At 44.0% G+C, this 256,668-nt stretch overlaps 3 protein-coding genes across 3 annotated transcripts; 1 reads left to right on the top strand and 2 right to left on the bottom strand.

Annotated features, from left to right (window-relative positions):
- Positions 1 to 16,470: 16,470 nt before the first annotated feature.
- On the bottom strand, positions 16,471 to 20,034 carry RPL37A (ribosomal protein L37a). Its single transcript, XM_003254056.4, has 4 exons — positions 19,959 to 20,034; positions 19,434 to 19,562; positions 18,801 to 18,883; positions 16,471 to 17,492 (listed from the first exon to the last, which is right to left on the bottom strand). The coding sequence occupies exons 1-4, from the start codon at positions 19,959 to 19,961 to the stop codon at positions 17,429 to 17,431; spliced, it is 279 nt and encodes a 92-aa protein (XP_003254104.1). The 5' UTR covers positions 19,962 to 20,034; the 3' UTR covers positions 16,471 to 17,428.
- A 15,675-nt stretch (positions 20,035 to 35,709) lies between these two features.
- SMARCAL1 (SWI/SNF related, matrix associated, actin dependent regulator of chromatin, subfamily a like 1) lies at positions 35,710 to 106,325 on the bottom strand. Its single transcript, XM_003254055.1, has 18 exons — positions 106,091 to 106,325; positions 104,856 to 104,892; positions 103,290 to 104,158; positions 102,486 to 102,536; positions 98,294 to 98,527; positions 95,130 to 95,180; positions 90,031 to 90,217; positions 85,944 to 86,094; positions 83,348 to 83,506; positions 80,003 to 80,068; positions 71,332 to 71,472; positions 67,336 to 67,554; positions 54,063 to 54,133; positions 50,687 to 50,789; positions 43,287 to 43,469; positions 41,542 to 41,642; positions 40,459 to 40,555; positions 35,710 to 36,025 (listed from the first exon to the last, which is right to left on the bottom strand). The coding sequence occupies exons 3-18, from the start codon at positions 104,098 to 104,100 to the stop codon at positions 35,786 to 35,788; spliced, it is 2,865 nt and encodes a 954-aa protein (XP_003254103.1). The 5' UTR covers positions 104,101 to 104,158; positions 104,856 to 104,892; positions 106,091 to 106,325; the 3' UTR covers positions 35,710 to 35,785.
- Positions 106,326 to 147,060: 40,735 nt separating this feature from the next.
- Positions 147,061 to 256,304, top strand: MARCHF4 (membrane associated ring-CH-type finger 4). The gene is made up of 4 exons (XM_003254053.4): positions 147,061 to 149,793; positions 230,436 to 230,591; positions 236,304 to 236,496; positions 254,508 to 256,304. Exons 1-4 carry the CDS (start codon positions 149,275 to 149,277, stop codon positions 254,873 to 254,875), a joined length of 1,236 nt encoding a protein of 411 aa, XP_003254101.1. The 5' UTR covers positions 147,061 to 149,274; the 3' UTR covers positions 254,876 to 256,304.
- The last annotated feature ends 364 nt before the right edge of the window (positions 256,305 to 256,668 follow it).

Here is a 256,668-nt window from a genome sequence, read left to right as displayed (position 1 = left end):
CACCTGTCCTCTGAGGTTTAAGCTAGTAAATGGCAGAGCTGAAGTTGGATAATGTAACTTCTAGGTCCAAAGCTCATCCTTTTCCCACATTATTATCCCTCTCTGAAGTGTATAATCTAGACATGACATTTAACTTATCTAAGCTTCTTTTCCTCATCTGTAAAACAGGGGAAACAATCATATTAATCCATGAGTTTGAGGAAAACTCAAACTAGACATGACATATAACTTATCTAAGCTTCTTTTCCTCATCTGTAAAATGGGGGAAACAATCATATTAATCCATGAGTTTGAGGAAAACAGAAGGGGAGACAGTGCAGGGGGAGACACACTTGCCAACAGAAACAGTACAATAAATACTAGCTACAGTATTCAGGCATGGTTTGTTCAAGTAACTCAAAGAAGTTCAGTACTGCTGGTGCTTAGAGCGGAAACAGGACGTGACAACAGATGCAGCTGGCAAGGCAAGCAGGGGTCAAGTCATTAAGAGCTTTGTAAAATATGGTCCCGCAGTTACCCAGGGCAGAGCTGTCATGAGGATTAAATGAGTTTATATAGTTCAGGTCCTTCGAATGCAGCCTGGCTCACAGCAAGGTGCATGTGTTAGGTATTCCTGATAAAACTCTCCCAGTGCTAATCATGACTTACAGACCAAAGAAGAGAAGCATATAAGCAGAACAGCCTTGAGTTGAAAGAATAGTTATTTTGGGGAGGGGTGTGCAAAAGACTTTCAGAAGAACATCAGGAAAGAGAAGAGCCACATCACCCCTATAATATTGGTCTTCAACCTTAAGAAATTACATCATTTCATGTGTGAAGGTGTGAAGGTGAGGCATGCACCTTAGAGTGCCCACTTGACAGAAAGGAATGCCTCTCCTCGTGTCTCCCCTCCAAGTTATGCTTCCACTGAGCATCCCATTGGCTCTGCCCTGTGGCAGTGCCGTCAGGGTGTCTCCCTCCATCAGTGTAACCTTTTGACCCACTTGCCAGGGTCTGGGCTCTCACTTAGCTTCCCTCATCAGTTCATGTCTTCATTGGTCTACTCAACTACAAAGTCCAGTGTTTATGATGGTGTATTTAATACTGTCCTCCTATACCAGTTTTCCTTTGTAAAGGAAAAAAATTCTTGAAGATCCCGAAAATGAGGCCAGAGACCTAAACACTGTAATTTGAGAAACACCTGATAAAGTCTTAGTCAATGAAATATACTTTAATGATACATTATCACTGAAGTTTTGCTTTTATGTCTGGTAATTTTTAATATAATCAACAAAATAAAACACTAAATTCAACTTTTCTAATGAGCAGATCATAGAAAATATACCTAAGTTCATCTTCATTATGTATTTGTGGGTGGTTTGTCCCAGAAGACCTATACTTATTAACTCCTTTTGGTCCTTTTTTAAAAGCTTGGTCGTATTATGTTAATTTAAAAAGAACTTGGTATTTACTAAACCATAATTTTACACAGGCTCATATCCATTTTATATATGCCCTCAAGATGGATCTTCCAAACCTTACATTTAATTCTTGTCAGGCTATTTTCCTTCCTCTGGCTATGTTCTATCACCCCCTAGTGTTATATATGATGCTTACAGCCAATACATGTTGACAAATTTCTCTGCTTTGTTGAAGGAATGAATATCCGCAGATAAGTACTTTCTTGGTTTACAGGTTAGGCTCCCCAAAAATGTATGAAAATGAAGTAAGTTCCAAGGCTAAAGTGCACTACGTAAATCTTCAAAAACTAGAGGACCTATTGACTATACTGTGACACCTAGGTTAGTACGCAAAACAGTGAATATGGTGATATACATGCAACAGTAACTATTGTATTTCCCTCTTGACATTGTTATGAATAGCCAGGCATGGTGGCTCATGCCTGTAATCCCAGCACTTTGGAAGGCTGAGGCAGGAGGATTGCTTAAGCTCAGGAGTTTGAGACCAGCTTGGGAAATATAGTGAGACTTCGTCTCTACTAAAAATAAAAAAATTAGCCAGGCATGGTGGTGCATGCCTGTAGTCCCAGTTACTCAGAAAGCCAAGGCAGGAGGATCACTTGAGACCAGGAGTTTGAGGCTGCAGTAAGCCGTGATCGTGACACTGCACTCCAGCCTAGGCAACAGAGCAAAACCCTGTCTCAAAAACAAAAGAGACATTTTTAGGAATACATCAATGTTTAATGCCAATTCAGGAAACAAAATGGAACAGGCAGGCTTCAGGAACAGAAAACAAATCACAAAGGTGTTGGTTCTTGTACAGTGTGAAAAGTCAATTTTTTTAAAAAAAGATTAGCATTGGACAGGCGTGGTGGCTCATGCCTGTAATACCAGCACTTTGGGAGGCCGAGGTAGATGGATCACTTGAGGTCAGGAGTTCAAGACCAGCCTGACCAACATGATGAAACCTCATCTCTACTAAAAAAAAAAAAAAAAAAAATTAGCTGGGTATGGTGGTGCATGCCTGTAATATCCTGTAATTGAGAGGTTGAGACAGGAGAATCACTTGAACCCGGGAGGCAAAGATTATAGCGAGCCGAGATCACGCCATTGCACTCCAGTCTGGGCAACAGAGCAAGACTCCATCTCAAAAAAAAATAAAAAGATGGTTAGCATCTATTACTGCTACCTCTTGAGTACTGAAACATTTCTTAACATTTTAAGTTTTGCTTGATAGAGATTTCTATTATTTAGAAATTAACAAATTCACGTTTTCCAGCTTATGATGATTCCAACTTGCTGGGTCATCTTGTTCATTGCCATTGCTTTTTTTTTTTTTTCCAGATAGGATCTGGCTCTGTTTCCCAGGCTGGAGTGCAGTGGTGTGATCTCGGCTCAGCTCACTCCAACCTTTGTCTCACGGGCTCAAGCCATCCTCCCACCTCAGCCTCCCAAGTAGCTGGGACCACAGGCGCATGCCAGCACACCTAGTTCATTTTTCTATTTTTTGTACAGACAGGGTTTCGCCATGTTGCCAAGCTCAAGCAATCTGCCCACCTCCGCCTCTCAAAGTGCTGGGATTACAGGTGTGAGCTACCATAGCCGGCTCCTTGATTTTCTCTAGTCAGTGTTTCTCTAAGTTCTTCAATTAATTGTTCAATTTGCACCTCAAGAGTATTTTCAGAGCCATTGCCACCTACTTATCTAGTGTTTCATATCTTTACCGATGCCCCGGAATTGCTGAAAAATCATGCACACGTTTTCCATGTTTAACAATATGTATGTCCTTCTTTGTCTATAGCAATGCTTTTTTGCCTTTAAGTCCACATTGTCAGATATTAACACAGCTTTCATTTCATGGATCATTATTTCTTAAATGCCTGTTATATCTTTTTCCACCCTTTTACTTTCACTCTTTTGGTATCTTCGTAACTTTGGTGAGTCTGTTTCCTTATATTTTATTTTTATATCTGATTCCTTGTGCTTTAGGTTTTTCTTTAATGCTTATACTTTGGGTATGTAATCCAATTTGACTGTATCTTTTAATTGACACACTTAGTCTATTTGTATGCAAAGTTATTACTGGCACATTTATATATATAATATGTATATATGTGTGTATATATACATGTGTACACAGGTATATGTTATATACAATATGTAATATTGTAATACATATGTAATATGTACTATATTATATAATTACAAATGTATAAATGTATTTAGATATAAATATATATAAATGTGCCAATAATATATATATGTGTGTGTGGGTATATATACATGTGTGCACAGGTATGTTTAAATCCACCTTACTAGGTACTACTTGTCTTACAAATTCTTTTTCTCTCTCCTCTGTTTTTCAATTCTATTTCCATTGTATTGTTAGTTATATATTACTCTCTATTCTTTTCATGATTATCAGAGATTGCAACATATACTAACTTGGTAGTTTGACGTCTTCCAGAACAATGCAAGAACCTTCTAATATTTTAACACCATTTACCCTTTCCCAATTTATATGCTGCTGTAATACATTTTCGTATCACTCCCCAAAGTTGTTGCTGCTACTATTCATGTGGTCTAAATTCGCTTGTATTTACTGACAGTTCCCATTTGTTGACTGCCACTCCTTCCTTCAAGTCTCATCCATGGATTATTTGCCTTCTGTATGATGTGTGGGTGTGCTAGTGATCAATTCTGTCAGTATTTTATTGGTGGTGGTGGCAGAGGAAACTGTCTTTGTTTCACCTTCATATTCTGATGATATAATTGCTGAGTACAGAACTTGAAGCACTTTCAAAGTATAACTCTATTGTCTTCTGACTCTATGGTTGTTAAGAAGTTAACTGTTAGTGTTACACCTTTTTTGTTACTAGCTGCTTTTATTATGCTCTTTTTGTCTTTGGTATTCAGTAATACTATGACATTCTTAGGTGTAACTTTTAAATTTTTATTTTGTGTAAGTTTACAGGGATACTTTAATCTGTGGCTTGGTATCTTTCACTGGTTTTGGGGGAAAAAAAGCCATTATCATCTCTCCTTTCTCTGTGGGACTCCAATTATATACTGTAACTGAGGCCAGGCATGGTGGCTCACACCTGTAATCCCAGCACTTTGGGAGGCTGAGGAGGATCGCTTTAGGCCAGGAATTTGAAACCAGCCTGGGCAATATAGCAAGAAACCAGCCCAGGCAACATGGCAAGATCCAATCTCTACTACTACTAATAATAATAACAATAAGCTGGGCGTAACACACACCTGTTGGCGTAGCTACTCGGGGGGCTGAGGCCAGAAGACCACTTGAGCCCAGGAGTCCCAGGCTGCAGTGAGCTATGATTGTGTCACTGCACTCTTGCCTGGGCAACAGGAGACTGTCTCTAAAAGGAAAAGAACTCTTAACTAGCTCCTATGTCTTGTACACGTATTTGTTCCTTTTTTGGTGCTTCTTTCTGGATATTTTCTTTTGACAGGGCAAGGTATCTGAAGCACAGAGCTGAAATTGGATGGTAAAGGTGATATGAGTATCTGGAGAGACCACCTTTTCCGCCTGCTGGTTCAGCAGTAGAATGAGCTCAAAGTGATAAGAGAACTGACTCAAGATTTCAATTTAAATGGAACCAAGGTTGAATTCCCTGAGAGAAACATTACTTCCTTAGGAACCAGGACCTCCAAAGTCACCAAACTCAAAAGCAGGTCAAAAGCAAGGGAAATAAAAATGCTTTCAGTGGGTTAACTGGCAGAATTTTCAATGTAGTAAGTTCCACCTCCATCACTTGATTTCTTGACCTATCCATTCTGGCTATGGAAGAGATAGCACTATATACTGATAGATTTAAGGTATAAACTACATCTTGTAGGACAGTACCTTAACCTCTCTATGGTATGGGATATCACACTGATGGATAAGGCATTCTGCAAGCCCATGAATGGTAATACTGGCAGATATATTGTAGGCAAGAAAGACAACTCCATACCCATAATACATGTCTATCCCTGGGATGACAAACTGCTGCCCTTTGCACAGTGGGAGACATTTAATATACACTTATGGAATAGTGTCACATTAGCTGCTCAGCATAGGCCTCTTTTGTTGCAGTTCTATTCACATATCTATGCTTGAAACATCCTCGTGTTCAACCTTGAAGAAGTATCCAGCCTTCCATTCTTGTTCCTCCCAAATCTCTGGCCAGCTGGTACGAACCCATTAGCCATTTCAAGGTGATGTGAGTATCTGGAGACACCACCCTTTTCTGCCTGCTCATCAATCAATATAAGTCTCTACTTCAGACCATCTCTTCTTGCATGCAAAGGAGATACTATCTTAAGTTCTGCCCACTGGGAGGACTTCCCTTTACCACTGTCCTCCCTCTACCTCTGTCCGCTTGCAGCTGATGCCAGTACAGGATGTAGTTCTATCCATGACGCACTTTTCCCTTTTCCATTAGCTGACATAACAAACTCCCCAAGAAGACAACTGATTACAGGAGAAACAGTGAGGCGGTAAGAGAATACACCTAAATATATTCCATGGGAATCTAAGAGTCCATCGGAATCTAAGCTTCACGCTTAAACAGCATACTTGTATTTTCTGGATATTCTCTGGTCCAATTTTGTATAAACCATTTCCATTTTGGAATGGAATGCTGTTGCACACATCTAATTTTATAATTTTATATATCAGATAACATCAACTTTATAATAAACAGATTCAGTTGCAAAGAAACGTGATGTTCCATGCTCAGGTATTAGTAGCAAACCAGACCTAATTTTTAAATAGATAACAGATGTCAGCGGAAGAGGTCATTAATTTCAAATCCCTAGTGCACTACGATTTTTCTTTTGCGGCATCATAGGACATCTCTGTCTGCCACTAACACCTCGAATCTACTTAGATTTGCTAGGTCATACAGACCAAGTGCCAGAACAACTTGGGACTACAACTTGGATCTGCTGCCAAGTCTGTTCTTTCTCCAGGCTCTACTGAAAATTCTGACAGACTCCACTCAAGTCTTACAGGTTACTCAGTAAATGGGACAGAGAAGCACACTCAATGTGACTTATTTTGCAACCATCCCCCTCAATCCAAAGGGACTCAATAAAGATTACGCCTCTTGGTTGGGAGTAGTCTGAAGTGCAGCAACTTGTCTACCACTTTAGGTAGGAAATCCCCAAGATAACCTAAACACCATATTCATATCATACTGGGTATATCATTCTCAACACTTCCTGATCTCCTTAGGTCCACTAGTTATGTCATCAGTATAATGGATCAGTATCTTCCCTAAGACACCAAAATGATCAAGATCTTTCTGGATTATATTATAATAGTATATGAGGCCGGGCACAGTGGCTCATGCCTGTAATCCCAGCACTTTGGGAGGCTAAGGCAGGCAGATCACCTGAGGTCAGGAGTTTGAGACCAGCCTGGTCCACATGGTGAAACTCTGTCTCTACTAAAAATACAAAAAAATTAGTCGGGCATGGTGGTGCATGCCTGTAATCCTAGCTACTCATGAAGCCGAGGCAAGAGAATTGCTTGAACCCAGGAGGCAGAGGTTGCAGAGCCGAGATCGCACCTTTGCACTCCAGCCTGGGCAACAGAGTGAAACTCTGTCTCAAAAACACAAAAAGGAATTAATACTGGGAATTTAAAAAAAACATTTGTTGGCCGGGCGCGGTGGCTCACGCTTGTAATCCCGGCATTTTGGGAGACCGAGGCGGGCGGATCACGAGGTCTGGAGATCGAGACCACGGTGAAACCCTGTCTCTACTAAAAATACAAAAAAAATTAGCTGGGCGTGGTGGCGGGCGCCTGTAGTCCCAGCTACTCAGGAGGCTGAGGCAGGAGAATGGCGTGAACCCGGGAGACGGAGCTTGCAGTGAGCCGAGATCGCGCCACTGCACTCCAGCCTGAGTGACAGAGCCAGACTCCGTCTCAAAAAAAAAAAAAAAAAAAAAAACACATTTGTTTACCAATTCATTTAAAAATAACAACACCATTACATGTTAACATCAGTAACATATATGAGTTGTATATGAGTATATGAGTTGATAGACCTGAAGTAAAACAGTGAAAGTATACTGCTGTCCCTGCAAGTGAAGATAAACTAGTTTTGACTACTTTGCAGATAGGGATGAAAGGAAAAAATACATTTGTTAGGTTAATAGCAGCAGTATGTCATGGCCAGGAGATATGTTGATTTCCTCCAATATAGATTTATACCCAGAATCATAGCTGAGGTTAGTTACGATCATAAGATCATTATTCATGAAAATTTCAGATGTTTGGATAAGCCCTTTATATGTGATTCACCCAAGGATTCCTTTTGTTTTACTGTGTGTAGGAGAGGCAACCCTAGAGGTTTGCACTTGATTTTCCAACCCTAATAGACCTCCCTCCATGGGCCATGGGTCAAATAAAGGAGTTTCACCATTCTGGAAATAGGGTAAAAAACAAAGGATGGAGCCACCATTCCACATTACCCACTGTGAGATATTCAATCCAAGACATCATCTACCATCTGACCTCCAAAAGCTCCTACTCTGACCACAGTGAGTGGTCTCAGGTTCTCATAGGGAAGAGTTGGGGGGACTTTGCCCTCCAACTTGTATACCTGTGGCTCTGTTGTAGTGTTCTTCCATGAGTTGAGGGACAAAATCCAAGGGGCATTACCTTATAATTAGATGGTTTATAAAAGAGTAAGCAGTATAAATACAACCTAAATGGTAATTCAAGCTTGATGTGAAGAACATTTGCCCTCCTAAAATTATGGATAATCTCTAATTTCCTATTAGAGATTTACCTCTCCTCTGTCATCTGTAGTCTTGGTGGGACTGCCAACTAAGGTGCCAAGGGACAGAAGTATGGCCCCCAACTAGGCCACTGGACTCTTCTGTTCAGGTTTTTGACTCTTGAATAGTGTCAAGACATAAAATAGACCAGAAGCTCAGCTCCCTACTGGGGATTCTTCTTTCACTCCTCCCTTTGATATCTGTGAGAACGTCCTATTTTCTTCCCCTTATAAACCTGATCCTTTAGGTTTTTTTCAATTCTGTGAAGCACTCTATTACCCTCCAATAAATACTTTTTCTGCTTTAGTTACCTGCAGTCAGTCTTTATTGCATGCAACCAAACACTCTGGCTGGGACAGGAATTAGGGCAGTGTCGTGATCCTGGCAGCAGGAGTCATGCATTTTTCCCAAAGCTTAATGCTCTGCCTTAGTTTAACTCAGCTGCTGTGTCATTTGATCCAAATTCTCTAAAGATAATTGATTGGTTCCATTTACTCTATCAGTTGTCCATCCCGGGTCCAATCAACTAAGCATATTGAGAGTGTTCAGTTATGAGAAACAGAGTACCAAAGGCTGTAGATGACAGTAGTTATTTTTATTTTTTTTAAGACAGAGTCTCACTCCGTCGCCCAGGCTGCAGTGCAGTGAAGCGATCTCAGCTCACTGAAACCTCCACCTCCTGAGTTCAAGTGATTCTCCTGCCTCAGCCTCCTGAGTAGCTGGGATTACAGGCGCGTGCCACCATGCCTGGGTAACTATTGTATTTTTTTAGTAGAGACAGAATTTCACCATGTTGCTCAGGCTGGTCACAAACTCCTGATCTCACATGACCCGCCTGCCTCGGCCTCTCAAAGTGCTGGAATTACAGGCATGAGCCACCACACCCGGCTTATTGTATTTTTTTTTTTAGTGGAGACAGGGTTTCACCATGTTGGTCAGGCTGGTCACAAACTCCTGACCTCAGGTGATCTACCCGCCTGGGCCTCCCAAAGTGCTGGGATTACAGGTGTGAGCCACTGCGCCCAGACGTGATTATGATGGAATCTCTAATGCATTCTACATGCCCCTCTTTCCTTATATGCAATTCCAAAGATGCCCCCAAGTATCATATGTGGAACCAAAAAAGCATTCATCCCTTCACTAATCAACCCAAATTCCCAATTGGCTACCATACCAAGATGCGATACCTTTGTAAGCTGCTTCTCAGAGACTGGTAATGACAATCCTCACAATTCTGCAAAATATGGAGAGCTGATTGGCCCAAGGATAGGCAAAACTTTGTGTATCAAAAGGAGGAGGTAATCTGATCATCAGAAAATTATCAAGACTAGCTAACAGAAATAGGAAGTATGATGTTACTAAACACTTACCAGGTAATAGGCAAAAGGAAGAGAGACAGTTTACATTCTTGTGACCATAAAATTGAAATGAGCCAAGACAAAAGTTGGAATATGACACAGATGGCTCAACACACCCCTTTCAGTAGTACCAGCAATTGTGCTTCCTCTGAATGCCTAAGACATTATAATAAAAGTTTTACAAATACTTAAAAATAAGTAGGCTGGGGGCAGTGGCTCATGCCTGTAATCTCAGCACTTTAGGAGGCCAAGGTAGGCATATCACTTGAGCCCAGGAGTTCAAGACCAGCCTGGGCAACCTGGCAAAACCCCATCTCTATAAAAAATACAAAAAAATTAGCCGGGCACGGTGGCACCTGCCTATAGTCTCAGTTACTCAGGAGGCTGAGGTGGGAGGATCACTTGAGCCTAGAAGGCAGAGGTTGCTGTGAGCCCAGATCATGCCGCTGCACTCCAACCTGGGTGAGACCCCATCTAAATTAATCACCAAAAAAGTAAATTGTAATAGGATATGGGGACCACAAAATGGTCAGACCTTTTCAGGACATTTAAAATCTCCTTTCTAGTACTGTCATTTATTAAATCGTAAAATAACAGAGGACCCATTTTATCCCAGACCCTATTATGGGGAGTAGATTGCAAAAATGGCCATAATTCTGTATCCACACCCTCTGTAATTTGTAGCTTGTTTCATCAAGAAATAGAGTGTATCTTCGTACTCCTTAAATCTGGATTCGCCTTGAGACTGACTTCTTTGTACTATAATGCAGAACAGGTAATGATGTGTGAGCTTCAATTACCCTGCCACTGCCCTGTGAGCCAACCCAGGCTAGCTGCTGAATGACAGACACATGACTCAGTCACACTTACTGCTCCAAATGCCAGCCAACTATCAGCCAAATACATGAGTGAGGCCATGCTAGACCAATCAGTCCCCCACTGACCTAACAGCTGACCACAGATGCAAGAGCAAGCCAAGCCCAGAATGACCCAGATTATCAGAATGACTTTTAAGTAATATTAATGCTTATTGTTTTCAGTTCTTGAGTTCTGAGGTGGTTTGGATTTAGCAGTAGCTAATACAAGACGACATAAAGAAGTAAACCTAGTCCCTACCCACAAGGACTGCACAATGACAACCTACTGAAATTGAGAATCTTCAACAGATCAACCTCTGATCTTAATAGAATGCAGAGCCCTAACAGATGGTAGGCTTGACATTTTTCACGTCTCTCTGGTGCCATCCTCCTCTCTTATCTTGATCTCTGCTCCAGGAGGCTGACCTCTATGTACTATGTGAATGGGTTCTTTTGCCTACTGGTTGGGCTTGGTCACTGGAGAACAGTAGCAGATAAGGAGAATGAGGCTGGGATATTCATCCCCTTGGGTCACTCTCTGCATGGCCATATTTCATTGGTTGAATCACTCTAAGGTCACCCTTTCCACAGGGCTTTCCTTAATTTCCAGTAACTACTCACTCTCCTCCCTTTCAGGCCACTCTACTATCTCCTATTTTTCCAACATCCTGCACACACTTTTGTAAATGTCTTTATAAAAACCTTGTATTTTTGTAATTTGAATGTGTCATCTGTTCCCTGCTAGGACACTGACTGACATATTACCCAACCAGGGAAATAGCTGGGGAGTCTGGGAGGAGTTCAGGTATGCCAAAAATAATACCATAAAGGACCTTTAGTTGTTGATACGGTTTGGATCTGTGTCCCCACTCAAATCTGATGTTCAATTGAAATCTCCAATGTTGGAGGTTGGGCCTGGTGGGACGTAAATGGATCATGGGGACAGTTTCTCATGGTTTAGCACCACCCCACTAGTGCTGTTCTTGTGGGAGTTCTCACAAGATCTGGTTTAGTGTGTAGTACCTCCTCCTACCCACTCCCCCACCCCTACTCTTCCTCCTGCTCTAGGCTCCAGCCATGTGGATTACTGCTCTGGCTTTGCCTACCACGGTAAAAGCTCCCTGAGGCCTCCCCAGCCATGCCTGCTGTGTAGTCCGTGGAACTGTAAGCCAATTAAATCTCTTTATAAATTATCCAGTCTCAGGTATTTCTTTATAGCAATTCAAGGATGGACCAATATGGTTGTGTATAAAAGTATTGGCTGGGTGTGGTGGCTCATGCCAGTAATCTCAACACCCTGCGAGGCCACTCACTTTAAGTCAGGAGTTCGAAACCAGCCTGGCCAAGATGGTGAAACCCTGTCTCCATACAAAACTTAGCTGGGCATGGTGCCACATGCTTGTAATCCCAGCTACTCAGGAGGCTGAGGAGGATCACTTGAACCCAGGAGGCAGAGGTTATAACAAGCTGAGATCACACCACTGCATTCCAGCCTGGGCAAGAGCAAGACTCCACCTCAAGAAAAAAAAGTGTTACCCTTTTGCTTGCATGCCCCAAACTCCAGCTTACTCTGGTCTAGTGGGTGTAGATAATAAATCATGTAGCTGTAGATCCATGTGGTTGGTCTCCTACTTTTTTCACTGATTATTGCCTGGAAGGAACCATGAGGCACAGAGGTAGAAACTCGCTCTTCTAATGCTCCTGTAAATGGGCCTAAGATGGAAGTGATGCTGGCATCTTGCTGCTTACAGCATTCTCCCAGTCACTGCAGGTCCCAACCTTCTATGTCTGGAAAGACTGGGTGCAGCCAACTCAATGGGAAAGCAGAACAGAGAAGCTACAGGAACCACCTCTCAGCCACTAGGAATTAAACCTGTCCTCAGTTCTTGTGGTTTCCCTTTTTTCAGAATGGCTTTTTCCATCTCCAGTCAATGCCCTCTAAGCAAATGACACCATCCTTTCCCCATAGTGCTTGGAAAAATCCTTTTATGGTTCCTGTACAAATGCAGCCAACACATCTCATTTTCTCTACAGCCTGAAGTAAGTCAGAGACTAAGTAATCAAAAATTACACTAAAATACTTAAGTGAAGCCCCTGAGAAAATAGGGTATTATTTGATCCTTAGCACAAATGTGCTAGAATTTAACCCATGACAAACAGGCCCATACAACAACTTCCCATAGACAATATAAACCGCAAAGGCAGATCCGATGGAAAAAGAGGAAAATAAGCCTTCCTCTTACAAGGAATATCCTAAGATTCCGAAGAGATTTGAACCTCAAAAGTGTTTCATATTCTGGGCACGGTGGCTCATGCCAGTAATCTGAGTACTATGGGAGGCTGTGGCAGGTGGATTGCTTGAGCTCAGGAGTCCTGAGACCAGCATGGGTAACATGATGAAATCCTGTCTCTGAAAAATACAAAAGGTAGCCAGGCGAGGTGGTGCACACTTGTAGTCCCAGCTACTGGGGAGGATGAGGTGCGAGGACGGCTTGAGCCTGGGAGGCAGAGGTTGCAGTGAGCTCAGACCACACCACTGCACTCTAGCCTGGGTGACAGAGCCAGACCCTAACTCAAAAAATAAAAATAAAAAATAAAACAAATCTGGTGTGTATGCACATACACACACACAAAATGACTTCAAAGTATTTTCAAAGATCTTATTGAAGCTCCTTGGGCCAAAAACAGAGTCTTCCTTGGCCTGAACCCTGTCTCTCCCTTTCCCTGACATCGTAACTCATGCTTTTGCCATAGGCAGTTTCCCTTCTGATTCCTTCTCCTTTGGCCTGATAGCACCCTCTAACACCCACCCACCACCCCATCTTTGAAAAACAGCATTATGTCCAAAGTGTTACTCGTCTTTCCAAGATCTACAGTTCCTGAACATGTGAGTGTTCTAGATCCAAATTTAACTAATTTGTTCTGTTTGAGAGGAAAACTATTATATCCATCTTATAGATGAAAAGATTACGCGGCACGGTGGCTCATGCCTGTAATCCCAGCACTTTGGGAGGCCGAAGCAGGTGGATCACCTAAGGCCAGGACTTCAAGACCAGACTGGCCAACATGGTGAAACCCCGTCTCTACTAAAAATTAGCCGGGCGTGGTGGCATACGCCTGTAATCCCAGCTACTCGGGAGGCTGAGGAAGGAGAATCGCTTGAACTCAGGAGGCAGAGGTTGCAGTGAGCCAAGATCATGGCACTGCACTCCAGCCTGGCGACAGAGCAAGACTGTCTCGGAAAAAAAAAGAAGATTGAATTTTGGGAAGAGGATTAAGTAATTCCTCCAAGGTCACACAGCTAGTATAGCAGAACAACCAAATTAACGCCTGCTTGACTCTAGAATCCACATTTTTTTTTTTTGGTTGAGACGGAGTCTCGCTCTGTCGCCCAGGCTGGAGTGCAGTCTCGGCTCACGCAATTCTCCTGCCTCAGCCTCCACATTCTTAACCATTATGCTGGAGACAGTTCTTGTCCTTTCCAACTGTTTACGTTCCCGAATAAATTTCAGAAATATTTTGCACAGCTCTGGGGTTAAAAAGAAAAATTAGCGTTCTGATTGGAATTGGCATGTATATATACATAATTACTTCAGGAGGAAATAACACTTTCACCATAGTTTTCTAACTCAGAGTTTATAATTAAGCTTAATTAAGCATACTGTTTCCCCCCTGCTATAGTGGGACTTGAGGATGGTGATTATGTCCTGTCCATACTGCAGGGAGTGGTCAACAAAGGCTGGTTTAATGAACAGTCTCTACCCTCAACTAAGCCCCTGCTTCATTAAGTGAACCCATAAAAATACCTGTGGGTCTTTGTGTCAACCATACCACCCACTCTCCCGACACTACTCTGCTCTCAAGGGCCCTGACATACAGGGTTGATTGTGGCATGACATTAACTTGACCCTCAACTTATGTTGATGTACCCCAAAGCATATAAACAATGTTTCCATTCCCTGCTGATGAATTCTGAAGTGCTGAAGTGCTATCAACAAAATGGCTTTTAGTTTCCCAGAGGAAGACGGCCAACAGTAAAAACGTTGTACAGATTGCTCGGTTCTAGTTGCTTACATTCCCAAGTTAATGTATTATTTCCAATCTTAATTAAACAGATCCTCCCCAAACCCCTTCAGTCCCAGTTCTCCACACCTCACCTGTTGCTGACAAAACAAAGCTCAAGCTTCCCCATGTCTCAACTTCTTACCCAAAAGAAAACTTGGAATTAGACGTACTTCTGTATTGGCTAATCTGTACATTTATCACAGGCACCCGCATAGTTAGGATACAACGAAATGGCCTGGTGAAAAACACAAGCCTAACTTACTTTTTATATCACAAAACAATGTTCAATTAGATGACTTAGAGTCAAAGGCTCAGAAAACCACTGTGAAAACAAGCCAGGGGATGAAGTTGCTTAAATAACAAAATGAAGGTGGGCATCTTTAGGATGGTAAAAGGCAGGTAAGGAATACTGAGCCCATAAAATAGAAGGCAGACTAGTACAGCAGGAAATCAGTTAGGAGCCAGAAACCTAATTTTCAGCCCTACCTACATCACCTGCCTTCCTATCATCTTGGGAAAATCACTATTTATTTAGGTATAAAAATATTTATCTCAACACTTTCACTGGTCTGTAAGCTGTCCCCCGCCCTTTCCTCTGTAACTGTCATAAAAAAGCAATACATGGCTGGGTGAGGTGGCTTACAGAATCCCAGCACTCTGGGAGGCCAAGGCTGACGTTATCAGTTGAGCCTGGGAGTTTGAGACCAGCCTGGTCAACATAGCGAAAGCCCATCTCTACTAAAAATACAAAAACTAGCCGGGCTTCGTGGCATAAGCCCGTAATCCCAGCTACTTCGGAGGCTGAGGCACAAGAACTGCTTGAACCTGGGAGGTGGAGGCTGCAGTGAGCTGAGATTATGCCACTGCACTTCAGCCTGGGTGACAGACACTGTCTCAGAAAACAAACAAAAAGTAGTACTTCACTGATTACAAAAATTGAAGTCCTCCATGCCTAATCATGTAACATAGCTTTCTAAGACTCCAAATTAGTAATCCAAACACCCAACATATACTCCATTCTACTACCACGAATTATACAGGAAACTGAAGCAGAGAGGTTAAGTCACTTAACCCAAGTCACCCAACTACCTAGGCAGTTTGGCTAAGTTGGTGTTCTTAACCACAGCATTAGATCATCTAATGCTCATTCAATTCCCTATGCTTACATGAAATCCTGGTCACTCACCTGGAGATCCTATGGAGAGTTCTCCAGGAGATTCACCTGGAGAGCTGTGTCATTCCTGTGAAGCCTGAAAATCCTGACTTGTCACTCCTGGTCCTACCCCTACTGACCCACAGTACTTGCTTCACATTACAAAATCAGTAGGAGTACCATTTTGTGACACAAATGAGATCCACAGATGACCAGTTACTCCTATGGATCTAGCAAACGCTTGACCCAGTGAAGTATTCTCCTGGGGTAGCAATGTTTCTGCCAGAGGCAATGCAGGAGGTACAGGTGAAGGGAGACATCCGTACAAAGGCCAGTAATGGGCAAAAAAACAAGTTACAGAAGATAGGGGTCAGACCAAGTGAAATAAAGGTTTTCACTCTGTCCTAAAGATGAAGTAAATCCACATTCTTATCCAATTAAATTTGCATCCTTAAAGGATTACTGACTCTGGAATAGATAAAAGACATACCAATTAGGAGGACTGAGAAGTCCACACCACAGATGGTTGAGGAGTTAGACTAAATTGGCAGTGAATTAAGTGCATAAAAGTGTCAAAGGCAGGCCTAAAATAACTCGAATTCTCCAAGGCAATTCATTTTTTTGTTACTACAACCATCTGTCAATCTGAAATCAATCCTACGAATCCTTACGTGCAAACTAAAAACTGGAGAATCGCAGACGTTTGCAGCATTTAATGTGAAATTATTTTCATACTGTTTCCTGAAAGATGCTGATACAGTGTAGGTCAAATTAAACATCATGGAAGAGGCAGTATATGCATATCCTTTAGTATATCTTTTATCTTCAGAAACTTTTTTTTTGGAGACAGAGTGTTGTCCCGGCTAAATAAAGTGCAGTGGCACGATACTGGCTAACTGCAACCTCTGCCTCCTAGGTTCAAGTGATTCTTGTGCCTGAGCCTCCCAAGTAGCTGGGATTACAGGCATGTGCCACCATACCAAGCTATCTTTTGTATTTTTCATCAAGACGGGTTTTTGCTATGTTGGCCACACTGGTCTAAATCTCCTAGCCTCAAGTAATCCACCTGCCTCAGCCACCCAAAGTGCTGGGATTTCAGGCGTGAGTCACCGCACCCAGCCTAGACACGTTATAAAAGTATTAAATGTAAGGCTGGGCATGGTGGCTCACGCCTGTAATCCCAGCACTCTGCGAGGCCAAGGCAGGTGGATCACTTGAGGCCAGTTCAAGAACGGCCTGGCCAATGTGGTGAAAACCCCATCTCTACTCAAAATACAAAAATTAGCCAGGCATGGTGATGCGTGCCTGTAATCCCAGCTACTCAGGAGGCTGAGGCAGGAGAATCGCTTGAACCTAAGCGGTGGAGGTTGCAGTGGGCCAAGATCGCTATACTGCACTCCAGCCTGGGTAACAAACACTCCGCCTCAAAAACAAACAAAAAAAGTTAACTGTAATTTAAAAACTAAAGTTTACAGTTGGCTCCAATGCATCTCAAAGTCAAACTGGCAGGAGCAGACTTATAAAAAGCTAATATACATATCTAACTTGGAAGACTTATATTCTTATGCTGCATTTTACCATCTGACTACTAAAAAAGACACTGATTACAATAATCCATCTTGGCATGCTTTTCCAATACAACAGTATTTACACAATGCAAACATCAGAATGTCTAATAAAGTTAACAAGCCAAGGCAATTTTGTTACATAAATTAACCCATTTATTATAGGCCAGTGATGTCTCAAAGAGTAGAGGAGCGTCTACTGGTCTTTCAACTCCTTCAGTCTTCTGATGGCGGACTTTACCGTGACAGCGGAAGTGGTACTGGAAAGAAAGATTCAGTTTCCAACATAATTAAGCATGTTAACACAGAAAATGGCAAATAAGTAAATCTGCCTCGTTTTTGTGTTAAAGTCTCTTCCCAAATTTTCCTAGAAAGAATTATACTGAGATAGACTGCTCTACCAATATCTTGGTGCAGTCAATCCAAAGATCTAACCAACATTAGATTACTCCTCAGAAATTAGTGGCTTCTAAACTACATGACGGCATCCTTTAAGAGCCATGCCTTCAGGATCTTGCAGAATTAGACATACAATCTTATGCATCTGATTTCTCAACCAGAGTTTTGTTTTTTTTTTTTAAGTAACTCAGTTGTGGACAAGCAAGCTTTAACTCCCCCTACCCCATCCCATGAAAAAGAAATGGTCTAAGAGGCTGACCTGAACTTATTAAAAGGGAAATGGACAGATTACAAGAAATGAATAAATTACAAGACGGTACAGTGAGAACAATTAAGGAAATAGAGCGGACACTAAAGTGCCTTTGGGAAAGACAGCTATTGAAATGACTACAAAAGTTTTACCACAAAATTCAGGAACTATACCTGAAAATCACCATCCTATGTGGTGAGTATATAAATGCTAATTCACTTTCCTATCAGAACCAAGAAAGCACTCTAGTTCTCATTTTCCATTCTGCTCTAATAAAAACCCCCACAAGGAATATATATATATTTCAATATTTTCCACTGCTTCCGTTTAAGTTTAAATTGACTGAAACTTTAAAATCCAATTCTTTAATTACACTAGCCATATATGTGCTTAGTGTATTGGACAACACAGCTCTAGACACTAGTTTGTAGTATAGTGTTTGTAGTATCACCCTGTCAGGTGATACTGAGTTGCAGATTCACAAACCTGCAGCAGTCTAATACTGTTCTGAAAGACGACACTGTGGTGGTCCTGATGGCCTCAAGTTTCCAAATACAGTTTTGAACTAACTGACCCCTTCACCTATTTTTATCAAAACTTGCAGTGCAAATCAACGTTCAGTAGATTCAGCCCCACTAATGGACCTGCACAGTATCATGACAATATTCACAACGATGTGCCCAGTGACTATCAAATTCTAAAGTAGTCTGTGAATTAGATTTCCGACTTCTATTTTGGTAGTTTTGTGTTTACTCTTTCAATAACTGAAAATAAACCACCACGGAAGAATCCTGAAAATACAAAGGCATCCTCATTCTCTCAGTCCTAAGAAAGTGTTAAAACTAGCCCATCCGGCAACAACGTGGAATTTGGGCCTATGTGGTCCACACACTTCCAAATACAACAAGGAAAGACTCACTTGTACGTCCAGGCACCGCCAGCCACTGTCTTCATGCAGGAACCACAGTGCCAGATCCCCACAGCTCGTCTCTTCATTTTGGTCTATAAAAGAGAATCAATTTTCACTATGAGCCAATTAAGTATTTTCTCTTACAAGCATCCAGAAGTCTAAATTTGGATTCACCTTATTGTCAGGGATGTGAAAGCCTCCCTTTCTCCCTCAAAAACAAAACAAGGATTGCTGTAATGCAGTATTTTGGACACAAACGTTCAAACCTTTACCAAACAAAAATCCCTCGCAGAACAAGTAGAATGGTATTAGATGTACAGACATCTTGGGAGTTGGTACAGAAACATCAGTAGACAAAACTGATGGAATCATTTCCCACAAAGCAGGTTTGGCTTAGGCTGGGGGCGCTCTGTCAAATGATTATTTTACCCATTAACTTTTAAGTGGTTTTCTTTATATGAGAAACGTTTCACAAAATCTAAAGTTACCATCAACACTTTTATCTTAAAACTCATAATCAACGGTATGAGTAATTCTAACTGCTCACCAGCACACGGCTTATAAAATACCTTGAAGTCAGGCCTCACTTGGGTAAGAAACCTGCCCTCCCTCTCCCCTCACCAGAGACTTTGCCTTACTTACTTTGCCACAGAAAGAGCAAGTGTACTTGGCGTGCTGGCTGATTTCAATTTTCTTCACCATTTTCCGGAGGGAGGCCCCATAGCGGGTCCCGTATTTACCGACGATCCCGACTTTCTTGGTACGTTTGGCCTGTTTAGAGTGAAGGGAGAAACCAGCGATAGTTAGACCTGGAACCCAGGCAGGCCCCGGAGCCTCCACACCCCGTTCCTCCACCTCAATGACGTGTGACCGACATGTGAATTACATGTGACCTAGTTTTCCCTAAATTCAACCCAACAAAACCAGTGCCCAGAGCTGGCCGCGCGCTCCGAAGGCCCGGCGTTAACCTGGCCGGAGCGCGCCAGGCCCAGCCAAGGCGCCCCCGCCCCTCCGCCTTGGGCAGCTTCCGACAATGGTGTCTCCTGCGAAGGCATGGAGACAGGAGAGAACACGGGGCAGGGCAGGTGAGGAGACGGGTGCGGGAGAAGAAAACAAGGACAGATGCAGGTAGATAGAGATCTAGGCCGCACAGAGACCCACACTCACCATGCCGCCGCGACCTAGGTCCGAGCCCAGAGAGGAAGAGAAGCGGTGCGCAGGCGCGGTATTAGGCGGACGAACGGAAGTGGCTGGTAGAGGCCTAGCTAGGAACTGAGCTCTATGGTTTGGGTGTTTTCCGGCGGCCTCCTGAGAAATGTTTGCGATTGTAAGGCGTCTCTCTCACCCAGGTTTACCCACATTCGCAAACTATGGCGACAAACAATCATAGCAGAAGCATGTCCAGATTATTTCACATATATCACAAAATCCTGCAAAGGTACGGGTTCCTCCATTCGATGCACAGCACTTGGCTTGGAGAAGTGCATAAATCTTACATTTGTGGGGCCGGGCGCGGTGGCTCACGCTTGTGATTCTAACACTTTGGGAGGCGGGGCGGGTCAGGAGTTCGAGACCAGCCTGGACAGCAGGGTGAAACCCCGTCGCTATTCCAGATCTCATTTATTTCCCCTCTGCATTATGCTCTCTAAAAGTGGCTGACTGTGCAAGATGCTAGCGACAGTGGTGACTAAAATCCAAGGTTCCACTCCCAGAACAAGTTGCAGGCCAGCTGCAAATGATCATATAGCCACATTAAGAAGTTAGACAGTTTCAAACTGATCAGAGCTCTGAAGGAAAGGACGATGGTTCTGCCCGCGACTAATTCGGAAGAGCCTGGTGTTTCCTGAGGAAAGTCTGAGATTGGAAGGCTGGGGAAAAATTAACAGTCATCTTGGAGTTTTATGTTCCAGCTGCTCCATCTCAGTGCAGATGGCCTGCCTTCCACTTCATTTCAGAACCCACTCCTATGGCCCCACACTAGGCTGTTAGACAGCTTCCTGGTCCAGGCCTGAACCCTTAAACTCCAACATCTTACCCTTTACCCACCATCAATTCTCTGTCCCTCCAGGTCTCTCAAAGGGGTCAGCAGGGAAGAATTGGATTTCTGGTTGAGGCCCGGGGTGGGGAGGGTGTGTTCTGGGACTATACACATGATCTTCTTTCTTCATGTAGAACACACACACTAGGAAGTTTGGCTGCCTTTTTTCAGGGGATGGCTAATCCAGAGGATAAGAAGCTCAGAAAACTACTGGAATAAGAGTGTAAGAGAGAATCCATGATTTGAGGGCCAAGAAAGACCATGAGAGCTGAAAGGCATTGTGTGGTCCTGATTCCAATGAGAACTCCGGTAACAAGTAGCTTCCATTCCCAAAGCTTAATATTAACTGTCTCAAATAATTTTTCACCTGTTCACTTTTCCTCACAATTATGTTAAAGTCAACTTGCATACCTGGGCTGAGATGGGAAGATCACTTGAGCCTGGGAGGTTGAGGCTGCAGTAAGCTGTCATCACGCCACTGTAGTCCAGCCTGGACAACAGAGTGAGACCCTGTCTCAAAAAATATATATGAATCAAATCAAATCAAAGCAACTTGCAAACAGCTATGCACTTCGTATGGTTACAATTGTTGGAAGGTAACACATGGTAGGCACTGAGTATTTTATATGGATGCTCTCATTTAATTTTCCATTATCCTTTATGATAGGAATGATTATTATCTTCATTACTAAGAAAAAGAGAGGAAGTCTCATATAATGATTAGGAAATTAGAGGCTCTGGATTCAGTCTGGGTTCAAAACAGAGCTCTGCTATTTACCAGCTGTGGGACCTCTGACAAGTTATTATATACTTTTCTTTCTTTCTTTTTCTTTTTCTTTTTTTTTTTTTTTTTTTGAGACAGAGTCTGTCTTGCAAAAGATTCTTTGAGGCCAGGAGTTCTAGGCAGCCTGGAAAATATAGCGAGACCCCATTTCCACAAAAAAATAATAATAGGCCAGGTATGGTGACACACATCTGTGGTTCTACCTGCTCAAAAGGCTGAAACGTGAGGATTGCTTGAGCCCAGGAGTTCAGAGGTTACAGTGAGCTATGATCACACCATTTCACTCCAACCTGGACAACAGAGTGAGATCCTTTCTCAAAACAAAAAAAAAAAAGAAAGAAAAAAGAAACTCAATCTCAGGGAAGTTAAGAATCTTGCTCAATGTCACACAGCAATTAGAACTCAAATCTGGTCTGTCTGACCCCAAAGTTAGTTCTCCTAATTGCTAGCTTGTACTACTCCAAATCATAATATTTAGTGCACTGAAAAAGCACATTAGAAAACATACTTGAATTAAAGTCAGGTCCCTGGCACTCAGTCTGGGCCAGGCTCTGTAACTACCTTGTGGTTTGACTTTAGGTAAGCCACAGTCCCCACATGGAGAACCACCTCCCTACCTCCCAGCAGCCATCATCTTTATTTACAAGGAGCTAGACCAGGTGGTTTTCAAGGTCCTGTCCAGTTCTTCCCTCCTATGATTCCAGGAAGAGCTTCCAGACTTTGAGTGCCATTGGGGCAGTGACCGACCATGTGCTTTATTCATCACATCTTGCACATTTTTGTGGAAAAAAGGTAGTTGTCTCTTTATCCTCCCCAATCTGTTATTCCAGCTCTGCCTGTGTAAATTCAAGGAGGAGAAAAAGCAAAAAGTAGTGGATAGTGGGAATAGTTAAATTGATTTTTGCATACATTTTTGCATTTTCTAATTATCTTTTATAATGAGCATGTGCTTCTTTTATAATCTAAAAAAACTACCATTAAAAAAAAAACCCAAACATCTCCAGTAATGACGAGTATACCTACCGCCCCAGATCTCAGGGTTTGTTTTTATTTGTTTTGTTTTGTTTTGAGACAGGGTCTTGCTCTGTCCCCCAGGCTGGTGTGCAGTGGTGTGATCACAGCTCACTATAGCCTTGACCTCCCCAGGCTCAAGCAGTCCTTTCACCTCAGTCTCCTGAGTAGTGCCCAAATAATTTTTTTATTTTTGTAGAGACGGTCTCGCCATGTTGCCCAGGCTGGTCTGGAACTCCTGGGTTCAAGCAGTCCTCCAGCCTCAGTCTTCCAGAGTGCTGGAATTACAGGCATGAGCCACCATGTCCGGACCCCAGATCTTGGTTTATAATATCATTCTTTAATGAAAGGAACCAGGGCCCCTTAGAGAAGTGATTCATTCTAGGACTGCAGCAGGAAATATACAAGGCGAGCCTGCAGTATCTTGTAGTGCCAGAAAGTAAGGAAATGTTCAGAAAACCCTACACTGATGGGGATATGTCAGAGAGACACAGGAGTCAACTGAAAGAACTCCGAATGGCCAAAGCTAGAAAATTTTGAGCAATAAATAAAGTAGTATTGATTTATAATCCAAGTGTAAAATAAATATCCATGGGTCCATGTGGATATAAATAAATGATAGACTAAATAAATGAAAGACAAGAGGCAACTCTCTTTTGCAGAAGAATTTCTTTTTTTTTGAGACCGAGTCTTGCTCTGTCACCCAGGCTGGAGTGCAGTGGTATGATCTTGGCTCACTGCAACCTCTGCCTCCTGGGTTCAAGCAATTCTCCTGCCTCAGCCTCCTGAGCAGCTGGGACTGCAGGCATGCAGTACCACACCCAGCTAATTTTTGTATTTTTAGTAGAGATGGGGCTTCACCATATTGGCCAGGCTGGTCTCGAACTCCTGACCTCGTGATCCACCTGCCTCGACCTCCCAAAGTGCTGGGATTACAGGTGTGAGCCACTGCACCCGGCCAAGAAGAATTTCAAGTAATTTATGTGGATATTCTGCCCTCAAGGAGGGTGAGCATAACTCCCCACTCCCCAAGTGTGGGCTGCACAGAATGACTTCCTTCCAAAGAGCACAGTATAGAAAGGGGAAGAAAGAGTAACTTTATAGCCAACACGACCTCAGCCAAGGTGATGAAGGTCAACATCAACAGTGATAATCTTGTTAGTATGTCCCCTTGATGTGGAATGAAAATGGCACTTTGCCTTTGTGATCTTTCTCCCCAAACCCATAACCTCAATCTAATCATGAGAACAATAGACAAATTCCAAAAGAGGGACATCCTTCAATATACCTGACCAGGGCTCCTTAAAACTGTCAAACCAGGAAAGGCTGAGAAACTGTCACAGCCAAGAGGAGCGTAAGGTGACATGATGACTAAATGTAACATGATATCTTAGAACAAAAAAAAAGACAATATGTTAAAAACTAGGAAGATCCGAATAAACTATAGACTTTAGGTCTTAATAATGTATTAATCTTGCTTTATGAATTGTAACCAATTTACCATACTAATGTTAAGATGTTGCCGGGCGCAGTGGGTCACGCCTGTAATCCCAGCACTTTGAGAAGCTGAGGCGGGCAGATCACGAGGTCAGGAGATTGAGACCATCCTGGCTAACACAGTGAAACCCCATCTCTACTAAAAATACAAAAAATTAGCCAGGCGTGGTGGCACATGCCTATAATCCCAGCTACTCGGGAGGCTGAGGCAGGAGAATCGCTTGAACCTGGGAGGTGGAGGTGGAGTGAGTTGAGATCGTGCCACTGCACTCCAGCCTGGGTGACAGAGCAAGACTTCATCTCAAAAAAAAAAAAAAAATGTTAACAATAGAGAAAATTGGGTAAGGGTATACAAAAACTACTGTCTCCTCAATTTTTTTATATAACTATAAAACTGTTCTACAAAATAAAGTCTATTTTAAAACAACCACCACCACCACCCAAGGAGGTCACCACAAGTCAATTCCGTGAGGACAGCGCTTGTGTTGTTCACCTCTGCATCCCAGGACCTATACAAGAGCCTGACGTGTCAGCGGTAATATCTGTTGAATGGGGGATTGTTACCTTGCCTGGTATAATGGTGATGGGTATACGAAGCATTTTATATGTTTGGGTTTCTCTGCTTTATAAAGTCAGTCCAGTTACGTCAGAACTGAAAAAGGCTTTAGAGATAATGTAGCCCAAACCGGAAACTGAGGCCCAGGGAGGTCAAGTGATTTGCCCAAGGTCACATAGCCATTAAGTGACACCTAGACGTGTTCTCTCCACTGTATCACATGATTCAAGTCTCTAAGTCTATTTCCGCAGCTGCAAAATGAGTATACTGTACAATAAAGGGTCTCAGGAGGATAAAATAACTTCCGTGAAGTGTCTAGTAGACATTTGAAAATAGTGGCCAGAGTGTTTGTTGAGATGCTGCTGCTGCTGCTGCTGCTGCTACCTGATTTCAACATCTCTTTCTGCCTTTTCAGTCCTCTCTCCTCTTCTGCCATACTCAAGGAACTACAGGAGATCTGCCTTCTTCTTTCCCTTAAAAATATGCCCATCTCTTTTCTCCTTACTTTCTTTAGCTTGGACACAATGAAACCACTACAGTCATGGTAACTGATGCCGCTTGAGGCCCACAAAGGGAGTGAGATGTGCCCAAGATGTTTCTCTTCCACCACAGGCCTCATGCACCCTCTGCCTCCATAGGTTAGGGTGGAAGATGGCAAGGGGCCAAGGGAACAAGTCCCTCTTCCTTCAGAAGGGAAATGCACTGCATTTCAGGGATGTTGTCTGTAAAAGCTCTCCACCCAAACAATGCCTGCCTCCAGAAAACTATAAATTAAAACAAAAACATATCCATATTGGTACAAACAAAGGAGACTAGTGGAAGGAGTCTTAAACAAATGCTCACCATGGCCCTCCCTTTTCAGACTGTGCCTCTTGGCCATGTAGGGTGGTGCTCAATTGACCTGGAGAGTGGGTGAGTCAGCTTCATGCTGGGGCAGTCCAGGCAGAGCTGAGGTGAGCCATCCTGGGCTGGCACTAGAGCCTAATTCAGATTATCATTCAGCAAATGTGCTGCCTCCCCCACACCCTCCGCTGCAGAGCCTCCTATGTCTCTGGCCTTCAGGGGGTCTGAGAGAGAGAGCAAGAGAAGAGGGAATGCATGAGGAGGAATGCAATAAGCGGCTGAAAATGAGACACTCCATAATAGGAGGAAATTGTTCATGTTCAGAGCAATTTTGTCAAAACTGAACAATTCTCTTTAAATAGCAAGCTTGAGGATGTACAAATAGCACTCATGAAATCAGCTCTGAGTGACTTCAGAGAATCGGCCCTCTCCTAAAGTCTCAATTTGTCTTTTCTGTGGGCTCATAAATTTCCATCCCTATTAGAGGACCATCCGGTGTGGAGAATGTTAACTGTAATGTGTCCCCATAAAAGACTCAGTAAAAATCACTGCTGACTCACCTCTGCTCTTAAGGAGCCCTCAACATTCACTCTTTGCCTTTAGAAAAATAAATAAGTTAAAAGTCACCTCCAGAGAAGAGTTCTTGTAGCTGTTAACCAGTTCTCTTGGGGCATATGGAACATTTTATTCTTGAAAGAAATCTGAGGTGCAAGCATCATTCCAAATTCATCTTGTGCTGGAGACAGAAAGGGTTTATTGGGGCGTTGTTCCTTCACCTCGTGCCTCAAGAGAGCCTGCTCTCCACAAAGCCCCTGGGGCCACAGACAAGAGTGGAGCCCACACAGCATTGTTGAGAGTCCCTTGAGCTCAGAGCTACAGGCAAGAGCTGACCCAGCAGGAGAGGTGAGGCCCTCCAAGGCAGTCCTGGATGCCCCGAAAGAATAAGAGTGTGGGAAATTGACTCAGGCAACCCTTCTTTCCTTTCCTCCTTCTCCCCTCAAATTCCGTTTAAACTCGTTCTAGTTATTAATGGACCCGTCACAGAGCATTTACACAGGAAGTGCACACATAAAGACTGGAGTAGCTACTTGGCAACTCTTAAGTGGGATAAGGTATGTTAAAAGAAAAACTTTCAACAAATTAAATTTAACAGAGTTTAATTAAGCAAAGAATGATTTGTGAATTGGACAGCCCCCACAACCAGAAGAGGTTCAGAGCAGCTCCAGGGTTGCCACATGGTTGGTTCACATTTATGGACAGAACAAAGAAAGTAACATACAGAAAAGGGAAGTGAGGACAGAACGAGCTGGATTGGTTGCACATTTGCCTTCTTTGAACACAGTGTGAACGATTGGCCACCTGTGATTGGCTGAAATGTGGCTGCAGTAATTGCCTGAGACTTGGCTACTTGTTACAAGACTGGGTCCCAGTCTGTTTACCAATCCAGTTAGGTTACAGTTCACTCTGCACGGAGAAACCTTTAGGCCGACTTTAAAATATGTAAGGAGGCAACATTGGGTTAAACTTAATTTAACAAGTAGCAGGAGGCGAAGGTTGCAATGAGCTGAGATCGCACCATTGCACTTAAGCCTGGGTGACAGAGAGAGACTCTGTCTCAATAAATAAATAATAATTTAACGGGTAGATCAATGTGAAACAATGGCCAAATACATCATGTGAAGTGAGTCATTTTCAGTATGAAGAATTTGATACAATTTTCGTAAAAACAGCTTCTATGTGTATTTTACGTATATTTGTATGCATAGAGAATAAATTACAAATGGCTTCATCTCAAATTATTTAGTTATTACTTCTAGGAGGTAGGGCTGAGGGAGGGAGGGAGGAGAATGCAGGACTCTTATTTTTGAGCTTATACTTTTCTAGATGAATTTTTTTTTTTTTTGACAGAGTCTGTCTCTGTTGCCCAGGTTGGAGTACAGTGTCACGATCTCAGCTCACTGCAACCTCTGCCTCCCAGGTTCAAGTGATTCTCCTGCCTCAGCCTCCGGAGTAGCTGGGATTACAGGCGCCCGCCACCATGCCCAGCTAATTTTTTTGCATTTTTGGTAGAGATGGGTTTTCACCATGTTGGCCAGGCTGGTCTCAAACTCCTGACCTCAGGTCGTCCGCTGCCTTGGCCTCCCAAGGTGCTGGGATTACAGGCATGAGCCACTGCACCCAGCCTTAGATGTATTTTTACATCAAGTTCATAATATTGGAAAGAAGGCACTGCAGAGCAGTAGGTGGAAGGACCGCCTTTTCCGTAAGTGGTGCGGAGCTAACTGCATATTCATATGGAAAAAATTAACCTTGGCCTTACCTCGCCCCATATACAAAAATAAACTGCAGGTGGATTGTAGATCTAAACATTAAAGGCAAAACACAAAAGCTTCTGCAACATACTATTTTTTCTTTCTTTTTTTTTTTTTTTTTGAGACAGAGTCTTGCTCTGTCGCCCAGGCAGTCTCGTCCTGTCGCCCAGGCTGGAGTGCAGTGGCACGATCTCCACTCACTGCAACCTCTGCCTCCTGGGTTCAAGTGATTCTTCTGCCTCAGCCTCCCAAGTAGCTGGGACTATAGGCGTGCACCACCACACCCAGCTAATTTTTATATATATATATATATTTTTTTTAGTAGAGATGGGGTTTCACCATGTTGGTCAGGCTGGTCTCGAACTCCCGACCTCAGGTGATCCACTTACCTCGGCCTCCCAAAGTGCTGGGATTACAGGCGTGAGCCACCACACCTGGCCTCACAACATACTATTTTCATAACCTTGGGGTCCCGGTTACATGGATGTTTATTTTAAAATATTTTGTTAAACTGTAAAGTGTTTTATGAACTTTTATGTATATTGTATTTTGCCCCCAAAAAGAGGAGTTAAAAAAGAGAAAAAGAGCCTCAAAATCTGTTGAATAGGGGGTGAGAGAGAAATGTGTGCAGAGGATCTTGCAAAATCAAATAACTGTTGATTGTCATAATGCCCAAAAGACTGTGACTCACAGGCTTCTTAATGCTTTCTGCTATGGTCAGGAATTCATTTCCTTCGCTGAGACCTCACAGGAAAACACAAAACCAAAACAAAACACAGGTAGAAGAGACTTCTCCGCTTAACCCTCTTTAAACTTCCAAGCCACTTTTTATGTTGGTAATTCTGAACTTGGTGAGAAGTGGGAGGATGGAGTAAATATATGGTTGGACTTCATTCTCTCCCCTTTGCAAAAAAAGAGGATAGAACTTCAAAAAGCACTGAGGTTCTAACAGACGAGAATGAACAGACAAGGCAACACCTCAGAGCCAGTGGTGTGGGGATGACACCTCCTGCTCAATTTCTCAGCTCTCCCACTGATCTAGAAAAAGGCTCCTCTGAAGCCAAGAAGGAAAAAGACATGATTAATTCAAGCACAAGCGGATCAAGACTAAAAGGATCCTTTGCTGCCTCTTAGAGGCTTCCTTGATGCCAGCCCTAGAGGCAGAAATCAACCAGGATCACTCAGGAAAGAAAATACCACTTAGTGACCCTGGTGAGGGAAGGCAGAGACCAGCTCCATGGGCCAGAGGGGACTTCTAGTAAAATTCTGTAAGGGTACAATTGATGGCAGGGACAGGAGTGGGAGGAGATGGACCTAGATTTTCTTCATTTCAGTTGACGCTTCCAGAAAACACAGTTCTGGGGGTCTGGACTGTGCTGTGAAATGAAGGAGGAAAAGGAGTTAGTGTGGAAATATTAATACCACTTTAAACCCAGTGGTATTCACTCTCTATATAAATAAGTCCAAGTGTCTTTTGCTGAATTATACAGAACTGGTTAGGTGACTCTTAACAAATTTCAGAGTACATATGGGATGGTCTAAATTAAAATAGATAGGCTACATGGTATAAATAAAATTTGCTTTGGAGGACCTCAGGGACATCTCAAAGAGAGAGTTCGTTTTTCTCCAGAACAGCTAAAACTGAGGTTCAACTAGAGGCCTCAGATGGAGGCCGTATTTACTAAGACTACAGATGAATAATGGTTTTAAATATGAGCACCAGGCATGGTGTGGTGGCTCACGCCTGTAATTCCAGCACTTTGGGAGGCCGAGGTGGGTGGATCACCTAGGGTTAGGACTTCAAAACCACCCTGGCCAACATGGTGAAACCCCATCTCTACCAAAAATACAAAAACTAGCCAGACGTGGTGGCAGGTGCCTGTAATCCCAGCTACTTGGGAGGCTGAGGCAGGAGAATTCCTTGAACCCAGGGGGTGGAGGTTGCACTGAGCCGAGATTGCCCCACTGCACTCCAGCCTGGGTGACAGAGTGAGATTCTGCCTCAAACAAATAAATAAATAAGAGCACCAAATTGCAAGGAACAAGAGCAAGGCCTCCCGTTGGCAGCCACTAACCTGACTTCTTGCAGTATCATGAGGGCCACTCTGTGCTGCAGGTCCTGGGGTGAATACAACAGGAATTTAGTAATTTAATGATGATCAGTGATTCTCCATAGCAACACTGGGTATAAATGTCTCTAAAATCACCTGTACATTCACTTTTATTTTCAAAGCATAACCACTGTATTACACCCCATATACCCATCATATCCTAACCACCTTCCTAGAGGAGAAACTGTTAATGGAAATAGAGAATGAGATCCTAAGAGATTCAAGTCCATAGAGCCCACAGAAAAGCTGCACCAAAACTCTAGTGGGGGCTGAGTGAATAGCAGACAGGTGGAAGCATCTTGGGAGATGTCCACAGGGCCCCGGGTGAGGGCTCGTTCATGTTTCTCAAGCCGTGTGATTCAGATACACAGAGCAGAGGCTTTGGATGGGCACTGGGGCAGGTGAGGAAGAAATATTCCTTCCTGAAGTTCTCTCAAGATCTGCCTGTGATCCAAAATCCTTTCTGCTTCCTGGACCTTGACTCATTCCAAAGATTTTTCCCTAACGAAGTGACTGTGTTGTTTCGATGGACAAGACCCCTAAGACTGCAAAAATCCATGCAAACAACATGTGGGCAAAACTTATGTACAATTTTAGCATTTCTTTTCATACAGGGTCTGTCCCTATTGGACCACCTCCCATCACGCCACACAGGACGTGAATGACTATGTGCTTCTCCATACCTGCATTGATCTCTGGGTCCATTGCCAATTATAAACCTCCAAGGGCAATAGCCATGAGGTGATGTACAGTCATGCATCACTTAATAACCAGGATACATTCTGAGAAATTCGTCGTTAGGCAATTTTGTCATTGCACGAACCTCACAGAGTGTACTTACACTAACCTAGATAGTAGCATCCAGTAAACACCTGGGCTATATGGTCTGGCCTATTGCTGCAAACCTGTATAGCATGTTACTGTACTGAATATGTAGGCACTTGTAACACAATGGTAAGTGTTTCTGTATCTAAACGTATCTAAACATAGGAGAGGTAATGCATTGTGCTACAGCATTACAATGGCTATGACAGACACTAGGCAATAGGAATTTTCCAGCTCCATTATAATCTTAAGGGACCACCATGGTACATGCAGTCCATTGTTGACCAAAAGTTGTTATGTGGTGAATGACTATAATTGGCTTTTCAGAGCAACCACTCACAAGGGGGGTGTAGTATAGCTTACTAGACAAAACTGCAGCCACTGCTCTGTGTTTTGCTCTTAGAAAACTGAGTGCCTGATTTGGACAAAATCATAATAAAACCTAGAGCCAACATTTGTCCTCTGGAAGCTTCTGACAAGACACAAGTCACTGTTATAATAGTCAAATGTCAAAGTGGTATATCTAACAAAATTAAAACAGCTAGGAGTGAGAAGATTTAAGAAAATTCAGGTGGCCCAAAGGAAAGCCAAGACAAGACATTCTCTCCCGGCCTTTGGGCCTGGATTTTCATTTCAGCAGGTAATGAGGAGACCAAAGGCCTAGTTATTTATGGAGATCTAGGGCCACAGCAGAGCTTCTCATGGCAGGATAAGCCAGTAGAAAGCAGACTCAATGGCTAACCCCACAGTCCTCCTCAGCAAGCTGGGAGAAGCAACTGATGCCACTTAGATGCTTAGACTGGGCCTTCTGGAAGAGATCTGGCCCAAGGAGCAGCTGGCAGCTTGACACAGTGACCAGTTGGAAGCACAGCAGCCGCATGCCATGAAACAAGATGATCATCTTCACTCATTTCCTGAGGCCAGAGCCTTCCTTACGCAGGACATGGATACCCCAGTCCCAGCTGTGCTGAACTGTCAGGAAGCCTCCCCTGACCCCACCCTGAACAACAGTGAGGGGGGTTAGGTGGCCTCAAAAGATCTACTCTGTCAACTGGAGCTGTTGAGAAACTCAGGAAAGGGAACTAAAAAGGATAAGAAAGTGGTGCATTCCAGTGTCTTCCTGTTCTCTGTTGCAGAGAGCCAGCTGGTGGACTGCAGAGACAGACTTCCAGCCAGGGCCAAGCCCTTCAGGAAGGGAGCCATGTACCAAACTCAGCTAACAGACCACCAGGGCACCACTGGGCCTCCTGCTGGGGAACAACACACCTATGGGTGGGCTCTGGGGGTGGGGTGGCCTGGTTGCAGGTTCTGCTCTGCCACTTCTTAGCTGGACTTGAGCAATTTGTAACATTTCTTGGCTCAGTTTCTCCACCTGCACAATCAAAATATCACTACCTTCCTCCAAGATTGCATTAAGTATGACAATTTATGTAAAGCACTTAGTCCAGTGCCTGGCACCTAGTAAGTACTGAATAGTGAAAACAATTTAAGTCTAACAAATCCACACACCATGACGTCAGACAAATTAGGCATCTTTCATTGCTGCTGTGAAAATTGCGCTAACTCTAAACTCTAACGTACATCTGGCTCACTGTCTTTCTGTAAGACCAGTTAGAGCAGCAGCTCCTTCCTTGGTAAAATATTTTAAAAACTCCCATTCCTGGCTGGGCACAGGGACTCATGCCTGTAATCCTAGTAGTTTGGGAGGCTGAGGCGGGCGAATCACTTGCGGTCAGGAGTTCGAGACTAGCCTGGCCAACATGGTGAAACCTCATCTCTACTAAAAATACAAAATTAGCCGAGCGTGGTGGCAGGCACCTGTAATCCCAGCTACTCGGGAGGCTGAGGCAGAAGAATTGCCTGGAGGCGGAGGATGCAGTGAGCCGAGATCGTGCCACTGCACTCCAGCCTGTGTAACAGAGTGAGACTCTGTCTCAAAAAGCAAACAAACGAAAAACCCCCAAAACTCCCATTTCTGGGCACCCATTCTGGTTTTCTTCATTTACTTCCCTGCTCAGTTGTCATCTCTTATGTTGCAGTTTGTGGGGGTCAGTCAGAACTGCTTTTCTTCAGAAGCCACTCTTACCCACTCAGTGACCTCATTCAGCCCATGCTAGGGCAGAATCCACAGCTCTTTCTCTGACCTTTCCACAGTGTGAAGACACACATCCAACTGCCTGCAGAACATCTCCACTTGGATCTTGCTAGATTGTGTGGGTTTTCCAGAAACAGACACCAAGACAGAGTTTGGGGCACAAGATAATCTATTAGGGATTAACACCTGTGAAAGGAAGGGGATGGAGGCCGGTTTGGCAGGGGGAAGAGGTGAACTGTGATATAGGCCTGCGGGAACCTTAGACAATCCAGCAGGGAGCAGCGGGGAGGGAGCAGGGAGCTCTGTGAATACTGCCTAGGACATAGTCCCTGGGCTATATGGTCTAGCTTATTGCTCCTAGGCTACAAACCTGTATAGCATGTCACTGTACTGAATATGCAGGCACTTGTAACACAATGTGAAGTATTTCATCAGAGCTGCCCCGCATCAGGCCAAAGTGGCCCAGCCTTTGTGCCCTGCCTTGCTCAGTCATGGATGCAAGCTGCCAAGAAGGGTGTGACCACAGACAAAGTGGCTTTCTGCAGACCAGTTGTGGCCAGGTAGAAGCCATCTACCAACTTCACTCCCCGCAGCTGAGCAAGTCCCTCCTTGAAGGGGATCTGGGTGGGGTGTCTCCAAGTTTGCTAGATTATCTCCCAGCCATTTCAAACTCAACAAGTCCGTAACCAAACCCTTGATTTTACCCGGCTCCCCAACTTCCCCTTCCCACTCTTTCTTCTTTTACCACTTTGCTCAGGCCAAAACCAAAGTCCCAGCCTGTCTTCCACAAATGCCCATTGGTCAATGTATCTACACATATCCTTCCATCGCTCCCTTCAGAATACGTCCAGAACCCAACCACTTCTCATCTCCTCCATGGTTCGACCCATACTCAGCCACACCCCAGCACCAACCCCACGGATAGTCGCAGTAGCTCCATAGCTTCCTACCTAAGCGTTCCCTCTGCCCACTTGCTCTATTTTCTGTACATGCATTGGCATGAAATATTTTTTATTTTATTTTATTGAATAGAGACAGGGTGTTGCTATGTTGGGCCTGATAATATTTTTAAAAAATAAAAAAGGGCCAGGTGCAGTGGCTCACACCTGTAGTCCCAGCACTTTGGGAGGCCAAGGCGGTAGGATCACTTGAAGCCAGGAATTTGAGACCAGTCTGGGCAACATGAGATGCTGTGTCTCTATTTAAAAGATACATACATTATTTTATAAGTTTAAAAATATTTTTATTTATATACAATCAGATTGCCTCAGATGTCTGCTCAAAGCCATTTGGTGGCTTCCATTCATACTCAGAATTAAACCCAGATTCCTTACTGTGGCCTATGAGCCCTGCATCATTCTGTCCCTCTCAACATTATCAACTATTGCTCTTCCCCACGACATCCTACTCCCTCATCACTCTCTAAACCAGAGCTGCCCAACACAGGAGCCACCAGTCTCATATGGCTACTGAGCACGTGAAACCTGTGGCTCGCCCAAATTGAGATGCTGCCTGTATCAAATACATTGTTTCAGACAGAGTTGAGAAAAGAGAATGTAAAATTTCTTTTTTGTTTTTTTGACAGTCTCACTCTGTTGCCCAGGCTGGACTGCAGTGGCACGATCTTGGCTCACTGCAACCTCTGCCTCCTAGGTTCAAGTGATTCTCATGCCTCAGCCTCCTGAGTAACTGGGATTACAGGCATGTGCCACCACACCTGGCTAATTTTTGTATTTTTAGTAGAAATGGGGTTTCTCCATGTTGGTCAGGCTGGTCTCGAACTCCTCACCTCAAGTGATCCGCTCACCTTGGCCTCCCAAAGTGCTGGGATTACAGGCATGAGCCACTGCACCCAGCCCAAGAATGTAAAATTTCCATTGATAATTTTTAAATATTGTTTGTAAATTGAAATAATATATTTAATATATTGGGTTAAATACATTATTAATCTTTTTTTTTATGAGACGGAGTTTTGCTCTTGGCTGGAGTGCAATGGCACAATCTCGGCTCACCGCAACCTCCACCTCCTGGGTTCAAGTGATTCTGCTGCCTCAGCCTCCCGAGTAGCTGGGATTACAGGCATGCGCCACCATACCAGACTAATTTTGTAATTTTAGTAGAAACGGGGTTTTTCCATGTTGGTCAGGCTGGTCCTGAACTCCTGACCTCGGGTGATCCTCCCACCTCAGCCTCCCTATATTATTAATCTTAAGTCTAAATGTTCTATTAGAAAAGTTACAATCACATATGCAGCTTGCATTACATTGCTAATGGACCACGCTGCTCTAAACCAGGGGTTGGCAAACTATGGGCAGTGGACAACTTCCAGCCCACTGTCTGTTTCTGTATGGCTGGTAAACAAGGAATGGTTTTCACATTTTTAAATGGCAGAAAAAAAATAATTTGTGATACATGAACATTAATAAAATTCAAATTTCAGTGTCCATGAAGAGTTTTATTGGAAAAGACAACCTACAACCATTGCCTCTCCCACTGCGTAAGTTCCGCAAAGGCTCATGCTTTGTCTTTTGTTGGATGAATGACTACCAGCACTTAGGACAGTGCCTGCACAAATTAGGTGCCTTATAAATATTTGTTGAGTCACTAAATTTTAAAATTCTAGATTATGGGGACTGTGTAGGAAGGACCTCATTATTTAGAGAACATGAATTACCCACTACTATGACTCGCTGTGTCCATCCCTAAGCCAGAAGAGCGGAGGTTAAGACCCCAAGCAAGCCCACACATAATGACACAGGAATGGAAAGCTGATGCTCGGCCTGGTCTCCTGCTGAGCCTGGACACAGGCATAGGCACTGCTGCAATGGCAAGAGAAGCGCAAAATGTTTTAAAACAAAATACATTATTTTATTTTAATTCCATGATTTTAAAATGCTTTTTATTTTTTTCTTTTTGTCCCTTTTACAGGGGAGAGGTAAAACTGTCCCAGTTATCAAAAAATTCAAATCTCCTTTTCTTCTGGGGACTGGCTGTCAATGAGCTTTCATCCAGGGTGTCTCCCATGTTCTGGGAACTACTTCCAGATGTTCCTGAAGCACTTCCTGGGTCAAAGGACTCTGCTGCTTCCAGGAGCTCCATATCACTTCCTTCTTTCTCAAAGGACTTCTGGAATAGGTCATAGATCTTCTGCTGCTTTGGGTCCTTCATCAGAGAAAGAAAACAAAAGATAAAAGGAAGAACCCAGGCTCCAACACTGATTCTCCTCCACTAGGGCTGATGGGAGAATATAAAGATGAGAGACCACACATTTCATGGTGTCAGGGAGCTACATGATGGCAAGTGCGCATCATCTCAGCAAACCATCACTAAAGCAGCCTCATTGTTTTAGTGTCTGCCATCTTACCCTCTCTGCGCTCATAGGGTTAGGAAAAAGAAATGGTTGTGAGTGCAACAAAGAAGCTGCTCTCACGCTATAATTTACGTTGGAAATGTTTTCTCCCTTTGAACTTTCCAAATCATTATTTCAATACTGAAATAGCACCCAAGATCTCACTTCCTCCAAAGCCTTTCTCTACTAAGGGTCAGTTAAGGTGTAATTCAACTTCTAAATCTCTATTTTTAAATTTATTTTTATTTTTATAATTTTTTAAGAGATGGGATCTCACTAAATGTTGCCCAAGCTGGTCTCGAACTCCTGAGCTCAAACGATCTGCCCATGTCGCCTACCCAAAATGTTGGGATTACAGGTGTGAGCCACCATGTGCCCAGCCCCCGAGACTTCCAAATCTCTGTGTTCAGCCATGGCTTATACCTAATTTTCAAAGTGGTTGAAAAAACATACACACATTTAACATATTCATAAGTAGATATGTGTACCTATTCTGATTACCTTAAATTACAAACAATCAAAATACCTACCAACTGCATCTATACATTGCTGACAATGGTGTAGTGTTAAAACCATGCCCAGTGGATACAACCACAACACAGGATCACTATCACCCCTCTGCCGATTTTTCCTACATCTAAATTTCCAACCTTGACCATTTTTCAATCCAGAGGTATATTTCCCATATCTCCATTGACATCCCACAGTTTCATAAAACTAAACTGGTTTAAAATCAAATGATCTTTTGGCTGGGCACAGTGGCTCTCACCTGTAATCCCAGCACTTTAGGAGGCCAAGGCGGATGGATCGCCTGAGGTCAGGAGTTCGAGACCAGCCCGGCCAATGTGGTGAAACCCCATCTCTACTAAAAATACAAAAAATTAGCCAGATATGGTGGTGCGTGCCTGTAGTCCCAGCTACTTGGGAGGCTGAGGCACAAGAATCGCTTGAACCCGCGAGGCAGAGGTTGCAGTGAGCCATGATCACGCCACTGCACTCCAGCCTGGGTGAGTGAGACTCTGTCTCAAAAAATAAATAAATAAATAAATAAAAATAAGGCTGCTGCGAGGGCTCACGCCTGTAATCCCAGCACTTCGGGAGGCCGAGGCGGGGGGATCATCTAAGCTCAGGAATTAGAGGCCAGCCTGGGCAACATGGCAAAACCCCATCTCTATCAAAAATACAGAAAATTGGCCAGGTGTTGGCAGCGTGCACCTGTAGTTCCAGCTACTCGGGAGGCTGAGATGGGGGGATCACTTGAGCCTGGGAGGCGGAGGTTGCAGTGAGCCAGGATAGTGCCACTGTACTCCAGCCTGGGTGACAGAGTGAGACTCTGTCTCTAAATAAATAAATATAAAAAATCAAATGGTCTCTCATCTCACTCCTATACTCTCAAAGCAGCTTCTCTTCCCATAAGTCTATTTTTTATAGTCTACCTGCATTCTCGTAGTCTCCCAGGTGGAAATCATCCAGGCAAACAGAGTCCTCAGCTCATGCAAGTTTGTTCCCCCATCAGTTCCCTCCTCTCTCCTTCAGGCACCATCTTTACTTCGGCCACATCACTTAGTACTGCATGGATTTGCAACAGCTCAGCTGCGCTTCCTGCCTCAGGCTTCTTCCCATTTCACACAGCCTACGGATATTTGCCAGCTGATTTTTACCCCAGGCTCTCCTTTAAAGATTTTTTTGTCATGTCTTTGGGCTCCGCTGTCCTTACCTCATCAAGTCTAAAGTTGCTCCCCTGGCTTTTCAGGCCTTTATAGAATTAGGTCTCAACCTACCTGGCCACTGTTCCTCACTATTCCTTAACCAAATCCCTCCACATTGGTGAAGTAGAGTTCCTTGAAAATTGACCATGACGGCCTGTCATGTAAGAACTCCAGATTATTCAATTAACCTGCACCCAAAATCTCCTAGCCTTTCAGGATCCCAGCCTTGCAGAGAGGGAAATGATATGAAAGATCATCAAGGCTGACCCCCAAATAACCCACATGTCCTCCTCCAGGATGCCCTCATCAGCCTCTTTCTGAATGACTGCAATGTCAAGGAAACGCCACCCTGCAAGGCAGCCTATTCCAAGTAGAAAAAGCTGCTAATGTGCATTTGATTATGATGATGGCAACACTGTATGCTAACTTGGGGCATGCATAATTAATTGGAAGCGAGTTCCAAGATCAGATTAATATTTCATTTCCCTTCTCAGAAGGAAGGCTATCTCAGTGAGATATAACCTCTTCTGCTTTTGTCTCCTATATTGGAAGCAACATTTTCTTTTTCTAGTAGTTGATAAAATTTTCAGCCCCATCTTAATTAAAAAATAAATTGATATAGTTATTAATCAAAATAAATATTGGTAAAACTCATTTATATTACCTTGTACTTATATTTTAGGTAGAAATTCTTAACTAATTTAGAATAAGAGAAAGGCAAGGAGGAATAAATGAGTTCAAGTGAGAATCCTTTAAAAATAGGCTTTCTTTTTTTTCTTTTTTGAGACAAGGTCTAGCTCTGTTGCCTAGGCTGAAATGCAGTGGTGTGATCTTGGCTCATTGCAACCTCTGCCTCCCAGGTTCAGGGAATCCTCCTGCCTCAGTCTCCTGAGTAGCTGGGAATATAGGCATGTGCCATCATGCCTGGCTAATTTTTGTATTTTTTGTAGAGATGGGGGTTTCACCATGTTGCCCAGGCTGGTCTCAAACTCCTGGGCTCAAGCCATCTGCCCGCCTCAGCCTGGGATTAGAGGCTTGAGCCACTATACCTGCTCAGACTCTTTCTTTTCAAAAGGCTTATAATAACCTAGGCTCTGTTACCATTTACCATTCAGATGAACTGGAGAGTTCTTTAAAAAGCTTAAAATTAAGGTTGTTTTAAAATTGGCTTATTAACTATATATGTCTGAAAGAATAATTTGCAGCCTGCATTTAAAAATATGATCTGAGTCTTATTTATCCCAATATTTAGCAAATAAATTCTTGCAAAGAAAGAATTTATTTGCTAAATAAATGTAAGTGAATGAGCAGATCCACAGAGTCTTAAGTCTTGGTGTCAGTGATAAGATTTAACTCAACTTCGTATTTATTTAAACTTTTTTATTTCTTTCTCTTTTATTTTTGAGGCAGGCTCTTGCTCTGTTGCCCAGTGTAGAGTACAGTGACCATCATGGCTAACTACAGCCTTGACCTCCTAGGCTCAAGCGATCCTCACCTTTTCCTCCCGAGTAGCTGGGACTACAGGTGTGCACCACCACGCTTGGCCTAACTCAATTTCTGATGGTGATTTCACAGGAAGGAGGAGGTGCTTCACTTTCCTGATAAGCTACCCTAAGGCCCCTTTCTGCATGAGGCTCAGACCTGGTTCAAACTCTCCTGGCAGAAACAATTCAACCATGAGCTGTGCTCGAGGAGGGCATACTCCTAGTTTTCACCTTCTGGCCAACAATCCAAGCTGGGGAAGGAAAACAAGCTTTTGGAAGGCTCTGGGTCTCTTGCTCCCTCCATTGTGTTTCACTGAAATGGGGGAGGAAGAGTCTGTGGCAGCCACTGGGCTGGAGCACTGAGGCCAGGCAGGCATGATGGGCCCAGGGCTGTCCTGTCCAGAGGCAACAGCCTTCCCCCTCAGCACCTTTGACAAGGCCTGCCTGGTCATGGAGGGATGCCTCTTATACTCCTTTACAACAAGGGGCTGAGCTCAAAGGAGGAATGCTGGGCCAAGTCAGGAAGCCTTCTTCCTTGGGCTGGCTTCACATGCCCTGTGACTTTGTGCAAACCTACTACACTGCCATGTCTCAGTTTACCCCTCTATCAAGTGGGGAGACACTGAGAATAAATAAAATGACAGAAGGGAAAATATATTCTATGAAGCCAGTACCCTATTTTAAACATTCCCCATTCTGTGCTGGGGACGCATTCCTGTGGCAGCCCTCTGTGTAGTGTTGCTGTGTACTTTTTGAAACAATTCAACATTTGCCATGGGGAGTTTTGTCAGTTTCTAATGGCCTGCTGGAAGAGGCAGCATTCAGAGCCTGTGCGGGAATGTCAGCAGCTGTAGGAGCTAATGCCATCACTTCCCCATAAAGCGATGCATGCATGGTTCAACTGAGAATGACTGCAGGCCATTGTTTTCAGCTCTGGGGCTGGGGGAGGTCCCTAGGAGTGATTCACATCCTCCCACTCAGGACCCAAAGACTTGGCAGACAGCTTAATGCCTCCCTCTGCTCCAGGGGTGAAGAGCCATGTGCTGGCATTACCTTGTAGAGGTAATCAGTGGATTCTGTCATTTCTGAAAAATTGGTCTCAGAAAGCCCGGCTTCCGCCAGAACTTTAATCTTCTCTTGAATCAGGGGCCTGTTGGGGAGAAATGAGCTGCAGTGAATACAGCCTGCACAGAACCACCAGACTAATGAAAATGAGGCCACCCTCCTTGTTCTTATGGGACAACGGCTTGTTTACGGTTTCACATCTTTGCATCTCTGCAAACACCCATCTTGAAAAATTTGCCCCCTCTCATTTGTAAAAACTCCAATTTAAGGCTAAGAATATCATCAGGTTCAATATTCTTTCTAATGGAAGATGTGTAGGAAATAAATGCTGCCTCATTACAACACAATTTTGAATCTGGTGGTGTTATAAGCTGCCCAATTAACAAATCCACTAAACAGAGGGAAGTAGGAGTGACCCACATACATTGCAAAGGGAAGACTCCTTAGTCATAAGGCTGGAAACAGAGACAAGCAGTGGAAGCAAATGAGATAATCGAGAAATTTAATATCAGGAAGGGGGAGATAAGGGGAAGAAGCTTTTTGAGATTTTTCACTTAGGTAACAGACAGAAAACCCCAGGTTGAAAATCTTACTCCAGCTCTGCTAACGAAGTACACTACATGGTCCAGGGTAAGCCACTTTCTCCCTGTGGTCCAGCAGCAGCAATGTAAGATGTGCCCACCAGATAAATGCACATCATAAAAGGTAAAAGACTGTCACCCTGTCCTAACAAATGCCTTCACAGCTGGGAACAGGGTGTTTTACAAACTAAATTCCATCTACATTTTGTCATAATCGGCACCTCTCCCTGCCTCAGACCAGCAGCAAAAGGAGCCACAACCCCTTATTGCTATAAGATTCTGCATGCACCCTGCAAGCCACCAGTGAACGCTAGTGAGGGAGGCCAAATATGGTCATGATGAAAGCAGGAGGGCATTACTAGTCAACTTTCTATAGATCCTTAAAGACCTTACTTAGCAAAAGCAGAAGCACTTTGGGAGCAAAGTAAACATATCATCAGTTTCCACCCTTGCTCGACTGCAACTGCCAGGCCACCCAGCCAAGCCATACCAAAGGTAGTCATCAGCTGTGCCCTTTGCCACGAGGTAGTGAATGCCCACGGAGCTGGTCTGTCCAATGCGGTGCACGCGGTCCTCAGCCTGGATCAGCACCTGTGTGTCCAGGAATCGAGACAGGCAGGTAAAGGCCTGAAGCAGTTCCATCCACCATAGCAGGTAGCCTCTCCACCCCATTTCCAGCCCCACCACAACCCTCCCTCCTCAAAGCACTTCACTGTCTCAGACCTAGAAATAACCTGCACTTCACCAACTCAGACCTACAAATGACCTGCCACTTTAACAAAAGAGAGAACCCAAAACAGCCCTGGTTGGGGAATTGGAATCTGAAGCAGAAGATCTGCAGGTGGCTGTTCAGTGCTGGGCACTGAGCTAGGTGCTGTGAATGAAGAGGCACAGGCTCTGCCATCAGGCTGCATGGGGAGGGGCTGGTGATGGAGGCCTGCATGCTTCCATTTCTTCTCTGTGTGAAATAAAAAGTTATCTTCTAAATAAATAAAAACATCACACACAAGGGAGAGGCTATCCATGATTTGGGCGTAGGGTGGTGGTTTAATATAGTGGTAAGCCTTATAATAAATACTTAAGAGCTGGGCGTGGTGGCTCACGCCTGTAATCCCAGCACTTTGGGAGGCCAAGGCAGGCAGATTGCTTTAGCCCAGGAGTTCCAGAACAGATTGAGCAACATAGTGAAACCCCATCTCTACAAAAAATACAAGAATTAGTCAGGCATGGAGGTGTGGTCCCCTGCTACTCAGGAGGCTGAGGTGGGAGGATCACCTGAGCTGGGGAAATCGAGGCTGCAGTGAGCCAGTAAGTCCCTGCAGTCCAGCCCGGGTGACAGAGCAAGACCCTGTCTCAAAAAAGGAAAAGAAAACACCACCTAACATCATGAGCATTATTTCTTGTATAAAATGGCTTCACCCTTAAGGTCTACCCATTATTAATGTACTCCCCCATGCGTAGCCAACAAAAGCCACAATATTATTAAATATTATATAAATATTACAGGGGATATAACTTTTCTGGAGATTACCAGAAAAATTTAAAAGTTCAAACAAATGTCTTATCTCTGCCCTCAGTTGGTCAGGTGAGGCCAATGGTGGTGTCCAGGAAACCCTCACTGCTGTCACTCTGCGTGAGGTCCATTGTTAAAGCAGCTCACATGATGGCTACTAAAGGGGGCACAGGCTGGAACATGAGGCCTGGGCTGCAACCTGGTGCCACCACGTGCCCTTCTTCAGTTATGGCAGTGCAGTCCTGCCTCACCCCTTGAGCTCTCGGTGCCCTAACTTCCTCCTATGAGACATGAAGTCAAGATTCCTTCTAGCCCTGGAAGACTTCAACCTTCCCGTTGATAAAATGGAGTCGATAATCCTACAGGTTGCTGTGAACATCTAGAAACCAGCCAATCGCCTGGCGCAGTGGCTCACGCCTGTAATCCCAGCTACTTGGGAGGCTGAGGCAGGGGAATCACTTGAACCCAGGAGGCGGAGGTTGCAGTGAGCTGAGATCACGCCACTGCACTCCAGCCTGGGTGATAAGAGACTCTGTCTCAAAAAAAGAGAAAAAGAAACTAGCCAATCAACACAGAAGTGCTTAAAGGAAGTGAAAACTGACTTGTGAGAAGTATAATGAATGGATAAAAAGGAAACCACACTTTCCGCGACCGACACTCGCTGCTTCCTGCCCACAGCCATGAGCATGCCTGGGGGTATCCAAGTCTTCTGCGTCTCTTACCCCTGGGTTCCAAAACAGCTCAGCGAACACCACCAGGTCAGCCGAGGAGAAGGTGAGGCCCATATTGGCAGCGGTGATGGACAGCACGGCCACGGCATGCCTCTCCGACAGTTGGAACTGCTGGCACAGGTCCTCCCGCTCAGCTGATGAGGTGGAGCCATCGATGCGGATGTGCTGCACGTGCTGCAGGAACAAGGGGCAGAAGCAAGGTGGGCAACAGCCCCGGGGGCTTCTGAGCAAACCACACCCAGCCATAGCTCAAGCACGGAAGCAGGTTCCAGCTCAGCAGAGGCCCCTGCCTTCAGGGCTTTTCTTTTCAAATTGAAATTGGTATTGAGATGATTGCTTATACTCAGGTGCCATTGTAAGAAATAATACAGAGATCCCTCTTAGGCCTTTGCCCAGTTTCCTGCAATGGTAACATTCTATAAGAACTATAGTATAATACCGCAGCCAGGATGCTGACTTCTATACAATCCACTAATCTTCAGATTTCTTGTTTTACTTGTATGTGTGTGTTCTACACAATTTTATCACCTGTGTAGGTTTTCATATATTCACCTCCAATGTCAAGATACTCAACAATTCCAACATTGCAAGGATCCTTTTACCTCCCTCCTCTTTCCACGGTCCTTAGCTCCTGATAGCCACCAATCTGACCTGCATTTCTAAAAAAATTTTTTTTCTTTTTCTTTTTTAAGATGAAGTTTTACTCTTGTCACTCAGGCTGGAGTGCAGTAGCGTGATCTTGGCTCACGGCAACCTCCGCCCCCCGGGGTTCAAGTGATTCTCCTGCCTCAGCCTCCCAACTAGGTGGGATTACAGGCGCGCACCACCACATCTGGCTAATTTTTGTATTTTTAGTAGAGGCGGGGTTCCACTGTGTTGGCCAGCCTGGTCTCAAACTCCTGATTTCAGGTGATCCACCTGCCTCAGCCTCCCAAAGTGCTGGGATTACAGGCATGAGCCACTGCACCTGGCCAATTTTTTTTTTTTTTTTCAAGAATGCACTATAGGCCAGGCACAGTGGCTCACACCTGTAATCCCAGCACTCTGGGAGGCCAAGGCAGGTGGATCACCTGAGGTCAGGAGTTTGAGAACAGCCTGGCCAACATGGTGGAACCCCACCTCTGCTAAAAATACAAAAACTAGCCAGATGTGGTGGTGTGCGCCTGTAATCCCGGCTACTCGGGAGGCCGAGGCAGGAGAATCACTTGAACCCGGGAGGCAGAGGTTGCAGTGAGCCAAGATGGCACCACTGCACTCCTGCCTGGGTGACAGTGACAGAGCGAGACTCTGTCTCAAAAAAAAAAAAAAAGAATGCTATACAAATGTTATACAAATTGCACAGCATATAACCTTTTGGAATGGGCCTTTGCATTCAGCATTCTCTGGAGATTCATCCAAGTTGTTACCTGTATCAATAATTTTCTCCTTTTTATTGTTGAGAAATAGCCCACGGTATGGATATACCATAGTTTCACCATCCATCTGTTGAAGCACATCTGAGTTGATTCCAATTTGGGGCTACTACAAATAAAGCTGCTATGAACATTTGTGTACAAGTTTTTCTGTTAACCTAAGTTTTCATTTCCCAAAGAAAAATGCTCGAAAGTCAATTGTTGTGTTGTATGGTAACTGCATGTTTACTTTAGCTATTTTCTTTTAGATGGCATTTATTTATTCTTGCTAGTGATAAACATGATAAGGAAAATAAAAACATTTAGTAATCTAACCAATCTACTTTCTCCTGTCTCTTTTTTTGATGTGTATGGTATATATATCTTTTAAATAAAAAGTTTTATATCCTGTTTTCCCCCAATAAAACGTATTGTAAGTAAAACTGTATTATTAAGTGTTCTAAAATATAATTTTTAATGGCCCTTTGTCATTAGGCAGCAACAGCATAATTTAACCATTCTATTTCTGCAGATTTAGGGGTCTCAAATTTTTCCTAAAAGGATATGTTGGTAAATGTCCATCAACAAGTGAACAGATGACGTACAATGGGATGTTATTCAGCACTAAAAGGGAGTGAACATCTGCAGGTCTAGATAACCAAAAAAGAAAAAAAAAAAGGAAAACCAAGGAGTGAACACTAAAAAGGAGACACACAACAACACAGATAAATCTCAAAAAAAAAAAAAAAAGTACATCCTGAATGTCCTTTTCTCCACATTTATATTCCATTATATTCCATATTTATATAAAATTCTGAAAAACTGCAAACTAATCCTCAGTGACAGACAGTAGACCAGAGGTTGCTTGAGGATGGGAGGGTGAGGGAAGGGGCAGGAGGGAGTGATTACAAAGGGACACGAGAAAACTCTGGGGGCGGGGGCAGCGGGTGGCAGATATGTTTCCTATCTTGATTCTTATAAAATTGTACACATTATGTGCAGTTTACTGCATGTCAATTATACCTCAATAATGCTATTAAAATGGAAAGTTTTTAAGAGGATGCCAATTTTTGGTGATTTTCTTAGATTGGACTACAAACCAAAGTACGATAGCAAAAAGAAAAAACTTAATTTAAGGCTCCTGATATTATTGCCAAATTGCTTTCCAATAACTAATGTATTAGCATGTCCATCTTGGTACACTTTCAGCAACAGTGAGCACCACACATTTTTAAACCTCTACTGACTTGATGGGGTAAAAAAAAAAAAAATCTTTATTTTTCACTAACTTGATTACTAGTGAAATTGGGTGTTTTCGTATCTTTTAATTGGCTATTGGTGTCATTTCTTTGATGAACTATCTATTTATACAGGTTGCCCATTTTTTTTTTTTCCTACTGGGAGTTAGGAAATACCTTTACATGTAAAAACCATTATTTGTATGTCACAGAGGTGGCTAATAGTTTCCCTAGCTTATTTCCTTCTATTAATTTTCTGTTGTTTTCTAAATGCTCCTTTATTTTTAAAAACATAATTTTTCTTATTATAAAAATAATACACACTCATTGCAAAAATACAGAAAAACTAAAAAGATAATGACTACTTAGAGATAATCATCATTAATGTACTGGTATATATTAATCAGGCTTTTTTCTATGGATGACTATTTTGTTTATTTTATTTATCTTATTTTTGAGACAGAGTCTTGTCTTGCACCCAGGCTGGAGTACAGTGGCAGGATCTCGGCTCACTGCAGCCGCTGCCTCCCAGGTTCAAGCAATTCTCGTGTCTCAGCCTCCCGACTAGCTGGGATTACAAGCAAGCATCACTATGCCCAGCTAATTTTTGTATTTTTAGTAGAGATGGGGTTCTGCCATGTTGTCCAGGCTGGTCTAGAATTCCTAACTTCAGGTGATCTGCCCGCCTCAGTCTCCCAAAGTGCTGGGATTACAGGCGTGAGCCACTGCGCCCGGACAACATGACAATTTTTAAAAATTATTATACATACAACAGCTTTTTGTCCATAGTATGGACATCTTCTGATAGCAATATATACTAACCAGATACCAAGACCTTCAATTTTGGAGTTTCTTCAGGTTCTTATAGGGTTCAATGATCTCCAAAGTTAGGAACCACTGATCAACATTATATTTTATGGCTGAATGGACTATAATTTATTTAATAGTATATCTGTTGATAAAAACTTAGATTTTTAATTATTGAATATTATAAACAGCATGCCTAATATTCTCATTTATAAATCTGACTAGTCTGATGATTTCCTTAGGATAAATTCCTAGAAGTGAAATTTGAAAAACTGAGTGCACGCCTTAAGTTACTGTCAAACTGCCCTCCAAAAATGTAACAAATGTACAAGAGAATCATAACCACTGTGGGCCGGGCATGGTGGCTCACGCCTGTAATCTTAGCACTTTGGGAGGCCGAGATGGGTGGATCACCAGAGGCCAAGAGTTTGAGACCAGCCTGGCCAACACAGTGAAACCTTGTCTCTACTAAAAATACAAAGATTAGCTGGACATGGTAGCAGGCACCTGTAGTCCCAGCTACTCGGGAGGCTGAGGCAGGAGAATTGCTTGAAGCCAGCAGGCAAAGGTTGCAGTCAGCTGAGATTGCACCATTGCACTCCAGCCTGAGTGACAGAGCAAAAACTCTACCTCAAAAAAAAAAAAAAAAAAAAAATTAATCACTGTGTATATGTCACAGAAAAAATCCATGTGTTTAGGTAATTCAAATCAATTTTTCCTTTGTAATTTCTTTGTTTTTATGCTTAGAAAGTCATTCTCCACCCAGTGATCAGCTATTGTTCATTGGTATTTTCTTCTAATACTTTATGGTTTCAAGGATCTTTGATTCACCTGGAATTTAATACAGCAAACAGTGAGGTAAGGTTTCATCTACCCTCCCCACCCCCCAATTATTTAGGCAATTATCCAAACTTTGTTGAAGAAATTGAAAATGGATTTGTGACAATTCCTTGATCATGTATTTGCTTTCCATTTATGGTAAAGGGTTACCTATTTTATTCCACCATCTGGCCATCTCTCTGGGGCCAGCATGGCTGAATTTTAGTTATTGGTGTTTTATAACAGATTTTAATATTTAATATCTGAAGGGACAAGTCTTCCAACATTGCTCTTCTTTTTCATAGTTGTTTAGATATCGCTGCTTTTTTTTTTTTTTTTTTTTTGAGATGTTCTTGGGAGTAACAGTATAAAGTTCCCTTTAAAAAATCCAACTGGAGGCTGGGTGCAGTGGCTAATGCCTGTAATCCCAGCACTTTGGTAGGCTGAGGCAAAAGAATTGCTTGAGCCCAGTTCTAGACAAGCCTGGGCAACATGGCAAGACCCTGTCTCTACAGAAAAATTAAAAAATTTGCAAGGTGTGGTGGTACATTCCTGAGGTCCCAGCTACTGGGAAGGCTCAGGCAGGAGGATCACTTGAGCCTAGGAGGTTGAGGCGTCAGTGAGCAGTGTTCGTGCCACTGAACTCCAGTGTGGGAGATAGAGTGAGACTCTGCCTCAAAAAAAAAAAAGATCTAGTTGGAGTTTTTATTAGAATTCAATTAAACCAGCTGGGCCTGGTGGCTCACACCTGTAATCCCAGCATTTTGAAAGGCTGAAGCGGGTGGGTCACTTGAGGCCAGGAATTCGAGACTAACCTGGCCAACATTGTGAAACCCCATCTCTACTAAAAAAATGCAAAAAAATTAGCTGGGCATGGTGGTGCACACCAGTAATCCCAGCTATTCGGGAGGCTGAGGCATGAGAATCTCTTGAACCCAGGAGGCGGAGGCTGTAGTGAGCTAAGATGAAGCCACTGCACTCCAGCCTGGGCAATGGAGTGAGACCCCCTCCCCAACAAAATAAATTTAAAAGATAAAAAGATAACCGATAAAACATTAATATCCAGAATTTATAAAGAATTTTCCTAAATCAATAAGAAAGAAACAATCCAACAGAAAAACAGGCAAAGGATACAAACAGAATATTCACAGGAGACAGCTAAAATGGCCATAAATAAATAAATAAATAAAATGATACACATTTTACTGGTAGTCAGGGAAATGCAAATTAGAGCAAGAATGAGATGATATTTCATTTCTCTGGATTGGTAGAATTAAAAAGTCAGATAATACCAGTGTTAATGGGCACACAGAACAGCAGGAACCCTTATATGTTGTTAGTGAGATTATAAATGTGAATGACCACCTTGGAGAGCAATTTGACACCACTTAGTGTGAAGATGAGCCTATTTAATAACCATGCAACAGCATGCCTGAATATGCTTCCCCTACACAAAGCACATACACAAGGCATGAAGAAATGCATAGATACAAACATACACCTACTATAATATTCACACGATAGCAACCATCAGCAGGAGAATGGATAAACTGCAGTACAGCTATCCAATGAGACACAATTCCACAGTTAACAGTGAATGAACTACACGTGTAATGCAGTATAAAGAAATCTCCATTGGGAGGCTGAGGCGGGTGGATCACGAGGTCAGGAGATCGAGACCATCCTGGCTAATACATGGTGAAACCCTGTCTCTACTAAAAATACAAAAAAATTAGCTGGGCATGGTGGCAGGCGCCTGTAGTCCCAGCTTCTCTGGAGGCTGAGACAGGAGAATCACTTGAACCCGGGAGGTGGAGCTTGCAGTGAGCCAAGATCACACCACTGCACTCGAGCCTGGGCGACAGAGCGAGACTGTCTCAAAAAAAGAAAAAGGAAATCTCTAAAACAATGCTGAGAAAAAAGTAAGTTGCAAGATAATTACACCGTGCTGTCATTTATTTTAAATTTTTAAAAATATGCAAAAAGGAGACGATAAATTGCTTAGGGATACATACTCCTAGAATATAGTATGACAACATGGAGGGCAAGGATACCCATTGCCTTCATAATAGTGATGTTATTGCTGGAGAGATGGAAGGGGAATAGAGTTAGAATACTGAAGGGACCTAAGTATTTTATTATTAAAAAAATAAACCTTCAGGCCAGGTGTGGTGGCTCATGCCTATAATCCAAGCACTTTGGGAGGCCGAGGTAGGTGGATCACTTGAGGCCAGGAGTTCAAGACCAGCCTGGGCAACACGGTGAAACCCTGTCTCTACTAAAAATACAAAAATTAGCCAGGCGAGGTGGTGTGGTCCCAGCTACTTGGGAGGCTGAGGCACTTGAACCTGAGAAGGGGAGGCTACAGTGAGCTGAGATCCTGCCACTGCACTCCAGTGTGGGCAACACAGCAAGACTCTGCCCCAAAATAAAAAAACTAAAAAAACCTTGAAATAAATACAGTGGAACTTTTCATTCATTAAATCTGGGTGGGAGATACATGGGTGTTTGCTGTATATTTCTCTGTACTCTTAGTGTACATTCAAATATTATATAAACGATGACGGAAGACAAAGAGCAATTTACAGCCTTAAATTTAACCAAAAATGAAAAGGGGATGAAATGTGTTCAGTTTTCATAAACATCCTTGGAAATCCTTCTAGATCCCTTTCGTTCAATTTCAGGAGAGCCATAAAACTCTCTACTAACGTCTGCACACTGCCATGTGCAATTAATAAAAGTGCTTTGACAGTGCTAAGGACGAATGAAAGGAAGGAAAAAAGGAAAACATTCACATAAATACTTGTCTCCATACAAAAGGACAATTTTGCTATCTCCTCTCTTGCCAACTTTGTAATTATTTATGCAGAATAATGGAACAGCCCCTGGGAGAAGTTCCTAAAGCAATACTCCTGGGATATCTATTTGGAGCATGGAGGAAGTTAAAATGACATGGCTGGGGGAACATTTTGACCCCACTGTGGTTCTATAAGCAAGAAGAACTCTTCTTCAGAAAGTCTTCAGCAATGCTTCCAGAAGCTATTGGTCTCACTTTGCTTGGCTCTGACCTAAGCCTGCTCAGAACAACTTTGTACATGGCAAAAGTAGCCCATGGCGAATTTCAAAGGGAGCTCACCTTTCTCTCAAGCTCTTGTGTAATTGCGTCCAGGACCACCTTATGGTGTGCAAACACTAGAAACTTCTCTCTTCCACTTTCCAGTAGGTCCAAGATATATTCACTGCATTTGACAATGACAACAAAACAGATTAAACATATACTCCTTATGTTTTATGTGTCTCTGGTATGTTACTGAAACATTCTTATTATCTGGGATCATAGAAGATGATCAACAGTTTTCACTTTACCTCCGACTGTCATTATAATGTGTTTTAAATACAAATTAGTGTCCTCTGTAGATCTCAAAACACTTAGGGAGGGGACTAAGGAATTAATGACAGTACACAAATTTCTAGAAGCTAAATATTGAGACATACATAATACTAAAGAGACATTCCAGGAAGGATCTCCAGCTCCTCCCACTTTAGACCTCAAATGACAGGGCCAGTAGTTAAGTCAGTTAATTCTCTTCCAAGGCAGAGGACTATGGAGAGAAGGTTCTCATTTGTTTGGCTTCCCTTTAATTTACATCTCTCTTCCATCCACTGTGTTTTTTCTTAGCTTCCCACCCTTTTTTTTTTTTTTTTGAGACTGAGTTTCACTCTGTTGCCCAGGCTGGAGTGCAGTGCTGAAATCTCGGCTCACTGCAACCTCCACCTCCTGGGTTCAAGCAATTCTCTTGCCTCAGCCTCCTGAGTAGCTGGGATTACAGGTGTGTACCACCACGCCCAGCTGATTTTTGTATTTTTAGTAGAGATGGGGTTTCACCATGTTGGCCAGGCTGGTCTCAAACTCCTGATCTCAAGTGATTTGCCCACCTCGGCCTCCCAAAGTGCTGAGATTACAGGCATGAGCCACCATACCTGGCAAGCTTCCCAACTCTTATCTTTCGCTTGGCCTTAAGGTGGCTACCCTCAGGGAGCAATGGGGTGGGAAGTCATCAGGTTAACAGACCCTGGCTAGGTCCCCCTCTCCCCTGGTAGCTCCCTGAAGAGGGAGCACAATCCCAAAGAAGAGGTAAGCCCAGTACAGGCAAGTGAGCTCCTTCGCTGAGGCCATCGCCAGTCATGGGTGTGTCTGGACAGGGAACAGACTCTGCCTTCCTTAAAGAAGGATATGTCTCAGGTGGGGGAAAGGTATGGGGACTGCCCTGTAAACATCCAAGAGTCATTTCAAACAACAGTATGACTGACCAGGGCACCAGATTTGAGTTCAATTTGTGAATTGTTGATACTAATAGAATTCACTTTAATTATTTTGAGAGACATAAAATTTGCCATGATATAAGCAAAAAAGTTTACGGCTACGGCATCAAAAAGTCACAAGGCCACAAAATCCACTTGGTGAGCTCATAAAAACCACAGGCCCTAATTTTCCTAATGCCTCTTTCCCCTCTATATCTCATAAACAGCTTTGTTGTTCTATAACCTTCTACAAGTTCCTAGGCTGGAAATATCTGCCTAGCACAATAACCTTGGCTTTTATATTAAAAGATGCCCATTAAAATGAAAAAACAAACAACAGCAAAAAAAGAAAAGAAAAATAACTAGCTGAGGAAATTGGGGTTTTGAAGACGTACAATCTAATTTCCACTTACTAACTGTGTGACTCTGAGGTCCAGAGAGTCATAGATTTACTCAGTGTTTGCATTTTTAAAAATGGAGCCAGTGTGACTTACATGATCTCACAAAGATGCTGTAAATGTGAAATGAGTTCACAGGTGTAAAAAATGTTTGGAAACTACAAAGCACTACACAATTTATTGTATAACAGAATTTTGAGAAAGTATGTATAAGGTATGACCAAAGTTTATTTATGAAGTGGTAGAAAGACTTAAAATTTCTAAGGGAAATGGGTGGCTCTGGGCTCAGCATCTGAAGAGAGGCACCTAGTGGACTCTGAATTTTGCAGGTCCTGAGCTGGCTGAGGGAGCAAGGGAGAAATGCACATCCTTGCCATCTGTTATTCCACAGCACATGAGAAATGGGTCAGCAGGGGCAACTCTGATGTGTTTCTGGGAGAAAAGTTTCCAGGCCATAAAAACCACATCTGGAGTTCATTAGCTCTGTAACAGGGTCATAAATGAAAAGGGCAGTGCCCAGGAAGTGAAGGGGAGAGGCCAGCCCTGGGCAGTCTTTCCAGGGGGCATTGCAGATCGAGTGGTGTGGGGAACTGTCTTGCCACAGCGGAGGGGGTGGAGACGTAGGTGGGCCAAGTACGAGGATGGGGCAGATATGTTTCTTTATTTATCCCCAGATCTCAGTCCCCACAGCCAGTCTGGCACCACTCAGCCCTACGGAATCCATTCTCATTGTAATTTCATCAGTTGGACCATTATCCTGCCAGAGCATCACATGAATGTTAAACAAAAAAAAAATCAGGCAAACTGCACGTCATTAGAATTGCCAGGTTTCTACCCAGTGATATTTAAATAGGAGTGGGTTTTTCTCTAAGAAAGGCATACAATTGAGATTTTGCCATGAATAATTCTAAGAACAGAAATTATTACTTTAGCTTTAGTTTACAAGGTGGAAATAGAACTAGGCGTGACAATGCCCATATGCCCATATCTTTTGAACAAACCTTGACATTTGTCTTTTTATTTAGGTAAGTAATGGATGACAATTCCTGACCTTGGGGAAGACCCAAGTATCCCCATAAGGCAGCTTTTCCTTCTAATTTTTTTTCCCTAAAGGCAAATGATCACAATTCTCCTAGAAAAACTCTCCCTTTTAGTGTTGGGGACAACCCCACCCTCCTTTTAAGGAGCAGCAGCTCTAGCCTACTTGGCTCAAGACAGGATCTCTTAGAGAACCAGGTACATCCTAGTAGTCGCTCCAGTTACCGGTCAACTTATGCCTTGTGTGTAATTAAGGGCAGGGTGCCCTAAACTTTTACTTTTTTCATTTTTCCCTTGAGACAGGGTTTTAGTCTCTTGCTTAGGCTGGAGTGCAGTGGCACCATCTTAGCTCATTGCAGCCTCGGCCGTCCTCCCTCCCAAGCAATCCTCCCTCCTCAGCCTCCTGGGTAGTTGGGACCACAGGTGCATGCCACCATGCCCAGCTAATTCTGTTCATTTTTTGTAGAAATGGGGTCTCACTATGTTGTCCAGGCTGGTCTCAAACTCCTGGACTCAAGCAATCCTCCCACCTTGGCCTCCCAAAGTGCTGGGATTACAGGCGTGAGCCTGGCCCCTAAACTTTATTTTCAAGGCAGCTATAATTCTACTCTCTAATCATCTGTTTTATTTCTTCCTTCCTCAACAAAAGGCACATTTAATAATCTCTGGTCATTTCTTAGAAGCAGTAAAATCATTCAGGCAGAATAAAGTAATAAGTTTTTTTTTTTTTTTTAAGATGAGAGAGAGAGAGGTCGACACTTCATGACCACTTACATGACAGATGGGATTTTAGCTTCAGCTGTTCTGTTGAAGAAGAGAATGAGGGCGTCTTTCTGCTGCTGTTTCTGTTGAAAGATAAGTTAAGAATGTTAAGTGCCCCAGTCTGAGAACTCTGGGATGAGTGGATCTAATTATTGCTCCCATGCACTTTACAAATCTCAACCACCCATCACCAGAGTCAGGAGACCCTGGTGCTGACAATGATTCCCCTTTCACTTTGGCCAAGTCAGAAGAACTGCCTGGGTCGGGTTTTGTCCTCAGAGACGGCATTAGAGCTACTCTGCCATTGTCCAAGAACTGTTGCAAGAATCCAAGAGGCAAGGAATACAAAAGCTCCTTGGAAAAGCATTTCGGGTAGGGCTTCACCATATACACCAAACCCATGTGACCCACTGAAATGTGGCCTTGGCTAAGCATTTAAGTGACATGCTTGTCACTAAGCATGTAAGTGACAACTTACATGTGACATTTCCCCAACTTGCTTTTTGCTTCCCTCTTTTCTTCTGCCAAGCTGTGACTATACCTGACTTACGGAGCTTACCTCTGTCCAAGATTTACTGAATCAATTCCAATGGACCCTGACTAGTCTATTTTACTATCATTTTATTTTATCTTATTTTTTATTTTTTTGAGACAAAGTCTCCCTCTGTCTCGCCCAGGCTGGAGCACAGTGGCTTGATCTCAGCTCACTGCAGCCTCTGCCTCCCAGGTTCAAGCGATTTTCCCGTCTCAGCCTCCGAGTAGCTGGGACTACAGGTGTGTGCCACCACGCCCAGCTAATTTTAGTAGAGACAGGTATTTTTAGTAGAGACAGGGTTTCGCCATGTTGGCCAGGCTGGTCTCGAACTTCTGACCTCCGGTGTTCCACCCACCTCGGCCTCCCAAAGTGCTGGGATTACAGGTGTGAGTCACCGTGCCTGGCCCATTTTAGTATCATTTTAAAACCATTATTCAGGTGTTCTTGGTCTACCTCCCACATAAGGTAATTAACTTCCCAAAAGAAGAAACGGTGTTTTCTTTATGGTTTACATTTAAGTGACTCCTAATAAAGAATGCTAACACAGGAGATGCTCAAATTGTTTCATAATAATGTGAGATAACATTTACTATCGCTCTGGCCTCCCAGAGATCATATTCTTACCATCATTGGTAAGAGTGTCCCCCCAAAATTCATAATCTGAAACTTAATTTCCAGTGCAGTGGTGGTGGGAAGTGGGGCATCTGGGAGGTGCTTAGGTCCTAAGGACAGAGAGCCTGTTTTTTCCTTCCGCCCTCTTTGAAACAGAAACTGGGCCCTCACTAGACACTGAATCTGCTGGCCACTTGATCTTGAACTTCCCAGCCCCTAAAACTGTGAGCAATACATTTCTGTTTATAGATGACTCAGTCTAAAGTATTTTGTTACAGCACAAATGGACCAAGACAGGTGGCCATCTCCTTTCACCAGCAAGCATAGTTTTACAGGTGCACCCCCCTTCTTGTGCCTGGCCTCTGTAAGATCTGTGACTGACAGGACAGCTTCCCCAGGGAACAAAGACGTGATTCAACAGCAATAACATCTATAGCCTTGAACTTGTCATTCTTGAGATCTTGATAACTCAGGAAAACAACCACAGCCAGACTGTACCTAAAACTAATAACCATGGATGGAGGAAAAAGCTGTCTGGTTAAAACAGCTTCTTGGCTTTGGGGTTATTTTTATTGTTTTTGAGACAGGGTCATGCTCTGTCACCCAGGCTGGACTCGACCATGGTTCACTGCAGCCTCAGCCTCTTGGGCTCAAGTGATCCTCCCACCTCAGCCTCCCAAGTAACTGGGACTAAAGGTATGCACCACCACACCAGCTTTTTTTTAAAAATTTTTTTGTAGAGACAGGATCTCACTATGTTGTCCAGGTCGGTCTCAAACTCTTAGGCTCAAGTAATCCTCTCCCATCTCGGCCTCCTACAGTGCTGGGATTACAGGCATGAGCCACTGCATCTGGCCAGCTTCTTAGCTTTGAATGGTGTCTTTCCTCCAGGACTTTATGGGAAAAAGGAAGATGCTGAGGAACCACAGGAAGCTGTGGGGTCACTGATTAGACTGTAAATCCCTTTCATATCCTACATGTGTCTTGGCAGTGGCAGCCACCTACCCTCCTATTTTGTATCAGGCTCTGGAAACATACACTTTTCACCTGTGGCTAGTGAGCTCAGACTTCATGAAATCCATTCATGGACCTCTAACGGTCCCCAGGAGCAGGCTAGGCCCTCCAACCCAATGCAGTTTCTAGTAGCCAAAGGGGCAGGGCAGGCGTACATATGATGACCTCACTCGCAGCATGTGTGCCTCCATCAGACTGCACCCCAGTTGGCCCCCGTCTACAGTTTTACTCCTGTGTCCTTCAGAGACAGCCTACCCCTCCCACCTACACTCACTCATGCCACACTCCCTACTAAGAAAGAAAGAGGGCAAAACAAACAGATGGAAAACTGCTGAGAAGCACTTTCAGGAATCTTACCCTAACATTTAGCACCTAGAGTTGATGAGAGTGTGAAGAAACAAACACTTTTATTATACATGACTGGTGGCATGGTACACTGGGCTAGCCATTTTGGTGATGATGCAGCAAAATGTACAAACCCCCTTTAAAACATGCCAAAACCCTATCATCCAGCAACTTACTCCTTAAAACTGATTCTCATTATAAAATCGCATGTGCACAAATTTCAATGTAAGCTACTTTTTCAGTACAGTATTACTCAGAATAGTGAGCAACTGAAAATAACTTAAAGGCCCAACAAAAAAGATTAGCAAAATTATAGCCATGTGAGAAAACACTATGCAGTCTTTAAATATTATGTATTTTTTTTTTTTTTTCGAGACAAGGTCTCTCTCCATCAGACTGAAATGCAGTGGCACAATCACAGCTCACCTCCGCCCCAAACTCCCAGGCTCAGGTGATCCTCCCACCTCAGCCTCCTACCCAAGTAGCTGGGACTACAGGTACACACTACATAGCCCAGCTAATTTTTTTGTATTTTTTTGTAGAGACAGGGTTTTGCCATGTTGTCCAGGCTGGTATCAATCTCCTGGGCTCAAGTGATCCTCCTGCCTTGGCCTCCCAAAATGTTGGGATTACAGGAGTGAGCCAGCGCACCTGGCTAAACATTATGTTTTAAGATAATATTATGTTTTAAGATAAGATAACATGGAAAAGTCTTCATAAGACAGTAACCTGTTTTCCTTCCCACTTGATGTATATGATCCCAGTTCTGCTTTTAAAATATACGTATTGCTTATTGCATATATAAATATAACATTTTATATATATTTATATGCAGATATATAAAAATATATCTTAAAGCAACATATACACACATAATTATAGAAAAATACTCATATATGCCAAAATTAAGGTTGTATAAAAGATGATTTTTAAATATATATATATTTTTTTATTACACTTTAAGTTCTAGGGTACATGTGCACAACCTGCAGGTTACATATGTATATATGTGCCATGTTGGTGTGCTGCACCCATTAACTCGTCAGTTACATTAGGTATATCTCCTAATGCTATCCCTCCCCGCTCCCCCAATCCCACAACAGGCCCCGGTGTGTTCCCCTTCCTGTGTCCAAGTGTTCTCATTGTTCAGTTCCCACCTATGACTGAGAACATGTGGTGTTTGATTTTTTGTCCTTGTGACAGTTTGCTGAGAATGAAGGTTTCCAGCTTCATCCATGTCCCTACAAAGGACATGAACTCATCATTTTTTATGGCTGCATAGTATTCCATGGTGTATATGTGCCACATTTTCTTAATCCAGTCTATCATTGTTGGACATTTGGGTTGGTTCCAAGTCTTTGCTATTGTGAATAGTGCCGCAATAAACATACGTGTGCATGTGTCTTTATAGCAGCGTGATTTATAATCCTTTGGGTATATACCCAGTAATGGGATGGCTAGGTCAAATGGTATTTCTAGTTCTAGATCCCTGAGGAATCGCCACACTGTCTTCCACAATGGTTGAACTAGTTTACAGTCCCATCAACAGTGTAAAAGTGTTCCTATTTCTCCATATCCTCTCCAGCACCTGTTGTTTCCTGACTTTTTAATGACCGCCATTCTAACTGGTGTGAGATGGTATCTCATTGTGGTTTTGATTTGCATTTCTCTGATGGCCAGTGATGATGAGCATTTTTTCATGTGTCTGTTGGCTGCATAAATGTCTTCTTTTGAGAAGTGCCTGTTCACATCCTTCGCCCACTTGTCGATGGGGTCGTTTGTTTTTTTCTTGTAAATTTGTTTGAGTTCTTTGTAGATTCTGGATATTAGCCCTTTGTCAGATGAGGAGATTGCAAAAATTGTCTCCCATTCTGTAGGTTGCCTGTTCACTCTGACGGTAGTTTCTTTTTCTGTGCAGAGGCTCTTTAGTTTAATTAAATCCCATTTGTCAATTTTGGCTTTTGTTGCCATTGCTTTTGGTGTTTTAGACGTGAAGTCCTTGCCCATGCCTATGTCCTGAATGGTATTGCCTAGGTTTTCTTCTAGAGTTTTTATGGTTTTAGGTCTAACATTTAAGTCTTTAATCCATCTTGAATTAATTTTTGTATAAGGTATAAGGAAGGGATCCAGTTTCAGCTTTCTACATATGGCTAGCCAGTTTTCCCAGCACCGTTTGTTAAATAGGGAATCCTTTCCCTATTTCTTGTTTTTGTCAGGTTTGTCAAAGACCAGATAGTTGTGGATGTGTGGTATTGTTTCTGAGGGCTCTGTTCTGTTCCATTGGTCTATATCTCTGTTTTGGTACCAGTACCATGCTGTTTTGGTTATAGTATATACCTATAAGGTTGTAGCCTTATAGTATAGTTTGAAGTCAGGTAGTGTGATGCCTTCAGCTTTGTTCTTTTGGCTTAGGATTGACTTGGCAATGTGGGCTCTTTTTTGGTTCCATATGAACCTTAAAGTAATTTTTTCCAATTCTGTGAAGAAAGTCATTGGTAGCTTGATAGGGATGGCTTTGAATCTATAAATTACCTTGAGCAGTATGGCCATTTTCAAGATATTGATTCTTCCTATTCAGGAGCATGGAATGTTCTTCCATTTGTTTGTATCCTCTTTTATTTCGTTGAGCCAGTGGTTTGTAGTTCTCCTTGAAGAGGACCTTCACATCCCTTGTAAGTTGGATTCCTAGTTATTTTATTCTCTTTGAAGCAATTGTGAATGGGAGTTCACTGATGATTTGGCTCTCTGTCTGTCTGTTGTTGGTGTATAAGAATGCTTGCGATTTTTGCACATTGATTTTGTATCCTGAGACTTTGCTGAAGTTGCTTATCAGCTTAAGGAGATTTTGGGCTGAGACAGTGGGGTTTTCTAGATATACAATCATGTCATCTGAAAACAGGGACAATTTGACTTCCTCTTTTCCTAACTGAATACCCTTTATTTCTTTCTCCTGCCTGACTGCCCTGGCCAGAACTTCCAACACTATGTTGAATAGGAGTGGTGAGAGAGGGCATCCCTGTCTTGTGCCAGTTTTCAAAGGGAATGCTTCTAGTTTTTGCCCATTCAGTATGATATTGGCTGTGGGTTTGTCATAAATAGCGCTTATTATTTTGAGATACGTCCTATTAATACCTAATTTATTGAGAGTTTTTAGCATGAAGGGCTGTTAAATTTTGTCAAAGGCCTTTTCTGCATCTATTGAGATAATCATGTGGTTTTTGTCTTTGATTCTGTTTATATGCTGGATTACGTTTACTGATTTGCGTATGTTGAACCAGCCTTGCATCCCAGGGATGAAGCCCACTTGATCATGGTATATAAGCTTTTTGATGTGCTGCTGGATTTGGTTTGCCAGTATTTTCTTGAGGATTTTTGCATCGAAGTTCATCAGGGATATTGGTCTAAAATTCTCTTTTTTTGTTGTGTCTCTGCCAGGCTTTGGTATCAGGATGATGCTGGCCTCATAAAATGAGTTAGGGAGGATTCCCTCTTTTTCTATTGATTGGAATAGTTTCAGAAGGAATGGTACCAGCTCCTCCTCGTACCTCTGGTAGAATTCGGCTGTGAATCCGTCTGGTCCTGGACTTTTTTTGGTTGGTAAGCTATTAATTCTTGCCTCAATTTCAGAGCCTATTATTGGTCTATTCAGAGATTCAACTTCTTCCTGGTTTAGTCTTTGGAGGGTGTATGTGTCGAGCAATTTATCCCTTTCTTCTAGGTTTTCTGGTTTATTTGCATAGAGGTGTTTATAATATTCTCTGATGATAGTTTGTATTTCTGTGGGATTGGTGGTGATACCCCTTTATCATTTTTTATTGGGTCTATTTGATTCTTCTCTCTTTTCTTCTTTATTAGTCTTGCTAGTGGTCTATCAATTTTGTTGATCTTTTCAAAAAACCAGCTCCTGGATTCATTGATTTTTTGAAGGGTTTTTTGTGTCTCTATCTCCTTCAGTTCTTCTCTGATCTTAGTTATTTCTTGCCTTCTGCTAGCTTTTGAATGTGTTTGCTCTTGCTTCTCTAGTTATTTTAATTATGATGTTAAGGTATCAATTTTAGATCTTTCCCGCTTTCTCTTGTGGGCATTTAGTGCTAAAAATTTCCCTCTACACACTGCTTTAAATGTGTCCCAGAGATTCTGGTATGTTGTGTCTTTGTTCTCCTTGGTTTCAAAGAACATCTTTATTTTTGCCTTCATTTCATTATGTACCCAGTAGTCATTTAGGAGCAGGTTGTTCAGTTTCCATGTAGTTGAGCGGTTTTGAGTGAGTTTCTCAATCCTGAGCTCTAGTTTGATTGCACTGTGGTCTGAGGGATAGTTTGTTATAATTTCTGTTCTTTTACATTTGCTGAAGCGTGCTTTACTTCCAATTATGTGGTCAATTTTGGAATAAGTGTGGTGTGGTGCCGAGAAGACTGTGTATTCTGTTGATTTGGGGTGAAGAGTTCTGTAAATGTCTATTAGGTCTGCTTGGTGCAGAGCTGAGTTCAATTCCTGGATATCCTTGTTAACTTTCTGTCTCATTGATCTGTCTAATGTTGACAGTGGGGTGTTAAAGTCTCTCATTATTATTGTATGGGAGTCTAAGTCTCTTTGTAGGTCTCTAAGGACTTGCTTTATGAATCTGGGTGCTCCTGTATTGGGTGCATATATATTTAGGATAGTTAGCTCTTCTTGTTGAGTTGGTCCCTTTACCATTATGTAATGGCCTTCTTTGTCTCTTTTGATCTTTGTTGGTTTAAAGTCTGTTTTATCAGAGACTAGGATTGCAACTCCTGCCTTTTTTTGTTTTCCATTTGCTTGGTAGATCTTTCTCCATCCCTTTATTTTGAGCCTATGTGTGTCCCTGCACATGAGATGGGTTTCCTGAATACAGCACACTGATAGGTCTTGACTCTCTATCCAATTTGCCAGTCTGTGTCTTTTAATTGGAGCATTTGGCCCATTTACATTTAAGGTTAATATTGTTATGTGTGAATTTGATCCTGTCATTATGATGTTAGCTGGTTATCTTGCTCGTTAGGTGATGCAGTTTCTTCCTAGCCTCGATGGTCTTTACAATTTGGCATGTTTTTGCAGTGGCTGGAACTGGTTGTTCCTTTCTATGTTTAGTGCTTCCTTCAGGAGCTCTTGTAGGGCAGGCCTGGTGGTGACGAAATCTCTCAGGATTTGCTTGTCTGTAAAGTAGCTTATTTCTCCTTCACTTCTGAAGCTTAGTTTGGCTGGATATGAAATTCTGGGTTGAAAATTCTTTTCTTTAAGAATGTTGAATATTGGCCCCCACTCTCTTCTGGCTTGCAGAATTTCTGCCAAGAGATCTGCTGTTAGTCTGATGGGCTTCCGTTTGTGGGTAACTCGACCTTTCTCTCTGGCTGCCCTTAACATTTTTCCTTCATTTCAACTTTGGTGAATCTGAAAATTATGTGTCTTGGAGTTGCTCTTCTCGAGAAGTATCTTTGTGGCGTTCTCTGTATTTCCTGAATTTGAATGTTGGCCTGCCTTGCTCGGTTGGGGAAGTTCTCCTGGATAATATCCTGCAGAGTGTTTTCCAACCTGGTTCCATTCTTCCCGTCACTTTCAGGTACACCAATCAGACATAGGTTTGGTCTTTTCACATAATCCCATATTTCTTGGAGGCTTTGTTTGTTTCTTTTTTCTCTAAACTTCTCTTCTCACTTCATTTCATTCATTTGATCTTCAATCACTAATACCCTTTCTTCCAGTTGATCGAATTGGCTACTGAAGCTTGTGCATTTGTCACGTAGTTCTTGTGCTTTGGTTTTCAGCTCCATCAGGTCCTTTAAGGACTTCTCTGCATTGGTTATTCTAGTTAGCCATTTGTCTAATCTTTTTTCAAGGTTTTTAACTTACTTGCAATGGGTTCGAACTTCCTCCTTTAGCTCGGAGAAGTTTGATCGTCTGAAGCCTTCTTCTCTCAACTCATCAAAGTCATTCTCCTTCCAGCTTTGTTCCATTGCTGGTGAGGAGCTGCATTCCTTTGGAGGAGGAGAGGTGCTCTGATTTTTAGAATTTTCAGTTTTTCTGCTCTGCTTTTCCCCCCATCTTTGTGATTTTATCTACCTTTGGTCTTTGATGATGGCGGACATACAGATGGGGTTTTGGTGTGGATGTCCTTTCTGTTTGTTAGTTTTCCTTCTAACAGTCAGGACCCTCAGCTGCAGGTCTGTTGGATTTTGCTGGAGGACCACTCCAGACCCTGTTTGCCCGGGTATCAGCAGCAGAGGCTGCAGAACAGCGAATATTGCTGAACAGCGAATATTGCTGAACAGCAAATGTTGCTGCCTGATGGTTCCTCTGGAAGTTTTGTTTCAGAGGGGTACCCAGCCATGTGAGGTGTCAGTCTGCCCCTACTCGGGGGTGCCTCCCAGTTAGGCAACTCAGGGGTCAGGGACCCACTTGAGGAGGCAGTCTGTCTGTTCTCAGATCTCAAACTCCGTGCTGGGAGAACCACTACTCTCTTCAAAGCTGTCAGACAGGGACATTTCAGTCTGCAGAGGTTTCTGCTGCCTTTTGTTTGGCTATGCCCTGCCCCCAGAGGTGGAGTCTACAGATGCAGGCAGGCCTCCTTGAGCTGTAGTGGGCTCCACCCAGTTCGAGCTTCCTGGCCACTTTGTTTATCTACTCAAGCCTCAGCAATGGCAGGCGCCCCTCCCTCAGCCTCGCTGCTGCCTTGCAGTTTGATCTCAGACTGCTGCACTAGTAATGAGCAAGGCTCCGTGGGCGTGGGACCCTCCGAGCCAGCCAGGTGCGGGATATAATCTCCTGGTGTGCCGTTTGCTAAGACCGTTGGAAAAGCACAGTATTAGGGTGGGAGTGACCCTATTTTCCAGGTGCCATCTGTCACAGCTTTGCTTGGCTAGGAAAGGGAATTCCCTGACCCCTTGCACTTCCCCGGTGAGGCGATGCCTCGCCCTGCTTCGGCTCACGCTCGGTGCGCTGCACCCACTGTCCTGCACCCACTGTCTGACAAGCCCCAGTGAGATGAACCCGGTACCTCAGTTGGAAATGCAGAAATCACCTGTCTTCTGCGTCGCTCATGCTGGGAGCTGTAGAGTGGAGCTGTTCCTATTTGGCCATCTTGGAACTGCCCCAAGATGATTCTTTTTTATAGTATAGTAATAAAAATAACAACTAACTCTCATATACCACTTATTACAGGCCAAGCAGTAGTCTAAGAACTAAATATGCATTAACTCACTGAATAATCAGCATTGCTATGAGGGAGGCACTATTATCACCACTGCACAGATTAGGAAACTGAGCCAAAAAAAAGTCAAGTGAGTATACTTGTCACACTGCTACTAAACGGTAGAACCAGAATTTGTAGCACTTAAAAGTGCAGGCTCTGAGGCTCAAATATCTGGGCTGATGGTGAGAATTTAATGACCCAATACACGTAAAGCACCATGCCCAGCACAGAGCAAGTATTCAATAAATGTTACTGATTGTAAGTATTTTTATTTTTCAGATTTTATACAATAGATATCTATTGTATTAATACTTTTAATGTGGGAGAAATCAATAGTTTTAGCTTTAAAAAAAACTCCCCCAAACTGTGCAGACATAATACTCTATTAATGATCTTACTTCTTTTGCCAGCTACTGGCCAGGAAATTTTAAATAACCTGCATTCTTTGTTCCTGACTAGACCTTAATTAAATTAGATCCAATGGAGTTTTTAAATTTTTCTACATTGGAAATTTGAGTGGATTGTCAAATGGCAAGGGTGAACTGATATTGTTACCAGGAAATCTGTATGGACTTGTTCCATTTCTCTGTTACTGGTCTTGAGGATGAAAAAATGGCTTTAGACAAAAGATGATTACAGTCAGCTTTCCTTTGCCTGTGAAGCGATATCCATTATTTCAGCTGAAAAAATGAGAGAAGTCTTTCATTATACATTATATTCTATAAATTGGCTCCTTCACCTCAGCTCCTGTGATATAAAGCTTTTTAAGAAATGTATTCTTCCAGATGGAAAGGTGTGAAGGAACAAAGAAAGAATCAATTCTTGACAGGCAGGTCAGCAGTGCTTGGCTGCAGTCACCATGATTTGCAAAATTGCAAGGAAACTTGGGACTAAAAAGTAACTTAAAAAACTGGTGGCAATGGAGAGAGGGGACTTTCTATAGATCCACAGGGCCTCCTTATTCGACTAAAACCATAAAAAAACCTAAGTCCCCATTTTAACCCTTCCAACTCAGGATTTCATTGCTGGCGAGGGTTTGGAAGACATGCCTATGGTCATCTAGTCCAGCCTCCAGCTGATGCTGACTCCCATCCTGAATTAAGTTAGAGCAATGCTCCTGATCAGATCCATGATTTAGAAATGCACTAAATCAATGGCTTTAGAAATCCAAAGGTTCTGATGGCCCAAAGCACAAACACACAAATCTGTTTTCTACTTGGATTTTCCATTATAAAAATTGATTTATATTAAGACACAAAAAGTCATCAAGTTCTTAAGGAATTATTATCTGAAAGAATTTAGTGTCTCGCTTCAGCCATCACACTGAAGGTAATCTGTACCAACTCAATTTCTATCTTTCAGGGATAAACGTTTAATTTTCCTAAGACTCCAAGGAAGCAGACAGCAACTCTCAAGTGCTGGACTGAGAAGAGCTCCGGGCTCTTTCTCAGCTGGATTCTTAAAGAATGACACTGCAATTTAGGCTCCATTTTCATCATCTGCAAAATGGAGTTAAGACTGTGGTGTTTACAAAGCAAGGAGGATAATCACCCAATAGGCAGGATTCTGGGCAACTGGCACTATCCTTATGTACTTTTCCACAACCAAAAGGGAGCTGTGGCTCCATTTCTAAGCAAGAAAATATAAAAATATCCCCCAAAATACTGGATTTGTACAGCTACCTAAAGTTATAAAACACCCAACATTCCTAAGTTCCATGGTACCTCCTAGTTAATTTCATAGCATCACCAACAAGCTCAGAAATCAAACTCTCAGGTGGCATCTGAAATCATCTTTGAAAAGAGCCACTTCCTTTACTTGAAGAACTATACAAGTTGGCAGAAGTTTACAAAATGCTTTCAGATCTTGTTGCACTAAGTACAAAATTTCTACTGCTTTTCTTTTTTTCTTTTTGGCCATACTACACAATTCACAGTTGTGTTTCAACAAGTTAATGTGCTTTTCCTGCTTAATTCAAATGCCCACTAATTGCTTTTTCAGGTGTCTACCTTGGCTGTTCTGAAACTGGTTCAGGAGGTGAACCAGGTATTGGTGAGGGTGTTCTCTGGGGAATCTCATGAAACACTAACAGACTTACTTCCATCTCACACACACAAGGAACAACTTTGCTGGCAAAAAAACATAACATTTTATAAATATTCAGATCTTTGCATCTAAAAATATTGCATGTCTGAATTTTTCCATTAATATTATATTTGCTATACCAGTTCACTGGTTTTCTTGTCTGGTAGAGTTCACCAGTAGACAAAAGTCATTAAGAAAAAGTTATAAGAAAAAACTTCAAATTGAGAAAAAATATTCTACTCATTGCATTTTTATCTCTAAAAATAAACAAAAGACCACCAAGATTGATTTTAGTGACAAAGCTTCCTGGTTTTACTCATGGTTCCACTGAAATATAATCTGAGAACACTGGTCTATATGTCTACATCAATGTTGTTTAACTTTGAAAACTCCACAATAAAGAGATGATGCCTGCTCACTTACTCCAGACCATCCAGATTATTATATGTAGTACAGCATAAATTCAATACAGCTTGACAATTTGCCAGTGCATCCTCTATCCTGCCATTTCTTAAAAGTTATCAATAAATCTTGCTCATCACATGGTAAAATAACATGAAAAACATGCATTCTGTCTCTTGTCATTCTTATTTATTTTGTAACCTCCCAGAAGGCTGAGATCTATATCTAAATATCTTTATACAGGGTAATATTAAGCCCAGATAATGCTTCATGATGTTGAAAAATATCAATGACTGTTATTTTCTTGGTAATGGGAATTACAAGATTTTATCTAAGAGGACAGAAACAGAGCTGGCATAGATTATAGCACTTAGCACAGTATGACACTAAAGACAGAAATAAAATAAAAGTGTTTGAAAAGATAAAACTATCATAGTGAAGAGTCCTAAAATAGGGGCAAGAGGCTTGGTTCTAGCCTCAGCTCTGCGGTGGAGCAGCTGAGAGACCCTGGGCAAACTGCAATCTCTATGAGCCTCAGTTTCCCTCTCTGTAAAAGGGGGATGCCAACTTCCTGCCAACCATAAATGCCTGTAATAGGGATTTAAAAGGTTAGGAGGGTTTGAAAAACTTTATTTTGTTATATGAATGTCGACTTGTTATTTTGACTAACACAAATGACACAGTATAGTTAAAGGATTAACATATGTATCAAACATGTTAGGACTAATTTTCTAACAACTGTTACTAGAATGATGCATTCTCAAAATATAGTAGACATAATTTCCACATTCTTTGAGGGATTCGGAATATTGATCACCACTCTGCTGTTGCCTGTGCTTATCTTTATGGCCATCCATCAACAGCGATCTATGCAAGTATAAAACCACAAATTAATAAGAGATTTTTCAAAACCGACTAGGTAGACTGAGGAATGAAATGGACTTGCTCTTCTTGCCTAGGGAAGAGGGAAAAGGTTACAGAAAGGAAAGCTGAAAGAACGCAAGGTCATTTTCAAGGGCCTCTCATGGAAAGGAACACCTAGACACGTCTGCTTCCAAATCTGTCTCCAGCCCTGGACTCACAGTTTTGTCCTTGGTGGTCATTTCCTTGGCTGCAGCATCCAGGGCAGCTCTGGTCCTGGCATTGATCCGTCCTGGGGCAATCACCACTATCTTGCGCTGCTTGGCAGGCAGCTGGGAAAGGACGTCGGACTTGAGGCGCCGCAGCATGACCGCTTCCTCCAGCAGGAGCTTCAGCTCTCCCAGGTTGGAGGAACCTGAGTAGTCCCACCCCCAAGGCATCTGCAGAGAACAAGACAGCAACAGCCCCATGAGGCTCCTTTCAGGCCCAGTCCAACAGGGACGTGGGATCCTGGGAGGTCCCTCTTCTCACAACCACCCCTGGCTTAGCTCAGAGAACTTCTAGTGACTTACAGGGACAAATAAACCCCCAATAAAACAAATGAGAAATGGAAAGGAAAAGAGAGAAAAAAGTCAGGAATGAGATGAACAAAAAACACTTATCATGGCATTCTACAGTTTGGCAGTGAGCTTTCTTTTCCAGCAGCAAATGCCAGAAGTCAAGCAATTGGGTGTCCATTTTATTAAAAAACAAACAAAAAACTTGGCTTGTCAGACTATTCCTGTACACTAAATACTAAATCTTCCCTATGGCTTATCCTACAGAGTCCATTGCACAATGTAATAAAATAATGTCAGTAACATCTTTATTTGATGAGACTTACAGGGATTTTAAAAACTGTTGTTCCTCAGTATGGATTACACCAGCACAAACAAGTACAATATAATAAAAGTAACTGCAGTGTTGTTGCGGATGGCAGCTGGGGTTGGCAGGAGGAGCCCACCACATAGGCTTCTGGCAGTCTGGCTAAGTGCCTAGGCAGTCCTTCATAAACATGGCTCCCTCGCTGAGTAGCTCACGGGAGGCAGTGAGCTCAAATGTTCATTCCCCATCACACAGCTAGAGAAGCCATTACCGGCCAGGCACAGTGGCTCATGCCTGTAATCCCAGCACTTTGGGACGCGGAGGCAGGAGGATCACTTGAGGTCAGGAGTTAGAGACCAGCCTGGCCAACATGGAAAAACCCTATCTCTACTAAACATACAAAAATTAACCAGCATGGTAGCGTGCACCTGTAATCCCAGCTACTAGGGAGGCTAAGGCAGGAGAATTGCTTGAAGCCGGGAGGCAGAGGTTGCAATGAGCCGAGATAGTGTCACTGCATTCCAACCTGGGCAACAGAGCAAGACTCTGTCTCAAAAAAAAAAAAAAAAAAGAAGCCGTTACCATTAAAAACCCTATCCCTCACCAACAATCTTACTGGAAATGGAACTGATTTCTACAGTCTAGTAGAAAATCAGGGAGCCAGTGTGCCTGCTACTTTGTATTTTAAGGAGCTCATCTCTCCTCCTGGCTGATGAGCTAGCTACCTGAGGGTAGGGGCTAGGTTTTTCCATTATGGAGGGCTAGAGAGCCTAGCATAATAGTGGAGACAGAATAGGTGTCTCATAAACCTTTGCTAAATTGAGAGAAGGAAGAGATGGTCAAAGGTGGAGGAATAAAATGTTGTAAAGCTGTTTCTTCTTTTTAAAAAATACTCTGAAATCAACTGGAAGTTCTCAGCAAATGCCTTCAGATAGTTAGTGGTTTGCAAATGAGCTCAGCATGAGGTTCTCTTTTCAGTGGTTTCTTAATGCATGAGGCTGGCAAAAAATATATGAACATATCTGATTTTTTTTCCCCGTATATTTCTTACTTTGTGCATTTGATATTCAGTTGTGTTTGTAATCACAGAAAAATAAAAGCATATATTTTCAAAAAAAGAAAAAAGAAAAAAAAAGGCAGCCCTGGCTTATGGATTGTATTAAATAAAAACCATGCTGAGAACAAGTGGGTATCATAATTAATTTGGATATTGCTATGGCTTAAATGTGTCCCCCAAATTTCACATGTTAGAAAAGTAATCCCCAAATTCATATGTTGATTGAAGGTGGGGCCTTTGGGAGGTAGATAAGGTCATCACGGTGGGTCCCCCATGTTGGGACTGGTAGCTTTATAAGAAAAGGACCAGAGACCTGAGCTGACACATATGGTCTTGCTCTCTTCTCCATATGATGCCTTCTGCCATATTATGAAGCAGCAAGCAGGCCCTCACTAGATGCCAGTGCCATGCTCTTGAACTTCCCAGTCTCCAGAACCATGAGCTAAATAAACCTCTATTCTTTGTAAGTTACTTAGTCTGTGGTATTTAGTTACAGCAACAGAAAACAGATTAAGACAGATAGCATGCTCCTAGGTTCTAATATTGTTAGCTCTTAACCTTGTAGGTTAAAACTTAGTAATACCAAGTAAAGTAATTTGTTACTTTTTTTTTTTTTTTTTTTGAGACAGAGTCTTAGTCTGTCGCCCAGGCTGGAGTGCAGTGGCATGATCTTGGCTCACTACAACATCTGCCTCCTGGGTTGAAGCGATTCTCGTGCCTCAGCCTGCAGAGTAGCAGGGACTACAGGTGTGTACCGCTGCATGCAGTGAAAATTTTAAACTTGACTTTGGGATAGTCACAATCCAACAACCTTTAATTGAAAAATTACCACATATCACCGGCACTGAGTTAGGTGGAAAGAAGGATGTGAAGATGAGGAAGGCATTCTTTGTTGTATTGGGGAGGTGTATCAAGAAGGCAGGAAAAGGAGAATTCAAAGATAATGCCTTAGTTTCTGGCAGGAGAAACTACTGAGATGCTGGCCTGAGATGGGGAACATAGGAAGGGACAGTTTGGGGAGGAAAGGCAATGAATTTTATCTTCAGCCCCTTTCATCACTAGCTGAACATTATTATGCCATGGGCCCATATAGTCAAGAAAGAGAAGATCCTTTTTAGAAAGTGGACTATTTGCAAATAGGACAGAAATCCAAATCATACATGAAGGGTTTTGAGGGACCATGAAAACTATATAGCATCAATCTAATCTGGATTGATCTACAGGGAAAATGAACTAAATATATGATTAAAGAAGTGTACAGCTTTTAAATACATTTAATAATTGGGAAATTTCCTGCCTCAATAACCAGCTAAAAATGGTTTGCAATTAACTATGCTAAGCACTACAATTTACAGTGTAAGTACTTTGTTTGAATGTAAGTGGATATTTTTAAAGTACTTGAAAACTTTTTTTTCTTCTTTTAAAAATTTAAAAAATAAGACAGACACTCTCATTTATATCATGTACTTGCACAGCAAGGCTTTTCCCTGATAGATGGCTTGTACCCTCATAGATGGCTTGTAGGATAAGTTGCAGCTATTTCTCCAAAGTGTCAGTACATTTGTGACTTGATCACAAAACAAGAATCCCTAAGGTCTGAATTAATGTGGTTTTAAAAACAAGGGTTCCATGGCAATGCATTGGTGTTTACAGGGCTTCCCTGCCATTTTGGGAGAGCATTTCTGGAGTGCTGACTGTAGGTCCTGAGGTGCCTGTGCCATTGGCACTGCACTCACAGAGCCCACCCAAGGCAGTTTGGGATCAGGCTCCCCAATCTACCTTTATCTTTTTTTTTTTCTTTTTTTTGCACTGGGAGGAATTTCCCACCTTTACTTCATATTCCTCCCATATCAGGAGGAAGCCCTTACCCCCTCACCTACTTCTTCCCTCTGCCTGGGGCCTCAGCCTCACTCCTAGCTCACCTCAGTGCCAGCATCTTCTCTAGGGCCAGCACTTGACATGGACTTTCATTTTATAGCTCCAGCACTGTGCCTCATGCAGAGCTGTGACTCTGGGCAAGGGGGCAGCCGGCTCTCAGAGCTCCACACACCTATACATCAGCCACTGGTCCCTTTACTGGAAAACGGTGACTTGGGATAACCATAACCATTAAAACTAGATTTAGAATGTCCCCTGAGGACATTCTAAAGCCATAGTAAGAAACAGAAAGACTAACATCCATTCCCCTGGCCAGTGCTCTTCTGATCATATCATGGCCAGAGAGAAGGAAGAGAAAGATAAGTGTCAAAATCAGGGTGAGAAATGGGTGGGCTGGGAGGGAAGAGATAATACATACCCGCTTGGCATCACAGTAGCGAAGTCCAAAGGCATGAAACTGGGGGAAGAAAGTTGGCTTGACTGCGATGATCTGCGTGTAGAGCTCTGCGGGCCGGGACATGGCTGGTGTGCCCGACAACAGGATCACCCTCTTGGCAACCTAAAAGACAAACAGCCAAAGGTGCTCTGAACACAGGGAGGAGCACACAGGAAATGTTCAAAATGCCCCAGTGAGGGAGGAGCTGGATGCCCCCCAGAAAAAAAGACCGCGCGCGTGTTGCGAGAACCTAATGGCATTGCCAATGCAAGCAGTTAGACGGCATCTCCTTTTCTTTAAATCCTCCCTGCCTGCCCTCTGCTGAGCTCTATCCTAGTACTTAACATATTACATTGAATTATAACTTTTCTGTCTCCCTTGTTAGACTGCAAGCCTCTTGAGATCAAGGACTGGGCTGTATTCACCTTTATTTTCTGTAGCATATGCCTGACACCAAGTAACCAATAAATGTTCACCGTATGCTGCAAAAAAATTCACAAGGAAGCTAACCAGTACCCTGCAGAACACAGAGTAAACTCAAAGAATCCAGCATTGGACAGGAAGTGGGAGAAGACAGTGGCAGGTCTGAACTTCCTCCAGAGTGGATCTGTGACATGCAAGTTGGACGCAGATAATGGCAATTACAATCAGCCTTCTCCCGTTCCCAAGAGGAAGTGTCAGGGGTTGCCAATGTATACGTCTCCATGTGACTTTCTTTAAAGGAAAATAAGGCCTTTACTAACTCAGCTTCACAATGCTTCAAGCCTACAGATCCTGACTCAGGCTCATTTTGCAGTTATTAACAATAAGAACCTTAAAAGGTGATACCTGGTTCCATTTTCCCTAAACTCAGCCCAGATATGCAGCAGCCTGCTTAGTATGGGCAAGATGGGAAAAAATAGATGGTCAACAGCAATGACAGATTCCAAGTTCCTCACTACCCAGACGCCAACCTGACCCATGGGGATCAGACCCAAAGATCCCATCTCCTATTATTAAGATGGGAAAGAGGGTGAGAAAAAAACAAAGGAGACGCTTCCTACTGTATTAGAACACAGAATCACTACAAATTACTGGAGGTAAAATTCACTTCAGCTCTGGGAACGGACCCTACCATGGAGCTCAGTTGTCTAGAAACAGCTTGTTAACCACTGTAACCTTGAGTTAATGACAGTAATACAAGGCAATTGCATGTAATAAATCACCTAGGAGAATAAATTAGGTTTACAGATGGATACACTGCCTCATAAAAATAAATAAAGGTGCAATAGTGAAAAGAAAAATCATTCTTTATAAATATACAATATATACAATTATCAAAACTCATTTGTGCCCTCACAACAATCGCCAATATCTAATTCCATTATGACGGGAGAGCTATGAATGTCTCCAGCTATAATTTCCACAGTTCAATTACCTAGGCCTTCTAATTTCCTGCACAGTTTAATGCAGACTCATTAAAATAACAATGAGCTGACGTTGGTAGCATCTCTTGCCTTGGCTTTAAGATCATTTCAATGAAAAAGGAAAAATGAAAAGTTTTATCAAAAAGAGAAAATCTCCCCATCACCCCAAACCTATTTTTCATGTCGCTGTGCTGGCCTGGGGATGGAGCCAGCGCAAAAACAGTTCATGAATCAGATGATGGAAATTAACTCCAGGGTCTTCTGTCAGATATTTATAGGATGTAGTTAGTATTGAATCGCTTCTCCCATACACTCCCCAGACTAGAGAGTGATGGGAGCGTTGCAAATGGGTGTTTGTGGGCATCAAAAAGGCAGAGGCAGCATTACAAAAAAAGAAAAAGACCAGCTTTGAAAAGAAACCAGAATGGCATCTCGTCTGTAATGGGGTGATTTGGCTTGCTCCCGGCTCAGCATTAACATGTGTGTATGTCATCACTATCACCCATAAGGGCTTTTAACACATGCCGAGCTGCAAAGGTGTCATATGTCACCCTCCACTTCTGAAAACTTCCAAATCTAGGAAAACATAAATCTACAAAACTACATAAATCAACACTAAATTGAGTTTACAGTGAACTCCCCCACCTAAGGGAGAAAAGCAACACCCAAGAAATCGACAATAGAACAATGTAAAAAAATACTTTCTGTGTGGTGTTAGAAAGATAACATGATTCACATGTGCAGACACTGTTGGGATCAGATGACCCTTAAAGACAGGCTTAGTTTCTTCGTGGGTTGGGGGTGGGAAAGCCCTGCAGAATAGGTTGAGTTTGTGTATATATAATTTGCCACAGAGAATTCAATGTAGTAATTGAAAGTGGATAACCTATACATAGTTTTAAAATTAAGAGTTGGCCAGGTGTGATGGCTCATGCCTGTAATCTCAGCACTTTGGAAGGCTGAGGCAGGCGGATCATCTGAGGTCAGGAGTTCGAGACCAGCCTGGCCAACATGGTGAAACCCTGCCTCTACTAAAAATACAAAATTAGCCGGGTGCAGTGCTGCACACCTGTAATCCCACTACTCAGGAGGCTGAGGCAGAAGAATCACTTGAACAGGGGAGGCAGAGGTTGCAGTGAGCTGAGATCATGCCATTGCACTCCAGCCTGGGTGACAAGAGTGAAACTCTGTCTCAAAAAAATAAAATTAAATAAAAAATAAAATTAAGAGCCAAGAGAATGTTCTACTGTAGAAAAAAGAGCTGAAGTCTTAAGTTTATGTAAGAAGCAGTCCAGAAATTCTTCATCACTTTCTGTTATCTCTTTTTTTTTTCCAAATGAGCCAGTAACTTGCTTTACTGAATTATTCTGATGGGCTGTAATATATTTTGCCAAAACCCCAGACTAGGAAAAAAATCATGCTCTCCAAACCTCAGTCCAGTCTTATACCCAGAATTATTCCTAATGGTACTCTAAATAAATTTACACAATACCATATATTCAATTTAGAAATAAGACATGAAGAAGGCAGGTAACATCAAAGAGAAGGTCAAGTCCACACTGCTGGAAAGTCTCCATACTCAGTAACCCTGATGTGGCAGGGACATTGAAGCTGTGTTTTAATTAGTTCAGAGGTCATGATACAATCTTCAAAAATAAGGATAGTGGCAAGCATAGCTTGAGGACAAGTGACCAAAAGAACACAGATCAAGAATAAATGTGGGATCACAGTCACTATACCAGGAGCTACAAAAGAGACACCTGTAGTTAAATCGAAAGCCTAAGAGCAAAAAGAAAAGCTCAACATTCAGAAGAAAGCCAGTGCTTGGAGTCGGGGAGGGAGACCGCGGGTGTATTCTTTACTCTGCTCCTGAGTGGTGCCCCCCAAAACAAACCAGGCCAAACCAAGAAAACAGCATAATTATGGCCACTGCTGACCAGAGGCTGCCCTAAGTATTGGCAGAAGGCCACCTACCACCCAGTGATACTTTATATATGGCCTTTGAATCTCTGGTTAGGTCAGCTTATTTCACATAAATGGTTCCCCCTAGGTTCTAGCCTATGTTCCAAAAAAGACAAAGTTCCAGTCACAAATCTGAATAGTACTAATCTTAACTAAACTGATTTGCTATAATAACCATAATGCCTTCAGGCTAAGTGAGTATTGCTGCTGTAACATAAATGAAATTATCATGCCACATACAAGGCAGTTCTTGGGTAAGAACAAACAGAATGAAGACAGTGAGTGCATGTATATTGGTCCAAAAATACCAACATATTATAATGAGAATACATCGAATGATATAATTATAGCTGATTAAAGTTATGCCATTCCAAGCTTTTTTTTTTTTTTTTGAGACAGAGTGTCACTCTGTCACCTAGGGTGGAGTGCAGTGACATGATCTCGGTTCACTGCAACCTCCACCTCCCAGGTTCGAGTGACCCTCCTGCCTCAGTCTCCCATATAGCTGGGATTATAGGCACACACCACCATTCCCAGTTAATTTTGTAGAGATGGGTTTCACCACGTTGGCCAGGCTGGTCTTGAACTCTTGACCTCAAGTGATCTTCCCACCTCAGATTCCCAAAGTGGTAGGATTACAGACATGAGCCACTGTGCCCGGCCTAAGGTAGATTTTTTTACTCTGGAAAAGACAGTCTATTTTACCATAGGCTTCAAACTCTAATAATTTCCTTTTTAAGTCTGATTATGTAATGAAAGTGAGGAAATAAATGAGAATGGCTGGACCCCAGGGGACTTCTATAGCCTCATCACACTAGGGGAGAAAACAGAATCTGCCAGTTGACACTGCTCTCCCCTCTGTCCTGATAGGCAAAAAGCTATCTCAGACACAGAGGGATTGCATTTTCTACTCCCCACTTCTCTATTGTATGAAAAAATGGTTATTGCAGTGTTGCATGTAATAGCTGCAATTTGGTTATAAATCTATCAAAACAGAACAGATAATACATATTATGATAAATTTGTCCAATAGAATGCTATTTGCAAGAATGCGGTAAAAGTCATTTGGAACAATATGGAATGATTTTCAAGACACATTATTAAGGGGATAAAGGCAAGTGTAAAATAATGGTTGTAAAACACTCTAAGGAGGCGGAAAGGAAACACACACATTCGTACTTCCATAGGCACAGGCTATTTTATGGAAGTAAACCTGAAAACTGGTAACTATAGCTGCCTTTAGGGAAACAGACTGGGGACTAGGGATCCAGAGGGGTTGAAAGACTTATTTTTCACTGTCCATCCTTTTGTATCGTTTGAATTTTTTTTCTTTGGAGACAGACTCTAGCTTTGTTGCTCAGGCTGGAGTGCAGTGGTGTGATCTCGGCTCAGGGCAACCTCCGCCTCCCAGGTTCAAGTGATTCTCCCGCCTCAGCCTGCCGAGTAGCTGGGATTACAGGCATGTGCCACCACGCCCGGCTAATGTTTGTATTTTTAGTAGAGATGGGGTTTCGCCATTTTGGCCAGGCTGGTCTCAAACTCCTGACCTCAGGTGATCCTCCTGCTTCAGGCCTCCCAAAGTATTAGGATTATGGGCATGAGCCACTGCACCCAACACCATTTGAATTTATCATCTATTTAAACTACTTTAATAACAAAGGAAAACGAAAAAAACCTTATACATTTTAGCTACTATCTCATCCAGCCAATCAACAGAGATATAAAAAGTACTCTCTACTTACAGAAAAAGAGAAACAGCTGCTCCTTAGGAAAGACTGGTAGGATTCTGGGGGCCTTTCCCTTTTAAAAATTTTAATTTTGTTATTACACTAGTTTAACAATAAAAGCCAGTGTTGACAAAAGACAACTAAACTAAACCAAAATGCCCCCCACACCTACCTCACTGTTCAAAAGTGAGGTAGGCGCCTGCCGGTAATCCTGAGGGCAGAGTCATGTGGGAAAAAAAAAGCCTCTGATTGAAGACTGAATGGGAGTGAAGATTGTTATGCCTGGCCAGACTGGACTTCAGAGGCCTCCCCCAAAAAGGTCAAATGAAAACTGGCCTGGCAATTCTGATTGTAGGCATTTGTCCTAATAGGATAAATATGCAAGTACCTACAGATGATGTTCACTTGCAGAATTATTTATAATAGCAAAAATGGAAAACAACAACATGTCTGATACTGAGGATTAAATTATGGGATGTGTCTCTACTATGTAAATGTTCCATAGTTATTGAAAAATGATGATCTTGCTCAATAATTGACATGATGGAAAAATAAGCTGTTAACAGTGGCTTTTTCTGTTGGAGGGATTAACAGTAATTTTAACTTTGTTCTTTTTAGCTTCTATCTTGTCTACTTTCATGTATTTATATATAAAAATAGATTTACCTCATTTAGGATTAGTAGCCCCAGCAAATAGTGCTGTGGGAGAAGAAAAATGTTTCATTTCCCAGGGGACAGTGACACTAGTTTCTTACAATCTAACACATCTTCTCTCTGCTGACTGCTATTGCCATTTACAAAAGCCACATTTTTCTGGACACGATCTGGCCCTGCTATCCAACGAACTGTATGATTTAATCTAAATACCTCATTATGCCTATTTGCTGAAAATATGCTTGTAATATTATCAGAATATAGTTCTAAGAGATGTTCACATTAGAGGAACAATCAAGTGGTATTAAATTAGGTCCTTATATGGCTTTTCAAAGACATACTTTACTTTTCCCCAACTATCTTATTATTCCAAAAACATTTAGATTCATTTCCTTATTTAGATTGGTGGTTCTCCATGGGGTTGGGGAAGGGCAAGGTGGGTAAAGAGTGATTTGTCCTCCCTCAGAGGACATTTGGTAGCATCTGGAGATAATTTTGGTTGTCATGACTGGGGAGGAACTGCTGGCATCTAGTGGGTAGAGGCCACGGATGCTGCTAAACATCCTAAAATGCACACGACAGCCCCCCAACAACAGAGTCATCCAGCCCAAAATGTCAACAGTACCAAGGTTGAGAGACTCCAATCTAGACGAAAATACAATAGACAGAGGTGAAAGGTTCGGTTAACAGAATAGCATGGAATGCTCCATCCCACTCCTTCACCCCAATCCTGCCACAGTCCAGCATTATATGAAGTCAACGTTGCAGAAGAGCGTGGCCTCAAGACACCTTCATAAACACAGGCCATGTTCATGAGGCTTATTTTAAAATATTAATTCATCCAAGTTCTACAGCAAATGCAGAGTAGTACATATTAGTTAGCAGTTTAAAGATTTCTTTTAAACATGTCACTTTGAAACACACTCAAGATATTATAGAGGTATATGCTGCTTCCAAAGGTCTGGCTGAGAAGCACACATTTCAGAAACCACTATCTGGTTCAGCTTGCCCAGCCAGGCAATGACTACATTAACAAGTGGTTGCTAGAAGCTTTCACATTATATCTTTAATGATAGAATCTATCTAGTGTGCAATTTCTTTCGTCTAAACAATCAGGAGTAAAGATTTAATTTAGTTATGGCTGAAATACTGAAACCATAATACCAAACCCTATTGTTTTCCTATGGAAAGCATATTAAAGCCTCCCAAAAGAAGGGTTACCAACCTAGGAAAAACATTTTATTTAAATGTGTCCATCAATGGCTATCGACATATAAATATTTATAGGTAATACTGGCAGAGAATAAAGCTTTTTTTTTTTTTTCTCTTTTTGAGATAGAGTCTTGCTCTGTCATCCAGGCTGGAGTGCAGTGGCGCAATCTCGGCTCACTGCAACCTCCGCCTCCCAGGTTCAAGCGATTCTCCTGCCTCAGCTTCCTGAGTAGCTGGGATTACAGGTGTGCACCACTATGCCTGGCTCATTTTTGTATTTTTAGTACAGACGGGATTTCGTCATGTTGCTCAGACTGGTCTCAAGTGACCCACATGCCTCAGCCTCCCAAAGCGCTGGGATTACAGGCGTGAGCCACCACCCCAGCAAAACCAAGCTTTTGCAGTAAAAGACTTTCATTCTTAGGTTTGGCACATGACATGACTCTGCCTTGGAAAATGTATCATATTCCATTATTCCTAAACACATGAAAACTTGAAATGAGTGGACACTTACGTGTGTTTTGTGAGGAACTGGTAAGATTAATGTTCAAATGCTAAGCTTCATTAACATTTAGCATATTTGTTTTCCCTAGTTTAGGTAAAAGTTAAAGCTTCTTTTAATCAATAAAAGCCATAGTTTTAAAATGCTAGTACAACACAAAGGTTGCTTTGAGCACAAGAAAAACACACACTTTGGTTTGCTCAGTCTACACAAACCAAAGTGGATACCTCCAAAGTTATCTGTGAGAAATTTCTAACTTGTTACGAGAGAAAAGGCTACTTTTCTAATTGTACTTCTCCTTCCCTCTTCCAATAATAGGAACAAAATCATCCCCCCACCCCCAAAATGGAAGGAAATTTAGAGGCCTACCCTCAGTTGGGATGGGGGACTAAGAAACCAAACACAGACAGAAGAGAGAGACAGATGAAACACAGAGCCTATATTGCACATCAGAACACGCTTAGATAAAGACTAGAATCTGCATCACATACCCACGCCTGCCTGCTGTGAAGCCAGAACTCACACCCACCAAGGCACTCAGAGATGAGTTGAGGCCACCACAGGGAGGAATGGGGATGGCTGCCCCTTCTGTCAACCAAAGAGGCTCAGGGTAGCCACAGAAAACAGTATCAGCTTTTAAAGCCCATCTTGGCTTTGCCAGTGTATCTCGCTGACCCCACCAGCCCTTGCTCAGTTCTGTTTGTATTAGGTTGATGCAAAAGTAATTGCATTTTTTTGCCATTACTTTCATTAATACAACTCATCTTCCCTGATTTCCAGCATCTAGACAGCTTTGCCACTACAAGTGACTTAGAAGACAGGCAGTTTTTTCTAAGCTAATGAGTAGACAAGCTGCTAGCAGCTCTCCCTTGTCTAAGTAGGAAGCCAGAGGAGGATTCTGGAGTCCAATGCCCACCCAGCCTCAATAGTCTTGACCTTGGAGAGACAAAGGCAGCACTACTGACTACTAGTACTGACTACTAGTTCCTTAGCAGGATGTTAGGAAGAAAGATGAAATTGGTACCACAGCCCTAAGGAGAGAGAGAGACACCCTAAGTCAATGTCAAGTCATGACCATGGCCCGCAGGTCTGTACTTGCAACCCCTGCTGGACTAGGGACCACATGCAAGCCTGAGCAAAATATTATGGGATGCCAATGCTCAGTGGGCTCGGTTCTCAGAAGTACTCACCTTTAGAACTGGCATAGCTGCTCGACAGCGGGCAGTCCTACTGTTTTTGAGGAAGTGAGATTCATCCTGAAAAGAAGTAGCCACATAAGTGAACAAGGTTCAATCTTGAGTGGACAGAAATATGGGCCACTTTAGGCTGGACCCTGGCATGGCAAGCGCAAGGTGGATGCTCCCTTAGCACTTTCTCATTCAAGGAGATGGCTCAGTGGGCCTAGGACAGGACCCAGGGTTCTGGTGGCAGCTGCTCTACTGCATTCTGAGCAAGTTGCTTCATCTCTCCGGGGACAATTTTCCATCTATAAAGTGGGATTCATGAATCCCTGCTCCACCCACCTCAGAGGCTGCTCAAAGAAACCACTAGAAGGTGGTTTGCTGCTTTTTAAGAGGCACCTCGCACTTGTGGAGCACTAGACCAAGTGCCCCATAGTGGGCCCTGCACTGGTGCAAAGCTCTGGGGTGTCCGGCCCCTGCCCTCAGGGGCTCAGGGTGCAGGAAGGATGCCAGACACAGTGACAACCGATCAGGCTATATTATCAGTACTGTCACTGAGGCAAGTGTAAACAAAGTGCTGGAGAAACTGAGAAACGGAAAGAAGATGATATGATTCCTATTCTCAAGGAACTGCTATGTTTAGAACATGAAGTCTGATTAACCACTCTGTATCTGTGCATAAGCAAATATATATATATATATATAGTTTTTCTTTATTCTTTTTTCTTTTCGTTGCATAAGCAAATATAGAGTTGATCATATTTTCTAAAGCCAAATGAGTAACTAATACATAAGTACTTGAGTGGAAATTTTCTAGTTTGGAACAGAGTCAAATTCCTTGCTGTGTGACTCTGAGCAACTACCTCTCCGTAATGCCAGTTTTGCTGTTTGTAAAATGGGTATCATAGTTCCTTATGTATTAGGTTGCTGTGAGTCTTAAATGAGCTAACACATTGTGAAGTCCTTAGCACAGCCCTGTCACTCAGTAAGCACTCAATGGTATCAGCCTTCCTATAACTGGGATACCAGTGAGATCCCAACACTGTCCTTAAAGATGATCTATAATACTATGCAGCCATAAAAAAGGATGAGTTCATGTCCTTTGTAGGGACATGGATGAAACTGGAAAACATCATTCTCAGTAAACTATTGCAAGGACAAAAAACCAAACACCGCATGTTCTCACTCATAGGTGGGAATTGAACAATGAGAACTCATGGACACAGGAAGGGGAACATCACACTCTGGGGACTGTTGTGGGGTTGGGGGAGGGGGGAGGGACAGCATTAGGAGATATACCTAATGCTAAATGACGAGTTAATGAGTGCAGGAAATCAACATGGCACATGGATACATATGTAACAAACCTGCACATTGTGCACATGTACCCTAAAACCTAAAGTATAAAAAAAAAAAAACACTAAAAAAAGAAAAAAAAAAAAGAAATCCCCTATTCCATTTCAGCTATCACGAGCAAAAAGGGCCACAAAGCACAACAGAGGGGAGTGTGAAATAACCCTCAAAATGTCAAGACGGTATCTTGTCCAGAAAGCTGGAGTGTTATAGTCATATGCCTTTCTGATGATGAGACCTCATTACAGTCAAGAAAAAGGTATTTATGGAGAAAAAACACAGAAAGTACAGAGGATATGGAAGAGAATGGGCCCTTTCAACCAATGGGTAAAAATGTGCCAATACTGGAACAAATCTCAAAGAATGGCTTGAAACTGAAGCCTCTTCTGAAAAGTGTGACACTTCAGAGCCATCACTCTATTCTTTCCTACAACATTTCTCTGAAAGCTCTTACTTAACTGAAGAACAAACCAACAATGGTGGTAAGTGGCTTGCCAAAAATCATACGGCAGGTTAAGTGATGGGCCAGAAAGAGAAGAACATGAATTCTGAAGGCAGACGCAACCCAGCTTTAATCAATAACCTCTAACTTGCTAGCTTCGTGCCTATGGGCAAATTTATGTACCCACTCTCACTGCCAGTTTCATCAGCTGTGAAATGGATAATTCACAAGGATAAAAGATAAAGCCTGCTCAGGGGCCACTGGGAAAATAGATGATTATATGTCAGTACCTAACACAAGGCAACACTCAAGAATTGAAAGCATTATTCTTCCCACACACTCTAGAGCCATCCCCATCATCCTGGGAAACTTCTTGTAATGTTTTCATTTCACATGTATGCTGACATCTTTTCAAAGCCACACTTGAATTTGTGCCGAACCAGAAATTACTCCCCCAAAGACTCATTACCTCTATCACTTTGCAAAACTATCAACACTCAAGTTTGCTTATGCTAAGAACACAGTGTGGCTCTCATGTCCAAAACAGAATAATAGATCCCCTGAGGTCAGTAACGGTATCTTCTCCTTCCTTTCTCTAAGCTCCCACAATATTTGTGTGAGTTATGTAAATATACTCAGTACTGACAGAGATGGCTGGGTACCAAGTCTGTCTAGACTTTCCTTAGGAAGTATGTGAGGAGTTAAAAGTAGGAAAGCCTGCAACTGAAAGATATGTTGTCAAATCTGGAAGCAGGTCAGTCAGACCTTCTTTAAAAAACAATTAGAGGCTGGGCAAGGTGGCTTACACCTGTAAATCCCAGCACTTTGGGAGGCCAAGGTGGGTGGATCACCTGAGGTCAGGAGTTCGAGACTAGCTTGGCCAACATAGTGAAACCCCATCTCTACTAAAAATACAAAACTTAGCTGGGCGTGGTGGCAAGTGCCTGTAATCCTAGCTACTTGGGGAGCTGAGGCAGGAGAATTGCTTGAACCCGAGAGGCAGAGGTTGCAGTGAGCCGAGATCACGCCACTGCACTCCAGCCTGGGTGACAAGAGTGAAACTCCGTCTCAAAAAAAACAACACAAAAAAACCTCCAAAATACAATTAGAGTAAAAAGTGCTTTTGTGGGGTGGGGGTGTATCTTCACATTGGCTGGAAGAAAACTCAATTGTTTGAGTAAGATGGCACCAGATGTAGGCACACCCCCTTACCGTCCAGGCTGTAGTCCCCAGAGCCCCAGGTGGCCTGTGATCCACATGATGGCCTCCATCCATGACTCACGCTGGGAAAGAAGATGAGCTAGAAATCCCCAGCAAAGACTAATTAAATCACAATTTCAAAAAAAGCTCCCTAGGAGATTCTAGTACGTAGCCAGAGTTGAGAATGGCTATTTGAGGGGAATGAATTTCCAGTTCCCCACAAAATAAAGACAGTGATTTCTATTCTTCTAGAAACTAAACGCGGCTCAAGAAGATTATAGACATGAAAGTTCTCAGAGCTTTTACAAAGAAAGTTTCCAGAGAGATAAAGTACTTAAAGACTTTGCCAAGTTTCTTACAATGATGACAACTTTAAAAGGGGTTTTTAGCTGTTTTTCCAACTTGCTAAGAAGGTCAAAGCTGACAATGTTGATCAGGCCAGCTGTCAGGCGGTCCTTCCCAGTCACCACGACGTTGATGCAATCTGGGCTCAGAGATGGCAGCCACCGAAGGAAGGCCTGTGGACAACAGGAGGGAACAAAGCTACAATGACCAACCAGCACAGCGGCTGTTGGTTGTGACAGCAGCAGGCTCATGCCCATGAACAGCCATCACCTCTACCTTCCTCTCACTCTTCTGCACCCCTTCACTTGCCACTGACAGGACACTCCCCCCCTTTTTTTTAATAGTTGGGGGAGCCGGGTGCGGTCGCTTACACCTGTAATCCCAGCACTTTGGAAGGCCGAGGAGGGCGGATCACCTGAGATCGGGAGTTTGAGACCAGCCTGACCAACATGGAGAAATCCCATCTCTACTAAAAATACAAAATTAGCTGGGCATGGTGGTGCATGCCTGTAATCCCAGCTACTCGGGAGGCTGACACAGAAGAATCGCTTGAACCCAGGAAGTGGAGGTTGTGGTGAGACGAGATCGCGCCATTGCACTCCAGCCTGGGCAACAGGAGAGAAAACTTGGGTCTCAAAAAAAAAAAAAAAAAGAGTTGTATTGGTCACACTTTGTTGCCCAGGCTGGAGTACAGTGGCACCATCATAGCTTACTGCAGCCTCAAACTCCTAGGCTCAAGTGATCCTCCCGTCTCAGTCTCCCAAGTTGCTGGGACTACAGGCGCGTACCACCATACTCTACTAATTTCTTTTTTTTTTTTTAAAGAGATGGGTCTCAGTATGTTGCTTAGACTGGTCTTGAACTACTGGCCTCAAGTGATCCTCCTGCCACAGCTTCCCAAGTTGCTGAGACTACAGGCATGAACCACCATGTCTGGCTATCTCCCTGCCTTTGTCAACAGTCACTTCATAGTGTCTGGGTTTCATCTCTGTGATCTCTAACTAGATGGTAAGTTTCTGCAGGGAAAGAATGTGACTCTTCTTAAGAGGAATTTTATAAAGGACTTAGCAGAGCCTGGTACACTGAAGGCAAATCATAAACGTTTATTGATGATTATAAGACTATGTCAATATTTCTACAAATCCACCTTCTCTCTCTGGCAATCTGAGCATCTCTAGCCAAACTCACCCAGGCATCTGGGTGCTCACTTGCCTCATCTGGGGTGACACTGTTCGATACAGGGAGGGCTGGCCTTTTCTCTAACCTCAGGCTGGTCACCATCTGGCTGACTCTTCCTAGAATTTCTGAGGGTACTGTGGGAACCTAACACACACAAAATATGTACTGAAGATTACTTTCTACAAGCAATGGCAGAATTCACAAGACTTGGGAGGCCAAGGCAGAAGGATCACTTGACCTCAGGAGTTCAAGACCAGCCTGGGCAACATAATGAGACACTGTCTCATCAAAAAATAAAATTAAAAATTAAAATTAAAGAAAAGAACTCAGACCACCGGGACAGAAAAAAAACGAGATGCACATTTTTTAGTTTTTTTTTTTTTTTTTGCCATCTCTTTGGTCGCAACAGCACGCCTGGGCCTTGGGCTGACTGGCAGCAGGAGGAGCTGCCTCCTCTGCACGAGTGGCTCGTGGAGGCCTCAGGAAGAAGCCCCAGGCTGACGTCAGTCGCATAAAGCTAGAAAAAGCTGTGGACGATGGACTAGGTCTTCCTTCTTCACTGAGTTTGTTCACGGGCTTTTTATTCATTTCACAAAACCACTCTGATTCCTGGATTTACAGTAGAAAAAGCTCAAGGGTGGGTGATACAGTTTTCTTGTGAGGCTCTGCATCCATAAAGCTACCTGGCAGACAGTGAACATCCCATTTACTCCCCCCTCTACAGAGTGCAAAATCCCTGAGTCGGGAAGTCAGGAGATGCCACATCAAGATCTGCCAGGGCTCCTCATTAACGGGAAGCATGGAGCTTAACCTCTGAGATTCCATTTTCTCATCTATAAATGGGGTTACTGTCTATTGTACCCACTGCATAGGACTGTCATGGGATTGAGGAAAATATAGGAGGTAAAAATATTTTAAAAATTAAGTGTGGGCCAGGCACAGTGGCTCCTGTAATCCCAGCACTTTGGGAGGCCAAGACAGGTGGATCACTTGAACCCAGGAGTTTGGGACCATCCTGGGCAACATGGCAAAACCTCATCTTTACAAAAAGTACAAAAACTAGCCAGTCTCATAATCCAGTTTCAAAATGAATAAAAATTTTAAAAAACAATAAAAAAGCAGAATAAAAAAAATTAAGTGTGGTACAGATGAAAAGTATTATTAGCAGGGCACAGAGGTCCCAGAAGTGCCTGCTGACAGATGAACACAAGTCTCTAAGCCAGTTTCTCCTTGGCTTTCTTCCCTCAAGATGTAACCTGATTCTAATCCAGAAAACCCCCAGCCTGCCCTCAGGTGGCATCTCATCTCTCTTCCTGCCTTTGCCTTTACTTAAGACGATACTTAAAGATCCCTAGGCCCTGTCTGCAAACCATTATTTTATGACTCTAAGAAAACCTTCTCTGTGAAAACTGCAATTTGAAGAGCATTAACCTGCTCCCAGGTGAAGCGCACAGAGGATGGCACCACCACCAGGAGTGGCCACTCCTTCCGGTAAAAGGCTGCGATGCAGATGGCTTGGATGGTCTTCCCCAGGCCCATGTCGTCAGCGAGCAGCAGGCGGCCTCCTTTGGCTATGGCAAAACTGAAGGCAGACAAGGTGAGGATGGCATGTTTCCCGGGGCATGAGTTCATGTGCCCTCATGTCCGGTGGGTCAGCACTGCTGGGTGAAAGCCACTGCACTGGCCAGCCCGGGCCCAGCCCACCACCAGACTTGCTCCCCAGAAGGAAAGGAGCATGGGCCAAATAGGGAGCAGAATAAAAAAGAGAGAGAGAGAGAAAGCCCAAAAAGGAAAAATGTGGAATGTGGTCAAAAGGTAGGAAGAAGATCTGGAAGATGATTAGGTCGTGGAGGCCAAAGAAGGAAGTTTCCAGTGAGAAGAGTCGCCTCGGTCCACTGTAGGCAGGGCCCAGGGGACGTACATGGAGGAGGGTGGTGGGAGTCCAGGACTAGCATTGAGGAGGGCATGCTTACTCACTCCAGAGTCTGCCTTGAAAGGAAGGAAAGGGTTGGGCGCGGTGGCTCATGCCCGTAATCCCAGCACTTTGAGAGGCTGAGGGGTGCGGATCACCTGAGGTCAGGAGTTTGACACCAGCCTAACCAACATGGTGATACTCCATCTCTATAGGCACATGCCTGTAGTCCCAGCTACTCGGGAGGCTGAGGCAGGAGAATCGCTTGAACCTGGGAGGCAGAGGTTGCAGTGAGCTGAGATCACACCATTGTACTCCAGCCTGGGCAAAAAAAGCAAAACTCCATCTCAAAAAAAAAAAAAAAAAAAAAAAAAGGAAAGAAAGAAGAGCTGGTGGGGTGAAAAGAAGGCTTTCTGAAGATCAGAGAGGACTCAGTATGCATAAAGGCAGAGAAAGGGGCTGGCAAAGACAGAAGATGCTGCTAACGAGGAGAGAGGCGGAGAAAAGGATGCGAGGAAGGGTGCTTGTCCAACAGGGAGCACCAACCTCAGCATTGAGGTTTTCACTATGGCAGCCTCCAGGACCCTAAAGCCCTTAAGTGCAGCATCCCTTGCTAATAGTTCATGAATAAAGGTGTATTCCACTATTTTGGAGCCAGATTGGCTGGGGTTGGAGTCCCAATTCCATCACTCAGCAGCTGTACACCTTCATGCACATGATTTAACCTCCCTATGCCTCAGCCCCCTCAGCAGTAAGAAGGGAGTAATAACAGTACCTATCTCATGGAGCTGTGGGAGGGTTAATAAAGCTAATACTGAAAACAGTGGTTGGCAACATCATAAGCGCTAAGGAAGTGCTTCTATCATAACTACTATTCCACAAAAAGAAAAAGAATCAAAACACAAACAGTAAAAATGACTTGTTCGTGTCGCATGATGAAACAGTGAAAAGCTAAAAGGATCCCAAGTGCCAGATGTCTGGTCCTCTGTGCCAAATACTAGTCTTCTTTCATCTAATCTCTGAAAAATAGATCATTTGCTCAGAATCCTGATAATAAGCTGCTGGGATAGTTCTTTCTCTTTCCTTCTCACACAGTGAAAACAGAGAATGTCACCTCTTCTAATCAGCAATTAGCAGGGCTGACAAGAAGTCTAGGCTGCACTTGCCCTTTCTGAATTGCCTGGAAACACCGTTTCCAAAGATGGAAAACTGGGCAGCAAATCCCCAGGCAGCCCGAGGCCAGTAGAGTGTGGGGACAACAGGCATCATGGCATGGCACCCTTCTGTTCTCCCTGCAGCCTGGGCGGGGCCCTGCCTGGGAGAGGGGGCAGCCCTTCCCAAAGCCCAGATTTGGCGGCCTCACCCTCCACTGGGGAGGAACGGAGCCGAGCAGTGGGCTGCCTCACCTCTCCAGAACAGGCGCAGCCTCCTCCCTGTACACCCACCTCTATGAAATCTTCTGGACCATTTCTGGGATCAACCCACAACACAGACAGATGGGGGGAGGGCAGGTGTGAAAAGATGTATTTTTTACCTCACTTTCTGATTTACAAAATTGGTGGCCAGCGAGGACAGGCAGTACCTAAGCAACGGAATCCATGGAGAGCCCCACGCCCTTTGAGCATCTTTTGTTTCAGCCTCCTCAGCTTTACCATCTATAATTTCCAGAAGTTTGGTATATCCACATCCTTAGAGCAGAATGGACCCCCTGAATTTCACATTCTCTCCTTTTTCCCCTGCCTAGAGGGAGCCCAACTAAGGAACAAAGTGGCCAAAAAATGACAACAAAGACAGAAAAAGCCTGGATAACAGAGGAACAATAACATAATTAAATGTCATCCTCCACAGGGTAGTTGAATATAATAGAAAAAAATGCCATACTCAGAAATTAATCAATCAGAAAACACAGACTTAAGCCCCAACTCCACTTTTGGCAGCTGAATAACTTTAGGCAACTGACTGTCTTTCTAAGCCTCAATTCATTCACCTGCTGAAGAGAGTGACTTGGATATTAGAAGATGCTGATATTTCTAAGAGATTCTGCTTTATAAATTAAAGGGTGTGTTCAATTGTAGTTCTTGCATTAAAGAAAACAAAACAAAACATGGAATTGACAGCCCTCCTCCCCCAATGCCAAACCCCCACCTCTTCAGGGTATGAAAGTTAAAATCTGAGTTTATTTAGAAAATTCTGAAGAAAGATTACAAGTACTTCAGAGCCACAGAGAGAGAAACAGATCTGCCCTGGGGTGCCTCACACACAGAGCCTCTCTCAGGGGTAATGGGGTAACTGGTAAGACCAGCACCCACCACGTGGACCCAAGGATGGCTAACAGTGCCACGAAGAACTGGATGCTGAAGGCAGGGGCTGCCCAGGGGGTGGGGCTGGGCAACCTCTACTGCAGCTTTAATAAAGAGGCCCAGAGAAAGAAAGATGAAAGGAAAAAACCACCCTGAGCCTGGTTAAAACAAGGCCCAAAGGACATCTCACCAGCTGGAGAATTGGAATGGCAATGCCAGAGGAAGTTTTGCAGAGTGTGCTATTTAAGAGGGATAGAAGGAAATGAAGAAAAGAATTAGGGGGAAGGGCTGGGGCCAGGTAATGTAATAAAGTGCATTGTGCCCAAACGGCACACTGAGACCCAAATCCTGCCAAAGACAGTAGCCAAGCTTTCACCAAAATACCACAATCAGGCTTCAAGCAGGCAGGCTGTTGTGGTTTGTCAGTGCCATTGTTAATTTAGGTTCCTTCCCTTGCACAGGGCTCTATGTCCAACTACACTGTCTAATAACAGCTTCTTATTTCTAGACAGACTATCAAGACTTCCTCTTTCTTCTCCTTGAACTCCCATATTTTTAAGCGAAGACTAGTTCAAATCTGGCATTTTGCTTCTCCCAAGAAACTCAGGAAAAAAAGGAAAGATCAGGATGTAGGTTTATCTTTTTTCTTCCTCTAATAAGAGCACCTTGACTTTCTTTTGGAGAACTGCCACCTCCCACTTTCAATCCAAGTAATTTAGGTGGGCAGGCCTTACCCTCTGGTTCTAGGGACAGGCCTATCACCAAGTCTAATCACCAAGACCTCAAGCCTCCAAGGCCACAACGACTGGCTCCAACATTGGTACCAGACTTCAGCTATTGCAGTGTTAGCCCCATTAGAAAAAAGGTGCTTCTGTGTGTTGCTAGGCTGAGAATGCAAGTTGGAAGCTCCTGGCTGCCCGAGCTGCCACACTTGAGTAACACCTGCTTGGGAACAGAGCAAACAAACAGAAAGCAGATCTGAGAGAGGAGAGCAGCCTGATGAGATCTTTAGAGATGATGGATTTTCTCTTACAGGCACTGAGAAATCTCTTTCCTTAAGCTAGTTTGAATTGGGTTTCTGCATAGCTGCAATTCAGAGTCCTGATTAACCCATGGAATTTGAAATCAATGGTTACAATAAAGCTTTGGTAACAGCACACCTGGCTGTTTAATGCCTAGACTCCTCTAAATTTTCATCTATCCGTGGAAAATAAAAGTTCATAAAACAGGAAGCATCTGAATGCGGTCTGTGGTGAGTAATGAAATTTGAGCAAGAGAGGAAGAGAGAGGAAGATCAAGAACCTACTTGACTCCAGCTCTCTGAAAGGGCATGAGATTAGATACGAGCTTGGGGTCCACTTCAGAAAGGTCTGCCTCTGGGACATCTGGCGTGAGACTGAGAGATGTCTTCTTGAGCTGAGAAGCAAACGCCAGGGTGAGGGTCGTGGGCAGAGGGTCCAGCTGAACTTGTGGGAGGCAGCGCGCCTTTGCAACTGAAAAGAAGAACAGAAGCATATGAGCTGGAGTGTTCATGCCCAAAAGATTTAGAGAAAGAGGAGCTTTGGGATATATATATTTCCTTCCAATGATGCTGGTCCTAGGTCCCTATATAATGGGTGGAGAAATCTCTTCTAGTCAGGACCATTAACCCAAATGGGAAAAATAATTTACTTGGGATCTACATGAAAATGAAAGCAAATGAATTGCACTGACCTTGCTTTTTGAAAGAATGTAGTCTCACCTGATTTTAAACTTCAAAAAAGAGGGAAAAAAAAGCCTTTATTCAATAGAGAAACAGAAAAAGAATAAACCAGAGAGATAAATAAAACACATAATTCTTGGGAGAAGAAGGCTGAATTACAAATTAATAATGCAGAGAAAAAATGACAGACCAAGAGACCCTTGGCAGTGGAACTACCGTTAAATCACTAACCACAGCCTGCTGTCCTGAGGGCTGTCACTTTCAGGATGTTCTTCCCTTTTATCATTTTCCTTTGAAAAATCTAATTAGAAGAGTAGCCATTATTTACAGATCGTCAATTGCTCTTTATCCTTTACCTTTTCAAGGGCACTCTGGGAGTCAGAGTAACCCACCAAGAAGCTAATTGTCCTCCGGTATCCAGTAAAGGAAACTACAAAGAGAAACTGGGTATTATTTTACTTCTATCCAATATTATTTGAAATAGTAAGGCTGGTTCTCTATTTCATACAGTCATGTGTGATCATACGTTTTCTCAATACCCTCACAAGTGATTCCAAAAGTCTTTTGCCACAACCATCAATTGGTTACCACCGTAAATACTGATGTGAACGTGCAGGGCTGAGCCATCTACTGCTACCTCCAATTGCTTTGTATTTTCAATATATTTAAGTCCATTTCTCTCTTCCACTAAATATAAGTATCAGTTATTTCTGGAAACAGTTTCCACAAAAATAATCACCATGAGAGGAAATTAGGTAAGGTTGATGGCTTTAATACAAAACAGACTGTCCATATTGATGCAGAAATACATTTTATACCTCCAAATTAAATATGAGCATGTTGATTTCTGCACACTTCAGGAGGCTGAGCACTCCTTGTACTTTCAGAAACCATTTTCATTTTAATTCTAGTGATCCTCAGAACTCAAATACCTGATGAAAGCTAAGAAAGGGCTGACGAACTGGCTGGTAGAAAATGCAGGGCTTTGTAAGCATTATGTTCCTTCGGCCATTTAAGAGGAATAAAACCAACATCTACCCTGTCTCCTACCAACTACTGTCTCCCAAATCCTATGCTGCTAGTTCAGACATCTCAGTGTTCCTGAGAAAGCAACCATTCCTTGACAACGACTGTCTCTACTGTCCTTTCCCTGGTACTAGGAGATGACAGACGTGCTGTCTGGCTTCATGAGTCATCTGGAAGTCATTTCTGTAAAATAGCTCTTTGCCAGAATGCTACTAGCCACATAGCAGAGATGCTAATGTTTTCAAATAGCAGCTGACAAGACAAGATTGTTGAGAACCCTTCTGGACTGACAGCAAGGGGAAAACAAAAGGCCTATGCCAGTTTCACTGGGGGCAAAAGGCCTGAGTCACTTAGAATAGAGGAGGAAAGCTTAGATTCTCCTTACTAGAGAAAATAACTCCCACTGCTTCACCAATGAACACTCACATACTCAGGTCTTATTGTCATTTCTTCGTTAGTTTCCTATGCACATGTTCACTAGCTCAGGGTCAACGATCTAATTTCACTCGTGAGGAAGGACAGCATGGGGTGAGGAAGGAGGTGGGCATTCCCTAGGTTCACAGTACTGGCGGAGAAATAGGAACTAAAGTGGAACTGGGCTCTATTCTCACCGCTTTTCCCTCCCCAGCTTCTTAGTATAGCTGGCTTCTAAATTTTATAATGGGTCACGTTACAAAGGCAGATGGCAATTTTAGTCTTATTTCTGTCACTGACCTTACTGTAACCCTGCAACGCTCCCAGTAAGGAAAGCCACTGTTTCCTTTCTCTGGGCCCAACCTTTTCTCAGTCTATGAAATAGGAAGATCAGTCTTATCTTCCGTGAGACACTGTCATGATGAGATAGCAGGTAAAAATTCTAAATCTAGAATCTTCACTCAGGATCCATGGAATCATCTTTATCAAGTGCAAAATCTTATTTGTGACCATTATGTGCATTTTTTTCTGGGTGGAGAATCCATTCTTTTCATCAGATATTTCAAGGAGTCTGTTGTCTGCAAAAGATCAGGAACCACTCTACAATGCTATCTGAGTCACAAGTCATGGTTTTTCAACACTACATTTATCTATTAATGCTGTAAGTGTCCTGCTTTTTGTTGTTCCATAAAAGTCAAAGACTTTATAGCTAACATATGTGTGTTTCCAGGTTGAAAGACAAAGGCAAGAAGGAAATAACTCACTTCTATTTTTCTTCAAAAATTCAGCTTTTGTGGCTGGGCACGGTGGCTCACACCTGTAATCCCAGCACTTTGGGAGGCCAAGGTGGGAAGATCACTTGAGGCCAGGAGTTCGAGACCAGCCTGGCTGACATGACGAAACCCCATCTCTACTAAAAATACAAAAATTAGCCAGGCGTGGGGGATGTGCACCTATAATTCCAGCTGATAATAGCAGGAGGCAGACAACTTCCTAGGCAGACAGGTGTGGGTCTGCAGTGAAACCCAACCTTCAAGCCAAAGACAGACTGAAACCTGAAAACCAGGCTGTCAGTTCCAGGTGGAGTCCACAACCCAGAATAAGAACTTCCTCAATGCCTTTTAGCCAATTGAATGGTGCTTTTTCCAGGCCTGCCCATGGTCCAATCAGCACACACCCCCCCATTCTGAGCCCATAAAAACCCTGGACTTGGCCACACGTTGGGACTACCCACTTTGGGTCCCCTCTCCACTAAGAGCTGTTCGTTGCTCAATAAAACCCTTCTCTGTCTTGCTTACTCTCCAGTTGTTCATGTAACCTCATTCTTCTTGGACGCAGGACAAGAATCTGGGACCCGCTGAATGGCAGGTGAGAAAACGGCTATATCACATTCCTGGTCTGCTTGCCAAGCTGCAGGCAGTGACATGCTCCTGTTTGTCGAACCACAGGAGTGAAGAGTGGCAACCTTTCTGGAGCCCAGACCTTGGGACTCCCTGAGCCAGAGCTGTGACATGCTGTAACACCCCCTTGGGGCTCCATGGTTGCTGGTGTCTTCAAGTTTTCGGGTACCAGCACATTCCCATCATCCAGATGCTGGTGCCCAAGGCAGAAGCTGCTTGTGGTATGCCTAGTCCAGCTGCAGCCTCACACGGAGCTAGTGCCTGTGCCACAGTCTGGAGCTGCCCGCTCCGCTGCAGCAGCTGGTGCACCTGGCTGTGTGCTGTGGCCAGACCCTACACTCACTCGCTCACACACCCTCCACTGCTCCATGCCTAGCTCGCCCATGGTGGGTGTGGAATCTGGACTGGTAGTGTGAGCCGAGCGCAGTCTGCCAGGTCGAGTGGGCAGAGCAAGCCCAGTGGCAAGCCCAGCTGGTAAAGTGGCACCAAAAGGATTCTGTGTAACAGCTACTTGGGAGGCTGAGGCACGATAATCGCTTGAACCTGGGAGGCAGAGGTTGCTGTGAACTGAGATCGTGCCACTGCACTCCAGCCTGGGTGATATTGAGACCCTGTCTCAAAAAGAAAAAAAAATTCAGCTTTTGCCAAATAATTCCCTCTAAATCACAAGTTCCGAATAGTAGCAGCCAGAGTCTCAAGATCAACGTGAGCCATCCTTTCTGCTTCAGCCAGCATTTATTAAGTTATCATCTCATATTCAAACCTAATCGTGTAGTTCACAGCAAGTTTTGCTTAAGGAACCAAAGGCTCTTCCTTTATATTTAATTCCTATGTCAGGAGAGCAGATAGAGATTAAAGACCACCCCTTTTTTTACTAAAGGGACAATGGGACCCAGAATATTTAATTATTTACTCAATGTCACACAGTAAATCACATAAGAAGGAGACAAAAGGAAGGAACCCAGTTTTTCCCTCACATTGAAGCCCTAGCCTGCCAGGCAAGATGACCAATGACTCAGAGCTCCCAGGGTTGGCTCATGTCTGTCCTGGCCTGATTGGTACCCACAAATGACTCCTTCCTTGGTTTGGGAGGCCCAACAGGCCATCAGGATTAGGAGTAAAGCAGAGGAACATAAGCCATGCTAGCTGCAAACCCAATGCAGAATTGTTACAGCCAGATAGATAAGGGACTGGTATTCTGGTACAGTCTGAGATATCACCATATTTCCTTTTTCCAGGCATATTAGAATTTATTGCCCCATCTAAGCAAAACACAGAGAAGAAAAATGATAAACCCAAACTGGCTTCTTCTTCTTGCACTTATGCTGTCTGTACACATATCCCTTTCCCTTGGTCAGTCTGTAAAGTGCTTATTAAAATGCCTAAGTCCCTGGCCTTGATGTCTGCCTCAAACAGAACTCTATGATGAAGTCCATTCCCAGTGAGACTCTCCTACCTTTCTTGATCATCCCATCCAGTTCTAGAAGTACACTGAGAGCCTATTCTTAGAAGTAATCTATGGTCACGTCCACCTAAGCTAAGCAATCCTAGCTCACTTCTGATTCCTAAAGTCTATGTACCCATGCTTCTAGCACTTCTATGACAGCAGGAAGGTTTCACAGGCCTGGGAAATTTTACTATTGCTGCCTCACCCTTATGGCAGAAGAGGCCTGGCATTTGTCTGGGCTGTCATAAAGCCAGTGGATGTGGACAAGGCTGCATCCTCACCTTTGCTCACCCTGTACTCAAGCATCCCACCATAGCAAAGGGAGGAGAAGATTCTTCGAAAATACATCAAATTCAAGGTGAATTATTAAAGCTTAACAATAGCATGATATACAACAAGTAAGGAAGGCTTCTTACTTAGTTTACTGTGCTCTTCCAAGAGAAAGCTCCACTTCCTGGTCTTGACATCTGCAATGACAAGAAATAAATAAGCAAATAGGACACCCTGCCCTCCTGGTACATGATCACACTTACTCATTTATTCCTTGGCTTCATAAACTTCCATTAAGCTTAGACAATGTGGCAGCTGGTCCTGTACCTAGCATTGCAGATACAGAAATTAGGAGAGTACTTTCCCTGGAGGTTTCCCCAGTATACTGGGAGGAAAAAGAGGCAGAGATGCTGACAACACTGGGTTGTAAGGGTTGTGATAAAAGGTGCCACAGGATACATGGCGGGGGAGGGTCTAGCAGGTCAGAAATGCCCTGAGTGACAGGGGTGGTAACTGGAGCTCACACCTAAGCAGCATTCATGTTCAGCCCGGCACTGTGCCAACACTCAGTGGCACCCTCTCATCTGCCCCTCCCAAGTCTGTAAGGTGGGCTGTTGTTAACTCCATTTTACACATGGGAAACAAGTTGCATGTAGTCAGTGGTCAAAATGCCAAAGTTTCAATTTCGGCTCTGCCTCTTGCTAGCTATGTCACCTTGGGCAAGTCACTGTAACACCTCTCCCTCAGTTTCCACATCTGAAAAATAAAGATACTACAGCTCCTACCTCAGGGGTTACTGTGAGGATTACGTGAAGTTTAAAGTAAAATGCTTATAAAAGTATGACTGGAAAGCAATGAGCACCTCAAAAAGCCAGTTATTATGAATTATTGTTAGTGTGATTATTATATCATCTGCTAATCAGCATAGTGTAGTATAAATTACACACAATATCAACTAAGAAAGGTGAGCATCTTTCTACCCAATGGTGGCTCATTCTTTAAATAGAGGAATTTCTCTACTAATCTGTCTTTTGAAAAATCAAGAAAGCTTGGTCTCAGTAAATGCTATCTGGGCAGCAAAAGTTCATTCTTCACTGTATAGTTCCTTCAAAAGCAAGGTGGTCAGAAAAAGGCATCATGGACACAGAGTCAGTTTCAGCAAAAAGCGAGGTCGTCCAGGTACAACCTGATGGAAGGAACAAAGCAGACAGACTAATCTTAAATGCAGAACTAGAAGAGGAAGGCCCTTCCTGACAACTTGATTCTCACAGTGGCACAGCAGCAAACAGGAAAAGCTGTGAACAACAGCTAAGGCAAAGGAACCAATCACGGTTTTTGGACCAGTATCAATGTGAGCAGGATCAGTATCAATACCTTCATGGTACCCACTCCCAGAATGCAGACCATGTCAGAAGTGTGATCTCATAGGCCGGTGATAGACACATATCACTGTATTTGCCTTTTTTATTTTTGAGATTGTCACCCAGGCTGGAGTACAGTGGTGCGATCTAGGCTCACTGCAACCTCTGCATCCTGGGCTCAAGCGATTCTCCTGCCTCAGCCTCCTGAGTAGTTGGGATTATAGGCTGGCACCACCACACCTGGATAGTTTTTGTATTTTTAGTAGACAGGGTTTCACCATGTTGGCCAGGTTGGTCTCGAACTCCTGTGACCTCAGGTGATCCACCCACCTCGGCCTCCCAAACTGCTGGGATTACACGCCACCACACCCGGCCTGTATTTGCCTTTTAAGGGCCACCCCAAGCTGAAGCCGAACATCCGAGGGGGCAGGAAAGGCAAAGGATCTAGACTGTCGTGGAGCAGCTCATCTTACGACCTGCCTGGGCCTCGCACAACTCCCGTACCCTGCTCACCAGCCTGTCCTCATCAGTCCAAACTCCATCCATCTAAGGATGATGACATAGCAACCAGCATCAGCCTCCTCCGGAACCCAAACCCTGATGAAAGCTCTTGTTGAGCAAGCAATTCTAGAGGCTTCTTCCAGAATGATGCTTGAATGTGAGGTCTCAAAGGCATGAGGTTTTAAGTATTTGAGTTCTACTTGATTAAGAACAAGATTAAACCAATTCAAGAATGGGGAAACACTAATCCATAAAAACTACATAGTTTTTAAAAAACAATGTGGCCCAAGCTAAGAATGACACCCACGAGTCCAGAATCTATAGCTGCTTCTCCTCTATTCTGATGGGGGAGCTTTTGCAGAACCTCACAAAAAAATAAAGCAAAACGGCCAGGCGTGGTGGCTCATGCCTGTAATTAATCCCAGCACTTTGGGAGGCCAAGGTGGGCGAAGAAGTTTGAGACCAGCCTGGCCAACATGATGAAACCCTACCTCTACTAAAAATACAAAAATTAGCCCAGTGTGGTGGCAGGTGCCCGTAGTCCCTGCTACTCAGGAGGCTGAGGCAGGAAAGTCGCGTGAACCCAGGAGGCAGAGGTTGCGATGAGCCAAGATTGCACCACTGCACTCCAGCCTGGGCAACAGAGTGAAACTCCATCTCAAAAATAAATAGAATAAAATAAAATACAGCAAAACTATTCTGCTGTGGCCAGTAGATGTCAAGACTGGCTTATAATTAGGGTCATCTGAAGATTAAAAAAAACAAAACAAACAAAAAACACCCCAACAATGTCCAAGCCCCACCTCCGACAAAAAAAACATCTCTGGGTAAGAATCAGGCATCGGTGCTTTTGAAGTGGCCCCGTGATGCTGATGGGCAGGCCGACAGCAGAACTACCAGCATTTTCAAACTGTGGCACCATCACCAGCAGCAGCACCAGCACAGGGAACGTGTGAGAAACGCAAATTTTTGGCTCCACGCTCAAGTTCTAGAATCAGAAACTCCAATAGTGGGGCCCAGCTAGCTGCGTTTTAACAACCCCTGCAGGCGGTTCCCTGCATGCTCAAGTTTGAAAACCACTAAGTTTGCATATGGAAAAGCATTTATTTTTATGGCAACCACCTGTTTTTCTGCTCGGCAAAGGCCAAAATAAAAACAGATGGGTTTTAAATGGCTGAAGCAGGAATTTACCTGCTTCTACCAAGAAGATATTGACCAGAGGGAAATTACGAGGTCTTCCCTTTGGGAGGCCTTATGACAAAACAGCCGTCACTGTATGTTTACTATCTGGAATAATTAACATGTCATCTTTCTATAGGAAGAGGAGCAGAACAGGAAGTCTTTCCCAAGAAAGTAATTTTTGAATATTCAAGGTAGAGAAAAATACCCTATGCTGAGATCACAGACCACTACACATTCTGGGAATCAGACAAAGACCAATTACTTGCCATATCTTCTGGAATCCATCTGTTTAAAAAGCACAATCAGGTCCTGTGAATAACTGATGTCTGCCTCGAAGTAGGCCCTGGAGATGAGCATGCATCGCCCTTTGACAAACGAAAGGGATGGAGCTAATGGAAGTCCGGCCTGTCCCTCACTGCTGGTGGAGGGTGACTCGCTGCCACCATAGGCCCATTCCAGAGGCTGCAGGTTGACCGTTGGGAGGCTCTGGGCTGCTTTCACTGCCAAAGAAGAAAAATCGAACTGAAGTGATAAAGCAGAGGACTATGATGTGGCTTTGAAATACAGGCAAGGCAAGAGGGAGAAAGTGGGGAAGGGACATGGTCAAGAGGCAAGAAAAGGCACTGTTAGATTAGGAAGGCTTGAAAGTGTTTTTTAGTTGGGGCTTTGGGAATTTCAATATTTGTTGAATGTAACTTTCCAGGTCCTTAAGTTTCTCTTTTTTTTTTTTTTTTTTTTTTTGAGACAGGGTCTTGCTCTGTCACCCAGGCTGGAGTGCAGTGCTGTGATCATGGCTCACTGCAGCCTCAACCTCCCTGGCTCAAGCCATCCTCCACCTCAGACTCCCCAGTAGCTGGGACTACAGGCGTGCACCACCACATGCGGTTAGTTTTCGTATTTTTTGTAGAGACAGGGTTCGCTATGTTGCCCAGGCTGGTATCAAATCCTTAAGCTCAAGCCATCTACCCACCTTAGCCTCCCGAAGTGCTGGTATTACAGGCGTGAGGCACCATACCTGGCCTCCCTACATTTTTCACATCAAAACATTTAAAATTCAGAAATTAACAAGGGGAAGAGGAAGCTCGCCAGGATGAATAAACTTATTAGATAATTTCTGGCATGGTGTTGGAGAAGCCACTGAAGTCAGCACACCACAAATCACCCAGTTAAGCCCATTCCTAGGTTGCTACTCTGTCTACTGCTCAGAGAACAAAGGAGTGAGGACCAGGATCACCAGGTCACAAACACACAGTTCTGAACACTATTTTATCTACTACAGATGCATTTTATAATGAACAAATTCAACTATGTAACACTAAGCTGTCAATAGACACACACTGGAGTGAAAGGCAAAAACCCTGAGTAAAGAAATATAAAAGAGCTCATGCTTTAAAAAAGTACTAAGACCATAAAAGAAGAGGATAGAGATGTAGCCAATTCAAAACGGGAGGAAAAAAACTAAGAAACATTTGAAGAAATGTTAACCTTCACAAAAAATCAGAAAAATAAGAGACTTTTTTACTTCTCGAATTTGCAGGATGAGAAACAATCAGACATCCATATTGCTGGTTGGGAATAAAACCTTCTGGAAAACAATTTGGCAATTATAGCAAGAGCTCTAAGAATAATGATTCAACTTCTGGAAATCTATCCCAACTACTGATTGAAAATGCAGACAAAAACTTACATACAAAGGTGTTCCTCTACAGCTTTAAAACTGGAAGAACTGGCAGCAAATTAAAATCAAGCAGGAAAAAATAAACAACAACAATTTAAGCAATGTATGACACATTCATAAGACAGAATGTTATACAGCTATCAAAATTTATTTCGTACTAAAAATTCTGGAAAAGACAAAAGTAGTTCAACAACATGAAACCATTTCTTGAAGGTCAAAATGGCCCATTATGATAATGGACACATTTTCATCACTTAGAATTAACTGTTAACATTCAGTAAAATAAATATGCTTTATGCTGGACCATTAAATTAAAAGGGCAGAATAAAAATTATATGCATATGTAAAACTTTATATTTTAATGCATAGAAAAAAGGCTGCAGGGAATGAAACCAAAATGTTAATAATGGTTAGTTGAGTGGGGAGATTACGGGGGATAGTTTTTCTTCTTCACATGTCAAAATATGTTCTACAGTGAGTATGTGGTAGGGTTAATGAAGCCAAATCCAGAGATATACCTAAAGCAAAATGACAGAAAGACTGACACAGAGACAATTTTATACGGTTATACCGATAAAAAGCCAATCCTGACACACAATCATGAACCTATCTGAAACTTAGAAACACAAGGAGAAATTCACAAATCCATAATTATGGCAAGGAATTTCAAGGTTTATCTCAGCAGGCAAAAGGTCAAGTGTGTAACACATTGGTAAAGATGCAGAGGAGCCAAACAATCAGAAAAATTCATCTAAAAGCTATATGGAGAATTTTTTTTCTCTTTTGTGAGCTTCATTGAGAAGTATATATGGAGAATTTTGTACCCAATAAACATGGTTGTCAAAACATGTGGAGCATTACATAAAGCAATGATAGTCGGGCACAGTGGCTCACACCTATAATCCCAGCACTTTTAGAGGCTGACGCAGGTAGATCACCTGAGGTCAGGGGTTCAAGACCAGCCTGGCCAACATGGAGGAAGCCCCATCTCTACTAAAAATACAAAAATTAGCTGGGCGTTGTGGTACACACCTGAAATCCCAGCTACTCAGGAGGCTGAGGCAGGAGAATCACTTGAACCTGGAAGGCAGAGGTTGCAGGGAGCCAAGATCACGCCACTGCACTCCAGCCAGGGCGACAGAGTGAAACTCTGTCTCAAAAAAAAAGTAACGATATCACACAAAAAACCTAAATGAATCTGCAAAAGCAGGAGTCATCTAAGTCACCATGCACCGTGGTCAGAACAAGAGTAAAAAGACAAAACAAACAACCGCAACAGGGGAAACCACTGGTTTAAAATCACCAGCAATGAGAATACCGGGTGTCAAAATCTGCAATCTTTATCCAGAGCCTTGGGTCTCCCTGTTCCAACAGCAAACAAATCGATTAAAAAATGAGCCCTCGCTAGATGGACCTAGCAGCAGCAGTGTTATGGGTTGAATTGTGTCCCTCCAAAATTCATGTTAAACACACAGCACAGGACCTCAGAATGTGATTGTATATGGAGATACGGCCTTTAAAGAGGTTAGCTGTTCAAAACAATGAGTTCACCAAGGTGGGCGATAATCCAATGACTGGTCGTCTTCTAAGAAAAGGGAGAGACCCTAGGGATTTGCACACACAAAGGAAAATCCACACAAGGACACAGAGAGAAGGCAGCCACCTGCAAAGCATGGAGAGAGGCCTCTGAAGAAACCAACCCTACCAATCTCAGGCTTCCAGCCTCCAGGACCGTGAAAAAATAAATTTCTATTGTTTAAGCCACCCAGTCAGTGGTACTTTGTCACGGCAGCCCTCGCAAACTAACACACTAGCAGCTACCAAAGAAAGATATCGCCTAATGTACACATTTCAAGAATTGGAGGCCAAGGAGAAAACCAGGAAATTCTACAGGGAGCTGTCCCATCACCGGCCCAAACCACCCTTCCCAGAAACTGTACTGGTGCCTCCAGATAATCCTATCTCATACCCCAAATCTGCAAAGTGACCACCTTTTCCCTTCTTAAGCTGGGGGAGGAAGAGAGGGTGTAGAAACGGCAGCTGGGGGAAAAGAGTAAAATAAATGGAAGATGAAAACACACGGAGCTGACGCTTTGACACAGGTGTGCAAGCTTCATGTACCAGGATCAAGTGACAAAAACTTTAGTGTATGACAGTTTTCTCAGAAGACAGAGGGACGTAACCAGGTGCTGACTATGACCAGACACTGCATTAGCTGGAACTTGCTTGGCCAATGCCCCCTCCTTGCATTTTTGAGTAGTTAGCTGCACAGAGAGTACTCTGAGGATCTGTGCTGTTTGCTGAACTGTTACCTTCCTGGGAGCAGGGGCTGGCAGGCTGCCTGAGCTGCCTGTCACTGCTGGGGCCAGCGTAGTCTGGTGGGAACATGTAGTCTGAAGTCATACTGTCAGGGTTTGAATCCCAGTTGTACAACTTATTGGCTATGTGACCCTGTGTTACTGACTCATCCTCCCTGGACCTCAGTTTCCCCATCTGTAAAATAGTCATTATAAGGAATAAAATTTAGCCTAAGGGGCTTAGAATAGCCTAATGCATAGCGAGCATCATTTAGTGCTAGCTTTTGTTAATATTACCAACGGCCTTCACCCACAGAGCTGCCTCATTAGGCTAGACAGAGTGGGAAGGAGTGTGGGGGGGTGCCCTGAAAGCTTTCACCACCTGTAAAGCCATGCACACCATAAGCTAGACTACATGTGATACTCTAAAGATTTTCAGCACCAGTGTCGCCCTCCATGAGAGACAACCATGTGTCTACTTACTCAGGGCACTATAGTCATTCATGCTGAAGTTCCAAGTCTTGGTGCCAGGATCTGAAACAAAACAGAGGGCTGATGACTGTTGACAATTTGTACTTAGGCACTCAACACAAGCTTGTCTTCTAAATGAATGAATGAAGGATGCCAAGTTCAAAACAGCTGACCAGCAAGCCCCCACTGATCTATAAAAACCTCTGTAGAGGACAAATAGTAAATATAGACAATTCTTTTATTCCATGTAGTGGAATCCAACTCAGGCCCTGGGAAGTTATGAACTTCACCTAAGAGGACTGAGGGCAGAGTTAGGACTAGAATCCAAGTTCTCCAGGTCGTAGTGTGGTCAGGCAAAGCAGTATGAGGAGTAATGGCTCTGGGCTGTAATTGAGCTAGTCACATCCTGACGCTGCCTTTCCAGACCAATGAAACTGGGCCTGTCACTTAATCTTGCTGAGCCAGTTCCATCGCCTCAAAAACTAAAATAACATCTACTTATTTCAAAAAAAACTGCTGTTCAGCTTAAGTGCTACAATGCATATAAAGCACCTGGCAGAGGAAGCGTCTTCTCAATAACATTCAACCGTTCTCCAGATGGCCATGTGACAACCATGAAGTTTGGCAGCTGTTTGAGGGAATGACTATTATGAAGGGAAACACAAGCTAAAATTGAAAAATTGTTAACAACTGGATGGACAGAATGTGCCAATGCACTCTCTTAATATTTATGAGAAACTGTTAGATTAAAAGAGACTCCAAAAATAAGCAAAAAAAAAACAAAAAAAAAAAACAGCTGAAGAACAAAGACATTACCATAACTCTTGCTGGGCAGGCTCTTAAACACTGCAATGAGTTGCGCATTGTACCCGATCAACACCTGGAAACGATCGCCGTTCCTTATGCACTTTCCCTTCTGAGAGTTCACTCCTTTTTGGACTGAGGACCCTGACTTCTGTTGGAGTCTTCCTTCTGTCCTGGGCATTACATTCTCTGAGCTAGAATGGACATAAGAAATGTTCTGCCCCGAGGTGGAGGCTTTTGCTGTCTTGGCCTCTAATTTAGCATCCCTGCGAGGCTGTCCAGAGGAATGAGTTGGTGTCTCTTGGGAACTCTTTGCTTTGGCCAGAGGCTCATGACTTGGGTTAGCAAAGGGTGTGAACCTGATCTCAGGTGAAGCCTGAGCATGACCTTGACCTAACTCATAACTCAAGAGCTGTTGTTTAGGGACCTCTGGAGGACTCTGTGCCAAGGGAGGAGAGATTCCAGTGACAGCCATTTGACTATGTGGACTGTGGCCTGGGCAGGCTGTGGGCATTTCTTCTGGCTTTTTCCATATTCCCTTGGCCTGAAAACTGTGGGAATCATGAGGTCTTTGGTCAGCATTAGATGAGCTACTGAGATTCTGTTGCTTGAAAATGACACCATGGCTCACTGGCTTACAAGACTCCCTTGGGAAATTTTGGGATGGGCCTTGCTTGGACTGGAATGGGTTGCCAGCAATGGAGGTGCCCGAGCTAGTCCTCTGACGCTGTTCTGCCAATAACTTCTCAGCTCTGCGGGCCAGAGCCTTTTGTCGATTCTCTTCAATCTTTTTCCTCTGCTCCTCTGTAAGAGGCAAGGACATTTTCACAGAGAAATGCTTATGCAGGAATGTCAACCTTTAACTGGAAAGTTGGCAAAAGCTGTGGAAGAAAGTAAGAAGAATGAAATGAACATTACATGTATTAATTGCCATGCTCCAACCATGATTTTCACAAGCTTTTGTCCCAGAAAATGCATAATCAGCACAACTGAAGGATATATTAAAGTTTCTTTTATAATTGCACACACACTGAAATAGTAGGTAGCAAATGCTGAAATAAAGATCCTGATCAAAAAGCAAAAGCAGGCCAGGTGTGGTGGCTCATGCCTGTAATCCCAGCACTTTGGGAAGCTTGAGGCAGGCAGATCACTTGAGGTCAGGAGTTTGAGACCAGCCTGGCCAATATGGTGAAACCTCATCTCTACTAAAAATACAAAATTAGCCAGGCGTGGTGGTGCACACCTGTAATTCCAGCTACTTGGGAGGCTGAGGCAGAAGAATTGCTTGAACCTGGGAAGCAGAGGTTGCAGTAAGCTAAGATCGTGCCACTGCACTCCAGCCTGGGCGACAAGAGCAAAACTCTCAAAGGAAAAAATAAAAAGCAAAAAGCAAATCCAAAGCTAAAAAGGCATTTCAGAGGCAATATTTCTCTCCTTCCCATGGCCCAGCCAAGGTGAGTTATCAGAACCTAAGAAAGTTAGGCAGTGCAACGTGAATCCATCAGATAATGAGAAAGGTGACATTTTTAACCAGAAAGCATAATAGATTAGACTGAAATAGACCAACCAACCACATACCATGGCGTGACACTTGCTAAAATAGTCTCTTTCCAACCTAGAAGAAGGAAAAAAGCATTAGCCTCCCATAGACTGCACACTAAATTCTCCCCTCACATTCACCCCTTTTTATCATTCCTGGCAAATCAGTCTGCCTGTGGCTCAATGCAAGCCAGAGCAGCTGGCCTTAGTACCTGACTTCCAAAACACAACACAAGGAGCAACTGACTGACTCTCCTGGGAAAATAAGGGGCAGAAAAAAAAAAAATTATGTGTTCAGTGTGCAAATTAAGATGCTACATAAGGATGTAAACAAAAAAAGAATAAAATTACTCTGTAATCTTACCAGCCATCAATAACCACAGTTCAAATTAATAATTTAGAGTATATAGTTTGGATTTTTTTCATCCATAACCAAATGGCACATATTTAGGAGACATAAGAATTTATTATAAAGTAGGATAATTGTAAACATTCCATATTGCACCCTGATTATTTTTTTCCATGAATTTACCCGGAACATTTATTTTCCTATGAGCTGAGACATTTTTACAATATTTTAGAAGCAGAGGGCAGGACACCAATTTGTCTGGCTTGGTTCAGACTAAATAGCCTGCATCTAATGTAATACTGTGTAACGGTTAGAATGATGATGTAGGGGTACTCCAATAGCATTGCTTAGGCCTCTGGGCAGCTATAGGGTTCAAAGGTTTCCTTCCCTACTGGGGCTCCCTTTGGCCAGAACCCAACCCCTCTCTCCCCTCCCCCACCACGAAGTATCTATCCCCAGAGAACTTCCACCTTCTCCAACCATTAGCAGTTAGGAAGGGGTGAAGAGGTTAGGGAAAGGTTTTGGAGGTGCACAGCAGAAGCCCTCAGTCTCTCTGGGTAACACACTCCTGCTTAAGTTTCCAACCAGGGATCTCCTGCACCTCCAAACTCCCCAGATCCCAGGCCTGGTAAGCTGTCTCCACTAACCACGGAGACTCGGCCATAAGACCCACAGATCAGCCCCAAACCATAAATCCATTCCGCCACGTGGACGCCCCTCTTCCTCTCTAGGCAGGGACCTCTGCCACCCCCCGGCATTTCGGGGCGCGCCTCACCCGGCCTCAGGGTAAGCGGGCGCCACGCCCCACTCCCACCCCTACGGTCTCCACTTGGATTCACCCTTCCCATTGGCCCACTTCCTCCTCCAGGCTGGCATTGGTCTCGTCCGCCTCCACCGCCTTCCTGCCAGTCTACCACTTTCTCACCGAGGGAGGCCTGGAACGCGAGCCGCATTCGACCCCTGCCCTGACCCCAGGCGCGACTCCAGAGCCTCCCGAGCGGGGCCGGTCTTCCGAGGGGACGGTTAGGCCATGGGTATTCAGGCGCTGCGAGTTCGCCCGCCTTATTGTAGCGGCCAGGCCCGAAGGGCTCGGCCACCGCTGAACTACATTTCCCAGCAGGCAACGCGGCCGCAGTTTCGCTTCCAAAAGTAGGAATGATGAGACGAGAACGCGAGCGGGGCTGCAGGTTCTTCCGGGATTTGTAGTTCGGGCCGGCAGCCTGGCAAGGAACGGGAGCTGCAACGTCATGGGCGGGGCGAAAGTGGTGCACCTTGGAAGTTGTAGTTCTCCAGAGGTTTAGCCAAACGCTAGGTCCTGAAAGCCTGGGACATTGAGGTTTCCAAACCCGGAGTCTCCTGTCTCCAGAGGGCATCCCAGACAGCCATACTAACTTGGCAGCTCTTAATAAAAAGTATCTCCCCGGGGCATCCATTCCTGGTATTGCTATACTTGCAATTTAAGCCCCACCCGCTGCGCCCGGCTGCCATCATCGTCATCATTGTAGTCATCAGTCATTGTGTTTAGGATAAATATGAGTTACCTCATTTAACCGCACTACAACCTATGGAACACATTCTTGTCCCCATTTACAGAGGGGGAAACTGAGACAGCTATTTGATAATATTTCTCAAGGCTTTATTAAGCTAGCTTGTGATTCTGATTCCATAGCCCCTCCTCTTGAGAGAAGATTAGTCATGAGACTTTTAAGAGTCGCCTTACCCCATCCTGAGCACCAACATCCTGAGCCATCCTGAGCACCATCGGTGATAAATATAATATTTATGTATCAGTGTGCATATGAATGTTGCTATTGTTCTATTTTCAAACACGGCTCATTTAAAAACAAACAAGTCTACTAAAGGATTTGGAAAAATGGACCAGACATGCTAAGAAAAAGGAAGCACAGCAATGTGTGTAGTTTGATTTTTTTTTTTAATCCTTACCTGTACATGTATGTAAACTCATAAAGGTCTGGGAAGGAAACTTGAAAAGTCACCAAACTGTTCAGGAGCAGAGTGGCATGGAATACAATTTTCAGCTTTTTAATCTCTATTTTTCAGAATGATTTGAATTTTCTAAAATAATAATGTAGAATTTGTGTGACTTTTGAAGCAATAAATAATCTCCCTTCCTCCTTCCTTCCTTGCTTTTTTTTGAGACAGAGTCTCACTCTGTTGCCTAGACTGAGTGTAGTGGTGTGATCTTGGCTCACTTCAGCCTCCGACTCCTGGGTTCAAATGATTCTCCTGCCTCAGCCTCCCAAATAGCTGGGATTACGGGTGCATGCGGCCATGCTTGGCTAACTTTTGTATTTTTAGTAGAGACAGAGTTTCACCATGTTGGCCAGGCTGGTCTCGAACTCCTGACCTCAAGTGATCCACCTGCCTCAGCCTCCCAAAGTGCTGGGATTACAGGTGTCAGCCACTGTGCCCGGCCCATTTTTCTTAAATGACAAAGACATTGCCTGTCTTAGGGGATCTGTGAGGTTTAGTAGTAGAAGGTATTCAAATCTCAGCTCTACACCTCTTATTGACCTGACATACCCAGTGACTGTGCCTCCATTTTCTACATCTGTAAAGTAAATGTAGAAAACAATACCACCTTGGTAAATCTCCTTGTTATTAGAATCAAAGCAAGGTATTATGAGGGGAAGTGCTTAGTGAACTGTGAAATCCCAGAACAGGTAAGAGAGGGATGTTGTTATTATTTGAGGTAAATCTCCTATATCGTCCATTTCTCTATACCTAGTGCTCATTTCCTACTATATAGTGTGAACAGAAACTAGTTAATGAACACCTGTCCCTGCCTTTCCTGTCTCCCAACAGAGTCAGTTAATTTGCTAAGAAAGCTGGGTGCTGTGCACTTGACTCATGTCTGTCACCGATTCATATGACCATCACTTCACTTTCCTGGGCTTCAGTCATCTCACCTGTAAAATGATATCCTGCTTTGACATATGCTAAGAGGGCCTGTGGACCAGTGGATCCTAATGTTAGATCCTAGAATTCTTATAGAATTTTTCTTTCAAAACTTAATCCAATAATGTTTAGTCAGTGAAATCCAAAAAGCTGGCAGACACCACCATAAGGGAATCCAAAGATGAGTAAGGTCCAGTTTTTCTCCCTCCAAAAGGTTACAGTATTTGGAGAACAGAAGACAAATAACTAGAACAGCCAGATTTAACAAATGTCTCAAATATTTGTCCCAAATATTGTGTGGGACATACTTACACTAAAAATGGATTTAAACATATCTGAAATTCAAATGTAACTGGGCATACTGTATTTTACTCGACAGCCTCCTATTATTAGTAGCTCAGGACTTAGTTGAGCAACAAGCAAATATCCATTGATAGATGATTCATGGATATATTGACACATTGCGTTTTAAAGCTAGAAGGACCTTTAGAGACCATCTGGTTTCATAGGTGAGGGAATAGAGGCCAGATTGGCTGCCAGTCCATATGGCACCTGTGTTAGTCTGCTCAGGCTACAAAAAAAAAAAAAAAAAAAAAAAAAAAAAAAAAAAAAACCCACCACCATAGACCGGGTGGTTTAAACAACAGAAATGTATCTTCTCACAATTCTGGAGGCTGCAAAGTCCAAGATCGAGGTGCCAGCCGTTGATTTCTGGTGAGGAGTCTCTTCCTCTCTATGTCCTCACACGGTGGAGAGGGAGAGAGCACAGCCCCCTCTCTTGTCCCTTCTTAGGACGCTGATCCTGTCATATCAGAGCTTCGCCCTTAGGACCTCACTGAACCTTCATTCCCTCCTTGCAGGTCTTGTCTCCAAATATGGTCACAGTAGGGGTTAGGGCTTCAACATATGAATCTCGGGGGGACACAGTTCAGTCCATAGCAGCACCTTTGTGTGTTGTAAAAACACACCCCTTTCTCCCAGGAAAGCAGCCTGGCTCCAAGACCCACTGCAAGCAGAGCATTGCCAGCCCCCAGTGGGGTGCCCCGGCCAAGTGGCAGTCTTGCTGCCTCCCCAGAAGAATGCCTCGGTTTTGCCAAAGCTACTTCCTTAGGTGGAAGAACATTGATTTCCCATCTCTCTTTGGAGTAACCATCCCTCCCCAACTTCATGCAGACTTGGGAGAGTGTTAATCAGGGGGCCTCACCCTCGGGGAAGGCAGTGGATGCAAGATACGAGGGAAAACACCAGACCCCCTCCTTCTGGGAACTTAATCTATAAGGATATGATACAATGATAAAAAGACAACTGAACTGATATAGCCCAGCAGTGGCTTTGAATGGAGCCTGTTCCTTAGTTCCTGACACCCAGCTTTGAGAGTCACCCTGACCCTGTTATTCCTGAGCCTTGATTTTGATTTTGCTATTCTGTGAACTGCCCTTAGCCTTCCAACGAATTCTTTATTTTTATTAATTAGCCAAAGTCAGTCTCTGTTGCTTGCATCCAAAGAACCTTGACTTCTTTTTTTTTTTTGAGATGGAGTCTCGCTCTGTCACCCAGGCTGGAGTGCAGTGGCACGATCTTGGTTCACTGCAACCTCCGCCTCCTGGATTCAAGCAATTCTCCTGCCTCAGCCTCCTGAGTAGCTGGGATTACAGATGCAAACCACCATGCCCAGCTGAATTTTGTATTTTTAGTAGAGATGGGGTGTCACCATGTTGGACAGGCTGGTCTTGAACTCCTGGGCTCCAGTGATCCACCTGCCTCAGCCTCTCAAACTGCCAGGATTACAGGCGTGAGCCACTGTGCCTGGCTAAGAACCCTGACTCCTAACTGTCAAGTCAAAGGAGTTTTATCCTCCTTCCCTCCATTTTCCTTCCTTCTTTTCATCCTCCTCTGAAATATGCTGAACTCTCAATAAGCTGAAAGTTTAGTGTAAAATACCGGTGCAAAAAGGCAACATTTACAAAAGGATCCAAATAATGTGAATTTGTCATTCTCAGGTTCAACAAGTCCCTTAGGATTCCACAACATCATCTCTAGGTTATCTTGGATTCTTGATCCCTTGAGGACAAGAGTTGCATCTAATACATATTCTTCCTAGTCTATAACTCTTAATTATCCACCTTGTATACTCTGGGGTACTCAAAGTGTAATAGCAGCACTACAAATACATTTCCAGAGAATCTATCTCATTTTCTTTTCTTAACCCATAAAATGAGATTTAGAAAGGACCTTAGAGAGCATTAATCTCTCTTTAGAGCTAAAGAAATGGAAGCCCAGAGAAGTTAGCTATGCCTGATGTCATAGATCAGGCACAGGCCAGGCTGGAATGAGGCACCTCAGTCCCCCAGTAGGGCTCTTTCTAGATACTAATTAAATGTACAGATAGTGATTGCATGCTTGCCCTTGCCTGACAGTCTATGTCTGGGCACCTAAAGCAGTTTCAAGTCCCTCTCTCTGGAGCTTACCTGATAGTGATGTAAGTACTGGGCTTCCCTCTTCCCTCAGCAAGGATTCCCTAGAGAGCGCTTGACAGCCCTTTGGGGAGAGCTTTTTTGACAGCCACCCCTAGGGCATGTCATCGCTCAGGTTAATTACACCTAGAGTGCTGTGATGAGATTCAGGAGCAGATGCAATACTTTGGGTGGAAAAGGAGGCTATTCCCTCTCAGATGCTGCCAGTTGGCAAAGACATTTGCATATCCAAAGCACAGAGGAGTAATGTAAAGGTTTATAAGCCAAGAAATTCACCTTCCTTAGTGGTTGTTCCGTTCTGATGGACTTAATTGCTTGGAGTCTGACAGTTCTGTTTTTCTTCCTCCTCTTGTCTGCCTCCCTCTAGCCCTCCTTCTCCCTCGACTCTAAATGTTTTATGAAGACAGAATCTCCATGTAATTTCCTTATACCACACATTCCATGGCTTGGTATGAGGGTTCTCTTAGTGTCTTAATTTCTCTAACTGGTCTTGGTGGCTGGGATTACTTCACAAGCCTCTCTCTCAAACCTGGCACATTTTCTGCTGGGATGGCTTTGTCTGTCCTTTGCTAAAAGCACCCACCTAGACACCCTGTTCCAGTGTTTTTAGACTTAGGAAATTTTACTTTTTTCTGTTTCTTCAATATTGCAAATTCCACTTTGTTCATATTCATCCATTCATTCTTTTTTCAACCATTCATTCTTTTTCTTTTTTTCTTCTTCTTCTTCTTCTTTTTTTTTTTATACAGGGTCTGAATCTGTCACTCAGGTTGGAATGCAGTGGTGTGACCTTGTCTCACTGCAAACTCTGCCTCCCGGGCTCATATGATCCTCCTACCTCAGCCTCCCAAGTAGCTGGGACCACAGTTGTGCACCAGCATGCCTGGCTACTTTTTGTATTTTTAGTAGAGACCGGCTGTTGCCATATTGCTCAGGCTTGTCTCGAACTCCTGGCCTCAAGCGATCCACCTGGCTCATCCTCCCAAAGTGATCCCCCAAAGGGATTACATGTGTGAGCCACCACGCCCGGCCTTCATCCATTGATTCTTATATTCACTTAACAAAAATTTAAGGACCTACTGTGGGCCGCACGGTGTGCAGAAGCACCAGGGCTGCAATACTGATGTCACCCTTTTTTAAATAAAGCTTACAGTTTAGTTGGGGAGGCAGATCCCCCCCAACACACACACAAAACAAAAAGAAACAAATCAGCTAAATGATAAGTGCTGTGAGGGACCTAAACAGAGAGCCCAAGTGGACACTTAAGAGGGAACTATTTCAGAGTGGTCAGGAAAGGTGTCCCCAGGGGAGACCTGAAGGAGGAGAGGAGGCAGCCATGAGGAGCTCAGAGGGAAGCGGGTTCTGAATGAGCTGCAAGGGCAAGAAACATCGAGCCCAGGCAAGGAAGAGCTGAGCTGGCATGTTTGAGAAGTGGAAGTGAGGCCGGCTTGGCTGGAGGAGGTGCGAGAGGATGAAAAGGACACAAGATGGGGCTGGGTAGAGAAATAGGACAGATAACGTCCAGGTTCTTCAGTACCACACAAAGACATTGGGAATTTGTTCTGAGAACAGCAGGAGGCCCCTGATAAGATGCACACCAGAGTGGAATAACTTGTGTGTCTCAGGAAGCTTCTTGCTGTTATGTGCAGAAAGCCCCGGAGGAGGGCGGAGTGCGGATAGGAGGACCTCTTAGGAAGCCATTGCAGGAGTCTAGGGAAGAGACGATGGTGATGGACAGGTCGGAAAGCTATTTGGAGGTGGCTCCAGCACCATCTCTCTATCTCAGGAAGCCTGAATGTCTGAGTCTAGCACATGCACGTGCAGGGCTCCACAGCTCATCTCCTGTTGGCCACAACAGACATGAAGTTGGCTTAGAAATTCAAGTTCGGCTAGGTGTGGTGGCTCAGGCCTGTAATCCCAGCACTTTAGGAGGCGAGGTGGGCGGATCACTTGAGGTCAGGAGTTTGAGACCAGCTGGCCGACATGGTAAAACCCCATCTCCACTAAAAATACAAAAAAAAATTAGCTGGGTGTGGTGGCACATGCCTGTAATCCCCTCTACTCATGAGGCCAGGGCAGGAGAATCACTTGAACTTGGGAAGTGGAGGTTGCAGTGAGCCGAGATCATGCCACTGCACTCCAGCCTGGGTGACAGAGTGAGATTCCCCCCAACCACCTCCAAAAAAAGAAAGAAAAGAAAAGAAAAAGAAATTCAAGGTCATACACTAAACTTTCTTTTTTTTTTTTTTTGAGAAGGAGTCTCGCTCTTTCACCCAGGCTTGAGTGCAGTGGCATGATCTCGGCTCACTGCAGGCTCTGCCCCCCAGGGTTCATGCCATTCTCCTGCCTCAGCCTCCCGCGTAGCTGGGACTACAGGCGCCCGCTACCTCGCCCGGCTAATTTTTTGTCTTTTTTATTTTTTTGAGACACGGTCTTGCTCTATCACCCCAGACTGGAATGCAGTGACATGATCATAGCTCACTGCAACCTTGAACTTCTCAGCTCAAGGGACCCTCTCACCTCAGCCTGTTGAGTATCTGAAATTACAGGCACATGCCACCAAGCCCGACTAACTTTTAAAATTATTTTTTGTAGAGATGGGGTCTCACTGTGTTGCCCAGGCTGGTCTTGAACTGCTGAGCTCAAGTGATCCTCCTGCCTTGGCCTCTCAAACTGCTGGGATTTCAGGTGTCAGCCATCGCATTGGGCTGAGCTTTCTTATGGACCATTTCTTCCTGCATATGAGGCAGCTTCTTCACAGAGACATAGAGTGGAAAAAGTACGATTCATGATTTCATGATTATTAAGGGAGAATGAAGGCAAAGGGAAGCCAAGTAGCTTGTGCAAGGATATAGAGAACGCTGGAGCCCAAACTTGATCTCAGGCATCCTAGTTTCTTCTACTCATCCAGCAGGCCACTCTGTAGCTCCAGCAAGTGGAGCACCATCAGCCTTTGATCAATAGTCTACTCTTAATATAATTGTATCCACCACACTAGAAATTGCCTAACTGTTCAAAGTGCATTTTTGTCTGCAGATGTGAACTGTTAAGGTTGGATTTGAATTGGCTGACTGCAATGTCCCTGAGGACCACAAGGGGGCGAATAGATAGGCTGCCTGTGTCCGTCTGCCCGTCTGTCTCACCTGCCCCTCTGTACTCCTTAATTTTATTTATTTATTTATTTTTTTGAGAGGGAGTCTCGCTCTGTCACCCAGGCCGGAGTCCAGTGGTACAATCTCGGCTCACTGCAACCTCTGCCTCCCGGGTTCAAACGATTCTCCTGCCTCAGCCTCCCAAGTAGCTGGGATTACAGGCAATCGCCACCACGCCTGGCTAATTTTTGTATTTTCAGTAGAGACAGGGTTTCACCATGTTGGCCAGGCTGGTCTCGAACTCCTGACCTCAAGTGATCCGCCCGCCTCGGCCTCTGAAAGTGCTAGGATTATAGGCGTGAGCCACCTCACCTGGCCTCCTCCTTAATTCTACATGTGTGTGCTTTATCTATATCATTCTTTTTCATTTTATTATAGTAAGTTACATCTATTTACTTTTTATCTTTCTCTTTCTCTCTCTCTCTCTTTTTTTTCTGTGCTCCTCTAACCCCACATCCAGCTGCCCATAGCATGGAGCTAAAGCTTATTTTGCCCGGTTTGCCGTATGTGTTAAATTGCTCCTGGTTTTCAGTTCTCAAAGGATACAAGTGAAATATCTCATATTTCCCTCCTCTAGCCTTTCCTCACGCTGATTTGATGTTTTCTTATATGGCCACCAATTGCCTTCCTCTTTTTTAGCTCAGTGGTCTTCAATAGAAAAAGAAAGAGGGGTCTACCTCTGACTGAAATACAATAGCACACACACAAACAAAAGGCCAATCAGTTCTTAAGGAATTTCCTGAGTAAGGGAAAGAAGGCTTTGAGGCCTGCATCCTGTCTCTACTGTAACTAAGATGGCACCAAAATAACCATCCGAAGTGTGGGATTCCTGTGGGTCTGGGCAAAAGGCAATTCCTTCCTTCCCTTTCTCCAGCATTTCACATTTCTTATTGTCAGATTATTCTTTTTAGTGTTCGCCCAAATTATCTGCAAATTGTGTCCAAATTCCCTGCAAATTTGTTCTGTCCATGGGGGAAAGATAAATGGAGGGGCTGCTAGCTATTTTGTGTTCCTGTTGACTTGGAGGACTTACAATCAGCCCCTTGCACAGAGCCAGGCTACAAGCTGCAGGTTTAGACCTCAGGGTGGTGAGGATACAGGCTGGCTTTCTGCCCCAAACAGAACTATTTATATCTGCATTCAATGAAGGCACAGCCCAGACTAAATCAGGGAGAAGGAACTGTCCCATTCATCGCGAGGATAAATTACCCTAATTGAGTGGTTAAGAGCCTGAATGATTTCTAGACACTTTACAGTAAGGGACCTGCTACTCCTAGATGCAATAATAGAAAACCACGGGCCATCAGAGCCATTTGGGAAAGAGCATTAGCATCCTGTCTGCTCACATCCTTGGTCCTCAGCACTGGTTTCCAGGAAATTAGCTCCCTTTTAACAATCAGTGCAATATTATTTGAGTTTTTACTTTAATTTTCTCTTGTACATTTCTGAAGAAGTAGGGTCTCTTTTCCTTGTCCCTACGTGTATACATGTGCAGTATATGCCTTTTATTTTTAATTGTTTTCATTTTTCCATGTTACAACTGTATATGCCTTTTACATTTCTGACACAAATCTCTACTCGGAATTATGAAGGTAAATCCCTACGTCCCTCTACCCTGCCTCCATAAAACAGGCAACTCTGGAATTCCTCCTCAGCACCCCCACCAGCTTGCTATAGGAACAGACACCTCTGCTTCTGGAAAAATGAAAACTTAGTTATTTACTTTTTGAAAAATGTAAAAGTCCTGCTTTATGAAGTCAGTTGGAGAACTGGCTTTTAAAAATATTATTATTTTTGAGAGAGAGTCTCACTGTGTCGCCCAGGCTGGAGTGCAATGGCATGATCTTGGCTCACTGCAACCTCTGCCGCCCGGGTTCAAGCGATTCTCCTGCCTCAGCTTCCTGGGTAGCTGGGCTTAAGGCACGTGCCACCATGCCCAGCTATTTTTTTGTGTTTTTAGTAGAGACAAGCTTTCACCATGTTGGCCAAGCTGGTCTTGAACTGCTGACCTCAAGTTATCTGCCGGCCTCAGCCTCCTGAAGTGCTGGGATTGCAGGCGTGAGCCACTGTGCCTGGCAAAACAAAAAATATAAATTTTAAAAAAACTGTATCTTTTTGAATAGACGATGCATTTACATGATTAAAGCTCCATATATTTAATATATACAAAAGTATATATAGTGGAATGTCTCCTTCCTGCTGAGGGCAGATTTAAAAAGTAACCTATGGCATCAGGGATCCTCATTTGCATATATCCCTTCTAAGGCTCTGTATCTAATTTTGTATTTTTTTGGTAAAAGTGCTCCCCCCAAATTGTATGAGCTTCAGTGCACCCAAAACTTGATTCTGCTCTTCTTCCATTCTTAACTCCCACATCCCATTCCCTTCCCAGCAGGCAGCCAATGTCATCCATTTCTTTTTTTAAAAAATTGTTTATTTTTAATTGACTTATAATAATTATGGATATAATTATTATATTTCAATTACATAATCAATTTCTTGCATATTTTTCTGGATATATTCTATGCACATTTAAGTAAAAACATTTATTTATCTTCCCTTCCCTTTCATACAAATGGCAGTGTGCTATACACACTGTTCTGCACTTTTTGCATTTGTCTTGGAGTAAATTCATCTCTTTAAATTTTGTTTTTTCCATCTGTAATATGGAAATAATTGTACCTATCCCATAGACTTCCTGTTAGGATTACCTGAGATCATGTAAAGCACTTAGCTCATTGCCTGGAATACATTAAGTAATCAATAAATGTAAGTTATTAGTCCATTAATGTTTAAAATATACTACAAAGCTACAATAATAAAACTAGTGTGGTATTGATAACATAGTAGCAGACTGATGAAACAAAGTAAGAAGCCTCTTCAACTTGTTCTTTATGATTTGTGTGCAAGATACTGTTGCCAACAGATGAAATACAAACACTAAAAAGAAAGTTTGTCTCAAAGAACTTAAAGACTAGGGGAAGAGAGAATATGTGTGTGAAAAATATAATACAAAAATAATTGTGGATAAGATCAGTGCAGTGGTGTGTGCCTGTAGTCCCAGCTGCTTAGGAGGCTGAGTCAAGAGTGTTGCTTGAGCCCAGGAATTCAAGGCCTTAGTGGGCTATGATTATGCCTGTGAATAGACACTGTGCTCTAGCCTGGGAAACATAGTGAGACTCCATCTCTAAAAAGAAATCAATCAATCAATCACAGATAAATGGCCTTGGGGGTTTAGTGAGGAGCTCTGATGATGGAGACACAGGGAATACAGAATCAGGAAGGTTAAGTGGATGAAGTGGTGTCTGAACTGGCAAAGTAGAAATTTGGAATCCAACAATAATAGGAAGATGGTGGTTATGGCAAGGATGATCCAATCCAATGGAAGCACAAATGCTGAGAAAAATCTAGTTAACCAAAATAATGTGTAAAAAAGTTTATTCTTTAACATAGAGTTATAGATTGGCGGGATGTTTTCCTATATGACTTGGTCTCTGGGGTCCTTTCTACAAGTCTGAACAAGTAAAAGAGAGCCAGAAGTCCCTTGGCAGGGGATAAGATGTGCATTTTGATTGAATTTGGCATCTAAATCTAACTCCTAACTGCATTAAAGGGGGGAAAACCTTGTCAATATTAACAAAACCAGTCCCTCACAAACAGACTCAAAGTCTAAATCTTTAGCTAGCACTTTATCAATAACATGTTCTAATTACATGTGAAGCTTTGAAAATATGCCTCTGTGTGATAATTGCTGGAAAGCAGATTTTAATCCCAGGAACCTATAAATTGCAGTTGTAAAGAAGAAATAGAGAGCTTATCCATTGACACTATTTAGTGTCATTTGACTGCAACTGCAGATATTGACAGGACACTGCTTGGAACGATGGGTGCCCTGTCCCCCTCTATGACCACCACCCCAGTAGATCCAGTGTATAAGTGACAGTTAATATGCAAAATGGTCAAAAGGCTACTGATCACCCCCCAAGGCCACATGAGGCTTTGAGGAAACTGAATGCAAAGCCACATGTTAGGTAAAATAAAGCTTATATCTTCATCCCAGAAATTAAAAAGCCTCCTGGCAAAGTCAGCTTCCAGACAAGCTGAGGCCCGAAAGAAGAACCAGTCCCCCAAAGCTCTATCATTGGATTGAATTGTTTCAGACCTGAGGAGGAGGGAGCTCCTGAAGCTGGGCCCACCCTGGCACATGGAGGGTGGGCTTCTTCTGCCATCTGCCACTTCTTTATTCCAGTGCCTTCTCCTCTCAGTCTAGATGTCCCTGGGCCCCCAGTCCTCGCCCAACCAGTATGTGCTGTTTGTGTGATCAGCAAATCGTTTGGGGAAAAGCCTTTTAATTAAGAGGAGAGCAACAAATTATTAAATCAGAGTCATTTATTACCCTGCCATCTGGCCAGACTTCCTTCTGGCCCCCCTTCTTCCTCAGCCAAGCCTGCACAGGCATATAAAGTAACAAAGAGAATGAAAAAAGAGGAGACTCCTTTCTGCCTGGACTTGGAAAGGACTGTCCAGCTCCTCCTGGAAGCAGGGTAAGGGTTCTAGGAGGACTTTTCCACACCCTTTCTATACTGTAGAAGCCAAGTCTTGGTTTTCCTCTCCTGTAGAACGGGGATGATGAGGTCTACCTCAGGGCTTCTGGATGCCTGGCCCAGTGGCTGGTATAGTGGAGGCACTCAGGAAACAGAAGCTGAATCTGAAGCCTGCAAATTGGAAGCTTTGTTATGGATGGTGGCCTCAGCAGTAGCAGAGGGAGTGATGGCTGGAGGGAGCCTACTAAATGTTTCCATCCTGTAAGCCCAGCTGGCTCTCCCTCTGTTGTGACCCACAGAGGTATTCCCTTGCTGCCTCCCTGCAAATGTCAGGGAAGCTCAGGAAATTCATGCCCACCCCTTGCTCCCATCCCCAACCAAACCTGAATGCTGGGACATTATTCCAAGAGAAAGGCAGCTGGAGTCCACAGTATCTGGTTCAGGCATGATGAGAAGGACTGAGCAACACTTAGAGTAGAAAGAAGCTAAGGAATCACACATAGGGGTGTATTTCAATAGCCAACAGCTCAGAAAGGACTATGCTGGGATACATAATAAGACAGTCAGGCACTATTTCCTAAAAGCAAAACACCACAGTTACGACAGCTATGAATGAAAACTAATACGGGCATATTGGAGACTCAATTACCATGTGTGGTGTGGCAGTCAATGATGTGATTTTCCAAAACAGTGAGCAACTCTGGTAAAGAAATTAACAACACAAACTCTAATCTTCCCTTAATTTACAGAGTAGTTTCATTCTTAGCATATATTTAGTGAATATTAAAAATCATTTTTAAAAAGTCTCTCTGTTTACATATAAAATTAAGTTACTTTTTAAAGCTCAGATAGTTATAAACAAGTTATAAACAGCTCTGCAAATATCTAGTAGAACAGTTGAAAATTGTGTGGAGCATAAGGTAAGTATATATGAGATGGTGAGATTGTCTCACAGATAGTAAAAGATTGAGCTGCCTGGGGTCCCAGCCTCTACTTGCCAGGAGTGAGCCCCTTACCCATCATTGGGGCAACCAAAAACACTCCACACTTTTTCAAAATGCTCCCTAGTGGGTGATCCTGTGCTAGACTAAAAATTGAAATGTGAATCAAACTAAATTAATGTTAAAAAAAAACCTTACTTTGACACAATCGAGAAATTTTGAATTTGAATGGATGCCTGATGATATGAAAGAATTTTTGTTTTGTTAGATATGATAATTGTCTTAGTCCATTTGCATTGCTGTAACAGACTACTACAGACTAGGTAATTTGTAAACCAGAGAAATTTATCTGGATCAGGGATCTGGAGGCTGGGAAGTCCAACATGGAGGAGATGCATCTGGCGAGGGCCTTCTTGCTGTGTTGTAACCTGGCAGAGGGCATCACATGGTGAGAAACCTCTCCAGAGCAAGAGAGCAAGAGGGGGCTGGACTTACTTTTATAACTGTCTCACCCTGAAGACAACTAACCACTTCTGCAATAATGATTTTAATCCATTCTTGAGGGCAGAGCCTCCTGACCTAATCACCTCTTATTAGGCTGTGCCTCCCAACACTTTTGCCTTGGTGAGTAAGTTTCCAACACACCAATTTTGGGGGACACATTCAAATCATAGCAATAATGGAATGGTTTTACATAAAAACACATTCAAACATGCATATACTCATATCAAAAAATCAGGCTCACAATAAAATTTCAGTAGTGACCATCTGAGTACAATATATCTTTGCATTTTATAGAAAGTATTTCTTGGGGTGGCTACTCAGCTCCCAAAGACTCACTCATCTCATGGAACTTCCTTAATACAATACTCAAGGGGACCTTAGTAGTGAAGTTTGTGTCCCTTACTCCCCTGTCTGTAGGTGATGAGTCTATGTGGGACCGGAGCACCCCTGACCCAAGTGAAGCCATTCAGATGCTCTGGCACAGGAATCTGGCCATTCTGAAAAGAGAGATGGGGGCCTAGGGTGTGGGAGCTGAGTCACATTGGTGGCAACTCCTAGAGAAGAGCCTTGTACTGCAGGAACTGAAGTCTCCAAAGCCACCCTGTTCCCTGTCTTTGTTGAGGCTTAGTAATCCAGTCCTTCCAAGGTTTCTGTGAGACACCACAGAATCTTTCCCCCAGATTCCCTTCATTTGTGTCCAAGACAGCTAAAATTGGTGCTTGCTGTTTATTACCAAATAATTTTAGCAAGATTATTTCATTCTAGAGGCAAATAATATTTCAGGAGATGATTTACAGATAAAAGATGGATTACTTAGGACTAAGTCCTTTGGAAGTCAAAGTTAGAGAATTGTTATGTGCCTGAATTTATTTTTTAGATAAACACTACAAAGGGGGATGCAGTTGAACTTGGCAAATCATCTGTCTTTGGATATACTGGAAATTCTCATTTAAATAGAATAGCTGTGATAGCCAGTTTCCAAAAGGGCCCCCAGTGTTGTTAGCTGCTTGGTATTCACACCTTGTTTAGTCCCCTCCCACACGGAAAAAGGCTGACCTGTGCAAGCAATAAAATACTATGAAATATTATGTGTGGAGTCATAAAAAATGGAGGCTTCTGCTTTGTCTCTTGGATCACTTACCAGGGAGGAAGCTATTCCCCATGTCATGAGGACCCCGTGGAGGCAGCGGTGTGGTGAGGAACACAGCCTCCTCCCACTTGCCAGCCTTGTGAGTATGTGAGCCACCTTGGAAGAGGGTCCTCCAGCCCCATTCAAGAGGCTGCGGATGAATGCAGTACGTGGCGACCATCTTGATTACAATCTCATGAGGGTCCCTGAGCCACTGAAACTGTGAGGTAATCAATGTTTGCTGTTGTTTTAAGCCACTGTGTTTTAAGTTTTGTTATATTCCAATAGATACTCAGCCCAAAATTCAAATCAAACTCCTCACAAACTGTAGGTGGCCTTCCCACTTTCTTTCCCCAGCTGCATTTTTTTTTTTTTTTTTTTTTTTTTGAGACCAAGTCTCACTTTGCCACCCAGGCTGGAGTACAGTGATGTGATCTCGGTTCACTGCAACCTCTGCCTCCTGGGTTCAAGCGATTCTCCTGCCTCAGCCTCCCAAGTAAATGGGACTACAGATGCACACCATCATGCCTGGCTAATTTTTGTGTTTTTAGTAGAGATGGGGTTTCTCCGTGTTGCCTGGGTTGGTCTTGAACTCCTGACCTCAGGTGATCCACCCACCTTGGGCTCCCAAAGTACTGGGATTACAGACATGAGCCACCACACCTGGCCTTTCCCAGCTACATCTTTATTTTTTCTTTTCTTTTCTTTTCACCTTCCTTTGTTTTTTCCTCCCCCAACTACATCTTTGACCCTATCTTCTGGTCCTCTCCCTCTCTCTCATTCTGCTTCAGATACCCTGGTCACCTGCTTTTCTTGGAACTTGCCTGGCACACATCTGCCTCACACACTTTGTATCTGTGGGCCTCTCTGCCCAAACCACCCTTCTCCCAGATACTTAAGTGACTCGTTCCCCCCGCCTCCTTCAACACTTCGTTTAAATCTCACTTTCTCAGTGATGCCTTCCCTGGTCACCATATTTAAAATGAAAATCCTTCTCCTTACCTGGCAATTCCAACCTCCTCTCCTGTTTTATTTTCTCCATCACTCTTATCACCATTTCACATCCCATATGTTTTACTTGTCCGTCTTCTTTATCATCAGCTCCAGGAGGGCAAGGATTTAAGTGCATTTTGTACATGGCATCCTTAGGGTCCAAAACAATGCTTTGCATGCAGGAAGCTCCAATAATTATTTGCTAAGTGAATGAATAAATGAATTAATCTAGTTAGCTTAAAATATTAAACTCATTATAGGGGTTCTTTGTAGGAAAATTAGAAACTATGATAACCCTTAGGAACGAAATAAGAACCACCAACTGGAAATATCCAATACTAACATTTTTCTAGATATTCTTCTTGGCTGCTCTCATTCATGCCCTTAGATTTGCAAGGAATGGAAATCCACTCTGGCTAACCCAGACAAATTAAAAGCTGCAGAGGACTCTAGGGAAATGCATAAGGCACAAGGCACCTCTGGGGGTTAAGAGAACAAAAACTCCAACCAACATGCTGCTCTCTCTGGCTTGTGGGGCCTTAGGACCTCCCTCCCATGGCATCTCTGCTTCCTCTCCTCACCTGCTCCAATCTGCTCACTCATTAATTCACATATGGTTTTCATGGCTGTTCTGAGATTGCCATACTTTTCAGTCTTGCTGGCTTAGTCCCTCTTTGTCCCAATTCCCAAGTTCCAAGAAAACTCTTAGTATGCCAGCTTGGGCCAGGCATCCTCGTCGGGTAGACGAGGTCATAAATCTGTATTTGTTTGCTGGAGCTGCCATAATGAAGTACTACACACCGGGAGGCTCAAGCAATGGAAATCTGCTGTCTCGCGGTTCTGGAGGCCAGAAATCTGAGATCAAGGGATTGGCAGGTTGGTTCCTTCTGAGGGCTCTGAGGGAACATCTGCTCCATGCCTCTTGTCAAGCTTCTGGTGGTTTGCTGGAAATAAATCATTAGCATTTCCTGCCTTCCACTGCATCATGTGATCTCTGCCTTCATCTTCACATGACATTCCTCCTGTGTCTATCTCTTTGTTTCAAAATTTCCCCTTTTTATAAGGACACTAGTCATATTGGATTATGGTGTACCCTAATGACCTCTTCTTAAGTTAATCATCCACAAACACCTTATTTCCAAATGAAGTCACATTCTCTGGAATTGGAGGTTAGGGCTTCAACATAGACCCCGTGATGGTCACACTGAAACACAAACGCTCCCCGACTTACGATGGCTGCAGGACTCACCTCCTTTTCTCTGCTTCTGAGTGGGGGTGATGCTCTGATATCAACTTGCAAAAAGGACAGATCTAGATGCCCTTTTCCCCAACAGATCGTATTATATAAATGTCTCAACATCTGCCAAAACGGAGACTTGGGCCAGATACTCTCAAACCTCTCTTTAAGATCTTAAAAACCTGCAGTCCCTAAACCTGAGCCATTGGCCTGGCAATATGGGCAATGTACAGGAAAACGAGTGGTCCTGTTTAGCCAGGACTCAGGGTGCCTTTTCCTATAGAGGGTCCTCTGGTTCCAGGCACCAGGAGGGACAGGGTAAAGTCACATAAGTGGGAAGGTCATGCTGAATTCATCCCTGTATCCTTAGAGCCCAACACAATGCTGGGTCATGCAGGACATGTTTGATGTCTAAGATAAAACCCCTCAAATGACAGTGGCCGAGCTGAAGCCCCAGTCCTTAGAGACCCCCAAACTGTTTCTGAGAGTTTCCCAGAGTGCTGCCTTGCATGTGTCCAGAAAGAAATCCAGGAGATGATTCCTGTTGCCTTATCCCTGAGCCACTGCTTCCTTCATTGACCTTCACCGTGTTTCGACTGGATACGATCGCCCTGCTACTACCACTGATTCGACTTCTCTGGTCTCAAGGGAGGGGACACTGCCCACTGCTCTGCTGTTTGGTCCCAAATGGGTACCAGACTCTTCCCTCAGCCTCTACAGCATCACTGAGACCAGGCTGTAGATCTTAAAGAGACTTTTCTCTAAGTCAGAGATTAATGGAAGGAAATATAAAAACTGAAAATTACCAAAACTCTTGCCTGATACCAGGTTCTTTCCTAGGATCTGTTTCCTTGTTTGGCTCCTGGGCTGCCTACATTTGGCAAAGGGCAGCCTTCCTTCTGCCCCAAAATGCACTCACTGGGAATATCCCACTCCTCTCTTGGGACACCAGATAAAGACATACCCTGCTCTGGGGAAAACGAACACTTTTTTTTCTTTCCACTCTCTGTCTCTCCTCTTTATATCCTTATAGCCAGCATCAAATCAAATTCTTGCCAGGATGATGGACAACGAGAGCATCCATTAGCTTCAAGGGCAAGCCCTCCATATTCCTTCACCAGGGTGTGTCTGGCCTAGATAAGACAACCACAGAATGGCCTGACATTAATGAATTTCATCACTTGGGTTCCCTAGTCTTATTCATATGCACCTTATTGATGAAGCAATGAATGATGTGACCTAAATCAAGGTACCCACCCTAATTCCAACCAACAAGGCCTATACCAAGCATCTTTTTAAGTATTCAGACAGCTTCCTCTTCACACCAGAGCTTATAAATTCCCAGCATAACCTCCAGCACGGATCAACACTATCTTCCCCTCCTCTGGCCATCGTCAGTTCTCCAAGCCCAGGATCATTAATCACTCTGCCACCACCAGGCCCTTTCTGTCAGCCATGGTCCCCTCTGACCTGTCTTGTCAGTCCCCATCCCTTGCCTCAGCCTCTCACAGCAGAGCTGAGGCTCACACCTGTTAGAATGGAATGGGCAAAACCAATCAACAGGGGTGTGAATCTCCCCTACTGCCCACCCTGCCTCCCACCCTTTCATTCCTCTACTTCTCAATAGCACGCCATGACCTGACACATTTAGATTTTTTTTCCTTTGAGAAGGGGTCTCACTCTTTTGCCCAGGCTGGAGTGCAGCGGTGTGATCTCAGCTCACTGCAGCCTCGACCTCCCAGGCTCAAGCGATCCTCCCACCCTAGCCTCCTTAGTAGCTGGGACTACGAGAGTGCTCCATCACACCCAGCTAATTTTTGTGTTTTTTGTAGGGACAGGGTTTCGCCATGTTGTCCAGGCTGGTCTGGAACTCCTGGGCTCAAGCAACCTGCCCACCTTGGCCTCCCAAAGTGCTGAGATTAGAGGAGTTAGCCATTGCGCCCGGCCCACACTTGGATTTTTAATTTTTTCCTGGGATTAGCCAAGGAGAAGTGGTGATGAGAGGAAGTGGGGAAGAACTTAGGGAGAACCACAATCTCTGGGGGGTCCTGTGGGGCTTTGGGTGCACCCTAATGCCTGGCTGCCCTAAGCACATAAAAAAGTTCTCCAACTTGGACCTAGATTCCCATGAGGAGAAATTGCAAAACCTAAATGGAAATGCAAAGGAGAAGCAGAATATGATGCTTTACTTGTGGGCCCATTGTCTTATTTTCTTTACAGCCTGCTTCCTAATTTCTTCAGGGCCCTGGTCATATGGGCATGAATGAATTAAGTGACTGGCATCTCAGTAGGAGGCAAAATTGTAAAGTAGGCCACTCCTGCCTCCTCTGAGCTTCTGGCTGTATTAGCTCTTTGTGCTAAAAGGAGCAGACTCAAGGGCCTCCCTTCCACTCCCAGGAAGCCTGCTTTAATGGTGACCTGCTGGGAAACATGCCCCGTTCTTTATCATCTAAACCCTTAGCAACTCTAATGGTAGGAATTTCAGGCTCAATAAGAAGGGACGGTGTCCCAGGCAGGTGGGTAGAGGAGATATTTTTAGGCAGGCAGAGCCTCTGAGAACCCATCAAATCACAGCGGCCCGCCCACTCCACCTGTGTTGTCAGCTTTAAATTTGGATGGTATTTTTGGTGGCACAAAAGAGTCTATGCCTCCTGCCACTTGGAGGGCCCATTCTCCCACCCTGTCATTCTCTGGATGTTCCATCCTTCTCCTCCCCACTGACCCCAGCACCCAGCTGGCTCCACTCAGCTTGAAGGACAGCAGGCTGCCAGACCAGCCTTGCTAGACTGACCATCTGTCCCAGAGGAGGGTGGCAGTCCCACCTATCCCAAGGCCTCCCAGGGCTGCTGATACAGCTGCTCCAAGAAGAAGATTTTATTTTATTTTAATTAATTTATTTATTTTGAGACAGCACCTTGCTCTGTTGCCCAGGCTGGAGTGCAGTGGCGTGATCTCCACTCCTGGCTCACTGCAGCCTCTGCCTCCTGGGCTCAAGCAATTCTTGTGCCCCAGCCTCCTGTGTAGCTGGGACTACAGGCGTGCACCACCATGCCCAGCCTAATTTTTGTATTTTTAGTAGAACGGAGTTTCTCCATGTTGGCCAGGCTTGTCTTAAACTCCTGGCCTCAGGTGATCTGCCCTCCTCTGCCTTCCAAAGTGCTGGGATTATGGGCATGAGCCACCATATCCCGCCAAGAGAGATTTGAAAGCATGTTTTCTCATAGGTGCCACCGACTGAGATTGGGTTGCAGGGATAGTGACTTCTAGCACTTCAGGCCAAATCCTCAATCTGTACATGGATCATTTCAGAAAATGGGACCCAATATCAGATAGAGTTGGTGAGGGAAAATGAGCTGGGGTAGAATAGTGAGGAGATGTGGCTTCTGGTCCTGACTCTGCTTCTCAGTAACTGAGTGACCTTAGTGATTATTTCCTTCTCTGGGCCTCCATTTCCTCCTCTGTAAAATGAGAAGGCTGGATAGGTTGTATCTATTTCCTTTTAACGCTTCCTTTTTATGGATTTAATATGATTCTTATGACCAAATATCTGTATGAAGCATCCAGGCAATACCTACAATGATTCAGTCGCATTTGAAATTGTGACAAGTGTCCAAACTTGAGGCCCATACTTTCCTTAATTTTATTAATATTTTAAGCAGAAGTATTTTGTTATATTTGGGAAAGGTACGGGGTGGGAGGAGGCTGGGTAGTGCTTCATTCTACTTTTTTTGCTGGTATAGATTAGATTTATTTGCTGGGTTCAGATTAATTTGAAAATACTTATATCTGTTGTCTGCACTGGGGTGACTTTTGGGTACTGGGAACTCTATTCCTATTCCATCTGTATCAGTTAAATCATTTTGTTGCAAGCAGCAGAAACCCCAACCCTAAGGGACTAAAGCCAAGCAAAAAAATGTATTGTCTCATAAATCTAAACCATTTGTCACTAAGATCCACTTCTTACCTGTCCTCAGCTCTGCATCCTCGAGTCTTAGATAGGGCCTTTCTTCACGATTAGAAGAAAACTTCCAGGCCAGGCACAGTGGCTCATGCCTGTAATCCCAGCACTTTGGGAGGCTGAGGTGGGCAGATCACCAGGTCAGGAGTTCAAGACCAGCCTGGCCAATGTGGTGAAACCCCATCTCTACTAAAAATACAAAAATTAGCTGGGCCTGGTGGCACGTGCCTATAATCCCAGCCACTTGGGAGGCTGAGGCAGGAGAATTGCTTGAACCAAGACACAGGAGGCAGAGGCTGCAGTGAGCCAAGATGGTGCCACTGCACTCCAGCCTGGGCTACAGAGCAAGACTCCTTCTCAAAAAGAAAAAAAGAGAGAACTTCCAGTAACTCCCAGGGCCACATATGTCCTTATTGAAGTCTATGTCAGTTAGGATAATTTGAGCTGCAAACAGGAGAAAATCTGACCCAAAGTAGCTTAGATGACAAAGCAATTTTTTTTGTTGTTGTTTTTTTTGAGACGGAGTCTCGCTTTGTCGCCCAGGATGGAGTCCAGTGGCGTGATCTCAGCTCACTGCAAGCTCCACCTCCTGGGTTCACACCATTCTCCTGCCTCAGCCTCCCGAGCAGCTGGGACTACAGGTGCCTGCCACCATGCCCAGCTAATTTTTTGTATTTTTAGTAGAGATGGAGTTTCACCGTGTTAGCCAGGATGGTCTTGATCTCCTGACCTCGTGATCCACCCGCCTCGGCCTCCCAAAGTGCTGAGATTATGGGCATGAGCCACCGCGCGCGGCCGAGAAATTTTTCTCTGCACACAAGAAATATAAAGATGCGGTGAGATCCAGAATGGTTGATTAAGCGCCTCAACAATGTAGCTGAGATGCCAAGTTTTTCCCACCCCTTCATTTTCAGTGTCAATTCTCTCAGGATGGCTTCCCTCGTGGTTACACAATGGCCATTAAATTTTTAAGTGTCATATTCAGACACTGCAATGTGCAGAAAAAGAATTGAAACTACCTCTTCCTTCTGCTCTTTTGTCAGAAAAAGGAAATGTTTCCCAGAATCTCCTAGAAGGCTTTTTACATCTTATGGGACAGAATTGCATCACATGCCCATCCCTTACCCAGCCACTGATAAGTAGGATAAAATGTTCATGGTTAGCTTAGACTAGTGGTTCTCAATCAGGGGAGATGTCGCCCCACTGGGGCCATTTGACAAAGTCTGGAGTCATTTTAGGTTGTCACTGAGTGTGGTGGGGTGGGGTGCTCCCGCAATCTAGTGGGTAGATGACAGAAATGCTGCTAAACATTCCAGATTGCACAAGACAATTCTTCTACAACAAAAAAACTCTCTTGTCCAAAGTGTCAGCAGTGTAACGTTGAGAATCCTGGCTTAGACGATCACCTAGGGTGGAATGGCTGGTGGAAAGTCAACCAGCCATAATGTCTTCTGCAGTGTCTGCTCTAGGAAAAGTCTTTATACCAGAATTTCTAGCAAAATTTCACTACATTTTATTGGCTCTGACTGCATCACATATCCACCTCTGAAACAATTTCCGTGTATAGGAAAATGGGACACAATGATTGGATTAAGCCTAGGTCACATGTTCCACCTCTGAGCCAGGCTCAAGTCAACTCTACCTGAAACACATAAGCTGAGACTTGGGGAGGAAAGGATGATACCCTAGAGAGAAGCAAGAATGTCACCAAGATCAGATGAATATATGATGAGCACCAATAAACAAACAAACGCAAACAAACAAGCAAAACTCCGGATGTCCACTACCCCAGTCCTCTTACTGAGAAATTGTGGGCAAGAATTGTGCATGTACTTTGACTTGGATAGCAGCAGCATCAGCAGCAACAGCAGGCTAATGGGACTGTCCAGGAACTCTCTGGGCTGACTCCATGAATTTCTTACTCCTTATGGTAGGTAGAAGTACTGACTTTAACTATCACCATCCAGGAAGTACTTTTCACCTGAGGAGATGCTCAGTCAACCTAGCAAAGTGAAAGTGGGAGGAGCAGAGAAGGAAGAAGGAGAGGAGGAGGCAGCAGCTAAGAAGAGTGCAGAGAGAGGGAGAGTTGGAGCACAGGTATACTGTTTGTCCCCAACCCCAGATGACTTCTCTGGGCTGGGGGCCATCTCTATGACCCAGAAACCCAGGCTTCCCTGTCTCGTGGCTTTCGGTTGGGTTTGGCCAATGGGTGGCATTATCAGGGGATGAAAGGGAGGAGGAATGAGAGATTGGGATATTTGTTCCTCCTGTTTCCTCCCCTACTTGTCAAGAGTTCTGGCAGTCGCTACATCCCGCTTTGACTAGTGCTTCTGTTGGGTGGTTCCCCATAACACCACTTCCTCCCTTTGCTTCTTTAGGTCTAAAGGTGACATTACATTACTGATGGTACCTTCCTAGATGAGTCAGTATTGGTTTTCTTAATTCTACCTATACATCTGTAAATAGTACCTTCATTAGAAAGTCTCTGAGTGTGTTGTCTGGTTCCTATAAGGATCCTGACTAACAAGCAGGTGGGAGGCACAAGAGCCTCTCATGCCAGACTGTTGTGCCTGGATACCACATGCTTTGATCACACCCAGTGCTCTGTGAGCCTAAAGAACATCTACTCATACCTGTTTTTAGGACCTAGCCTTCTTGGGAAGCCTAGTAGTTAAAATGATGGATTTGCAGGTTATTCTCTCTCTCTCCTTCCAATCTCTGCCAACCTCTTCTCCCTATTTTCTAAGCAAGTAAAAACTATACTAACCATGATACATTTGATGAAGGTGCCTCCCATTTCTTGAACACATTATGTGCCAGACACTGTGTTAAGCACTTAAGATGCTTTACTTCATTTAATCTTCACAACAACTTACATGTTAGATACTCTTGTTTTTCACATTTTACAGTTCAGGGAACTGAGGCTCAGAGAATTAAGTCTTGCCCAAGATCAAACAGCTGGTAAGTGGCTATGGTAGCTAATACCAGTGGCCACCAATATTTTCAATTCTCTTCCTCTTCCTAGATACATGGGAAACTTTGTTTTCCATCTTTCTTGGCAATTGGGTAGGGACTTATGACTAGTTTTGCCAATGTGTTGTGACTTTGAGTGATAAGGTACTTCTAGGCTGACACATGTAAGAGCTCTCATGTGGGCTTTGATGCTTTATTCCTCTGCTCCAGCAGTCATGGAGGCATTTGTTGAAATGGAGGTGCCAAAGACTGAAGAGATGTGGATTGCTGATGCGGTTGCCCTACAGAGTCACTTGGACCTGCACTGACTTGGTATAAATGTAAAATAAGCTTTTATTGTGTTCAGAAACTGAAAATTTTGTGCTGCTTGTTACTGCAGCATAACCTAACCTATCCTGACTGAAACAGTGAAGGAGCCAGGATCAAATCAAAAGTCAGTGTCTTTAACCTCTGGATAATACTTCTTCTCCCTGCCTCTTAATCCATGGAAATTTCTTGAAAGTTGTGGTTTTGGAAGGATAAGTGAAATGGGACAAAAGAAAAGAAAGTGATACTCATGAGGACTATTATTGAAGGAATAAAAATATTAGAAAGGGATTAGCAAAAAATCATGCTTGTCTTTACTTCCCACGTCAATAAAAAAATTAAAGAAAATAAAAGAGAGAAATCTTTAGAAAAATGTTTATACATAGGGCCTCCAGGATTTTTGCTCTTGGCCAGGGAATTAATTGTGGCTGCTTCTTACTGAAAATAACTTGCAGCCCATCTCTAGGGAAGTCGAAGTGGAAATTCTGTCTGCTTTAGAAGAGAAGCTTCAAGCAACAGCCCCTTTGCCGGAAAGCAGGACAGAACCTCCATTCGGGTCATTGTCTCCCTGTGTGGTTTATCTCTTTTTTTGGTTCAATAAAGACAATTTGCTGGTTTAACACTGCTTATTAATCTTAACCACCTCCTCCTTTCAGCCCTCCATCACCTACTGCTCTCAAATCCCAAGGATCGACAGGCCGTGTCTTTGTATCTAAGTTTGGAAAGAACCCAGGTAATGAGGCCAGTGTTCATGGATCTAAAGGCACTTTGTATAATAAATCACAGCCCCCCAAGGTTACTAGAAAACCTGAGTTTAAAGGGATTACATAGGAAACCAAGATGCTAAAATGACCTCTTTTTCTGGAGTGAAAAATATAATACTTTCTATAGAAAGAAAAAAAAAAGATTTGACAAAGAAGGTGGTACTTATTGCCCACATCTTTATATACCTATGGATGGGAACATAGAATGGTGACCCATCTTATCCATATTCCAGGGCATGTGTACACGTGTCCCCAAACTGGAAGCAGCTATGAGACAATTTGCTAATTAGCATCATGTTTACACATTTATTGTCAACTGTAATTACTTGTTTATTAGAACAGAGGTTTCCCTGTTTATTACAATCATTATGGTCTGTCAGCAAGAGATGGTGTGGTTGAATTTCACAAGTATATGTACATTGCACAAGTCCTGCCAGCCCTAGCTGGGACCAACTCAGAGTGAAAATGCTCAGAGAGGTAATTCTCAAGGAGATATGGGGATTTAATTTTAGCTAATAAGGAGTTATCCTGCCCAATAGAACTGCAAATCTTCTCCTAAGTAAGGAATTTGCAGCAAGCTCCTTCTTATTTAGCCTGAATGTCTTTATCTTCAGTAGTGTTAATGCCAGGCATTGTGCTAGGCACTTACTTGATATGTGTGTTTTCATTCCATCCTCATAACAACCCTTCAGTGTGGAAGTGAATAGCCTCATTTTCTAGATGAGGAAACCAAAGCTCTGAGAGGTCAGGAGACTTGCACTGAGGGACGCACCTGGTATCTATTACACACACACGCGCGCGCGCGCGCGTGCACATGCATACACACTCTGCCCACTTATGCTCTCGTACCCCACATAAATGAATTACAAGATAACACTGATTGGGCTAATTTTTCTGGTGTATGTAACTGCAGGGATGCATAAGAAGGGGAATTGTTGGGAAGGACAGGACAGGGAGGTAGAGTCTCTAGGTTAGCAAAGGCAAGCAGAGGTGTGGCAACGTGTTAAGATGGGGAAGCTGGTGATGGAACAAGGTTGTGCTGTTTGCTGAGGAAGTTAGAAAACATGATGACTCATCGAGGAATTGGGAGATCAACTGTTGTGGATGGAGTTGGACACCCAGGACATTAAGAATCATTAGGTCTCTGATTATGTGTAATTGTTTTTTGCTTTCACAGATTCTGCAGGGCAGAGGTTGTGTCCCATAAATAGTGCTATGCATTGAGTGTCTTCTGGCTCTGTCAGTGTGAGGAGTAAGGGGTGGTCATGATCATCTTGGAAAGAGCCCACTGTTGCTGAGAGTTACTATGTGTCAGACACCATGCAAAGTGCTTTACGTTAATTTTTTTCATTTGATTTTTCTGCAGCTCTATAAGGTTTGATCTATTTTGTTTGTGGATGAGGAAGCAAGCACAAGGAGTAAAGTGGCCAAGGTGACATGACCATGAATTATCAGAATCCAGACTCAATGCTCCACCTTATCTGAACTAACAGAGTTCTGAGAAGTGCCCCACGTAGTAAGTTCCAGCATCCCTCTGAGATGTTGCGGATTCAGTTTTAAGCCACCATAGTAAAAAGAATATTGCAACAAAGCAAGTTACACACACTTTTGGTTTCCCAATGCAATAGAAGTTATGTTTACATTATCTTGTAGTCTATTAAGTGTGCAATAACATTGTGTCTAAAAAACAATGTACACATCTTCATTAAAAAATACTTTATTGCCAAAAATGCAAGTGATCATCTGAGTCTTCAGCTAGTCATAATCTTATTGCTGGTGGAGGGTCTTGTCTCTATGTTGACAGTGGCTGGAGGGTCAGACTGGTGGTTGTTGAAGGTTGGAGTGGCAGTGGGTTTTGGTTTTTTTTTTTTTTTTTTTTTTGCTTGAGACAGGGTCTTACTCTGTCACACCTAGGTTGTAGTGCAGTGGTGCAATCACAGCTCACTGTAGCCTTTCAAGTAGCTGGGACATCAGGCATGTGCCTCCACACCTGGCTAGTTTTTAAAAATTATTTGTAGAGACAGGATCTTGCTGTGTTGCCCAGGCTGGTCTTGAACTCCTGGGCTCAAGCAATCCTCAGCCTCCCAAAGTGCTGGGATTATAGACATGAGTCACGCACCTGGCATGTGGTTATTTATTAAAATAAGACAACAAAGAAGTTTGCTGCATTGATTGACTCTTTTGTGTTTGTTTGTTTTTTGAGACAGAGTTTTGCTCTGTTGCCAGGCTGAAGTGTGGTGGCATGATATCAGCTCACTGCAGCCTCCGCCTCCCAGGTTGATTCTCCTTCCTCAGCCTCCAGAGTAGCTGGGATTGCAGATGCCCACCACCATGCCCGGCTAATTTTTATATTTTTAGTAGAGACGGGGTTTTACCATGTTGGCCAGGCTGGTCTCAAACTCCTGACCTCAAGGGATTTGCCTGCCTTGGCCTCCCAAAGTGCTGGGATTACAGGCACAAGCCACTGTTCCTGGCCCAATTGTCTCTTTTAAGAAAGATTTCTCTGTAGCATGTGATGCTGTTTGATAGCATATCACCCACAGTAGAACTTCTTTCAAAACTGGAGTCACTCCTCTTAAGCCCTGCAGCTGCTTGATCAACTAAGTGTATGGAATGTTCTAAATCCTTTGTTGTAATTTCAACAATGTTCACAGCATCTTCACCAGGAGTAGATTCCATCTCAATAAATTGCTTTCTTTGCTCATCCATAAGAAGCAACTCCTCATTCATTAAAGTTTTATCATAAAATTACAGCAATTCAGTAGCATCTTTAGGCTGTAATTTCTGATTATGATTATCTTGCTATTTCCACCACATCTGCAGTGACCTCCTCCCCTGAAGTCTTGAACTCCTTAAAGTCATCCATGAGGGTTGAAATCAACTTCTTCCAAATTCATGTTTAAAGTTGATATTTCGACCTCCTCCCATGAAACACAAATGTGCTTAATGACATCTAGAATGATGAATCTTTTCCAGAAGGTTTTCAAGGTACTTTACCCAGATCCATCAGAAGAATCGCTATGCATGGCTGCTATAGCCTTACAAAATGTATTTCTTAAACAACAAGACAGGAAAGTTAAAACGACTCCTTGATCCATGGGCTATGGAATGGACGTTGGGTTAACAGGGCAGGAAAACAGCATTAATCTCCTGGTGCATCTCCATCAGAGCTCTTGGGTGGCCAGGTGCATTGTTAATGAGCAGTAATATTTTGAAAGGAATCTTCTTTTTCTTAGCAGTAGTTCTCAACAGTGGGCTTAAAATATTCAGTAAACCAGCCAGGTATGGTGACTCATGCCTGTAATCCCAGCACTTTGGGAGGCCAAGGTGGGCAGATCACCTGAGGTCAGGAATTCAAGACTAGGCTGGCCAACATGGTGAAACCCCGTCTCTACTTAAAAAAAAATTAGCCAGTTGTGGTGGTAAGCACCTGTAGTCCCAGCTACTCAGGAGGCTGAGGCAGGAGAATCACTTGACCCCAGGAGGCGGAGGTTTCAGTGAGCTGAGATCACACCACTGCACTCCAGCCTGGGCAACAGAGTAAGACTTCTTCTCAAAAAAAAAAAAATATATATATGTATATGTGTGTGTGTGCATGTGTATATATATGTATACATATATGTATATATATTTATATTTATATGTATATATTTATATGTATATATACATATGTGTATGTGTATATATTTATATGTATATATACATGTGTATGTATATATATTTATATGTATATATACATATGTGTATGTATATATATTTATATGTATATATACATATGTGTATGTATATATACATGTACATATATGTATACATATGTATATATGTGTGTGCCTCTAGCTAAGACAATGATAAATAATGTATACATATATACACATATATGTGTATACATGTACACATATATGTATACATATATACACATATATGTGCACATATACACATATATGTGTACATATATACATATATATGTATATGTGTGTGTGTGTGTGTGTGTGTGTATATACATCAAATATTCAGTAAACCTTGCTATAAACAAGTGTCTTGTCATCCAGGCTTTGTTGTTCCATTTATAGTGCACAGGCAGAGTAGATTTAGCATAATTCTTAAGGGCCCCAGGAGTTTTGGAATGGTCAGTGAGTATTAGTCTCAACTTTAAGTCATCAGCTGCATTAGCTTCTGACAAGACAGTCAGCCTGTCCTTTAAAGCATCAAAGCCGGGCAATTACTTCTCTAGCTGTGAAAGTCCTAGATGGCATCTTCTTCCAATGTAAGTCTGTTTTGTCTACACTGAAAATGTGTTATGTAGTGTGGCCACCTTCATTAATTGTCTTAGCTAGATCTTCTGGCTAACTTGCTGCCCCTTCTCCACCAGCACTTGCTGCTTCGCCTTGTATTTTCATGTTATGAAGGCAGGATCATGAACCAACCTTTGCTAGCTTCCAGCTTTTCTTGTGCAGCTTCCTCACCTCTCTCAGCCTTCATAGAATTGAAGAGAGTTAGGTCCTTGCTCTGGATTAGTCTTTGGCTTAAAAGACTGTTGTGTCTGGTTTGACCTTCCATTCAGACCACTAAAACTTTCTCCATATCAGCAATGAGGCAGTTTTGCTTTCTTATCATTCGTGTGTTCACTGTAGTACTTTTAAATTCCTTCAAGAACTTTTTCTCTGTGTTCATAACTTTGCTGTTTGGCTCAAGAGGTCTAGCTTTTGGCCTATCTCTACTTGCAAAATGGCTTCCTCACTAAGCATAATCATTTCTAGTTTCCAATTTAACATAAGAGACATGCAACTCTGCTTTTCACTTGCATACTCAGAGGTCATTGTAGTGTTATTAATTGACCTAATTACAATATGGTTTGGTCTCAGGGAATAGGAAGGCCTGAGAAGCAGGAGGGAGATGTGGGAATGGCCGGTCAGTAGAGCAATCAAGACATACACAATATTTATCAATTAAATTTATTGTTTTATATGGGCATGGTTCATGACACCTCAAAACAATTACTATAGTAACATCTAAGACCACTCATTACAGATCCCCATAACAGATATAATAATAAGGAAAAAGTTTGAAGTATTGTGAGAATTACCAGAATGGGACATAAAGACACGAAATGAGCACAGGTTATTGTGAAAATGTCACCGATAGACTTGCTCCACGTAGGGTTGCCACAAACCTTCAATTTGTAAGAAATGCAAGATCTGTGAAGTGCAATACAGTGACATGTAATAAAACAAGGTATGCCTGTACTCTTTATTACCCTGGCCCCAGGTTATGAGACAGCATCCTGGATTTCAAGAGGCAACTTTGTTTTTTCTCACTTTTTAATATTGAGGTATTTACCTATATATAGCAAATTGCACGAATCTTAAGTGAATCACTTAATGGATTTTTACCCAATTATCTAATCATGTAATAGTGTTCGATTTCAATAACTATACCTAATCTGAAAAGGCAGAAATGAAAACGCACTTACAAAAGATTTTTAATCTCCAGGTAATGTTACTTAGGACATAGTCACATAGCATGCATGTGTATGGTATTACATACAAATTCTTGTTATAATTTATATTTTGGATGGTGTGTGAATTCAGATGCTTAGGGTGCATGTGGTGCACAGGTAGCATTAACTAGAATGTTACAGGACTTTCTCTGTGTTTATATTAATTCTGCTTCACGTCTCATGCATAGATAAACTTTTATTTATTTTATTTTTATTTTTGCACACAAAACAATAAACATTTTCTAAAAGTACATACAAACAAAAAGATGCATATCAAACATATTAGGAAGGTTGCACATGGGAAGACGGGGAATAGAAATGGGGGGTGGGAATTAAAGAAAATAAATGAGAGAGGGACTTTGTATGGATCAATGATAATAACTCAATCCTCTATTTGACAAAGAAGAAGGAGAAGGAAGAGGAAGAAAAAGAAAGTGGGATAAAGGATCAGAAAGGGAGGAAAATAGAAAAAATTAGAGTATGACTCCAGGGTAGACCTGTTTTGTTGTTGCTTGGTAGGTTGGTTTGTCAGTTGTATTTTTCATATGTTTCGCCATGTTGGCCAGGCTGGTCTCGAACTCCTAGCCTCAAGTGATCAGCCCGCCTCGGCCTCCCAGAGTACTGGGACTACAGGCGTGAGCCACCATGTCCAGCCCCCACATTGCTTCTGGCCTCTGTGGTAGACCTCCCAGACGGGGCGGCCGGGCAGAGGTGCTCCCCACATCCCAGATGGGGCGGCCAGGCAGAGACACTCCTCACTTCCCAGACGGGGCGGCCGGGCAGAGACGCTCCTCACTTCCTAGACGGGGTGGCGGCCGGGCAGAGGCGCTCCTCACATCCCAGACAATGGGTGGCCGGGCAGAGGCGCTCCTTACTTCCCAGACGGGGCGGCCGGGCAGAGGCGCTCCCCACTTTCCAGACGGGGCGGCCGGGCAGAGGTGCTCCCCACTTCCCAGAAGGGGCGGCCGGGCAGAGGCGCTCCCCACTTCCCAGAAGGGGCGGCCGGGCAGAGGCGCTCCCCACTTCCCAGAAGGGGCGGCCGGGCAGAGGTGCTCCCCACTTCCCAGAAGGGGCGGCCGGGCAGAGGCGCTCCCCATTTCCCAGACAGGGCGGCCGGGCAGAGGCGCTCCTCACTTCTTCCCAGACGGAGCGGCCCGGCAGAGACGCTCCTCACTTCCCGGATGGGGTGGCGGCCGGGCAGAGGCGCTCCTCACCTCCCAGACGGGGCGGCCGGGCAGAGGCGCTCCTCACTTCTTCCCAGACGGGGTGGCCGGGCAGAGACGCTCCTCACTTCCAGGATGGGGTGGCGGCTGGGCAGAGGGGCTCCTCACTTCCCAGACGGGGCGGCCGGGCAGAGGCGCTCCTCACATCCCAGACGATGGGTGGCCGGGCAGAGGCGCTCCTCACTTCCCAGAAGGGGCGGCCGGGCAGAGACGCTCCTCACTTCCCAGACGGGGCGGCCGGGCAGAGGCGCTCCTCACTTCTTCCCAGAAGGGGCGGCTGGGCAGAGGCGCTCCTCACTTCCCAGACGATGGGCGGCCAGGCAGAGACGCTCCCCACCTCCCAGACGGGGCGGCGGCCGGGCAGAGGCTGCAATCCCAGCACCCTGGGCGGCCAAGGCAGGCGGCTGGGAGGCGGAGGCTGCAGCGAGCCAAGACCACGCCACCGCACTGCAGCCCGGGCAACACCGAGCACCGAGTGAGCGAGCCTCCGTCTGCAGTCCCAGCACCTCTAGAGGCCGAGGCGGGCAGACCACCGGAGGTCAGGAGCTGGAGACCAGCCTGGCCGACATGGCGAAACCGCGCCTCCAGCCAAAGGAGAAAAACCAGGGAGGGGTGGCGGCGCGCGCCGGCAATCCCAGGCAGCCCGCAGGCCAGGGCAGGAGAATCACGGGAGCCAGACGCAGGGAGTCTGCAGCGAGCGGAGTGTACTCCAGCCTGGGCCACAGAGGGAAGAAAAGAAAAAGAAAGAAGAAAGAAAGAAAGGGAAGGGAGGGAGGGAGGGAAGGAAGGAAGGAAGGAAGGAAGGAAGGAAGGAAGGAAGGAAGGAAGGAAGGAAGGAAGGGGAAGGAAGGAAGGAAGGAGAAACTTTTAGACTCTCCACATAGGGAAGAAGTGACACATCCTGCACATTCCCCAGGAGAAGGACGTGTATAAATTAAAGGTTTTATTGTTGCTATGTCTGTATCTAAAAATCAATATTTCTATTTGTCTGACTATCAAGCTACATGTGCCCATTGGGCAGACATTTAAAACAGGCTGTTTTTAAAGCCACATTTCTTTAAGTGGGACCTGTGTTAAAATGGGTTATGTGTATATGGCTAACGTTTGCAGAATGTGGGTATCACTGTACACATATGAGCTGAGGGAATTTGAGGTAAATACAGATTACATTTCTGTTTAGAACTATGTATGTATACACATGACATCTCAGACACCTATAATTCCATATATTGTCACATGTCACTTGAACAAGATGATATGTCACCAATGAGGAATGGTCTGTGGAGGGACTTGTCCCCATGAAGGGTAAAAGCCCTCATGTCTGGGACCACATGTAGGGTGGACGCATCAGAGAAGCCCTGGGAAGCATGGGCTGAGACCACACCTCCTTTATCCCAGCCTCACTCTGAGTAGGCAGCTGCCCTCTCAGCACAATTGAAAAGCAGGTTCCATCTATCATGTCCACTGCCTCTTTGCAGGTGTATTGAATATTTAATAATGCCATTTGCCTTCCCAGAAAAAGAGCTCAAAGAAGCCTGAACAGGCTGGCGGTAGGCAGCAGGGTGGTGCTGGAGGTGGGTAGCAGGGCCGGTGATGATACAGAGCAGGCTGGCCAGTCATTTCCCCCCAGGAACATCCCCAAACTGGAAACCCCGGCAGATGGCTCTGGGCTGGGATGCGACAAGCAAGGAGGCCATCTGTGTGGTTTCAGGCACCAGTCAGGAGCTTGGAGAGGAAGAGGAAGTGCTGAGCTGATATCAAGTGACCATGCCATGCAGTGAGATTGAAACCAGAGACTTATTTTCCACTCACATATAAGAGCTTGGCTCAAATTCAGGCTACCATAGTGTATTCATGGAATAGTGAAGCTAGAAGGAACCGTACTGCTCCCTTGGTGCCAAGCAAACATTTTACTGATTGGGAAACTGAGGCCCCAGGTGTACTCAATCTCTGGAGTCATACAGCTGATTGGTGGCCAAGCTGTTTCCACTCTTGCCTACTTCCAGTCCACTCCCTACTCAGCAACCAAAGGGATGTTTTACAAAATAAAAATCCATAACTTAAAATCTTTCAGTGGCTTTCCAGCTCAGTTAGAATTAAATGCAATCTCTTTTCCCATTGTTACAGGAGCCTACATAACATGATTCCTGCCCTCCTCTCTCATTTCATCTTCCATTTCCCTGCCTCTCGTTCCCTTGCCTCCGACTGGCCTTTTTTTCTGTTCCCCTAATGTGCCACATCAGTCTCACCCCAGGCTCTGTGCTTGCTGACTTCTCTGATTGAAAACAGCCTCAGATCTTCACATTATTAGTTCCTTCTCTTTGAGATCTAAATTCAGGGAAGCCATCGCAGCCCTTACCATCTATTTTCCTCTTGTCAACACACATTCTAGTGGGTCATTCTCTATCACATTACTGTGTTTAGTCTCCTTATGGTACTTATCAACACAGGAAATTAACTTATTTTATTTGCTTACTTATCTGTCTTTCACACTAGGCTAACTGTGAGGGCATGGACATGATCTGTCTTGCTCCCTACTGTACACCTATCACTGGGAGGGTCTAGGGTTCCAGTGCCGAATGATCAAATCTCTGTTCAGCATCTTTTCTGTTTCACTATGTTGCTTCTTTTTGACACTGATCCAGCAATTGCTCTTTACTCACTCGTGTCTACAGAGTAATATTAACTCATGACAGGCAGTAGCTAGCTCTGCTCTCACAGTAGCTGATAACTGAAGGGTGGGGTCCTGGCTCTGGGCTTTAACTTTTAAGTCAGTATTCTTCACAAGGGAGCTCAAGGATCACCTGTCTCAGAATTGCCCAAGGAACTAATCCAAAGTGCATAACCTAAATCCTACAATGTACTAAATTGGAATCTCTGGAGGTGAGAGTCTACCAAGGAATGTGTCCCTTTAATGAGTGCCACAGGTGATCCTTAAGATAATCTTAGGGCATTAATTCATGCTCACCAATTAAGCATATCAAAATACTTCCCCCTCCCCACCCCCATGAGCTCTCACATTTATACTTTCAATGCCTTATGAATGATCAAACTCTGTCTGAGGTTAGGGTAGCATACCTTGAGATACAGGAAGTATGGGCATAGTGGTTGGTGTTCTAAGTGCCCTTATGTATGGGTTATCAATTGCTGTGTAACAAATTACCCCAAAACTTAGTGTGCTCCTCTCATTTAGGGACAATCTTATGCTCACCAGAAACTCCTTGAGAAGTATGGAGCAGAGTAACATAGGTCAGGAAACTAAAATGCATTTCAAATTACCCCCTTGTCAATGGTTTAATGAAAGGCTTGGATAAGAGGCTGGGGATGTTGGTGAAGATGAGGCTGCAATATTGCTTTGGATTCTTATGATCTATAAGTCAAAGAGAACTAGGCTTAGAATTATGCTGACTACAGTGATGATGGACACAACCCATTCAACACATTTTTACTGAGCGCCTGCTATGTTCCATCACTGATCCAGGCACATGGGATCAAAATGGATCCCCTCTAGAATGCTTGCCCCGTGGAGTCTAAATTTCAGAAGAGGAAACAGAAGATGGTGCTGGGATTCCCCTTCCATGTTTGGAACATTTTATTCTTGAGTTCTTAGTCATTAGAGACTTGATCTACACCAAGTAAATAAGTCTCTAGTTCCCATCTCACCACATGCCATGGTCACTTGATATCTACACTGTGTTCTGAAGTTCCATGAGGGATTCTGAAAACTTTATCTCTTCCAAGGCTTGCAGACAGATATCTGTCCAAAATGTTTTATGCAGGGAAGCAGACTCTTGTTGACAGGCAGTTATCTCTGTGTATATGTTTTGGAGGTGGCAGCTGTGATCACATATAGAGGGCTTAAGACAACTACATCTATCTAATAGTTTCTGTCAGTTAGGAATTCAGGCACAGCTTTTCTGGGACCCCTGGCTCAGGAGCTTTCATAAGGCTGCAATCAAGGTGTCAGCCAATGCTGCAGTCATCTCAAGGCTCAACTGGGGAAGGATCTACTTCCAAGCTCACTCACAGGGCTGTTGGCAAGATTTAGTTCCTCATGGGCTGTTGAACTAAGGGCCTTGGTTCCTTGCTGGCTGTTGGCTAGAGTCTGTTCTCAGTTCCTCACCACATGGGAGAGCCTCCATAGGACAGCTCACATTATGGCACCTGGTCTCCATCACAGTGAACAAATGAGAAGAGCCAGAGAGAGCAAGGGCAAGCAGGGTGCAAGTCACAGCTCTCCCCCTCCCCCTCCTCCTCCTCTTCTTTTTCTTCTTCCTCCTCCTCCTCTCCCTCCCCCTCCTCTTCCTCCTCCTCTTCTTTTTCTTCTTCTTATATATTTTTGAAACAGGGTCTCACTCTGTCACCCAGGCTACAGTGCTGTGGCACAATCTCAGCTCACTGTAACCTCTGCCTCCTGGATTCAAATGATTCTCAAGCCTCAGCCTCCTAAGTAGCTGAGACTATAGGTGCATGCCACAACACCTCGCTAATTTTTGTATTTTTAGTTGTATTTTGTATTTTCACCATGTTGGCAAGGCTGGTCTTGAACTCCTGACCTCAAGTGATCTCTCTTCTTTGGCCTCCCAAAGTGCTGAGATTACAAGTGTAAGCCACCGCACCCAGTCAAGTCACAGTCTTTTGTATCCTGATCTCTGAAGTGACATCCCATCACTTTCACTGTATTCTAATTGTTAGAATCAAGTAAGGCATGGATGCCAGGAGACAGGGATCACTGGGGCCATTTAAGAAGCTCCTTACCACACCTTACCTTGAATTTGAACTATCTTTTGACATGGGACATGTATGGCAGACAGATAACTATGTGGGGATTCCATGTGGCACCTGGAGATCTAATTAAAAAGGCAGTATTTCATAGTAAGAGGAGCATAGACTTCAGGTTCAGAGAGGCCTCTGTTAGAATCTCAGCTTTAGTATTTACCAACTGCATGACCTTAAACTTAGTTTCCCCAAGACTCAGTTTTCTTACCCCCAAAATGTGAAAAATAACACCTATCATCTAAGGCATTTTGAGGTTTAAAAAAATCACTTGGGTAAGGCACTTGTCAAAAAGTGGATTTCCAGGTTGTTTCCCAAGAAATTCTTATTCAGTAGACTTGCAGTGGCACCTAAGAATTTATATTTTTAATAAGTGTCCAGGTGCTTCTAAGTACATATGAAAAGCACATGGTAGCTGTTAATTTGCCTATTAACCATAATTCTACACCTATTCTTGAGGAGCTATATGTTTGAAGAAAGTCAAATGTGATATAGTAGAAAGCAAATTGTATTGAGGATTAGAAGAGAAGATATGTGAGTTCTGGCCTCTATCTGACACTTACTTTGCAATGAGATCTTAGTCACAGAGCTATCCAATTTTTCTAAACCTCTCTTTTTAAAGGGTCTGTAAAATCTCCTCTAGCCTGGGTTACTGTCTGTCTAGGTAAAGAAGAAATAATAACAACTAGCGTGGAGTCCCTTTAGAGCTCTCTTTGTTGGAGAAACAAGTACAGTGGCCTCCATAATGCATCTCTTCTGAATCTCTGGGTCTTCTAATATTTCTTCCTGAAGACTATTTTTTGGCCCCTTTCATTCCACTATTCCTCTTCTAATTCTTATGACCTCAGCATCCCTGTATGTAATGAAATATATCTGAAAACAACCTCGTTTAAAAGAATAAATCTATTAAGGAGCTGAGAACTTTCTGGCGTGAAATGAAAAATATTGATTGCTTCCCACCTGTTAGCAATGAAATCCCATCCAGTTAATTAACCTGCTCAGAGATAAAGTTTATTTTTGCCCTTCACTTTCAGCTTCAAATCTTTAAAACCATTAAAACAAGTACCTGGTCAATGAATAAATCTTCTCCCAGAGTGGCATTCAGGGTCTTCTGTAATCTGGCTCCAGCCTACCTTTCTGACATTTCCTCTAGCTACTTACCTTTGAGTACCTTCCACCATAGCCTAATGGAAAAGCTAAAGTATTCAGTGCTCCCACTGCCAGGAATATGCCTCCCTCCTCTAAATTCCACATGTTTTAACTCAGTTCAAATGTCACTTCTTGAAAAAGGCTTTCAAGGCTTTCCCAGAGCTGTGGCAACTATCTCCACCTCCCCACTCTTCCCACCTCTCCTAATTGCTGCCAAGCTGTAAGCATTATCTCCCTATTTTGAACACTCCCCAAACTTTGTATGCTTTTGTAATACTATTTTATGCTTTATATTATGATTACATACACATTTATAGTACTAGACCCTTGAGGATGCAATTCCAACCAGTTTGTGCTGCCCGTATCTTTCAACACAATGCCTTACCTATGATGGGTGTTCAGTAAATATTTTTTGAATGTCTAAATAGGAACCCATTGATTTAATATGGTCTTTATGGTTTGTTTTTACTCTGGAGCTCATTAGACAATAATGGGGTTTTTACTTTTGGGCTCATGATTAGGCAATTATGTAAGAAGAATCTAACTCAGTGAAGTGTTTTACAAGATTTACATTATATTCAAAACAGGCCTCTTAGGCTTCTCAATCTTCTTCTTTTTTTTTTTTTTTTTTTTTTTTTTTTTTGAGATGGAGTCTCACTCTGTCACCCAGGCTGGAGTGCAGTGGTGCAATCTCAGCTCACTGCAACCTGCACCTCCCTGGCTCAAGCAATTCCCCTGCCTCAGCCTTCCGAGTAGCTGGGATTACAGGTGCACACCACCACGCCTGGCTAATTTTTTAATATTTTTAGTAGAGACAGGGTTTCACCATGTTGGCCAGGCCGGTCTCGAACTTCTGACCTCTGGCAATCCACTGCCTAGGCCTCCCAAAGTGCTGGGATTACAGGTGTGAGCCACCACGCCCGGCCACTTCTCAATCTTTCTAAAGGCAGTCCTGTTGTTGCTTCCTGTCCTTAGCAGTTTTCCGTTTCTAGAAATCTTTTCACTTTCAATGGAAGGGTTGGGAAAGGCAGTCTTGTTATGGACATCATCTCTTTCTTTCTTTTTCTTTCTTTCTTTCTCTTTCTTTCTTTCTTTTCTTTGTTTTTCTTTTTTTTCTTTTTTCTTTTTTTTTTGACAGAGTTTCGCTCTTGTTGCCCAGGCTGGAGTGCAATTGTGCAATGTTGGCTCACGGCAACCTCCTCCTCCCAGGTTCAAGTGATTCTCCGACCTCAGCCTCCCGAGTAGCTGGGATTACAGGCATGTGCCACCACACCCGGCTAATTTTGTATTTTTAGTAGAGACGGGGTTTTTCCATGTTAGTCAGGGTGATCTCGAACTCCCAACCTCAGGTGATCCACCTGCCTCGGCCTCCCAAAGTGCTGGGATTACAGGCATGAGCCACCATGCCTGGCCGGACATCATCCATTTCTATGACTCTGGATATAGGTCTCATATGGCATTTCTATCTCCTGCCCTAATTTACTTGCACAACACACTTGGAGCTAGAACTTAATGAGCACAAAACCCTAAAACTCAATTTTAGGTAAAGCAGATATTCAGTCATATGTGGGAGCACTCACATGTATGTGTTTAGGCTGAAGGGGAGAAATATGGTAGCTTCACTGAAATAAAAAAGACATTTATTTATTCAGAGTCCATTTTCTTGAACACCTACTAAACTTCAGGTGCTGCATTATGTGCTAGTGATACAAATATAAATACTGATCCCAGCCTTAAAGTAGCTCTGAGTCATACAAAGGGAGATGAATGTATCGTGAGATAATCATTATATAGACTATGATTTATGCAGTACCAGAAACAGATACAGAGTGATGTGGAACACAAAATATTTTCTTGAAGAACAAATAGAATTTTTTAAATAAAGAGGTTTTCTGTTGCTGCACAGTATTTGTGCTGATATTAATCAATAAATATTATTTTATAGTTATTAACATATTAGTATCATCTTTAAACAAGCACCTTGGGCTGGGTCTCAGCATCCATGGTGAGTCCTGGGGCATGATTCAGACAAGTAGCCATGCTGGGTTAACCAAGACCGAGATGTAGGTCCTTTCTCCTTAGAGCTTGTAGGAAGGAATCATTTCATAGAGATGGCAGCAAAGGGGTAGTTTTCTTATGACTCATTGGACTGAACTTCATTCCAATGAAATTTTGCTGCAGAAATTTTGCATGCTACTCTGTCTATGGCTCCAATATTTGTAAAGGCATTACCATGGCTGTTTGGATGAATCACTGGCATATCTTCTCTATGGCCCTAGAGGGGTGTGTGTGTGTGTGTGTGTGTGTGTGTGTGTATGTGTGTGTGTGAGAGAGAGAGGTTTATAAGGAAAGGCAAAAAAAGCAATCCTAAGTTTTCAATGACCAAAATCTACAGCTGCAAACACTGAGGTTTTATATAGACCAATTTAAGTTTCCTTCTTTTTCTTGCTCTTCACATTTAGTGGCACTTTGCTGCTCAAGAAACTCCTTGAGAAAAATAGGGTAGGGTGACATGAGTCAGTAGCAGAAATAGGAGAGGAAATTAAAATCTATTTCAAATTACCTCTTGTCAGCGGCTCAGTGAAAGGCTTGAATAGGGAGAAGGCTGGGGATGTTGGTGAAGATGAAGCTGAAATATTGCTCTGGATTCTTATGATTCACAATTGAAAGAGGACTGTGACTTAAAGTAATGATGACTGTGGTGATGGTGGCCACTAGCCATTCAACAAATATGCATTGAACATTTACTACATGCCATCACTGACTTAGGCACACGGGATCAAATGGATTAAAAAAATTATCTCTGTCAATTGGAGCTTAAATTCTAGGTGAAGGAGCTGATAAAAAAATGGTACTAGCATCCTCCTCCCTGTTTGAAAATTTGAAGCATTTCCTTCTCATGTCTCAAGCCTCAATGAAGCATTTCCTTCTCATGTCTCATGTCTCCAGCATTTCTTTAGTCACGAGGGATTTAATCTCCATCAAGTCCCAGCTTCAGTGTGGAAGTCACAAAACTTTATCTCCTCGAAAGCTTGCAGACTGAGATCTACTTTAAATGTTTATGTGAACAGAGAAACAGTCTCTGGTTGAGAGGTGTCTGTGTCTTGTATGTGCAACGAGGGGAGCTGTGATAGTGGACAGTGGGCAGAGAGTCTACAACCAGACCTTCCACACCGACACGTTCCTGCTGAGGTGAAATGCAAGAGTTAGTGCCTGAATCGCTCCCCTCCCTCCCCGTGGCCTTTCTCCTTCTTTCTTTCACTCTTCACTTCTCTCCCTCCTCCTCCCCTTCCTAAATCCCTCCCTCTCCTGGTTACCTCCCTTTCCCTTGGTCCCTCCCCATCCCCTTCCCTCGTACAGTTCTCTCCTCCTCTTGCTCCCTCTCCCTCCAGCTTCTTTTCCTCTCATCCCCTTTCCCTCCTCCATCCCTCCGCGGCGTATGCGTCAGGCCCCCACGAGCGTGACGCGCGGGGTCTGGGTGGGAGCTGTCCACTCGCCCGGGGTGCTGAATGCAGCAGCGGCGGCCGCGGCGCCGGCGGCGGAGATAGCCGAGAGCCTCCCTCGCTGCAAGAACCTTGTTTCCAGTTCTCGGACGGTCAGCTCGCCGCCCCGCCACCTCCCTTCCAGCGCCACCCCTTTGGGAACCGAGCCAGTGGGGGCAGCGGCGGGTGCTGAGCAACGGCGGAAGACGAGACAACACCTGGCAGCAGCCTGGAATCTGATTTGCTTCCTCTCGGCTTTTATAAGAGATATATTTATATACGGTTTTGGGGAGTCGCGAGGACCAAGCTAGAGCCAAGTGCCTGCTGCCTCCCACCTCGGCCACACTGCTTCGCTCCCCCCTCCACACCTTCAGCTGGCACCGCAAACAAGCCTTACCTCGTTGCATCTGCGAGGAGAGGTAGCAACAGCGAGCCCAGCCAGCCAGAGGCGGCGGAGAGGAGGAAGGGGCGGGGTGGGGGGGCAGAGAGCGAGCCGAGGCCGCCCTTGGTGGGGGTAGCGGGGGCAGAGCTGCCGAGTAGACCCGGCAGCCGCCCTCCCCCGCCCCCACCCTCCAGAAGCACTCTTGCCTGACTGAGAACCGAATTATTCTACTAGTATTGTTTCATTTTTTGTTACCCACCCCCCTCACTCCCCAGCCGCCCCCACCCCCACGCCGGCCTCGCCTCTGGTTGCATGGCAGCGCTGCCCGGGCGCGGGGGCTCAGGGCTGGCCCCTAGGGAAGGGGGAGGAGGAGGAGGATCATGAAGGCCGGAGTCGCGACCGCGCCGGACGGCGGGCAGCAGCCAGAGGACGAGCCGGAGCAGCCCCCGCCCCGGAGACACCCGGACGCCGAGCAGCAGTCGCCTCCGCCGCCGCAGCAGCAGCTGCGGGCGCGGGCCGACCCGGAGCCGGAGGAGGAGGGCGACCGCGACCCAGAGGAGGAAGAGGAGGAGAAGGCGAGGCCACTCGCCCGCCCGGACCTGCCCTTCTCTCGGCTCTTGCCCCTCGCCCGAAGGGACCTTTGATGGAACCGAGGGGAGGGGGCCACGGATTTGCCGACTGCAGCAGGGGTGGGCTGGGGGCTGAGATAATGTAACGACTCCTTTCTCCTGTTCTCTCCCACACGCCCGTCTCCTCTACCCCTATTCTCTGCTCCGCCGCCCTCTCACCCCGGTACACACACCCTTCCTCTAGCCAGGATCTTCATGCTCAGGAAGGAGGCGCCTCTGCAAGGGTTAAACAATCTTTTCTTTTTCTCCCATCCTTTTTCCTTCCCAAACCTCTATTTTACCTCCCTTGTCTTAATTGGCTTTCCCCTCTTCGGTGTAGCCCTTTGGCTGCGGAGGCAAAGCACAAGCCCCTAGCCCAGTTTCACCTGCAACACCCCTCCCCCACCCAACTGCTCTCTTAAAAGCAACTCTGGTGCTTCTGGGGGTTAATTGCCCCAGTTTTCTGCCCAGGAGAATTAAAACTTCTCCCAATCTTCTCTCCTCCCCTACCTTGACTCCCCCAACCCCTACCACCTGAGAAAAACGATCTTTTCTCTCTCACACATGCAGTCCTCAATTCTTCATTGAGCTAGTTTTCTCTAAGCCCAGCTCAGTCCACTCCAGATTCGATTTACAGTTGTTCCCACCCTTTTATATAAAAGAAAGATTTCTCACTGCCTAGGAATTTGAGAAGAACCCAATAATCCTTTCCTGGGGAACTTTTAAACAATTCGACATTGATTTTAAGGCTCTAGTGGCCCCTCCACCACGCTTCTTCAATCCCTCTGCTCCTACGAGTGTCCTCAGGTCAAAGGCAGAAAGGAGACACACTGAACAAAGTTGGAGGTTGGGGTGGGTGTGTGAGGGCAAGAAAAACTTTTTGTTATTGGGCTTTCCAGGTGGAGTTCAGAACCAGTGACTCACACTTCTCTGTCCTGGGAGCAATTTATTTGCTACTTGGAGGGGTTGTAAGAAAAGCCAGTGAGAAAGCAGACTCCCCCCCACAACACAGATCCACTGTGGACCCCCAAACCTGTCCTGTCCCCCTCTTTTAAGACTCCGGCCACCCCTCTTGGGCTCTCTACTTCCACGGGGCACATGCTGATGCCCCTGTGTGGGCTGCTCTGGTGGTGGTGGTGCTGCTGCTGCGGCTGGTACTGCTGTGGATTGTGCGCCCCAGCCCCCCAGATGTTGCGCCACCAGGGTCTCCTCAAGTGCCGCTGCCGCATGCTCTTCAATGACCTGAAGGTTTTCTTACTGCGGCGCCCTCCTCAAGCGCCCCTGCCCATGCACGGCGACCCCCAGCCCCCCGGTTTGGCGGCCAACAACAACACCCTTCCGGCTCTGGGCGCCGGGGGGTGGGCAGGCTGGAGGGGGCCCCGAGAAGTGGTGGGCAGGGAGCCTCCTCCTGTGCCACCTCCACCCCCCTTGCCACCTTCTTCTGTGGAAGATGACTGGGGTGGCCCAGCCACAGAGCCACCTGCCTCGCTGCTCAGCAGTGCCTCCTCAGATGACTTCTGTAAGGAGAAGACCGAGGATCGCTACTCACTGGGCAGCAGCTTGGACAGTGGTATGAGGACCCCACTCTGCCGCATCTGCTTCCAGGGGCCAGAACAGGTGAGTCCCCTTTTCTCTTCTCCTGCTTCCTGTGGTATTTTCAGGTCTTGCAGATTGCTACTCGCCTGCTTGCCCTGGGGAACCGTTATGTTGTCTTTAGTATGAGGACTCTATGTTTAAGAGCCCTCATTGATGTTTCTTGTGGTTAAGTTTGCCCAATGAGTGTCTGGTTCCTGGTGGAGCCTGTTTGGTGGTTCGTTTGTGTTCTAGATTTTGCATTTTCCTTCCAATGCTAGTGTCTCCAATTCCAACTCCAAATTTCACAAACATCCTCAGAATAGAAGATCTAGAAACAACAGAGTGAAGAAACTTGGTGGTACATTCACACTGGTTGCCAAGATATCCTTTTATCTAACTTGTTGATAGTAACATTTTGTCTAGCCCATCTTCAGTCCCATATCCCAACTTCTTCCTGCTCTGAGAGTATGCCGAGATCTTGTTCTCTTTTCCTATTCTCATAGGTTGAAATCCAGTAAGTTTGTTCTTTTACTTTGGAAAACTTCCTTTCACATCACATTGACATCCTCAGCATTATGTTCTAGCAACTGAGGAGGAAATGGAGAGGGATTCTAGGTCCAAGACTATATGGTTTGCTGAGACACTTCTTGGCAGACTCGAATTTTTCTATGTTGAAAACAGGCAGGTAAATGGGAACGAGAGTGAGTTTAAGAGACTGGTGTAGGCAATAAGGTATCTTGCTATTTCCCTTTTCAGACCTAAAAAGTGTATTGACTTAGAAAATCCCTTAAATGCTCCCCATCCAGGATAGGGGATGCCAACTCTCATATGGACCAGAGCTTTCCCAAGTCTGGCAGGTTTTTCCTACCCTATTCATTCAGATTTTCACAGACACCTCTCCCAACTTCACTTACAATCTAGTATCGGCAATGCTGGATAGCATGTGTACATTCTTCAAGAACCATAGAATGTGGCAACACTCTCCAAAGAATCCCAGATAGAAAGGCTCACGCAGTTAGTGATGCTGGAGAAGGAGTATTCAATTGCAAGGTGGGCAAGGTTATGTGTTCCTATCAGCCACTTCTTCAATAGTTTCCTGAAGTGCAGGGAAGACTTCTGGATACTCCTCGAGGAAGTGGCAGTGCAGTAGGATGCCATGCCAGGCTTTGACTGGCTCTGGTTCTTGCTGAGGGTGTGCTCTGTAAGATGCACGCTTAGCTGGCATTTTCATTCATTTTCTTGCTTTGCTCTCAATGGACAAAGAACTTTAGGGACCAGTGATCCCTGGAGCTACAGCTTGGAATTATGAGGGGAAGTGATTATAGATCTCAGTGTGAATAAATGTCTCTGAGAGGCTGGGGGCTGGGTTCTTTCCATCTTAAGATTACCTAAGTATCCAATAAAGTGTTGTCCAGAGTTGAAAACTCCTGTTAGGAAAAATCCTCCAGAGTGCCTTTCCTTCAGTCTTTCTTTCTACTTCCAGCACCAGGCTCTGGCAGAGCTATGGGGTAGAGTGTCTTGGCTGACAACAAGAGGGTGCCTCACTTTGATATCAGGATCTTGTCACCATCAAGTACTTCATACTTCCAAAAGAAAGAATTATTTAGCTTCCTAAATTCCTAAGGCATTTCTTTTGTCTCCCATATGGGCTCAGGTCTGCGTGTCACAGGGGCTTCTGAGAGTGTGGCTTCTGGCAAGAGCACTCTTGTCTCTAGAAAACAGCAGGACTTGGAGGTACCCTGGGATAGTATTTCCCCCACTGTGTGAACTTCTCCAAATAGCTTTATGCCTCTAGGCTGCTTTTCCAACTTAAGTGATTTGGAGACACCTTTTCATGCCCCCGCCCCCGCTCCTTTCCTTACAGGTGTGTTGGGAGAATCCAGGAGAAAATAAGTGTAAAAATATCTTGGAAGGAATTTATATATAATGAGCATGTATTTTGATAACAGAAAGCTGTATGTTATTGAAAAAAGAAAAAGAAAAAAATCATTGGCAATACTGTGAAATATCCTCATGTGATACAAGATCTGGTCAGAGGTTAGAAGCTTTCCTTTCTTGTTCATTATTTTGATGGTGTGTCATAAATAAAGCATTGAATAAAAAAGCTAATGCCAGTAAAGGAAAGGGCTCTATTATGTGGGAGGATTAGGGGGCCATGTCTGCATTAAAACTGGATCAAATTAAGCACTTCCTGCATATGATTATTATGTTTTGGGGGTTTACCTTATCTGTGCAGGAGCCAAGAGGCTTTAATGGGATTGTGTTACAGTAGTAATAACAGCAATGTGAGTACTGCATTAGATGTGGAGAACACAGTTTCCCAGTTTCTTCTCATTTTTTTTTTCACAGCATTTCTATGAAGGAGACAAAGGAGGGGAGATAAGGGAAACTCTAGAAAAGGAAGAGAGAGATAGAGAGGCAACAGCAGCGGAGGAGAGGGAGAAAGAGAGGGATAGAGAGAGAAGGAGGAGGAGGAGGGAGGAGGGGAGAGAGAGAGAGACATGCTAAAATTTCTGTATTTTAATTTCTGTGCAGGGAGAGAGCTGTCCAGCAATTGTCTACACATGGCCCTGGAGGAAATGTGGTCTGCAATCTTAGTAGCTGAATGTCTTGGTGTTATCTCTGCCCAAACAAAGGAATTAAGCAGACCCCCACCTCCCTGCTCCCCATCACCCCAGTCATTTACTACTGCTATAGGGGCTAAACGACTGCCAAAAAATGAATATTTGATCTTTTCCTGCCAAGAGCTTGCAATATTTGTGGTGAGGAACAACAAGAGAATCCAGCTAGTTTCACCTTTGTACCTATCTACAAAGGACTTTGCACCTATCTACAAAGGACTTTGCATCCATTCGTTGGTGCATGCATTTATTTAACAAATTTTTCAGGGCACCTACAGTGTGCCCGTTGCTGTTCCAGGCATGAGTATTCAGGAGTGAACAAAACAGACGAGATTTCTGCTCTCCTGAAGCTGACATTCTAGTAAAGACACATAAATAGACAAGTAAACTAGTAAGTAAATAAGGTGATTTAAGCTCCATGATGAAATTTAAAAAGGAAAATGAGTTAGAAAGGAATGAAAGGGAGGCAGTGGGAAAGGTACCACCACATTAGATAGGGTAATCAGGAAAAGCCTTCCTAAGAATGTGTCATCTGAGCTGACACCTAAATGATGAGAAGGGCCCAGCAATGCATAGGTCTAGGGGAAGAGCATTTCAGGTGAAGGAAATAGCAAGTTCAAAAGCGTGAATGTGAATGAGCTTAGCATGTTGGAAAAAACAGAAGAGAAGACAGGAAGAGAGAGAGAGAGATAGGTGTGAACACTTGCTTTGAGAACCTACTTGGCTCCATGCTAGAAAGCTACTGAGTAGCCTCTCTCCTCTCCACCATTCATTCATGTTGAGCAGGGGTCAGGTCCCATGAGACTGTAGAACCAGAGTCCAGCTCACAACCTCCTCACTCTCCCTTTTTGGTTGAAGCTGCACTAGCCCACTTTGCGGGACAATGTACCATTGTGAGTAATCTGAACTCTCTGAAGCCAGATGGCCCCAGTTGGAGGCCTGAACAAGTTATATAGCCTGTCTGTGTCTTGGATTCCTCATTTGTAAAGATGGAATAATAATAATAGTCCCCATGTCATAAGATTATTCTGAGCATCAAATCAGTCAATATTATAAGAGCAGTGCCATTGTAGTATTTTGTTATTGTTATTACTATCTCAGATGCAAGAGAGTGCTGTTCCTGCCTTGTTTAAAAGGAAAAGTGTGCCCCAGCCCACAGGCTGTCAGGAAGCCACTATGATTGTGGCATGGATGTGGACTGTTTCTTGCAGATTTATAGTGCTCTAGGCACAGAGCGGAGCTTGTCCGTTCCCATCATCAAAGTCTTTATTAAGCACCTACCTTTTGCCTGCTGTTCTGCTGGACAAGGTCCAGAGACATAGGGTAGATGTGGTCCTGCCCTCTGGGAGTGTCATAATCTAACCCAGACATCACAGGGGCTGATAGAGATCAAGAACACACAGACAGTGAGGCTGAGTGAATTACAGTAATATCAGGTACAAGAAAGAGATGCATGTTTAAAAGCAGCTAGTGGGCGGGGTGCCTATTCAAAAAGACAAGTCGGGGAATTTGCCACTTTATCTACAGTTAGTTAGAGAAGCCTTCTCTATTGCTGCTGAAGACCAAGTGAGAAGAAATGGATTTAGGCCGCAAGGCTGAGGTTAGACAGATGGAAGCAGAAGAGATGTGTCCCTCACCCCCACACCTGACTGCCATGGTGGATTTTATCTTTGTGGAGCAACCTCCAGGCACTCCACACATGGATACCTTGAAAGGAGGTGAATCCACCTCCCAGCTAGGCAGCTGTGGAGTGCCTAGCAGTGGGTACGAAGACGAAATCCACCATGGCAGTCAGAAGCTAGGGTGGGAGGCCACCTGTTCTGGCCCTAATGGGAAGTAGGATGTGTATCTGGAAAAGTTTAGCAGGCTTAATCTGCCTTTTTATTCTTTCTGGGGTTGTCTTCCCTGGAGTTCTGCATTCAGAAGGAGCAATAATTGTATAGAATGTTCTAGTCAGTGTTTTGGTTAGTTGGGAATAAGATATGGCTTTTCAGGGCTTGGGGAATCTGGAGATCCTAAGATGCAATGAAAACCTGGGAATGGAGCTCAAGTAGAGCATTTTACAAGAGACTTAAATGGTGTACTTACTCATCTTAGTGCTATGGTTTGATTTTACATTTCTTTGTGTGGTTATTTAGTATCTGTCTTCCACAAAGAAGAGACTCATCCCTAACATTTACAGGCCCTAGGGCAGGAGTATAAATGGAAGCTCACATACCATGTGTCAAAATATTTAAAAGTAGTAAATCCAGCTAACAAACTGTTAAACAAAATATACTTTATCCTTCTTTCCTGAAAAATACTCCTTCAAAATAACCTGGAAGACAAGTTTGAATTTAGAACTTTTAGATGTCTCTGGATTCTGTACTAGCGAAATGGGGATAACTGTCCTTTGGTCTACAGGACATCCTGATTCTCTTTCCAGTGCTGACTCTAGCCTGTACTAATGAGCCTTGGACCCACGTGTATGGACAGTCCTGCTGGCTTGTCCAAGCTCTGTCCATATCATCCCCAAAACAGTGGTGCCTTGCCCCAATCCCTGCCCTTGGGCCAAGAAGAGAACAGTTTATGGATCCAAAGAAGAGAGTCTTCTTTGGACGATGCAGGTCCTGGGAGCTAGTTCATGGCTGTCTGGACAGGAATTCCAGGGTTCTGGGTAATTGGAACATATTCCAGAAGAGGGGTGAGGTTTCTTGACCCTGCAGACTCCTCACACTGTGGGGAGAGGTGCAGCTGAAGGGGGAGCAGAGTGGGGTCCTCTAGAGCTAGACATTCTCTTGCCTGGGTCTAAGGGGAGCACTGCAAAGGGACTATAAGATCCCTGGAGGAAGTGAACTGTGTGTGTTCATTCATTGTTAGATCATCGGCTTTCAACCCAGTACCTGGCACCTGCTTCATGCTCTATGAGTATTTCTTGAAAGGACCAATCTCTGGAGCTCATCTAGTGGGCAGCTTCATAGGTAGGAGAACTGGGGAAAAGAGAACATTTAGGAAAAAAGTGGTGTCAAATGCCAAAGGTGTGCTCTGCAGAAGAAAGGGTCCACAGGGCAGTGCCTTCGATAGTGATAGAATTTCCAGGGAAGTAAACTTGGGTTTCACTATTATACAAACTTTCTGTCAAAGCTGTCCCAAGATGTTATAGGCTGCCTTAGAAGGAGGATCTTATGGGGACATGGGACTAGATAATCCTCAAGATCCCTTCTGAGCTTGGGAGTTGGAATTCATAAATAAGATCATTTTGGGGTCCGGGAGATTTTTAATCTAAGCAAAAAGAGATGATCCCCTCACCCTCTCCAATTCAAGGGGTCATCTCATCTCAGGACATCTAGGCCCAGTAAACATGTTACATGGCATATACAAATACATCTTCAGCAAAGATTGGAGAGAACAGTCTCTGTCCTGTGTTCATAGAAATCCTAAGGTGTTGCCAGCCGTATTTTTGCTGCAATTGTAAATTTTCACCATGCACACACCATGATGGGAGAGCAAGCCCTTCATGGCCAACAGGCAATGGACACCATTATGGACCTAAGGATACAAAACCATCCTGGGAAAGGGGGAGCCCAGTTACCTCCAAGAGTTGTGAGCTTTCAGTTCCTACTTCTGTCAGTCCTGATCCTACTTAAATTGGAAGCTCCAAGAACCTTTTCTTCACTCAAGGCTCTTACCAAAGCTCTAATTCTCTATTGGGAGATAAGGTAAGGATATTAAAACCCCACCACTGGGTTACAGCCTATTTCACAGATATAGCTATCTTACATGCACACACTTGCTCACGCATAAGCACGAATACAACATTGAATGCATCTGTCTCACTTTCACAGGCAGAACTGGGAATGAGAGGAGGGGGGGATGCCTGTGTCTTGACAGTTGTGAAGCAGTTCTCCAATCAATTGTTTGTAAGATTCTCTACACAGTGTTCAGTTCGTAGTAATCCTTCACTTACCAGTATCAGCTTGGGCTGAGTTGACCAATTTATTGGATGTGGCTTCTAGCTGAGGCCCCCATTGAGAAAGTTACTTAAGGCTAGCAGGGCAGGAAGTTATGAAATAGGGATTTCAGAAGAGGCTGGAAGAGAAAAAGGAGAGATACTGGGACTCTCTCTTTCTCCTGTCTTTCTGCCCCTTTTTCCAGCTGGTATGCTGGAAAAGCCCAGCTGTGGCCTGTGAGATGGGGGAGGGAGAGGAGGTTGGAGGGAGAGGAGACACTTAAAGGAGTGTGGGAATGAGCAAGCTGCTGGTTGTTTGCTGGGAAGGAAGCCAAGTTGGAAGTGAGCCTGGATGTAAAGGAGCTGGCAAGAAAATACTGTATGGCCCAAGCTGCATACCATCCCCCTCCCGAGATGCCAGAGTTTACATGTGCATATAGTACACATTTGATACCTCCTTCTGTGTATGGTAAAAGCAAAGGTGAGGTGTACCCAGGGCTGATTGTCTCATGACGAAATAGCAAAATTGAGTAAGTTACAATTTGAAATCCAGGTAGATGCAAATTGTCAGGGAAAGAAAGGGGGGAGTTTGCAAGTATAGGTTCTATCCAACTCTGTGATCCAAGAATGACCTCATGCCCCACAAGGGGGACACAAGGTCCCCAGTCCTGAACCCAGCGAATTGTACTCATGAGGATTTTTGCAGGACCTGTCCACAGAGGTGTTGAGAAGGACAGATCAAATTATTTTTCTCCTTTATGGAAAGATTGTTTTGGATGTGGTTGAATAGAATCAACATCAGTGTCTGAAAGAACCCTCTTGAAGCCAGCCCAGTGGCTAGCATAGGGCTCTGCATACAGTAGGGACTCATTATTTGCTAATCCTTTCCCCCTGCTACTTGCACATGTTCATTCCAGATTAATAGTGCTATCTTTGGTTCCTAGTATATGTGTGGTAGAAGACATATTTGTGTGTGTGTATAAATGAAAAGGCCAAGCAACGGGGGTATGGATGACCCCTTGCAATCTCATCCAACCTCATTTTCTGTTTCTATAATGACAAATAGCAATGATTCTTGTCCTGGTAATCATAGTGATCATTATCTTGGCTTGAGACCATTTGGCCAGCATGCATTTCCTTATTCTATTGCAGAATGATGGGAAGAACATAGGCTTTGATGTCCAAAAGACATGGATTTCATTCCTATTTGGGGCCCTTCCCAGCTGAGTGGTCTTGGGCAACTTATTTAACCTCCCTGGACCTAGATTTTATTGTTTATAAAGCAGAGATAAAATACTGAGTTTGAATATTTGTAAGGAATTGACATGATGCATTAAAGATCTAGGCACACAACAGCTGCTAATTGAATGAGGGTGATATTTACCCCATCCCACCAGTGTATCTCAGAGACCTGGAATGGAGCCCTCAGATCACACTGTTGCTTTTCCTACTACCCTCTCTCACTGGAGTCTTTAAAAAATCAGATGTCTAAGGCTATGCTTCCATCACAGTAAACCGCAAGCTGTTTTTGTGACCGACAATCAGGGATGCATGTTTTGGACCAGCCTCTGTTTAGCACATTTTCTGCCTCTGTGTTGTCTGATTCAGCTGAACTCTGTCCTCTCTTCCTTGGATCCCTCACTCCTAACATAGTTGTCTTTATCCATCTCCATCATCACCAGGTCCCTGACAGGTCTTTATTAAGCAGCACTCTCTGCTTGGCAGGAACTATGTAGAAAGACACTTTCCTGGACTTTGAGTCCCTAGAGGTCAGGGGCAGACCATGCATGCAGGCAAGCATGCAGAAGAATTTGCAGAGGAAACACTTGCCCAATATGTAACAGCAAGGGATTTGCATTGAGGGTCCTCCTTGGACTAGGTCCTCCTTTCTGAAATCCTGGGTTGGGATGGACAGCCCCAGACAGACATAATGTTAACTAACATTGATCCCCAGGTAAGAATGTTGTTCCCTTTTCAGTTTGTTCTTATGCTTCTTGATTATGTCTAGGAGAAAATCTGACCATAGTGATAATACGTCTTTAACACCTTTCTAGCAGTGTCAGTCTGCTTTATAAACAAAGAAAGAAGGCATTAGACTCAGAGTCTTCGGACGTGCACTATTTTAGCTAGAATTTCTCACCTTGTTTTGTTTATATTTGTGTGTGTCTATTCTTTTTTTTAATGGGCTTCATTTTTTTAGAGCAGCTTTAGGTTCACAGCAAAATTGAACAGAAAGTACAGAGAGTTCCCATGTACTCCCTGCAACCCCACCATCAACATCCCGTACTTTGGCCAGGCACAGTGGCTCATGCCTGTAATCCCAGCACTTTGGGAGGCTGAAGTGGGAGGATCGTTTGAGCCCTGGAATTTGAGACGAGCCCTGGAATTTGAGACCAGCCTGGGCGACATAGCAAGACTCCATCTCTACAAAACAAAACAAAGGCAAAAAAAATCCCACCAGGGTGGAACATTTGTTACAACTGACCCTACATTGACACATCATTATCACCCAAAGTCCATAGATTACATGAGGGTTCACTGTGGTATCGTACATTCTAAGGGTTTTGACAAATATATAGTGACATGTATCTACCATTATGGTATCATACAGAATGGTTTTACTGCTCTAAACACCCACTGTGCTCCACCACCTATTCATCTTCCTGCTTCCACTCCCGATCTCCCGGCAAAATATTTGGCCTTTTCCAGGATGTCATATAGTTGGAATCATACATTGTGTAGCCTTTTCAGATTGGCTTTTTCACTTAGTAATATGCATTTAAACTTCCTCCATGTCTCCGTGTCTTTTTGTGGTTGATAGCACATTTCTTCTTAGCGCTGAATAATATTCCATCACATGGATGTCCCAGAGTTTTTCTATTCTTTTTATGGCAAATGGTACCAGTTTTTTCATTTATGGCAGTGACAAAAAGTCTCCCTTAGAAATAAATTTATTGAAATAGAAATGTGAGACATTTAAAGGCAAATGTTAAGTTTGAAGAAAATAATAGTATAAATGGTACATGAATACATCAAAAAGTATAAGTGACTGAAGTTATTCTGACCTGGCTACACTTTAAAGTAGCTTTGAAACATCTGTGGACATCAAGAAGTGCTTCAGGAAGGGGATGATACGTGGAGTCCCAGGCTGTGATCCCAGGGTAGTGCCCTGGGATCTGCATTTTCAATCTCTGACTTTGAGAATTCCAAAGTAGGTGACTACTTCAGGAATACCATGTATTAGTAGGAAATCAAGTGGGGATAAGAAATGTGTCCACCAGACCTGAGGTTCTGGAACAAGGAACAGAGGTGTGGGCCCTGGAGGAGGAGAGGAGAGTTAGTTGGAAGGGTATGATATAATAAAAAATGCAAGCTCAGTCATACAGTGCTGGCAGAGTTCAATTAATAAGAGCAAGATCTGCTATGAAGAAAGTGACTTTTTATTCCAAAGCTAGCTTAGGGGAAGAAGTACAGGTTTCTTGCTTTAAGGGTACTACTTCGTTTTCAGAGCAGAAAGCAGGTGCTTTTAGAAGGGGTCTCAGCGTGCAAGGCACATAGTGGAGGAAGCAAGCAGGTGGAGGTCTGCATAATTCATTTCAGTGCCTTATCTACTGGGTGGTCAAGCTGGTGACTGCTGGCACCTTTATGAGCAGAACTAGACTGTAAATGTGACCAAAACTTTCCAGGTGGGAGAGAGTTTTGTAGCGGGCATACTTGGGGTTGTAGATTGACTGTTGTCTCTTGAGGTAACCTCCTGGTGGGTGAGTTCCACTCAAGCTTCTAAACACATAGTTAGGTGAACTTGTCCTGTAGGGAGAGCCTGATGAAGAGGAGGTAAAAAGCTATAATTGCCTTTCTAAAGGACTAAGTAGGAAGTGGGGAATAGGGGGAAACAGAGAAAAGAGAAAAGAAGAGGAAAAAATAATAAAAATAATAATTTATTCTCTTTTTTGTAGAAAAATGGGGGTACTTGGCTACAACAGGACCATGTGACTAGGAAAAAAGAGGCATGTGTCACCCATGGCAGAGGTAGGAAGGGATGCCTCTTACATCTCTCTTCCCCCCTGCCTCAGGGATCTGAGAACTCTAAGTCCTAGGTAGGATAGCTGCAAGATGGAAAAGTCTGACCAACATGGGCTCTGACATGAAGGAAATGCTAACTTTGATTGTGTTAAGACACTGAAGCTTGGGAGTTTATCTGTTACCCAGCTAATGTTAATTTCCCTGACTAATACAACCATAAATTCCCACTCCTGAAGGTATTCTTGAGTGAAAAATATTCTGTTCTGAGGGTATTCTTGAGTGAAGCCAAATCTGGGGCTTGCTTCCCATTTCTCCCCATTTGGTTTCCTTCCCCTAGGTTCCAGAGCAGGGCAACAGATGGTACACAGCTCCATCCCTCACAGCTCACTAAGTCCCAACAATGAAGTGTTTCAGCTCAGGAATGACATATCACTTTTTTCTACAACTGCCTGGCTGGATCTAGGAACATGGGTCTGCCTAACAGCAATAGGGGTGGGGAGTATAATCCTTCTGGGTACCGGCAAAAAGATGAAGGCTTTTTTTCCAGGGATGGGTGAGTTCTAGAAGTCTCTACCTCAATAAAAATAGAGGGAGTGAACAAATGAGAAAACACATGGCAAGCTTTTAGAACACCATTTGACCCACATTAAGCATGCAGTAAGTATTCCTAGTTATTGTTCTTATTTGCTCTTTTATAAAAAGAGGTTATGCTCTGGAATATCCATGCTGCTTCTAGTTCTGCTGTCCTTGTTTATGCCTTATCATGCCCCCGTCACACCTGGGGCTGATATAAATCCAATTCCTCCTTCCATCTATAGCAGATGCCTCCCTAGAAGAATGGTCTAAAAACTGGACATTAAAGGCTGAAAAGGGAAAAGAATTTGGGAAATAGAAAATGAAGACTGTCCCTGGCATAAGGACAATGAAAGCAAGGAGTCAGAGATGCTTTTGGAGAAAATTAGCAAGGTTGATAAGAACACAGGCTTCTAGAGTCAGGCAGAACTGCTTTCAGATCCCATTGTTACTGTGCAGTAGATATGTGTCCTTGGGCAAGTCACTTATAGACTCAGAATCTTAATTTCCTCCACTGTAGAATGGCAATGATAATAATAGTACCTGTCCCAGAGGTTGTTGTGAGGTTAACTGATATAATGAATGCAAAAATCTTAGCATAGTGCAAAATACAAACATACAATAAAATCACAAACATACATTAAACATTAGTGCTTGGTGTTTTTGTCTGACCTCACAAGCTCGCTATTGTTTTTTCAAACTTTGAAAATTTCTGCCTTGGACTGTGTATGATTGCGGGCTGCTGACCTCAGGAGGAGCTGCCATAATATCATCTTTCAGGAGTAGATGAAACTAAATATACCCAACCATTGCCTGTAGCTAAATAAAATGATCTCACAGATATACTTACTATTTTTCAAATGTATATGGAACAAACTCAAGAGCATTCTTCAATTTACTGTAGCTTGTCAATAAATATATTCTCAAAGAGATACTTGAAGTATAACTACAGTCATTTGAGGGTTTGTGATACTTTTTGAATATTAAAAAGAGTCTAATTAGAGAGATTTTATAAAATAACTGGCCAGTACTTTCCAAAGTCTCAACATCATGAAAGATATAGAATGAAGGCCAGGCATGGTGGCTCATGCCTTTAATCCCAGTACTTTGGCTAAGGCGGGAAGATTGTTTGAGCCCAGGAGTTTGTGACCAGACTAGGCAATATAGTGAAACTTTGTTTCTACAAAAAATTTAAAAATTAGCCAAGCATGGTGGTGCAAGCCTGTGGTCCCAGCTACTCAGGGCACTGAGGTGGGAGGATTGCTTGAACCCAGAGGCAGAGGCTGCAGGGAGCCATGATGCACTACTGCACTCCAGCCTGGGTGACAGAGCAAGACCATGTCAAAAAAGTGTGTGTGTGTGTGTGTGTGTAAAAGTGTACATATAGAATGATGGGGAACTATCTCAGATTGGAAGAGTCTAAGGTGATACAACGATTAAATACAATGTATAATCTGGATTAGATTCTGGACCACTTAGAGGACATTAGTGGGACCCTCAGTGAAATTCAAATATCTGTAGATTAGTTAATAGTCTTGTATCAATGTTAAGTTCCTAGTTTGGGTCATTGCACTATGGTTATATGAGATTTAACCTTTGGGGAACTTGGGTGAAAGTCATATGAGAAATCTTTGTGCTATCTTTATAATTTTTTTTTTTTTTTTGAGACAGAGTCTCGCTTTGTTGCCCAGGCTGGAGTGCAGTGGCACTATCTTAGCTCATTGCAACCTCCACCTCCCAGGTTTAAGTAATTCTCCTGTGTCAGCCTCCCTAGTAGCTGGGATTATAGGGGCCCACCACCATGCCCAGCTAATTTTTATATTTTTAGTAGAGACGGGGTTTCACCATGTTGGCCAGGCTGGTCTCAAACTCCTGACCTCAAGTGATCCACCAACCTCGGCATCCCAAAGTGCTGGGATTACAGACGTGAGCCACTCGCCCGGCCTATTTTTATAATTTTTAAAATAAGTTTAATGTTATTTCAAAATGAAAAGTTAAAAAATAAAAATAACTTAAAAGGGAAGAGGCTTTTCAGACTTGGAATAATTGCGAATTACCAGTATAGCAAAAAGAGCATAGATTTGCTGGTTAGAAAAACCTGTATTAGAATCCAGGCTCTAGCATTTACTAGCTGTGTGGCTTTAGGCAAATCAATTAAATCCTCCGAACTTCAGTGTCCTCTATCTGTCACAGGGGGCTAATGAAAATAAATATCTCATAGAATTGTGTGGAATTTAAGAAGACAATACGTAGCACAGTGCATGAAATGGGCTCCTGAGAACTATTAGTTCCCTTTCTGGTCTTTCCTTCCCCGTCTGTCCAAAGCGGATGATAAACATGCTTCACGCAGTTCCTCAGGTACGAGTACACTGCATGCTTTGAGATTGACAGGAGGGACACCTGAGCAGTGCAGTGTTGAGTGGGCAGGGAAGTTTCCCCAATATGGGCTCTTCAGCATCTAAACAGTTAATGATCATCAGCACAAACAGCATTGGCCATTATGCAGTGTTCTTGAACACTTCTTAACCTGACGCCGCCAAAAGAGTGCCTTCGCACACTGAAGGAATGTGGGTTGTATATTTTGATTTATCCCATGGTGATCCCTCCAGGAGCCACGGATTTAAGCCTCTATGGAGCAAAAAGAGCTTTCTAGTCCTGGGGCTGTCAGTTCTTCGACTGGTTTGGAAAACAAGTGCCAAAACCAGCCAGAGGCAGGTGAATGAGTATAGGCAGCCGGTGAGGGTGTAGAGGTGTCCCTTCTGTTGTATGTGTGCTTGTGGGTAAGAGGGAGGGAGAAGATTGAGGGGTTGGGGGAGTAGGCTGGGTCTGCATGAAATGCAACATTTTAACATAAAAGAAAAAAGGCACTCCAGGGGTTGGCCCATTTGGCTGCTCCAGCCTTTTGTGCATCTTTGTTCCAGGGAGAACCCAGAGGGTCTGGTCTTTGCAAAGTCAATGCAGACATTCTGTGCAATACTTGCTGCCTTATTTCTGGCTTTTTGACATCCATTACGCATTTGCCTGCAAAAAAATAAAAAATCAGTTTGAGTATCAGAAAGAGTACGTGATGTGATTTCATGGACTTTCCACCCCCAACCAAAGACCAAACAACAACAACAAAATCCACTTATTGGGAAGTGACCCTAGAGGGAGGTTCCTCCCAATTTAAATTAATTTTTATTCTTTCTACAAATGCAATTCAAGTAAAAAACTGTGTCTTTGACATGAGGCTGGAATTTGCTTCAAAATAATCCAGTGACTATAAGTAAAACAAGACTGATTTTGTGTGTCATTGCTGAAGGTGGGTGCTGGGTACATGGGGGGTTTATTCTAATTTTCTCTCTACTTTTATATGTGCTTGAAAGTTTCCATATTGTTTCGTTAATAAAAAGATTATAAAAACACAAGTATTAGGGCCAGGCGCAGTGGCTCACGTCTGTAATCCCAGCACTTTGTGAGGCCGAGGCGAGTGGATCACTTGAGGTCAGGAGTTCAAGATCAGCCTGACCAACATAGTGAAACCCTGTCTCTACTAAAAATACAAAAATGAGCCCGGTGTGGTGGCACATGCCTGTAATCCCAACTACTCGGGAGTCTGAGGCAGGAGAATCACTTGAACCTGGGAAGTGGAGGTTGCAGTGAGCCAAGATCACGCCACTGCACTCTAGCCTGGGTGACAAAGTTAGACTCCATCTCAAAAAAAAAAAAAAAAAATTAAATAAATTTCACAAACAGGCAGGTGGAATTAGCTGAGAGTAGACAAGACAGCTTTGGGCACAATTATGCTGAGGACCAGAGTCAAAGACAGAAAGGACCTGAGTGAGTCCCACCCGGTATTCACCAGTCTTGCTCAATGAGGGGAATCAACTTGATGACCTCTTAAGGGATCCTCCATCCCCCAAGGTCATGATTTAGAGATGAAAATGTCCTGTCGTCTGTTTCCTTTCTGGTCCCCCTGGTCTAGTGGCAGCAAAAGGATCAGTTACCATTCACTCAGTAGAGCTTGAGTGAACACCACTGGGTGTCAGGCCCCGGGAATGCAGAGATAATATGAGGAGCTTGGAGTCTTGTGCAAGAGACTGGTGTGCTGAGAACAACCACAAGACATACTGAGTGCCATGGACCAGGGTTGCATATGTTGTGCTAAAAAACCACACAGGAGGGGTGACTAGTGATGCCTGGGAAAGCTGGAGAAGGACCCCACGTGGGCTTGCCTTTGAGTGGTTGAGTAAGAATGAGTAGGTGGAGACAAGGCAGTTAAGGGAATTCTCCAGGTGGAAATGTATGCCAAAATATGGCAATAAGAGATTAACCCCGATTCTCCTCATCAGAAATGTATTCCTTCCTACTCAGCCTAATCCTGTCTCTCTCTCACTGCATTTCAAATTGCCCTCTGTGCTTTAAGACCCAGAATGCAGGGTAGGGTGCAGAGATGGGAGAGATGTGCTTACTCCTTTTTAGCAACTAGTCCTCTTAAGCCCAGCCTTTTTGTGGTTGGTCCTAATGACCTTTCTGTAATAGGAGTCTAGAATTCTGGATGTGCTTGGAGGCACCTGCCTGGGAACAGTAACTCCACAACAGCCATCTTGGTTGATTGAATGGAGTTTTTCTCTGGAAGCCACCAGAGGGTCTGGAAGAAATCTTGTGGGTTCAGAAGCTTCCTTATCTTCCAACACATGCAGAGCCACTAGCTCATGTTTCTATGGTGGGAGGGAAGAGTAGGCATTGTTTTCCTGATCTTTAGAAGCAAGAAACTGGAGGCCAGGCACGGTCGCTCATGCCTGTAATGCCAGCACTTTGGGAGGCCGAGGTGGGCACATCACTTTAGGTCAGGAGTTTGAGACCTGCCTGGCCAACATGGCAAAACCCCGTCTCTACTAAAAATACAATAATTAGCTGGGCATGGTGGCAGGCACCTGTAATCCCAGCTGCTTAGGAGGCTGAGGCAAGAGAATCATTTGAACCTGGGAGGGGGAGTTTGCAGTGAGCTGAGATTGCACCACTGCACTCCAGCCTAGGCAGTAGAGTAAGACTCCATCTCAGAGAAAAAGAAGAAGAAGAAGAAGAAGAAACTAGGACCCAGAGAGGTGAGGGGACATGTTCAAGGTGGAAGGCAAATGACTAAGCTGATATTTCCTATTCTCAGACTAGAAAATATCGGTGAATACATCTATACCTTTCAGGAGAAATAAATTCTTCCTTTTTTCACCTGCTTTCCAGCCTCAGAGCTATTTACCTATTCACTTCCTACATATTAATATATTGTAGTAAAGGATTAATTTACCAGAATATTTAGATAATGGAAGAGATCAAAGAGAATGGGTGGGAGTTTATGGTTAATTTGATTTTCTAGTGAATTTGGGGCTAACCCCTGTAAGTTTTATTTCAGTTTTATTGTTGAAAGTCTTTATAAAATGTGAGGATACTTGGCAGTGCTTTTGAACATCGCCTCAATTTTTTTTTTTATGTTGAAGTGTTGTCGTTTAAAGTTAGGCTCCATGGTTAGAAAAGGCACAGGAAATGAAGTTCTAGCTTCACAGACCACAGGATATCTTGTAGAAGCTGGTGGGTGGCTTTTATTTAAACTGTGATATCAACTTGTTTTATCTTTCTCCCACACAAGGGGAATAAAATCTCTAGTTGATCCATTCTGCAAATATTTATTGAGCAGCTGCTTTGTGCCAGAACTGCGTGAGGATTCTGGGTACCATGGTGAATTGGAACACAGCTCCTGTCTTCTTGGTGCTTTGCCAGTCTTGTGACTGCAGGGCAGGAATTAAGATATAGTATGGTAAGGACTGAGGACTGCTCAAGGTGTTGTGGGAGGGCAGGCTTGAGGAGGGTCAGGGATGGCTTCTCATAAGGTGAGATATCTATGGTAGACCTGAATTTAGCCAAGATAAGAGAGTGGAACACACTCCAGGTCGAAGGAGGAGCTTTTCCAAAAGCACAGAGGGGCCAGGCCTGGAGGTTTATGTCTGTAATCCTAGCACTTTGGGAGGCCGAGGTGGGAGGCTGGCTTGAGCCCAGGATTCAGGACCAGCCTGGGCAACATAGTGGGACCCTGTCTCTATTTAAAAAACAACAAAAAGTAGCAAAAGCTCAGAGGGAGGAAAGAAATGTCACCCCTGGGAAGGGAAGGCCCACTTTGCTTCCATACAGAAGCACTCACTCATCCTCCTTTCTCTGTACACTCACCCTGGGCAGTAGAGTTGTGTCAGCTTCTCTGGAGCATCTGCTGGGGCAGCTGAATTTCCCTTGACTTGGGAGCTCCATCTGTGCAGGCCCTGGCCTAACCCAGCCTGGCTTCCACCAGGAGGCTGCCTTACTCAGCCCACTTGAGGAAGGGGGACACAGGAGTCCCTCCATTTGGGGTGATCACTAAGTTAACAATCACGTCAGGTTGCTGGGGACTGAAACAGGTGGACAAAGGAGAGTACAGAAGCCCCAAGCCCCTGGACATGCCAAGGACCCTCCAATGTGGTTGGCAAAGCGGATCTCTTTCAAGACTCATGCATACTTCTATTCCAGATCTTTGACCTAGAGGCCATTTTCTGGACAGAGAGCCAAATAAAATGTCAGAAATGCAGCACATACCCCATAGTTTTCTCAGCACTTGGAATTATCTAGTCCTTCCTATTATTCTGCATTTGCTCATACCTGTAGGGATCTGGTAGATGCACAACCAAGGTACTATATTTGCCTTTTTTTGTCCTTTTAAAATTAATCCCCAGGTGCCATCAGCATTATTACTACCTACCCTCATGCTGGAAAGGGTTAACAGGTTCTGTTATTTATAGAATAATGCACTTTGAGAAAGGGACCTTCCTTCATCTTTGAGATGAGTCAGTCAAGGTCTAGAGAGGTTAAGTGAGGTGTTTGTGTTACTGTCATGCACAGATGCTGTGCTAGCCATAGCCACAGCCATATCATCATAAACAAAACAGACAAGGCCTCCACTCTCATGGAGCTTACAGCCTAGAAGTGAAGTCCAGCAGAACTGTGGGTCCTCAGCTCATGATAGTGGTCCTGGTGGCCTTGGCCCCTTGGCTGAACTGCATCAGCTTCTTCTTTTTATTATTTTAAAATTTATTTTGATTATTTATTTTTTAAAGGCTAGTCAAGTGAAGCAGTGGGGGTGGAAAAGGAACAAAGAAATTTGTAACTGGTTGTGATCAGTTATTTGTAAATACCACTGCACTTGGACCAGCCAAGCTTCTTGGCATAGTTCTGCTTGTAGCTCTTGCATTCCCTCTGCTGATAAGCCTTCAGCCTCTCGAAAAGGGTTGACAATTTCTTGATCAACTTTCATGTCCTTTCTCCACTACATTTCTACTTCAAATATTCAAGATGTCTTTTTCCTTGCGCGTGGTGATGCCTGGCATGCAGTGGGACTCCCAGTGGCAGTAATGTCTGTTCTTTGCATGTTTCCACTCTAGAAACTATTCACTCTGAATAAACAATTACAGTTGAGGTAAGTGCAATGGGCAGAAGTACAGCTATTATGCTCCAGAAATATAATAGGGTCCTTCAGGAGAAAACTGTGAAATTGAGATTATTATCCCTTTCCCCTCCTATGAATGAGAGGCAGACTTGGAGGGTTGGGTTACTTGTTTGTTTGTTGTAAGACTGGGGTTTGGATTCTAGGCTCCTGGCTCCAAGTTCAATGCTCTTTCTACTGTTTAATTAAGCATAATTAAATTTAGCAGCTATTTTTCAAGTACCTGTGATTTGCCAAGCATGGTGCTAGCCCTAGGAACTCAACAAATAAATATGGTTCCCTGTCTCAGTAACTTTTCAGTTTAACAAGAGAGATAAGTGTGTGAGCAAATGATTGTCATAAAAAACCATGATGATGAAATGTTCCAATAACATCAGGGGCAGAAAACAGGGAGGGGCATGCTTAGATTGCATGAGTCAGAGGCCAGTGGCTTCCTAGACAACAGAACCTCTAGCTGGTGCGATAGCAGACCAGAGAGGTGGGGGAGAAGGGGCCCACAGGCACCTGTCAAACAAGGTGGTCTGGTGTCACAGTGTGGTGGTGTGGCACAGTGAGGTGGTTTGGCACCATATGCTGTACTGTGGTGCTGTAGCACAGTGAGGTGGTGTGGCACAGTGGTGATGGTGTGGCATGATGAGCTTGTGTGGCTCACATGATGGTGTGGGTAAGCAAGGTGGTGTGGCATAGTGTGCAGTTCTGGCACAGTGAGGGGGTGTGTCATGGTGAGGGGTTGTGGCATGGTGAGGGGTGTGGCATAGTGAGGGAGTGTGGCATAATGAAGGAGTGTGGCATGGTGAGGGGGTGTGGCATGGTGAGAGGTGTGGCACAGTGAGGGGGTGTAGCACAGTGAGGGGGTGTAGCACAGTGAGGGGGTATGGCAGAGTGAGGGGGAGTGGCGGAGTGAGGGGGAGTAGCATAGTGAGGGGGTGTGGCATGATGAAACAATGGCGTAGCATGGTTGTGTTGTGGCACAGTGTAATGCCATGGCATAGCATGGTGGTGGTGGTGTGGCATGGTGTGGCATCATGTGGCATAGCACGGTTGTGTTGTGGCATAGTGAGGTCTTGTTGTATCACATTGCGGTGTGGCAAAGCAAGGTGGTGTGGCAGGTGAAAGAAATCCACTTGATGAGTGTCAGAAGACAGGAGGGCAAGGCCCAGAGGCTCCTGAGCATGTTAGTTTTTTGCCTCCACCCGGCTGTCCCTTGCAGTGAGATTGGGAGGAAAGCATCAGGCCACCACCTGACCCAGTGACCCTACATAATAAAGATTTTGAGCAGTTCACTCTGCTGCTTCTCACTGTCGAGAAAAATGTTAAATGCCCAGTGACAACCAGGCACTCCTGAGGTCCGACCCTAACCTTTTGGTCGAGCCTCCAGCCTCATCACTTTAACCTCCCACCAGATACTCTGGCTAATCCCCACTACCTGCATCTCCAGATAGACTCCATAGCTCTCTGCCTTTCGTTTCCATTCAAAGGCGTTCTTCCCCACTGAGGCCTCTCTTCCATCACCAGTCCAAGCCCAGCCTCCTCCAAGCACTAGCCTGTCACATGTCACCTTCTCCATAAAGCCTCCTTCCTGCACTTCACATCATCCCCAGCTGTGCTTCTGCAGCACGCAGTGCAGGCCACCTGCCCTGTTATCACTATGTACCTGTGAAACCTCCATTTCTTCCTCCCAGGTGAACGATGAGCTCAAGGGAGCTTGTTCCATGTGTCTAGTTCACCTTTATACAGAACCTTGTGCCTAGCAATCGCAGAGGCTCAGAAAGGTAATGTAATTACTGCAATCGAAGCCAATTAGGCATTTAGATACTTTCATGGATCCACTCAAGAAAAACTTGTTTTTGTTTTCCTAACCAGTGTTCTCCCCTTTCTGCTAAGACGGGAGAGGAGAGATCCCTGAAACTTATGTTTTTAACCATCTTGTGGTTAGCACATCATTCTCTCAGCCCTTTCTTCAGCACATTGAGCATGTACCCTGAATTTGTTACTGCTCCCCACACTGGGAATTAGTCACTGAACAATGAAACGAGATCCTTGCTCTCAAGGAGCTTACCTTCTTGCTCTCAGATACAGAAACCCAAAGACACCAGACCAGCCCAAACTGACCGACAGTCGGCAAAATCACTGATGTCTTCTCGGTGTCAAAATCCTGAAAGACAAGAAAGACTGAAGGACTGTAATAGGTGGCAGCAGGCCAAGGATAAACAACAATGAAATGCAATGTGGAATTCTGGAACCAAAAACAAAAAAATAGGATGTTAGTGGAAAATTGATCAAGTTTGAATTGAGTCTTTAGTGTGTACCATAATTTCCTGATTCCGATCATTGTACAGTGAATATGTCTAATGTTAATGTTACAGGAAAAGGGTCCTGATCCAGACCCCAAAAGAGGGTTCTTGGATCTCTAGCAAGAAATAATTCAGGGCAAGTCCATAGAGTAAAGTGAAAGCAAGTTTATTATGAAAGTAAAAGAATAGAGAATGGCTACTCCATAAAGCAGCCCCAAGGGCTGCTGGTTGCCCATTTTTATGGTTATTTCTCAATGATATACTAAACAGGGGGTGGATTATTCATGCCTCCCCTTTTTAGACCACATAGGGGGACTTCCTGACATCACATGGCATCTATAAACTGTCATGGCACTGGTAGGAGTGTAGCAGTGAGGACAACCAGAGGTCACTGTCGTCACCGTCTTGGTTTTGGTGGGTTTTAGCCAGCTTCTTTACTGCAACCTATTTTATCAGCAAGGTCTTTATGACCTGTATCTTGTGCTGACCTCCTATCTCATTATGTTACTAAGAATGCCTTAACCGGCCAGGCACGGTGGCTCACGCCTGTAATCCCAGCGCTTTGAGAGGCCGAGGCGGATGGATCACCTGATGTCAGGAGTTTGAGACCAGCCTGACCAACATGGAGAAACCCCATTTCTACTAAAAATACAAAATTAGCCGGGTGTGGTGGTGCATGCCTGTAATGCCAGCTATTCGGGAGGCTGAGGCAGGAGAATCACTTGAACCGGGGAGGCGGAGGTTTCAGTGAGCCGAGATCGCGCCAGCACTCCAGCCTAGGCAACAAAAGTCAAACTCTGTCTCAAAAAAAACCAAAAAACAAAAAAGAATGCCTTAATCTCCTGAGAATGCAGCCCAGTGAGTCTCAGCCTCATTTTACCCAGCCCCTATTCAAGATGGAGTTGCTCTGGTTAAAATGCCTCTGACGTTAACATTAGGAAAGACTCAGTGAGGGATGTATGAAAACTGTATTTTTGCAACTTTTTGGTAAGTCTAGAAGTAGTTCAAAATAAAAAGTTAAAAAAAAAAAAAAAAACCTGTGCCTAATCCCCAATTCTTATCTGTCTTTACCATCACCCTATCTCCATCAAGGGCATTTTTCTTTTTTTTTTGTCTTTTTTTTTTTTTGAGACGGAGTCTCGCTCTGTTGCCCAGGCTGGAGTGCAGTGGCGCCATCTCAGCTCACTGCAACATCCGCCTCCCTGGTTTAAGCAATTCCCTGCCTCAGCCTCCCAAGTAGCTGGGATTACAGGTGCCCATCACCATGCCCGACTAATTTTTGTATTTTTAGTAGAGATGGGGTTTCACCATCTTCGCCAGGCTGGTCGGCATTTTTCAAACACCATGTTCTTCTATGGCTTCTACTCTCTGGATAAAGAGAAACGGATGGATTCAAGAGATGTTTATACTGCCACCGTCTCAGTTCAAGCTACCCTCCTCTCTTGCTCCTGGATTACTAAGCCTTTGTTTTGACTTCCCGCTTTCATTTTTATTTTCTCCATTCTATTTTCTACAGAATTGCAGAGTGATTGATCATTTTTCACCCAAATCTGCTTCTCAAAATTGGCTTTAAATTCTTCTGTGGATCCTCTTCTCTTAGAATGATGCCACAGTTCTTTGACTTGTTTTACAGGATCATTCACAGGCTGCTGTATTAGACCGTTCTTACACTGCTATCAAGAAACACCTGAGACTGGGTAATTCACAAAGAAAATAGGTTTAGTTGGCTCATCGTTCCACAGGCTGTGCAGGAAACATGGCTGGGGAGGCCTCAGGAAACTTACAATCATGGCAGAAGGTGAAGGGGAAGCAGGCACATCCTCACATGGCCAGAACAGGAGGAAGAGAGAAAAGGGGGAGGTGCTATACACTTTTAAACAACCAGATCTCACAATAACTCACTCACTATCACGAGAGCAGCACCGAAGGGGAAATCTGCCCCTGTGATCTAATCACTTCCCACCAGGCCTCACCTCTAACACTAGGGATTACAATTTGACATGAGATTTAAATGGGGACACAGACTCAAACCCTATCAACTGTCCTCTGCCTACCTTTCTAAACTCATGGCCTACCCTTACCTCCCACCTCTCATTGTATCCTCCTTAGGAATATTGAACTTCTTTCAGGTTCAAAGGAGCCATGCTCTCTTTTGCCCCAACCTATGGACCACTATTCCCTCTGCTTAGAAGCTTTCATCTCCTTACTTATGCCCTTTGCCCCCACCTGGTTAATTTCTCCCATCCTTCAGAACTTTCTGGCACACATGTGTGGTGCTCCTCCCATAAGCTTCTGCAGATCCCTACACTCAGACAGTGATCACAGTGCTCACTCCACTGCATATCATCACTCTCTATTCGCCTCTGAACTGTAATCCCCATGAGGGCAGGTGTTGTGTCTACTTCGGTATTTTGCAGAGGCTGGCACACTGAGGACACTCAATGAATTTTTGTTGAATGAATGAACCAGCATTTTAAAGCATTAACTATATGCACAAAACACCCAAGTTCCTAGCTATGTGTGTTCACGAGGGTTGGTGGGTACCAAAGAAGCAGAGCTTGCCTTTTATGGGGTGTCTGTGCGTGTGTGGGTGGGTGGGGGTGGAGGGCTTAAAATCGGTTCAAAATGTTGCTTGACATAGAATGACCAACTATTCTAGTTTGCCCAGAACTGACAGATTTCCCAAGATGTGAGACTTAAAATGCTAAAATTGGGACAGTCCCTGACAAACCAGGACAGTTGGTCATCTTACAAGAATGCTCCAGCTAACTACACTGTACACTGTCAAGCCCGAGAGACAACACTCAAATACTGAGTGTCTGCTTGCTGAGATGTCAGGAAGCACTTGTTCATGATTGGTTGATAGGTGCCTGTTTTCACACTCTAGGGAAAAGCAGACATCAGCTCTTTGCCAGGATGCTCAGAGATAAGGAGGTGTGATCTCGGAGACCCTCCTATTTGATTTTACATGGGGTGGGTGGATTTAAGAGGTTAGTTCTCTAGCATAGAGCTCCTCAGGCTTCAGTGGAGAACAAGGCTGGAGTCCTTGTTGAATTTCAGATTCTGATTTCTCAGATCTGGGGTAGAGCCCGAAATTCTGCATTTCAAACAGGAATCCAGGTTCATGCAGGTACTTCTAATTCACAGATCACACTTTGAGCAGCAAAGGGGTCAGTGGTTCTCATTCTTAGCTGACATATTAGAATTATCTGGGAGGGTTTTCCCAATGCCCAGCCACAAAACCAGACCAATTAAGTCAATCCCTAAGGGTGGGACCAGGCGTTGGTATTTTTAACTTTCCCTAGGTTATTCCAATGTGCAGACAGAGTTGCAAATCCCAGGAAGGGGAAGTGGAGAAAAATATAGCTTGATGATAAAGGCTGATTGATTGGTCCAGATGGGCTAGGCTGTGCTGTCAAGAAATTTATTGGATGTAGAATCAGAAATCTAAAAGAAGTAGCTTATTTTGGAAAGCCTCGAGGCAAGATTCTTAAAAAAAAAAAATCAGGGTGTAATAGTTTGTGTTCTTTGGCCTTTTAGCAGGGAATCAACAACATTCCCTGAACCCTTGCTCGATGTGTAACCTTGGGGAGAAGAAGGGGCCGTGCTTTAACAGTATTCTTGGGGAGCGAGCAGAGGTCCTCCAAACCAGCAAACCACAGGTTTCACAGACCAAGGGATCTGTGAAACAGACCAAAGGTGAACAGACCAAAGGCTATTCAGCCTTTCTTTTGTTTCTTTACTTGTTGATGTTTCCTAGAAGCTGTTCCCAACATTTCTTATTCACATGAAGTTGCCATCCTCATTCTCAGCAGACGACCTTGCCTTCTACATTGCTGAGAAAATTGGGGTCAGCCGTTCACATTCCATCATCTTTCCCTTTCTGCTTGCCATCACTGCCTCTTCACTCCTGTAAATATCTATTCTTACCTAGACTCTCCCCTTCCCTATCTGAGAGAAAGAAGCACCCTGCCTCCTTCCCAAAGTGCTCTTTGTCCCAGCTCATTCCAGGATTTTCCATCTCCCCGTGGACTTGGCTCCATCCATTACCACCTCCGCTTACACCCACACAGCTCACTGTGGGACACCTTCAATCACTTCGTCTTTGCTGGCTCCCTCCCCTCTGCATGCAGGCAAGCCTTTAACACCCCTCCCTCTTTCATCTCCTTAAGCCTACTCCTATTTTCCAGTCTTGTTTCCACCCCCCCACTGACTGAAACGGTTCCTTGGAAGGTCCCTTATGCCCTCATTGTAAAAATAAGGGGCCTTTTAGAAGCCCTGCCCTCCTTGATTCCTCTGCACATTAAGTATTCTCAATTTCCCATTCTTGCCAATATCAATTCCTCTCTTGGTTCTGTCTTTCATAAAGTCCGTGTGTGGTGATCATGAGGACCGGCTGCTCTACTCCACCCTGCTTCTGGTGAAGTCTTAGCCAAACTTTGGGCCCTTCCCCATTTGTGAGTCATGAAATCAATTCCATAAGAGGCAGCCAGCGTTCTCCTTCTCCACCTGCACCCTCACCGTGAAATCGAGTAGAATAGGATAGGAAAAGTCAGAGTACATTACGTAGAGGAAGAGAAAGTATTGTTACATGTTTTTTGTTTGTTTGTTTTTGTTTTTGTTTTGCTGTGGATGAGTTAAAAAGTTGGGAAGTTTCTGTTTTAGTTTGTCTTTCTGTACTGCCAAGCTGGGAAGTAAAAATGACACTTACCATTCCTCTATAACTAACACAACATTTTCAAAATCATAGTAAGACTATCTTCTGAAAACTGAGCTCTCTCCCAAATTCTCTACATTGCTAATGGTTTTGCCAGGGTTCCCATCAGTCCCCCCTCCCCTGCCCCATCCTCTGTGACTTCTTCCTCTGGCCCCATCCATACCGGATCAATTATCACTAGGTCCCACTCTGAGATCTCCAGCATTCATTCCCTCTCGTGATTCTCCTGCCTCAATTGCAGTTACAGATATTACTATTCATATCCAGATAGTACTTCTAGCTACTCTTCCGACCTCTAGTTTCACAAAGTCCCCGACTTCAGTTACAATCCTGACCTGTCATTTACCAGCTGCTATATGACCTCAGGAATGTTGTTGGACATTTCTGAGCTTCAATATCCCTACATGCAAAGTGAAACTATTTAATATTTTTCTCACAGGGCGGTTCTCAGAATCAGAGGAATATGGAGATAAATATATATACATATATAAAGCTGGATAAAGGATACACAAAGGGGCTAGCACAAGTTCGGAGCTCAGATACTAGCTTCCAACCTCACAATGTGTCTGACGCTATTATGGCCTAAATGTTTGTGCACCGCCCCCAACACCCGGATCATATGCTGAAATCCTGACCTCTGATGTGATGGTATTAGGAAGGGTGGGGACTTTAGGAGGTAATTGAATTTAGATGAGGTCATGTGAGTAGATTCTCCACGATGGGATTAGTGTCCTTATGAGAAGAGGAAGAGACTAAAGCTCTCTCGGCCATGTAAGAATACAGCAAGAGGGAAGCTGTCTGCAAGCTACAAAGAGAGGTCTTACCAGAACCCAATCATGCTGGCACCCTAATCTCAGATTTCCCAGCCTCCAGAACTGGGAGAAATAAATGTCTGTTATTTAAGCCACTCAGTCTATGATATTTTGTTATAGCAGCCCAAACTAAGACAGATACCCCACTAGCAAACCTTCCATGGCTCTCTGTTGCCTGCTGAATGAAATATCTCAACTCTGGTCCTTGTCCCTTAAGAATCCTTCAGCTTGGTCACAGCCTGCCATTTAAGCCTTCACTTTCCACTAGTCCCAGTCCTTTGGGACAGGGGGACAGCTCACCATTCTTCCTACAGACGTGTGTGCTCCTGTCCCCACGCTTCTTCCTCAGGCAGTCCTTTCTGCCTGCCCCACCCTCCCCACACCCCCACCTTGCTCTCATGCTGGTCACTACAGCACGGTCTTGCTGAAGGTGATCACAAGAGCCCACCTACCGGCTGGTGGCCCCACCCAGGACCTGGGAAGGAACTGGACTGGAACCCAGGAGCAGCAGGCGTCTTGGAAGGGAGGGTGTACCGTGCGGCCACACTTAGCAATCAGTTCCCTGGGCCAGTGCAGAGAAGGTGGCATGTGGGCCTTTCTGCAGGATCATGGAAAACAAAACCTCAGCCCCTCCTAGGGGGTCTCTGAGTCCTCACTAAGACCCAAGTCCGCTCATTCCTCCCACAAGAATGAACTCCAGAATCTCTCTAACATACCTACCCCATTCCCACTTCTCCATGCAGGTTCTTATGCCTTCCCACCACTCCTGCAGGCATCCTAGGCCCATCGCAGCCACCCCTAGCAACCTTGCCAGTCCCTCTGCAGACCTGTCCTCAGCCCCAGCCCGACCATCAACAGGACACATGCCGAATGGAGCACAGAAACATTTTTGCACCCAAGAGGGTCTTTTCTCCTCCTTGGAGACAGGCAGATTTGGGTTCAACCAGCTACCTTCTCTTGTTCCAGATGAGTTCTCCTGTTGGCTCCCATCACCCCACAGAAAACTGATTTTCAGTTTTCTCCTCTTTCAAGTGGAGAGAATAACAAGAACCTGGTGGGTGGTTGTGAGGAATTAACTGCAGTTAAAGTTCAGCACAGTTTCCGGTACCCTAAGGCCAGAGGGCTCAAACTGGGGGCTCTCAGAGGGCATATGGGCAAAGATACATTTTATTTGGCCTAGTCTGGCTATGTAAACAAATGTTTTAAAATAAAAAGTTCTACACACACACACACACACTTCAGATCAGACTGCTCTTGAAAAATGGGAAGATCCAGAATCAATGGGCTGCTTCCTCCCACGAGGCAATTATGGGCCACTGCTGAATAGTGGTTGCCCCAACGATGAGTTTGCCACAGTCATCTCCAACCTTCTTATCTGACCCTCTGGGCATATGGATGATATTTAATATTGCTGTAACACTGCAGTCCTTCTGTGCTGGTTGGTGAGCAGCTGCTGTCTGGGACTCCACCATCCTGGCTGCTCCAGTCCCTCCCTGGGATCCCCAAGACCTCATTAGGATTCAGCACCTAAAGGGTTAATTCTCAGCCCAGTGCGGGAGCCCCTGGGACTGTGCTACTTGGTGGCTGATGGATTGGTGTCTATGCAGGTCCAGTTGTTAAAGATTTAGAGTAATATTCCCACCAGGAGGCACCAGAGTTGCTGTCCTCCATTCACTGCTTCAGTCCTCAGCTTTGAGAACAGGATGAGGTGCACAGTAGGTACTAAGCCTACTAAGACTTTGACTTTGTGGACTGAGTTTTGTCTTACGCCCTTAAAACCATTAGTTTCCTCTTCTTGGCCTTGCCCTCCCCTTCCTTTGAGGCTAACAGAAGACGGCCCTCCCAGCTGCTACCCTTTGCACAGCTCTGCCTCTCCCCAGGCTTAGTCCGCATTAGCAGTGAACGTGGGTGGGGTCTGGGCAGCTCTCTTGGCTCAGGCTCAAGCCCCTGTGGAAGAGGCAAGCAGGCCTCTTCTAGGAGCCATGGTTGAGGGATGCAGCTGGTGCCTTTTGCCTTGTGGGTAGCCAAAGTACAGTCATTCACGAGAGACCGTGGGTGTAATCAAAACCATTTTATTTCTCAGACAATGGAAACAAACAGAACAGCCATCTCAGTCAGGACATGGAAGGACCAGCAGGGAGCAGGCAGATTGGAGGAGCTACAAAATGGTATAAATTAGTGGAAATGATTCTGCTGGCACTGCTCACTGCCTCCTCCGAATAGTTCCAGCGACTGCTTTCCCGGGGCCCGGCCACTCACGGAGGGTAAACGCTGGAGGATCCGAGGAGAGTGAGGGGAGGAGGAGCAAGAGGAACTGACTGACAACTGGGCGTAGTTCACAACCTGGACATTTAACTTTCCAAGCCAGGGGGCTTCAGTGTGAGTCTTGTGCTGCCCTTGACCGGCTGTGTGACCTTGGACAAGGCACCTCACTTCTCTGGGCCTCAGTTTTCATATCACTGAGTAGATTGGGGTAGTGCAGCATCCAAGGCCCTGCCGGCCTCTATTCTGTGGCCCCCACGTATTGTTTTATATACTTCCCTTGTCCCTACCCCAACACTGTATTTTCTCTGTTGAAATACTTGGCTCATAGACAGCTCTGTCTTCTACAGCCAGGAGCTCCTCCTCAAGGCTACGGAGCACTTCCTTTCCCTTTTTGTCCATGAGGTCCTAGGGGCATGGGAGATGCTCAGTCAGCCCCTGGGAGGCTGGACCAGGGGTAGGCTAAGACTGTTGCAGGTGGCAGCCCTGGGGGGCTACTGACAAAGGCCAAAGGAATAGTAGGTGTTGGTGGAATTAGGCGAAATTGCTGGCTTGACTGGATTTGGATGGGGTTTATTGACTCAAGCCTGGAACCTCCCAGGCCTCTTCCTCTCCCTTCTGTAAACATAGCCTGGCTGGGTGCGGTGGCTCACGCCTGTTATCCCAGCACTTTGGGAGGCCGAGGCGGGTGGATCACGAGGTCAGGAGATCGAGACCACGGTGAAACCCCGTCTCTACTAAAAATACAAAAAATTAGCTGGGCGCAGTGGCGGGCGCCTGTAGTCCCAGCTACTCGGGAGGCTGAGGCAGCAGAATGGCGTGAACCCGGGAGGCGGAGCTTGCAGTGAGCCGAGATCGCGCCACTGCACTCCAGCCTGGGCCACAGGGAGACTCTGTCTCAAAACAAAAAAAAAAGATAGCCTCAGAAGGCTGCAGGAGGAGAGCCAGGGAGGCCTGTGTGAATTCCTGGTGAAACCGAACTGCCAGCCCTTCAAAATCATTATAGGGTTTATATTCTTGTGTCACCCTAAATTAAACAACAAACAACACTCAGATGGGGAATTCCACCCCCACTCCCTCCCAGCCCACTCCGAGGTCCCTCATTCTGGCCAGGAGAGCTAAGCATGGTTCCAAACGCTCAGGCTGTAAAAGCAATCTGGCAGCAGGCTTTGTGGAAAAGCTCCAGGGATTGGATGGATCTGAACAGCAGCCCCACCCTCTCAACTTCCTGTTTCTTTTGTCTGGGGCGAGGGCTTGGGAAGAAAGGCTGCAGGGGAGGTTTGGGAAAGAGAGAGGCGGATAACGGCTGGAAATTCAGCTTCTCCAACCCAGCGGACTTGAGGGAAAAGGGGGTGGGTGCTGGGGAGGAGAGCCCGGCAGGGAGGGAGCCAGCTGCCACTTGATTTAAGGAGTTGTTTTCCAGTCACCCCAGCAGGAGGCCCAGAGAGATGGTGGAAATTAAGTGCATAAGTCCCCTGAGGCTCCATGGTACCTTATTGCCCTGGCTGGGTCCTGGGTGATAATGGGATCTCCTGGAGGGCCTCTATGGGATTCTTGCTGATGCCAGCCTTATACTTGACAGGCCCCAATAAAACCCAAAGCCCTAAGTCAGTGCCTGCCGCATAGAAGGCACATGAATGAACGAATGAACAGATGGATGAATGACCAGGAGGGCAGATGAGGATTTGAAAAGGATTGTAAAACTGCCAGACTCCCTGTGTTAATGCTACTTTCACTCTTGCTGAAGAAAAACACTTCTCCACTGAGCAGCCAAGAGAGAAAAGCATGTTTTGCAAGAGGAGGGGAAGGGTAAAGGAGAGGAAAGAATGAATGGATTTTGTGTTTTGACATATTTACTAAAAAATGTGGAAGCTGCTCAGCACCTGCTAATTAGAATCAGAGCAACCTGCACTCCCTGTGATGTGCAAGTGCCAAGGCAGCGGGAGCCTGAAGGATGGGTGGATTTCCCAAGGGGATTATGGGCTTTTTTCCCAATGGAGGAGAGAGTACCATGGGAAGTAGGAGGGTGGAGATGAGGAGCAGAGGGAGGTGCGGAGAAGGGCACGACCATTGAACACTGCACGTTGGATTTCTTGGCATATTTCCTTTACTGTCTTCTCCCATAGATGCCTAGAATGACAAGACTGCTGTTGGGTGCCAGGAAAGGGGGGATTGGTGACTAGGTCTATCCTCTCAAACTACAGATCAGGAATTGCAATCCTGAGGTCAAAGACTGGTCCAAGGCTCCCCTCATCTTTTTTCTAACTCTCACCTCTCTTAGGAATCTCTCCCATCTCCCCACTCCTTCCTGTCCAACCTGGGACAGCCAAGAGGTAGGAACACACGTCCTGGATTCAAACAGCCTGGGTCTCACTCATCCTTCTCCAGCTTGCTTGCTGTGCCTTTTGGGAAAGTTTCTTGGCTTCGGCTTTTTCTCTTGTAAATGGGAGATAATAAGAGCACTCACTTGGTAGGGTTGTGGTGAGGATTAAATTAGATGATCTGTTTGAAGACCTTGACACTTGGTAACTATTCGATGACTATGGGCTACCATCTTTGAAGACTTTGGAGTCCAAGAGCCATGAGTATCCTAGTTCAGCCACTGATTAGCTGTGTGACTATATGGGTCAGGATCTGTTCAGGAACACAGGCCACACTAGATGGTTCATGTGGGGATTTTAACATCAGGAACTAGTTATAGAGGTGGCAGTGGAGCTGTAAGTCCACGCAGGAGAGGCTGAGATGGAGCAGAGATGGAATGCAGGAAGGCAGTGCCTAAGCTGGAGGGACAAAAGGAGGAGGTAGGTTACTAGAACCTGGGAATCCAGGTTTGATGGGAACTGCGACCACTGAGGAAGGGCTGTCAAGGTTTATGGGGGCTGGAACCAAGGAGGGAAACAGCCACTGTTGAAGCTACTACCTGCAGTTGCTACCTGGAGCTGGGAGGGAGCCAGCAGAAACTTCTGTGGTTTCTCCCTAACTCCCATCCTCCAGCCTCCCGTTTTGCTGAACCAGATGGCAATGGTGTCTAGGTAGTGTAGATTGCAGGGGTCAGTACTCTGGGAGAGACAGCAGAAGAGGACAAGGCAAGGAGTCACCACACAGCACCTGGGCAGGTTACTTACCCTCTTGCACTTCAGTGTTCTAAACTGCTTAAGGAAAAGTTGGGAAGGGGAGAGGATGCTGGGTATGATTGCCGGGAGAATTATATGACGTAAGGCATGTAAAGTCTATACCACAGGGCCTGGTCATAGCCAATAACTGTGGGCTCATCATGTTCCCTCCTCCAGGATCCAACTCTAGTCTTACCTCTTCAAGAAGTCACTGCTGACCTCTGTGATCTTAGACCACTTTGCTCATACTTTTGAGTGTGTTTTTCCACACTGCAGTGCCATTTCTGATCAAATATCTGTCTCTTCCACTAGAGTCTGAACTTCTAGGAGTGTCTTCCTCCTTTTGGTGTCCTTTGCTCCTTGAGTGCCTGCCACTCAACAGTTAGAGGATGCAAACCCTGTATGTCAGCATACAACATGTAACTGTTAAAAAACAGTCTCCAAGCAATGCTGTAGTTCGTGGGGTATGAATTTCTAGAAGTAGTAAGTCACTAACCAAATTTAAAGAAGGGAAGGGAAAGACCACGAAAGAGATGTGAAGGTCAAGGAAAATGAGAAATACGAAGACTTGGAGAGAGGCACAGTGGCTTATTTAAGGCCATATACATTGGAAGGGTGTTCTAGCTTCTAAGCTAATGAGCGATTAAAAACTCTTTTTTCTTTTTATAAAGAATAACACATTTTCAGTGTGGAAATTTTAGAAAATTCAGGTAAACAAAAAGAAGAAAATAAAAATTATCCATAATGCCAACCCCAAAATAACTAAATATTTTGGAGTTTATCCACTCAGTCACATGCATATGGCATTTTTTTGTGTGTTTACTAAAGTAGTATCAGTCTGTTTCACAGCTTTTTAAAAACAATAATGCTTGAAGAACTTTTCAAGACATCAAATATGCTTTCACAGCACAAATTTTAAAGCTTCATAACAGTCCGCTGATCCATTTAACCAACACCTGTTATTGAAATTTTTACTTGTCTTTAATATTTTACTGTATTAGATAATTCTGGTACAAAATCCATGTAGCCTGATCTTTTTGCACATTGTCATTCATTCTTTTTTAACCTTTCTTTTTTTTTTTTTCCGAGAGGGAGTCTTGCTCTGTCACCCAGGCTGGACTGCAGTGGCATGATCTCAGCTCACTGCAACCGCCGTCTCCCAGGTTCCAGCGATTCTCCTGCCTCAGCCTCCTGAGTAGCTGGGACTACAGGCATGCACTACCATACCTGGCTAATTTTTGTATTTTTAGTAGAGACGGGGTTTCACCTTGTTGGCCAGGCTGGTCTCAAACTCTTGACTTCAGGTGATCTGCCTGCCTCAGCCTCACAAAATGCTGGGATTATAGGTGTGCGCCACCGTGCCCGGCCTGTTTTAAAAATAATTTCTTTGAAGTGGAATTGTTGGTCAATGAATCCCATTCACATTTTTACAGTTTCTAACAAGGGTTGCCAAATTGCTTTCCAGAAAGCTTTTTTTTTTTTTTTTAATCTATTTGCCTTTCCCATTTGCCATGAAGGAAGTGGTTTGGGGTGAATTTACCAACACTGAATTGATCTAAAGCCATTTTGCCAAAAACCAATTCATCAAATAATCAATTCACAAAATAGCCAGTTAGGAAGATAGAGTGACAGACAGATGGATAGAACAAGCCAAAGACAGACAGATAGAACAGACAGAACAAGCCAAAGCCAATTCTTCAAACTACCAATTAACAGAATAAATAATTTAACAAATGTACTGATTAACATAGTTGCAAAGAAATTTCTACTGCGCAGGAAGGTTTTCATGTGGTTTTGGAGATCACCAACAAGTCTGAGTGGATGGGTTTTCATTTTGTTCTTACAGCAGCCATTATGGATTACTCAATTTGTTGAAATGATGGGGCTTTGTGTGTGGGTATCTTTAATATTCAAAAAGTGTATTTCTTCATTAGACACCAGAATGTTGTCATTTTAAACAGTAATCTTTTGGTTTTTACTGATTTGTTTTGAATTCTTTTTTAATGTCATTTTCTGTTGCCACACTTAAAATTTTTATGAGTGTTCAGCTACTTTCTCCATAGTTTCTCAGCTTAGCAATTGTCTAGCATTTTTTGGATTAGTAACCAATTGACTTGTTATCTTTCCTTAATACCTTTTTTTTTAGACAGAGTCTCACTCTGTCACTCAGGCTAGAGTGCAGTGGTGCAATCTCGGCTCACTGCAACCTCCACCTCACTGGTTCAAGTGATTCTCCTGCCTCAGCCTCCTAAGTGGCTGGAATTACAGGTGTGTGCCACCATGCCCAGCTAATTTTTGTATTTTCAGTAGAGATGGGGTTTCAACATGTTGGCCAGGCTGGTCTTGAACTCCTGACCTCAAGTGATCCACCTGCCTCGGCCTCCCAAAGTGCTGGGATTACAGGCACGAGCCACTGTACTTGGCCTTCCTTAATATTTTTGTATTTTATATATTTCTATTGTATATTGATCATTAACGTCTGTCGTATTCAAGGCACTCATTGTCCTGCTCATTAAAATAATCTCTCCTAGATTTCTGTACTCCTTTTCGGCTGCCTGGAACAGTTTACTCTTTTTTGTCAACTCTTCTGCAAACTGCTACTAAGTCCTCAGATCCCAAGTATTCCTTGCTAGACATCAAAATGTCAGAATTTCATATTAGATGGGATTGTTTCCTCCGATCTCTTTAGTATGTTGGTGAATGTCTCTTACATTTATTCAATTACATGCATTTTTAGCATTCATTTGCTAATTCCTCAGATTGTATGTTAACCTCAACGCATTTCTAGCCATTAAATTGTTAAATTTTTATCATTTCTCCTGTAAAGAATTCACGGATTGTTTTGGACTCCTGCGTGCCATTTTCTATCATTCCCATCTTTAGTCATTTGGGGCTTTCTTTTTTCAATTTCTCAATGGCATATCAGCTTCTATTTTAAATCCTTCTGATGGTTTCTGCCCTTTTCTTGCTTGGCCCATCTTCTGGGCTACTATTCGGAGCCAATTAGTGTTTGACTGTCTTAGTTAATTTCATATTTATAGTGAATCTATATCCAGATTTGGTGATTCTAGTCTGTCACTGATACCTTCTTTTTTATGTTTTGACCAGTTTTGTCTTGATTGTGAGCTATATAGATTTTCTGAAAATTGCTACCAAGTTGATATTATTATTATTTTTTTACAACATGTAAATCATCTATGATTACTGGAAATAACACATAGCCATTTGAACAGTGGGAGTAGTTCTGAAGGTTCCCTTCCTACATCATCCCTCACAGTACTCCAGAATCCACAGGCTACTTTCAGTGTTGTCGTAAATCAGTAAATTTGGTACATTTATTGACTTATTCCACTAACGGGCTATTTGGAGAATCCATGTTTTAGTGAATTCTTTTCTGATAAAACAGCCTGCTTTCTTATGAAAGTCCTATTTTCTTGCCTCTTTGACAACTATCTCAGTTTTCCATTGCTGCTGTACTATTATAAATAGCTACAAACTAGGCAGCTTTAGGCCAGACGCACTGGTGGCTGATGCCTGAAATCCCAGTGCTTTGGGAGGCTGAGGTGGGAGGATTGCTTGAGGCCAGGAGTTTGAGACCAGCCTGGGCAAGGGAGCAAGACCTCATCTCTATAAAAAATTTAAAAACTAGCTGGGCATGGTGGCCTGCAACTGTAGTCTTAGCTATGTGGGAGGCTAAGGTGGGAGGATCACTTGAGTTTGGGAGTTGGAGGCTACAGTGAGCTGTGATTATGTCACTGCACTCCACCCTGGGCAACAGAGCAAGACCAAAAAAAAAAGGTGTTAGCATATCACCTTACTTTCTGGAGGCCCTAGGGAAAAATTCAGTTTTTGCTCATTCGGGTTGCTGGCAGAACTCAATTCCCTGTGATTGAAGGAAGAAGTCTCTGTTTTCTTGCTGGCTAGCAGCTACCACATTCCTTGACCCAAGGCCTTCTTCCTCCATCTTCAAATCCAGCAACAGCAGTCAGTCCTCCTCACATCACATCTTTCTGATCCACTCTCCTGCCTTCTTCCACTTTTAAGGGCCTGTGTCATTAGATCAGATCCACCTGGATGATCTAGGACAATCTTCCTACACTCAGCTGATTAGCAATCTTAGTTCCCCTTTGTCATGCAGTGTAACATATTCACAAGTTCCATGGTTTAGGATATGGGCATCTTTGGGGGGTCATGTTCTATTCTGCCTATCAAGCCAACATTACGTATTATTGTTAAAAAAAAAAAATTACTTCAGCCAGGCTGTTTCAGGCCTCGATTTAGGAGAGTGACATAGGAAGCCCAATGATTCCTTTGGCACCATGTCACAAAAGTTTCCCCACATTCTATGCGGCAGTGGCTCCAGGCGGTGGTCAGTTCCTAAGGGTGTTGAGATGTGTCCTAGGGACAGGTGTCTTTCCAGGGGCTGCTAAATATAGGAGGATGGAAGCCCTCATCATGCTCTTAAGGGAGAAAAGGTGAGAAGAAACTTGAAAGATTTTAAGAGAAAATGGACTCAAAAGAGATTATTTTAGTGCAGGGAGACATGAGTAAACATGGAGCAAGTGAGGAGCTGATTTTATGATTCCTGTACTGCAGCTGCTGGGACGTGGGGCATGCATGTGGGACTTTCGTGGCACCTACCACATAGATTTCCATATATGTTGTGCAATTTACATTCCCACTAGCAATGAAGAGTCTCCACAGCTTCTGCAACAGTGGTATTTTCTGTCATTTTAATGTGAGTCAATCCAGTGGGGTCATATGGCATTTCATTTTGGTTTTAAATTCATTTTTTATAAGCACTGAAGCTGAACACTTTTTCATAAATTTATTGGCCCTTTGGCCATCTTCTTTTGTGAAGTACCTGTTCAAGCTTTTTACTCATTTTTCTGCAGGGTTAGCTGTCTCTTTTTGGTTTCTAAGAGTTCTTTATATGTTTTGAATTTCAGTTCTTTGGCGTATATGCGTTTTGCAAATATCTTCTTTTATTCTGGGGCTTGCCCCTTTACTCTCTAAATTAAATCTTTGGCTGAGCTAATGTTCTTAATTTTACCAATTTTTCCCCTTATATAATTAATGGTATTTGTGTGTTATGTAAGAAAATTTTGCCTATCCCAAAGATCATGAAAATATTCTTCTTTGTTTTCTTCTAGAAGAGTTATGGATTTTCCTTTCACATTTAATCCATCTAGAACTGGTTTTTGTGTATGGGATTGGGTGGGTTCAAGATGCACTTTTTTTTGGTATGGCTATGCAATTTACACAGCAACTATTAAGAAGACTAGCTTTCCCTCACCACCCTACCATTTCAAACTTGTCATAAATCAAGTAATCGTGTATCCGTGTATGTGGATCTATGTCTGTACCCTTCTCTATTCCACTAATCTCCTTCAATTTAATTCAATACCACATTGAATTAATTACTATGGCTATATCATTAGTCTTAATATCTGGTAGTTCAGACAGCTTTGTTAATCCATAGATGCATTTGGGGAGATGACCGTCTTTATATGTTATTAAATTTCTCTCAGCAAAGTTTTACAGTTTTCAGTATAAAGGTCTTGCAGATCTTTTATAACACCTAGTTTTAAGTATTTTAAAGTTTTGATGCTATTGTAAATGAAATTATTTAAAATTTTTTTCCTTTCTGTTTGTACTGATAATATAAATTGACCTTTTTTTTATATATTTTATTTTTTGCACTGGCACGTATACAGAGCAGTGATTTTTATATTGGCCTTAAAATCAATAAATCTTGCCAAATTTTGGGGTTTGGGGTTTTTCATTTTTTTCTTTTTTCTTTTCTTTTCTTTCTTTCTTTCTTTCTTTTTTTTTTTAGACAGAGTCTTGCTCTGTCATTCAGGCTGGAGTGCAGCGACTCAATCTCTGCACACTGCAACCTCCACCTCCTGGGTTCAAGCGATTCTTGTGCCTCAGCATCCTAGGTAGCTGGGATTACAGGTGTGTGCCAGCATGCCCGGCTAGTTCTTTGTATTTTTAATACAGACAGGGTTTTGCCATGTTGCCCAGGCTGATCTCAAACTCCTGGGCTCAAGCGATCCTTTCGCCTTGGCCTCCCAAAGTGCTGGGATTACAGGCATGAGCCACTGTGCCCGGCCCCAAATTCAGTTTTTAATCACAATTTGTAGATTATTTTTTTCTATGTATATAATGTACTGACTACAAATAATGCAAGTTTTATTCTTTTCTTTCCAATTCTTATAACGTTACATATTTGTTTTTATTGTTTTATTGAAGTGGCTTAAGACTCCTAGTATAATAAGAATAGAAATCGTGATGTGTGCTGAGCATCTTTTCATTTCTGATTTCATGGGAAAATTTTCACTATTTCTCAAGTATTATTTTTACCTTAAGAGTTTTGTAGATACTTTAAAAGACCTAGAAATTCTCTTTTAGTCTTAGTTCACTAATAACTTTTTCATTCATTGGTGTTAAAATATTAAACCTTTTTCTCATTTATTTAGATGACCATATGATTTTTCTCAGTTATTCTGTTTATGGCATGAACTACGTTGATTGGTTTTCATTTGTTAGATAATTCTTGTGTTTTTGAACAAATCCACTTAGTCCTGATATATTGTCTATTTTATGTATCATTGGATTCAATTTGCTGATATTTTGTTTATAAGTTTTGTGCTACATTCTTGGAAGAGATTAGCCAAAATCTTCTTTCCTTTTCATGTGTATGTCAGATTTTGATATCCAAATTATATTGGCTTCATAGAATGTAATACTCTCTATTTTTTGAGTTTGCATAATATTGATATTATTTATTTCTGAAATATTTGAGATAATTAGTGAAGCCATTTGTGCCTAGAGTTTTCTTTGTGTGAAGATTTTTAATTATATATTTAATTGATTTAGTAGATACACAGCTATTCAGATTTTTATTTTTTTAATTTTTTTTAAAATTGTGCTTTTCTAGAAATTTTTCCATTTACCTAAATTTTCTAAAATGTTTGGCATAAGGATGTGTAATAGTCTATTAACTTCTTAGTGTCTGAAAAGTTTGTGGTGAATTTAATTTCTGATATAGGTAATTTGTGCTTTTCCTCTTTTTGTTTTGATGAGTCTTGTTAGAGGTCAATTCATTTTTATTAGTCTTTTCAAAGACCAAAATTTGGCGTTGTTGACTTTCTCTAAGGTGCATTTGTTTTCTATTTCATTACTTTCTTTTTTTGTTGTCTTGTTTTGTTTTCCATTCATTAATTTCGTTTTGTTTTCCATTCATTAATTTCTGGTCTTATTTTTATGATTCCCTTCTTTCTAGTCACTTTGAGTTTAATTTGCCGTTCTTTTAAAACATTATTCAATGAATACTTAGATTCTTGAATTTCAGCCTTGTTCTTTCCTAATATAAATGTATAAAGCTATAAGTAAAGCTTTAATTGCATCACACATTTTTAATTTGTCATATTTTATTATTAAGGATGAAATTTTTCCACTGTGATTTCTTCTTTAACCCACAGATTATTTAGAATTTTATTAATATTTGGTGATATTTTAGGGTTTTTTTGTTATTGATTTCTAGTTTAAGTTAACCTACTCAGAAAATTCTGACTGATTTCAGTTCTTGAGATTTTCTTAGAAATTGGTTTTTGGCACAATATATGTTCAAATTTTAGAAACATTTCATGTAGACTTGGAAAGAATGTATTAATACTTTTTGTCATCATTGTGAACAGTATTTTGTATGTATCTGTAGGTCAAGTTTGTGTCAATTTTGTTTTTCAGATCTTTCATATCCTCGTTAATTTTTTTGTCTGATCATTCTGTCAGTTATCAAGAGAGATGTGGTAAAGTTTCCCTCTGTGACTGTGGCTTTATCTGTTTCTCCTTTTAGTTCTGTTCATCTTTGTTTTGTATACTTTTAGTGATATGATAGTTATATATAAGCCAATAATTGTTATATTTTCCTGACACATTGACCATACTGTCATTATAAAATCATTATCAATGAAAAAATTGACCACTCTATCACACTATCATTATAAAATGGATGACCATATTCATTCATTACAGCATTAATCTCTCTGGTAGTGCTTCATGCTATAAATCTACTTTGTCTGGTATCAGTATAGCTGCACAGTTTTCTTTTGATTAGTGTACACTAGGCATTTTTTTTTTTTTAAATGAGGCAGACTCTCATTCTGCTGCCCAGGCTAGAGTACAGTGATCATAGCTCACTGCAGCCTCAAACTCCTGGGCTGCAGGAATTTGAGGCAAGGAATCCTCTTGCCTCAGCCTCCCAAGTAGCTAGGATGACAGGTGTGCATCACCACACCAGCTAATATTTTATTTTTGTGGAAACAGGGCTGTCACAATGCTACCCAGACTGGTCTCAAACTCCTAGCCCCAAGCGATCCTCCCACTTTGGCCTCCCAAAGTGCTGGGATTACAGGTGTGAGCCACTCGACCCAGCCCTTTTCTTTCTACCTTTTGTGTGCTTATACTTAAGGGACATACAGTTGGGTTTTTATTTTTTATCTAGCATGACTGTATTTGTATTTTCATTGAAGTAGTCCATTTACATTTAATGTAATTACTGATATAGTTAGGTTTATATTTACTATCTGTTTTCTGATTTTTTAATTTGTCCTACCTGTTTTATGTCATTTTCTCTCCTTTCTTGCCTTCTTTTACATTAATCCAGTATTTTTCCCTATATTAGCTTCTTAGTTATACATTCTTCTATTCTTCTTATAGTGGCCACTCTTGCTTACTATGGTCCAATATAAGTTGATATTTTTCCCATTTCTGAAATAATCCAAAGACTTTAGAAAGTTTAAACCTGTCAACTACCTCATGGCTCTTGCTAAAGCATTATATCAACATTAGTGGTTATTACCCATTTAAAAGCCAGGGACACACAGAGACAGAGCTTTCTAATGTTAAGTGTTGCTAAGCGCTGAAACAGGTGACTGAGAGAGGTTGCAGAAAAGCTTTCCCTGGAGATCTAAAAATAAAACCAATTGGATTCTATCTATAGACTTTCCAGGATGCAGGAAAGCGGCAAAATGACTGTCCCAAGGTCCTTCTAGGTTTTAAATTTGGCTGGGGGTGGGGAGGAGCTGTTTTAGAACCTATAGAAGCAGACTTTAAGATGAGGGGAAAAAAAGAAAGAAAAAAATAGAATTTGTATGCTGGTGGTAGGGGGGTGAAGATTTTTCATGGATAGATTATATATTGTAATATAATTCAGCATTTGGAAAACAAAAAACTTTAGAATATAGGGAATAGAAAGGGCATGAGGCTTTTATCAAAAAGAGGCATGGATTTGTCAAAACGTATTGAACTGTCCATTTAAAATCTGTGAATTTCACTGTGTGTAAATTATATCTAAATTAAAAAAATACAAAGTAAAAACAAAATTTAAAAAGGGAAGCAGGGAGTAAAGTCTCATTCTAACCTGTATCAGGCACTTAGTATATGCCAAACACTGTGACTAACATGGATTAATTGGATTATTTTATCCTCACAGTATTTATACGGTAGATACTATTATTATCTCCATTTTACCAAGTGCTGAAACTGAAATTCAGGGTGATAAAATTACATACAAACCTCTCCAACTGGTATCTGGAAGAGCCATATCTTGCATCTCAAATTGAAGGACTCCAGGGCCCAGATTCTTACCCACTCATTTGGATGATTGCAAAAAAAGGAGAAAATTAATTACTATAAGCTTAAGGAGGTTGACAGAATGTAAATATAACTTACTAGGGTATCAGTTTGAACATCTAATGAGGAACACACTTTGCTTATTCAATATTAGGTACACTCATTCAGAAAACCCAAGCCTCTCAGAGAATTACCATTGGATTCTTATGGGCAAGGTGATCAAACTCCATACAAGAGAAAAAAGGTTCTTCTGAGGCATTAGTAGCTTCTTTCCAAGAAAAATTACAACTTTCTTGGCCTTAATAGTAAATAGCTTTGTTTTCTGACAGGACATCTTATGTTACAATGTTTCCATCTTTAACAACATGCACTCTGACCCACCCAGCCGGGTCATCTGCGTATCTTGAGACCAGTTCTTTTTTTTGAGACGGAGTCTCGCTCTGTCGCCCAGGTGACAGGAGTGCACTGGCAGGATCTTGGCTCACTGCAACCTCCACCTCCTGGGTTCAAATGATTCTCCCGCCTCAGCCTCCTGAGTAGCTGGGACTATAGGCACCCACCACCGCACCCGGCTAATTTTTGTATTTTTAGTAGAGACAGGGTTTCGCCATGTTGGCCAGGCTGGTTTCGAACTCCTGACCTCAGGTGATCTGCCTGCCTCAGCCTCCCAAAGTGTTGGGATTACAGGCATGAGCCACCGTGCCTGGCTGAGACCAGTTCTTAATCCGATAATCTGATGACTGCTAAGACCCTCCACAACAAAAGTGTGTATGCACACATATATGCAAAATAATACTGTAATTTCAGGAGGTTCAGAGGTCCCCTGAAGGTCACTGATGGACTCCCTAGTTAATAACATTTGCTGTAAAGCAGAATTGGGCCAGATTCCAGGGATAATCAAGCCAGCCTTCAAATTCTCTGATTATTGCAGGCAACTTATCACCAGTGGGCCAATCGTCTGGTTTTAATTTTCTTCTCTCCTAATGACTTGAGGTCCACCTCTTGCTTTTTCATTATCTCCTGGTAAGTTGGTCCTGGTAAACACGTTTTAGGAGATGCTGCCTTTGTTGGTTCTCATTCTTGTTACCCACCTTGGACTTCTCTAGACATCTTTGGTAATTCACAGTTATTTACCAGGACACACACACACACATACCCTTAAGTATACCTCATTGTGCACAATGCTTGCGGTCAGTTTAGTCCTCATTTCACAGCCATTTCAGTCACAGCGACTTGTAAAACAAAGATCTATTCACAGGTCCACCATGTGTGGATGTTCAGGTTGTTCACTGGAGAAGAGTAGCTGGTTTGGGTTGGAGGAGCTAGTCACTGCAATAGAAATTGAGCCCGTGCTCTCCTCCTCAAACTAGATGCCCAAGGCTGATTCTTCCTGAAGGAATGGTCATCTTTTTCTGAGTCATACAAATGCAGTATATGGGACAACAGCAGTCCCGCCTGATTAGTAGTATCACCAAGAAGTCCAGAAGACTGACATATCAGAGGATAAAATACCAATATCCCTATTCTGATTTTGTATCACCAGTCACCAGTCACCTTGTCTCTTCTTTCTTTTCAATGGAAGTGTTCCCAGGGCTACATTTGCTTGGAAGAAGGAGACCTGAAGGATCCATTGCCTGTATTGCCCATCTCCATTTCACAAGATTCAGGTTTCCGCTATGGCAAGCTGAGAAGGAGAAAGGACAGAATGGGTGGATGATTCCATTAGCATTTTCCCTCCCCTCTTTGCCAACTCAGTTCCTGGCCATCATTCATATCTTGGCTCAAGCATCATTCCTTCAAGGACAGACCAATCCCCTCTTACAGCACCACATTTCTCTCTTGCATTGAACTTAACCACCATTGCAATTTCATGTTATTTTAGATATTATGGATATACACATATTAATTGTATATATATCCATACACCTCAAAACGATGAGCTTCATGAGAGTGGGGGCCATTCTATTTGTATTTACCATTGCATTCCTATTGCCTGGCATGTAGTCGGTATCTAATTTAATATTTGTTTGACTGAATGAATGGATGGGAGGTAATTAGTCCAGATTGGGAGAAGCCTTGGAGTCTTGACTGAAGAGTTAAGAGTTTCCTACAGACAGTAGGAAGCCTATTTTCTGGGCTAAAAGAGCTTCTTGTCTCACTCCAAAGTTCTAGTTTTGAAATGTGTATTATAGCTCTGGCATTCCAGCAGCATTATTCTTCGATCTTACTCAACTTCAGAGAAATTTTGCAAAATCTTACTTAAAGAAAAAGAGGCATCTGGGTGCGGTGGCTTATGCCTGTAATCCCAGCACTTTGGGAGGCCGAGGTAGGTGTATCACGAGGTCAGGAGTTTGAGACCAGCCTGACCAACATGGTGAAACCCCGTCTCTACTAAAAATACAGAAAAAAAAAAAAATTAGCCGTGCGTGGTAGTGTGCGCCTGTAATCCCAGCTACTCAGGAGACTAAGGCAAGAGAATCGTTTGAACCTGGCAGGCAGTGGTTGCAGTGAGCCGAGATCGCGCCATTGCACTGCATCCTGGGTGACAGAGTGGGACTCCATCTCAAAAAAAAAAAAGAAAGAAAAAGAGGCTACAACTCTGCATCCTTATCTGCTATGAGAGGCTGCATAATAGGGTAGTGGCTTAAAACATGGGCCTTGGAATTGGGTAGACCGTGGTTTTAAACCTGGATTGCCCATTTGCTGGCTGTGTGATTTTAAGTAAATGATTTCATGCCTCGAAGCCTCAGTTGCTTCTATCTGTAAATGGGGATAATAATATCTTCCCCAAAGGATTGAATGAGTTAAGCAACATGAAATGCTTATTAGAGAACCTGGCCTTTAGTAAGGACTCAGTCACTGGAAGTGTTTATTATTCACTAAACTGGATCCTCATAAGAGAAGCAGGGAATAAAGCACCCATAGGAACTGGGTCAAAAAGAGTTAATACACGGCATCCTCCTTTCTTATTTGCTTCTCAGAAAATATGGAAGAAGGAATACCTTAACAGCTGATATCATTTATGGGTTTGTTTAATAATGAGTCCCTTATGTTCCCTAAATATATCTTTGTGCCTTACAGTAATCTTAGTTCTGTGGCAGATTTTTTACTTTCCCTTTGACACCACCCATCACACTGGGGAGAGGAAGAAAAACTCAACCAAGGCATTGACTAATGATTCAGCTTCTAAACTCACAGAAGCATCCAGATTGGAGGAGCATGTCAAGGACCAGCCAGGCAGCAAGTGAAGGCTCTGATGAGGAATGTGGCTTTCTAGATGACAATGGCAAGTGCTGTTTGTGAGGGTAGGCCAAGCAGTTGGGGGTATTAGTTCCATTATCCTGAGAGTAGTGAGCCTGGGAAGGTTGCCATCTCAGTCCTTGTGGAAGGAGGCAGTGTGAGTGATGGGCTGGGGACTTAAATCCCAGGATCTAGTGTAGATTTCCTTATTCAATCCTGTTTCTCCCATTACCAGTTTCAGCAGAAAGTTCAGAGCCTGAAGTCAAAGAAGAGGCTTATTATGTTTCCCAAGAGACCAATAAAAGTTCTATAGCTTCCGTGCTCAAAATCATAGTATTTCTTTAATTATCAAACTCTCTATATGGCATGAATAATTTGAAAATTGCAAAACTCTACGAATGAGGTAAAGAAATTACGATTATATTGACCTGCTTCAGGTAGGGCCTGGATAGTTTCTTATTCTCTTGCTCTAGACAGGACATGTAACCCATCTCAGGAGGTTCATTTCATTGATTCCACGAGCATTTATGAGTGTCTGCCGTGCACTGGGTACAATTCCAAACACTGGGGATGTAGAGGCACCCCCTATCCATGGCCCCTGTGGTGGTAGATTTGTGTGTTTTTTGTTTTTTTTTTTGATGGAATCTCACTCTGTTGCCCAGGCTGGAGTGCAGTGGCACGATTTCGGCTCACTGCAACCTCTGCTTCTTGGGTTTAAGCGATTCTCCTGCCTCATCCTCCCGAATAGCTGGGATTACAGGCACCTGCCACCACGCTGGGCTAATTTTTGTATTTTTAGTAGAAACAGGGTTTCACTGTGTTGGCCAGGCTGGTTTTGAACTCCTGACCACAAGTGATCTGCCTGCCTCAGCCCCGCAAAGTGCTGGCCTTACAGATGTGAGCCACCACACCCAGTGGGTAGATTTGTTTTAAGGTAAATATATTTCATACTCCAGAAGTATTTCAGCAATCACAAATTCTTTTCTTTTTTGAAAAAAGAAAAGAAAATCCATAATCCTACCTCCCCTACATAGACTGCTTTCATTTTTGTGTGTCCCTTTTCTGAAATCTTTGTCTTTAAAATCCCCTAAAGAAGTAGCTTTGATGACTTTTTCTTAGTCACATCATTAAAGTTTGGGGGTGGGAAAATCTCTTTAGCTGTAAGCGCTTTCTGTGTGTTAACCCAAAGTCCCATCATGACAGCAAGGCCCCGGGCAGTGGAGCCCCTGGCACCTCTCTGATTTCATTTCCTGCCATTCTCCTCATTCACGGCAGCCCCTTTTCTCACATCAGCTTGCTCCTACCTCAGGGCCTGTGAACTTGCCCTCCTCTGTCTGGTCTTCCCTCTGATATTCACACAGTTCACTCCCTCACTTCCTTCCAGTCTCTGCTCAAATTTCATCACCTAAGGCTTTTCCTGAACCCCTCTGGTACTTTGCATTGCTCTCCATCCCTTTATTGAGATTTAATTATCTTCATAGCATTTATGACCCCCTCCCATATATATTTTGAAATTACCTGTTTATTAAAGTCTATCTTGTCCTGCCGGAATGAGTCCCCTGAGAGCAAGGGCTTTGTTTGATTTGTTCACTGCTACATCCCCATCCCCTACAGCAGTTGGCTGGCCCGGGAGGGGCGCTCATTTCCCCGCTCAAGGATACTTTCTGCTTCAGCTCCCTTTCCCTTACATTTTGCTCAACAGAGGTGGTGAGGAACTGCCTGCTTCCCTTGCTGTAACATTCATTTAAGGATGACCTGTGCCAAAGTAAGGAAAACTTAGATCGAGACATAACCTGCAGAACCTTGAGAGAAAAGACATGAAGGCCACTCTGTTTTCTGCTGGTGACTTGAATCGAGCTTCCTCCTGTAAGAAGGAAAGATTCTGCAATGAGCAATATGCTTTCATTTCCACAGCTTGTATCTAAGATCAGCCTCGGAAGCGCTGGTTGCATTGCTTGGAAGAACTCTTGTTTTCCTAGTAATCTTCACACCCACTCCCTTTACCTTCTCACTGTCAGACAGCTGGCACAATGGCTGAGATCTTTCTATTGTCCTCCATCAGCACAAACTGTCCTGGAATTGCAGAATTCCCTGGATAGTCAATGTGTCCACTGTTTACTCTTCCATTCATATCCTTTACGCAATCACCACACGACCCCGTCATATGCTTTCTCTACTTTACCTGCTAATAGAGAGGTGTAAAAAAAGCTTGCTTTAAAAGGATTAGGGGCCGGGCATGGTGGCTCATGCCTGTAATCCCAGCACTTTGGGAGGCCAAGGTGGGTGGATCACTTGAGGTCAGGAGTTCGAGACCAGCGTGGCCAACATGGCGAAACCCCATCTCTACTAAAAATACAAAAATTAGCCAGGCGTTGTGGCTTGTACCTGTAATCTCAGCTACTTGAGAGGCTGAGACATGAGATCACTTGAACCCAGGAGGTGGAAGGTTGCAGTGAGCCAAGATCACACCACTGCACTCCAGCCTGGGCAATAGAGCAAGACCCTGTTTCTACAAAAACAAAAAAAGGATTAGGAAGCTGATGTTGCATATGGGCACCCAAATTGGCTCCTCATGGGAGGAGAGGGGGTTTAATTGGATTTAATGTTTTGGGGCCAACCTTCCTGCTGCATTTCCCTGACAAGATATGATCAAAGCTAAATACACACAAAAATATTCCCATTACCCCAGAAACTTCTATGAGATAAGAAAATAACACTACCAACCAATGGCTCTGCCATAAGATAATCGTCCAGCAATGTATCACTGGAGAGCAGGTCCTCTATAAAGATGCCAATGAAAGAGTATGGCTGTGGGGGGTGGGGGCACACATATCAGGCTTGGACTTGACAGGTTCAGAAGCCCCTTCCAGACCAGCTTGGGCTGAAGAGGTTAGAAGGTTGAAGAAGGTTGGAGAGTGCTCATCCTTTCCCTCCCTTGCAGGCAGTCCCCCTCTCCCACCTCATCCCATGCTGGTCATGCTTAGATTCCTCAGACGTCCCTAGCCACTCTTGTTGAGCAAAATGTAAGGAATTCCCCCTTGGAGTCCTCTGATGTGCCCAGCAGCTAGTCTCTCCTCATCCCTTACGCCAGGATTCTCAAAGTAAAGTGCACAGATCACCTGCTTCTGAATGATCTGGGGTGCCTTTTTCAAAATGCGGATTTCTGGACAACACCTTGGACCTGCAGAATCAGAAGTTCTGGGGATAGGGCAAGAAGTACATAGCAGCTTAGGAACTTCTGTCTCAGTGTTCAGTTTTTACTTAGTACCTTGACACTACTCTTAGTTCCTGGCTCTACTGGTATAATTTTGGGATTTGGGGGTGTGTCTATTTTTTTGTGCCTCTGTTCTTCTGACCCTGTCCCCGCACCCCTCTCCCGCCCCCCCATTTCCCAGGACTGTGGACCTATTTCATTTCTTCAAGAATGAAGTTTCCTTCTTCCACTATGCAATACCCCGTTCTAGAAATTTGCCTTTCATCTCTTTCCTTGAATCAGAGAGCTGCCCTGTTTTTGCAAGATTTTGCAGTCCTCGGCAATTTTCCCACATGTTCAGGAGGGACTAGGAGGAAGACAGGGCCTCCATTTTAGAACAGGGCGTGAGCAGGCAGGGACCCCACTGCAGGAAGCACAATTAAGAATGTTCTCAGCAGGAAGGCTGCTCTCCGGGAAGCACAGAGAGCTGTCAGGACAAGTGACCTTTCTAATCATGCCTGACATTTCACAGCCTCGAAGGCGGAAGGACTGCCCTTATTCCGGAGGCGCAGTGTCGCGCTGTGTCACCCCCAGACACCTGCGTCTGAGCTGTGGTGACTCGGCCTCCAACCGGGCAATGAATCAGAGCAGCAAAGGGCTTTGTTTCCTGGGGAAAAGAGAAAACATTGAGCAGAGGGCTTAGGTGGACAGTGACTGTGTCTAAACCAGGGATAGAAAGGCCCTGGTGGAGGATGTTGCCTCCCTTAGGGATAAGCCCTGCTCTGGAGGGCTCTAGTGATGCGGATCAAACAGACCTGCTCCCAGGAAGTGAAATAGATGGGATCCTCTTCCAGTTCCTTCTGGCCTAAGGCGACTAGGATGACTCACTTTTTACCCATCTCAATAAGAAAACAGCTTAATTTTTTCTTAGTATAAACGGTAATGCACACTCATTCTAAAAAGGTCGTATAGAATATAAAGATATAAAAAGTAAAAGTTACATGTAATCTCATCGCTTTGAGAAATCCATTGTTAACATTTTACAGACATTTCTATGCATATATATGGTATTTTAAAACAAAATACAGTCCTATCAAAAGTGCTGTTTTGTAAGCTGCACTTTTCTACTCAACATCTTGAAGGCATTTTCATGTCAGTAAAATATAAATTTAACAAAATTCTTCTTAATAACTTCACTGTATTCCATTGTATGAATATAGTCTCCTGAGATTGTCTCTGATTTTAAATCATAATAGAATATAGTGTAATGAACATCCCGATAGTTAAATTTTTCTGCAGAACTGAGTGTGCTTCCTTACAACAAATTCCTAGCAGCAGACTTTCTGAGTTGAAGAATATGTGTATTTTTAAGGCCTTTACTCTCCGTTTTCTAGAAAGGTTATACCAATGCACATTCCCACCGACTAGCAGAGAATAGAATACTTGCTTCTCTATACTCTCCTTGATTCTGTGAATTACCATTCTTTTAAATCTCTGCCACTCTCAGGAGTAAAAAATAGCATGTCATTATTGTTTTAAGGTTTATGTTTCTATTTACTAGAGTTAAGAAGATTTCCAATATTTATTGATTATTTGTGTTTCTTGTTTTGTGAATTTGCTTGACCTTTTTCCCCCTCTTTGGGAGTATTAACTTTTCTGATATTTAGTTTTAAATACTTTCAATCTAGTAAGGACAATAATATATTGACATTCAAGTTATAATGATTTTTACCAGTTTACCGTTTGTCTTTAGCTTTATGTGGTCTCTGCCATGAAGAATTTAAAAATTCTGATGTCGTCTGACTACTGTGGTTCCAGCTTTTTTTGGAATCACATTTAGAAAGGGCTTCTCTGTTCCACGGTTGTAAAAATATTTATCTGTGTTTTCTTTCTAGCTCTGTCACCTCTCATGGTCTTCTTACCACTTGCCCTCTCTGCCTGGAATGATCTTCCTTTACTCTTCAACAGACTGGCTCCTTCTCATTCCTCAAATCTCAAATTAAATACCATCTGCTTTGAGAAGTCTTTCCAGGTTATATAACCTAAAGGAGGTTTCCCTAACCCTGGTCTTCTTTCTCTTAGCATCCTATTATTTTCCTTTTTAGCTTTTATCAATAATTGTAGTTACAGGCCAAGCATGGTGGCTCTTGCCTGTAACCCCAGCACTTTGGGAGGCTGAGGCAGGTGGATCACTTGAGGCCAGGAGTTCAGGACCAGCCTGGCTAACATGGTGCAAACCCATCTCTACCAAAAATACAAAAATTAGCTGGGCTTGGTGGTGTGTGCCTGCAATCCCAGCTACTCAGGAGACTGCCATGGGAGAATTGCTTGAACCCTAGAGGCAGAGGTTGCAGTGAGCTGAGACTGCGCCACTGCACTCCAGCCTGAGTGACGGAGCAAGACTGTCTCAAAAAAAAAAAAAAAAAAGAATTGTAGTTACATCATTTATCTACTTATTTAATATATGCACCCCTAACTAGATTGTAAACTCTATGGAGGGCAGAAACCATATCTGTTTTGCATTTTAAGAACCTAACCTAGCAACTGGTACACAGTAGATGTACAAAAGATATTTGTTAAAAGTCATTGCATGCTAAATCCATCTAGAATTTATTCTGGTGTAGGGGTAAACTAGAGATCTAATTTAAGTTTTTCCAAGCAGTATATTGTGATTATAACACACAACTACAATGCAGACTAGCTGTCTTATAATCCCCTTTCACCTGGCACCAAGAAATTAGACCTAGGATGCAAGAGGGAAATAGAATCAATGGCTCTTGTTATTGCTGTTCTCCAGCCCCACTGTCTCTTCTCTCTGCAGGGACTTCCCTTTCTCCATTATTGCCTTAGCCCTAAGTGCTTCCCATAAGGCTTATTTCAGGGCTTAGCCTAGAGTGGATCTTTAATTAATGGTATTTACTGGCTGGCTCAAATCATTTAAATGGCAGGAGAATCAGATATCTTTGATGTGTTTCATACAATATTCACATCAGCCTTTGAAAGCCCTGAAAAATCTATGCTCCCTTCACAATCCTGAGAAAGTAGATCTTTCTACACCCTTTCCTTATCTAGGGATCATGTCTAATAGCTGTGAACAAGGATGAGAGATGGAGAGCTGTCAGAGACAGAAAGAGGAAGATAGGGACACTTGCTTACATGTGATAGTAAAGTTTCAAGTGCCACTTCATGTTACATGCCATTTTCTCCTTCAAAACTGACCTGTGAAGTAGGTATGGGAGCTTTACAATCAGGCCTAGGGAAGCCATAACTTTTAGTCTTTAGAATTTAATATCAGTATTTTTTTCTAATTTATGAAAGTAACACACTAGGAATAAAATAGTAAAAGAATCAATTTTACTCCATTTAAAACCTGTTTTAATGAACTAAAAATGTTCAACTTTACTAATAATCAAAGGAATGCAACTTAAAAGAGAAATTAGATGCCATTTGCCTCTAAAATCAATGGAAGTCACATAGAGAAACCAAATTTATTCAATTTAAAAATTGTTTTATCAACATAGATCAATGGAACAGAATAGAGAACCCAGAAAAAAAGCCACATACCTACAACAAACTGACCTTTCACAAAGTTGACAAAAATAAACAATGGGGAAAGGACACCCTATTCAGTTGATGGTGCTGGGATAACTGGTTACCAAGGTGCAGAAGAATGAAACTGGACCCCTCTCTCTCACCATACACAAAAATTAACTCAAGGTGGATTAAAGACTAAATGTAAGACCTGAAACTATAAAAATCCTAGAAGAAAGCCAAGAAAAAACTCCCTGGACATCGATCTAGGCAAAGAATTTACAATGAAGACCCCAAAAGCAAATGCAAAAAAAACAAAAACAGACAAATGGGACTTAGTTAAACCAAAAAAGCTTCAGCACAGCAAAAGAAAATAATCAACAGAGTAAACAGACAACCTATGGAATGGGAGAAAATAATTGCAAATTATACCTCTGACAAATGACTAATATCCAGAGCCTACAAAGAACTCAAGTAACTCAACAAGAAACAACTCCATTAAAAAACTGGGCAAAGGGCATGAATAGACATTTCTCAAAAGAAGACATCCAAGCAGCTAACAAACACATGAAAAAATGCTCAACATCATTAACCATCAGAGGAATGCAAATTAAAGCCACAATGAGATATCATATTATACTAGTCAGAATGGCTATTATTAAAAAGTCAGAAAACAACAAATGGCATGGATATGAAGAAAAGGAAATGCTTATACACTGTTGGTGAGAATGTAAGTTAGTTCAACCTCCACACTGTGTATCTACCCAAAGGAAAATAAATCATTATGTTAAAAAAGACATCTGTACTTGTTTGTTCATCACAGCACTATTCACAATGTCAGAGTCATAGAACCAACCTAAGTGACCATCAGCAGGTGACTGGATGAAGAAAATGTGGTGTATATACACCTTGGAATACTACACAGCCATTAAAAGAATGAAATCATGTTCTCTGTAGCAACATGGATGAAGCTGGAAGCCATTATCCTAAGTAAAGGAACTCAGACACAGAAAACTACATGTTCTCATTACAAATGGGAGCTAAACAATGGACACACATGGACATAAAGATGGAAATAATAAGCACTGGGGACTCCAGAAGGTGGACAAGGGTTGAAAAATTATCTGATGGACACAGTGTTCACTATTTGGGAAACAGGTATGCTAGAAACTCAATCCCCACCAGTACACAATATACCCATGTAACAAACATGCATATGTATTCTTGAATCTAAGTTAAAATAAAATTTAATAAAAAATTATTTCATCAAACCTAAAAACAAATCAACCTTATAAATAATCAATGGATACAACTTAAAACAGCAATTGGATGCCATTTGCTCCTAATACGTTGATTACAATATAAAAATTATAATACCTAATCCTGAGCAGAAAGTGATAAGACAAGTGCTTCACACACTATGGATGGGAGAATAAATGGCTAAGTCGTTTCTGGGCTGGAATTTGCTAAGAAGATACAAGAACCTTACAGAAGTCCTTACTCTTATGCAAGCCCATGGTCTGGTACTTTAAAATAATTTTAAAAAGGTTCTTACCCTACTGATTTCTAATCTTATCTCTATAAATTTTTACTAAAAATGTTCAAACTGTGGTTGTCTATTAAAGCAAAAACGTGAGAAAACCTAAGTGTTTAACAATAAAGACATGATTTACGGCCAAATGCAGTGGCTCATGCCTGTAATTCCAGCACTTTGGGAGGCCAATGCAGGTGGGTCATTTAAGGCCAGGAGTTTGAGACCAGCCTGCCCAACATGGTGAAACCCCATGTCTACTAAAAACACAAAAATTAGCCAGGTGTGGTGACGCAGGCCTGTAATCCCAGCTACTCAGGAGGCTGAGGCAGGAGAATCACTTGAACTTGGGAGGCAGAGGTTGCAGTGAGCCCAGATGGCACCACTACACTCCAGCCTGGATGACAGAGTGAGACTCTGACAGAGTGAGACCCCCCCACTCAAAAAAAAAGACATGATTTAAAAATTCAGACATGGACTATTATGGAGCAATCACCAATAATATTTCCATGAATTACTTAATGGCATGGGATATGCTCCTGAATCTAATAAATATTCAGAATTTGATTCTAAAGTTTATTTGAAAATTATGTTTATATTTGTATAGAGAAAAGATTAGAGGAGAGATAATAAGGGGTTAGCAGTGCTTATCTCTAGATGGTAGGAGCGTAGGTAATATTTGGCTTCCTTCTTAATATATTTGATTTCTTTATAATCCAATATATTACTATTTAATTTAACATAATCCTTCCCCCACTCCTTCCCATCACTTGGTGATGTTAATGTGGTCCTAGTCTATCCTCACTAAAGTATGGAATCCAGAAAAGGGGAGTAAGAGACCTCCTATACTCCTATTTTGTCAGCCTAACACCTGTCTTGTGCAGGATGAAGCCCTGAATGCCACATGCCCCCAGAAGTAGATTAATAAAAAGATGACTGTAAGAAGAGACTTAAAACCATGTGACATGAAGAGTAGCTGGAATACATGGCAGGACCAGGAAGCCAGACTGGCTGCCCACCAGTACTTTGAAGGTTATCATGCAGCAAAGAGCAAGCTTACCCTGCATCACCCCAGAAGAGAGGGCCAGTGGCTAGAAATAACAGACAACTAGATTTTGATTCAGTTTAAGAAAGAACTGGCTGGGTGTGATGGCTCACACCTGTAATCTTAACACTTTCAGAGGCTGAGGCAGGAGGATCGCTTGAGCCCAGGAGCTCAAGGCCAGTCCAGGCAACATAAGGAGAATGTCTATATAAATAATTTAGAAAAATTAGCTGGGCTTGGTGTCATGCACCTGTAGTCCCAGCTACTCGGGAGGCTGAGGTGGGAGGATTGCTTGAGCCCAGAAGGTTGAGGCTGCGGTGAGCTATGATCATGCCACTGCACTCCAGCCTGGGCAACAGAGTGAGACCCTACCTCAAAAAAGAAAAGAAAAGAAAGAACTATCTAATGATTAGTAATGCCCCAAAGTGAAAGAGCAGCCTCAGCAAGGATGGAGACTCATCACTGGAGTCAAGGCTAGGTGACCACTTGGTAGCACAGTTGAGAGGTGCCTGGCACCATTTGAGTGATTGCACTGGGTAGGTGCCCTCCAGGGTCTCATCTAGGCAGTGGTTCTATAGTTTGCCTATCATAAAATGGGAAGGATAATCCTAGAGATATTAGTTTGTCATTATCCCCTCTTCTTGCCAGCTCCTCAGTTTCAAGCCAGAAGGCACCAAAGCCATTCTAGATAGGTGGTGTGTGTTTGTAGCTAGGATGGGATTGGGCTTCGGAATCAGGGAAATGGAGCTATATCAGTTAGAGCTCTTTTGGTTGAAAGGGGCAGAAAGCCAAGTGGAACTACATCATGCAAAATAATACTGAAAAAAGGAATTATACAAAAACAGGAAAGCTGAAGTAAATGGCTGCGTGGTTACAGCTGAGGCCTCTCTTTCTATTTTCATCCCTTGGTCTGTGTAGCTGGGTCTAGCTCAGGTCTCTCCATGTGGAAGCAAGATGGTTTCCAAGTTTATCTTGTACTTATAGCTCATAAACTCAGCTCAGACTAAAATAGTTTTTTCCAATAAAGCTTAAGTGAAATCCCTGGGAAGCCCTCCTCAGATGGTTTGGGTCATGTAACCCATTTCTAAACCAATCACTGTGTCCCAGGGTAGGAGTCTTCTGATTAGTTAGGCTGGGGTTGTATGTACACCCTAGGAACTTGGATGTGGTAGGTGCAATTTAGCTTCACGTGGACCATGTGAGTTGAACAGGATAAGCAAAGGAAAGTGTCCTATGTCCACTACAGGGAGATCGTGCCTGTGTTAAAAATATTTTGGAAAAAGAGTTATACCAGCTGCCATGGTAATCTATTTCATGTCCACACCATCTGGTAATTCTACCTCTCTTCTAGCTTGAATTTCTCCTGCTATAATTTTCACCTGTCTTATTCTGTTCCAGCTTCAGGGTACATGCAGATCAAAACCTCTTCCTGAAAGACACACTGTGAGGATTAATTAGGTTTTTCCAGAAACCATCTTTAAAGTGTCATGGGATCTTCAGAACCAAATGCTTTGTGAAGATACGTCGCCATTAGAATCAATTCTCCAGTTTTTATGCTTATAGGGGATTGGTGGTTGGGGTGAAGATTGACCAAAAGGCAAGGAGATGGAAATCTGTAGCTAGTCCCAAGACTTCATTTTGACCACGGTAACCATTCTCTTCCCTCTCCAAGTACTTTGCTTCTGCAGTTCATAAGGAGCAAACATGAAAACCATGAATAGATTTGAATATTCACACCCTTCTTCGAAAAGAATAGGAAAAAAATGGGAACAGGGGACCAGGAGTTGCTAAGCAGATTGTAAAATTAGAATCAAACCAGGATCAGACCCTGGAGGATTCACAGCTGGCTATGGCAGTGGCTTTCTATTTTTAGCTCAGGTTAATGAGCTATGAATGATATATAACTGTCTGGGCAGCATGCATACATCATAGTCTGGGTTCCTGTATCAGTTTGCAAGATCTCTTTCTGAGGACTCTCAGGGGCAAATGCTGGGAAGCACAAGTAAGTTAGTGGGAGGATCACAACTCAGAGTTCCGGAAGCAGAGTGCAGTGCAGGCCTGGCTCACAAGCCACACCTTAGGCAGTACCAGGCACACTGTAGGGCTCTTCTGTGCCATCTGCCTATATGGATTGCACAGGCCTATCATCAGCATTCAGCGTGGGTGATACAGGAAACAGATTCTAGGGAGTAAGGCCTGGAGTTCAGGATAGAGCTCCATGTGCCTGACTTTTTTTCTTTTCTTTTTTTGAGACAGGGTCTGGCTCTGTTGCCCAGGCTGGAGTGCAGTGGCATCATCATAGCTCACTGGAAACTCTGCCTCCTTGGCTCAAGCCATCCTCTGATCAGCTTCCCAAGTAGCTGGGACTACAGTCACGTACCACCAACCCCAGCTACTTTTTGTATTTTTGAGGATTAGAGACGGGTTTTCACCATGTTACCCAAGATGCTCTCAAACTCCTGAGCTCAAGCGATCTGCCTGCCTCAGCCTCCCAAACTGTTGGGATTATAGGCATGAACTACCGCACCCAGCCTTTTTGTCTTGTCTAAACACATATTTTCCCAAACTTTGAGGGTTTTCTTTTTGTTTTCTTGAGATAGGGTCTCGCTTTGTCACTCAGGCTGGAGTGCAGTGGCTAAATCATAGCTCACTGCAGCCTTGAACTCCTGGGCTCAAGCAATCCTCCCATGTCAGCCTTCTGGACAGCTGGGACTATAGATGCATGCCACCAGGCCTAGCTAAGTTTTTTAAATTTCAAATTTTTTTGTAGCAATAGGGGTCTTGCCATGTTGCCCAGGCTAGTCTCAAAATCCTGGCCTCAAGCAGTCTTCCCACCTCAGCACCTAGGCATCAATAAGTATTTCATGAATGAATGAATGAATACATGAAAATGTGATCCTTTTCCCTTACCCTGCTCAACAAGCGGTTTAAACGTGTTTTCAGTCGAGCTATCACGGGGGCCTCCACGTGCTCCGGGAGAAGCCAAGCGGGCAGGGCTCAGGAAGCTGCCTGTGTCCATGGAGATAAACAGCTCCCCTTTTATTTATTTTTTTATATTGGCATTTCTTCATAGGATACCTTTGGAGAAAAGATTCCAGTTCCAAAAAAAAAGTAGGTTTGAAAATCACTTCCCTAGACCTTACCCCTCCCACCAGTTACCCCTTGCTCACTCCCATCTTTTCTTCCTCCTTCCTTCTTCACAGAAACTTCCACTGAACTAATGCCTAGCAAGGGTTTAAAAATAGAAACCGCTCTCCCTCCCTCTATTCCTCCATTTCCTTTCATTCCCACCCCCCTTGTAATTTGTTGTAAAAAAGGAAACTGTCTGGATGTGCTCCATTGAGAAACCATGCTCTTCCTTTCTAAATAAAACAACACTGATGGACTCCCTCAGCCAGCAGTTGAGCCCCTGTGAGTCCCCGTGGAGCTGCCTCCTTCAGGTTTCCCAGTTGGAACTCAGAGGCACACCTGTGAGGGCCCACCTAACGTGCTGTCCATGGGAGCTCCTTCCAGGTGATTCGTGGGGCCACTGTGGGACTCACCTACCAGGGAGGGAGGAGAGAGGAAGTTGTGCTGCTCCCAGGGTGAGGCCTGGAGCACAGTGGCCGTCTGTTGTGCTTTATTGGGAGCACAAAGGGGATATGTGTGTGTGTGTGTGTGTGTGTGTGTGAGAGAGAGAGAGAGAGAGAGACAGACTCAGAGAACAGGAGGTAGGCAAAAACAAGGCAAAATGTTTTATGAGATGCGTGTACAGCCAGTGAACACAGTATACTTATGAATGAATTGAGAGACACTGGAAAAAACAGTACAGTAGGGGGGAAAAAAAGGAGATTTTAACACCCAAAGTCCTGGTTTTTAATTCCCAGGTGTATCAGAGTCTCTGTATGAGACTGGGCAAGTGACCTCATTTCCAGCCTCAGTTCACTTATCTATAAAACGGGGATAATAATATCCATCCCTCAACATTGCTGTAGGATTAAATGAGATAATGTTTACTTGATGCCCATATATACTAAGCAGTTAGTAACGTACCCTTGCTATAATATGGCAGGACACCTTCACTCTGATGATATTTAGAAATATTCAATATAAGATAAAACTGATTAGTGATCAAAACCACCCTCAGTTAAATGTATGGTTTATGAACATCTGGCAGAAGATTACAACTTCTTGACAAAATTCAGATCTGCAAAGTTTGATCTAGAAAAAAAATAGATTTGGAAAGATTATAAAGCCACATAATAAAGTCTTCATTGACAGAACTATAAATAGTAAATTTTGATACGGATCCAAAACTGATCAACTTATCAAGTGGTTAATGCCTATTTTACTTGTAAAATGATTGATCCCGAGGAAAGTTTCAATAACATTAAATTAGAAATGGGAAAAAAATGGAAACAATTTAACTGCTCTATATTTTAAAAGGTTGATCAAAAATTACATTGGCTAAAGAGAATTCTCTTTGGAGAATAGATTGTCAATGAGAGTTTATCAATGCAGATAAAATTTCAATTAAAACTTTGCATGTATAATTTCAATTAAAACTTTGCATGTATAAAATACAGAATCGAAATGTCCTTGGAGTTGAAATGGTGAACTCAGACAATCTCTACAATGATGATAATTATGGTAATGATGATGATAATAATGATAATGACAACTATTATAAAAAAAATGTTTTGGTGCAGGAGGGGTGGGGTGTGGTTAGGTAATGTGTTGGGATGTCCTGGCGAGAACAGAGAATGTTTAGATTAGATACATGGGATGCCAAGGCAAGATGTGTGTGGTCCTTCTGCCTCTTTATGCTTGAGGATTTATGTAATGTCATTCATCCGACAGGCTGAGTACAGGGAGATGGTTGGCAAGGACAATCAGCCCTTGATTTCTTTTATATGACCAGGATGATGCAAGTTGCTCCATCTCCACATGGGCCTATGATAAAACCAGTCTGATTTGTGGAAGGTCAAAAACATGGATTCAGTGCTCTTGGCCATTGAGTCTGAGTCTGTGGGTGTGAACAGGTGCTGGCTTGGCTCAGGCAGTGAGGGCCTGCCCACCCATTCTGCTACTTTGAGTCTTTTGGTAGCTCCTCAGCACCCCAGGCTTGCTCTTTTGTCTCATGTTCTCTTCTTCTCTTCCTCCTTCCATTCTTCTTGCCTCTGGCATTTTTGTCTTAGTGTTAGAGCCAGAGCAAGAAAGGTGATGCTTAAGGTGAATAGGAATAAGGATTTATCCCAGAAGACAGAGGTGGGACAGGTGATGGAGGAAATCTCTGCGAAAGAGCATTCAAACTATAGACCATGACCACATGCACATTCAGACAGACCTGGTACACTTGAACCTTGAACTATACCTAATAACCTGGAACTTACACCCGCCTATCTCCTTTCCTGACACCACATGCATACCGGACTCTCCAATACAGACACACATCACCAGATATCCTGATTATCTTCACATCTTTAATAATGCCTCTTTGCCATGCCTTACACATAGTCCTGCCCTCCTGCAGCTTGTAATCTAATATTTATTCATTTCTCCAGCAAGCATTTGTTGATTGGAACAATTTTTTTTTAATGCAGTGGGTACCCTTGTGAGGTAGTAAGCTCCCTTTCACTGACAGGCTAGTGAATAATTAGGAACAGGATGCGTGGGATGCTTGCATGCTGAATTGAATGACTTCCATGCAGTCTATATTAATGTTTTCTTTTTTTTTTTTTTTGAGACGGAGTCTCACTCTGTTGCCCAAACTGGAGTACAATGGTGTGATCTTGGCTCACTGCAACCTCCACCTCCTGGGTTCAAGTGATTCTCCTGCCTCAGCCTCCTGAGTAGCTGGGACTACAAGCACATGCCACCATGTCTGGATCATTTTTGTATTTTCAGTAGAGATGGGGTTTCTCCATGTTAGCCAGGCTGGTCTTGAACTCCAGACCTCAGGTGATCCGCCCACTTCGGCCTCCCTATGAATTTTTCTACACTGCCCTAGGGTCTCAGACAGACTTGACTGATGGAGATTTATAGAGCAAAAACAAAAAATGGAATAAAAACAAAAATACATTATGTTGGCCTTATATACATTTCAGGAATGATGAGTCTCCTATTTGGATGAGAGTGCAAGGAGAATTAGGACAAGAAGTGAAGAGGTGATCAACCTTAAGAGAAATTTTGGCCTGAGAGAAACCATTCTATTTGTCCTCGGTCATTACAAACAGCTTCTCTTTCCTCTACTGAGGGATCTAGGTGTCAGTTTTGCAAGTCTGGTATCTTGATTTAGTGGCCCTTTATCCCTGGGTATTTGTATCCTGTAAAGTTATAATTCAAGCCAAGAAAACTAATAAGAAATCAAGACAGAGACCAGAAAGGTGATTTATAGCTACAATTGAAGATGCTCCTTTTCAATACCTAGAATGCTTATGTCCCCATGTCAAGGAAACTCATTCTAGAATCTATATGTATATATGAGAAGCCAAGTAAAAGCTAAGAAGCATGAGGAAGTGAATCAGAAGCTCTTTACACATGATTTGGGGTGAGCAATAGAAATCTACCTTTTTCTACTCTAGGCAGCAAATCTTTCCAGTAACCTGAGTATCCCCATGACATGTCTCACCCTCTGCTGTGCTGCAGACACACAACCCTAAATTTCTCTTTCCAAGTTCCCTGTTTCAGGGTCCTGGGGTGGGTAGGAGGTTTCCAGCAGCTGGTGGTGCCATTTCCAGGTGACCTTTTGACCTGCCCATGAAGTGTGCTGCTCCCTTCCTTTACAAAGAACTCCTGCTTCTATGCCTTTGGCCTACCTCACCTTTAAGCAATTCCTGGAATCTGGTGTTGCTTTTCATCTACAGAACCTTTGTATAATTTATAAAATCTTTAAATATAAAAAACTGTCAGACTAGTAGAGATGATTTATCCAACATCCCATTTAACCAATGAGAAAAACAGCAGCTCACTTGGCAAGAGGAACAGACTTGCTCACTTGGCAGGTGGAGGGGACAGACTGAAAGCCAGGAACTTACCTAACCTTTTTCAGAGCTTGTTCTTCATCCTTCACACCATCAGAGATGCACCTACTTTGGGCATCGGCACTCTCTGCAGCACTAGCATTGGCTTCTGTAACTGCACTCCCAGTCAAGTGGCCCAGCCATACTTCATTTCAGGACCCTGGACATCAGGGAAAAAGCCAGCTCTGTCTCCAACAACCCCCTGACCTATTACAGAACCAGAAAGTGTGAGAAAATTTATCCCTTGAAGGGGTGAGCTGATTTGTGCAGCCAATTATCTCTTCAAATGGTTATCCTGCCCATTTCCCAAGCACTGATGATCCAGTTAAGAAAGATTAAGCACAGGAGCCTGGGCACCCAAGCATGATCTGAGGACCAGGTGTGGAAGGGAATGAGCTCTTTTCAATAGTGGGAGGCCTGTTCTGCCTTTTAAGGACATGAACCAATGTCATCTTCCTCAAGCTCTTTTTTCCCAAAGGCTTAGGACTTCTGAGTGCTTTTTCTAGGAGATGAAGTTCTTGCCATTTTGGAGAGAACACTGTGCATTGATCACGTCTTTTCTTCCCTAGTTTCATTCCTATGCTCTGAGCTTAAACCAGGATGTTTTATTCCTCAATGAAGAGGCAGGAAGTATGAATGGAGAAAGGAGCTGTAAGAGAAGAAATGGAATTGAGGTGTGAGTTTGGGGGGCATTACAAATTAGGATCCTTTATATCTTTATAAATACATTTTTGTAATTACAAAATGCCATTTTTGTTTTTTTTTTTGATACGGAGTCTCACTCTGTCACCCAGGCTGAGTGCAGTGGTGCTATCTTGGCTCACTGCAACCTCCACCTCCCAGGTTCAAGCGATTCTCCTGCCGCAGCCTCTCAAGTAGCTGGGATTACAGGTGCCCACCACCACACCTGGTTAATTTTTGTGTTTTTAGTGGAGACGGGTTTTCACCGTGTTGGCCAGGCTGGTCTTGAACTCCTGACCTCAAGTGATCCGCCCACCTCAGCCTCCCAAACTGTTGAAATTACAGGCATAAGCCACCACACCCGGCCTAAAATTCCATTTTCACTGGTCCTCTTCAATGTATTGCTCACCTTCCTTACTGAGTTTGTGATGAACTTTCAATAAAAATTTGAAAATAGCCAGGCACAGTGGCTCACGCCTGTAATCCCAGCACTTTGGGAGGCCGAGGCGGGTGGATCACGAGGTCAGGAGATCAAGACCATCCTGGCTAACATGGTGAAACCCCGTCTCTACTAAAAATACAAAAAAAAAAAAAAAAGTTAGCTGGGCGTGGCGGCAGGTGCCTATAGTCCCAGCTACTCGGGAGGCTGAGGCAGGAGAATGGAGTGAACCCAGGAGGCAGAGCTTGCAGTGAGCCAAGATCACACCACTGCACTCTAGCCTGGGAGATAGAGCGAGACTCCGTCTCAAAAAAAAAAAAAAAATTGAAAATAAATATCAAAATGCACGATAAAAACAAAACTGCTTACTTGTTCTAAGTGACGGTTTATTGCTGTGAGTTTTAAAGTATTAATGAAGTAGAGTTTACTGCAAATTCTGAATTTTTATCAAGCTTCTGTCTCACAAAATAGTTTCCTGAAAGCAATGATTTTGCTTGCGTTTTTTTTGTTGTTCTGCTTTGCTTTTTGCCAACAGATTTATTATACCACTAGGTTGACAGAGCGTGGGTGGGTCAATAACTGGTCCCACTTCTCTATGTCACTTCACTAGAAGGAATCACGAAGACATGCTTATTAAGACTCTGCACTATTCTAAGCTCTTTACATCTCATTATTCTTTCCAAAAGCCTTATTAGATCAGCAATACTATTGCCCTCATTTTAATAATTAGAAAACTAAGGCACCAAGAGGTTAAGTAATTTGTCCAACATTCTCCAAAAGCCACATACATCATTGTACATTTATGCTAAAAAGTGACATTGCCTTGTTTTTCATAGTCACGTCTATTGACCTTCACATGTCATTCTTTTCTATATTTGTGTTCCAGAAATTGCCATGGCACGAAGGACATACTCATTGCCATGAGAACAAGTTTTCTCTAAGCATAGTTAGATTAATTTATTTGAGTGAAATAAATTCACATTGCCCTGAAACAACAGTACAGGAATGCTGTGCCATTGCTTCAAACATACAAATGGACAAATGGCACACACACAGTACACTGGGGAGTTGAGCTTATATTTGGAGACCTCTCTGAAGTCGAAGATTGACAATACAAGTGACAGTAACTATGTGGTGCTTCTCTCATGGAAGTTGGGGGAAGCACAGAGATGAGAAGATTCACAGGCTCCGTGCTCCAGTACTGATCGCCCAAGTGTGAGAAGGTCCTTCACCTAGGCTGGAGTCCAGCCCTGGAATTGGAACTGTGGTGTTGCAGCCAGGAAGGCCCCTGAGCATGGGAGGTTCTTGCTGCCATGCACCTGTTTGAGTCCTTTCCCTTGGAGCTTCCCTTACCTGCTTTAGGGGAGCAGACCAACTCTTCCCTGTACTTCCTGCCATGATGCTTTCACAGCCAATTAAAATTCTATTCCATTCTCAGCAAGGGAGCTGGCAGTCTTGGGTCTCCCCAGCAGGATGGGCTGGCTGCAATTAATGTCCCTTCTGGAGCCTGATTAGCTAAGGAGCAGCCAGGATACTTATCCTATCCCCAAAGCCACATTTAAATTAGGAAATGGGGGTTTCTCATTTTATTGCCTCTATTAAGAATCATCAGTTAATGCAAATGTGTTAACTCCTTTCTATTTCATTTGTGGTATTGGACCCAGATCAGAAAGCCAAGAGGTCATTTCACAACTTGATGGTCCCAGGAACAAAGGGAAGAGATACTCTTTGATTCCTTTAGTCTCCAAATTCCAGACCATTGGAATGAATTGAGGGCACACTTGATTAGGCACAGGCTAGGAGTTGGGGATTCAACAGAAGCCATGGGAATAATGTTTATTATTATTATCTTCGAGCTTTGTATGTATAACATAATGCATAAGAATGATGCACTTAAGGGCCAGGCATGGTGGCTCACGCCTGTAATCCCAATACTTTGGGAGGTCAAGGTGGGTGGATTGCTTGAGCCCAGGAGTTAAAGACCAGCCTCAGCAACATAATGAAACCCTTCTTTATAAAATATACAAAAAAATTTAGGTGGGTATGGTGGCAGACATCTGTACTTCCAGCTACCTGGGAGGCTGAGGTGGGACGATCACTTGAGCCTGGGAGGTCGAGGCTGCAGTGAGCTGTGATCATGCCACTGCACTCTCACCTGGATGATAGAGTAAGTCATATATATATATATATATATCTTGAGATGGACATATATATATATGCATTTAAGAAAAAATTCAAATGATGGAAAAGGAAAAGAAAATTAATAAATATGGCATGTTTATTGTGTAGCAGACATTTTACATACATTATAGCAAAGAATACCAAAAAACTCGGCACTTTTATAGATTATAGAGTTAAAGCTCAGAGAGGCTAAGGAAATTGCCCAAGGTCACAAAGTTAATGTGGTAGATTGATTGTACTAATGGCTCTAGATCTTCATGCTTCCCTATAGCCACTTTCTTTGGGTAATGCCTACGCACACTAACTCTGAAGTAAGCCACATGATTTGCTTTGGTCAGTGGGACATTAGCAAACTTGATGCAAATAGAGGCTTGAAAGGTGCTTGTGCATTGAAAAGTGCTTGCCCTCTTCTGCTGGTGGGAACTCTTCTGCCTTCAGGCAAGCAAGCCTGGGCAATTCTACTGGATGATAAGAGACATGAGGCAGAGGACAGTCAACCTATGCTGAATCAGACAGTGTCCAGCCAATGCACAGACGCATGAGTGAGTCCAGCCAAGATCAACCAAGTCAGATTAGCAGAACCATTCAGCCAACTTGTAGGCTTGTGAAAAGTAATAAGTAGTTGTTATTTTAAGACACTAATTTTGGAATGCATATGCAGAAGTGAAGTCAGCAGCTGGTGTTAACTGATACAGTTAGTAAATGACAGAGCCAGAAGTTGTCTGATCTGAAAGCCTGTGTGATGTTCATTCACCATGAAAAGATAGGAAAAAGCTGAAATTGCAGCAGGGGAAATACAGGTTAGATTAAGATATGTTTTTAACCACAAAGTCTTTTAGTCACACAAGAGTCTTATTGGGGAAGAGTGTGGGGTTCCCATATCTAGGTATCTTACAGAGGGCGGTGGTGGGCAGTTATCTGACTGACAGGTTTTAAGTGTGGGACCCTTCAGCCCCGGTGTCTTTGCCCTGAAGTTTGCCATCTCAGAGACTGACTATGCTGAGACGCTTGATAAGAATACTCCAAGTCATTCCTGTCATCTGTCAGTTCCACGGAGAAGGCAAAACACCCAAGCTAAGATTCTGCAGCCTCCAGCTGGCAAGGCACCCCTGGTTCTCTTTCATGGCTGAGATCCCCCTCCAAGATTGCCACAGTTGCACTGCTGCTCATTTCTGACTTAGCTCTTCCTCAGTCCTGCAGCCACATCCCACTCCTTCCCTACAGTGCAAAGAAAGGTAGGGGAAAAAAACAAAGCAAAACCCAGAATGTCTATGTCTTCTGAGCCTTTCTTTTCAGGATCACAGTGGTGGTGCTATTGACAGTTGCCCATGAGAATGAGGAGAAAGGACAAGACCTCAAACATGGGGCAATAGCAGCAGATAGTGACATGCTCAGATGATATAGATGGAAATTCGTGTCATCCTCCTGAAAGCCGATTTGGCAGTATGTGTAACAGCCTTAAAAATGCCCTTTGAATTAGTAATTCCATTCCAGTACTGTCTTCTCAGGAAACTCATGGACAGGATCTGTGAAATCATGGATCACCAAGAGAATTTTTTTGTGACACAGTGTGAATGAAAAAATACAAGTTAAAAACAAGCTGTACATTATGTTCCTGATTTAGGGGGAATTTTATGTGTGGGAAGGGGCTGTAGTTATGAGGAAAATTTTGATTTATAATAAATCTGTACATATTTTTAAGATATTTTAAGATGGGAATAATTTTTCCTTCCCAGCCTCTGGGCACGTACATCCATGGCTATCTCGAATGTAGTAGGAAAACATACCTTAAAAACCTAACAGAGGCTGTGGATAGTGGCTCACGCCTGTAATCCCAGCACTCTGGGAGGCCAAAGCAGGTGAATCTCTTGAGCCCAGGAGTTTAAGACCAGCCTGGGTAACATGGTGAAACCCCATCTCTACAAAAAATACAAAAATTAGCTGAGCGTGGTGGCACACACCTGTAGTCCCAGCTACCCAGGAGGCTGAGGTGGGAGAATCACTTGAGCCTGAGAGGTCAAGGCTGCAGTGAGCCATACTGTGCCACTGTACTCTCCAGTCTGGACAACAGAGTCAGACCCTGCTAAAAAAACAAAAAAAAAAAAAAACAAAAAAAAAAACTAAAAGACTGGTAAAATAGTCTGGAAAGAAAGTGGTTGTTGAAATGATCAATGACATGAGAATAGAATTTAAAAATAGAGCTTTTCAGGATGGATGGATAATGGTTGAGCAGAAGATGAATGAAGATTAAACAATTGTGAAGCATAAGAGGATGGGGAACATGAGCTTGGGTCACCAAATCCCAGAAAATAACTGAGAACAGCATGTCTTGATTGCTTGTTTAACTATCTAGTCATCTGAAATAAAAAAGGTAATATGTTATACACCAGCTACTAATTAAGTGAAATACAGGCCTAAAAAGCATGGCAAAAGCTGAGAATCCATCTGGATTTGAGAGAGTGTGTCCTCATTTGTGAATGTCTCTTGGGCAGGTGCCCTCTTGAGTTCTCAACACCAGGGCTAAGAGTCAGTGCTCAACCAATGCCGCTGAATGGCTCCTAAATGAAGACCATGGGGGAGGGGTGTGGTGGCTCACTTTGGGAGGCCGAGCCGAGTGGATCACCCGAGGTGGGGAGTTTGAGATCAGCCTGACCAACATGGAGAAACCCTGTCTCTACTAAAAATACAAAAACATTAGGCGGGTGTGGTGGCACATGCCTGTAATCCCAGCTACTCGGGAGGCTGAGGCAAAAGAATTGCTTGAACCCAGGGGAGGCGGACGTTGTGGTGAGCTGAGATTGTGCCACTGCACTCCCGCCTGGGCAACAAGAGGGAAACGCCGTCTCACAAAACAAAACATAACAAACAAGAAGAAGACCATGGGCTATGGCCTCTCTCCTTTGGATGGAAATAGTGCTGGTCCATAAATATCCCCCTGATCCCTGAGTGCAGAGGTGTGGGCTGTTCTATGAGCTTTGGCCCTGTCTCATGTTGGTTTTCATATATGGATCAGAATGGGAAAACTGGAAGGCACTGGTGAGCAAGGAAGACCCCAGAGCTCCCTTCCATCTGCCAGGACTGGGGGTAGGCAGTCTGACCAGATGCTGGGGGAGGGGAGGAGGACCTTTGATGACCAGGCCCTTCTCAGCTCTAGAAGTAAGGAATGTAGAATTCTTTGAAACAGAAAACAAAATTGCCAAGATAACAGAAGCTACAGCCACTTGGAGCAGCTTAGCAGAAGCTTGGAGTCAACAGACCGAAGTCTATTCACACGCCATAGTAATTCAGATTCTACTTAGCATGCTTATTCCTGACGGGGAACTGGAGCCAAGATTTCAGGAATAGTACGTTTCCTTGAGAGGTGTGAAAAGAACTGGGCCAGGTTTTCAGCAGACTCTGGCACGGCTATCACCTGGTGAGAACGACGAGGCATCAATCTCCCAGGGGCGCAGGACCCACCCTTTGGCGCTCTGAGCCCAGAGCGGGGTTTGGTCTTCAATTTTTTCCTAGTTCAATGCTGCCCCATTGCGCCACCCTCAGAAAGGCCAGTGCCCTCTCTGTGTGGCAGGTTTTTCAGTTTAAATTGAGTATAATGATGAAGCCGATAATGAAGAAGAAATACAAGTCCCACATAGAGAAAGAATTGAAAAACAACTTAAATGTTTACTGCAATGTCTTTATAAAGTGGGCAGAGAAAATGATAGGGCAGAGGTTTCTTTTTCTTTCTCCTGTTCCCCTTTCCTTGCTAAGCTCTTAAAATTGCAGATCATTTTACCCTCTGGGCCCTGCTTTCACTTTCTCTAGGCAAAACAAAACCCCCAGTTGCTCCTAGAAACACACAAGCTCACAGCCCTACCTGAAAGCCGGGAGGTAAGGAGAGGAGATGCTGTTTGTTTCCTCCGGTCACAGGAGGTAGAAACACACACATGCGCAGGAAGAAGGCTTGGGGAGGGGCGAGTCCTTAGGAAGAGACATGGAGGCCGGCAGGTGCAGAAAGGGCTGGGGTATCTGATTTTTTTTTTTTTTTTTTTTTTGAGACAGAGTCTTACTCTGTCTCCCAGGCTGGAGTGCAGTGGCACGATCTCAGCCCACTGGAACCTCTGCCTCCCGGGTGCAAGCGATTCTCCTGCCTCAGCCTCCCAAGTAGCTGGGACTACGGGCACACGCCACCAGGCTCGGGTAATTTTTTTGTACTTTTATTTTTATTTATTTTTGTTTGTTTATTTATTGAGATGGAGTCTTGCTCTGTTGCCCAGGTTGGAGTGCAGTGGCACGATCTCGGCTCACTGCAACCTCTGCCTCCCAGGTTCAATCGATCCTCCTGCCTCAACCCCCCTAGTAGCTGGGATTACAGGTATGTGCCACCACGCCTGGCTAATTTTTCTATTTTTAGTAGAAACAGGGTTTCTCCATGTTGGCCAGGCTGGTCTCAAACTCCTGACCACGTGATCCACCTGCCTCGGCCTCCCAAAGTGCTGGAATTACAGGCGTGAGCCACCGCGCCCAGCCATGGGGTATCTGTTTTGTTCTTTCCTCCCCTTGACACAACAGGGCCGTTAGCCACACCTGGAGACAGGTGGCTTTCAGCATAATTACCCACACACATGATCTAGGCTCCCAGGCAACTACACACTCTCAGGTTTCAGACTGATGAACTTCATTTACAAGGCAGTAAAGTGAGGTGCCTGGGAAGGCCATACATGGAAGGCACCCCTTGTCCACAAGCAAAGAGAGCAGTGTCCTCTCCCTACCTCTTTTTATAAGGATGTGAAGAGATGAAGTATGGATAGGTGGGTACATGAAAGCCAACAATGACACCACAATAAACACTCCCTAGGTTTCAGATAGGGTCCTAACAACATCTCACAGCTGGGTGCAGTGGCTCATGCCTGTAATCCCAGCATGGCAACATGGTGAGACCCCATCTCTACAAAAATAAACAGAATTAGGGTACGGTGGTGCATGCCTGTAATCCCAGCAACTCAGGAGGCTGAGGTGAGAGGATCGCTTAAGCCCAGAAAGTTGAGGGCTGAAGTAAGTTGAGATCGCCACACTACACTCCAGTCTGGGTGACAGGGCAAGACCCTGTCTCTAAAAACAAAACAAAACAAAACAAAAAACAAAAACCCTCACCTTGTATTATCCCATTGAATCCTCATGAGCACCTGGGAGGCAGGAAGTATCTTTGGTCCCACTTTACCCCTAAGAAAACTCACTCCAGGTCAGCAAGGATTCAACCCAGCCAGCCTAGGTCTGCAGGCCCCGCTAACCATGCTGTATCACCCCATGCCTATCGGGTGCTCAGGACAATACCTAGCCTCTAGTACATGTTCAAAGGTGTGAGTTACCAAGAGAGGCTGCAACAATAGCAGAAGCACTGGCAAAGCGTTATAGCTGCAGATGGTGTGGATGGGATTTGGAGTGGGTAAGTACGTTGCACAACATCCCTCACCAAGCAAGTGGAAGAACTGGGATTTGAACCCAGCAGTCAATACTTGCATACAGGGTTGGGCACCTGATAAGTGCTCAGTAAGTTTCAGCTATTAGTACTTATTTTTATCTTTGTATACAGAAGAGTCTTAAAGTAATGTAGGAGACAAGATTTGCTGAAGAGTATCTGGTCCAGCGCTTCACAAAATGAGTCTCAGCCAACCTTACTTCAAGAGAAGAAGAGAGGGTCTTCACGCAATCAGAATCTCTGGAGTGAAGCCTGAGCTTCTGAATGTGTAACAAGCCTCCCAGGTGATTCTTACACATGCTAAACTCTGAGAACCAAGAAATCAGGGCTTAGATTGCTTAAGCCCATGGCTGCCAGCCTGAGAGGGTGGCAGAGCTGGAACTGATTCTTAGGAAAGATCTTGCTTTTTTTGCTTTGTAAGAGTCAGCGATACACAGAAGTGTTTCTAAGTGCCTGGGGCCGTGATCCGGAACATTAGTGAAGTGTAACTTGTCATCACAGCTCATTTGCACTTGCAACATCTGCTGTTTCCCCTGAATACACTGAATATTAATTACAGTGACTGAAAATTAATTTTTGAAGAATTTCACCATAGCTCCTACAAAGAACACCATGAGGGTTTTGCACAGCTGAGGCTGGGATCCCTCTGCTTGTGTACGGAAGGCTGCTCATAAGAGGCAAGATTATTTGCCACTTAACTTGCCAGGGGACCTGTGCCTTTGCCTTGGCTTGATTTCTGGGAAAGAAAGAGAACATGGTGACCTGGCATCCCTGAAATTTCAGGGTAGTGGCCTGGAACTTGAAAACAGGCCCAGTCCACCATATGCAAATAGCCCAATTCTGGTCATGCAAGATTTATCTAAATTATGTTTTTCTATTTAGCCAGGGGGAGAACTGAGAGCAGGTCAGTCTTTAATTGTAGCTGTTTGGTAACAATGGTGATGGTAATGATGAGTTATGCAGAAAGACAAACGGACAGTATATTACACATTTAGGTCATTAGAAATACAGATATGATTATAAATATACACATTAAACGTGACCTTTTTTTTCCACCAGCCCCCATATAGCTTGGTTTGTTTATTATGCAGATCATGTTTGACTTCATAGAATTGGATGTTATTTAAATTCAATTATTGTGAGGCTAAGTTCTTCTTTCTAGTACTAGTCGAGTAAATTTAGAGGCAGTTAGAGGAAATAGGTACATTTGTCTTATACCAATAAAATTATAGGGAGAAAAGCACTGCAGGAACAAAATAATTATTGTGAAAATGAAAAACATAGTTTGGAAGGTTTGGCTTGGATCTGTTTGTTTTCCTTGTCTCTTTTTACATTGTTTTGTTTTTACATTGAAATGATGAGCAGAAAGGCTGGAAAATATTCCATGAAGACGGAAGCAGATTAAACATGTGTGTGTGTGTGTTTGTGCGAAAGTAAGCTGCTGGTAGGAGGGTAGAACTAGAAATAATTATGTGGTTAATTGGATTTCGTGTAGATAACTACAGCTCATTAAGGCCTTAAATCTTTTTTCCCTAGTAATAGAGTTCTTTCTTTTTTTAATCAAATTATCTTGCAACAATGCCTTATTTCCTCTTGCCAGTGTCAACACACTGTTAGTCTCCTGAAGCCAAGACTTGGCCTTGGTGCCATCAGGAGGGAAGCGAGAAGCCCGGTGTGAGCTGACTGGGAAGGGAGCATGTGAAATGCCATGGACGGGTGGTGCAGCTAAAGGATTGGCTGGGACAGACTCCAGCCAGAAAACAAAGAGCTGCTCACACACTATCAGACACCACATGAGGAGAATTCAGATTGGCTGGTCTGTGAACAGCAATGGATTCTAGGGCCATAGAGGATCTTTGAAGGTCATCTTGCCAACCGGCCTGTCTCCCACAGATAAGGTGGAAACTCAATCATTCTTTAGGGCAGCAGGAGTCAAACCCTTCTCCATTCGTCTCTCCTCCACAATCTTTGTTGGAAAGAAGGTCTTCCTGGTAGTTCATTTTTCTTGATCCCGATACCAGGATACATTGACCTCCCACAGGTCTGTAGAGTGAAGAAATTACTGCCTGGTGTCCTGAAGGAAGAAGACACTGGAATCTTCTGGTTTCTCCTAGCTTATTTCTATTCGCTGGCCCCACTGGTGATCCACTTTTGTCTCCTCCGCCGCCAAACCCTTTCCACCAACCCAGATCACAGACACAAATAGTTGGTCAATATCACACACAGTTTGGTTGTGCCAATAAAGTTGGTTGTGTGTGTGTTATTGACAAGCCTTATTGTCAGCTGGTTCCTCAAATATAGGAGTCCAAGAAGTGTTACAAAACAGTACTTTCTCTCTCAAGTCTGTCATCATAGAGACGATCTAATATGGACACTGGAGAATTCCTGCTTTCTCTGTCATCTCTCCTCATTCTTCTCCACAAATCCAGTGAATTTTTCTACTCCTATACCCGTTCCTCCCCACACCAACACACATGGGCTCCACCTCCACCCTGGAGGGGAAATTCTGATTTCAAGGCTTTAGATTCTCTGAGTCTTCACAGTGGAACAACTACAAGGCAACTGGATATTTCCTGCTAATGTGGACTCCATCTCAGAGCAAATTTTAATGGGTTGCTATGCTTCCAAAAACCTCTGTCCCTTAACTTTGTCTTAACAGATCTCTCCCCCTCACCAAAGGTGGGGTTGTAAATAAAGTGTGAAGGGGAAGTAAAACCCCATGTTGTCCCACCCCCTAACATAAACACACATCAATTAATCCCCAACAAATACTACCTACCAGGAACTGGTTTAGAGGAAAGGGACTCAGGGGAAAGCACAATATGGTTTCTGTCTTGGTGTTAATATGATAACAGGGGAGCCAGCAAGGCCATCTCTTACATCGGGACAAAGAAGGTAAGGGTCTGATGGACAGGCTGCTGTGGGTGGGAGTAGAGACAGAAGGCAGGAGTCACTGCAATGGGCATAGAGGATATGAGTAAATTTGATGGACAGACGGGTTCCAGAGCCCTCCTTTTCCATTTTCTTGAGCAAGTAACAACCTCTCTATCTTCATCTATAAAGTGAAGGAAATTGTTGTTAGCTTCATTTAGCTATTGAGGTAGTAGGTGGTATAATGTCTGTGAAAGTGTTTGTATGTAGAACTGTGAAATATTTATAACAATAGAATTATTAATAAGAAAATGTTACAGAGAGGAGAAAGAAAGGAAGCCAGAAAATTGATCAACATGTGAAGTGGGTGAGAAGGTAGGCTTAGAGGTGAGCAGATCTGCTATAAACTCTTACCTATCAGCCAGCATTTACTGAGAGCTTACTGTGTGCCAGGCATGGAGCTAAACAGAGTCTCTTACTACCCTCCTCCCTCAGTTTCACAGATGAGCTATTTTATTTTAATAGAAAGGACACTTCGTGCTGCCCATAAGCATACTTTATTTCTCTAGTCTAATCACCATAGAACTCTCCCGGATGACTATTTTATACCAGTCCTCAGACATCCAGGACCTCCCCCGCCAATCTTCACTCTCAGCCTATGCCTTTTCTTCATATTGCACTAAGAAAATAGAAGAAACCAGAAAGAAAACTTGCCAAGTCCATGGTTACTGCTTGGTTCCCATCAGCAGCATTTGACAAGGTCCATTACTCCCTCTTTTCTTGAAACAGTGTCGTCTTCTTGGCTTTTGGAAAAATGTCCTCTTGCCATCTCATTGAGCTTCGCTTCTCAGTCTCTTCTGCTGGTTCTACATCTCCTGACCTCTAAACATTGGCATCCTCTAGCGATCACCTCTGGTACCCCTTCCTTTTCCTACCTATACTCACTGCTTTGGTTGTCTCATTCAGACTCAGCTTTTAACACCATCTGTACACCAAATGACTCTCAAATTTACATCTTGAGCCTGGACCTTCCCCTAAACTCCAGACTAACATATCTCTCAGTATTTACGTGACATCGCCTCCTGGATATCTAACAGGCATCTCAAAGCTGACACTTTGAAACTGAGCTCCCAATCTTTCCTCCAAACCTGCAACTCCTTCAGTCTTTCTCATCTCGATTAAAGGCAACTCCCTATCCTTCTCATTGTGCAGGTCAAAATTAGCATCATTCTTGACTTTTCTGCTTCTCTCCTTACCACATCCAATCCATCAGCAAATCTTAATATCTACATCCTCAAAATGTATCCTGAAACTGACCATTTCTCAGGACTTCCTCTGCTACTATAGTGATCCAAAACACCATCGTGACTCACCTGGATGAACACAACACCAGCCCTTATTTCCCTCCAGTCTGTTTACAATAGAGCAGCCAGTGATCCTGTCAAACATGATCAGATCATGCCACTCTCCTCTGCTCAAAACACTCATGATTGCCCATCTCACTCACAAATGCCAAGTCCTTAAAATGATTCACAAGCCTGGCCTGATCTGTCCCCTGACTCTTGATCCCTGTTATATCTCTGACTTCATTTTCGGCTCCTCTTCCTCTAAACTACTCTATCCCAGAGACACCAGCCTCTTTGGTTCCCCTAGAACAAACCAGGCATGTTTCTGCCTCAGGGCCTTTGTACTTGATGTTCCCTCTGTCTGGATGGCTCAGCCCCCAAATAACTGTATGGCTTGCTCCCTTACTTTCCTCAGCTTTTCACTCAAATACCTCCATTGAGTGAAGCCTTCATACACAGTCACCCTATGTAGGATTTCAACTCACCCCCTCCTTTCTATTCCATTTCCCTTTTCCCTGCTTATTTTTCTCCATAGCACATAACAGCCTCTTAGGTACATATGCTCTACTTTTTAATCATATTTATTGTCTGTCTTGACTAGAGAATTTTAGTCAGTCCCATTCACTGCAGTGTCCTTGTCACCTAAAACAAAACCTGGAACATAGTAGATAAATATTTAATGAATAAATGATAATTGAGCAAGGCCCAGAGATGTTAAGCAGCTTGCCCCGGGTCACACAGATTGTAACAGCTTGGATATACCCAAGTCTTCCTGAGATTAGAGTCCAAGCTTTTCACCACCATATTAGTCTTATTAAAGGAATATGTCCCTAAACTGCACCCCAAGGCTGGTGTTTCTATTGTCTCCTTGTTCTGTTCTCTCCAGTTTCCAAACTACAGCATGGTACAAGATTGCCTTTGCTACACTAGACTGTATTTATTTCTTTCTACTCAGTGGCAGGGATGCCTGAAACCTGTGTGGGCAGAAAAGGAAGTCTTTGGTTTACCTGTCACTACCATGGCAACCAGGTAACCTAGGGACTCCAGAAGCAAGACCTTCAGATTGAAAGAGGTGAAAAATGAAACAAGCTCAAAATAAACAGAAAGAAATCTATAAATGGAGAAACAACTGGAGACTGGTGTCTGCAGCTTGCTGTGTTATTGGCAGTGTTGGGAGGGAAACAATTTCTCCTCAACCATCACAAGTTTCTAGTTGGGACAGACGTTGTAACAAAAGACAGATAAGAGAAAAATGAGCAAGTTTATTAGGGTACGCAGTGTGTGTCATGTGGGAGAAATGAAAGGTAATTCACTGGCTTAGAACTCTGGCTCATATAGCATCTTCAACAAAAACAATATATATTTAGAGAAGTGGCAAGACAAAGGAAAAGGACTTTGAGTCTCTATGGGCAGCAACTCGGGGTGGGGGGAAGAAAACAAAGGGCAGAAGAACTTCAGTGAGTAAAGCTTGTTAATATAAATTCCTCTATTGCAGTAAGCCTTGCAGTGAGCTGAGATCGTGTCACTGCACTCCAGCCTGGGTGACAGAGCGAGACTCTGTCTCCAAAAAAAACAAAACAAAAATATATATATATACAAGTTTATATATATATATAAGTTTTTATATATATTCATATATAGATATATATAAATTCCTTTGGTGTCATCTGGAGGCTGATGAGGGTCTAAAGCTGTCTTCAGTGTTTACCTTTGTTCTCCTGATGGAGAGGGGGAGGCAGGATAACTTTTGTCTTTGTAAATCTATGTCCTGCTTTTATGCAAATAGAGAAAGAGCAGAGAGCTCTCCTAAATCTGCTGCTTCTTAATTGTCTTAGCTCAACACGCCTTCGTATTTTGGGGAGGCATATTATGGTCTCCCACTGCGGTGAGCGGAATACATCTGTTCTCCCTCCCACCAGCTCCATCACAACGAAGGCAAAAAGGGTCACCTCCTGCCTCCTGCCTCCTGCCTCTAGCACGACCCCACTTAACCCATACGAGAGGCCTGCACTCTTCTTCTGTTTGGCATCCCCTGAAAAGAAGTTTCCCCAGATGCTCCCAGTGTCCCCATGGTGACACAAGGAACAATCTTGGGCTAGAAGTCAGGGTCCCTTATCCATCCCAGATGGGCAGAGTCTCTTAGACAATTCTTTAATCTTTACTGCTGTTGGTGACTCAATTGACTGTTTTCTTTAGGCAGTCGTTCCCTTCCTTATCTATTTCACCTGTCTTAGAGTGACAGTAGGAAACAGAGTTGTAGAAGAAAAAACTATGAAATTAAAGTTCTTACAGAAATGTGAGTTAGAATTGTAATAGTTTAACAGGAGGACTTAGTTGTGCCATGCACTGTGTCAAACTCTTGCATGCATGACCTCATTTAATCCTTACAGGCCAGGCACAATGGCTCACGCCTGTAATCCCTACACTTTGGGAGGCTGAGGCAGGAGGGTCATTTGAGCCTAGGAGTTTGAGATCAGCCTGGGCTACATGGTGAAATCTCATCTCTACAAAAAAATACAATACATTTTGCTGGGCATGGTGGCATGTGCCTGTAGTCCCAGCTACTCAAGAGGCTGAGGTGGGAGGATCACTTGAGCCTGGGGAGCTCGAGGCTGCAGTGAGCCATGATTATGCCACTCTGCACCCCAGCCTGGGCAACAGAGTGAAATCGTGTCTCAAAGGAAAAAATAAATCCTTACTACCCTTGAGGAGGTAAGAGTTACTTGCAACGGAAAGATGAAGAAATGGAGCCTCAGAGAGGTTAAGACACTTGGCTAAATTTGCACAGCTGGTGAACAGACACTCAAAAACGAAGTGGCTGTTTCCCAAAACCGTGTTCTTAACCACTCCCTCACAGTGTGTCCCTTGGGGTGGCAGATGATTAGAGAAGATCCCATTTTTCTTGTTTTAGTCATTCCCAGGGCAGTCTCTGGCCCCAGCACTCTGAGCAGATCATTGAGGAAGTGTCTGGTGCCCTTTGCATTTAATGAGTCCCTTTGATCTATGGAGTTTGCTGAGCTCTGCAAACAAGATCACAGTAATCCTCCCAGCCCAAATGCTGGAGCCTCAGTAACTGGGCCAGAGGAGCTTGTCCTTTCCCATACCCTGGGGCCTGTTCAATTAGTAGCACACCTTAATTGTACATCGCTGATGTGCTCAGTTCTAGGGGGTATGTAGGAGCAGCTCTAATCCCACAGCATTTGAAAATGGTGAAGTGCCAAACTGTGGGTGATGATGGGAGACTTGGCTGAGGGTCTGAGCTGGGCCAGGAATTGGGGTGGGACCTGGAGAAGGGGAGACTTACAGGTACAGGTGCAGGTGGGGCAGCAGGATCCAGAGGATGGAAGGCGGATGAGCAGAGCGGGTGGTGATGCTTAGAGTCTGACGCCCGTGTGACCTTGAGTGAGTCATTTACCCTTTCTCCTCAATCAGGGATATCTCTTATATTGAGAGAATTTTACTAGGGTAGAGGGGGCGAGAATTCATCTCAGTGTCCATGTAGCTTTTAACAGAGCTTACTGCAAAGAGCATCTTCCTAAGTTTAGCTTGAATCCATCTGGCTCATTTCCACATCTGTTGTCCTTGGAGACATACAGGTCTGACCAGTAGTTGGCAAAGAGTCCCTGTTAAAGCTTTTTAGAAGCCCTAAACACTAAAAAGATGATGGGCTTTCCCCGAAATGTATATAGAAATACACTAAATCATAACCTACAAAATTTGCCTGAATGCCAGAGTTAAAATAGCTTGTTTCTCTGGATTCCACCCAACCCCCACAGCAAATACCCAATCATTACTTCCTTTTTCCTTTACGAAAGTTAAACTTTTCTAACAGTTTGTTGTCCTTGCTTTATTTTCTTCTTCTTGTTCTTTTTTTATTTTTTTATTTTTTTTTAGATGGAGTTGCCCTCTGTCGCCCAGGCTGGCACTGCAACCTCTGCCTCCGCCTCTTGGGTTCAAGCAATTCTCCTGCCTCAGCCTCCTGAGTAGCTGGCATTTTAGGAGCATGCCACCATGGCCAGCTAACTTTTGTATTTTTTGTAGAGATGGGGTTTCGCCATGTTGGCCAGGCTGGTCTTGAACCCCTGACCTCAAGTGATCCACCTGCCTCGGCCTCCCAAAGTGTGGCATTACAGGCGTGAGCCACCGCACCTGGACCATCCTTGCTTTTTAATATTTGTAATGCCAGAAGCAAGTCCCTATGCTGCCTTTTGGGGTTTTCTTCTCCCTAAAGGAAAATGAATGTTTCGCTGGAGGGGAAGCAGCATAGTCCTGGCCTCTTGTCCCTTAGCCAGGCACTGGGATTAGGCCAGATCACGTTCCTCCTTTCTCCACACAGATTAGCATGCTGAGGCTCGGGAGGCTCCCATGAGCCCCAGTGGTCCCACAACAAGAGCCCAGGTCTTGTTATCAGCTGTGCCCCAGGCAGCAGCTCTTCCTGCCTTGTCTCTTGGCTGTTGCTTGGGAAGAAAGGCGTGGAGACTTCACTGTCGCTCAGCACCGTTGCCAGGGACCAGAAGTAATGTCTCTTACCTGATGGGCAATTTGACATGGCTGCTTAACAACCCGATTAATCAAACCCAGCTCATCCTGTTAGAATTAATGAGCCTAGGAAATACTGCCACGAATAATGAGGAATTCCGCCCCGCCCCCAGCATGTCTCTCCACTCACCCCCTCCTGTTTCCTTTTCAGAGCCATATAGCAGCTCCTCAGTACAAGGGCCCTTAGGCCTTGATGGGTGTGCCGAATGCCCAGCAACATGGGCATCTCCAGCCTCTTCTTCTCCTCTCCAGGAGGTGGCTGCCTACCTGTAGTCAAAGGCTGGCCATGTCCTAGAGAAGCAAAACTTCTCATTCATAAAACAGATATGCATGCATTCAGCTCTCAAAGTTGGATTGAGTATCAAACTTTACCAGGCCCTTTACTAGATGTTAGGGCTGCAAAGATGGATAAGATATTGTCCCTGTGAGGGGCAAATGGGGTCATGCTATAACAGAGGGTATGGGAAGGGCCTGGAGCCACAGCAAAGAGGGCCTGTTGTTATTGGAGGAGCAGAGTGGGGAACCAAGGAGGGTTTCATGGGGATGAGCACCTGAGCATTTCTGCCAAGTTCATTCATTGCACAAATACAGAGTGGAGTGCCAGGCACTGAGCAAGATGTTTGTTCACAGAGTTAACAAAATGGACGTGGTTCCCATTCTCAGGGAGTGGGCATTCTCATTCCTGTTCCTCCAGGCAGTGCAGGCAACCTGAGAAGACACTTGATTTATTTTTTCATGTACTTATTCAAACATGAAAACTTATTTAGGGCTTGGCACTGGAGGAAAGGGGTGCAAAAATGAATACCTCACCCTGCCTTCTGGGGCTCCTCTGGTGGGTAGACAGGGATATGCATAGATCCTCATAATGATGTGCCAAGTGTGCTAACAGGGATGTGCCCAAGTCACTCAGCATAAGGCACTCAGAGCTCAAAGCACTGTGCTCAACCTGGAGAAGTCAGTGACCACTCCCAGTAGGAGGTGGCATTCGAATCATCTTGAAGACAGTAACAGCTGACAGGTAGACCAGGTGTAAAAGGACATTCCAAACCTCAGCCAGGCCACAGTGAGATCCTTGAGTGATAGGAGTTGAAATGGAAAAGAAATATGATTCCAGGAATCTTAGAAGGAAGAGCTGGTTCTACAGTCTGCAGCCAAGTGCATGATTACAGAGGCAGATAGAAATCCGTAATTTCAAGACCAGCCGGGCAACATGATGAGACTCCATCTCTACAAAAAATAAAAAATTAGCCCGGCATGGGTGGTGCATGCCTGTAGTTTCAGCTACTTGGGAGGCCGAGGCCAGAGGATCACTTGAGCTCAGAAGATCAAGGTTGCAGTTAGCCGCGATCATGCCACTGCACTCCAGCCTGGGCAGCAGAGTGAGATCCTGTTCCAAAAACAACAAACAAACAAAAAACACAGGTTTCAGCCACGGTCATCTGACATATGGTCATGGGAAGTTCTGGAGAGTGAGCCCAATGCTGCCGTCCACTCAAAGGAAGTTTCAAATCCTGACACCATCTTGCTCAGTTGAGTCCTCTGCCTCTGATTCCAACTCCTCCAAACTGGCTTCCCAGCTACCCCCGGCCAGGCCCAAGGGTGGCTGGCGGGACCCAGGCCTTCAGTGAGGGCATTTGTCCAACCTCCTAGATCCCCACATCTACACTGTCTAGAGCTGATGGTGGCTTTCCCTTTAGCTTGGGTCTGAGCCTTCCAATTCAGTCTCCACTAGCTAGCTTTTGTTATTTTGTTGCCTGTCTGTCCTTGAGGGCATTTGAGTTTGCAACCCTTGGCTGAGCCTTTACAGAGACACTTCTGCAGCCTGACACCCCACTGTGAACAGCAGAGGCTTCCGCAGAAACCAGCCCGCTCATCTTCGTAGAACCCTAGTAATTAATAGTACTGTGCTGTATCAAGTAGTAGCAGGGACTCAGAGCCGTTAGTTGTGCTGCAACATGGCTTGGCTCTCATGGTGGGGGTGCGGGAGCCCAGGCCTCCTCTGTGGAGTCTGGTGCCCCCAAACAAAGCCTGTGGCCTACTTGGGTGGCCCAAACCAGGCTGCAGCTGCCACCCTCTCGCCCATCACTCACCCACCAGCCACTGTAGGTCTCAGCCTCATCACCTTGTGCTCTCTCCCTGCAGGGGGAGCTGCTGAGCCCGTGCCGCTGTGATGGCTCGGTCAAGTGCACACATCAGCCTTGCCTCATCAAGTGGATCAGCGAGCGGGGCTGCTGGAGCTGCGAGCTGTGCTACTACAAGTACCACGTCATCGCCATAAGCACAAAAAATCCTCTGCAGGTACAACCCAGGGCTGCCTGGTGGGGTTGCTGGGCCTGGGGCTTCCACACCACCTGCTTCAACAGGAGGCTTACTTCACCTTAGATTCAGGACAGTTTGAGGAAAAGGAAGGAGATGGGCTGGGTGGGCAAGCACGGTGGGTGGCGTGGGGCAGGAGGGGATGAAAGGACATTTGTGTTTTCTCTTAAGCTTCAGCAAGAAGAAGAGGAAGAGATGGGGCAAAGAGAGGGAAATAGATACAGAAGGAAAGAAGTGTGGAGAATCAGAGGGAAAAGGGAGAATAAGTAAGTGAAAGGATGAATAAATGAATGCAGAAAGGAGAGGAAGAAAGAAGGAAAGGAAAGGAAGAAATGAAGGAGGGAGGGAAGAAGAAGAAAAAAAGAGAAAGGCCAGAGGGCAGAAGAGAACAGGAAACAAAAAGACAGAAGATGGGAGGGGTGAGGAGAAGGACTGAGATCAAGCTATGGGCTGGTAAAGAAGAAGTAAGAAGAATAGACTCACTGGCACTTCTCACACATCAGTGTGCATGTAATTGATCTGCAGTCTTCTCAAAATGCAGGCTATTCAGTAGGTCTGGAGCAGGGATGTTGTATTCGGTAGGTCTGGAGCATCTGTTGATGCTTCTGGTTCAGAGACCACACTTCCAATGGCAAGGGACAGAGAGAAAAACAGAAAAGAAACAGGAGAGGGAGGCAGAGAAAAATGGGAATAAGAGCAATAAGAAATAGAAGAAGCGGAGAGAATATTAAAAAGCTACTGTGGAAAGGTAGGCAGGGCCAGGGTGGAATGGGGGCCTGACACACAGATTCAGACAGAACTTAGGGCTCCTCTGCCTGCCCCCACCACTCTATCCCTGCCCTGACACATCCATTGTCCCCAGGGGAGCTGGCACACCTGTGCCGCCCTCACAAATACCCCAAATCAAGCAGCTCTCCTTTGGGGAGCACACACATACAAAGAACATTTTGCTTCTGAAAATACCTCCACATACGCATGATCAGCCAATTAAGCTGCCACATAATCAATTAGTGAGCACGAGAGTGAGGATGGGGACTTCAGCTCCTGGCACAGTCTCACTCCTCCTCTCTGGGGTGGTGGTGGAGGGGGGAGTCCTGAAAGCCCAGGAGGGGTAATGGCGGTTGGGAGGGATGGTGGCGTTGGGGTCTTTGCATGGAGGAGCACCTGGAAGCACCCACAGCTATGGTGTCCAGGGTGTTTTATTTTACACCCCATGGAGTTTTACATGGGGCAATCCCAGGAATGAGTGTGTATGTGTGTGTGTGTTGCACACACACAAGCGTGCTGGGGTTGCAGGGCATTTCTGTAAGGTGGCACTAAAAGCCCCAGGCACCTTAGCCCTCTTAGTAGTATACCAAGGGGTCATAAAGAGGTGCCTTTCCCTGCTGCTGATTCCATCTTCAATTCATTTCAAAATCTCAAAGTGTCTTAAAATAGCAGTGTCACGAGACAGCTGACTCCACATCCTCTGGGTTCCAGCAGGGGTCTGAATGCCTTAACCCTCCCCTTGCTTTTCAGCCAGCTCAAGCCTCAAGAAAGGATCAGATTCCAAACTCATGAGCCCACCCCCAAGCACCCTTCCTTGGCTCCACCCTTGGCTCATTAAGTGAAAATGCATTTAGGGATAACTTTTTCCTGGGGGTAAAAAACGAAAAGGTTATTCTAATCTCCCAAGTCAGGTAAGCAAGTGGCAATGTTAGCAATATGGATCTATAAGGATCCATATGGATCTATTCCTGAGTCCCTACCCTGTCTTCCACTGTGAGTTTCTTGACACTCACTGCTGGGGGCTCCCTCTGATTCTGTTGCTCCTGGAAATGCAATGGTGTGTGCTCAGTAAATTCCATCTCACTTCTGGATAGCACTGGAAGAAGGAAGTAGTTTAGATTAGAAGCAATTTTGTGTGGTTGTGGTCCAAATTGTCCCAATTGTACATCCCGCGCTCCTCAGACCCAGCAACTTGTGAGACAGCTGCCTGCTCAGTACTGTGGGCAACTTCTGGGCTACTATGCCCCAGCCCAGCTGGATCATTGGCAGTGTAGGATGGAGCTGGCAGGCCCCACCACAAGTGGGTGGAGCAATGGATGGGAATCCCAGGCCTGCCTCTGCTATCAGAGAGGGGAAGCTCCTTCCAGGTCTCCTGGTTCTCTTACCTCCTGGTTCACGCCCCGGACAGAGTTATGAGAAACAGGCCAGGCATGGTGGCTCACACTTGTGATCCCAGCACTGATGGGAGGCTGAGGCTGGAGGATCACTTGAGGCCAGGAGTTCAACACCAGCCTGGGCAACATAATGAGACCCTGTCTCTACAAAAGAAATTAGCTGGGAGTAGTAGCCCATGACTGTAGTCCCAGCTACTCGGGAGGCTGAGGTGGGAGGATTATTTGAGCACAAGAGGTCTAGGTTGTAGTGAGCTATGATTATGCCACTGAACCACTCCAGCCTGGGTGGCAGAGTGAGATCCTGTCTCAAAAAAAAAAAAAAGTTGTGAAAAATAATACACTGTTTCCTGTGTCCCATGGGGCATCATCTCAGCAACCCTCCAGAAGCAATATTTCCAGCCAGAAGAACCACTGAGGAAGGAGGCACAGCATGGCCCTGAGAGTCTAAAGGCTTCATGGCTGCTTCCTACCCTCTCTTTGTTACGTGTGAATTGCAATTATTAATGAACATTTAGTTAGTGCTTATTAGGGGCCAGTCAGTGTTCTAAATATTCACATATATTGTATAATTTAGTCCTGGAAACCACCCAGTGAAGTGAGCACTATTATTTTTCCTAACCTACAGATGAGACAATGGAGGCACAGAAGGGTCCAGCAATGTGCCCGGGGTGACACAGCTACCGAGTGGTGGAGTGGATGTGGGGGGTCTGACTCCTGGGTCCAGGTCTTAACTTCTGCACAGGCACGTTTGGGAATATCCCTGCCTTGACATGCTGATCTGTATTTTTGCTGAAACATCATTAAGAACGCCCTTCAAAGCACTGGTTTAAGAGTGATTTCGTTTAACATAACACTCTAGGAAGCAGGAAAGACCAGCTATTTCTATTTTAGAGAAAGGAAAGTTGAGGGTCCTCATGATTGATTGACTTCTCCTAGGTCATATTCAGTGTGTAGGAGCGGAGCCCAATCAGGATTGGGTCATCTGATCCCTCAGTCGGTGCCCCTTCCTGTTCTAAGACACACAACATCCAGTCTCTGTGCTCTTCCCCTTGTCTCTCCATTCATTGGTGCTGCAGGATGGGAGTTCAGGGTATGAAGAAACCTCATGATACTGAGATCAGAGTGGGGATCTGGTGGCAGCCTGGTACCCCGGGTGCCCATCTCCCCTTCCCAGCCCTCCTGTGAGTTTTCAGAGCTCACTCACTCTCTGCTTTCTCCCTCATCTCTGTGGAGCCTCATATGGGACAGATAGGAGAAGAGTGCCTTGTCCATAGAACCCCACCCTGCTCCTTCGTCACGCTTCACACTGCAGTCAGGAGCCCCATTTAGGTTCCACAGCTGGCTTCAGAGCTGGTAGAAGGGGCTTTAGGGATGAAGAGAAGCTTTCTGTGCCTCTATATTTGGCATTTTTGAAGTCTAGAGGAGCAGGAGAAAGTGAGGATGACGGATGCCTCAACGGTAGAAACAAAAACTCAGCCAGAAGCCCTCTTTCCAGGCAGCAGGGCAGGCCCTGGAAAAAGCATTTGTTGTGCGTGAAAGAAGTCTGTATGATGAAGTCATCTTCTGGAAAATCCTTTCATTATGTGTAACCCTAGGCGGGGGGAAGCAGTGGAAAATGTAAAGGCCCAATTACCTGTAATGGAGGCCATCTGTTTAATTAAATGTAGAGGATGATGTCCTATGTCTGGACCAGCAAGTGAAATGCTTCCCAACGGTTAAAATTCCCTGGAGGCCACTGGCCAGGCCAATCCCAGCTGCAGCCAGAATGAATCAAATGCTTCCATCTGGGTCTCCCTGTTGGCGGAGGGAAAGCAGTCTGCCTTTCCTCAGAGTTCAGAGTGAAATGCTTTCTGGGGGTGTTCTTTGCAGAGTGTTATGCACATCTGTCCAGTCGAAAGGTGTCCTTCCCCCTACCTTCCCAAATTTGATCGTGTCAGTCCTCTGCTTAAAACCATTCATATCATCACATCTACACTTAGGACAAAGCACAAAGTCTCTGCATATTCTACAAGGTTCTGTGTGATCTCTCATTCTTCCTTTTCCAGTTGTCTCACCCCACAAACTCTTTTGCTGTCTCCACTCCACCCACTCTCATCTTCTCCCAGGCTTTTATCCTTCCCATGCTTTCTTCTGGCACAGGCCTTTCCACATGCTCTTCCCTCTGCCAGGAGCAGTCTTCCCTCCTTTCTTTGCCTAGTAACCACTTGGTCAGCTCAAGCATTGCTTCCTCTGGGAAGCTGAATCCTCCTATCACCGGCTCTCACTGTGCCATGTTCCTCCCTGACTTACCCTTGATGAATTGCATATGCAAATAATTATATTGTTGTCTAAGTTCCCTAGACTATAAGCTCCATAGGGCAGGCACCTTGTCTGTTTTCACCTAGGGCTTCATTGCCAACAGCTAGCATAGTGGCCAGCACATACAAAATACTCGATATATATTCCTTGAGTAAGTGCATGAATAAACCGCAAGTTAAAAATCTAACTCCTGGCTCCTTCAGACCTGTACTGCCTGGACCAGCCATAGAATCATAGAATTTCAGAGTCGAAATTCACTCACACCCTAGCCTTTAACCCATCTGTCAATACTGCTATAAGCACAGGGCTTTTTCTGTTAAAAAATGAAATAATAGTGTTGATATACATTCAGTAAATTATAAGCTGTTTTTCTTCTCTCTCCCTACATCTCATTCTCTCGTCTACTGAACTGGTAATCTCTAGCATATAAATTAAGAGGCATGCAAGGTGATGTTGTAGAAAGCAAGAAAAAATAAAAATAAAAAACAAAAAAGCCTGTGCACTCTCAGCACCTATTAGTGAGAAAATAGACTGTGTTTCTCTGAAAAGAATCATCTAGGGGCAGGCCGGGCACGGTGGTTCACACCTGTAATCCCAGCACTTTGGGAGGCCGAGGTGGGTGGATCATGAGGTCAGGAGATCGAGACCATCCTGGCTAACACAGTGAAACCCTGTCTCTACTAAAAATTACAAAAAAATTAGCCGCGCATGGTGGCGGGTGCCTGTAGTCTCAGCTACTCGGGAGGCTGAGGCAGGAGAATGGTGTGAACCCAGGAAGTGGAGCTTGCAATGAGCTGAGATTGTGCCACTACACTCCAGCATGGGTGACAGAGCAAAGACTCCGTCTCAAATAAATAAATAAATAAATAAATAAATAAATAAGTCATCTGGGGGCCTAGAACACCACCCTCACTAGCTCTGCATTTTCATTGTTCCCTCCATTTCTCTGTGTATATCATAATCAAGTCTAAGGGTCTTCCTTTCCAGCCATGCCCACCTAGAGCCCCCTCCTTACAATGAACTGTGATCATTTGGTGTGACAGAGACTTCCTCTGCATCAAAAGTTCAATGTGAAATTCAGAAACCTGCAAAATGTGCATTGTACCACAGGTTGGAAAGCCCTGGCTTAAATCCTAAATCAGAGGTGAGCTGTTGGAGCAGCAGACAGAAGAGGGGTTGGGAATGGGATAAGGGCATCCAAGCAACTGCTAACTGGCCACTCTCTCCCCTGCAGTGGCAGGCCATCTCTCTGACGGTCATTGAGAAGGTTCAGGTTGCAGCCGCCATCCTGGGCTCCCTCTTCCTCATCGCCAGTATTTCTTGGCTCATCTGGTCAACTTTCAGCCCCTCGGCAAGATGGCAGCGCCAAGACCTTCTCTTCCAGATCTGCTACGGGATGTATGGCTTCATGGACGTGGTGTGCATAGGTGGGTCTGGGGGTTTGTCTCCATGGGAAGTGGGGAACCATGTGCTTGTGGGATGGGCAGATCCCTCAGGATCCCCCACTGTGGGAGGCTGAAGCAGATATGGCCCCAGGCTTGAGACCTGGGAGCTCAGGAGAGGCCAGAGGTTTGGATTTAAGGGGTGGATGGGAAGGGGGAGGAGGCAGGGAAAAGAAGGAAGATCTAGATCTTTCCCAAACAAACTTGTCTTGCACAGATGAAGATAAAAATGAGGCTTGCCTCTAGGAGGATTTGAGAAAAATTGTTGGTCTATGCACCTCAAGCAGGATATGCATGGCCTCCTCTCCACTGTGCACCCTACACTGCCAAGCATGACAAGGGATGCCCGCCCATTTCATTCCATTCTCTTCACAACAAACTGCCTAGAGAGAGCCATGGTTGAATCTGCCCCCACTCCCTGCCTTATTCCAGCTTTCTCTAAGCCTGTTTCAATGCCCTGAGTTTCTCTAGTCCAGTGGTTTTCCAGCTTTGTGTAGTACTGGGGCCTCACACACAGCTCCAGGCTCCCCCATCACACCAGGGAATGGAAAAGGAATGCTGCACAGAGGGGCTTCAAATCCTCACTCCTGTTTCATCATGGCTTCTGTTCTTTTATCTATTTACATGTATTTCTGTTCCAGATAAAGTTTTGTTTAAAAGGTTTCAGTGTTTTAGAAAAAAAAAATATTGGAAACCCCTGCTTTACATCCTACTCCTTCCCTGACCCCACCCGCAAGTTTATATTCTTCCTTTCTTCTGCCATGTAGTTTGGGTGGTTGAGGGCTGGGTCTTTCCCCTCCCTCCCTCAACAGATGATTGTGGCTGTTGACTCTGGAGACATGGTCCAAGCAGCTAAGGAGGTGGGAAAGCGCTGGTCAGACATCCCACCCTAGAACTCTCAGGTTATCCCCTAAGTCACAGTCCTGGGAGCATTAGAGTTCCACAGTTATCCTCTCCGGGTGTTATTAGCGTGTATATTGTATTAAATATGCTACACTTCTCTGTTTGGCAGAAAAATATCTATTAGCTAGAATTTGGCTGGGATGATGTTTGTGCGAATTTCTTTGGAGTTCTTTAATATTAGGGATCAGAAAAGCCTGGAGACTTACATACTGTTTGCAGCAGCCAGAGACCAGGGATGCTGGAACTTGTAAACTTCTCTAAGCCATCTTGCTGTCTCTCCACGTTAGCTAAACCAATATATCAACTCCAAGTTCAAGAGTCTTTTAATTATAGCACCTAGGCAGTGAGAGAAGCAGACAGCCCAGGTTTGGAGGACTATGAATGGGGAGCAATTTGACATTGATGCATTCTAGTTTCTTTCCCCCTCCCGCCAAACTCCCCTCCTACTCCTGCTGAGCCCTGGATTATTGATGCCAAAAGCCAGGTGTGTCTCCATATGGAGGTTTACAGCAGCTCTGGCATGGAAGGGGGAAACAGTGGAGGGGCCCCTCTAGCTGCCCTTCATTCTCCTTCAGGCAGGCTTTAGATCAGTCTCTGATGTGTCCTATAAGACATGCTTTCCTGTCACATGATGTATTAGTCAGCTAGTCAGCACTGGCTACAGTAACAAACAATTCCACAAATCGCAGTGCCTTACAACAAACATTTATTTCCCATTCAGGGATTTGGGAGATGGCTTTGGTTCTGCTGAGGTTGGCTGGGCTTAACTTCTGGTTGTGCATTGGGTTCAGGCCTGCTCTGAGTGTCTCCTCATGCTGGGACCCAGACTAAAGGAGCAGAGACTACTGGGTGTGCTATTTTCCTAGATGAATGCAGGAGCACAAGGGGGCTTGGTGGAAACTTGCAAAGCATCTCAAAACGCCTGCTCAGGACTAGTGCACTGTCCCTTCTGCCCACAGCCTATTGGCTAACACAAGTCATCAGTAAGCCCAATATCAATAGGGTAACAGGTCAGGGAAGTAAGTTCCTTCCCTGGAGGGAGCACGGACAAAAGAGAGGAGCATAAATACCCGCTACCACCAATGGCTGTACAGATTTGAAGACCGAATTGAATATAGAAGAGACCATGTCATCGACCAGTCTGGCTTGCTTGCTTTGCAGCTGAGAGAACTGAGGCTCAGAGAGAGGAAATAATCTGCTCAAGGTTCTTATCTGGGATTAAAAGCGAGGTGTCCTGACTCACAACCCAGTGCTCATTCCATTAGCTCTCTTGCACCAGATAGCAGGAGCCCCATGGTGTGACCTATGGAAAACCTACAGATGCCACCTGTGACTTTGAGTGCACCTGGGCCTACTCACAAGGGGGCTGTCACGCATAGGTCTGTTCCCCATGGCTCTGAGCCTCCCAGCGCTCCCGCTCAGCCTGGCCTGGTGCTCTGGTCTCTCCTTCTCATGGTGTTTCTCTCTGAGTAGGGCTCTGTGCCATCTCTCCTCCTCCTCCTGTTTCTTGGCTTTTTTCTAGCTGCCTGCCTTTTCCCTGGCACACTTCTATCTCTCTAATTCTTTTTCTTATACACATGTGGCACTCAGTCCTTCAGTTTATTGGGAGAAGCAGAGTGGGCTGAATATTGAGAGTTTTCATTGTTTTCCTTTCTTCGGAAAACATAATAGCTCAAGATGCAAAAGCACGCCATAATTTATCCATTCTGTGCCGACAAGCCAGTGACTGCTTGGAGACAGCTATGGGATGGGAGAGGGAATGCAGAGGGACCCTAATTGCTTTCAGTGTCATCCAAAAGCGGTGAGATCTATTGACATTTAGACCATCTCACCTTTAAGGAGTTCAGACAGCTCTATCATTGCATTGATTATAATAAGAACCTATACCATTTCAGAGCATGACTGCGGGGCAAGGATTCGTCTTCCTGTTTTTCAGATTGTAAAATTCTGAAACAGAAGCGTTTGTCTTAGGCCGACTCCTACAGCAGAGTAGAACTCTCAGTTCAGTGTTTTCATAGGAGAGGTTGTCCACAGGGGAAAATGCTGGGAGAAGAAATAAAAAGGAGTAATATGTGATCTTGCAAGAGAGTGGGAGGTGCAAGGCATTGGCAGGAATCCACAAACAGGTTCTTGGGGTTGCAATGATGGGGATTTTAATGATGGTAAAATGATGATAACCAGTAGTGATGATGGTGGTTTGAGGGTGAAATTCAACTTCTCCTTCTGTGCAGTATTCTGTCCAGTAGAGGGAAAACGCATCACACTGTACAATTTGGTGCAAAAATATCCACTTTTTAAGGGCTCTCTGGAGGAAGAATCGGGTAGAGCCTGCAATGCCTGCCAGGGATATCTTTATTTTAGGCTCAACTAGACATTCTGACTCATGGGGACTTCCAGAGAGCACACTTGGCATTCGATTCACTCAGGGCAATGTAGGACAGGAACCACAGCCTCTGGGATGGCAAGTTGGGCTTACCTCTGCAGGGAGTCCTCACCGCACTCCACATCCTAGTCCCCGGCTATTCTCTTGGCTCCCAAACAGTAGCTCAGGAGCAAGAAGATGAGACCCACAACCATGGGTATAGGGTCCACCTGAGCATCATTTCCAGGGTTCCCACAGAAGTCAAACTCAGTTCAGGTCACTGTGCTTGGGGAAGCCCAAAGCCACAGTCTCCCAGCAGGCATTCCCAGTAAAGCACCCATCAACCAGGGGTTGCCCCCAACTCAAGTGATGCTGTAACACAGCCGACACTCCACCTTCATCAAATTTCCAGAATGCCAACCCAGGGTGCAGTTTGCTTTGAGAGAAGGAGAAAATGTCCCCATCACCCCTCTCCCATCACCTCCTGCCTCCATCCATGAACCTGGACCTCTGGCCACCCAAACCGGATTTACTGAACCAATGAGAGACACAGAAGCTAGAACAGGGAACAGAGACCTGGCTGGGACTGCCAGAAGGAGGCGCAGCATGGTCTTCTTGCTGCACGAAGGTGGAAACAAAGGCAAGAGCCACGGGAGGCATCTATCTTACATTTGAGGCATTCTACAGTTTCAAAACCTGATAAGTTAGTTAAGTTAGTTTGCTTCCATGAAAAAGGGGGAAGCTTCCCTTCCAGAAGTCCTGAGAGAGTGGAAGAAGATAATGTGAGTGGGAAGAGGAAGAGGAGGTGCCCTGGCAGAGAGAGAGTAGAAGGGATTTCAGCAGAGGGGCATCTTCTCAAGAAATGCTGGTTGAGGAAAACGTTGACAGAAAAGCATCAATATCCATAGGCCCAAGCTCCTTGGATGGGTGGAGCAATTCAGCACCTGAGATAAAAATGTTATCATCAGGAGAAAAGAAAACGAGTCTGGCCCTGTGTTGGCTCTGAAGGCCAAGTAAGAGAAGAGGAACAAACCATCTGCTACAATGAGTCTCTAGACTTTCTTTATATTTCAGATACCAAGGACAATTTGTTTATTCCCTAAGACTGTTAAATGGCCACAGATAGTAAAGAATATGAGTAAATATAAAATGGATGGTTTTAACAAATTGTTCACAATGTATTTACCTTTCCTTTTGGAGCGGTGTGCTGAGGGACAGCTCATGAAAGTGGGAGGGACTCCAAGCAGAAACTTCACGGAAAGCCAACAGCAGCTCTGCAGATATGCCCTGCCAGGAACCCAGGAGGATGCGATGTAGGATACTGTCTGCTTGCTGCTCATGGAGCTGCTTCAACCCCATCCATACCTGTATCCATCTGACTGGCTCTTGGCGGTCAATGAGAAGACTCCAGAGCAGTGACTCTCGGAGAATGGCTCAGTGCTTACCAAAGGATTTTGCCTGAAATGACTGCCAGGAAAGTCTGAGCTCCCTATTTGATACAGCACAGCTCCAGCGTTGAGAATGATGTCTTTAGACTTGGTTATACCAGACGGTTGTACAATTACTGACACAAGCCGCCTCAACAGACAAAGCATCTCTTAGCTTAGGGTCCTAACTTTCTAGACTAATGCATGCCACTGTGAAAGCCAAACGTAAGTTGCTTTGGATGGAACAAACTGTGACATCCCTGCAAGAACAGAGAGAAACCGATTTGCTCCAAAAGATAAGCAGGATAAGTATTAGGATGCATATTTAACAGGTGAGGAAAGGCTTAAAGCAACTGTGCTCCAAGTCACACAGCTAAGAAAATGGTGGAGCAGAGGATTGGACCAAGAACCTCTGGCTCTAATTCCAGGGCTCTTTCTACTATCTATTTCTTCTCTGATTGCTCCGTAAAATTGCAAATGCAGAGTTTGGTTGGGGAGGCAGGTTGGGGGGGAAATCAGTCCAGTAATATTTTGACCCTCATGATAACTGCTGGTAACAATCAGAAATTCAGTGAGCCCCAGCTGCTCCTGTCCTATATTCAGGGTTTGGGAGGTTAGCCATTGTTGCATCTCCTTTTTGATTGTGCTATGTTGACATCAATTGAGAGAGAAGCCTGAGAAATTGAGATGAAATTTGATGGTTTATCTCCCTATAAGACACTCTGATGAAAGGTTCTTCAGGTGGAAGAAGCTAAATCTAGTTAACATGAACTTGGGGAATCCATTTATTCATTAATTTAAAAATATTTATTCAGGCCAGACACAGTAGCTCACACCTGTAATCTTAGTACTTTGGGAGGCCAAACTGGGAGGATTGCTTGATACAGCCTAGGCAACATAGGGAGACCCCATCTCTTAAAAAAAAAAAAAAATTAGCCAGGTGTGGTGGTGTGCACCTGTAGTCCCAGCTACTTGGGAGGCTTAGATAGGAGGATTGCTTGAGCACAGGAGATCAAGGCTGCAGTGAGTTATGATGGTGCCACTGTACTCCAGCCTGGGTGACACAGCAAGACCATGTCTCAAAAAAAAAAAAAGAAATTATTCAGAGGAACCTGGGTATATACACTCAAATGAGAGAGTCATCTGCTTTCAAGAATCTTTCTTCTTGTCAGGGAGGCAAACAAGGTAATCACTGAACCCCATATAATAAGAGCTGGGACTGAGGTCTGAACATAAGAATGAGTGTGAGCCCAGGAAAGAGGAACTTGAGTCGGAGCGGGTCATATCCATTCCTTCAGTAGCTTTTGTTTGCTACCTTGTTTTGTTCCCAAAACTAGAGAACATTCACAAAAAGATGATAAGACACAATTCCTTGCCCTCAAGGAGCTCATAGTCTACAAATAAGTCACAATCCAGGATGGGCTGTTCATGGTACAGAGGAAGGTAGAGCAGAGCAGAGAGCAATTGACTCTCTTGGGGGAGTCCAAGAAGTCTTATTGAAGGAAGGAACCCTATCCTTGAGCTAGTTTCCAAAGACAAATCAAAGTTCATCCAGAAGAGGGGGAAAGAGTATTTCAGGCAAAAGAACTAGCATTGTATGGAGGTGCAGAGACATGAGTGAGCCAGGTATGCTTAGGAAATATTGGGCAGTCTGTATGGCTCAATGCAAATAGTTAGGCTGGGAGGTGGGTGATGGGCAAGGAGCTTGGAGAAGTTGGCCAGGCCAAATCCCACAGAGTCATGGGTCATGTGCTAAGCCACTCAGATTTGACCCCATTGGTGGTGGGGAGGCATTGATAAAATTTCAAATGAGGAAATATGATCAGATTTGCATTTTAAATTGAACTCTAATTCAAATGGGGAAATATGAACAGATGTGCATTTTAAACTGAACTCTAGCAACTATGGAGAGAATGGGTCAGAGGTGGACAGAATTGGGAAGGGAAGGACTTCGTTGGAAAATGCTTGTAATAGGCTAAGCAAGAAATAAAGAGATGCAACACAGTGGCAGTGGGGAAGAAGTATAGGGATGACCTTGAGAGGTACTTAGGATGTAGATTTGATAGGGTTGTTTGGGTCCCTCTCAGGAGAGTGAGAGTCCCAGGGTGTGACTTGAGTGGGGAATGGGCACCATAGTGGAGCCTGAGAATGGGATGGGCAATGGATGGAATAAAGGACAACAAAAGGGTATGTCCTTGGCAAAGGCACCAAAACAAAAGGACTATCTTAAGCCTAAAATCCAGGCAGAGAGGCAAGAGCCTCTCTAAGCCAAGAGTTTGTAGTAGAAGATAAACAAGACACATGGAGTACATTATGGAATACAAGGAGGAGAAGGCAGTACCAAGAAGACGTCTCTTTGTCAGGGTAGAAAGAGGGAAAGGCCTTTTATAGCACACAGGTGGTCCCCTCCTGTCACATAGAGGAACATGTTGAGGGCATTGGTCGTATTCTGACAAGGCTTTGTGACTGATGGGGTTGGGGCTGGTGATTAAAGAGGGTTAAAAATCTCTGGTAGGCCAGACATGGTGACTAACGCCTCTAATACCAGCATTTTGGGAGGCTAAGGCAGGAGGATCACTTGAAACAAGGAGTTCAAGACCAGCCTAGGCAACATAGTGAGTCCTCATCTCTATAAAAATTTAAAAAATTAGCCAGGCATGGTGGTGCACACCTGCAGTCCCAGTTACTCAGGAGGCTGAGACAGGAGGATCACTTGAGCCCAGGAGTTTGAGGTCATAGTGAGCTATGATTATGCCACTGCACTCCAGCCTGGGTGACAAAGTGAAACCTGTCTCAAAAAAAAAAAAAAATCTCTGGTGGATGCCTAGGTTTCTGTAGGCAGTTGGATAATGAGGCTTGAAGACAGATTTGGAAGTGAACAATAAAAGGTGTTTGAAGCTGTGGGTTTTGATGAGATAATGTAGTGCTCAGAGAGTAGGTGGCTGAGGACAGAGGACTAGGGGACACTAACCAAGTAAGGGATGGGTGAAGATAGAGAATGAGAAAACAATAGGAAGGACTGAGTCACAAAGGCCAGAGTGGTGGGTTTCCCAAGTGGAAGCCGTGCTACAGAATGGCCCAGGGCTCAGCTTCTTACTAACCTTGTGACCTTGAGGAACTGGCACTTCTCTCTGCTTCCCTTTCCTTGTCTATGAAATAGGATAATAACACCATCATCAGAGGGCGGTTCAGAGGTTTGGGCACTGTGGCAAATGTAAAGGAGTGTGTCCTTGTAATTATCAGGGACCAGGTAGGAAGCACTTGATCAGGGTGGATTCCCCTCAGAAGGAACACTCAAGAAAGGTTTGCCGAAACTGTTATGATCAGAATGCAGCCACCGCCTAGATATAGAGATCACCCAAACCTGTGTCCTCAGGTCATTAAAAGTCTGCTCTTATTTGGAGCAGTGCTTTTTCTTGAAAGTTCTTTGTTCCCTCACCCGTGTCCCCTCAATGAGAAGATCTGATTACATCTAATGTCCTCGTTCCACCTGCCTCCTCTTCTGTCATCTCTAATGACGCTGTCCTCTGCTGCAGAGGAGCTGACAGAGCCTCCCAGCAAAGAAATGGGGCATTCTCTGCTCCAGTGGGTCAAGTTATTAGGATTTAACAAGAGCAAATTAATTAAGGGCTTTGGCACCAAAAAAAAAAACCATTTTTTTAACTCCACAGATGTAAAAGATTGGACATCAAATAGTCAACTCTGCAAAAATGAGGCTCTCTTCATCACGTTTGTTTTTAACTAGTGATTGAAATGGGTTTGGGGAAGGAAGGAAAGGAATGTTCCTGAGATTATTTCCAAAGCTTTAAAACAGTAGAATATGGTAATCGGCTAAATTATAGAAAGTTTTTTTTTCAAGCTTCCTCTGTGTGTGGTCCCCTAAGGTTCTTTTCAGTGATTTAAAGATGCCTGGCCCCTGTCCTCTGAGATGAAGGAATTTAAATCTCATTTTATAGCAGATAGGCAGAGGGTGGGGGCAGCAGGATTGTACAAACATTTTTCTTTCAAACCTAATTTTAATCCATGTTAACTACAAAACATATATATGCTACAAAAATTCCTTCTTCCCCTCCTAGCTATAAATGACTCTACCTCTAAAACCTTTTAATTTCCTGATTAGGAAACTTGGAACATTTGTTGGAGGCAGCCTAGTGCAGTACAAGAAACTAGGAAGCAGATCTAGGTCTGAAGACCAGAATAGCCACTATATTAGTCCATTTTCACACTGCTATAAAGAACTTCCCTGATACTGGGTAATTTATAAAGGAAAGAGATTTAATTGACTCAGTTCCACATGGCTTGGGAGGCCCCAGGAAACTTACAATCATGGCAGAACTGGAAGGAGACACCTTCTTCACAAGGCAGCAGGAGAGAGAAGAATGAAGGAGGAACTTCCAAACACTTACAGATCTTGTGAGAATTCACTCACTATCACAAGAATAGCATGGGGGAAACCGCCTCCATGATCCAATCACCTCCCTCCCTTGACATGTAGGGATTACAGGTCCCTCTCTTGACACATGGGGATTACAATTCAAGATGAGACTTGGGTGGGAACACAGAGCCAAACAATATCAGCTACTAATCACCTCTATGGCCTTGGACAAGTTACTCCCTCTCTCTACAACTAGTTCCTTATCTATAAAATGAGAGGGGTGAACCCGACAACCTCCAGGTTCCTTCCAGGTCTGACATCCCAGGATTTTGATGTCACTTCCACACTGAGATACCAGGGCTTGCAGAGGCTGACACTTGTGGCCGTGGGGCATCCCCAGCAATGTTGGGCTGGGCCACAAAACCGACATGAGAAGCAGCAGCTGTAGAAACTGGCGAGATGATGCCCATCCACGTACTGTTACTTGCATGTTGCTTATCTGGTTTTCTAGATTCCATGTTAACTCCTTCCCACCCACCTGGGGCCTCCTGTGACAGCCACCAATCTCCATAGCCAAGTGGCTGGATGCTTAGAGATGAAGATGACTGATTTAGAAGCAGATGCACTAAATGAGCACTGTCCCTTTCCAAGGAGACCCCTCGAGAGGCACCTCATTTATCCCAGTTGTGCTGACAAAGCTCAACATATTTTAGGAATATTTCTTGGGAACTCTCTTTGGCACAGAACAGATTCAGGAGTGGCCTGTCTGTTGGCAGTGGGTTTGTGACTAGAAATAGCCCCAATTTGATACATAAGGTGGATGCTCAAGCCAGCTAATACATTTTGGGGACAATATGAAACATGCCATCAAGCCACAAACTTCTTTTCTTGTGTGGCCCCAACCTAGAGCTGTAGGTATGTTAGTTAGGGTACCTTCAGCAGATATAAAAAAATAAGCCCCTATGTGTCAGTGGTTTAACCCAATAGAAGTTCCTGAGCAGTAGGAGATTCTCTTCCACACAGCAATTTGGAGTCCCGAGCTCCTTCCATCTCTGGGCTCCACAGGCCCCTAGGGCTGCTGAGTCTTTTGCCTCCGGCTAATAGAAAATTGAAGAGAGCATGAGTAAGTCATCTTCTGCCCCAGCCCTGCACACGTTTTCTCTCAATACCCATTTCTTTTTTCTTTCTTTTTATTTTTTATTTTTATTGGGAAAACCTTATTCTATAAAATCAAATTAAATGAGTGCTCCCTAGACCCATTTCTTAAATGCTGGCCTGGCTTGTGGTCACATTCAGTACTAGTCACCTGGTCTCATCTTGATGCAAAAAGCTAGAAAATGTAACTTTTCAGTGGCAACTTTATACCAAGGAAAGGGAGTGTGGATTTTAGTGGACTGTTAGCCATCTCTGTCACCGAAGGCCAACCCCACTGAGCAATTTCCAGAAATGTTCTGAACTGGGATAACCCAATAGGAGTAAATACCCTATTTCCAAAGGGCAATACTTGAGATTTTAAAAGACAAAACTCTGATTCGATATAGAAAGGTGTTGGCATGTTTACTTAAATAAACTACTTTTGTAACTTTACGGTAACTTTATAATAAGCTTTGTAATTTTAGAATAGCTCATGTGACATGTAGCCTGGCCATACCTGTGTCCAGTATAAAGCTGCACCCTGGAGAATCGTGGGCAGGCAGTGATGTTGTCAACCTGGCCTCTCCCAGCAGTACCCCCCGAACCCACCCAAAATAGCTGGTTATATTCATTTCTTTCAACCCTTGCCTGATATGTGCTTTGGTCCAGGTTCTTAACAGGGCTGGGCACTGGAGGAGTGGAATCTGGAAGATGGGTGGTTGGTAATGGTAGGACCTCAGAGTGAGACACTGCTAAGCCTCACTCCATAGCTGTCTGACAGTGGGGAATTCTGCGGGGAAGGAGAGTGCCTCTCTGTGGTTGGAGAGGAGGCACTAGTATGAGAATCAGTTGGTCTCTAGAGTGCTTTTTACCTCTGGCATGTCATTCATCCATAAACAATGACTTGACTGAGGGTTGGGGAGTCAGGAGATGAAAGAGCAGGTACTTGTGTTGGGGACAAGGTTGCCAATGAAGAAAGAGGAAGAGAGATGAGTGGACTTTTCTTGTGTCCTGTAATCTCCCCCACAATAGTCAATATCATGTGGCATTGAGTGTTACATGTGTCCCAGGCACAGTACCAGGTATTGGCACGCAGGACTCATTACTTTATTTAATCTCATAACAACCCTATGAGGAAGGGTTTACTGATGAGAAAACTGAGTCTCAGAGAGAGGAAGTCCCTTACCTAAAGCCGCAAGGTGAGTAAGTGGCAAACACTCTGAAAGCTTAATATTAATACATACTCACTGGTAAGTTAACTCTTAGTTGTGGGGCACAAAGATCTTTGGGTCTAGGAGAGGAAGTATTTATTTCTTCCATTTCTTCCCATTTCCAGGTCTATGACATCTGGAAGTAGATTACTTTTTAAAATTACGTATAACAATTTTTGTGATCAAAATTTAGAATCTTCTGTGAGGAATAAAAACCATTTCCTAGCCTAGCAGTCCACACACAGGCAGCATCAGCCTCACCTGAGGTTTCTTAGGAATGCATATTCTCAGGCCTCAGCCCAGAGCTACTAAGCCAGTAGGCCTCCAAGATTGCAGCCTGGGAATCTGTCTTAACAAGCTCTTTGGGTGATTCTGATGCACAGTAGAGTGTGAAAGGCAGCTGGGTGCAGTGGCTCATGCCTGTAATCCCAGCAGTTTGGGAGGCTGAGGCAAGAGGATTGCTTGAGTTCGGGAGTTGAGACCAATCTGCAACATGGCAAAACCCTGTATCTATAAAAAATACAGAAATTAGACAGGCATGATGGTGTGTGCCTGAAGTCCCAGCTACTTGGGAGGCTGAGGCAGGAGAATCGCTTGAACCAGGAGATCAAGGCTGTAGTGAGCCATGATCGCACCACTGCACTCCAGCCTGGGCAACAGAGAGAGACACTGTCAAAAAAAAAAAAAAGTGAAAAGCAGTGTTCTAGAGTTGTCAGTAACTTTTATGTCACTTAACCCAGGCCACTAGCAGGACATGGAGTGGGGGTGGGATTCTGATGACCCATGGAGCTTGCAGCTTTATGAGGAAGAAGAGCCCCGGAAGGTGGAGAGACATTGGAAAGACGAAGGAGACAATTCTTCTAGAACTGGATTTCCCACAGATACAGCCCAGGGTTGGGTACATTGTAGGTGAGCACTAGAAAACCATTAAATTAAGTATTAAAACACCAGAAAGGACTTAATCAAAACTTGTTGGGTTTCTGATGTTGCTATGCCCCCTCATTTCCCATTTTCTCCTCCTATGACTTTTCTGCCTCTGTTCACCAGCAGCCTTTCTTCCTAATCGAATCTAGTTTATTTCCCTATCCACTGTCATTTCCCATCCCCCTTCCCTTTTTCCCACCTCTTCAACCTTGGCCACATCACCTGCTCCTATCAGATGAACCCCAGTCATCTTCCCCTGTTTCTTCGATATGCTGCCACCCAAGAAATCAATAAGAAATTTGTAGAGCAGGGAGCAGAGGAAGGGCTGTGAAGAGTGGATTTGAATGAGGTAGTTTGTGCTTTTCCCTCTTTTGCCAAACAAGCATTATCTAGAAAAACAGGTCCACCTTCCTCACCTTCAGCCAACTATCCATTAAAATGGTTTAACTACTTCCTGAACACTAGACAGTTAGATAATTGGAAGGCAGCATTCACACCAGAAATTTAAGTCACACTCTTCAATCAGGACAAAATTGTCTGATCAAGAAACTAATTAAGAATCAAATGTAATGTCCCTTACTGGAAAGAGTGAATTTGGGGCTTCAGAAGATCCCACTTCTCTCTCTCCAGACCTCATCTCTTCCACTGTACCATTACACTCCTGGTGCTGTGTTAGCTGCTGGAGATTAACCAGACCTGGCTCTGTCCTCGAGGGGCTTACAGTTTGGAGAAAAGAGCATAGCAATGTTCGAACAAGGTTTGTGGGATAAATGGACAGATGAATGGCTTCAGTGCCAAGGGCACATTCCAAAGACTGGCAGAGATGATGGGAGTTGGTACAATTGGGAGAGGGTGAGAGAGTGGGACAACAAGGAAATCTCTTTGTTCAGCATCTATCAGGCCAGAGCAGAGGGTCCACAAGTGATCTTCAGGAGATTTAGTACAAGGACAATTTGAGTGTCTGTCTTCTTTCCCCTCCAGAGAGATGGTCCTTCCCTTCATTAGATCCTCAAAGGAGTGTGATCCAAACAAAGGGCTAGAAACCCCTGAGACTACTTCTTTTTTGATGAACCTTGAAGACTTGTTGAGTGAGGCATGATTTCAAACACAGTTTGAACACTGGAGGAGAAAGTGGCCTTGCGGGTGGCTCTGGTCTCCGAGAATTGCAACCTGTTGGAGACTGAAGAGGCTCTGAGGTTTTGCACCAGGAGGCTGGGGTGACTCATTGCTGTTTGCTCCAAGCCGGCTGCTCCCCTGGATCCTCAGTAGCTGTGGGATGAAGCCCACCATGTGATCATTTCACCCACCATCACAGGGCCCAGCTCCTGGCAGCCTCACTCTCTGCACCAGCGTCCCTTTCCTGCTCAGCTTATCCCTACATCTGAGCCCGTCTTCCCAGCCCTTCACCATGCCTCCCTGCACTTCATGGTCCATCATTAGCAACCTCCTCTCTGTGTGTTCCCTCCAGCTTTCCTACCTGAAGCATGGCTGTGTCCTGAGAACACCATTTCCCTCACACTGGTGGCGGCTGTTCTTTCCCCCATACACTGTGTCTTGTGGGGTCTGGAGGTAGGGCCCATGTGCTTCTTGCTTTCCATTACCACTCGCAACTACTTCTCTTCCTTCATGCTTCAGAAGCCTCAGCCCCTTTGAAGTCTTTCTTTCTTTCTTTCTTTCTTTCTTTCTTTCTTTCTTTCTTTCTTTCTTTCTTTCTTTCTTTCCTTTTTTCTTTCTTTCTCTTTCTTTCTTTCTTTCTTTCTTTCTTTCTTTTCTTTCTTTCTTTCTTCTTTCTTTTTCTTTCTTCTTTCTTTCTTTCTCTTTCTTTCTTTCTTCTTTCTTTCTTTCTTTCTTTCTTTCTTTCTTTCTTTCTTTCTTCTTTCTTTCTTTCTCTTTCTCTCTCTTTCTCTCTCTTTCAGGCAAAGTCCTGCTCTTGTCACCCAGGCTGGAGTGCAGTGGCATGATCTCGGCTCTCTGCAACCTTCACCTCCTGGGTTCAAGCAATTTTCCTGTCTCAGCCTCCTGAATAGTTGGGATTACAGGCGCATGTCACCATACTCAGCTAATTTTTGAATTTTTAGTAGAGACGGGATTTCACCATGTTGGCCTGGCTGGTCTTGAATTCCTGACCTCAGGTGATCCACCTGCCATGGCCTCCCAAAGTGCTGGGATTTCAGGCACGAGACACTGCGCCTAGCTGTAGTGCATCTTTCTTTACCACCCATTTTCCCTTCTGGATGCTGTTGGCTGCTGGCCGCCTACTCAGTCCTCAGATACCCTCATGCACCTGCTCATACACTCCCCCCACTCCTGTCCTCAGCACTACATAGATCAGTGCTTGGCAGAGATGGGCCTGTCCCCCGGAGGCATTTGGAAATGTCTGGGGTTTGTTCATTTGTCTGTTTCCTAATGTAGTTGTACTGTAGCATTTTCACTGAAATGTATATTGTTTTGTTATAAAAGATTTCCCTTTATTATTTTTATTTTATATTATCTGTTAGGGCATTATATTAATTTAAAAGACATAGTAGCTATGAATTTCATTTCAGGATAGGAATGGTGATGTTAAAATATTTTTGTTATAAAAAGGGGATGTTTGGTGTGATAGCATTGAGGATGGCTGATGCAGATAGTCTTTCCAATTCCCTGCTCCAAAGATCTTTTCCTCCAGCACACTTCAGCCCCAATCAAATAGTCACATCCTAGATTCATAATTGATAGTAACCACACCACTTCCAAAATCTGGATTTAAACATCCCACTCTCCTACCATCTACCCCCATTCACTGACTCCAATAATCCTCTAACCTCATAAAGACTTGGCCTTGACTCTCTCACTTTCCATTTTTCATTATTCCTTATACCTTTCGTATTCTCATCCCCAGCCTGGGCTCCATGGTCCAGCATGATAACCACTCTCTTGCAAGTACATATAATTCTCATGTCTGCTTGCCCAGGGAAACAGTTTACCCTGGTTAAACGCAGGTTTCTTCTTCTTCCACATGTGCACCTGAGCAAGCAGTTTGAAGGGGTGGAGAAAAATCACACAACCAGTAACGAGATCCACTTCAGATTTATGGCTACAAATCTCAAATGGACACTTAACACAGTGAGCTAATTCTACCACATCTCCCTTGTAAATTCACACTCCTACTTTCCGAGATAATTATTTCCCACCTTCTCCTCTCTCCACAAATCTTTAACACTTCCTCTCTTATCTCTTCTATCTTAGCTGATGACTTCATGGGAAAAAAGAATATATGTATACTTGGATGAGAACTACCTGATTTTCTCGCTGTCATTTCTATCATTCTCCCTCCTTCTGTGCCCATGGAACCGGTGGTCATTTCCCATTTTACTCAAGCTGACCTCTTGATAACATTGTAAAGAGTCACTGCACTCTTTCTGAATCCTTCCCTAGGCTTCTGGGTCTCCACACTTGCTGGTCTTGCTTCTACTCCATTGGTTGCTTCTTTTGAGCCTCATTCATTGGCCCTATCTCCACCAAAGCCTCCACCAAGCCTCTAAACACCTGAAGCCCAGGGCTCTGTCTTTGGCCTTCTTCTCTCCCCTAAGAGGTCTCAGCCTTTTCCAAGTCTTCAAGTTCTACCTCTACAATGATGGCTTCTATCTCCAGGCCAGACCTCTCCCTAAGCTTCAGACTCATATGTCCAGTTGCCCATCTGACACTTCTAGTTAGATTTCTATCAGACACCTTAAACTAACCATGACCAAAATGTAGCTAGTAATCACTCTGATAGGCTTGAATCATGGGCCCCAAAGACATCCAGGTCCTAATCCCTGAACCTGTCAATGTTACCTTATATGGAAAAGGACTTTGCGAATGTGATTAATTTAAGGATCTTGAAATGGGGACAGTATCCTGGATTATTCAGGTGGGCCCTAAATGTAGCCACAAGTGTTCTTACAAGAAGGAGAGGGAGATCTGATGACAGAAGAGTAGTAGGAGAGGTGAGAACAGAAGAAAGAGGCTGGAGCGATGCAAGAACGAGGCAGAAATTGCAATTTCTAGAAGCTGAAAAAAGGCAAGGAGACAGATTCTTCCCCCTCAAAGCCTCCAGAAAGAACCAGAAGGTGCCCTGCTGACACTTTCACGTCAGCCCAGTGGGATTGATTTTAGACTTCTGTTCTCCAGAACTGTAAGAGAAACATGCGTCCCATTTTAAGCTGCCAGATGTGTGGTATTTTGTCACTGCAGCAATAGGAAACGAATCCGGTCACGCAGCCACCACACAAATCCATAGCCTGCCCCTGGTGCCCTCCACTTCTCAGGAAATGGCTCCCCATTCATGCAGCTGCTGAGGCCAAGAGCTTCGCAGTTGTCCAGATCTTTCTCTTCATTCCTACCCTGCTAGTCAGCAAGTCTTCAACTCTACTTCCAGCACATGGCCTGACTCCAGCAGTTTCTCACTGCTCCACTGCCATGACCCTAGTCAATGCTATCACCATTTCCAACTTGCATGACATCACTGCTTCCTGCTTGGCTTTCCACTCATTCTCTTGGCCCTCTTCACAGGTGCCACAGGTGGCTTTATGAAGGGTGAATCAGATCACATCATTCCCCCTACTGAAACCATCAATGGCTTCCCATTATACTCAGGATAGAATGCAAATCCCTAGCCATGGCCTATAAGACCCTACCATCCGTTGGCCTCTGCTCAACTTACCTCCCTCCACTTCCTCACTGCTACACTGTATTGGTCACACTGTCCTTCTCTCTGACCTTGTTCATTCCATTCCCACCTCCTGGCCTTTGCACTTGGAGTTCCTACCACCGAAGTGCTCTCTCTCCAGATCTTTGCATGGATCTCTCCTGTTCATCACTTAAGTCTCAAATCAGATATGATCTCCTCCAAAAGGCCTTTCCCACCACCCTTGCTAAAACAGGATCTCAAAGCCTGCAGCCAGTGGCTATTTAACCCCGGTTATCTTCCTTAAGGCAATTGTCAGCACCTGAAATTGTCACATTGGTTTGTTTACACATCTATTGTGTGTCTCCATGAAGATGTAAGCTCTCAGAGGGTGTCCTGCTGACTGCAGTATCCCCAGTGCTTGGCACACAGTAGGCACACAATGATTATTTATTTGCCTTGCTGCCTGATGTAGCTTGTTTCCAACTCTATCACTGCCTCTGGCAGATGTAACTGCATCAAAGGCCTGTTTGTGTCTCAGTAGTACTGGGGTATCCATGCAAAGAGTTAAGCAGTGGGATTTCTAGCAACCTTTAGCAGGTGTGGAGAAACCATGGGTTTTCTTTTGTGGTGCTTTAAAAGCACACAATTCATTCAACATCTGCTAAGGACTGGGTGCCATGGATACATAATAGAGGGAGGAAAAGATATTTATATTATGCCTGAGTGGATGAATTTGGATTTTGTCAAGGCAGGAAGGGGGTGGGGTGGAGTAGAAGTGGGCGAAGGCACTGCCTGAAGGTGCTCAACTATTTCATGGACTTGGCCTGGTGGCCCCTCCACCTTCTGCCTACTGGAACTCGCTGAGCCTGGGAATCTGGGGATGGTCCTCCCATGGCTCAGCACTGGAGCCAATGCCCATACTTGCATAGATTCAGAGAGACTGTGGTCTCCTGGCAGTGACCCACTTCCTCTCATTTGGCCTCTGTTTCTCCTCTCCCTGCTCCCTCAGGTCTCATCATCCACGAAGGACCCTCGGTGTACCGCATCTTTAAACGGTGGCAGGCCGTCAACCAGCAGTGGAAAGTGCTGAACTATGACAAGACAAAAGACCTGGAGGATCAAAAGGCAGGAGGCAGGACCAACCCCCGGACCTCCTCATCCACCCAGGCCAATATCCCCTCCTCGGAAGAGGAGACCGCAGGCACCCCTGCCCCTGAGCAGGGCCCTGCCCAGGCTGCCGGCCACCCCTCAGGCCCTCTGTCCCATCACCACTGTGCTTATACCATCCTGCACATCCTGAGTCACTTGAGACCTCATGAACAGCGAAGTCCCCCAGGCAGCAGCCGAGAGCTGGTCATGAGAGTCACGACAGTGTGAGAGCAGAGGCCCGGGAGGAAGGCCATGACCACCACTGAGGGCCCAGAGCAGGGTGGGGGGTGCAGTGGCACCCCCAGAGCCAACAGAGGGAGCAGGCAGAGGGTGGGGGGCCTGGCGGGAGCCCTGGGCCAGAGTGGGAGTGAGGCTGGTAGGAGCAGTTCTGCTATTTCCAATCAGTCAATGCCACTCTCCACAACAGCAGTGAAAACCAACACCAACTCAACAACAAAGCGCGATACAGGCTGAACCTGGCCCAACAGAAAAACCCTGCCCCAAATGCACCTGCAGGCAAGGTACGCGAAGAAGCAGAGGCTGAGGGCAGGCAAAGCCTGTGTGACTGGTGGCAGTGCCGGAGGCCAAGGGGGCCAAGAGGAAAAGCATCTGTGGTCTGCTCTGCTCTCGCCCTGTTTGGTTTTGTTTCTCCTGGGGCTGTGTTCTGCAGGCAGCCAGGAAAGGGGGAGGCACAGGTGAGCTGGCAGGGACACACTGCCTTTGGGGCTCCTGGGCTCATTTGGATGGGCAAGATTCGCTGACAAATGGCTGTGGGGATGGTGGGGTGGATGGTCAGGGAGGGATGCGCAGGGAGGGAGATGCTGGTGTGGGCAGCCAGAGGGAGAAGTGTGTCTCCTTCCGGAAGGAACTTCCAAATGGAACTCCCGATTTCAGGTGGGCTAAAAGAGGGCTTAGGTTTGGAAAAGGGTGTCTTTCTGTGCCCTTGTTAATTTATTTTATAGTGATTTGGTTCAAAGATGTTTACAGGACACACACACACACACACACACACACCCCTAGAGAAAAGTACAGATTTCCAGTGGATATTTCAAGCACAGTTCTGCTGCTGTGGCTTCAGCTTTGGAAGCTCTCAATCCTGGAGCAACTTTCCCAACTACCCAACCCCACCATGGCCAGGACATGTGCAATGCCAGCCCCTTCTTGTCTTGGCACATGCACAGACCCAGTCCCCTCATGGTAGGGCACCCCCGACCTAGGGGCTTCCAAGAGAGCAGCTGCAGTGGTTGGGAGGAGCTTGGCCAGTGTGCTCCAAGGAGTGGAGTAGAGCCCAATCTAAGTATTCTTTGCTGCTTGGAACCCTCCCTGCTTGGAACCCTCCCCAAAGAGGCAGTCAGGCTGATGCTCAGTGCTTCGTGCTCCCTGCTGCTTCCTGTGCAGCCAGGTGGGCCCAAGGGTGCCTGGCAGGGAGCACTACCCCTGGACCCCTCCTGCTCGCTCTGGGGACCCTGCCAGGGAAGGCCACTGGGTGTTCACCTGCAAAGTTTCTGGTTGTCACTGCACAATGGCCGCGTCATCCGGTATTAAAAGGACACTGTCAAGTACTTTTTTAAACTAGTTTTTAGGGTTTTTTAAAACTCTCTGTTGTTTGTAATATTCTCTTAAAAGCTTGAAAATAAAACTTCTTTCCCTACCATTAGTGTCCCTTTCCATATGCGAGTTTTTCTTCCTCTTCCCTATCCTCCCTCTGTGGTGTAAACAGCCTTCTTTCTCCCTGTGTCTGCTCCATCCCTAGATTCTCCCTCATCACAAGAAATCAAGCATGTTTTCATTTCTCCTTTGAGGGCATGGATGGGGCAGGGCAGGCAGGGATGTTCCCTTCTGTGTGCCTGTGTGTGAATCTGTAGTAAACTCCTGGCCTCTTCTTGGCATCCTAGCAGACAGAGTCCTTCTGGCCCCAGGCTCTCCCAAGGATTCTGCTCAGGAATCCTAGAAGCAGAGACCATGGGTGCTGGGGGAAGTTTGGAGAGCTCCACTTCATCTGGTCATTTCACAGAGGCTGG

The sequence above is a fragment of the Nomascus leucogenys genome, chromosome 22a (assembly GCF_006542625.1).
Source record: "Nomascus leucogenys isolate Asia chromosome 22a, Asia_NLE_v1, whole genome shotgun sequence".
In the NCBI taxonomy this organism is placed as follows: Eukaryota; Metazoa; Chordata; class Mammalia; order Primates; family Hylobatidae; genus Nomascus; species Nomascus leucogenys.
This window is presented reverse-complemented; position numbering and strand designations above follow the sequence as displayed.

What these genes read in the sequence shown, in the direction of transcription:
- RPL37A (XM_003254056.4), bottom strand. An exon ending in CTTGCTCTTTCTGTGGCAAA is followed by an intron (nt 18,884 to 19,433) that starts GTAAGTAAGGCA and finishes TCTCTTTTATAG; the next exon opens with ACCAAAATGAAGAGACGAGC. An exon ending in GGCGGTGCCTGGACGTACAA is followed by an intron (nt 17,493 to 18,800) that starts GTGAGTCTTTCC and finishes CTTTCTTTCCAG; the next exon opens with TACCACTTCCGCTGTCACGG.
- SMARCAL1 (XM_003254055.1), bottom strand. Translation starts at nt 104,100, where the DNA reads ATGTCCTTGCCTCTTACAGAGGAGCAGAGGAAAAAGATTGAAGAGAAT. An exon ending in CCTGCCCAGCAAGAGTTATG is followed by an intron (nt 102,537 to 103,289) that starts GTAATGTCTTTG and finishes GTTTTGTTTCAG; the next exon opens with ATCCTGGCACCAAGACTTGG. An exon ending in CAGCTATGCCAGTTCTAAAG is followed by an intron (nt 71,473 to 80,002) that starts GTGAGTACTTCT and finishes TTTGTCTTTTAG; the next exon opens with GTTGCCAAGAGGGTGATCCT.
- MARCHF4 (XM_003254053.4), top strand. Translation starts at nt 149,275, where the DNA reads ATGCTGATGCCCCTGTGTGGGCTGCTCTGGTGGTGGTGGTGCTGCTGC. An exon ending in GCACAAAAAATCCTCTGCAG is followed by an intron (nt 230,592 to 236,303) that starts GTACAACCCAGG and finishes TCTCCCCTGCAG; the next exon opens with TGGCAGGCCATCTCTCTGAC. An exon ending in CATGGACGTGGTGTGCATAG is followed by an intron (nt 236,497 to 254,507) that starts GTGGGTCTGGGG and finishes CTGCTCCCTCAG; the next exon opens with GTCTCATCATCCACGAAGGA.